The sequence below is a fragment of the Hippichthys cyanospilos genome, chromosome 11, assembly GCF_059441005.1.
Source record: "Hippichthys cyanospilos isolate Australia breed blue-spotted pipefish chromosome 11, RoL_Hcya_1.0, whole genome shotgun sequence".
Lineage (NCBI taxonomy): Eukaryota > Metazoa > Chordata > Actinopteri > Syngnathiformes > Syngnathidae > Hippichthys > Hippichthys cyanospilos.
The window spans coordinates 10,582,818-10,825,548 of NC_142379.1; the positions used below are offsets into that span (position 1 = coordinate 10,582,818).

The window sequence follows — 242,731 nt, forward strand, 5'->3', positions numbered from 1 at the left end:
CATCTAGCATGAGAATCTCACGCACACCTTGTCTCCGGTTCCACGTCTTCATTCAGTCCCTTTGTTGTCAAACAGCAGTAACAGATGGCCTCAGATCCACAATGGCAGTCGCAGAAGATTTGAATCAAAGTCCATTGTTTACAAAAAGGTGATCAATAGTCAAGCCTCTCTTGGGAGACCAACAGGATATAGGAACAACAACAGAAAGTGGAAACCTCCTGAAATAGAACCAGAGACATAAGCGACACCTTTGCTCAGTCATCCGACTATCATGCCACTAAAACGGTCGATAAGCTGGCAAAAAAGAAGTACTCGGGCACAGTCAGAGTCCCCTCTGCTTTAAATGAGACTGCTCACTTCACAGCGACTTCCACTTCTCCTCAGCTTCTTCCCCTCCCGCTTTCTTTCATAAAGGCGTCCCAGAAGGAAACTCTAACACACATGCAGAGTGAATCCTTTGGTCCAAGCTGAAATTAGGCTATCGGGATGTGTTGATGGCACTTGTGATATTCTTGCGCCATGTATTATGACAGAAATTTGTCTGACACACATCTGGGAAACATGTTGACCATGCGCCAACAACTTTGTGGGGAATGAAGGGGCAATTTGACCACACACCTGCTGTGATGTCAGCAGAAATTCTATTTTCATACTCTTCTTTTTCTTTCACCTTATCTTCTTTTTTCGCTTCTCCACTTTCGACTTTGTCTAAACCTCACTCTACTCACTCTTCCTGCTCTGTCTATTATACTGCACACTGAAAGCTTACACATGTTAAATTGGAAAAGGCACTGGGTTTTTTTTTGCTGGGTCAAAAATGACCCAAATTGGGTCAAGCATTCGACCAACTCACTACTTGGGTCAATTTGAGTCAACAATCCGTATTATTTTGTGCAAAACAACCAATAACAACTGTGATTTTTTTGGACACAAAACGACACAAAGTTAGGTGAGATTAGAGCACTGTGTCAGTACAACTTTTGATCAAAAGTGGTTTATTTGTGACCCAGCAGTTTTAACAGTGTCTCTTCCCCTCTTGTCTAAAAACAAAAAAAGTTTTTTTTCTTCCGGTGGGGAAAAAAAAAGCTTGCAGACAGAGTTTATTGATTTCAAGAGGCATTCACTAAAAGAAAGTGAGAATGATGGACAGAAACAATTAAACTTGAAAATGCTGAAAAAGACTGAAGTTATCTATGTGAGAAGCAGTGAATACAAGCTGCCAAACGGGATGGAAAAAGAAAACCTCATAAAGGTTTGAAATGAGAACAGAAACAATGGCTAGGAAATTGATTTCCCACGGTAAAGTAAATTAAAAGCAAAATATTTTGCTTAATTAGGGGGCTGGGGGTCCCCAGAGACAGAAGTGCACCCTCCTATTTTCTTCATTTGAAGCATATTATTACCTCTTCGAGCCTGCACGCTCTGCCAGAGTAATTATGCAATTACGTGGACATAATGGAGAAAAGATGTTGACACTCAAGTCACCAAACGGATGTTGCCTTCAAAAGGAGGGTTTACGTCTATTTTAAAAATATGTATTTTTATGTTTAATGACAACTTTTCCGCATCTTCTTTTTGTGCTTGCTGGAGGAAGTGAGAAGAAAGAGAAAGAGAGAGTCATGTCCTGAGTGAAATATAAAGCACCAGCACAGTCAAATTAATATTTAATGCAAGATAAAATAAAAAATTAAATACAAAAAAATCAACTGTTTCATGTCGAGACCTTTGGTGGACAAAGAGAAGCCGAGCAAACTTGAGCCTCTTTTGGATGGCGGGGGGAGACGGAGTAACTCAAGGTCATTGCGCGCATTCGCCAACTCCTTCTATAGCCTTTTGGCCATGTGTGACTGTGGACGCCAGCGATGAATTTGTTAAGATGCTTTCAATGTTCTCGTCTCGCACGTCAAAGAGTTTAATGCAGACTGAATGAACTTTCAGAAGCTTTTTTCCTCTGTGGCTGAGTGAATATGTAGCTCTCTACGCACGCTTTGGAAAGCAGTAAAAAGGGCGAAAGGACATTATGCGGACTACTCTATAGCGAGAAGTACCTGCTCTCGTATGTGACTCATTGTTCCTCTAAATTGAAGCCACTGTTCTGATTATGAACGCTTAAATAGAAAAGCCTGTTTTCCTGCCTCCGGTTTATTACCTCCAGAAAATGAGTTATGTTTTTATGGCTGAAGTCAAGGACGCAGGTACATATGTGGGAACTGTACAGAGGCATTTTAAGTTCATGATGTTCCATTTCTACACGCAAAGCAATGCTGTGTTGTGCTCCTAACCCACTCGCAGAACAGCTGTAGATTTTGAGAAGAATGGAGTACTTTACCCACTACTGGGTTAGATACTTTGACACAGCAGATTGGGATGACGATCGAATTTGGGTGGTCTGAAGATAATTTAATGTAACAGTCATCTTTGGATCAAAATTTTGGATTAATTTTAAATCAACAAATATAAGAGAGCGCCCACTGCACATTATTACTGAATATCGCTTGATTTTCACCAGAGGTCCCTTACTGCTGGTCTGCAGCCCGGTACTGGTCCGTGGAATGATAATGAACTATTTCTGTTTTATGTATTATTTGCGTCTGAGAGCTATTTTATTTGGAAAAAACGTTTATTTTGAAAATTGGCCAGATTCTCATGGATTCGTTTCGGTCACTTGAGCGCCAAAATTTCACTCTCAATTAAGTTAAATGGGTAAGAAAGAGACATCTTTGGGAAGGGGGAAAGGCCCAGTCAAGGGACAGGTGACGAGTCGACAACTTGGAAAACAAAACAAAAAAGATTTTAACAGGCAATCCATGGAGTCCTACTTGAAATAATAACTTGGCAGTAAGGGCTCCAAGCTCTACTTGGTACAAAAGGGACCCAAGAATTGACAATTATTTACCGAACCAGATGAACTCGCAAATGGCGGCAGCCTCAAAAGTATTTTCGAGGCTCCTGATGTCCCATCTGTGTGAAGAGAGAAATAAGTTGAGGGCTCCCACTAGTTTGGAATTAATGCCCCCCCCCCCCCCCCCCCCCCCCCCCCCCCCCCGACACACACACACACACACACACACAGACTCGTCACGGTATTCTACGGTTCCCTTTAAAGAGTCAAATGTCTAATCACTAGTGAATAAAGAAAAAACATTTTGGTACAGCAGCTGTAAACCCTAAAGCTAGTGTTGCCGAACCGACCAGTGCTAGCAGAACAAACAACACAACCGCACGCATTGTTTGCTGTCTCACTTTCTCGCTGACCTCCATGTGTTTGGATGAGAGAACAAGCAACAGTTTGCTATTGCTGAAGCTGCATCGTGCTCCCTGGACAAACAATAAAGCATTTAGTTTGACCTCTGGGTGCAAAGAGGAGGAGGCAGGATGGAGCCAGAAACACACAGATGGATGCAATGAGACGCAGTGAGGAAAAGCGGGTCAGAAGTGGCAACGTTTGGTTTGGTTTTGTCTTTTCGTTTTCCTTCAGGTTCACCGCATCACTGCGTCCAAAGTTTTTTTGTTTTTTTTTTTCATATTTTTCTTGGCTTGTTAAGTACTCAAGAAGGAAATGCACCTCACTTTTATAGCCTCAAATGAGTCATATCTGCTGGGGATGACGCTAGAGGGGGGAAATAGCTGCGAGTCGTTTTGAGAATGTTGAAATTCCGTTCCAGTACATTGTGTCATTTTGTCGACAAACGTGGACTCATGCACCATTTCCCCCTGAATATTTAATAGGCACATGCTAATGGAGATAGAAGACATGCTAATGCAAATTAAACATTAGCCGACAACAAGAGGACGGGCTCATTTTCTTTCATAACTGTTAAGGGCTGAAGGGCAAATTTGCCGACTTGATGTGATGCAGTTCAGAATGCAGGCCTGACTTTTTAGTATTGTTAAAAAAAAAAAAAAAAGTTTAACCTTCCCTTGCCAGCAGACCTTTTTCTCACGACATAAGTATGCTGATCTGTCCCCCCGGGGCTCCTCCGCATTTAGAGGAGCCAGTTGAGGTGGTTCGGGCATCTGGTTAGGACTCTTCCCAGACGCCTCCCTGGTGAGGTATTCCGGGCATATCCCACCTGGAGGAGGCCCCGGGGAGGACCCAGGACACGCTGGAGAGACTATGCCTCCCGGCTGTCCGGGAACGCCGAGGGAAACTCCCGGAGGAGCTGGACGAAGTGGCTGGGGGAGGCAAGTCTAGGCTTTCCTGCTGAGGCTGCTGCCCCCGCGACCCGACGCCAGATCGACCGAAGACAATGGATGGTTGGATGGATGGATTTAAACCTTACTCCTGAGTGGGGCATTCATCTTTTTTGTCAAGTGCATTTAGCCTGGTTAGGAAGCTATGGTAGCAAAGCTTCTGCTTTCTACATTTTTCCAAGTTGATGCTCAGTTGATGCTTGTTCCTGCTGAAAGAAATTACTACTAAGCTTTCTTTGTGTGATATTAATAGAATCATTAAAAAAAAAAAAAAAAAAAAATCCTTAACCTCCAGCTACCTGCTGCCGTTCATTACAAGGGAAGGCATTTTTTGTCCTCATTTCTTTGTTTCTGCTCTCTGTGGACATTTCTTGCTAGCAAGAAATGTCCACAGAGAGCAGAAACAAAAGAAATGAGGACAAAAAATGCCTGGTAATGAAGGCAGCAGGTAGCTGGAGGTTAAGGATTTTTTTTTTTTTTTTTTTTAGAAGAGAAAAAAACTCTTGAGTATAATTGGAAGAAGTCCGTGAGTGCTGTGAAAGACGCTCTATGATGGGATCATTAGCCCAAGTGTGGACCGTTCCCTCCCGAGTAAGGCGAAAACGAGAGCGGCAAGGACAATGAGCCGAGATGGTGAGCAAGGCCAAAAGGGGGAGGAAAAGGTTCCAGTTGGGATGGCAGGATGGCGGAAAATAAAGAGAGGGGATTCGGCAGGAGCGCGCGCCAAGAATATTCCGATTCATCCTGGGATCCTTCGGACACATCAGCCGTGGAGTCAAGTTAGCGCTTCCATTTATCAATGTCAGGAGGAGCAGTTGGGAGTACGTCGTATAGCAGCATGAGAAATGAGCTAGAGAGGAGAGCGCACTGCACACTTTTAATAAGAGCAATATATAATTAGGCAGAATATAATGATGAAAACTGGAGCCAACTAGAAGAAAAACCCCAAACATGGAGGTGCACCAATGTAGCGCTACTGTCAAGTCAAGTGACTCCATGTTGATGAATTTTCAAAGTTGCCCAAAAGCATGCTTTTTAAAGGGGGGTTAAAATTAGCCCCAAAACTAACAACATGAAAGATTCACTTTTTTTTTTCTTTTATTGCTCTGGGCCCCTCTACAGTTGTCAAGTGTAATTAACTTTGATGCCTTGCTGGAGAATATGAATCAACAGCGGTAAACAAGTTTTTGTTGACAAGCTGAACGAGACAACAACAGCTGTCTGTAAGTGGCACCATCTTTTTTAATTTAAAATAACGTGACAACAATTGGACATAGAAAAAATGGGGGCTGCAGAAAAACATACTCGATGGATGAAAGCATTGAATCTGAACTAAAAAAACAAAATTGATAAATTAGGTCCACTAAATGGATAAATTAGGTCCTGTTGCACTTCTATTACTATAATTAGGGTTGGAAACATAAGATTTCCACACTTCTGATTCCATTTTTGATTATTTTTAACCATTGAATTCTTTATCTATCCTCTTTTAAATTATCTTATCAGCGTGACCCGATTCTCCTTTGGAACCGGGACATTCCCAGTTTTCTTAATCCTGTACATTACATTTGTTATGTGGAGTTTGTTTTGATGTACAATGTTTTTTGCATTCAATCTTTTACAAAGGATTTTCAAACATTTGATTGAATCATTAAGTACAGTCTTTACTAGTTCAATTTTGTCTCAGTTAGAACTTAGAATTGTGAAAAGATTTACACCATGTCTCCAACTTTTACAGAAGAGACAAGGTTGCCATGGCAATGACAGGGCCACTATTCAATCAGACAGTGTGACATCCAAAATGAGTTTCCTGCTCGAGACACAATATGATATATGCAGGTATGTCCTTGACAAAAAGGTGGCAATGGCGGCAACCTGATGGAAGACTTTGTAGCGTTAACCGCTACGCGAGTGCCCATGTAATCACAGGTGAGGAAGACATGCTGGCTTGATTCATCATCCCCACTCCCACGCTGGTGTCATGTGAGGAGCAGAATTTGGACTCAGAAGCAGACTGGACACAGAAGCCGAAAGGTAACAAGTCCAACATAACCACAGTCAGCATCAGCAAGTAGACTCAGAAAACAAGGAAAACGACTCTGAAAATGAGAATCGGAAAGAAAACCCAGCAGACTAGACTGGGAAAGTAATCGGAAAACTAGACTAAGGAAATAGACTCGGAAAGCAGACTTGGAAAACTACACTCAGAAACAAGACTTGGAAAACGAGACTGAAACAAAGACCTGACACAGACTTGGAAACTAGACTTGAACGAAACTAGGAAGACAGCTTGAGAGCTTGATGTTCTGAAGCATAAAAACAGTCAGACATCACTCCACATGACATAATACAGCAAACTAAAGGACCATAGCAACTGCATAGCAACGGATACAGCAACGAACACATCAGTTGAGACAGTAAATACAGGATAAAGGTAATGAATCCAAAAAAAGACAAACGTGACAAATACATGATCGTAGCAACTGCACAGCAACTGACATCAAAACATTGCAGCTAATACTCCTCCTCTAATTAGCGCCAAGGCAATAAACATCCAGTTAAATAATTCATTTGCCCAAAAAGGTCACCGAGGAAACTATTTGGAAAGAATCTTTTTATTTATCTGCGTAATGATACAATGCCAGCGCTGTGACCAGGAGTACCTGCCGAAAAGCATTAACAAAACTGTGGAATAATAAAAACACAACCTTGTACCTACATCACAGTCAAGTGTGCTTACTCGAGGTCATAGGTCATGCGTTTTTTTTTTATTTTTATCTGCATTGTTTTTGGAGGGATTAACCCACCCACTCATCAGTGTGTACAGGATTATTCGTGAAGCGAAAAGGAAGCTTATTAACATAGGGCGTATGGCGACAAGTCTCCTTGCCAACGGGTTAGCTTGTCGCTGGGTGTACGTGTGTGCGTTTTGCGTGCGGTTGCACATCCCGGGGCTTCTTGTGGAGCGCCAACTACAAGACACGTGTCACACGGCCTCCTTTCTCTTGCCATCTCTGCCCTTTGCCCACTTTCACCTCATCATGCGCGCCCTTCACATGCTGTCATCAGCAAGCACAAAGTCACCCCTTCTCCTTCGTCCCGTATTTCCGACTCGCAGACTGTCAATGTAACGTTACGGGGATGAGAGAAAAAATATATATATCGGGGTCAAAATCACAACAAAGTGCCTTTGGTGGGAAACAAATACACTTTGACGGCACGGGCTTTTTAATTGTATCGATGTATCATAGTCAAATATAAAATGATCTAAAATCTTTCGGAAATTCTTAAGATCTTCTACAAAGGTTGGATTTCAACTTTCTAATGCGCTGACTAGATTCTACAGCCTCTAAATTGTTTATGGTGGCTCCATTCAAGCTTTTTTTTGTAAATTTGAGCACTTTGAGCATCTTTGCCAGTGTTGTCCAGCACTTTTATTAAAAATGTGTGTTGGCATTCAAATCAATAAAGCAGCTTTCGACAACATTTTCCAGCAGTGATCCAATAGAATGCAACTGCAAAACTTTTTAAAACTCTTGTAGGACAAATCTTAGCCAATGTTTAATGTCGTGCACCTACTAATAAAGACATTTTAACTATCGTTATTTATGATTTGCATATAAAATCAGACAGTAACAAAAGATATTTATCCAAACAAAACAAAAGTGCAAATTTGTGTCAATTTTGTGCCAAAAGCTGTTTTATGCTTAGTGGTAATGGTGCCTGGATGCACCCGAATGAGGACAAGCAGTATAGAAAATGGATTTGTTGATGATCGCGAATTCAATGTTCCTTTGAAACAGATGTCATTTTGCACTATGCAATGTGTCTGAACTTTAATTATTTTTTTCCTCAACGAATTTGAGCAACAATTTACTCCGCAGTTACCCAATTATTCATCTTGACTTGTAAGTTGACTTTGAATAAAAGAGGGAGAAAATACACAATGACTGCCTTATGCCTTATGATATCTGAAAATACTAAAAAAAAAAAAAAAATGCTGCTTTGTTGTTCTTACTCACCCGCTGTCAATTTGGATCAGATTTTGGTACTTTTACACAAGATTGGGTTAATTATTTTGACCCAGTAGATTGAATTTGGGCAGGTTAAAGAGATGAAGATGGTCACCATTTTGGACAGCTTTGTTGTTTAGTATGGCTGAAATGAGTCCTCCAATATTAAAAAATAAATAAATAGAAAGAAAGAAAAAAAAAAAAGCTTGAGGCATTTTTTTCCTGCTCTAGTTATTAATGTAGAGGTCAGTAAAAAATGCGTCAGGCCAATCAGGGGAACAATTGAGAGTGAAACACATCAGAAACGCGGTAAAATAGCCAAGTTTAAATAATATATGGACACAAATGGCTTGGCACACTTCTATTTTGAAGTTGTCCCCGGCAGCATGTTGCGGCGTTAGAATTTTACCATTTCTAATGCGACTGTTACCCCTTACTCCCGACACAAACAACACAGCGTAGCTTTGAAATCCCGTTCAATAGCCAATTCATTGATAAACCACTCAAACATGCCTCTATTATAGCCGTGGCTAGCATAAATGATCGTTTTTTTTCCGCACTATAAAACGCACCTAAAAGCCTTAATTTTTTTTAAAAGCTGATGGTGCGCCTTATAATCAGGTGCGCCTTAGATATGGATCAATATTGAGATTGAGATTGGTCGATGGGGAATGAAGTGATGAAGTAAGCTTTACCTGTTTCTTTTGTGTGTTTACACTTGAACAAGGTTGCTCATATTGACGTTGAGTTATTATGCTATTGAGAGTTTAGGGTTATTGTTTGAGTTATTGTTATTACTTTGAGTATTACTATATTGTGATTGAAAACGTTTTAAAATATGTCATTAAATGAGGGTGCGCCCTGTAATTGGGTGCGCATTATATATGAAAAACGTTTTAAAATATATCATTAATTGAGGGTGCGCCTTATAATCCGGTGCACCTTATAGTGCGGTAGTCACTATTTAGCAACATTAATCGATATAAATGACACACTTTGTGCTCACTAAACTTGCGTTTCTACCGTAAGGAACGTAGGAGACGATGAGAGGATGAAGCGTGCCGATTGAAAGAGTTGCGAGAGAAGGAATGGAGATGTGAAGATGGGCTTGGAATAAAGAAGAGATGATTGTGGAGGCTGGCGTGGGGCCATGAATAAATCCAAAAGACCGCAAAGAGCACAAAGGAGGAATCCTGCTGTCAAAAAAGCCGCAGGGTGAATGTGTTGAGTTTAAATGGGGCCGTTTTTTCCGGAATTTTCTCAGTTGTAAACAAACAGTGTGCGATGACGCTCCACTGGGATGTGTGATACCATCCAACATTGTGGCTCTAAACCCTATTTGGTTATGAAAACAAACATCACTGTGTGCATCCAATGCTTTTAAAATATTCATTTTTTGAAGTGCACCGCGGGCCGCCAGTGGATCATCTTCGGCGTTGGCCGCTCTCCTACTTTGTCATCCTGTGATCGTGGCACATGAAAGTCGCATGTAGGAGTCTGTGTGCGTATGGGAGCGTTATCGAAAACCGTGGCGTGAACGACTGTGCGTGTGCTGAAATGATTGGCGAGTCGTCACCACTGAAGGTGCCGTTCATTGTCGCTTTGCGGACCCTTCACAACCTTCACAATCAATTAATGTCTTGCTTTATGGCCAAGAGGTGAGGAGGAGCGTCTCTGTGGACTTCAAGGGCACATAGTGGACCAGAGCATGATTTGAAACATTTATTACCTCCCCGTTCCATCAACTATGCATTTTACAAGGGAATCCGATATGTTAACCCCTGGAAATGATCCTGTTCCGTTACATGTATTTTGAAACTTCTTTGAAAATCTTGATGTTTAAAATTGCTTGTTGACATTGATCCATACAGCTATATATTCATTTTATATTACCTAATATAGTGTCTTACTTCTCTTATTAGAGCCTTTACTCTTCTGTAACATATTTCTCTGCAATAGTAATAATATCTTGGGTCAATTTGCCATATATATATATATATATATATATATATATATATATATATATATATATGTGTGTATTTTGTGTGTGTGTGTGTGTGTGTGTGTGTGTGTGTCTTACATTTATTTCTCTGGAATAGTAACAATATCTTGGGTCAATTTGCCACATGGTCCTGTGTAATTAACCAAAGGTTTCAGAAACCATTTTTGTGTGTAGGTGTTATCCAGCTGACTAACAAATCTTGTGAATTACTTTTTCCCCCCTCCTAAAATTCAACAATATTCCTGTGTCATTTTAACCTCAATTTTACTTGGCTATCAGTTGCAAACGATTTTCAAAAAGCATTGTAAAAATACAACACATATATGCATTTTATATATATATATATATATATATATATATATATATATATATATATATATATATATATATATATATATATATATATATATATATATATATATATATATATATATATATATATATATATATATATATATATATATATATATATAAACACATCATTCTTGATTAATATTGAGTTTGTGGAAATATGAATTAAGCAGCAATATCCGGCAGTTTTTCATCCATCACAGAGGGCGACCATTTTGTCACTGGAGCTATTAATTCAATCATTTTATTACTCATCTGGTATCTCATTAAAGACTGATTTTTTAGCTATACAATAGCTCTTATGAGTGAAATATGCTGTGAGTTTTTGTGAAGCACGATAATGAGACAAAAAGAAACACTTTGAGCTGAGCCCAAAGCTATATAAATGAAAAAGTTTACAAAAAGTAATAAGAGGAAAGAGAGATGGAAAATGGCAATTTACTGCAACCCTGATTTAAGGCCGTTGAATGAGCATCTGTAGCCGTCGACCGACTCGATATGTAATGGTAGGTTGTTATGCTTCTTTCTTGGTCCGCAAACACACTGATTCCAAGTAATTATTTCCGAGAAGTAGAAGAGCAGGCAAACTTTAAGGCGTCATTCTATTAAAATGAAATAGTCCAGGTCGGTGATGTATCACTCCCATTTTTAAGCCTATTGTTATTTTTCCGCAAATCGTTCCAAAGGACAACAATCGCTTCATTAAGCGCCGACAAGTTTACTTTTCATAGAGATGGACTGGCTGGCAAAATAAATGTAACTGGTTCGTTGCAAATGGACATGTGCGTTGCTGTGAAAGCATTGTGGAAATCTATCTATTTTCTGTCTGTGCTTTCTTCATCCATCATATTAAAAGAAAATTACAATGGGCATTGCTTGGCAACTAAATTATTTCCCTGAAAAATAATGTCAAAGGTCTTTTCCAGTTACATCGGGAAAAAGAAAAACAACAAACATTGTGCATCATTATCGTAAATGGGAATATATGGAAAGAATGACTGATGAGATGAAGCCAAATTACCTCAACTGCTCCATAGATAAATGCTCATTTCATTACTTTTAATTAATGCCAACGTTTGTTTGACAATAAAATCATGTAAATTAAACATAAATAACACATATTTATTACTTTTACTGAAGTGATCGTTGCACAATTTATTTTATTATTTAGCAGTAATTTGTTAATTATACAATAAAATGAAAAAAAAAACTGTTCATTTGTCTTTGAATGTATTTTTGTTTAGGTAGATTGTTTCCATATTCATAATCAATTAATTTCCAAAACTGTTGAGTATTTATTAAAACAACAACAAAAAAGTCAATGTAAATGCTTCACTGTACATGTAAAGTGAGGATTTTTGTAATATTTACATCCAATAAATCAATAACTTATGACAACATCAATGATGATATAATACAATACATTTTACAGTACTCATAGCAGAAAAAAATGATTGGTAGGCTGGATTGAAAAGACCTATAAGTGAAAATTTAAAGCAATTTCCACTTGTCCTGATAACATATCTGTGACATAATTGATTCAAATGTTTAAGAATTGCAGTACACTATACACTCCGTAATTGCCTTGCTGAAATTAGCCAGTTTTTAGTGAATGGCTCAGTCTCTCATTCAAGCCATTCAGCTCTGAAACCATGCCACATACGGCTGGGTCAATGGTGAGCCCGGCCTTTGTTACCATGACAACTGGTGGTGGAACATATACTTTCACACGACAGAGGTTTCACCGGCTGCCTCTCGTCATCTCACCAGCAAGCGGATGTGGAACAGTGGGCTGGCTGCTTAGGTTCAGATAGAAGGGGAAGTGTGGTATAACTTCTGTATAACTTCTATATATATAAATATATATATATATATATATATATATATATATATATATATATATATATATATATATATATATATATATATATATATATATATATATATATATATAAATATATGTATATATAGTGTACACCATGCATCAGTTGTTCATTATCTGACAATCATGGGCTTAGTGACAAATATAATACACATGGCTTAGAGCGTAGATGATATGACGCACATCTACAATAACTTTAGATCGATCCGCCAGCTTTTAAAATGTCATCTGAAATGAGGAGAACGGTGACAAAAGTGAGGCTGTTGCAGAATGCCAAAAAGACATTAGTTGCCAGGCAACAATGAGAGATAAGCATCACCTTCACCCTTAACCCCTCCGCTCAATCCTGCCGAGAAGTTGAACCCGGCAGTTCGGCCATTTTTTTTTTTTTTTTTTCCAAGATAAGTTAATGAGTTCCACTTCCAGCATCATTTTCTCAAGGCCCGCTCTTTGTTGCAATCAGAACATTTTTCTACCTCTCAGTACTGAACAATAGCAACCGAGATTTAGTTCGAGTGAGATCAAATTCACTTGGTTAAATGATTTTTATGGTGCAGTGCAGATCAAATTCACTGGGTGAAGTAAATTTGATCTGCACTGCGGAGAGGTGCAACACAATGGCCTGTTAGTGGAAATGTGGCGCTTGTGTAGACAGACTGCGTTCAAGTATGAGGTCTATGTCTTTGAAGAACACTCTCAGGTCTTCAAAATGCCTCAGTCATAAATACCGATCTTTGAGAATATCTTTTCAATGCTCTTCCTCAATGTCATTTTTTTTACAGGCTACATTTACAGTCTATTTTTTTGAAAAAGTAGATCCGCTGTTAAAAGTGGCGTTTGTTTTCCGCCCTTTGACCCAATCAGAGGCAAATCAGGTCAGCTGCTTCCATAGGAAGCCATGCAAAAAATATATATAATAATTGTTCAAGTTTTTACTTCACTATTGATCCAGCGTGGTCATTTCGTGCCGCTCTGAATGATCGGAACAAAAAAGCTGTGGTGTTATGTGAATATTACAAAACGCTGACAAAAATAATTTGGGATTGCAAACAATGAAAGGATTAAAAGCGCACTCGAAATTCCCTCGAGCGCCGTTTGCTTGGTTTTAATTGATCCCAGAGGGTTTTCTATCAGTCAGGGGGTTTTGGGTTCTTCTAGTTGAAATTGCTTTACCTTGCTCATCTATTGTAAAAAATCTTCACGCACTATTGAGGAAACTGAAGTTTCATTAGTGACTGTGAAAGTCTGTGCTTACTATAAATGCACTGTACTTTTGAAAGATCAGACTGTTGGTTGGATCATGCTGTTTAATTGTTTGTTTTTGTTGCTTTTTTATGTTTTTTGCCTTTCATGCGCTGATCAACTCATTCATTCTCCGAAACATATATTTTTTTTTTCAAGAGTCCAGGCATAGAATACCAGATCAATTTAAATATATATTTTTAAAGGTTTTCGAGCTAAAACAGGGTCTGAAAATGACTCATACTAAATTAATTAAGTACTAAAACTAAAACTAAACTATTTAATTAATTGGTCATTTGGCAATGTTTAGAGTAGACCCTAGTTTAGCCAAACGTGTGAAAAATAATACAGATTTAAGGATGTCTAGACTCTTAGAATATTTCTTTGGGATTGAATGATTCAAACAGCAAATATGAAGGTATGATACAATTATTCAGGGCTTGAGTAGTTTTTTTGCTGGACTTATTTTGGAATACGAGTGTTAACTTTGACTCAAGTTGTGTTCTAAAATAACAGCACTCCTACTTGGGTACAATTATTGGTTAGAGTTTTTTATGTGCGTAGATTAGAATGAATTGTGTGTGTTTCAACTAATCGGTAATACACTTTATAACCAGTGGGCTTTCTGTATGAAAATTGACAAAAATTGTGTTGCTACGGCATTGCATTTTCCACCTTATAGACTTCAAGCCAAAGTCCGCTACAGTGGACATAAATTAATAGGCTGGGTCTCAAGACGATGTAGAATTTGTGTCTGAAAGTTTTGAATCTCTAGGTTCAACGTTGTCAGGACATCGTAAAGCTCAAGCTGTGTTTTTTTTTTTCAAGTCAACTTTCGGAGTCTTGTTCTCAGAGTGTAGTTTTCATCTCATGTGACAGATGTTCACTGAGACTGCACCTTATAAACTGAGCATTCTGATTTCGGGGACTGTTCCAGTAATGCCAAAGCTCGGACAGAAAATCAATGCCTGTATTCTCACCATTATTGTGCTTAATCCTGTGTATCATTGTAAAATCATTCAAATAAAGAATGTCAGTCGTAGACTTTTGCACAGTTCTCTACATACAGTATATTAGTATTTCCAACCTCGGGCTTGCATACACCATTAAGTATGGATCGTATTTAGAGCAAGCCAATGTCAAAAACGATGATCAGCCAACTGCCGCCTTGGCTGCTGCACAATAGCAGCAAAGCTTTTCCAAATATCTGGCAGACTCTCTTTAAAATGTTCCCTTTCCTTTCACAACACTCAACTCCGCTAGATACAGTTATTAGAAATCCACAGGGCGTCTCTACCAATGTCATCACTCTCAGTGATGTTTCATCATCCTCACCCTTGTCTTTCCACAGGAAAGCACGCGGTATGATACAGTAAATGTTCCTCTAATCAACAGTCTCCTTGTCAACGGAAAAAAAAAAAAAAAAAGCTCAGACGTATCCAGCAATTGCGATGTCATGTTGTGTACGGTGTCAGCTTTTCCTGCGCAGTGCATCAGGTGCGGTTTAACACTTGCCTGGCAGCCAGGTGTTCATTTCACTAACAATAGAGCCAGCGCGTCATTGTGGTGTGTATGGCGCCAGCTTCACCCTCTCATCACAAATGAGAGCGCAGTCTGACTTGTAAATGCTCTTTTTATTTAAGGCATGCTCTTTGTCTGGCTAATAAAAGATGCCTCTTGTTTGAAATTCGAGAGAGCATGGATTAGAAAAGTGGGAGACGCGGACGGGTGCGGTTAGCCCGCGGTTGAAGGATTCCTTTCCATTTTTTTAAGGGAAATGTCAGTTTTTTGCAGGATTTTAATATTTTTTCCTCCCTGATACATTTAACGGCCCGTCATACGTTGTGGGGGTCAAATTTATTTTAGTTTCAGCCTTGAACTTTGAGAGCTGAGCTGTGATTGGTTGTTAACAGAGCCCTTAGCAAGTGATCCCATTTTTAGTTAAGTGGCAAAAATGTCTTTAAAAGGAATCCATTGTACACGAGAAGACAAATGATCAATTTTTTACAGCTAAATAAGTATCTCCTTAATAGCATCACTTCTGTTCTCGATTCATACTGTCTTTCACCTCATTGTTCTCCTGTATGCAAATTGAGTGCTGTGACACCTCTATCACAGGTCGCTTTATAATACTGTATTGTAAAGTAGGTTACACACACACACATATTTTATATATATATATATATATATATATATATATATATATATATATATATATATATATATATATATATATATATATATATATATATATATATATATATATATATACACACACATACACATGTAGAGGTCCTTCAAAGTTTAAGCAGGTGCATGCAGGAAAATAATAGCAAAACTCCAACAACAACACCTGACTGTCATGATTCCATAATAAAGCTTTGACTCTGAATAATGCATGAGTCAAAGAGAAATATAAGCAAATAACTTCATATAAACAATAGCACAATTAGTCTCAAACAATATTAGTTTGAAAACAAGCACATTTTTTTTGTTGGGTAGCAATTATAAAGATGCATCTTAAGGCATTTGAGATGTTGGAATTCATACACCGTTTAAAGGATTACCTTAAATACAGACACACTAAATTGTATTTAGATGAACTGTTGATGGTAAATGCAATGCATGTGAATGGGCTATTTAGGCTTCATCAAAATATGACAAGCATGCACAACCATTTGTCACACTTCTTAATTATGTCCCCCCTTTTCAAATAAGCTTTTGCATGACATGATTTGATTTTAAATCTATGCAAAGCCATCATTGCGACAGTCTATGTCTTTTTCCGTGTTGGATTTAGAAAATGTTGGATTTGACTCACACAAGCATAAAGGTAAGTGAATAACTGAAGTCAACAGTAATATTTTCTCTGCACCAACAGTACTTTAAACGCCACATTCCGAGTAATATTGCATATGTGGTATATGAATTAAACAACAAAATCCATTCATTTTTATTCATGCCATGGGGCGTCAATTTTGACACATTTTTACACAAAACCTCAACTACTCTTACTGTCACTTTTCCTGAAATTGCTTTTTCTGCTGATTGGCTCAAATGGTGCAATTTACCAGAGAAGTCGGCGCGGAACATATGACTTGAAATTCATTTGGAAGGATTCATGTTTTTAATTCACATTGTGTGTCTCTTAAAAATGTGTGTGTGTGTGTGTGTGTGTGTGCGTTTGCGTGAGTGTGTGTTTAACATGCCACTCAGAGTTGGATTAAGGGTCAATGTGAATTATTGCATACAAATTGAAAAACAGGAAAACACAAACATTTCATTTCAACAAGACCAAAATTACAATTAATGAAGCACATTATACGGCCAATACGTATCACGCAAAAACACGTTGATGATGACTGCTTGAATATTATTTCTAAATGAACCAGGAAGTGCACACAAAGATGTTTTTTTTTTACACTTTGCCCTTTGTGGAAAAGTGCCAGCGACCACAAACGTTACCTTTTTAAGCAGGCTAACTGATCCGTGTACTGTACATAATAAATGAGGTTACGCTTGGAAAAGCAGCTTGACGAGAGTTCAGTGAGAGACAATTATGAAGTTCACCGTACGACACCTTTGGAAAATGTCACCGTGTGTTCCATGCACGTTACTGCACTACTGAGTAGGCTCGTGGCAGAACGTAACCATCAGCCGCTGCTTTGGCTCTTCAAGTTCTATAGCTACAGTATAAAGGAAGTTTCTACAATAATAGAAAAAAAACAAAAGCTTTGATTAATTCAACAACAGCCTGTTGAATATTTTTCAATTTGCACCAAGTGACATGAATGCTATACTGATTTAAATGTGGGAGTGTTGAGGGCCGTCGGGTACTTAATTCAAGGTTTTCTTCACACACACACACATATATATGTATATATATGCAATGTACAGTATGTGTGTGTGTGTGTATGTACAAGAGTGTTACAGTTGTGCAAGTGAGCGGTAATCCTTAATGATGTTCCTGAGTGTGCGCCATAGTGCATTATTACAATGATTGGCACTGCACTTTGATGTCCTGCATGCACTTCAACTCAAATTCAAATGACATTTGCTGCCAAAGAAAAGCAAGATGGATGGCGTACGTCCCCTTTGTCACTTTCCCTGAAAGGCATGACAGAGTAATGGCCTTTTAGAAATTTCAATATTGCACATTTTAAATGTAATTGGAAATGTTGAGTGGGTATTGGAATAAAAGATTTAAATTCGGTGCAATTTTATGAATGCTGCTGCAAATCATAACAAAAGGAAAAGCCATATTAAAAAGGAAAAGAAGACCGGAATGAGGTGTCTAAATGTAGGGAGTCAGAGACATCAGAAGTCTCTCATTTTTTCTCTTATCTTGGATTTGCAATCGAATGATCATTAAATAAGTAAGAGTAAGTAAATAAGTGTACCGAGGAGACAGGCTTACAGTTGCACGAGGTTCTACAGTATAGGGAATTTGAACCTGCCGTGATGTTTGACACAGTTCTGGATGTAACCTGGCAAATAGCTTAAATGCTCTTGCCAAGGGACCAAACTGGATGCTGCTGTTCGCCCTGATGGGGCATTTGAAACCCTGTCTCTCCTAACTGAAGTCAGTGGTGCAGTAAACTCAGTTCATGGTGAGCAGCAGTTTGTCAGCCTTTTTAAAAAGACAGCTTCTATCACTCCCAGTTTACTGTCAAGCGAAAGTTAAAACTGTAACTACATGTGCATTTGGACATTTAACAGGTTTCCTTGAGCTAAGTTAATGCTAGCATACACACAGCCGATAAATTTCACTGACAGTATAATAAAACTCACAAAAATGCTTTATCTGCTGCAAAAAAATGACATTATTTTGCTAGAATGTGCTAACTATAGAACATGTCGACATTTTGTGTTGAGGGAGGCTGAAACAGATTGTGACAGCGTCTTTGATAAAGGTTGATTTGTATGCGTTCTTTCGAAGGAACTAGCTTTCAGCAGAAGCAGTTCAAGTTTAGCCTATCATGTCAATGCGAAGCACCCAGCTGTGACTGCAGCCACATCTAATGATAGCAACAACGATTCTAATGTTTTGAGGCATAGCAAACCAAACTTAAATACCCATATTTGAGCAAATCTGCAAAAGACATGTTGAGTTAATTTCGACAAAACTAGTCTCAGCCAGCACTTGTGATGAGTCACATGTAACAAAAGGTGAATGATTAGAAAATAAATGACTGAAGCCCCTTTTTTGTTGTTGAATATCAAAATGAAAGATTAATTCTATTAAATCTTTGATTTTCTCCATTTTTAATTTATCTTTAATCAAAGGCATTTGACATCAAAGGGAAAGCATTGCAAGACACTAGGGAGCTGAAATTTCACCCAGACATTTATAACTACGACATCCCTTGGCTAAAATACTACGAATGATGAAGAAGAAAATGACCCAAAAATGGTCAAAATACTGCACAAGGTTTATTCATCTTATTTTTTTATATAATGACAGCACTACTTATTAGTTTATTCACTTATAATATGTATTAGTTGTCACCATTGATCACTAAGTACACTGTCTTAATAATTTGAGATACCTCTGCTTAGAGAGGCAAAGCACAGAGTTTTTGTCACCACTGGTGCAGTTAAAAAATGGGTGATTGATTATTGTATGTTCTTAAGGATGTTGTTAAGGGTCGATTTAAAAAAAATATATGTATATATATATATATATATATATATATATATATATATATATATATATATATATATACATACATACATACATATACATATATATATATATATACATATACATATATATATATATACATATACATATACATATATATATATATATATATATATATATATATATATATATATATATATATATATATATATATATATATATATATATATATAAAACTTGTAAATGGAGCCGAGAAATCAGATGCAGGGTCACAGTTTTTCTATTGTAGTGCAATGATAGCTGCATGGTGCTCAGTCACTTGGAAGAGTGAATTTGCCAAATGTGTGTTGTTTTTTTTTTTTTGCAATCATTCACTTCAGTCGTTTTTGCCCACTACGCTTGAAGAGCGGTCGGTGGGACTTAAACAGCATAAGAATGAGTTTAACCGCTTGAAAAGTGAAGTAACCGCCACACAACATTTGTTTTTTGTATATTTTTTTGTTATATTATGTGTGCATTGAATATTAACAGCAGGTGAGGGCTACAAAACGAAATGGAATATGGATGTTATTTTGTGTTAATGAAAACAAAGAAAAGCCTTCAGCCTAAATTTAGTCAGGCTGCGTTGACACCCGGAGGAAGATGTGGTTAAGGGGTTACACCCCAACGAGAAGACGCAAAACAGAGCATCATAATGACGCACTTTGCATTTTATCAATACGTCTATCATAACACTTTAAATGCTACAAAAGATAAAGCCCAGCTCCGGGAAAGTGACTATCGATCCACAATCACTTCGGCACGCCGTGCTGCATACAACATTCCACATCATCTGGGCTCAGGCATCCTGCACCGAGTGTTTCTTATCAACGTGGCTCCCAAAGCGCCGGGACTCGATAAATCAATGGCAGCAAACATGTGAAATGGGTGTGTAATCAGCAGCGTGATGAATGGAGAAAAATCACAATCTTTGTGATGACATGTTTGATGTCGGCTTACACTAGAGGGAGACAAAGATCCTTCATGGATGGACATGTGTCACATCAAGATATGACTTGGAGGCAGGCCAAAAAATTGAAACGCTCAAGGTTATCTTCATGGCTTCTAATTTAGCTTTTTTGTCTGTGTGATAACAATTGAGGCACAAGCTGCGTGATTATACAGGTCCAAATGAAGGCGTAAATAGTCCTGGCCTGTCTGAATGGCTGATGTGATGTGACTTCAAATGTTTGCCAGCAGCAGGAGGCAGTCGGCTTTAATTGAAATGTATTTTGGTATGTATGTGGGCCACATTACTGGGTTGTACCCTCGGGGAGATAAACGGTAACATGAGAGGGAAACGACATGTGCGGAGAAACGGACAGATGAGGACCACTTTATGGGAGGTGTTTCACAATCAATAACCAATTTATATCAAACTGATGGAGGGACAAAGTTTGCACCTGTTACACTGCCTGTCGGCCAATCGGACTGTACAACATCCGACCTTGGGATTTTTAGAGGAAATTATAGCCAGGCGATTCCGCCTTGATAAAGGCATAGCTCTGTCGCCACGGCAACAGCTGCCCTTGTGTCTGTCACTCCTCTGGGTCACGGGCCGTCAAAAAGCGTAACCTGCATCGTGTCATCATGTCTTTCCTGCATCATATTCTCCTTGCGCTTTCTTCAGCTTTCGCTTTTCGGCAAGCTTTTGCTTTTTTAAGAAGCCTACTTTCGGAGCTTGGGGTCAAGTGGAAAGGTTTTTGTGAGGGTTTTTTATACAATCTTATACAGAGTCAGATTTTTTTGATCCTAGTGGATTCCACCGCAAAAAAAATAAATAAATCAAACTTCAAAGAGTCAATCTAGTGCTATAGTACTACTCCATTTTGGATAAGTAATGCCACCAATGTAGTACTCATTACTAACCTTGGCTTGTTTACAATGGTAATGCTAGCTTAGTTTTGCTAGCACTGCTATTTTTTAAGCGGTTTTCTCTTCCTGTTGATTATGCATTTAAATTGCGGAAAATCCTAGTTGTGCATTTTAGGGCTCCAACTAACAACGCCAATCTCGTAATCTGTTGATTGCTTTGTCAATTATTAGATGATTTTATTTTGTATTCTATTCCACCCTCAAAAACAGGATTTTTTGTTGCAAAGTACAGGTTATATTCAAACTTTTTTTTTAAATGACTGATTTACTTGTTTGTCGATAGCTCACAAATTTGTGAAATATTGGTCATTGTTTTCCAAAATAAAAGCCAACATTTGTAAATGTCTTATTTTGATTGAACACCATGAATTTAGGACTAAAGAACATTACAATTTATTCTTGAAATTTAAAAACATTAAGGTTTCTAAAAAACTGATTACCAAAAACAATTACCGATCAATATAACTATTGATTATTTGTCACTAAATTGCTGCACCTTTAGTGTGTTTGGATTCCTACGACAGAGCGGCCAATTTCAAATTCTAATTTGACTTTTGTATCACTATGTTTTCAAAACATTTCAGAGCAACACTGACAACATATGCATTTAGTGCAATTTACTCAAGCATTTGCAGAGCAATTTCACATGACACGAATTGCAAAATATGTACAAAATATTCCCAAGTAGTGAAACAAGCTATTACTGAATGTAGAACACCAGCAACAAGTGGCAAAGCGTTGGCTATAAAGATCTCACTGCCACAACCAGAAAGAATGGGAAGGGAATAAAAAAGCAACAGAAATACAACAAAGAAAAGATAATAGTCATATATTTCTGTAGGTAGCAGCAAAGCACGTCAAAACTATAAAAAAAGCAGAGTAACTCCTCTTACAAACATATTAGCTAGTACTAATAAAATCAGGCTCTATCCATATATTATAAAATATTCTTTAAGAGCAAAACAACTACAGCCAATAAAAAAGCTGAGTGGCCGCAACAGCAATAGGATAGTGTGTTGAATTGATTGTACCGTATCTATTTATAAAGGGTCCACATCACAGAGGCACTACATGGTTGGAATAAGAGGCCAGGTTCACCTGAAGTGCAGCCGCTTTTTCTTGACATTAGAAATTTGATCTTGGAACTTGTCTTACTACTGAGGGCACTTGAGTTTAGCACAGAAAGGTAATAAACTGACATTTGTGGCTCCTCACAGGAAAAACGGTATGGGGGGAGGGGGGGGGGGGTTGCTTGGCAGGACTCTGGGAGCGTTGATCTTTACTGTCCCGTCATGGTCCTTCAATACCTGGCAAAGCACAACACATTTCTCTGCTCAATAAACAGCTAATAGCTTCATCTTTATATACAGTAGCTATGCTGCAACATCTCTCTGCTATTGTCATAAAAAGGTACAGTAGTGAAGTGGATATATTTTTTATGACTTAATCTATGTAATGCGCTTGTTAGACATAATTATGTACTGTGTATTTAATGGAATAGATGTGCACTCTGCCGTTAGGAGTCATGTTTGGCTGAGGCATTCATTTGAAAATAGTCTATGTTTACTATTGGGGATCAACATTGACATTCACACCTACGGACAATTTGCCGTCTTTAATGAACCGAATCGGTGATGTGGGAGGAAGCTGGATAATGAATATGGATAATCATATTAGACAGAGGATCATAATATAATTCTACATACACCTGTTTAAATATCAGGTTTTTTAGCCTAAATTAAAAAAAAATAAACTGAGAACAAGACATATCATTTTGAAAAGTAATGTGACCTTTAACATATTTGACACAATTAAAAATAATAATTATTATTTTCCGCACAATAAGACGCACCATATTATAAGGTGCACCCTGAATTAATGACATATTTTAAAACATTTTCCATTTTTAAGGCGCACAGGATTATAAAGCGCACCCTCAATTAATGACATATTTGAAAACTTTTTCAATCACAATATAGTAATACTCAAAGTAATAACAATAATAACTCAATAACTCTAAACTCTCAATAGCATAATAACTCAATGTCAATATGAGCAACCTTGTTCAACTGTAAACACACAAAAGAAACAGGTAAAGTTTACTTTATCGGTTCATTCCCCACCTACCAATCCCAATCTCAATATTGATCCATATATAAGGCGCACCATCAACTTTAAAAAAAAATGAAGGCTGTTAGGTGCGCCTTATAGTGCGGAAAATACGTGATGTATATTTTGGTAGTGTTGTTGCTTGTGTAACACACAGTGTAAATGTGTAAGTGACACAGTGTAAGATTTAGACAGTATTGTATTTAAAGTGAATAAATTAAAGAATTATTAATCTTAAAAAAGCAAATAAATGTGTTCTTAACGAAATATAATCATAGTTCAAATATGACCATAGGTCTAGTTATCATTAAATTATATCACATGGGGATGGCACGCTTCTGGAGGTCGCCATGTCAGTTATAGATATGGACAAGGAGGAGCAGTGTGTATTGCTGCATTTACCGTAATGCCCCTGAAGCTCCCACGGGCGCAAGCGAAAAATTACACACACTGCACACCCTTTTGTAAATGGGGATGTGGTTGTGTTCAGAATTAGCCACTCACATTCAAACTCGTGTTAAATGAGCGTAAGGACAGATCTAACTCAATTTAACGTGCCTCGAATAAAGTTCAGCTCTTCATGTGGGTTTTCGTTAGTAACCCTTTCTCAGTTTCATTTTTAGATTAGCCTTCTTAGGCACGGATAATTAGATAGGTGACTTGAGCTAGGCAGTTATCGCGCTGTGACCTTTCCTTTGCCTTTACTTGGCTTCTTTTTTCTGCCACACATAGTGTCAGTGGATTTCAGTTAAGACCGTGGGTTCATGGGTTAAGCATTTGCCAACCCACAAGGAGGATTAGAGTTTCGGCAAATTCTTCTGCAACCTTGCGGAATAGAGCTCCGCAGATTGGTCTTTCTGGCATTCACTAAAAAGTTCAATGAAGTTTTAAATTATCTTCATTAAAATAGTATAGTGAGCACTAAAGATAAAGTAAATAGGTAAAGGTTCCTCAGAATTTTTCAAGGGCATTTGAACATTTGGGTTGTACGTTAAAAGTGAATACGCTTTTCTTGGTAACACTAAGAACTGTTTGATCACATGACATTGCGCATGTATACCTGTTTGATCGGGAAAATGAATGGCGAGAAATAAAACACATGACCTAATGCTAACTGTGATTAGGGTGTAAACATGCAATGAGACGTTCTTGCACTGTGGGGCAGTTAGTTTATCATGCCGGAGAATTGTCACAGTAACTGCATGTTATTTGAGGATTGGCATTTAAAAAAAATAATGATGCATACATTTGGATACATGAGAAGAGTTGGCCAAAGGAATGTAGTTAGTCCTCAAAAGAAATGTAGATACTCAGTAATCTTTGTTGGATTGGCGGGAATTAATTTTACATCTTTAAAATGATATGGTAATGGCCCAATCAGCATTTTTTTTTTTTCATTTGCTGCAGTTTGTGAGGAAAGTGAAATTCATGCTTTGGAAATAATGAGAAAATGGAGTCTATTCTTGATGGAAAGGTCATTTTCTCTGCACCATGGAAACTTATACAAAAGATGGTGGCTGCTTTGTATCACTATACTGTGCAGTATAATGTGTTCGTCGACCTGTTAATGCAACCATCCATTAACTGATATCATCCCATTCAGTGCCAGGCCTTTTCTTAACAGTGTGTATTGACACCTTTTTAGATATGAATTTTTCACATTGTAGTGAAAATCAATTTTTAAAAAATACAAGAGTGACAGCCCTAATGTTTAGCTGCAGCTGTGGTTAGTATTCTATAGGACAGCCAAGAAGCCCTTTGGCCATTTTGGGAAGTTCAATAATGACATAGCCCATTACGTTTCTCGGCTGCAGGAATAGATGAAGTATACCTCCTCATAAACATTTGATTACTTTGTGCAAAGCGGTACTGTGGGTTATTTGTGCATCAGGGAGCAATGGTCAACTGGCCTCTTATGTCTTAATTGCACCTGTAAATAAGAAAGGCCATGATAAGTATGGGTAAAGCTTTGTGATTTGACGCTAGTCCTGAAACTTTTAGCTGACACTTTTTTGGTTTTACTTTTACAAGTCAGAAAATATAGGATGTTTTCCTTGTTCAAAATTACAGCCAACAGAAACTTTGTGAATTACTTCCTCTTTTGTACCGTCACTATTATGAAAACATGAATTGCATTGTGCAGTAGATTGTCTGCGCGTCAAAACAAGCGACTGACAAAAAGCCTTAATTGTCAGGAAAAACAGACAGGGGCTTGCGTCTGTGTGCCGCGATTGTTCCGTTGCACACATAAATTGCCTGTTTAAATGCCTTCAGTCTGGATCGACGAGCCCCGTCAACACAATGGCCGCCAACCGGCGGGAGCTGACTACATAGGTGCCTTTGGGTCTTTGTCAGCGCTGACAAGGTGACGCAAATGTTTAGGCTCTGGCGGCGCGGCGGCAGTCCCGAGGAAGAAAGGGAGCATTCAGCAGAGATTTATGCGACGTTTTCAGATGTGTTTCGCGGAAAGACGGTTTACTGTTACACGGGGGTTGCAAACAGATGCGGTGCCGACTCAATTACTTCTCTGTCCATCTGTCTGCCCGCTTTCTCAGCTTTGTTTTGCTTTCTCTCGTCTTTTTGATTGCTTGAAAACTTTTTCTGTTTGAAATGACTGATGCAATCTAAAGAAAGTCAGGCAACACTGACAACACCTATTGTGTTGCCATTTGAGGTCTGTTAGACGCAACCACTTCTATCCATTTGTCCATTGATTATACACTGTTCTTAAAAAGTGTGGGTTAGATAGATATTCAGACCTCTGGATAATCTAGAACAGATCTATCTAGTGTAGGGTTGTTTGTGTGTCATGCGATTGGCTGAAAACTAATTCAGGATGTCTCCCGCTTACTGCCCATAGACAGCTGGGATAGGCAGCAGCAGGCCTTCGATCCTAATGAGAATAAGAGGCTACAGAAAATGGATGGATAAAACCTACATTTGTGTTAACTTCATTTTATTTGATATTAAATTGTGAATGTATTCTTGACCCTTCCATAAAGCAATTCGTTCAACCAGTTTAAAATACTTTAAAAATGTAATAGTTTTGTTATTTTTCAAATAAACCCACCTAATCCACATCATCATCAAAGAGCTTGATTATTTAGTCACTAAATATTTGGCAGCAACCTGTTTGGCCAGTTTGTTATGAAGGGGTGTTGCAATTTATGTTTTGTAAACTTCAGTATGGCTGAAAAATAACAAATATACTTATCAAAACGCCGCTCATGTTTGTCTTAATTTTTTTTGGTGTTGTTGCTGTTGTTTTGTTTCCGCAAACATTTGTAATCGGGGTACCAAAAATTTGAGAACCCCTGATCTCTGAGTATATATATATATAATTTTTTTTTTTTTTTTTTTTTTTTTTTAAAGGTAGACCAAAGCCTTAATTCCCCATATTCTGAACGCTGAGGCGGATGTGCAAACAAGTCTGGCATTGTGCCAGTAAACCGAGTGATACTAAACTTTTGGCATTGTGCCAGTAAACCGAGTGATACTAAACTTTCCTAAAATAAATAAATAAATAAATACAACTGTTTGAGGCGGTAGAACAGGTTTTCCAGCAACCAAAGGGTTGGCTGTTCGAATCCCATGCTGCCCGAGTCATGTGTTGTTATGTCCTCAGGCAATGATTCACCCACATTGCCTCCAGGAGTTGGCCATTGGGGCTATAGAGGCAAAAATGGCAGCCAAGCCCCTGTCGGCCTGCTTCAGCGCAGCTACGGCTACATAACATTGTTTCCCACCACCGCTGACCAGTGTATGAGTTTGAGCGCATCAATAATCTATCCAATGTGAAGAGTTTTTGATAGTCCAGAAATTGACGAGTATAGATGTCAAAGAACTAGTTTTACTAGGCTGGCACTGAATGCGTTAACTCAGTCCCTGCCATTGAAAGCTACACAAGCAAAAAAAAAAAAAAAAAAACGATTTTAACTTGGCTGTCAGAGAGTGATTAAAAAAAATGCTATATATGCATACTCCAGCGTGTAAGACCAAAACAATTTTGTGTCAGACAAAGTGCACATTAACTGCACCACTCATGAGTCCAATGGAGTCACATTACTTGTTTACTTCCCTGCCGAGTGTCAAGGGAGAGGGGCGTGGTTGCTTATACAACTGGAGAGAAGCCGAGACATTTTTTAGAGAGGAGGCTTTTATAATATATGCAGATGGAATTCATTAAATTTGCTACCCAAAATGTTTCAGTTGCTGCTGTTTTGGTTCGAAACAGGGTTCAAATCGGCAACTATTTCCTGTCAGGATAAGTAACAGTACAGTGATTACTACATGTTGTGCTGTAAATTATTCAATTATCTTCTGTGAAGGACTATTTTTTTTTTTGCAGCTTTTACTGCGGAGCTGAGACTGTCTCAGTGTGTAGTACATCTTTTTACAAGTAGGAGTAGCTCAGAGTTCTTTTTATGAACGCTACTTTTCTTGTCAAACCAGGGCTAACAAATATTTATTTTTGTTGGAGAGCTGCCATTTCCACTCGCACCAATGGAAAATTAGGATTTGAATAAACCAGAAGATAGTTCGCAACGATGTTCCGCACAGTGACATTGCCAACTACTTTAGGCCTGAGATTAAAACAGAATTATCACAATGTGTAAAAAATAGTTGCTTTTACGACGCTCCACCTCTCTCCATAAGCTCACTTTGATGATTGTGATTTCAACTTAAACCAAATCTCTTGCTCCGCCTACAACTCAACTCCTTGCCATTTATCTCAGTGTCACTCACCCTGTGTCCTGCACCAGCTCATCGGACTTGGAGATCTTGCGGTAGCAGTAAACCATCTCTATCAACAGCCAGAAGGTCAAGAAGACCAGCAGCAAGTACATCATGATCTCGGAGTAGAGGGCTGTGGTGTCCGGGCTGGCTGCAAGAGAACAAACAGCACGGAAAACATGTTTTATTCAGTACCTTCGGTTATTTGTGTGTGTCGTGAATAAAGAGGTACTTTTTATTCACAGATTTAAGGAGGATGTGTGCAAAAGACAATAAACAATCAAGCATCACGAAGAAGACCACTACTACTATTAATAGGATGAATTCAGATGCTTATGAGATGCATCGGAGGATTACATCATGCTGATCTTTGTTTTCTATAATAAATGGACTCCATTCATCTGGCTAATTTATGGGGTACATCTGCACAATGGAATGGTCAATCAATACAGGAGATGTATTAAAAAAATATGTTTCTGTTGATGCAATGTTACATAAGTCTAAAAAGCAGATTGGTTTTGAAACATGCCTAATATCGTGTGCTTAAAAAACACAGGCTGTAAAGTTAAAGGTTACTTGTGGAGATTTTAATCATCTTCATTAAATCTTTGCAAAGGCCACAATTTTTCACTGTTGCGCTTGTAAAAAGTCCAATACAAATAAACCCTCCACAAGTTAGCCTTTAAACAGTCAAATTAGGTGAGTTGTGAGAAATAAGAGTGGCCTTTACCATGGAGAAGATTTAAAGTGTATATACGACTTTGGTATAAGCGCCAATGAAAAACGCAGAACTGCTTGGATTTGTCTCATGAAATCAAAATCTTATTCATATTGAAACTTTCTACGGAGACTAAGGGTAGGCGTAAATACAAGGTGCCAAATTCCAGAAAGCAATGTAAATATGCAGTCTTAGCAAATAGGGCCTTATCACTGTATTTTAATCCCTTTTACAGTAAAGTACACAAACAAACACACTCACACGTTTGCACTGAGCTATATATCCACTTGACAACAATGAACATCATTACTGGAACATAATACCGTGGCATCATGTACAGAACACGGGGGGATTCTTTGAGATATTTAATAGCACAGAAGTGGGATATGAAGGAAAAAGCCTCACAGACTAAAAGACGCCTGTTCTCTGTGGGCACAACAAACACGTTTGCCGCTATTATGCAATGACTAATTACATACATACTAAATATAAACAGCAATGGAGGCCAGTATCATGAAGGAAACCAAGTCAAAATATTCAGACACATTATTAGATACATGTGTACAAGCAAATGAGATCCAACAGCTGGTGGATAAATTACTATTTAAAAAAAAAATGCAGGTCATTATTACAAAGACAACCAACATATCAAATAAGTTAAACTAATTTGGGATGCAATCTACCCATTGGATCTTATTTGATTGTGCAAGTGTACCTAATTGTATAGCTAGTGTGTATGGACTCATGGAAGCATTCAAATGCAAGTCATAGATGCAGGAAACGGAATACATTACCCCTTGTGAAAAGAAAGCAGACAAGACAAAACAAAACACACAATTAATCCTTCAGTTGTCGATGTCAACGCAACAGGATGAGGGGGACCTTTATGCTTAATATTTTTCTGTGGGTAAATATTTATAATTATCTCTTTTTGGGAACAGGTATGGCACTGTATGTTGGTTGTTTTTTGTGGACAAATATATAATAATAATTAAGTATTTATTTTGGGAACAGATCTATACTTTAATCCCAAAAGAGGACAATTTATGTTTAATATTTTTCTGTGGTGAATTATTCATTTATAATTATTTATTTTTTAGAACACTTTATGTTGATTATTATTTGTGGATAAATATAAAAGAATACATATTTCTTTTTGATAACATATTTTGTATGATCCAAAAGAGGACACTTTGTGTTGATTATTGTTAAGTGGACCAGTACAAATGAAGTTTGAAAGGTTCTAAAGTTTAATAAATCAGACACTGATGGCATATTTTGTCTTTTTTTTTTTAACTCAAAAATGCTCTGCACTGGTTAAGGGGTACTTGGTTGAAAAAAACCTTTCACAGGGGGTAGGTACATCACCGAAAAAAGGTTGAGAACCACTGTTCTAGAGGGTAAACTAATCTGTTTAAGATTAAGTTAAAAAAAAAATACCAAGTGGAAAAGTGTTTTATTATTCTCTTTAAAAGTGTTGCTAACCCAGGAAAAATAGTTCAAATATATCTGAATACCCGATTATTCGATATAATATTCAGTCGACTATCCGAACACCAAAGTATTCAATAACGCAGCCCTAATAGTTAATATGGTGAAATATAACGCAAAGATGACCTATCGAAAGTTTTAGAACACTTGTTTTCATCAGGTTGACTGTCCGCTTTGATGTGTGACGCCGCGATTCAAATCACAGTAAAATTTGTCGTCGACTGTAGGCCTTTACATTTCAGCTTGTTTCCGAACCTCACTTGACAGTGAATGGCGCTCGATTGCATGGCAGCTGTCTTAGAGCAACTAAGCAACCAAATGACTCAATCAGCTGTCAGCGTAAAGATGCATACAACCCTTACAGCTGAATGCCGGTTTGAAAATCAACCCAGCTAATCAGACCTTGAGCTATCACGCATTAAACAAGAGCTTTGAGTAATGAAGCGCACCTTCCTCTTTCACTTTCAACGTGATGTTCTTCAAGACGAAAGCCGACGGCGTGAAGGAGTCAAACTCAAACTTGCGAAGCACGTGGCACTCGTACACGCCGCTGTCGTTGTAGGTGACGTTGACGATGCTGATGGAGAGGTCTTGAAGGTCCTGGCTGCCGTTCCACACCAGGCGCCCTTTAAAGGGTCCATCTACCTCCGTCGGAAAATCTCCTTCATATTTGTATATCTAGGAGCATCAAGGGGGAGAGATGCTCTTGTTTTATGATGATCATTATTTTAGCAAAATACCACAGGAGGAGGAGGGGCTTACGAGAGTTTTTTCTGGAGTGACGCCTTGTTCCACCTTGGTCATGTAGTACCAGTCTACATGGGTCTTGGCTTTCACCTCTTCACGTTTCATACAAGAGATACACGTTAACTTCATCATCTTTCCCAGAACCGCCTCAGTCCCCGAGGGAACGTCCACACAAACCGGCTGGCTCAGGTGCGCTGGAACAGAAAAAGACCACATGATTAGCTTAGCCTCTAACCATCAAGCACAGGAAAAGAAACAAATGAATCATAAACCAACAGTCTTGTGAAAAATTGTTTGAAATAGAAAAGTGGGCTGGAGTGTTGCAACAGCACACAATCAGCATTTAACATTCATACATACTGTATTTTTGCCTGAGTCGCTTCGGGTAAGAAGAAGAAAAAAAAAAGAACATGCTAAGCATTTCAATTGTCTTCATTGTTTTTTCGAATGGAAGTACAGTATTGTATAAAATAGCTTTTTCTATTGCGAAGAATAAAGTGCAGCAGTGGTTCAAACCAGGTCAACAAAATCTTTTTATAGCACATCCCTGATGCAGCATTAAACAAGGACACTAAAAAACTACTGTTGATTTTAAAAACCTCATGTTATGTTGTGGGTCAAACTGACTTATTTGCATCTTAAAGCAAAGGTTAAATGGCACATGTCATTTGTGTACATTTTTGTGATTGTATGTGTTACATTGCTTTTTGATTTTCTTTTATGTTTCATAATAAACAAGCAAAACTCGTATCAAAAAGACCCAGGAATATTATTCCTGTTTCTCAGGGGGAAAATGGAATTACAAGATTTGTTAGTTGAAAGGATTATACACACCAAAGAAAAAGTACAGTCAGTTAAATAAAGATCAGTTTATATTATTTGTCCCCCCATTAATGATCAAAACAGAGGTGCCCATTTTCCCTGCCCATCCCATAAGAATATGTAACTGACGTCAATTGATTCTTGTTGACGTCCTTTCACGTAAATGGCGCTCAAAGACTTAAAAAAAGAATAAATAAAAAAAATAAATAAGATGACCACAGGAAAACAATCAGTACAATAATCATCAGAAACCAAGACGGATCATATGTTCCAATCGGATCAATCAGACAATATGGACAATTACAGTCACATATTACCGATGATTATTTTGTATTTTTCACATAAGATAAAACAAAGTAAAATAAGTAAATTAACTGCACAAAAAGTAATCATTTACTGTTTGAATGGGGAAAAAAAATCTCTATTAAAAACAAAGAAGTTGTTTTATTAATGAAATAAAATGAAATGGGAAAAGCACGCTTTATTTTTAATGATGTACGGATAAAATAAAATAACATAGCATGACGTTCCAGTCTGGCCTATGATCGATTCTCGCAGCCCTTCAGTCTACACTGAATCCAATTTGGAGCAAATGGCAAAGCTCAGTAAGCATTAACGTGACGTCCGCTCAATTTTACAGCTCTGTGAGCACTGGGAAAGGGCTTGACTCTCAGTACGTGATCACAAATCCAAACTCATCCAGGCCAGTGAGCACTAATGATGGCCTCTGCCCATTAGTAAGTATTTGCTTTGAGGGGGAGGACAATTGAGTCAGAGGTATCAGAGAAGAAGAAAGAAAAAAAAAACACACACACACACCAAATTATGGGAGACTGAATCAAATGAAATGTATAGGGAAGCATAAAAGGGATTATAAAGACAAAGATGGATGGCTTCCAAAGTGAAGCATGGCAGTAGCAGCCTGTGCCAGTTTGCCACATGTATGCCTCTTGTGTGACTGGGTACACTTCTCTTATATAACCCAAAGCCCCCCTAAAGGCAGACCGTGACAACACCGATTCCATCATTTCTCATGGAGCATAGGGAACAAGTGCAAAACAGCACAGAAATTGGTCACAGTACTTGAATGGGATTAGTTGGAATCTTGGTTTTACAATCGCTGAAAAAACAAAGAGTCATTTAAGGTCCGTTATTATATTTTAATTCAAGATAAGATTTTTTTACGACTTTTTTTTTTTAACTGATTTGCTTAATCAATGGCGAGGAGTTACATGAATGCATCGATGAGCTTGTGGCAACAATCTGAGTAAACGAAGTGCTTCATGATGCATTCAATGCCGGCGGGCTTTTTGTCTGATGGTTGCTAATGGTCACATGGTTGCAAAATCGAATTGCTACATCCTCATCTTTTGTTCTGAGACTGTTTTTTTTTTGTCGTTTTAAGGTTGATGTTTTCATTTTGGTCTTCCTTGACTGGCTGTTGCACAATATTGTGTGAGGTTCTTGAACACAATAGACATACTATCTCAAGGTGACCAAATTTGATATTCATATCATATATAGGTTCAAGATAGGTGTGATTCCAAGTCCTCCAGTCTTACAACTCATCTACAAGCAGTCCTTTCCAAATTTTGCTCATGCCATTCTATCCAGCAGTGTTAGTATCTAACATATATGTTCCCAATTTGAATTATACATGTCCTCATAACTACTGTTTCTGACTATTGTTCTTTGTTTGAACACAATCACTTCACCAAGTCTCATCCAACAATTCAAAATAAAAAAATTAAAATCATGTATCCTTGTTGCTGATATTGTATCTGATATCGGTAATGGACAGTAGGCTGAAATATTGTAATCATATCCTCTAATAATCCCATTAAATCAACTTAACATTCTTAATGGCTTAAGATTTAAGTTAAACTTTTCCACAGTTGGTTGTGATAAAATATGAGTGCTACTCTGTGGTTAGGTCTATTGCGTTACTGTATTTTGATGGCAATCATCGTGGTACTTTGAGAGCTAAAAATTAAAGTTTAAGAAGCACTGATATCAAGCATGCTGAAAAACAAGAAGAGTTGAAATTGAGTGAGACGTTTTGGAATTTGTGATATCTATTCTTACACAGCTGTGACACAGTCTGTGTCATAATTACAGTTAGTATTTGTCTCAAAATATCTCAAAGTCAATAACAAAACTGTTTAGAAAAACACACACATGTGAAATGGCTTAGGTCATATATGAATTCTAACTCTAAAAAGAAAATGATAGTAATGAAAAAAAACAAATAATTTTGGGATGTGCGAAAAGATGCTAAATTGAGTAACTGCTGATTGCAAGACTCCCTTATATGAATGGGACAGACGCTTCTAAAAGTTTTGGATTTGTCATTATAATCATTTCTTGTTTGTTTGTTTTTTTACTTGTGTTTATACAATTCGGGTAGTTTTGATTAGTTCTTTGAGTCCCAAAAAATTATTTAAAAGTATGTTTTATTAGTTGGAGTTTTATTATATGGAAAATGTATTCTATTAGTCAGTCCAGATTTGTGTTATTTTTGACTGAAGAGCTGAAAATTGCTTCCTAACTTTCACAATGAAATCCTAGCGAGGATTATACATGACGTCAGTGATACGAGTCACATATAGGTCAAAAGCTCTATATTCAATATGAATAAATGCAAATAAAAAAGTATAATAATGACTTCTTGGTGCAGTTAAATACTTACCCAAACAAACCAAAAGAACACCAATTTGTAGATAAACTCTGGCTGGAGTTTGCATATTCAGCTCTCGCTATAATTGCTGCTGAAAGTTGACTTTTTTTTAGACTTCCACAGTTAATGAGGTCAGGAGTTCAACGTCCCCTGGGGGACTTCAGTACCGAGGACAGCGCCTCTCTCGGGCGAGGATGCGCGCGCAGCTCACTTCCGTCTTGGAGACTGACAAATCACAACCTCCAAATTGATGGCAGAAACTATAAAAATACACACAATGCATTTTCAAAAGGTAATCTGAAAGAGAGGCTGGGAGCTCATCTATGCGACTGAGACTCCATGCATGCAGTGTAACTTCATTATTTCCATCCTCTCGACGGCGTAATTAGTTGAAATGTGCTCACCTGACACCCTCATCCGGTCGCCAGTGTCCCAAAAACAAAGCGACGAGACGGCAAAAGACCTGTGGATTCTTCTGAGGGATTTGGACTCCACTCAAAGACGCCGCTTCTCTCCTTTCGGTCCCCGTCGTTAAAAGCGGTTTTATTGAGGTTTAAAGCCTAATTGCGCCTTTAAAAGATGAATTGTGACATTTGCCTGGCTCTGTCTCTCCCCCACTCCCTTTTGTTTTCCACGAGTCGCTTATTGGCAGTGCCGCGCATGCGCGAGACTCCCACCTCCACTCAGCGTGGATATGCATGCTCACTTGCTCACAGTGTTGACTTTTTAAGTCAGCTGTTAGCGTGACTGTTGCACTACAGCAGGAGGGAAATTTTTCACAAAAGTACCACATCATCATCCGAGCATTGTTAAATTATGTTTGTGTGTTTTTTAATTATTTTTATTACAACTGAGCATTCAAGTGATGTCTCCAAGCATGACGTCAGCTGAGTCGGCAGTATAGATCTGAAGTGTCGATGGTGTCTTCGCTCAAACTAAGACATCATTAAACTGCAGCAGTCACCTTACTGAACTTCTGAGGTTTTATTCTGAGTAGGCAAATTTGCTCACATACCAGTAGAATGGTTTAAAAAAAAACGTGTGTGGTGTGTGCGTGTTTGTGGGTGATTCCAGCTGAATATGTCCTCTCTGCCTGTGTGAAATATCAATGGATAACATGTGCAGCAATTGTTAAAGTAGTGAAATCAACTTTTTAACGCAAACATGCTGCATGATGACTTTACAACATGAGCATATTAAATGCTAGCATTAGCTGAAAAATGTCCACCCTGTCATTGTCTTCCCTGTCGGCAAGTTCAAGTTTTGCTGTTTACATGGGCATTTTGTGTTGACTGTAAATTTTAACCTTTTTTATATTAGTGGCTTGAGTTTGACCAATGTTATTGTAACCAAAAAACATGCACTTAATACAATAAATATGATCAATGGAAAAGATCATCTCAATTTAGTGATGTCTCAAAAGCATCTTATAACTTTTTTTTTTTTTTTTTGCTGAGTACTCCCCTAATCTGTGAAAATTGTTTTTGTGTTTTTGAGAAGGGGCACTTAAGACTTAAAACAGCATGCTTTGCTCTTTGAACATTGACTGATTTATTGAATGTTGAACTTTATTTGTATATTGGTGTAATGAATGTTTAGGAAATAAAGGAATACAAAATAATTATATCAATTATATAGAAAGATTTGTGTGCATTCAAATATTATGAAGATGGTAAACGTTTATTTCCAAAAAGAAATGATTACCTTCGATAGGTTTTCCAGTGACTGACACGCATAATGAGTCGAACCATGCTAATATGGGGGAAACTGAGTTTTTAGGATAATAAAATTCTAAAGACTACTGAATACGAATATTTTTGATGAATTGATTGTATTTTTTTCCTGATATATTTACATGTATTATTTTTTTTCTGATGCTACTTTTTAAAAATTATTTGAAAATGTTAGGCAGCCCTAGGGATTAACATATCCCCATTTGTGAACCACTGGACAAAGCTGTATGTGTAAAAAAAAATCACAAGTAAAAGCAAAACGAAAAAGAAAAAAACTAAAAGTACTATTTGTGTTTGAATTTGATCACCGTGCAGAGGCGTGAAAATGAGCGACCATTGCCGTCTGAAATCCATCCTGTAAATGTACGGTGACCCGCGGACTCGCTGTCAGATGGGATATGTCTACAGCTCACCCGTGACCCTAAAAATGGATGAACCAAAACATAATGGATGTTTATGTACAAAGGCACAGTGTTCCTTTTATCATCAATGACTCCGAGGCTGCAGATGTGGATAAAAGTGGTGTTTAATGTGATAATCTGTCAACTCTGTGACACAACACAGAGGCACACATTATTTAATCTCTCAGGTAATCGTAATAATGTGCGAAGGAGTACAATCAAGGAGGATTACAAGGCCAATCGGGAAAGAAATATTGGAAAGGGGCTCAACGCATGTTTCTATTTTTACATCCCACATCCTGAAGGAGGTAGAAACCACTCTCGGGTTAGATCAGTGAAATCAGCAGCACGCTGAGAATCTGAGGAGCGCCCTAAATACGGCCGGCCTGCTTTGAGCCATTTCCTGGAGATAAGGAAACCATAGCAACAGTGATGCGGAGCCATGGTGACCAGAAGAAGAGGCTTGCTTGGTGACGGCACATATTGGGATGGATCAAAACGTTAGTCAGTGGAACACTTGGCAAGTATTCTGTGATGATTTTTTGGGAAGGACTAACTTACGAAAAAAGGGTTTTAATGTGAACTCTGAACGCACAATACACAAGGATGTGAAGTAGATAGAGAGTGTATGCGCAAGACGCTCCGCAGGGAGCAGATTTCCAGGGATTTGGCAGGATTTCAAGATTATAACATGACGACAGCACACTGCCATGGATTGCACATGTTGGAAGGAGATTGGCATTTGTATCTCCTGCGCAGCTGGGAATGCCGAGACCGGCCATTGTTAAGTACAGACTTGACGAGAAAGCACGCAGGGCTTAATCATCATTAAGACCAGCAAGCACATCCACTCCAGCTTGATTTCTTCTTATACCTTTTTTGTCGGCAATCATCCATAAAGTTAGATATTTTAAATGATATTTTGTTGTGTAACCAAATTCATATGTTAATGTAAAAACAGAAAGTACACAGACACATATATATATATACATATATATATACATATATATATATATATATGTATATATATATATATATATATATATATATATATATATATATATATATATATATATACATATATATATATATACATATATATATATATATATATATATATATATATATATATATATATATATATATATATATATATATATATATATATATATATATATATATATATATATATGAACTAACAGGGCTAGCATTGAAACTTGTGTTTGTGTGAATAAATAGAATAAGCATAATCATTATAGTACTGTACAACAAAATTTTTATGCGCGAGGCTCCAGTTAAGGGAAGTGTGGATGTGTGACGCAATGCTGATGCAAACACTTAAGGGGCACACTGCAACTAATCTGACTGATAAAACTCACACGGACGCACACGCATTCACCCACCACAACTGTAGGCTCAGGCCAGTTTCCACTCAGGGGAGATTTGGCAGCAAGCAGCAAACGCTGATCGTAAGTGAAGACTTGCTCTGGCTGACCTTGTCGTTTGGCACATAGACACCTTTGTTTTATTATGAGAAGCTGTCCCAGGAACAGGCACCAGAATAGCAAATTATAGTGTAATCATTTAGACAAGCTATTGGTAACAGTGAGGGTTCTTTCTAACAATAACAAATTCTTAATTATACGCGAACACATGCTGGTAGTCCCACATTACAGCAGGGAGCCTCCATTTGTGTCGGTTCAGATGAAGTTTATTGTCTTAAATAGAGGAAGTCACAGGAGTCAAGATAAAAACATGCAAAATATGAGAAGGCTCTGGGAATGCTAAAAAAAAATACATATGGGTTATACCCACCTGACCAATTCATCAACATTAGGGGGGGGGGGATTACCCCAGGGAAAAGGCTTTATTTTTGCCATGTGAATTATAACTGCAATTAAATACAATTGTCATCATTTTTTCAGGCACTTTGATGCACTTGATTATTTTTTTTAAATTATTCATTGATTTTTGTGTTTTAGACTAACCTGTAACCTGTATAAACGCTGCAAAAAAGTACCGTAATTTCCCAAATATAAGACAAACTTTTTTCCTAAAAATGAAGGCCAGAAGTATGGGTGCGTCCTACAAACGGTAACACACACACACAAGTACCTGTTGCAGTTAACAGCAGCTCAAAATCTGAAACACACGTACTTTACACGCAAGAAATATGTAATTTACAAATGTGAAGACAAGAAAATACAAAGAGTTTAGGAAGATTTGATTTATTCTATTTTGCTATATTTTTACATCGTTGCCAAAGTCTTGGTGCCTCTTATACAAGAACATGAAAACGGACTTTGCATATGAAGTTAACAGTTGTTTAAAGTTGATTGGATACAGTTTTAGGTATACTTACACAATTTCTATAGATAATCATATTTGCAAATGCTTTGCAAAATATAATTGAGAAGCACTGGTTCAGGGTAAAGTTTAGGCAATCTGTTGTGATGGTTAAAGTTAGGGTTAGGAAATGCATTATGTCAGTGAATGTCCTCACAAGTATAGCCGTACCAATAAGGGGGATTGAAATTATTATTGTTTTAACCAAAATTGGGTACCCCTCTAAAGTAAATATTTCTCTTGATTTTGGTCTTTTCAGTGAGCGTACAACTGATTGAGCAAATACTAATGTTGAGGTCATGGATTGTAAAATACTAAGCCTAATAATAAAGCAGTATTTCATCAGCATGCATCGGCAGACAGCTTTGGGATCACAAGGCCATCACGTGTCTGAGTGTAGCGTCTATTTTAAGCTGTGATTTATATGATGTAGCATGTGTGGACTTATCTGCTATTCCAGTAGCATGTTTCAACTGTGGAGATTGCTACTCTGTTGTGCTGAAACGACACTCTCAAGGTCATCCTTATCAAGACCTCTGGCTCCTCTGGTTGCTGCCCTCAACTGCGGCCAGCTGGAGAACCGCAGGAGGAATCACAAATGTTGCGTGCCAGCAAAACTTTCCGCCGGTGCGTGCTGAGCGGCGCTGCTGCGCGCGTACGTCCCGGCGCTGGACACGCCGCCTCGCTGCTGCTGCTCCATGCGTTCCAATGTGATTTGGAGCTCATCAAGGCACTGAGATATGTAGCGTCTCTTCAAATCCAGCAGGATTGTTGCATTACGGCTCAGGCTTGGCGCCGCTGCCCTCTGCCGCAGGACATACCACGCAGTGGGTGTTACTGATGTGTTTTCTTGTTTTGGTATGTGATTTAATCAGTGAACGGAATAAAAAAAGATTTGTGGCTAACAAACACAAACGCTTGCTGGCAAAGGCTCTATGTACATGAGAACAATTTAATGAAATCACAATAACTCGAACAAGATGCAACATAGTAAAACAAATAAAAAAACAAATGAGACACTATCATAATGGGATGGATGGAAAAAGTCTCAAGGACCAATAACTGAAACAGAAGTCAGCTAATTTGGTTTAAAAGTCATTTTGTGCAAATTCCATGGGGGAGCCGTTCTCAAATTGGGGCACAAGCATTTTAATGTAACTTAAAACAAGTTTAATCTCTAAAGACTGCTATAGACATCTAAAATCCATTGTTACTGGGCAAGCAGTGAATGAAATACTGCACAAGGGTTAACGTAACATAAGAACATGTAAAATTGTGATAACAAATGTATGTTTGCAAACTAGAATGCTAGTAGTTGTGCTCATACATTTATGTACTTTAGAAAAGTTCTGAGCACAGCTGTATGTGCAGTATGGAATCATCTATCTTACCGCAGACTGATCCTCTCCCTCTTTTTTCATCATGTTCAGATGAGCTCTCCCCTGCAGCTGCTTGCTGAGCTCCAAAAAGTCTTCGTTCATGCGATCAATCTCCTCTTTCACGGTGGACATCTTGACAAGAGCCATTAGTTATGGACTTTGGCATGGTCTACACATAGTCGGGGGTCTTGCAAACGGGCAGTAAATGTCTATGGTTTGCCCTATCTTCTATACATGCTCAGGTTGTTTTTGTTTTCATGAAAAAAAAATGTCTCTAAAAACTCCAACCAGAATGGGTATTTGCCAAAATGTGTGTAGCATTTATAAATGTTAGGTAGCATTTTTTTTTAATAAACAAAGCTATGTGAATGTATTTTTTAACATGCTAATAGGGAATTATCCGTGTTTAAATAACCTTAGTTGCGTGTTGAAAAGGCCTTGAACATGAAAATAATTGAATGAAGATAAAATTCTCCATAGCACACATACCTCCATTGGAGTCCCAAATATAGGAAGAGCTGCAAATATAGGTGCAAAATGCATTGTGAGTAGGTTTAAAACATTTATTGTTGATCAATGTTTGATAGAATCTCAATCATTGGCAATACAACACATATAACCATCAGGACATACAGTATTTACATATTAAATATAATCAAAATTGAACCTGGATGTCTCAATTTATTTTTTGTATTTTGTATTTGTATTTTTTTCTAAATCTTTTGATTTCCTCATAACAATTAAAGTCATCTGACTGTACTCTGCTACACTTGCATGTTGTTTGTTCTTGAAAAGAGACAGCCATGTTGCACTGCAGACTCATTAAATATTAGGGTGTTTTTCAGTCTGTCTATTTACAAATTTGATTTGTTTCACTTTCTGTGAGTTGCACATTGTTCCATGGTCCAGTGCAAACGTGCATTGTTTACACAATCTCCAATGATGAACTAAATGTAAATGAAGAATTTACTGTATATGTTTTATCACTGACTGTGTGCGCGTGTGTGTATGTATCACTCGGTAGATGGTGATGTTAATAAATTGCCCCGTGATTGCGCTGCGAACCAATTTCCCGGCGGGTACAATTAAGGTATCCATTTGAAACTGAAGCAGCTGAAAAGTTGACACTACTGCCTGCTGTGAGCTTTGTAGAAGCCCAGAGGCGTGGAGGCGGAGACGCTTGGTTTGTTGGACTAATAACAGCAGGACAATTTCCTGCTGATGGAAACACTTTTCCTAAATCAACATCCTGTTTGAAACTCCTAATTGCTGCAGTTTATTCATTAGTTTGTGATCATGTATTCTGTTTTTGCAAAGATGATGCGGACAAGGGGGCCTGCGTCAGCAAATACAGTAAACCACAAAAACGACTTAACGCTTGAAACCAGTGATTCTCAAAGTGTGGTTTGTCATCGAATCATCGAATGTTCAGAATTCTGCATAATTATTCAGTGTCTTTAAGGGATAGTTAACTTTTTTTCACCTTTCTCAGTCTCCTCAGCTGTACTTTGTGAAAAGGTTTTAAACAGCTGCTCTAACAGAGAATGCTTGTACTTTGCCAATCTGAAAAACAAAAGCACATTGAGTTATTTCCGTAGAAATTCAATTCAATTTTTTTTTTTAGCTCACCTTGTATCGAATATATGCTCACTGAAGTGCACTTCTTTGGGAGCTCTAATGTTGATAAATGAATCACTTAGGGGACCCTGGGGCCAAAGAGATTCAATTAAATGCTGCTGTATGTATATCAGCTGTGACATTGAAACATCAAATACCAGAGGTGACATTTTACATTTTTTTCCTGCCCCGGCAGTCGTCGGTTCTCGAGTTTTTCAAGCTGAAAATTGTAATAGTCAGCCTGTCGCTCAATCCCGTCTTCAACACCCACACCAAATAAATAAATAATAATAAGCCTTTGTTGTCCTATTAAAAAACGAGAATAATGAAACCTCTGCAAACACACTATTAAACATTACTCTCGACAACTTGGCCTTAAACAAAAAGCAAAAGCTAAACTTTACAATCTTCCCTTCAATCATCCAAATTAAGTATATGATCTTAAAATAAAATAAACTAATCACACAACAAAATGTCTAGTGTGTGTTCCCGCAGCAATAGACTGCAATGAACAATTACGTCCACTAGGGAGTATACACATCAGACAGCAAGTATTTTCAACTTGTGCTGTCGGGACTAGACTGCAGTTAGCAGCCATGCAGGTCCACCTTGAGAGCATACACACACAATTGTGATGTAGTCACATTTATCTCTTTGACGTCAGAAACGATAACACAAACAAACAAAATTAACATATGATACATATCATCTGTCACTACAAGGAAAAAAAACAAGGTTTTGCTGGCCTTAATTTACTACCGTCTGTCTTGGATTTTTTGAGTCACTTTGCAATGCACCTGTTGGGTTACTGGAAAGCTGTCACATCCCAGGCGTTCCAAAATGCTTTGCTCAACAATGTGCAAGCGATTTATTCATTCAGATCACATTTAGGAAGCAAGATAACACAAACATCTCTTCATACCTAATTCTAAACATTGCTTTTTACTTCACGTCTATACAATTAATTCGCAGATTTGAGATTACATTTGGAAAATTTAGCTGGGTGAGGTGACAAACCGTTGCCAAGAGTGATGGCTGACACTGGTAGTGACAATTACAATGACGGAATAAAATGAAATGTGAAATCTACTCTTTTGTCAGTCTTAATCAGTCAATTTTAAAACGATTTGGCAGTTTGTTGGTTAAACTTCGATCCATCACTGATGGACAGTCTTGTCAGTACCAACAAACTACCCACCTCTGCCAAGTACACACCTCTGTTGTGCTCTCTTTGAAAGACATGCTGAATAGTTGTAGACTCAAAGCAGAGATAGCATCATGAAGTGCCTGCATGAAGATCTGGACATTGTTTCCTGGATTTAAAAAAAAAGGTGGAAATAAATATAAATGTTTGGTTAAATTGCTTCCAAAGATAATGAGGCCAGATTTTTAGACAGCACAGCATTATCTTCACGATCACCTGACACTATGTGAGCCATGGACTGAAGAATGGTGGCGATAAAATATCCCACATGCTCAAGCTTAGCCTGGGACACATAAAGAACTTGTTGACTGGAGTCAAAATAAAAGTCTCCCCTGCAATGTGCCAGCAGGCTGTTATATGAGCACGCTGGCGAAAGAGGGACAGACTTGGCCAGCGTGAGGAGCACAGAGGAGGGAAACGGGAGGCATTTCTCAAGCATCTCCATCACCCGGCGGCCAAATAGGAAAACAGCGGAGTGCTGAGGTGAGAGGCTGTCCAGGGTTGGAATGAGTTGCACTTCAGGCTTCTCTTGGGATGAATTACAGATCACTGTGAGAACAGCAAAACATATAGATTTGTTTGGATTTTTGAGAACTGTTCGGTGTATTTATTCATTTTACACCAGAGATATGTTTTTAGTGTTTGTTTACCATTAGGGAACGGCTGAATGGGTTCAGCTGGGGTGAGATTCTTTAGGGATTGGTGAATCTCTTGCAGGGTCTTATACAAGGGAGAAATGCTGACGATCTTGGATAATTCCACATCACTGAGACAAGGAGCAGTTCTCTGTGAATGGACTAACAGAAAAAATCAAACTTTTTACGTAATTTACAATAGTAGGAAATCGTAGAAAAAGTGAATGTTAAGTTCATTCAAAGCACGTTAATCATTTAAAAAATACACACGTCACATTCAACAAAAAGAGAAAAAGAAGAACCAAATACACTGTTCACTGCATACTGTATAATATTTTAAGCTGTTGAAATTGTTTAGATGAAGCACATCAATGGCATTGGGCAGAATTCTGCTGTCTCCAAAATCATCACTTTTCAGTAGACACCCAAAATTTATTTGTTCAGCCATCAACATTGTAATATGTAAAAACAAAGCCATTTTGAACACTTTAGATTGGTTGGTCATTTGAAAAAAATAACACCCACACACATGGAATGACCAATTGTATGGATTTTTTAAATTACATGAAATTCACCTCAGTGACAAATTAAGTTTCCGCTTGACACTGGCGATATAGTGGTGCCTTGTGACAAGTTTAGTCAATACATGATACACTCCAAACACATGAATTAGATCTCAAAATTAAAATGAAAGGAAATGCATTAATAGCATTCCCCCAAAATACAAAATCATGATTTTGCATGTTTTTTTAAGCAAGGTAAATAGCACTCTATTTCATAAACAAACAACAACAAAAATACAGTACAGTAGACCTATTATAAATAAACAGAACATAAAGTATTACAATTATTGTAGCATGAGTTATCCAATGTAAAATGTGAAATAGGGAAGCAGAGCTTAAAAATTACATTATATTTTAAGCAGAATGGGTCATTATTTTTTAGAGAGACGAGACCAGAACAATATCGAAGTACTTTCATTACTGTGAACTGCTATTCTGGATGATGATGATTTAAGCGAATTGAATTGAAATAATACAGTAAAGCCAACGGAGATTATAAAAGGTTTATTAAAAAATAAATCCTGCAGTAAATGTGTTACCAACCACTGATTTCAAGTGATTTGAGATCCCTTTGCGGTATTCAATTCACTGTAACTAATCGCTTTTCTCACACATTCCAACCACATGAAGTTAGTATGAGAAAAAAGCTCTGGAGGGACATCTAAAATGTGAAAAGATTATCCTTACTTGCATCACGAGGAAGTGCATCTTGAGTCAAATCTGTAGATAAAACCTAGAGATGAAGATTTGGAATGAATATTTTTAAAAATGAACTTCTGAAGTCAAACTGAATTACGGGATGTTCTACCAGCGTAGTATCGTGGTTAGTGGTTCGAGCTTGTTGCTGATGTTCCATGCCATCAGGAGACTGGCTGCGGGTGTGTGAGAGAAAGGGCTGATCCTGGGTCTGCCAAGTCTCCTGGTTCATCTTACATAAGAGTGCCTCTACAGATCCCAGAACGGCTTCTAGTAATGCTGGTGACTCATCAACTGAGTAATGACAGTGCATTTGAATGAAAAAAAAAATAACATTGTAAAATAAAAAATAAATGCAAAAATAAGAAAGAATAATATTCATCAATGTAAGAGATAAAGTCTGAAGTTTACAAGTTTGTTTACCTTCATCATTCATCTTTTTCAAAGTCTTGCTGTATGATTTATCCCTTGTAGCATTTTGGGATGCTAACACTTGCTTTAGGAGATTTAGCTTTTTACCATCCATGTTCTCAAATATATTCTAAAAGAAAATACACCACTTGTTATTGAGAAGTGTTTTGTGTGTGTGTGTGGAGGTATTTTTCAGACAACACGATATAGGCTAACCTGAAGGCTTTCAACCTGTTGATTGATGTTCCGATAAAACTCCTGCGTATCTTTGCGGTGTCGCGCCAGCTGCGAGGCCACGTGCAGGTTTTGATCTTCCAGTTTGTCGTACAACGTCTTCACATTGAACTCCTCTAAATCACAGCACGCTGACGCAATTCCTACAAGGGAACAGTGCTTATTGCGACTCAAAGTCACCTTATCTGTGCCTCCATAATAACTCTCAAGTTAGACAGCACAAGACGGTGCATGTAATGAATGAGAACTACCACAATTAAAATTACAGAGGGTAACTGAGAGATAGAAATTCAACCACAATTTAATGTGATAATGGCCGTTATGTTCTTTATCATCAATCAAACGGGGGAAAGCTCTTAAAACCTGCCTGGTCACGCTCTATGGACTTTTAATGCAGCCAATGGATACTAAAATGTGTGCTATCAAGCTGCATGAATAATACAAAAGAGCGGGGTGAGGAGACTTGAAGCTTTCAAAAATAGTCAATACAAGGTTAGTGAACTGGTACTGTGTCTTGGGGCTTTCATTAGGTGTGATATTTTAGGGCTACTTCCAAATTTTGTTAGCAGGTTTGGCCTTGCGAACTCTCCCTTTAAGAGATTAAAACACGCATCACTAGTGCTGTCAAAAGATTCAAGAAAAAAGGAGATCTGTAATTAATTGATCAAATTAATCTCTTTTTAATCCCACCTAAAAAATTATGAGAAAATGAAACCCCCAGACAGTTTTTTTTTGATTCATCAGATTATTGTGGGAAATTTAAAGATTAATATTTAATAACAAAAAACACCCAGCTTTAGTCATTTACATTTTTTAACAGACTTAAACAGATGCAATTGTAACATTTACCGTCTGCTGTATCATGGATGACTCCCAAGAGCTGGCTGTAACCTTTAGTTTTAACCATCAGGAGAAATGTTGCTGTTTTCTTTTGTCAATTGCCAAATAATTTGAAAATAACTCATGAAATAAAACATCATCTATCTTGTCTGTTGCAGACTTGCTCAAACGCAGGGTTTCTCGACCTTAGTTTGACAAAGGGCTTTGCTATGGCTTGCTATATTGACGTCTTTGTTGCTATCATTTGCTATGTTTTCAATCTGCGTTAATTACGTGTATGCCTTGGTAACAGTCCTCTCACTCCATAGGTGCTTTGCATTTATGTGGAAGACTAAACTTGGGTTGTTTCTGTGGTCAATAAACTCCTTCTCACAAAGAATGCAAATCACATGACCTTTTTCAAGGGTGTTGTTGTTAAATTTACCATTCATCAGATCAACAACTCTGGCATACTCTTTACTTTCATGTTTTCTGTCTGCACCTACCGAATCTTGCCGTCCCATCCACAACAGGAGCCTATCAAGTTATGTCAAACACAGCGAAAGTCAATCAATGTCCACTATCGGGTGTGATTGACCTTTGATTTCCAACCCCCAACAACTCTAGTACGGGAAGCCTGATGCATTAAAATGGATCTAATGATCATATAGAAAACATAAAATTAGAGATTAAAATGAGAATAAATGTGATTGAAAAAGAATGCTTTAACCTTGACGTAGTGAATCGATTGCAATTAATGTGTTATTTTTACACCCCTAATTCAAACAAAATAATCTACACAAAGAGGCTAGTGGCAGAAAAATTGCATTAGTATATCATTTCTCAGTTGACATGTTTCACCTGCCATGTTGGCGAGGCCTGAGCAGCATAAAACATGAATAATGTTTTTATATGATAATAATGTTTCAAAACGTTCAGAGACTTCTTTCAACAATGTTCAGAGAGGGTTACAAATGTGGTCTTTGTATGAGAGCATGTGTCATAAATTTATCTTCAAGCTCCATTAAGCTTCCAACTCGGCATAAAACACATTCCGCCTACGCTCATTTATAAGTGAGCTTACCGCCTTTCGAGATAGTGGGCTCCTCAGCCTCGGCTCCCTCTCCTACACCTCTACTGCCAGGAGAGCCGAAAAAGCTTAAGGAAACACAAATGCAAAAAAAAATCATAATAATAGGAAATCAATCACTTTATTGTGACCAATAAAAAATAATTTAATTCCTTTGCTTCTAAAATGACAAACTGTACCTGTCTCCAGTGCATGGACACACCATTGGACGTGGGGGGTCTCCAAGGCTGCGCCACCTGGGCTTTGCTCTCCACTGGGAGACCAACTTGGCGTTGCTGGGCCACAGAACTACAACTGTTGTGGTCACGGCCACTACGACCACTAAAAGCAGACTCAGGAGGCCTGAACACAGTTGGTGTTAGACAGCACGGTTATTGCACAGGCGTGCCTTAGGCTTACAAGAATCCATCCGTCCATTGCTTTGTATGATTGTGTGACAAAATGTTGCAAAACCAGCAGGATCCTGACCTGCAATCGTCCCCCAAGCCGGTAAAAAATTGAGTTGGTGCCGTTTGATGACTCCGTAACTGACAAGCTGTGCAGGAGTCATGGCTCGGATGGCTGAGGCCCGCGGGTCACATTCTGTTCCATCCTCACTCACCACTACCACCAAACTCCAATCTGGGACAGCACTGTCCAGAAATACATATTTCCCCATTTCCGAAAAAGCATGGGCAAACCTGACAGGAGATCAAACAGAGTATTCATTTAGAATATTAAGTCGTCTACGTGGTGTTATTCCTGCAGGACCTTACCAGGTGTTATTCAGATTTGACTGCTTGATGAGTGTCTGCAATCGTCTGAAGACTCCAAAGTCCCAGCCGGGGTTACTATTGAACAAGTGGTCTTTCTCATAGAAGGGGAAGTGACTGAGACTGCGATCTTTATGGTACCAAATGAATTAGCACAGTCAAAAAATAATATCAAATCAAATAAAATAAAAAGGAAACAAAGGAAAGCAGATATTGTACCTGTGTGGTTAATGGTTAGATGGAAAATGAGCATGTCGCCAGTTGATACACATACAACCGGGTTTGGAATACGAGGAAGAAAATGTAAGTCCTCCTCGTGATCTCTTTTTTTCCTCCGTGTGGGAGTGAAAATGTCAATTGATTCTGAGAAGAGATGAATCAAGTCAGAATAATGTTATCATTTTTTTAAATTACTGAATAGAAATAACAACATGTGGTGCTCAGAAGGAAAAATAGATACAGTTTATCCAGAAAATACTGCATCCAAAGAAAGGATTTTTTTTTTTGTCAGTCAGTCTTACAATTTTCCAGGGTCAATACTGACAAAAGGTCCTTCAATCCATCGGCATTGACAAGAAAAGTACTTGTATGAGACTGACTCAGATTTGCCAGGATCTGACCAAAAAAATGCTGCACATTGAATGAGAGTCAGAGGAAGGAAAGGTCAGTTAATTATGTGTCTTGTCTTTGACCCCTGCTGTCAAGAGTGGCTGCATACATGTTGTCTTGACAAATAATTTCCTTGAGTTATTATAAGCATACTTTAATCAACAAACTGAACCCAAAACACATTTGTCTGCAGTTTTTCTTAATGAATATATATATATTTCTCCTTCCGAGCTCTACATGTCCAGTATATTGTAAATCGCGGAAAGTTTTTTTTTTTTTTTTTTTTTTTTTCGGAAAGCCACATCACCAGTAAGAAACATTTCAATGTCCTCTCTTTGTTTGGGAATCCAACCAAACACCCCTTGAGAGTCAAACTGGACCAAATGGATTTTGCCAATATTCTTTGCATGGGGTTCTGGTCCTAAAACATCCACTAAAGTCTGAAAAACAAAACAATACAAAAAAACGAAGAATAAATGACCCTATAACAATGGATGCAATAACAACAACATGATCATGAACTGAGGAAAAAATAATCAACTTTTGCTTATAAAAGTGACAGGGCATCGTCTTGTTTGGGTGCCTTGAAAATTGTTAAACCAAGGGCAGCTTTGACATATGAAAATTCAATTAGAATTAAAATAAAAACAAGTTTCATAGCGAGCCATTTTCCCAGCAGTGTTTGTAATGTTTTATTCAGTCACAAAATGTCACCCTAAAACAAAAACAGACAGGACGACAAATTCAAGGTAAACTCAAGTATAATCAGAACAGTTCACACTCAAAAACAATACGTGGGATTATGATGAACTTGTTCACTGCCATTCACAATTATATATGTATTTCTGTTTTGCTTTGTTTTATTTTTGATATATTTAATTATGTTATTGTTATAATTAACCTGAGATCTGATATGTCATGTAATACATGAGAAAACACAACTGCATTGAACTGTGATGTTTTTATTCGCTGCTTTTTTTTTAAATTTTCATTTATTTTATTCTTTTTATTTTGTTCCTATTATGGTGTTGTTGTTTTTAATTTTCATTTATTTTATACTTTTTATTTTGTTCCTATTATGGTGTTGTTGTTTTTTTGTTTGTTTTTTTTCTTTCCTTTTTTTTTGTTTTGGTGCTACGTTCACGTTTCTGTTGCCTTCCTGTCTGTCCTCGTAAAGTGTGATTGTGTCCTATTGCCTGTGTTTACTTGACACTGTGTTTACAGCCCCCACCCCCCAATTAGGTGACCAATCAGCTTCTTATAAAACTTATGCATCAATTAGTAAATTGTAATAACACCAAAACAAGGGAAAATAAAAATCAGCTCTGCAACCTTATGAGCATAGGGATGTTTCATGAGCTAAGCAATGCATATACACACACACGCACACACACACACGGTCACACACGTTCACATTCCAACCTTGGTAATTACAGCATTATGCACGCAAGAGACACCATAAAGTCTTACTTTGGTCCAGACCGTGCTGTCTTTTTCTTTGACGCTGAGGAGCAAATGTCCATCTGGAGAGAACTGGGCCGAGAGTTGAGGCATTTTTGAGAGGCAGGAATTGTCGCACAGCTCCTCAGCAGAAACATATCGCTGACAGTGGCAGCTGGGGAATCAGGATAACTTAATTTCATTCATTTGAAACATCAATGACAAGCTTTTTACAGAATATGGTATGAAATAAAAGCGAATGAAACGCATGAGGGATATTCACATGCCCATCTCCACATCCAGACGTCCTCCATTCGGTCCACAGGTTGTATTACAAGAGTAAAGGGAAGGGTATAGACACTCACGGGATGCCGCCAGCCTAACCTGCCCTGGAGCGCACCTCTTATACAACTAAAAAATACACACATGAATATATTATATCCAGATGGTGAATCACATTTTACTTCCTTTCAGGATTTGTAATCGGAATTGTACGGACCTCAGGCTGGCAGTCCAGCGCACTGTCAGAAGTAGAGCTTTTGAAGTCCAGCTCGTTATAAAAGATGAAGCCAGTTCTGCACAAGCATGCCCCATCTGAGCGCTGAAAAGAGCGATTTTTGCCAATGCAGGTACAGGACGAAGAACCTACGCAGACATAGAAATGTGACATATTGTGGCTACTTGGCAGTGGCCAAAAGTATTGGGACAGAAAATTTTATTAGGTGCCTTTATAGGGGAAGGAGCCATACAGTGGACAATACTTTTTAAACAGGAAAGATCTCCCTCGCTGCATTAATAGCCAGAAGAACCTCAGGATTGTTCACAGTCATTAACAAAGAATAATATCCCCCCCCCCCCCCCTCCCCCCGTAAAAAAAAAAATAGAAAGAAAAAAAATGGAAGAAGAAAATCTCTAATCTTGGTTCCTTAGCCCAGCGGTTTTCAAATGGGGTTTTCAGTACCCCTGGGGTGATGTGAAGCCACTTCAAGCATGAGATTTTAAAAGGGTTTTCTGCAGAGGTTAGCAAATCTAATTTATTGCCATGCAATTTTTAATGCTATGAAGACTCAAACAGGGAAGGTACAGCACTCTGTTTAAAGTTGTACTTTTTGTCATCCAAAAATGAGTTTAAGAATATTTCCAAATGGGCCTTTCTGCACCTGCTGAAGTAATCTGATCTCTTAAAAAAATGGCTAATTCTATACTTTCTTATATTTTTAAATAATGAAAATATGTGCAATTAATGGCTTATATCTTTGAACTATTATAAATTATATTTTCTTTGGCGGCATTTAAAAACATTTACAGCAATATGGAGCGTAGTTATGGATGATTTAATATAACCTGGTGGTGAAGTGGAAGAGCTGCCACAAGGGAAGCAAGCCCTTTGGGCAAGCAGGTGGTTGAAGGTATCAGCTGGACATGGGTGACAATCCGTGAGTGTCTGAGCCTTGGTCTGGTTGCCAAAGGAGCCAGGGAGGCAAGGTGTCGGACGTGTGGATCCAGATGGACATACATATCCCTCTGGGCAAGAGTTGTTCTTGTAGTCGTCAGTACCTAAATTAAAAACCATTGACAGTGAAATTTTATAGCATTAATTCTTTATATGCGATGATAGCATTCCTTCTTGTCTAAACAGCGATCATTGATTTATTATTTCCATTTACAAACAGCCATGACATTGACTGTGTCCTGTTTTGGACGGACCCACCCGGTGGACAAAAGTATCCTGGAGGGCATGGCAGGCATTGTAAGACAGTTGATAGGTAGGGTCGACAGGTGCCACCCTCACATACACTGCAGCAGCACTTTTTGGATCCTCGAAGCCCGCTGGTGTTGACAGCCTTTGAGCCTCCATCACAAGATTTCATTGAAGAGCTGTTGGCTGGGCAGTAGAAGGGAAATGGACAGCTGTGGAGGGCGGGCACCAAGGTTATTCGTAAAAGCGCCCACTGCAGAGCCAGTCCAATTCTGCTAAGCCCCTGTTATCTAAATCACTTTAAAAAGTTTCCTGTGCCAAGAAATAGGGTACATTTGGATACTGAAATGTTAGCACACTCACAGTTGTTCAGGGAGATTGTAGGACGGTGACCCTGCTGTACAAACATAACCTGCTGGACAGATTTGAGGCTCAGCAGTCTGTGGGCCACAGTATGAGCCAGCTCTGCACAACTTTTCCGAGACTGAACCTAAAGAGTAAGCAAAAAGTTCAGTATGGTCCAAATGGTGGATTTAAAAATAGAAGATATAGATTGTTGTATAAGCAATGGAATTCCAGGCATTTTTCCTTCCATATTTATGCTCAAAATTTGTCATTCCACTGTACAGTAGATGGCAGTATTTTGAAAGGTGTGGCTAAACCTACCCATGGGGCATTCATAAGAGGCCCTGCATGGGATACCCTCCACATTGGGCTTTCCAGTTGCCCGGGGGTTTGGGCAATAAGTCCCCCCAGCGCAAGGCTCACATTGGCTGGGTTCAGCAGCACCAGGAAGCGTCCTTTTTGTGCCGGCTGGACAGAAGATCGGAGCTCCAGAACCACTACACCAGAATCCAGGTGGGCAAGGAGTGCTGGTATAGTTTGCAATCCCTGAGAAAAAGTATAAATTGCCAGATTTTAGGAAGGTATCTATTTAAAGGTGAAGTCAACTCCCAAAATGTATTTCCAAAAATGTGTTCTATGCGCCCCAACAAGTCTAAACATCTCACTGTAATTCATTTTGTGGAAAATAAATTCAGCTGCAAAATCCAGCGCTTGCTATGGCTCTCAGGGAGTGGCCATTTTGCTGCTTGCTGTCAACTGAAATGTTTTCTAAGTTTGGTCATGTGATATTTGCAAGCGGAGCCATCAATGGCTCATTACCTGAGCGCTGAGAAAATTTGAAGTTCCACTCAACAAGTGACAAAATGCCTGCTTAATTCATACTCAATGTAAAAACTTGAGATGGTTGAGATCCAGTTGAGATGGATTTTTGACCACAAATTTTTGATCAAAAGTACTGTTTATATCTATAAATAGAGTGAATGAATCAATTTATTCATTGGCAACACATTAAAAACAGATGTTTGACATCTATACCTGTCATTGTTAGTGAAAGTGTTAATCAGAATACCATCCAAAGACTAATGGGGTTGCATTATTCTGAAGATCAATTTTGTTTTGACTTTCCTTTTAATTGTTGATTATGAAAAAAGGCATGTTGATAGTTTACACTTTCAAAAAGAGCCTGTCACACATTATGCTCTGAATCCATCAGGATGCATTAAAAAAAAAAGACCTCAAGGGAGTATCTTGAAGAGATTGTATCAATATGGCTTCATTTTTATTTTATTTCATTTTCTACGTTGACGTGTGTTGCATATGAGAAAAAGATTTCTCTTACAAAACCATAGCTCAATCATCAGTGTCACCTCAGGTCACATGTATTTTAAATTCAGTGCCTTCAATCATATTATAACTCCTCCAATCTTATCTCCGCCACAAGACTCGGGAAAGAGTATAATAGTGTGCATACAAACTGAAATTAATCTAACCTGGAAAGGCAGTTTGCTTTGAATTGTGTTTGAGTAATGTCGTGCAGGAGAGGCGTATTGTGGAGAAGGTCCACGCAACACTTTGCACCTCATTATAAGATATAGCACAACGTGTCTACTTTGCATTTGCCATTTTAATTAACATTGTGAATAAGTCCGCCGCCACTTTAATTAACATTTCAAGGAGTAGAGTGGCGCTCATTGTCTGAGATGCTTTGTGCGGCACCTGTGCTGTTGCAGTGGGAACCGGGAGGGCAGGGGAGGCAGTCGCCCCGACTGCCCGCCCCGGGAGAGGCTCGATAGGTGTACGCGGGACAAGGCTTGGGCCCGCTCCATCCATTACTGTCACCTCCGGGCAAACTGCTACAATAATGACCAGCGGGGCACAGACGGGGATTTGGCTCTCCTGTAAACAAGGACAGGGCTGTAATTTTAGGGGAAAAAGGGGGTACATTTTTGATGGATGGATGAATGACGGATGGAGAATATTTATTGCACATTTATTATGTTCCTTGCACCTGGGTTGAAGAATTGATGTCATTATGTCATTGATCACTTGCAAACTCTGCCTTGAAGAGCCAAGACTTGGTCACAATTCTCAAACAGTCCTCTGGTGGCTTTCAGTTTTTTTGTTATTTTTTTTGCCATTATTTTAAATCCCATACCTTGCTGCACACGTATTTCCAATTAACAGCATAGCAGGCAAGCAGGAGGCAATGTTGGTTTTAGTTTTAATGGTGGATGAACAAATGGATGTATTCCCAGTTTAAAGTGTGTATTATGCGGTTGATAATGAGCATGATTACCCAGTGGGCACCAGTGTCCAGTTGGACATGTTAAGCAGTCCTGTGCGCTGGCACCACCTGAGTAACTTCGGATGGTGTTTTCAGGACACGCCACAGCCTTTTCAGTGCCCTCAGGACAGTAGAAGCCTACATAAAAGAGTACAAAGTTACTATTTTTTCAATTTGATTTACTCAATTTTAATAGCTAATATTTGTAATAATTGTTGGAGCTATGCTTCACTCAAATGTTAATCAAATACAATTTCTATGAGCTGAATAAATAGATGCTATTTTTACTAGCATCTTTCGTACATCCACATTTAAAAACAAAAGGCATTTCTGGAGTGCAAAGTGCCCAAATACGTTACTGGACATCATTTTAACCACACCCAAAAAATCAGGAAAACTGAGACGGTGAAAAAAAAACAAAGTTAAATCTCGCTAATTAAGTTGCCAGTGTTTGGACGTTTTCAGCATTTATTTTTGTGGATAACGGATAATGCATTTTGAAACAAATCTCTGAATCTAGGAATATTATTTCAAAGCATTTTTTTTTAAGTTGCACCTGGTGGACAGGGTCCGGCGCACTGCATGCCCCACTGACACTGGGTCAATTCAAGTAATGATCCCTGAGGAGTGAAATCTGCACTCCCAGAAACACAAAGATAGCCAGCAGAACACATGCCTTGAATCCTGCCAGTTCTGTTGGAAAGAGGAAGATACAGAAGTACAAACAGAATACAGGGTAGATCAAGAGTCAAGAATATGTTGCACCCCAATGGACATGGTGACTTATTAGGAATGTTAAAGAAGTTATCATTTGAAACTGTTTTTTTCTGTTCTTGCATGACAAGATGGGTTCAGAAATGAATGTTTACTCTTTTTCACTGAGATGTGTTCCTGAACCTTTATATTGAATCAATGTATGCATTTTACATAACCACCAAACAAAAGTTGAAAAAGATATACAAACTGCATATTGATATATTAGATCTCACTTGTAATTTATTCTCAAAATTGTATTGAATTAATCCATACCTTATTACATCTGTGACATTTTTCTTTGACAGAATTCATACGTGAATCGATTTAATGTTACTTGAAATTCTATTTCTTTGGCCAATTTAAGTGGATAGTTCCACCACTCAAGAAAGGCTAATGTGCCATGACACTGCGGTTGCACAGAATGAAGTACATAGGCAGAAATATTTTAAAGACACTTATTCACGTATATCATTCTAACAAGGTGATATATATATACAGTATATATATATATATATATATATATATATATATATATATTTTTTTTTTTTTTTTTTTTTTTAAATCTTCACTATTTTTACTTGTCATGCTCAACTCATTGAAGGTGTGCATAGCTAAGGTGTTAAATTGGCTGTGTGGAGCGGAGGCATTACACCCACATTGGGCTGGCGGTGAGTGTAATCAAAGCAGAAACATGATTATTTCCCACTGAGCAGGTATGTCCTTGCATGCGTGCTAATAGCGCATCTGTGCTCCTATCATGCCAACGAGCCCGGGCCACCTGACAGGAGATTGTGTCACGTGAGTGTGACGAGTCCGCACACACCCCGCTGACTGCCTGGGCATGCAAACGTTCCGTCATGCATGAGCTGTACTACTTTTTGTTTTTGTTATTTACCTGCAGAACCTCCCTGGGGGACACGGTAAACACTCTCGGGCCTCCTGGAGTCCTCCCTTGTTTGGATCACTATATGACCCATTAGGACATGGATGAGGTACCATGGTACCTGAAAAGAAATGAAACACTGAGGATGGTAACATTGATGCAAAATTTGGTTTTTACCATTCTACACATTCACCACAGGAGTTTTAACTTACCTGCAGGGCAAAATGAATGCGGTGGGCAGATTTGAGGCTCTCCTACAATGGCCTCCTCACAAAAGAAGCCAGGTCGACAAGGGATACAGCTGTCTGAGCCTGGATTTGGCTGGTACTCTCCACTGGGGCATGGCAGGGCTAGGACAGAACCTTGTGGGCAGAAGTGGCCCTGGCAGAGATTCATACATGGCATTTAATGAGGTATATAAAAAGTGACAATAACACGATTCTTCTTCTTGCAGAAATTGCTTAACAAGAGTACTAGATGCTCGAGGCCAAAAGACAATGAAATGAAATTAAGTGTTCCAATTGAAGTCTATGACCTTTATTAAAACAGTAGTTGCTAATATCCCTAGTGGTAGACCAAAAATTTTTATTTATTTTTTTCTTTTTTCTGAAAACTAATCTGTCAAATTTTTCCCCGGAAATTGTGCAATTGTAACTTAACTTAACTTGCAAGTACTGTATTTTTTTTTTACTGGTCCATTTATGATATATTTTTAACAAAAAATAAACTAATCTGTATTGAAATAGACAGTGTGGATTATTAACAGTTTTCCTGTTATTTTGATTGTTTTTGAAATGCATTATATTGTGATGTGATTCTTTTGAATGTATTGTATGTCTGTTCCGGACCCAAAGAAGACTAGCCACATGCTTTGGCACTAGTTAATGGGGTTCTTTAATAAAATCTAAATCAAATCAAATATCAGTATTAAACATACAGTCAAATTTTCAGAAAACAGTAGTCACCAAAGTTTTAGAAAGTGAGAGCTTCATCTATTGTCTGATAAATGCAAAAAGATACGAGTCACAACAAATGTGTTTCATCTTACTTTATAATTATTAATTCATAATAACTAACGTGGACACTTGTGTTAATAATCATCTCTGCCAGTGTTTACATTTTCAAATCATTACGTATTTAACTTTCTTAGATAATAAAATGTTCCAACCAAAGGTAAATTTTCTTTAAAACTGCTACTTGTAGGTCTGCTAAAAGATGAATCAGCCAAAAGAGGGTGGCAGATCAGGTGCATGGTAATAGAGACTCATTTGTAATTATTTTTCATGTTACAGTAATCGGGCATTGCTTGGCATTAGAATATGTGGGCCTACTATATTTACTATTTTAAGAAATAATAGAAACTATTATTTTATTTTTCCCTGATACACATTTTGGCGCGCCCCACAGTCACTTGCGCCCTTAGCGTCTGCCTAGTTGGTCTAATGGGGGAGCCGGCCCTGATGTGCCATGACATTTTTCCAATATAAAATGAAATTAAATGAGAGCAAAAAAGCAATTAAGGGAGATGGAAGACGGCGTCACGTATTGACATACCTTGGGGCACAGGAAGGCATAAGGAGTGGTTGAAGAAAAGTCAAAAGGGCAATAGAAACCAGCTGCACAGGGCCCGCTTGGGCTGGCCAGACCCTCAGCAGAGCAGTAGTGACCTGCAGGACAAGTACAGCAGCTCTCCAGTGACTCACCTCCTACGGGAGATCCATAGACGGCGATCAAATCAGTCGCATTTCCTTTTACATCGTGTGTAAGTCTATCCAGACAAATGTGTTGTTCAAACTTCCTTATTACCAGTAGTGTTGCGTATGCTGCCAAGAGGGCAAGGAACTGGAGCAAGGCACCCAGCAGGGCAGTAGTGACCCGCAGGGCAAGGCCCATTCTCGGAGAAGCTATCCGAGTTTTGCGGAGTCGGTCCCATGGCTCCACTTTGGCAGAAATAGCCTTGCAAACAAGAACCTTGACACAATTCAAAGGGCATTATGAACAAGCCTATCCATCCAATTACATCTGCTCTTTCTATTTTAGAATGCGCGAATGAGGTAGGATGTTTTTTCCTAAAACAAGCCGGAGCTAAATTAAGTACCTTGTGGTGATGCAGCTCCATATGTGTTGCAGTACAATCCAGGAAGACATTCTGTGCAGAGTGAGTGAGAGTGTGCGCCTGTCTGATTGTTGAAAGTCCCTAAAGGACAAGGTTGTGGCAGGGCTGTTCCAACAGGACAATAGTGACCTATGGAGTAGATATGGAGTTGATTTACCTGCCAAGAGACAATATTTAATGATCTGACTCATACTGGACTCCTGCGCACCGAGTGGGCAGATGGCAGGCTCCAAGGTGGCTGAGGAAGAACACATCATTCCTCTGGGGCATATGAGACACTCGGCGGCTCCGGGAGCTGGGCTGTAAGTGCCAGGCTCGCATGGCAGCGCTCTGGCTGAGCCAACAGGACAGCCGTGGCCAGCAGGGCAACGGTACCCATGGGAACCGTCAGACGGGGCGGGACTAGGACTGCCTCCGAGGCAAACGTACCTGTTTGCAGAAAAGGAGAGGATACAGGTCATGTTCAAAACAGGAAATTAATTCATATTTTCCATAAATACTCTGGGGGACTTTGCAATACAGTCATACCCCAAACATAATATTTCAAGTTATTTAGGATATCTAACTTTACAAATTACTCTGAACACAGGTGTTCTAAGCAGTTATCCAACATTATCTCTAAGATGGATATATTTCCGGAAAAAAGAACAAAAAACATTTGATTTATTGTCTTAATATTCACCAGATGAAGACAAGGAGAGGATCCCAGACATCACTGTAAATCTCCAGGATTATTAATGTGAATAAATGGAACATTAGTGATGTATTAATGAAACATGAAGGGCACAAACTGAAGCGGCTACTCAGGAAACATGCTAATGCAGCTAACGAGTACACAATTGTCTTTAGTTTGTCTTAACCTTCGTTCATCATGACGCATAAATCAGGGGTGACAAACAATTTTGTCATGGGTCACTGCAGCTACAGCAACCCTTCTTTGAACCGTTATGACAGCGAAACCAAGTAATAACCATTCACCCGTTTATTCCGATTTTTACATCTACTTCAGAGATCGAGCCTATTCCTTGGAAGTCTGATCATTGTTGTGACCATTTTGTTTCAGCAAGACATAATACTTAGAGATACATCAGTGCAAAAAGGCCAGGGCATCTTCTACTGAACACACTTGGACTTAGTATGATAGCTTGAATGGGTTGAAAAACATGGACCAAAAACTAATGTCTACTACAGGACACAAATGAATTACCTGGATCTCAGGAGGATATACAAAACAAAAGGATGGGTTACCTTGGATACATTGCAAATAGAGTAACCGTATGCTTATTTACGCACTGATTTGTTTCCATAATCATTATTCATTTTCCATTAATCTAATAATCAAACAATCATTTATGCTTTTACTAGTTTATGCTTTGACTGTAATGTGTATTCATAAAAGAACATTGTTTTAGTCAACTGTGTATTGCAACAAAGACATGTTGAATGTCATTCTGCAAGAAGGAGAAGTCTGTTTGACACAGGAAAGATGCAGATCTGTGAGGAGAAGTTTGTTTGACACAGGCGAGGTGCAAACAACAAACGGGAGCCCCTTGGGGGCATGACCTACAACAAGAGCGGCGGTGCACCTCATGATTTACTGAAATGTGTACTAAAGAATGTCTTGCTCCATGAAAAGTTGCTGCATACATGTACTAATCTTCCACCTACACATGCAGACGCATAGATGAACACATACACTGGGTTCCGGTTGTGCTGGGTTCCGGCTGCACTTTTACCTTCTTAGGGCTGGAAAATTCATGTAACCTAGGGACCTCTGAAGTAAATCAAAGAGAGGGTGTGGAGAGGCTGTTCAGAGAGGAGCAGAATTCTATCTGTACAGTCTTCTTTGTTCTCCTCATGTATGAGCTGGTAATCAAATGCCTTCTCTCTTTCTTTGTGTGCTGAAATTAATAAATGTCTACTCTGTAAACCTGACATCTTATTAGTTTTGTAATCAGAAGTCAAAAATATGAGTTTGTTGAATGATTTTTCAGGCTGTAAAAAGAAATATAACTATTTGTTTATTTTTTATTATTGGTTGTCACAAGGCCAACTGAAAGTACTTTGCATTACACTTCACGATAGCATTTGGCAGAAAATAATTTGCAATCTTTTCAAGAGACCAGATAAGAGCAAAACAATTGGCTCCCCTTTAAAGCTAGACGAATGTGAGAAAAACAACCAGGAAAAATCTCTCTAAACTATAAATTAAGGCCAAGATACATGTCAACATTCATCCACAAGTGACAAGCGTATATGCAGAAATCCGAACATTTAATAGATGTTTACCCGGCATGACATGGGAGCGCGTCAGAGAGCTGTGTACTTGCAGGTCTATCACAGAACTGTCCAGGGGGGCAAGGGCTGCAGTCTTCCACCCCCTTTAGACCTCGGGAGATGGATAGGGAGCCTGCAGGGCACGGAATTGGATTTTTTGCTCCAACGGGGCAATAGTAGCCAGAAGGACAAAGATGGCTCTGAAGAAGATTACTCTGAAGAAGAGCAAAAGCAATTTAACATGTATTGATGTACTGTAGCACACAGAATGGCTGTGCCTATTTAGAATAATATGCACTGCCAACATCACTTCTTGAAAATGCCTGATGATAGATGTATTATAATAGTAATGTAGTGAAATATGACATTTCTTGTCAGACCAGAGTCATAATTAGATTTGAATACAAGGTTGCACAAACAGAAAAAAAAATCCAATTTTCTACAAATACTGTCATTTGTTCATGTGTTGTAAACAAAGCTGACATTTCATCTGATATTGTGATTGGAGGAAAGCTAATGACATGAAAGGAAGGGGTCATCACTGCAAAAGTAGAAATAATATTTTTTCCTGAGGACACAGATTTTCATATTAAATGAAATGGGACGCAAATATCAAATGATATTTTGTAGGTGAGTGCAAGGAGTTATTAGATCTTTATGTGACATTCTATTTTAAAAAAACACAAAACCTTATATGCAGAAGAGTTTGAGCTGGTGGATCCAGTGGAACAATAATATCCAGCCTCACACAATCCTGTGGGATGTGAAAGACCAGGCTGAGAACAAAACATTCCTATGAAAAGATCAGCAAAATGTTATTGAATAACATTATGTGTAAATATATATATATATATATATATATATATATATATATATATATATATATATATATATATATATATATATATATATATATATATATATATATATAACATAGTATTTGCGCAACGATATTATAACTCGACGTGAACAAAAATGGTGGAGCAACACATGCAGATAGACGTTACTCACAGACCTATATTCATTATCACAATTTAAGAACATTTGACCAGTTCCATGTATAATCCTCACAGGTGGCCAAGGTACAAACACCAGAAGCAACATCACAATGGCCACAAAATGTCGCAAATACTGTTCCGTTCTTTACAATCAGATATGTCAATATGCTACATATGTATAAAGCACATCATAAGAGTTTCATTAAAATGAATGACAAAAATGTGTTACTGGACTGGGTTAAAAGCAAGTACAATAATTTCAAAATAAAAGATGATGTGACATATACGTTCTGAGCTATGAGCAGGGGCCCAAAACAAGATAAACGTTTATTTAAAAGCACTACTAATTAAAAAAAAAAACTCAAATATGACACAAGTTACAATTCCAGTGAGAATCATATTTTTATATAAATGCCTTTCCGAAAATATAGGCTAAGTCAAAATTGATTAGATTTTTAAATACAGCTTTTGTATAAAATCTCAATTCTGGGATTGTATTATTAAATGAATTATTCACAAAGCAATTACCAGCAGGGCAGGGAAGGCAAGCTTCAAGGCTTGAGGCTCCGAGCTGGTTCTGAACAGTACCAATTGGACAGGGAAGACCCGTTCCTTGTGTCATTCCTGGCGGGCAGTAATAGCCAGCGAGACACAGTGTGGGCAGCACAGTACCTTCACCTGAAGACACATGAAACACAACAAGTCATATCGAACAAACAATGTGATGAAAACGTGATAAGAATGAATTACCTGACGTCTCTGGCTAAGACAAGGCTAATTTAGGATAGCTTTATATATAACTGTACCAGCAAAAAATGTTTGTCAGGAAAGTTGAATTCAGAGGTGTGTTGTATGACTACAGGGGAGATTGTGTATACATGCTGGACTCATTTTTCCGAAGGGAAAAAAGAAAAATCATTTAAACGATTCACAGAGTTTCCTACCTTGACAGTAGTGCCCAGCAGTACACTCAGTACAGTTGCTCATGTGCGAGTTGCCTGAAATGGAGCTAAATGTTCCTGCGGGACAAGGGATGGGAGCTGGTGTTCCAGGAGGGCAGAAGTAACCAGCCGGACACTGTGTTTGATCTGCTTTGCTCGAGCCCCAGTCACAAAAAAACCCAGACCAACAGTCACCTACAGCACAATGTTAGTGATTTATCAATTTAAAGAGTAATGCACAAACTCAAAGTTTTCCAGTCTACTGTACCTGATTTAAGACCCTGTTGGCAAAATGCACCAGGTGGACAAAGAGAGCCAGTGGTATTATCAGCGGGGTTCGGAAGCGAAGCTCCCATCAGGCAGAGAAACCCATCGAGGCACCATCCAGAGGGTTCCACTAAACCTTCGGATCCACAAAACAAACCTCCGGGACAGGCTAAGCACTCACCTAAAAACACAAGCAACTGACAGCTTTAGCTAGCATTCTAAGGTCAGCTGCACGCCAAATGACACGACATAAAACAATGGTTGTACACGTACCCTGGAGGCACACAAACAACTATTCATACTCCTAAACATGGCAACAGCGCCATTTGGCATGTCCTATATACCTATCATGCATCGTTTTTGGAATGTGAAAGAAACCCCACACAGGCGCAAGGAAATGCAAACTCCACACATGGTCCACAGCGTCCTTTGCACAGTGAGAGGGACGTACTAATCACTATATCAGCGTTGTATAGTTCATTTATTCATGCATCTATACATTGTTTTTTGCTGTGGAAAAAAATCACACTAATTCAGTTAAACATGACTTGCTGAAACTGTTCTTGCAACACTGGATTTTTATTCGATATTCAAAGAAAAAAACAAAAAACACCCTAATTCCGGACAGCTGATGTGTCCCAATTTTTTTGTCCATCCTATATTTGGAAGAAAGTTTACCTTCAGAGGTCAGACCCTGACTGGACGCATATGTGCCTTTGGGGCAGGGAACGGGCCGGCCATCTGGACAGTAGAAACCAGCAGGGCAGGGTAGAGGACTGGAAAGTCCGGAAGAACTCCCCCTGGTCGAGCTTAGCCTGAGGGCCTCACAGTGGAAGCCGGAAGGACAGCGCCTACACTCAGTCTGTCCTGAAAAATCCTGATAGAAGCCTTGCAAGAGACGTGTGAGTAGGTTGAAAATGAAGGAAGATGAATGTGACATTTCAAATATATCATAAGTTATATGCTTACCAGGAAGGCAAGGCTTGCAGTCGTCTTTGCCTTTTCCTCCAGTCTCATTTCGGAAAGTCCCAGTCGGGCAGGGTGAGGGGACATGACTGCCTTCGGCACAGTATTGGCCTGCAGGGCAAACACCCCCAGATACATTTGATATTGGTGTGGCCGTCTGTGATCCCTCCCGACAGTAGAACCCTGGAGAAAAAAAAAGTGTTTACCAAAATCTCTAAGCACAGCCTTCAAATAATGTGAAATTTACATGTCCTAATTCAAGAATTTCGATGTTGATACCAGCTAGGCAAGGTCCAGAAACTGCTGAAAGGCCTGTCTTAGAGCAGTAGAAACCTGGGCTGCAACTGCGACACTGAGATTCATCCATCAGCCCACTCTGTTCACTGCAGAGAGACGAAAACTCAAATCGTGCCCTAATACGGGGCTCTAATATATTAGATGCGAGCCAATACAATGAAAATACAAAACAAAAGCAACATAAAAAGCTGGGCCTTAATAAAGAATGCTCTGTAGTGATTCAAAGTGTAGCAAAAAAGTTCATTACTAGGGTTCCAGGTTATTGTGCTGGAAAATTACAGGAGCACAAATATTTCTGGTAACTTTATTCAGATACTACATGAGAAGAGAATGTGAGAAAAGGCTGTCCATTTGCACTTCTAAATGATAATAAATAGCACATATTTTCAATGTTAATTTGGAGAGCGGGGATTTTTTTTTTTTTTTTGTGATGTACCGTAAGAATAGGAGACCTTATTATTGTTTCTCTCTGATGGTCATGTATTGTTTTTGTCAATTTCCTGTGAGGTACAGGTTCCCATTGATGTCTCAGTGTGTGTGTGTTTATGCGTGTGTGGCCTAAATTTTTGTTCACATAGTGGGGAACACATTTTGGGATGTTTTGTTATAGCTAACGCAATACTGAGATTCACAAGAAATACGATTAGAACATAAGGAACAACCAAATTGATTTTTCTTATAGTAATGAGGTTGTATTTGGACTGTATGCTTCTATGCTTTAATAGATTTTCTTTATTTGACACAGGTTTCACTTTTTTTAATTGAACTACTGAAATAAATGAAGTTTTCTATGATATTCTAAGTCATTAAGATGCAACTGTGGCCCATTAAAATGAAGAAGTGGGTGTTATTCATGAGCCTGGAAGCCTCGCAAATATTAAATGCTAATACAATACATGTAGATTTTGAACCTGAATGTTCCTTTGGGGCATGGCTGGGGTACCAACGTCCCAACAGAGCAGAAGTAGCCAGGAGGGCATGAGAAGCCAGTCACATTGTCCATTGGGGATGGTTCAGAGGCTCCCCCAACACAAACAAACCCCGCAGCACACGAGCCACTGGGAAAAGTCCTCCCTACAGGAAGAAAAAAAAATGTAAATATTTTATTAATGCATTGTGTTTATGACTCATATACAGCAAGAAATGTCAGTCTGTGGATTTAATGAACCTGATCCCCGGCAGTACATTCCAGGGTCACACAAAGAGCACTGCCAGACTTCAATCAAGCCTGTCTGATTTCCATAGGAGCCCGTTGGGCAGGGGCGTGGAGTTGCTGATTCGCTCGGACAGTAAAAGCCTCTCTCGCAGAGAAGTGCAGAGAACGTTCCTGATTTACACGTAAATGAAACATAAGGCCCTTTTCGCATGAAGAGGAGTAGGAAAACTGCCTGCTAAGTTGCATTTGAACTAACCTTGACCGTGGCAGTAGAAACCAGGAGGGCAAGCCTCACAGCTGCCCTGGCCCTGTCCGCTCTGGTAGCTTCCTGCTCGGCAAGGCGTTGGTTCCACACTGCCCTGAAAGCATCATTGTATTGATTCTTATATTGAAGTCTCTGTGGTGCTCTTTTATTATTATCCTGAAATAAATCTAAAACTGAGTAAAGATGAAACTTGAGGGACTCTTGTGAGAATTTAGTAGGGTTTTCTACATCTGTCTCACAATTAAGACATTTGCATGTCCTCCTGTGGGTCTTCACTTAGTAAGTTTGATTATCGCCAAAATCATAACGCGTATGTTAGGTACACAAAATACTTCAAATGTCCATTGATATTTAAAGATTTTTTTGTGGATATTTTTGTATTGTATGTGGTCTGCAGCGTGCTATTCCTCACCTCACAAGCCAGCTTTGAAAAAATGTTGGCCCTAAAAAGGGTTGACCTTTTTGAAACCATCTTATAGAAACTTGAGTCTCTGGCTTAAAACATCTCTGACTAAAAACTGACTGAGTCTGTACCAACCTTCTAAAACAACGCAAGCGAACCTTTCAACACCTTGTCAAAATTGTCTGATCTGCTCCCTGCACACTTTTCTTTTTAATTGGCGGGTAGGGAACCACTGTGGGTAAAACATGTTAATGTGTAATTACTGTGTCACACCAGATTGCAATTATTTTTGACATAGGAGTTGACATAGCCAAAATGTTGGAAAATGATATCATTGTATACCGCCGTTGATACAAATATGCATCAACTTTACACTCATTGAAGAAATATTCCTGTAGTGTGTTGGTACTCTTACAACACACAGCATCTTTATCTTGAGTTTTTTGTTTTTTTTAAAAGTGAAAGCCACTCCAAAAGTTTTTTGTACAATAATTTGATCTATGCGCACTAGTTTAAATTGGACGTTCTGATTAATATTGAATTAAAATTAAAAAGCAAAATCCAGCAGTTTTTTTTTCATCTCTGAGGGGGCAGCCATTTGTTACCTGAAATTAACATCACAGTTGCTCAGGGCTCAGGTAACTATCAATTGCAGCCCACTTGTTTAAAAGTTATTTTGCAAGATAAACGGGGACACACAACGAAATGTAAAAAAAAAAAAAAAAAAAAAACATAAAAAATAAATAAGAAAATAATAAATAAAAAATGAACAATTGATTGGGCAAAGTACATAGATTTGGATCATTTCCAGCAGCATCCCTCACGGCACCCTGGTTAGGAATCGATGATCTATCTTTCAGTAGTGTACAATTACCCTTTAAATTCTCATTAGAGCGCACCACATGAGGACAGCCTCCAGCGAGTCAATGGTCACGTGGAATGCGCTTGACATGACAAAGCGCACGATTCCTCACACACTATTTAACTGTGATGAGTGACAATAGCTGCAAGACTCTGGACACTAGTTGTCTGACCTTCTCGCAGTAGTGTCCCATTGGGCAGACATGCTGTTGTGGCCTCGCCGAGCTCTGTCCCGGAGGACAGTAGTAGCCGTCTGCACACTGGCCACTTGGCTCACTCGAGCCTCTCTGATGACAGTAATGACCCGCAGGACACGGCTGACACGACTCCGCTGAGAACCCGCCACCAGAGCCTGCAAGCAATGAGACGGATTGCACACATTTACACAAACGTAATTGCTGGGTAGAACATATTGTCGGATTATCAAATAGTGCCAAAATTGAATTATCATATAGAGTAGTGAGTTTGTAATACATGACCACACAATGGCAAAATTGAATACATTTCCAGCAATTTGCCGCAAGACAAGATTACAATTACTGTACATGATTAAACCACTTTGTGAGAAAACTGATTCATAAGTGCCCGCAGGAGAGAAAGTTTTCATTTTCTTCTCTATTACTGAGCAGTATAAGGAACATAGCAGTTCACATAAGGACACCGGCGTGCAGCAAAGAGAATCGAGTCTTGCATTTCATCTTAGCAATGTGTGTGGTTGCTTATTCATCAATAATTAATGATTTGACGGCACATTATGAGATTGTTTGCTTCATTTGAAAGGAAAAGCAAACCGATTTAATGCAACGATCATAAGGAACCCATAAGGACCCACCGATGTAGGGGCCCATGGTGGCCCTTCGGTTGTCGGCCAAAAATAATTGGACCGATTTTATCTTTTGCCCGTTATGTACCCTATCCTGTCTATACACATAAATATATAAAACATAAATGGACAACAACAAAAAACTGTAACTAAACCCTGTATGCTTAAATACAAATCATGAAAAATGTTAATAAGATTAGTACAAAGCATATTTTCATTTTTACAAGGGATGCCTAGTTGAGAGCAAGGAAGTTGTGCAAGGGCTTGAACCCTGAGCAAATGTAATGTCATTTTCAGTCGACAGTACGTGGAAAAAAGTGTTTTTAAAGGTATTAACTGTGTATGAAAAATAATAGAAGTCGTCATATAAATTCTTGAGAAAACATATTATTGCTGAAAGTGGCTAAATAAGTAGAGTATCCTTTTGGCTGAAATTTGTGTCATCTCTCAGTTGTAGCACTTCCGGAAGTTCCACATCTTACTTTGCATTGCTCCAGGAGGGCAGGGCAGAGGACGAGGTGTTCCAAGAGGGCAGTAGTGACCTGCAGGGCAAAGGGAGGCATGGGAGTCTTCGGAACCTCTGGGGCAGTAGTATCCTGCAGCACAGGGTCCACTTGGGACTTCGAGACCAGTTTGGTTACAGTAAGAGCCCGTCTCACAAGGCAGGGGGTAGCCAGAACCCACAGGACAGTAAAAACCTGAAAAGTCGTAGAAAATTATCTCAGAACTTTATCTAGAAGACTCTCGTGAGGCTCATCTATGTCTGAACTTTTAACAGCTCTAAAAAAAATTTAACTACACCTTCTATCAGTCAATTTTATGAGCACTTGACCCCATCTTCTCATTTCCTGAGTGGGAAGTCAAGGGCTTCCTATATATATTTTATTTTCTTCCAGACGAGTTCCCATTATATGTCTAGTTGATAATCTATCCCATCCTGTTTTAAACTTTGTTCACAGTTTATTTTTGAAAACACATATAAACATGAAGAAGTGACTGGACACTCCAGTAGGCCCAGGGGAAATCAAGCATATGTCATGGCAATTACTGTATGTGGGACTGCACTCGTGCACAAGGAATGAAAAGTGTGTGAGTGTGTGTGGCAAAGGCATGCGGTTCACAGTCGAGATTTACCCACCCTTGGGGCACATATCTCCTCTATATGTGTCACATTTCCCATAATGTGGACTCTCGAGGTGTAACGGTGAGCGAGTAACAATCCGGTCGGAAACTGACTGCATATCTAGTTTGACCCACTTGCAGTCTCCCTCTGTAACAGAACATGTCGGCATGAAAAATGTCGGCGTTAATGTTGTATTGTTTCACTGGGAGGAAAACAAAGAGCAACCGTTCTTCATATTTGAACTGGGATTTTTTTTTGTAATTATCAAGAGGAGAATATTATTTTACTAAATGTAAAGGTGCAGAGATCATAGTAGGGTAGAAATAAAATGATTTCATGACTAGAGAAGGTCAAACTGAAAGGCCATCTCTTTGTGGCACAATTGTCTACTTAAACGAAGCAATTACAGTTGAATCCCTCAAGTCAAATTACCCAAATTATGTACGGCTATTTTACAATACTTATTATTAAGTTTTATCACCCCTGTCAAATAGGGTGCTGCATTCGCTGTGACTGGTTTGTTACTTAAAGTTATTGGGTTTTTTTTTCCTTTCACGTACCATTCGCAATGCAGCCTCTATGCTCCTTTGGTTTGCTTTATGACTGTATGTTATGAAGGATTGGTGTCTGACAGCATTTGAGCTGTAGGTTCTTGTTGTCAGACCGTCAAACTCAACCTCTCAACCTGTAATGTCAAAATGTCCTCCTAGAGTCAAATTTCCAAGTCTAGTTTTCGGAAATAATTCCTAAGATTAGTTCCCATGATCACTGTGGTTATGTTGGAATTTTGTTTTGAAAAGTTTATTATTATTATTACTTCTTTGGCAAACATTAAGAAACTTTTTTTTTTATTGTATACATTCATTATCAAAAGTGATAACGTTGCTTTTATACTTGAATGAATATTGCTGGTGATGCACAGAGTTCTGCGATTTTTAAAAAAGTTCCATTTCGATGGTGTCAATAACTCAAATTTGATCATGTCCTCAGTAACCGAGGCTAACACAATAGTGAGGTCATGATTAAATATTCAAATGAAATACACTTCGACACTATTTCTATAAATCAATCAAATGAATAAACAATGAGTAAAATGCTACTGAGAATGCCCCCGGTGATATAACTTTAAACCTGACAACATTTTTCCTTTTTATACTTCCTATAGGGATACATTTTTGGAGTAATATTACAGATTGAACAGTGGCCGTATTAAAGTGTGATAAAATGAAGAGAATCATATTTTACCAGTATTGCAAGAGTTGTGGATGCATGATATGTTGTGCTTCCAGGACACATTGTACATCCGTATGAAGTCAATTTCCTGAAGACAGCTGAGCTGAAAAGAGTTGGCTCGTGGTGTTGGACTGCTTGCACCCCTGGTACAAAAGAATCCTGCAGAACATAAACCTAGGACAAACATAGACTAATTTACACGCGAAGAAAAACCAAAGCATCATAAGCCTGGGACCAGGCTAGGTGGAATGTAATGCTCCAAACACTAGTTACAAACACATGAAATAGTCAATGACTGTTACAACAGCAAGTGGACTCCTCCCACCTGTTGGCTGTGAGGCTCCAGCACGGCGGCAATATTTCCCAGGTGGGCACGCCTGGCAGTGAGACAAGGAGGAAGCGCCTGGCTCAGGAAGGTAGCTGCCAGCAGGACATGCTTTGGGTGATTCACTACCCAGAGGGCAGAAGTGTCCAGGGGGACAAATATCTCCATGAGGCTGGGACACAGGGGAAGGCTCCGGGGACCCTAATAAACAAAAATATCCTGTGGTAGAAAGAGAAAATGTAGTTAGATATCTCATTAGAGAAACTCATTGGTGAAGGCAGTGCTTTAAAAACTATGATGACTTTTTTTTTTTTCCTGATTGACCAGTATTTTGAAATGTTGTAAACTATACCAATAAAAGAAAGCTATCTAACAGATGGAGAGTAGCAAATGAAAACAATCATCTAGTCTGCCAAGAGATGTTTTTTTTAAATCAAGGATAAAAGCACCTCTTCTCTGCTGCCTATGGCAAAAAGAGTACAACTTTTTAAATGTCCTATATTCACTTCAACTGTGCACTATAAGTTTCCCTTTAAAGACCCTGTAAAGTGAATTGGAGATTTGTTCTCTAAATGCGAAATATATGTTTGAAGAAAATTACTGAGAACAAAGAATGAGAACTGCAGTACCAGTCAAAAGTGAGGAAAACCTTCAAATTCAAATTGTGGGCAAACACATTCGAAGTTCAAGAAATCCAAGCTCTTGAAAATGCACAGCTTTTGAACTGAGAGTTATTCAAGGTCATAAAGAATCATCCGCATCATAACGATGACTGAGAAAATATCAAGATGTGCATAGCTGTCCAAAAGGTGTCTACTTAGAAAAATCAAATTACCCCACATGCTATTTTGATTAACATTTTTTTGGTTGTTTACCAAATAAGTGCATCTGTATTTTTCCTCATAATATTGAAAAACTCCATTTGAATCAGCAGTTATTCGAATTCCATCATGCAAGTAGGTAGCTCGCCTACTTCTCAAATGAATCTTTCCCTTGGATAAAGCATGGCAATAAGTTGAATTTATTGAAATATTTTTTTCATTTTGAAAATCAACAACCTAAAAAGTAGCTAAATCATGGAATTGAGGTTTTACCAGCAGAATGCTAGTTAACTGGTTCACAAGATGTATATTTACAATAGTTACGGACTACTTGTAGTATTTAAAAAGCATCCGACAATTTTGTGACAGAAAGTAGACTTGAACGTTTATGAAAGCCCACACTAAAGTGAAAACTAAATTTGGCATTTGCTTTCTCACAATAATATAAAAATAAAGTATGGTTTATTATTTAGGGTTGAATTCATTAACCCTGCATGAACAACCAGTATATTAGTGTACATTATTTTTGACTGAACATTTTGCACAGTTTTTACTTACTAACCTTCCTTTAAATAAAGTTGTTTTTTTTCTTTTTTTACTTTTGGTAATAATGATTTTTTTAATTTAGGTAATAATGAACTAAAATAATAATCATCCCGATTAGTTTAAAACATTTTTTTCCTTTTTTTTTTTGTTTAATTCTGAATTGCCAGCCACCATATCAACCCAAATAGTGGGATTTGGTTCTCTGTACAGTGTGCAACACAAACTACTGTACATGTATTTACAGGAAAATGTGATTTGAATTAATTCTGAGAGATCAGTACAATAAAATTGAACTTTTATATGTACTACAGAGCAACGACAGTCTGCATGTTTGTCTCGTATTTACAGCTAAGGCAACGACACACATCCACTGATATTTCCTGAATCTTCCCATGGTGGATGAGGTGTCAGACCTGGGCTGCAGGCTCCAGACGGCTCAATCAGAGCTTCTTTGTTGCAGAAGGAGCCTCGGGGGCAAGGGGTGCAGTCATTGAGGGAGATTCTGCCAGGTGATGGACCGACAGTCCCAATCGGACAGGGAGATGGCAGTGATGAACCTTCTGTGCAATAAAAACCTGGGCGAGATGGTATCATCCCACAAGCTTTACTTGCGTTTATAAAAAAGGAGAGTGTGCAGATGGCTTTTGTTAACCAGCCTACCTGGTGGGCAGCTGTTGCATGTAGATTGTCCAGATGAAGATTGAAAAGTTCCTGGGCCACAGATGGACGGTTCTGCACTACCATATGGACATGCGTGGCCAGGCGGGCACTGACAACCTGTGGACCAACCGGATCACTGAGTTCATCTGTTGTTTTCTTGTTCCTATAATGTGCATTGTGATATGTGGAACTGTCCTCATATGTTAGCACTAGTACTGTTTGCCAACTCCACCGAGAATGCTACCGTGGCAACAACGCAATTTAGATGAAAAAAACTGTCCTGTATAAGAAATCCTGAGGGAGGCAAGGTGAGGACACGCTGCAGCCGGCGCCCCGTCAGCGATGAGCTGGCGACTATTAATAGCTTCTGGTTCATTTCATGCCCAAGTTTGCAAAACACTCTTGTTTTTTAAAAAAAAAAAGTGCAAAGGTGGTGAGAAATCATATGAAAGAATCTTTGGATGTCAGCGTGATCTACATTAACGATCCACCCCCACACGCTAATGAGAGCCAATTCTAATTTGAGATAGCACCAAATTGTATCCCTTCATAGCTAAGTGTCTTATGCATGTGCCAGATTTTTATCATCAGGAGTCACTAAGAAGCTTGAAGTAAATGTGAAGAAAACTGGAAAATATACTTTTTGGAGCTTTGGCCAAAAAGTTTAGGTATGGTGTCAACAAAGCAGAACTCATTTTCCCAGAGATGTTGTTATGGTCCAATGAAGCCAAGGTTTAGCATTTATAGACATAAGTAAAAAGCAGTAAACAAGGTGGAAGAATAAGTGAACACTTGAAAAAAAAAATCTGTCAGTGTTACCAGAAAAAAAAAGGTGGAGACACGTTTCGGAAAGCAAAAAGAAAAGCCTACCAGAATTTCATAAATTAAGTTTAGTGTTACCACCAATTGATGAATATAGCAAACATTGCAGTTATCAGAGGGTGTACACACTTGTGCAACCACATTATTTCACTTGTTTTTTTTTTTACTTGCCCTTTCAAAAATTGATTAAACAATATATTTTCAATTGACATGAACAGGTTATAGGTCACAATAATGGTGGAAAAGCTTTTGAATTGATCGATCTTGGTCACATTTTTTAGATGAGAAAAACCTGGAACTTGAACCTTTAACCTTTTCATGTCCTTTATACACGCACAAAAGTCCATCATAAATTACAATTATAGCAACACCCATTAATTGCCACTATCCAATGTATAGACATAGAAGGGCATCATATATTACAAATATAGAAATAGCTACCAATTCCCATTAGTTGGCATTACTGTTACTACAAATACTGGTTTCCTGTATTGAGTGTGAAAATGACATGTTGTACTTCATTTTTAGTTTTACTGTTTAAATGGATGTGAGTGTGAATGGTTGTTTGGTTGTGAATATCCTTCGATTAGGTGGCGGCCAGTCCATGATGTACTTAGTTTATCACTCAAAATCCGAGGATTTTAGCGTCCGGATCAACCACTCTAGAACATTGGATCGTGGTCAGATGGATGGATAGTTTTACAATACAATCATTAACACAGATATTTCTGGTTTTATGATATTTATTTCTCCAAAAAATTACTTTTCATGGAACCTTTCATTTTCTAGATTTGTAAGTTCGCCAGCATCAGATGACTTTTTTTGCTTTTCATGTGATTAATCAATTTGGAAACATATTTCAGACAGAAAAAAAGAACATACAACCAGTGTTAATGCACACGATCAAACCCTAAAAGTGTGCAGTGTACCTTGCTGATGTCCGGACACGGATCCCAGTGGACAGAACCAACCCGAAGGACAGCGGAGGTCGACAGAGGTCTGTGCCCAAGATGGGCAGTAGGACCCTGCGTAGCATGCTTCACAGTCAGCCTCTGACTCAGCCCCCACCTTCCCTTGCAAAGTGCCTATTGGTAAATGGTCATGTACTGTAGGTCACAACATGCACATACACAAAACAACAATGTATTACATTGTATGGGTCTTGCAACATTGATTCCCTTGGCTAAGCAGCCCACTAGCCATTATGACAGTTTTATTGGACTGCCATTAGGTTTTACTGCCTCGGTTTAGGATTCGCAATACATTACAGTCTTCGGCTATACCTTAGGGGCTTTATGGGATTGTAATTTACCTATGGAGCCAATGTAGTTAAAAGCAAGCTGACACCCACAAAGCAAAAAAGTCTATTGGAAGAATTGACGTGAGCTTGGAAAAAAATCATTTGAAAACAGCTTCCCGATACAAATTCAGAATAATTTGATTATCAGCCACTTAGGTGTTGTTGGCTTGTTACCTGGGGGGCAAGGGCTTGGGTTTACGCTCCCTTCAACACAATAGTGGCCAGCAGGACACACGGCCCCGTGGAACTGAAGCGAGGTTGACTTCCCAGAAATTGCAAATGGAAACACGGCACCTCCTGTACCTGAGACAATGAACCGTCATCATTCATTAGATCAACTCAAAAGTGAAAGCCTATTGTAAGTAATTCCAAGGGGAAACAACCTATTTACAGGAAGTAGCAGGGAGTTGTCAATGCAGCTTGGAGATTTCCCTGATGCCATCAAGTCAAAATCAATGTCAATTGGTTTAAAAAGAACTATCAATTACTGTAAGTTTAAACAATGTTTAAAGTACAATATTTGTATCTGCTATGTAAGCTTCATATCGATAGCCTGATTACTTAGTGAATCTCAGAAAGCACATTTCGTAATTTGAGTTCAGATCTTGCACATATATGACATTACCTGTGATATTAATAAAGGGTGTGGCAGTTGCTGAACCTTCTGTGCAGAAGAAACCAGCCTTGCAGGGTCCAGATGGGAATGAGAGGCCAACTTCAGCGCAGTAATAGCCAGGCAAACAAGGTTGACAGTCATCCACAGACTTAGCACCTTTAACAAACACCCAAATTATTGTGCATGACTTTAGAAAGAGTAGTTGTGGCATGAGCTGACATTTAACATGGAGCAGGGATTCAGGTGCTATAGCAATATGGATTTTTCCCTTACATATATATTTTTTTGTAATTCTTTTTAGGGTGTGTCCAACTATTCCTGTTGGACCTCTGGCTAGGCGCCATTAGTCCCCAGTCAAAAGTCTACACACCCCTGCGTTGATTGTTAACCAATCAACCAAACCTATGGTAATTGAGAGTCAGCACACAATTGCCCCAGTTTGAAGCATTTCTTATTATTACCACATGGATTTCAAATGTTCTAGTTTTTGCACACTATTTTTTTGCTTTCCAGCAGAAGGTATTGTACTAACACTGTTTTTTAGAACTGTTCAAAATTTCATTATCTAATCTCCTAACTCAATGTCCTAAGCATTATGTCAAACACATGTTAACCTTGGTTTGATCAATCCATTAGAGATTTTATCTCACTTGTCTGTGAGATTTAGTCTAATATATGATACACAGATCAAATACATGTGCTACATGACAAAATCATTATTATCTAATCAAATAAAGCAGCCTGTTTGGGCAAAATTTCATTACAATAATTGTGTCTAATGAGTCACCTTCTATGGAGCTAAAAGTGCCTGCAGGACATGCAACCATAATGCCGGTACCCTCTGGGCAGTAGAACCCTGCAGGGCACCGACCACCTGTTGGGCCATCCTCGGGCTGAGCGGAGACAGACCTGTGGATGCAGAGGTAACTAAAGGAGAAGGTGGGGTGATGAGGACAAGAACAGATGGGATGGATGATGTAGGAAAGCAGAGGGGGCATATGATTACACTCTACGTACACAAACGTTGCACTGCACAAAATGGGGAAAATAATTGCCTACATGTTTCAACAACAAAAATATCTACTTAAAGATGGTGAGAATACAGTATATCACTGGTGATGCGCACACACTCAGAGCGAAATCAGGGCACTCTGAAGTTGCCACGTCCACCGAATGCATTGCTTCACACGCTGGAATATCAAGTCTGCATTTTAATAATTTTTTAAATACCTTTACAGTGCACTCAGTAGTCAACATGTGACTGATGTGGCTGTAGGTTATGTGATTTCTTTCTTAACATTTTAATCCATACAAACAATATCAAGAAAAAAAAAAAGATCAGACGAATACGTGCACATGGATTCACATGTACCATAGAACGTTATGGGAGTCAGTGTCAGATCTGCATGATTTACAAAGCCAAGTTGAGTTAGTAAAACCAGTTCAAAAAACAAACATATACCGTACATATTTGAAATTGTATTGAATTAGAAAAAAATATATATATTTTTCACTCAAGAAGGATTTGAAACTGGTGCGGTTCAGTACCTCCAACATGGTTAAAAATCACTGAACGTAGCTTAGAAGCTTGCCAAATTCACAATTCTGAATTGTGCCAGGCAGCCAACGTTCCAACTCAAGATGCTCAAGTTCTTATTCGTAGGGTATGGGCGTTAATGTCAGACTCAACAGAGTGTCACTAGGAACCAACCATTTATCTATGAATAATAAAGTTAGACACTGTCTGTAAACAAAAAAAATGTTTAGAAAAGAACAACCATTTTTTTCTTGACACTTTTAGAATACTTTACAAACCATAAAAATCAATACAAATTAATTACTTAGAAGTAATTTTTCTAAAACATGAAAAACAGAGAAGGTTTTAAGTAGAATGTGCCCTCAGTTTTACCCAGGCAAGCAGAGCCCAGTGGGGGCTTGGAGTCCAGAGGAGGCACAGTACGCTCCAGGAGGACAAGGTTCACAGCCCCGTTCGGTGGACAAGCCCATATGGCCACTGAAGGTGCCAGCTGGGCATGGGAATGCTAAACCAGACTCTGACCCTGTGGACAAATCGCATATCTTATGTACAGATGGTCAGAGACCACGTATCGTGAAAGATTTCATAAATATCATATTCATCTTCATTATACCTTGATGTAATCATTTGCTAATTAATGAACTGTTTACTGATTAAACCACCTGTTTGAGAACCGTAGCCCAAGCATTGCAAGTACTTTATATTGTCACAACCGAGCTAGTGGCCATTGCGCGTCGCATAGTATAATATTGCACCGTTTTTGTCAAAATGACTGTTTTCGTACCTGGTGGGCAATAATGTCCTTTAGGACACAGCATGGGAGTGTGAATATAGGACATATTGCATGCGTCGACATCCATGAAGCCGGCACAGTAAAATCCTGCTGGGCATGTAACACACTCGGCCTGCAGAGAGGCAATTTTGCAATTTCATATTTGGAGAAAATATTATGACAATGAACAGATGTTTACCACAACCGACAGAAGCGAACCCTTAAGCCACTTGTTTCACAGGCAGAGTATGAACTATAAACTTTGTGGCGCACACGCAGATGCTCCAACTCAAGGGGACTGTAACATACTCCTGAGTAGGCAATTAAAACATCAAACGACACCGTAAGGATTTAAAAGGTTATATGCACTCACCTGCATATTACAACAATGCAAAGTCTGTATTCAAAACGCCGCCTTTACTATTGCTCCTTTTTGATTGAATTTGGCAGGTAATTATAATTGAACAAGAAGCTTTTAATATTGCGTTTCAGGTCCTTTTATGTGGCTTGTCGAGTAAATAAAATTGCTTGTCAATATGATGTATTACAGTTACTGCACCATTGTAAACTATAATCACAATAATGGACATATTGTTAAAAATGCAGTTCCCTATGGCAAACTGTCAGAAGAAATGGAGAAATGCATCACATCATATCATAAAAATCCCCTGATAAGGTGCTAACATGCCTCAAAAGTGTTGTAAGAGGCAGAGTACTCTGATTGGATATGAAGTGTCACAATTCTGCAGCAGTGTTGTATCAGTTCTGTTTTCGCAAATAAAAAGTGCAACATCCCAGAGCAAAAACACTCTTTTGGGATGAGAGAAAAATAATAATTTGTGGATGTCTATAACGGGCTGAACTACTTTTTTTTCTCTTGTGCTGGAGCGCAGTTCATCAAAAATACAGTATATGTTTATATTTGTATCAGTCGACATCAATTGAATAACCTATGATTAAGATCAAATAAATTTCAAATTTTCTTGACATACTTGTGGCCACATCTCAAAACACCACTTATTCCATATAACAACAATGTATGAGCATGGATTAAAAATATTTTTCCTTTTTACTTAGAGAGGTTGACCAAGGGAAGATGGTGGAACAAAGTGGAACCAGTTTAGAACCACTGCATTAGATTTTACAGAAGCAACAAATATTTCAATCCTCCATTGTTATAATGAAAGACATGATTTGGGATGGTTTGTTATTTGTTTTGTTGTTTGTTTTTTCCCTGAAGTATCAATCAACATCTTTCTTACTTGCTCGGCTAGATTTTGAAAGGTTCCTGGCAAGCAAGGTACTGGTCGGTGTGATCCAGGTGGACACCTGGTTCCTGAAGGGCACGGTATTGATGCATTGAGGCTTGGGCAGTAGAACCCCGCGGAGCACATGAGAGAAGGGAAAGAGAGCCCTCTGGTGGTGCAAAGGAACCCTAAGAAGAAAACAGACACTTCAACTGACAATTTAAAGGCTAATTGTTGCAAAATGTGATTAATTAGTACTGACCTGAAGGACATGGGAGGCAATCAGATATTTGACTGTTCCTGGTATGGTTGCTGTAACGTCCTACCGGACAAGGTAATGGAGCCGAGGAGCCCGGGGGACAATAATGACCCTCGGGACAAGAGTCACCTGTCAAACCATCAGCTGGTGCGGGCGACCAAGCCCCGGACGTGCAGTAATAGCCAGCGTTACACTGGCCTGATGCATCAGTCATTCCATGTGAAGCACAGAACAAACCTACCCAGTCAAAAAAGTTCAGGATATTCTTGAATGAACAGAAACAAAATGACTCAACATTAAGTGCACCTACAAGAGATTTATGAAACATTTTACATTACAAAGGTAATAATTGGGCTGGTGAACAACAAACGCAGAAAACGTTGGTAAGATTTTAGCTAGGCTATATTCAGTGAAAAAGTAACTACCAAAAGACTGGAGAATAGTACTTAAATTATGTATTAAACATGATCGTAAAAAGCATGTTTGAACGGTTTCACAGAAAAATGAAAATGAGGAAAATTTGCAAAAGTTTTGAATTTCATTAGTAGTCTTGCAATGTTTTGGTAACAGTTTGGAATTTCCAAGCGTGATAAAATAGGACATCCCTTTCAATGTGGTCTAGAAGCTAAATGGCATTAACATTAGAAATAACTGTTCATACAGTGCAGTTTATTCAAAAGTGTACAACCTATATAAATTGTGGTCCCTCCCATCTGGTTGGAAGATAGTTAGCTAGCTCACTAGCTATAGATAGAATACCATCCATCCATCCATCCATCCATCCATCCATCCATCCATCCATCCATCCATCCACAATAGGCAAAACAAAACAAAAATAAGGAAAAATAAAGAAAAGAATGTCTGTTGACCTGGCGGGCATGGTAGGCAGTCCTGAGCCTTTCCCATCCGAGTAAAAGGATTGATGGACCCAACTGGACATGGGTGGAGGAATTTGGACCATGTCCCAACTGGGCAGTAATGACCCAATGGACACTCATAGAATGAAGCGTTACTACTTTCAGGACAATAGAACCTATCCAAGTAAAATATTGAATCAGTCATGTGCAGCATCGTTTTGCTCCATCATAAACAGCATTCCCATAATCTATTGCACAAAAATGGATGTATGTGTTTACAGTGACTGTGTGTGTCTTGCGGTAACAGGTTATACCCCTGGGGACAGGCGTTGCAGATAGCTTGGCCGTCTTCCGTGCTGATGGTTCCCCGGGGGCAGCGCTGAGGAGTCGCGGAACCCTCGGAACAGTAATAACCTAGTTGTGTGTCCACAAGAGTCATGAAAGAGACGCACACTTAAGCACACAGGCTCAGAAACTGGGAATCCGCAGCGGATGTGAGCTTCGATTTCCATTGTCAAAACAGCAGCTGTTCATGTTTAGCTAAGCCTATTAACTTGAAGAAGAGCTTTGTTTACAAGCTGAGCAGGCTAGCGCCGGGCCTATTTATATTCAAAATGAAATTATTTGCCTTATACTTTCCATTTGCCTTTATGTTGTCTTTTCTGACATGCATAGAAAGGCTTGTTATGTGCTGTGAAACAACATTATCCCTAATTCCCCTAAGCGGCTGCACACATACCGATTTTTAGCATTTTAATTGATTACCAAAATGAGAGAGCCCAGACAGGTCGCCATTTGTGTTGCTACTCACAAGGCGGTGTCCTCGAAAAATACCAACACAGTTTATCGCACATAAGATACCTGCCATAGTACGAAGTTTATGCTGTTGTTCTTGGCAGCAATGAAGTTCCCTTAGATCCAGATTGGACATAAGGTGTCAGTGCCACTTAATAAAATATTCATCATCCCTATGCATACTTTGAATGTAAGGTTAAAAAAATGCTCAATATTTTGTATGCATTTGTCCAGCTTTACTTGTCGTCTTTTTTTTTTTTTTTTTTTTTTACTGAGCACATTATAATCTGCCTGCATCATGAAAATTAGACAAAGGTGCCTCATTTGTGCAGATCACCTTTTGGGCACAGTCCCCCACCATCGTCTCCTGAATGTGGGTCAGGCCGAACTGCACCTCCTACGCAGAAGTAACCTTCCAAGCATTTTCCGGAAGGTGCCAAGAGCCCAGCGGCGTCACAGTAGTAACTCGGGGGACACCGATCACAATCGTCCTGAAAGGAGATGAGAGGGTCACCCAAACAAAAAAAAATAGAATATATATTTGAAGAATGAGGACTGGATAAAAAAAGCAAACGTTTCCTTTTTTAACAATAACAAAGGTTTTAATATTGATCGGCTGTCACAATGAAAACCGTTAATTACTTTAAGTAATGTACAGACGTGGCGAGGGGCAGCTGGAGGATAGAAATTATTGATTTACTTAACTAATGGAAGGGCCAGTAGTATCACACAGGGACACAATGTAAGTAGATTTATAAATAAATGTGTTTTGTTTGTATTTTACAGTTACAGTTACATCTATCTATCTATCTATCTATCTATCTATCTATCTATCTATCCATCCATCCATCCATTCATCCATCCATCCATCCATCCATCCATCCATCCATCCATCCATCCATCCATCCATCCATCCATCCTAATCGCTCTAGCTACAGTAGATTTCATGATAATTCTAGTGCATTTTAAGATCTTCATTATGAGAAGAAGCTGCAGACATATGTGAGTGTTTTTTAAATTAATGTCACCTGGGAAGGTAATTTGGTGAGGTTAGAGAAAGTACCACGAGGACATGGCAGAGGATGGACACTGGCCTGGGGACAATAATGGCCAGGAGGACAGGGCCCCCCTTCCCCTGGTGAAGCACACAGAGAAAAGGCTGCATTTTGACAAGCATCTCAAAACAGGCCCACTGATGGAGATTCTCTGTCATATAAGTGTCAGGCGAGTGGTCAGATTATAAACGAGCAGCAGCACATCCTGCGTGCTTGTTTACCTGCGGCCTGCGAGATGGGTCGAGGAACGGTGTTTCCACGTGAGCAGTAATATCCTTCCTGACACGCTCCACTGACAGCTGTGCCATTTGTAGAAGAGCAGTAATGGCCACCATCGCACTGCCTGCACTGAGAGACAGACCAGTAGCCCGGGTCGGGACCATACGTTCCCTTTGGACAGCTTCTTAAGTCAAATCCCGTTTTTTCAGGGCAATAGAAGCCTGCAAAACAAGTACAAGGACTTAAAATGGAACAATATCATCAAACTACTGTATATTAAAGGTGAAGTCATGTCAAAAAATATGTAAATAATATAGTTAATGCACTCTCACTGTCTAAACAGGGCATTGTGATTAATATTATGTTTATGGAATAAGCGTTAAGGTGTAAAATCCATCCGTTTTTACCCATCTCACGGTGCGGCCATTTTGCCACTTGCTTTCAGCCAAAAATGACATCACGGTGACTCAGAACAACTAATCATCACTCAACCGTTTTCTGAATTTGGTCTTGTGACATTTGCAAGCCATGCTGAGCTGTGATTGGTTGTTCCCTGAGCCGTGCGCAATTGTGATGTCACTTAGTTTTACTTGACAGCAAGTGGCAAAATGGCGACTTTCTGACATGGATAAGAATTTGGATGGATTTTAAATTTAAAAATTCTTATTTCACAAACGCAATAATTATCAGCATGTCATGTTCAAACTTGTGGCGCCATTAACAACATATACAGTAATTGTCAAGATTTTTTTTAAGCTTGACCTTCCCTTTAATGCAGCATACAAGCAGAACCTGACCAAAAAGACTACTTCAACTGACATGGTCCTGTATTGAGAAGTGTAAAGGATTTTTTTTTTTTTCATATTGTTACTGCCATGATACTGTATCAGAGGAGCAAGATACAAAAAGAGAGATGTTTCGCTCAACACACACTAATTCGACTTTTCTTTTGTAATATTTAACATACGTTTTTGTTAGTAACAGAGGTAAAGAGGGCACATTAAAAAAACCTAAAACAAGAGTAAAACGTTTTAAATTTTGCTATCAAAGCAAGCTTGAGCTGATTTTGATTTTGAAGTTTCTTGTGCCGGATAACCTCAATTCCACATCAAATCGTGTATAGTGATGGCGTGGGATTGAAACATCCAACAGGAGAGAAAGGTCATAAGCCAGTGCACCAGTGTTGAGGTCCCTAGTCATTCAGCTGGAGGAAACAAAACAATGTGTTCAGCTATTGATTGCAAAGCAGTCCTGTGTTGCCATTCAACCTTTAGCCCAGAGAACTGCATGTTTCATCAGCCAATATGCAGTACAGGCATGTTGTCACCAGGGATAGTGTAGGTTTCAACCAGGTTTCACTGGTCTGCCATAACAACTCATGCCTGCCTTCTGTCAACACTATTAGCCTGTTTTTTGTTTTTTTTTCTGCTGAGAAGATGAAAGACCAGCTGGCATTGATGCTTTGCATTGCCTCAAAGCGTTTATAAGCATCTAATCAGATTCGAGTCAGCTCTAATTTCCTCTATACTACTCATTGGTTGCCAGGAGAATAGAAGGGCCATATTTACACAGTAACTGGGGTTGATATTAGACCTGCTCTGATGTAATGCAGCGTGTTCTGTGGCATTCCTTTGGCAACAGCATCTTTCAGTAATTGAACATTCTCAAGTATTGAATTCAGCCTAGTTGTTTGGCTCCTGGAAAATCCCAATTTCTTTCACAAAAGTGGAAACATAAATGAGGCAAAATGTGGCTGTGATTTGATAGCAATCAGTTCGTGAGTGAGTTAGATCGCAAATATTTCCATAGAGCTTTATATATATATATATATATATATATATATATATATATATATATATATATATATATATATATATATATATATATATATATATACAGTGGGCCCCCGGGTTACGAACTTAATCCGTTCAGCGGCTACGCTCGTATCTCGAATTGCTCGTATAGCGGGCAATCCAAACCCATGTTAATTCGTGAATGCGTGCAACGCGCGCCGAAGCCTTAGGTAAAAACGACACACTGTATACATATATTAAAATCGAGTGACATAATCTGCTGTACACTTACATTACATAATAATTACAATGGATAAATAGCTTTTATCTTTAAAACGACGAGACTTGAGCTGGGTGTAAGCAGAGGGGGACAGAGCCCTACGCTCTAAGTCAACACGGCGATAGAAATGCTATTGCTCTTACAGTGTTACAGTAACTCTTTCAGTCAGGGTGCAAATCACGCAGATACTAAAACATCATCCTCTTATTTCTTTCTTTACCGCTGCTAGTAATTTTAGAAGCTATGTCTAACAGATAAAGTTTGCAAAGTCTTCACAACATTCCGTTTTTCACTAATTTTCTCTCCTTACTTCCATCCTGTCCCATCAAGCTAGATAAAGGCGTTCGGCCAATAGCATATCGGCATTTCTGTGATTGACGTGTAACGCCGGCCAATAGCATCTCCGTGAGTGAGACCGGGTGACCTTAATCGACCAATAGCATATTCGCATCTCCGTGGCTGACTGATAATTATTCGCACTTTTTTTTTTAAACGGTTGGAATGTATTGACAATTAATTAAAAAAAAACACACACATTTAAACCAATGACAATTCTTTGTCCTGCAATCGGCACATTTAATTTCATGTCAGCTGTTTTTCCCTTTAGCTGTACAAACACTACACTTAAATGGTAATATATTTAGACACCGTGAGTGAGACAGTCAGTGTGACGTTGTAAGAGCAATAGCGTTCACGTTACAGCCCCAAGCATCTACTGATGATTAATGCTGTCGCTACTGTTGATTTAACTGACGCAATTAGACGAGAACATATCTATATACTCAATGGCCGGCATGTCGAATTGCTCGTAAGGCGAGAGGTTTGTTCGTAAGCGGAGGACAAAATTCTCCCTGATCCACGCTCGTAAGGCGAATTGTTCGTAAATCAGGGTGCTCGTAAGCCGGGGGCCGACTGTATATATATATATATATATATATATATATATATATATATATATATATATATATATATATATATATATATATATATATATATATATATATATATATATTTTTTTTTTTTTTTTTTTTTTTTTTTTTCGTTAGAATGATCTTTATTTGGTCCAGCAGGTGTCAGACAAACAATGCACTGCTGGGATGCTATAAAAAGGTGTTTTTCATTTTATTTTATTGTTTCAATAAATGTCAATTATATGACTTTTTTGGCTATTCATTGTCTAATTTGATATTTAACCTCCGTAAATTGCGGGGTTCCACTGTATATTTAAGTTGTAATATCGTTATTCATCACTAGATGCCGCCTTGGTGCTGTGATTTATTATGATGAATCCTTTCCAGTTGTGCTTCACACCCCATTTTATATTACCCTATACTATTAAATGAAGAGGCTTGATAATTAATTTCAAGTTTGGAATGATCTGCAAGACATACTTTGTACCTTAATAATATGTTTTAAAAAAAAATCACAAAATAAGCTCCTGCACTTAATGTTTGCTGTTCAACAGTTTTGTGCTGCCCTTGAATGTTACTTGCGATGCAAATTTTTCACTGGAAAAAAAAACAATGATAAATGCACTGGGCAAATTAAATAATAAGAGCACATATTTTCCACACACACACACAAGTTACACATATTTAAAATGGCATTTTTGTCATACATCCAGTTAGGATATACATGCTTGTGCCCCCTGTACAACTGCTAGCAGTCATCCTTCATTATGGACTGTTAATAGGAGTGTTAAACATATCAAACCTGGAGGGCACAGATGCAAGGTGCCAGCCACACAGTACCAGCCTGGAAGACAGGGCTCACACTGAGTGCCATGCGTAACAGCAATGTATGTCCCAGGATCACAAGATATTGGTTCAGCGGTTCCTTCAGGGCAATAGAAGCCTTCAGGACAAGGTCCTCCTGTCATTCCATCTGTAGGGATGGGCGTGACAGCTCCACCAAGACAATAGTATCTGAAAAAAAAATAAAAAATGATATATATAATGAGCATTATGTCGTGTCTCAAAGGTCTTTGTACAACTACATTTTTTGTTAATTAATTCATTCATTCATTCATTTCAGGTATGATTGGAACACTTGTGAGGTCATCATCAGAAATTTGACAGCTTAGGTGTAACACAGGATCTTGCTTCATGTTCCAATTAATTTGCTCTTAATTTAAGAAAGCTGTCTTGTTCCTGTCACATTAAAATGTGTAACTTTGATTTGCTGATTCCTGCAGAAACTCAAAATTTCACATACCCCCAGGGGTACACATTCTCTCGTTTGAGAAACACTGGTTTAAGCTGTCATATGGCAATTGCCTTGAGTGTCCGAATGTGATACCTGAAACTTATTTAAAGACACTGACTTTTGGGAAACCCTTTATAAAGATGATTTAGTAGGTACCCTCCAACGCAGCGTCCAGTGGGACTAGTTAGTCCCGCTCTGTCACAGTAAAATCCTGCAAGACAATTTTGACAGTCCTCCTGTGTGTGCAGGCCTGTGCTGTTTGACCAGCTGCCCATGGGGCATTCCATAGGAGCACTGGTGCCTATAAGAGAAGACTTAAAATGTACAAATCCAAACATTACTTTTTTTCTGACTAGTCATTGTGCTAAATGTGACATTTATGTACTCTATGGACCTTTTGCTATCTAAGATGAAAAAAATATAATTGCGCTAAAATACAGTAACTGACTTTGATGTGAGAATCAGTAGTTAAGGACAAAGAAGGCCTCTTTTTAAAATAAAAGGTCTGTGTCTTTGTTTTGACTAAACAAATAAATCTGAGGAAAGCGGGGTCAAACGTTACAAGATAAATGTTGTCAGAATTCCTTTAGGTTACCAAATGATAATTAGCACGAATGAAATAGTAATGGTCTTAAGGCTGGAATAGAGCATAATGGTAACTGCACGCAGCATAGATTTGGTTACATTAGCGAATAAAACAAGCCGCATCTGCGCTACATCAATAACCTGGAATTCCAATTGAAAATGTAAGCTTTAAAAATATGTCGGGCCTGTATCCCTACACTTATCTTGAACTTTGCTTTGGAGCCAGCCTGTAAATGTCGCCAGTTGGCTCAAAATACACCTCATAACTGGGACATATAAGAGGGGGCATTCTGGCCTTCTCATATGCACTTTAGAGTTCAGTTTAGGAATATTTTATTTGTTTTTAAATATTTAAACTTGGACTTAGATTGCCAAAGCTGCTCCATCCCAATGCTCTTATTTTAGTTGTGGGATGTTGTTATTGTCCATAATATTTTAAATACAGCGTAACCTAGTCACCTCCCGGGCAGTAATGACCAGGAGGACATTTTGAACCAGAAGGTCCATCCATTTGGGTTGGAGAGGATGCACCACCTTTACACCAAAAACCAGCAAGGCATGGTCCTTTGGGTCAAAAGAAAAAAAAACATCAATGCAGATATACAGTAGCAATCATATCCTAACTCCTTGATCGAACCTGCAGGCTCTGAAAGTCCTAGCGAAGGACAGTACTGTCCACTAGGACATGGCATGCAGGCTGAAAGGCTGTCCGCGTGCTCTCTTGGATTGAACGAGCCTATGGGGCAAGGGTGCTCCTTGGACATGCTTGTGCCTGCAGGGCAGTAGTGTCCTTTCGGGCAGAGCCTCAGTGACGAGCCATTGGCTGGACTCAGCCTGAGATCACAGAAGTAACCTTGTGAAAAGACAAGTGCATACATTTAAATAATCTTGTCCATGTGGGAATATTTTTAGATCAAAAGTGGCAGATTAATTGAATTAATGTAAGCATGTGAGTCATGGTGTGCTTTAATGAATGAAAACATTCAGAGATGCTTGTTCAAGTATTCCATTAAATAGTTGCATTTGGATACCTAAGAGTCTAATGGGGACCCACCTGCCTCACAGGTAGTGCAGATGGCTTGTCTCTCCATGTCCTGGTAAGTTCCAGATGGACAAGGCGCTGGAGCTGCACTACCCTTTAGGCAGAAATGACCAGTTGGACAAGGCAGAGCTTGTGCAACAATTTGACCAGGCGGGCACCAATAACCTGTGAGGCAAACAAGTCATTACAGGGGAAGTTGTTGTTTCGAAATGATTACATGGTAGTTAATGGGAAAAGTCCAATTGTAATGTTGCGGTAGACCCTCCAAAGTTGAGAGCAATCTATTCTCTAACACTGGTTAAATTGACCAGTTCAGTGCATGTTGTACTTTTTCTCTTAAAGTCAGATGAGATAGGCTTCACCTTACGGCAAACCTGAAGGGGTTTCCATCGAGCTGCCCACAACAAACTTTAATGAAATTTTAAATTGGGTGAATCAACAAAATATTTAGAGTTTTGCTAATGAGAAAATTTGCTTCAACAAAGAAATAGGTGTTTATAGAACAGCCTCTTGTATTGCCCCCAACAAAAGATAAACGTAGAAACAACTCAGCGGATTGTTTTGGCGCAAACAACTTGCTTGTTTTGTTGTGCTAAATTGTTACCATATATGTCAATAATTTATATTTTAAAGTTGGTCCAACTTTAAAATATAAATTATTGACATACATGGCGACAATTTAGTGAGCACAACAAAACAAGCAAGTTGTTTGCTCCAAAACAATTTGCTGAGTTGTTTCTCCTCGTATCTTTTGTTGGGGGCAATACAAGAGGCTGTTAGTTCTGCAAACTCATTCTCACAACGGGCGCAGGCTTGCTGGTGCTTATCCCAGGAAACTTTGGGCAGTAGGCGTGTCAAAATTTACATTATGGTTTAATGTAGTATGAATGGTGATGAATGCTGATTGTATACAATTCACAATTGCCCTGTGACTAGCAGGTGACCAGTCCTAGATCTATCCCACTGCATAATTCAATTACAACATTAAGAAACAATATATTAAAATCAAAATCACTTGCAGTGTTTAAATTCTTGGATTTACACACGATGAAGGTTTAAAGCATTGTTTGACTTGGGGGGAAATTTTGTGAAGAAAAATCTAGGTGAATTCAAATTGTAACACAATTGGATGTTTGACTTTGGAGGTTTCGCTTCGTTGCCATGAATTCATTTCATTCATGATGAACCAGACCTTGATCACAGGGCCCAGTTGGTGTACTAAGGCCCGGTCTATTGCAGTAGAACCCTGCTGTACACAGTTGGCAGTCAGACCTGCTGATCAGACCCGGTACTGGAGAAAATGTACCGACTGGACATAACTGTGGTTCTGCGGAGCCTTCACCTGTAGAGTGGCAAATAGAGTACAATTTCAAAAGAATTTATTTGTTCATTCAGTGGTTTGGTTGAATATTACTTCCTTTATGGATACGTGGAAAAACTAAGAAAATAACCATTATTGAATTCAGATTTGCATAAACAAAAGAAGACAAAAAAATTCAATATTTTTCTTTTGTGAAGAAAATTGCATGGTGGTGGTGTCTATTCGCTGTCTCCTCTTAAAGCTACTTTTTTTTAAGAACTAGCCTTAATATGCTCACTTAAAATGTTTATTGGCAATTAGCAAAACGACTGTTCCAAGGCAGTTAAAGTGGGGCTTACCACAGTATGTCCCACTTGGACAGATGCTGCCTGTTTCTCCATCTGTTGGCTTGGCCTCAGTGGCTCCTCCTTCACAATAATAACCTGGAGAACAGGGACCCACCGGCAAAGCCAAACCTGTTGATCAGCAGCAGCAGATTTGCATATCATAGACAAATACTACACCCACTGGGTACTTCAGTAGCTATGCATTCTAATGAATCCAATCTTCCTGTCAGTATGGAAAAAAAAACAAAAAACAAAACACTTTTCAGTTGGAGTACCACGTGCATTTATTTCAACAGCTTGTAAATAATTGAGTGTTTTGGTTGGTCACATTCCAATTACCTGAGATGTTACAAAAGGCTCCAGGCAGACAAGGAAGTGGCTCCGAGCTACCTGCAGGGCAGTAAAATCCTGGCTGACAGCGCCCCCCTGTGGCAGTGGCGGGGCACAGACAGTTGGCGTTTGTATAATTATCCAAGTCAAACGGCTGTGAGTTCCAAGCCGCTGAGACACAAAACCAACCTGAGAGGAAGTAATGCACGTATCAAAGTGTGACAGTTGGTGACAGTTTCGGATATGGAGCAGGAAAAAAAAATACACAAAGAAACTGACAGAAAATGGTCAGAGGCGGATGATGCAAGCTGAGCTGTTGAAAATATCAAGCATTGTTGCAGCAAAGACGTGATGAATAAAACAAACTGATGTGTGTCTGTTGTAACATGGTCTCAGGTGACACTATAGTATTACTCAAAAACTTTGTCTTGAATTGCTTCAATATGCTTTACAGACTCAAGACCTGTTTTTAAGATGTAGTTGTATTGTAGTTTGTATGCGACAGCATGACATTTACAATTATGTGTTAGCATTAAGCTTGTGGACTCTGAGGCAAAGAAAGTTGTTTAATGAAAACAATGCGATTTTATGTTTAAAGGCAAAAGGCCAAACTAACAGTCTTCTGTTGCTTAGTGTTTGTTCATGTGAGATTTTGTTAGCCTCCGTGTGGTGTTTTGAGAATCACCTTTTTGTGAATTGGCGGTATATTAATTAAATCGACTTGACCTGACTTCACAGTCATGAAAAAGGAGGCTCTTTGTGCAGTATTGCTTAATCTGCCAGACTATTCTGACTTGGCCCTAAAAATAGAAGACTGTGTACCATACTGACAATGATAAATGAGTCTTTTTTTGTTCTTTTGGGTGGAATTCAACAATTAAAAAAAGTCATCACTGACCAGCTTTGCATTTTCCAGACACATTAGTCAGCCTCTCCTTCTCACAGTAGTGTCCAGGAGTGCAAGGAAGGCAACTGTCCAGACTTTGGGTCATGTGCTCTGGGTTGTAGTAGCCACGAGGACACGGGTACTGAGTGGCATGCCTTGTACCTATAGGATGCAATAAATGCTTTTAGGACTATTTAATTGTGGTATTTTCCACTCACACTCACCAAACCCAAACATTAAGCATGAATTTACGATATCACAATATACTGTAAGTGGTATCAAATACAAGACTTGTATCAGAAAGTCCAGAAAAGGAGGAAATTTAGGACCCCACCACGGCCAACCAATCTAAATGTGGCTCAGCACCAACTTTTTTTTTAATTTTTTGGTCATCAAGGCCAACCAATCTAAATTTGGCTCAGCACCAACTTTTTTTAAAATTTTTTGGTCATCAAGGCTCAACCATTAGTGACTAAAAAAAAAAAAAAAAAAACTGTATAAAAATGACTATTTTGCAACTCCATGAATCCCATCTTTGTCTAGATTTATATCACGTGAATACAAATAATGAGTATGCAACAAATTTACAAAATGACAATTCTTTACAACTTTGTGTACATTAATGTGTTTATTCATTTATTTGGTATCTGGCATTTACATGGCACACGTTTGTTAATGTGCCAAATATTCTGTATGTTGTTTGAAAATAAAATCAACTATGTCCAACAGAAAAAATAAAGCGGTATATTTAATAGTGACTCCGTGAAATTTTTGCTCAAGGTTATCACACGTCAGAATCTGATCAAAAATGTTATGAGAGCATCAGGTGAGTGTGTAGTGAGCAAATACGCCAAGCATTTAGCCGTCTTAATGTGTTGTGGTTGATTGTACCATCTGGACAATAAAACCCTGGCGGGCAGGGAAACTTGGTGAAGTCGCTCGTCTTCTCCGGACAGTAGTAGCCAGCAGGGCAGCGTGAACACACCGACTGCCCCGTGAGGTTTGTGTAGGCTCCAGCTGGGCAGGGCGCTGGGCCTGCGCTGCCTTCTTGGCAGTAATGAGCGGGTGGGCAAAGACCTCCCTCTGAGCCTGGGGAGGGAAAAGCAATTAGATGTGGCAAATTGCTGCAATCATGACTGTTAAGCAGCTATTATGATGAATCTTGTTGATAAAGCTTGATTAATTCATGTGTCACTGTCAACAAAACACCATCACACATTCATATTGCTTCTATTTGTATCTGTTTTTTAATGCCAATTTCGGGTATTTCTTGCAGCATATAAATTAGCACTACATTGTAACATTCGATTTGTGAATAACATTAATATGCATGTAAACATTATAATCACTATTGACTTGTTTCCATTCATTTTTTGGCTATTGTGTTCTGACATCATCATCATCAATGAATTTTTAAAGGGTCAAGAAAAAACATATTGACGATATGTTTCTTGTGGCCTCGCTAGTCCAAATACAGCATTCTTAATAATACTGGGTTTGTGGAATAGGAATTAAGCAGCAACATCCATTTTTATTTATCCCAGGGGGCTGCCCTTTAACCAATTGCTGTCGGCTAAAAATAGCATTGCAGTTGTCCAGGGCTCAGATAACGACCAATCATTACTCTTCAATATTATTCCAAACTCTATTCAAATTATAATTTCTTGGGAAGGCACGCATTAAATTTGTTTTGGTGTGTTCTGCAGGAAAACGAAGCATTAATTTAGTATTATATGTAACCTGTGGTGGACGCATCGCCACCCGGACAGTAAAATCCTGTTTGACATTTTCCCGATGGTCGACTCAGACCCTCAGTAGCACAAAATAGACCTGCAGGACACGAGCTGCAGCCAGTGATATCTGTTACATAAAGACTAAAAGTGCACAAAAAGACATTTGGTTATGCAAATGTTTGGTTTCTAACAAATGTGTCTCACTCTTGTTCCCTGACCTGTCTGAGTATGTTCCAAGGGGACAGGGTAGGGGGAGACTGGTCCCCTCAGGACAGTAACTTCCCTTTGGACACGCTCCTCCAACTCCAGTGCTGTAGTTTCCCTCCGGATTTGGGGAGTTTATACCTTCAAAAATGTGTAAGCTTCAATTTGTGATCCGGTTTATCAGTATGGCGGGGTGATATTGCCAAACTTATATTACCTGCTATGCAGTAATAACCAGCCTGGCAGGGCCCAGAGGGCTCAGAGAGACCCCAATCCTCACAGTAGAAGCCTGTTGATAGACATGATAAAAACAGAAAAAGAAAGTTACGGTAAAGAAAAAAATAATTAAAACGAATCATCATTAAACGGTATTTGAATGAAATATAGCACACATTATTGCTCAACAGTGAGTGAGTTTTTTCAATGTTCCTACATTCAGTCGGTGATGACAAACATGAGACAATGCTCTCACCTGCTGGACAAATGAGGCACTGCTCCACTTGGCTGGAGCCCAACTGTGGGTTGTACGTGCCAGGAGGGCAGGGCAGGATGCCCTCAACACCACCCGCAAGACAATAGTGACCCAAGGGACAAGGTTGGATGCCCTCCCCTGATAGACAGTAGCTCCCAGGGGGGCACTCTCTGCATCCATCTGCACCTTCAAATAGAAAAAGAATTGAACAACATATCTATATTCCTTATTGGAGCTCATTGCATCAAACCTTTTCAGTACCTGATGTGTTTGTGTAGGTCCCATCGTGGCACGGTGTAGGGTAGGCTGAACCCATATGACAGTAGTGTCCAATGGGACAAATGTCCCCCGTCAAACCATCAAAAGGCTTTGGAGACACTGCCGCTCGTGAACAATAAAAGCCTAAAAAAAACAGAGTAGGGCAGATTTGGGGGTTTAAAACACTTTGTTAGCAATGCTCTCTAATCTTCATTGGTCACTTTAACCCATTTAACCAAGCATAAGAAAGTGGCCAGTATTAAATAAGCTTGATAGGGGAATTAAAAAAAATATTACTTGGAAGAACTTTCAAATGAAATGTATTGTGGTGTTTTAAAAATGTATTTCTATTAAACTTTTTGTTATGATTTTGGAGTTACCGGTATAAATAAAGAGCTGAAAATGCAAAAAATATGATGTTCTGTTCTTTATATACTGTATTGTTGGCTATATGGGCATTAAATATGCTAGCCAAAGTATCTTACCTGTGTCACATGTTCCTGAAGGTTGGGTTATTCCAGTTGTGTTACAGTATAGACCAGAAGGACAAGGCAGGCAATATGACAGGTTTTGGGCCCCAACAGTGTTACTCCAAGTTCCAATAGGACAGGGGTATTGTTGAGGGTGTTTTGTCCCTCTAGGGCAATAATAGCCTGCAGGACACACTCCCCCAGAGTCCACAGCAAACTGAGGGAATAAACTGTATGGTCACCATCAAGTCATATGAATACTATGCGTACATATATAAAAGTGACTCACTGGAGAGGCTGTGGAGGCTGCTGAGGTGCAGTAATGCCCAGGGTCACAGAGACCCTCAGGGCCAGAGAGACCAGCTTTACTGCAGAACCATCCTGCCTCGCATGGGCGACAATGCTGCAAATCTTCACCACCGGGCTCATTGGAATACTGCCCCTAAATGATCCCAATAAACATTATTGACCAAAAAGTATGATAAGTTGCCCCAGATAAACTCAAAAAGTGGACGGAAAAGGTCGACACACCACTCTTCAGACACCAGGTTTATGTGGGTATCCGCACACAGCTGCCGCTATTTAAATTGTTTCTGATGAAACCCAAATAAAGTCATGCTGCTCACGTGGCCTTTTCCTGACACTTTTCGGAACAAAGGCCTGACAGTTTTGTGCTATCACTCACCGCTTTTTCGAACTGTTATTAAGTCCCTTCATCTTGTTTGAGGGCCTAGTTCCAGCAGAAGGAATAGAGGAGCACCACAGCATGACATGGCCACCCATAATACTTGACTGTAGTCGTGGTGATCTTTTTATGATGAGAAGTGTTGTGTTTGCGTCAAACACGCTTTGGGGAATTATAGCCCAAAATGTCTCCCTTCATTTTATCATTTATTGAACACATGTGGGATGTTTTCTGCATTGTGACATTTTGTGAAGGTCCAAAGAAAACAAAGATGAAATGAGGTTACATTTATCTTGGTCTTTTTTTCTCTTTTTATATCACAAAACGTGTCACTTGAACAGGGGTGTCTAAATGTTATATATTCATTGAATCACTGTACACAATATGCATTGAACTTACTATAGGACAAGGGTGGGGAAAAGAAGACGCTGGAGGACAGTAGTATCCTTTTGGGCACAGTGGAGGCTGAGACAAGCCTGTCTGGTTGCACAGTCGACCTCGCTGACACTGCACACACGACTGTGCACCTTGTTGCTTTGGAGGAAAAGGGAAAACAACTCTGATGATAAGGTAATAATATTAAGCACAATCTTAGTGTCTGTTCATACTGGCTGGAAAGTTCCAAGAGGACAAGGCTCTGCCCTGGCTGCTCCTTCCAATGTGAAGTGACCCTGCTCCGCTTCATGCTGAAAAGGAGAAGTTGAACCGCCACTGCAGTAATATCCAGAGGAGCAAGGTCCTGATGGGGAGGTGGTGTTTGAACCTAAACAATATAACCTTACAAGGAGAGAAGTACAAGGTATTAAAGCCATTTATTGGTTTGTTTGTTTTTTTTTCTTAACTGTAAGGTCATTTTACCCTGGTGGACAGCTGATACAATCTTGAGGTCTGCCCAGACCAGAGCTGTTGCTGAAGGTGCCAGGGGGGCATGGAATAGGGGAGGAGGAAGCTGGTGGACAGTAACTTCCCGGAGGGCACAAACCACCCGTCTTTCCATCCACTGGAGTCTGGATATCGGCAATAAAAATGCCCATGGTGAGAATAGGGGCAGAAGTAGTAGAAGAACAAAATAAAGTCAATCTCCTATTTGCAGCTGTAAAAGATTTTACTCATCTGAGAAGACCTTCTACAAGATGTCAGTGTGTATCTGGAAATAATTGTCCATTCATCTAAAACGAATATATGCAATGTCACTGATAACAAACCTGAGGTCCCAAACGCTTTGGGAAAGCCTGAATAATTGATTTAGAGGTGTGTCTAAAAAGTTTTCGTCTGTGCAGTCTTTCAAGGCTTTATTACTGTATCCGATCTCTTTCCAGTACTGAAAATCGTAACAAAATCAGGCATCAAGTTTCCGTCCCACATTGGTATTTATCGTGATGTCTCTACTCCTTCTAAAAGAAATTCTAACACAGTTGTTACATACTGCAGACTTGGCTCCCTCTCTGCAGTAGAATCCACTTTTGCAGATGCCAGAAGGCTCTGCCAGGCCCACACCACTGCAGTGCCAACCTGCACCACAAAGAGAACACTCAGACTCATCTCTGAGAGCTGAGCGTGAGCCATAGCTTCCCTCAGGGCAAGTTTTGGCCAAGGAGGATCCTTCAGGACAGTAAAAACCCTATCAAGGCAATGATAGATAGGCACTAATAAAGTTGAGCTACATTGTTGTGTAAGTCTATAAAGTAGTGTGCACTCGCACCTGAGGGCAGACGGAGGGTGTATGCACTCCTGGTTTTTCACAGTAGTGCCTGGATGGGCATGAAACGCAAATCTCTCCACTGTGACCAAATGCTGAGCTCCTGTATTGTCCAGGTTGGCAGGGGTTGGAATACATGTACCCAGTACCAGTAGGGCAATAATGCCCATCAGGGCAAAAGCCAATCTGCAAAATATGAGTAGGTTGATGACAACAACAAAGTCCGCAATGCATACAAACGAGGAGTCTGTGTAAATACCAGCCTGATTTGTAATAATCTTAAAATGGTACTAAGATAATTAGGGGTATGACAATTTTCCCTCAGTGCACAAGGTAATTTCTACATATAAAGGCTTAAGGGAATAAACCTCTATGAGTACTTACCTGAACTACATCAAACCATTCATCATCAAAGCTGATGAAGTTATGGCAAAACCTTGCCAACTTCATCATTGCTAATTCAGTGGCCTATGGGACCACATACACTCTCATGAATCGAGAACAGCACAAAACTGCTGAACAGCAAACCAACATGACATTTCAGAGGTTGCGTGTTTGATTCCGGCCTTCCGGTGTGGGGTTTCCATGTCCTCCCCATGTCTGAGTGGATACTCTCCAGGTTCCATCCATACTCCCAAAAAAACATGCATGGAAGGTATATTGGCCACTAAAATGCACTTAGGTGTGTTTGGGTGTATGAATGGTTGTTTGTCAACGTTTGCCCTGGGATTGACTGGGAACCAGTTCAGGATACACTCCACCTAATGCAGACATGTGGGAAAGGTTGCACCACGCCTTTGAACTTAGTGAGGATAAGCAGGTAAGAAAAAGGATGGATGAATATACTGTATATTAGGCCTCTTGTTGTCGTAGGAACCTGTGCGAGTAGAACGAAGGCATGTCTGCCATCTAGTAGAGATTGTTGATATGACATTTAAAAACTACTGTATATAAAGAAAGCCTATCAATCTCATATATAGAGTTCCCAAATAGTTAGAGATATTGTTATTTTTACATGTACACAGTGAGACCATTTCATGAAAAATACAAAATGAGGTCTGTAAATCACCCCTGTATATCAATTAATTTTCTTAATTGCTTGTCGCAAGGGTTACAGGCTTGCTGGTGCCTCTCCCAGCTGTCTTTGGGCAGTAGGCGGGGTACATCCTGGACTCGTTGCCAGCCAATCGCAGGGCACACAGAGACAAACTATCATTCACACTCACAGGTATATCCAGCGGCAATATCAAGTGTCCAATAGTACCTACCATGCATGTTTTGGGGAATGTGGCCGGGAAGCAGAATATACGAAGAAATCCCACACAGGCATGGGGAGAACGTGTAAATGCCACACAGGAAGTTCGGCGCAGTAATTGAACCCATTAGCTGAGGCGGGTGTGCTAACTAGTCTGCCATGCCGCCCTCACCCCATTACAGTTGCCTGCCTATCCCCTAAATCTCTGAAGTGAAACAAATACCATATGCATGACATCCACTGAGTCTCTCACAATGTCCCTTACTTATTGTGAATTGTATATATACAGGTATATAATAAACAATAATAGGAAAAAACGTGAATGGTACCAAGCTGTGATTATTCCTCCAGAAACATAAAATTGCAGTCTTACAGGTGTGGTGATGGGATGCTCCTCAGGCTGTTGAGAATAACAGTACTTCCCCTCAGGACACGGGACACACTCACTGACCTCACTTAAACCAGCATGTTCACTGTAGGTACCATTGGGGCAGGGAATTGGGTTGGGATCCTGCCAGGAAATGTGCCAAGAGGTCACACACATTAATAATAAGACTGGATGTAAACTTATCAAACTCACAATGCCTCCTCCAGGGCAATAGAAACCACGAGGACAGAGGGTGGCCGACCGGCGAGGATCTCGAGCTAAACCCTGAGAGCAGAGAAAGCCCGGGGGGCAAACCATGACACTTCGCATGGCTTCCTCACTTGTGGTCTCGTTACTGCAGTAGTGGCCTGGCAAGCATGGCGAGCACTTTGCAGCACCTTCGTCCTACACACACAGGCACACAAACACACGCACACTCAGAAGGTTATGCAGGAAGCTTCAGGAAGTTGTTGATGTTAAAGATATCAGCAGTATGGGGGAGGAACACCGCAAGATGCAAACTTAAAAACAGAGAGAGGAGAGGAAAATATGTGGTTGAAGAAATAATACATTATCCAACACTGGGAGCAAACAACTACAGCGGAAACAAGTTTTTAATTGGAAGTTCAGTCTAAATCCTATAACTAAATATGCTTTAAAGGTTAAACAAATTGTCATTTGTGTCAGAAAAATGGCAAAATGTGTTTTTAAAGGTGCTAACTGTACATGAAAATAAATTTAGTCATTAATTACAGACAAAAGAGTAAAATGTTAATGCTGGAAATTGCATTAAATGTGCAATACAATTAAGATCTGTTAAAAAAAGATACATTTATTGTCTTAATTTGCCTTACAATATATTGCTATCAACAGTTCTGACAAACAATTGAAATGAGTCTCTGGAAAAATTTGAACGACTAAATAAAATCATGAAAAATTAAGCTGTTGTATTGGTTAGATATATAAAACATCTTAACATTGCTTGTTTTGTTGGAAAATTGTGACGTTTGTCATCATTTTATCATGTAAAGGTCGGACAAGCAGGACCTGAGCGTCTAGACCGGAGTTGCGTCAGAGACATACAGTATTCTGTCTAAGTTTTTTTATTTGTTTTTTTTAATTACTTTTATTACTTAATGAGTTTAAACTTTAGTCACAAACTTTTTACTAAGAATTTTTTAAAGAAATATATTTCTAAAATTAGAACTTGGAAAAGCTAGCCAGCGTCACAAAATGGGTTATCGAGGTTTGACTGTATAATATCACTCGCGCTTCTCCTCTGCAGATAGGTGACTAATATGAGACATGTATCACTGTGGGGGCTGAAAATGTAAAAAATAGCCCCGTCGGGATGAGACTACAAACATTATCTGGGTCTTACTGATCAGTTGACCAGTCACAATAGATGGTGGGCGATATGGGCCTTACGGAGTAGCTGCCGGCTCCACACACTTTGGGGTTAACAGTGGCTGAGTGGGAGCAGAAATAACCAGCGGGGCAAGTCGAGCAGTCCTCCGGTGTCTGACCTCCTTTTAGACGCCGAAATGTCGAGCTGAAGAAAGGCGGGACGGGAGTGTAAGTACGACGCAAATCCCTCGGCTATTTAATATAGTCGGTGCTTACAGAGGGCAGGGGGCAGGTTTGGAGGTGCCTTTGAGACAGAACGAGCCTTCAGGGCAAGGCAGGCAATCTTCCTTCTGCCTGTTGCCCATGTGGATGCTGTAGGTCCCTGCAGGGCAAGGAAACTGGGCGCCATATGCGGTCCCTGAGGATGCAGAGTTACATTATAAGCGCATAAATGACTTATGGATTTTGTCCCTTGAAAGATTTCCTCTTTCACATGATTCATTTTTACAGCCTTGACTTGCCTTCAGGACAGTAGTGCCCAGAGTTGCATCGGCCCGACGGCGATCCCGATCCCACCAAGCAGTACCAGCCCTGTGGGCACAGCTGACACTCGCTCTCGGCTTCTAATCCACTCTGACCACTCCAAGTGCCCACAGGACATTTGTACTGGGTGGGGAACTTGGTCCCAGGTGGACAATAATGGCCTATAGAGCAGGAGAGAGGTGGTCTGTGGATACCACCTGTTCCTAAGGAGCAATGAGAGAAATCCAATAGTGAGAATGAATAAACAAAAATGTCTTTTTTTTTTTTTTCAATCAATATGCTCACGTATATCTGAATATGTGTGTATTTCAAGTATAAAGCAGTCATTACGTTTCATTGTGAAACCAGGTAAATGGAACCACATTAACATGCTTGTCAATCATCTTTTGACTTCAATAAACAGGAGCAATGAACCTCGAAGGCAGGCGTATCGGGCAGGACACTGCTGACATTGTGAACGATCCGTGAGGTCTGTGCGGTTACTCAGTGTCCCTGGAGGACACGCATTGGTTGGCGCATTGGGTTTTGATGAACCAGGAGGACATACAAAGCTATTGGGATTGAAGCAAGCAAACAGAAATCGCATTGGGGTAGATAAACTTTTGTATTAATGGAAGGATCATTTGTTTATCTTAGCATATACCTAATCCACAAGACCAAAACAACAATCTACTAAATTAGCTGTGGTTTATTATTCATGATTAATGTATTGTCTGTGTTAAAAATACATGACAAGAAAATCATGAACCATCCTAAACCATGCAGTTATACCTAAAGAAGTGGCCGTTGCTGGAGTGTGGATGTCTTTCAACATATTCAACATTCTTTTTTATATGTGCAGAGGCTCCTCACCCTTGCATGCAGTCCACATCTGGAGCAGTCAGAGCAACCTGAGTGCAGGCCATTCCTGCATGGCACTCTCTGCAGTCAGCCAACTCAGCCTGACCCTCCAAAGGGTTAAAGGAGCCCGGTAGGCACGGCACAGGGTCACTTGTTCCCTCGGGGCAGTAGAAACCGGCTGGGCATTTGAGACAGTCCTTCAAACCTGGAGGCGAAGCATTGCAGAGACACGCTATCGATGGCATTATGCTTATACTGGCAGGAATAAGGCAGCTCAGACCAATCATTACACAGGTTAAAAACATTTACACAATTTTACTAACTTGGATTTAAGATGTTACTCTTATTTTTTTATACAATTCGTGGTACGTCATCTGGCACTTATTTCTGTATAAATAACCTTTCAGTGCCCTCCTTGCATCCATCTGCTTCAATCCATATTTACCTCATGATTCATCATGAATAAATGGACTATCATATTTGAGTTCATTTTTATATAATAACTCATCTCAAGAAACCGCAACACATTCTAAAGGGGGCAAACAAGAGCTTCCTGTTTGAGGAATTCATCAATGTGAAAAAGCATTTCATTATGTGTCTGTGTTAGATAAGGCCACATGAACCAACTTATTGCTCCTTGATGAGGGGTGAAGGTTCCTTTGGGACACATGACCTCCTCCAGTGTGCCAGAAGGGCAGAATCTTCCGCGAGCACAAGGCAAGCCAGGTGCTGCGGAGCCTGTCAATACAGTACAAACAGACAGAATTCCACATCAGAGAATTTTAAGACATAACAGTCAGCCTTTCGCTCCTGCATATTTTTTTTTTCCTGCCAATGAGGTCAGTCTTCCAGCTGGGCTTACCTGCAGGACAGAACCGTCCTTCGCTGCATCTTTTGCAAGCCGCCCTACTTGTCTGACCCACTTGTTCTCCTGCTGTCCCAACAGGACAAGGCGACCCGTGAGGGGTGGCTGTCCCTTCCTCACAATAGAATCCCGGTGGACACAAGAACTGATGGGATGGTCGAGCTGTGGTCCCTTCCAGACAGTAAAACCCTAAGGACAAGTATTTGTGGATAAGGGTGGAAAAAAAAAAAAAACACTTTTAACTGGAAAACAATACAGCATGTACTGCAAAAGCAGTGCTGGACTGGTCATCTGGCATACAGGGCAGATTCCCAGTGGGCCGGGATCTTTTGGTATTTAATTATTAATTTTCTCAATTTTACCCCAGTTGGCCCACAATTTAGAGGGAGCAACTCATTAAGACAAGTTGAACTTTAAAAAAAAAAAAACATCAGTTATGGCTCAGGTTATGAACATCACATGAACAAACCTAGAAAACAGGTGAGCCAAGATTGGTCATCATTTGATCAACTGCGATGTCATTTTCAGGTGACTACAAGTGGAAAACGAACGTCCCGTGAAATCAATATAAACAGTTGGAATTTGCTTTTTAATTATTATTATTATTCCACAAATGCGATATTAATCAGAATGCTGTGGTTAAGATTAGTGAGGATGCAAATAACATATTTTTGTATAGATTTTTTTTTAATTCCTCTTTAACATCGAGCAAGTATTAGAATATATCCAGTTTTAACGTTTAAATCTTTTGAATCATTTGCAACAGTATTCTCAGATTGAATTTTGCCCACAACTCAAAGCGCACTCACATGGCTCAGGCCTCTGTCAAGGTTGAAAAGCAGCATTATATTCTAGAAGTATTCAAATCGGTTTTCTACCTGCAGGACAGATTGTGCAGTCTACAAGCCTCTGAAGACCTTCTTTGGGACCATAGCTCCCTGCAGGACAACGTATGGCTATATCTCCTTCACAGTAATGACCTATGTTGACAAAATACACGTACAAATACACATGTATTTCAGACATATGAATATTATTATCGCTCTTCCAGAAGAAATGGACATTACATCATAGAGAGTGATGATCACTAACCTACTGGACACATAATACAGACAGAATCCTCCTGTGGGTGTTTGTATGTGCCTGGTCTACATGCAATGGGTTGACTTGATCTGTGGTCTGACTGCCTCCAGAGGGGGGGTATGAGCCCACCACAACTCAAGGAGGTGTCATTGCATCTGTGGCATGAGGTCTGCCCCAGTGTGGAAGCTGATCCAGGTGGACATGTGAGCGGCTGGGACATCCCGCTGTCTGGACAGTAACTTCCTGTGGAAGTCAAGAGGGACTTAACTACTGTGTGGAAATAATTGTTCACATGTGCTCATATGCGTTGTGTAATGTGGATGTTTTCAAACCTGCAGGACATTGAAGGCATTTGATAGTGCAAAAACTGGAGTAGAAGCCTGGGGAGCAATCGTTACACCGAGTATGATGGATGTTTGGCTCTTTTCCAGGCTCACACTGTTGGATATTTAAGTACTGTAAGTGAATAATGCATTTAACAAGACATAATCATTTCTGACCTTGTGCGCAAATCCAGAGATGCAAACGGAGTCTATAGGACACGGTAGGCAGTGGAGAACCCCTTCAGGAGAATGTTCCCCAGGAGGACATAATAAGATGCTCCCATTGGCTGGAAAGCAGGAGAAACCTGCTGGGCAGAGCCTGCAGTCCACTCGATCCTCAGATGTGATCAGACCTGGAAAACAAGGCTGTAACGCACCACAGGAAGTCATGACATATAAGTTCTTATTCATAATAGAAAACATGATTCCCACTGGTATTCTACAGCACATCTCTGTGACTAAGACATATATACATAAGACATGGGTATGCCTGGGACAGGGCCAGAAAGCGAGGACAACACGCATATAAAATCAAGTAATCATGAAATGTCTTTTAAAATGATCTTCAAGATTGTCAAATTTATGCCAATTTTAAGTTATTCACCTGCAAACACATAAAAATGCAAACCAAAAATGCCATCTATTTTGTTACTATCTTATCATCATACAGTCACCTGGCCAGCTGTGAACTGAAAGGCATTGCAGATCATTAAGCAAAATAAATGTCATGAGAAAATACTAAGATGTGTAAAGCTGTCATCTTGCCAAAGTAGTTGCCGACTTTGAATAATATAAAATATATCTGGTTTGAATAGCATTTTAAACTTTAGTAAATGGTTTCTGGCATGTTGCTGTATAGTCGGATAGTTGGATATGTCAGTAGTAATTTTAAGTGGAGAAAAAATGTAAACATTGAATTTAAACGTTTCTCCCAAACGTTTGACGGGTATTGACATTGAAAACGTTAGTTTTACAAGACTACCATAATCTCCATATTTACAATTACATTTAGAAATTTCTAAGTACTTATTATTTTCCAATGTCACAGAGAGCCACAAGAGAAGGATGAAAGAGCCACATGCAGCTCTAGAGCCATGGTTTGCACACCCCTGGCCTAAGCGTTGTGTACATAATTAATGAAAGTCTGTGCGAGATCACTTTCTATCATTTCTCTAAAAGGGAGTGCAAATGATCCATTTGAATGCCAATTATTTACGTTATGATGCCAACACTGTAAAGCGATGCTACAAGGCCAAGGAAGAACCAATGATTTTTTATTTGAATTTATATTGGAACTTTGACATAAAATGGCATAATAAAAGCATCCAAATCAGACTTTAGTTGAAGAATTGTCTATTAGAGGAAGATAAAATGCTTTACTTTAGTGTTAAAGGATACTATGTATCTTCTGTGCGTTATTATTTCAATTGCTAAGATTAATGGAGCTCAAACATAGGAATCACATAATTGTGGCAAGGTTGATATTCATTAGGGATCTATGCTCATCTTTTCAATAGTGATGGATAGGCTAACAGATGATGTTGGAATGCCCCCCAAAAAAATTGTGTTTGTAGATGATATTGTAATCTGCAGTGAATACAGTGTAGGTGTGGTTGCAGGTGGAGGAACATTCAGAAAGGTGGAAGCATGCTCAGGAATGGAGAGGAATGAAGATTAGCAGAAGTAAGGGCCCCCTAACAAGATAAACCAAAATGAAGAGGTTGTTTTTTTTTTTTTTTTTTTTTTTTTTTTACCTTACAATCACTGATCCTGCTTTTTCCTGAATACGGATTGAATGTTCCCAAGGCACATCTCTGAGCCGCAGATACATTTCCAGGACAACTATGGAACAGGAAATTATTATTCACCTTTTACCATTTACCAAAGTAACATTTTACTTGTGTTTTTCTTTTTATTTAGTTGACTTACAAATGACCCAAGGGGCACTCCAAGCATTGATGATGGGAGACGTACATTCCTTCTGGGCACTCAACAAGTTTAATCGAGGACAGATCTGTACTGGCTTCAAATGAACAAACACAAATACATACAAAATGCCGCTTGATAAAATAGCTGAGGTTATATCAAAAACAACTTTAAGATGTATTGCTCTTACCAGTTGTCAGTCGAGGTTGAGTGCACAGCACAAAAATCAATAATTTTGAAAACCACAACAAGTGCATTGTCATTGTTTCCAATTTAAGCAACAAAGCTACTGAAGTATGCTTCGTTCATTCAGAACTGTTTGGTTGGAGCCTGCGTGACTGTTTAATGTATGAAAGTGAGAAGCACTCAGTCGCTGAAAGCGAAATGAGAACACAGAATGTGATTCTCAAGGGAGAGCTGGAGTTGATAATGGTGTTCGGTGATGGTGTGTAACTGGATTCTCCGTGTTCATAATTCATGAGTATGTGCTAAAGAGAACTTATCATGCAGCCCATTCTATTAATTTGGCGGTGACAATGAAATGAACGAAAGATGTGAATCAAAATAAAATTGGAAAAAAAAAATAGAAAGAGTGATGACTGATGTGCCCATTTCAACCTTACACACATATTTACGATTTAAAGATAAACATCAGACATATCCTGTTGTTTGAACAGGATGCATCTGCGCTGATGTACTGTAAACCACATCTTCATCTACTGCATCATTCATCTAAGTCTTTTTTTAAAAAGACTACAGTTTTCTGGTGCCTTTAAATATCAATGAGTGGGCTTGGTGTTGGAATATCATCTGTGACAACATGCTTTTCATCTAAACATGATCAACTGAACTTTCCATTCCAATGCTACAGCTGCAACAAATGGAAAGTGTTTTTCTTGCATTCTTACGTATCCCACATCCTGTGGTTACACGGGTGTGGGCTTGGCAGTATATTTCTACATGGTGCAAATGTACGTAATGCATTTTAAAGGAAGCACCTATGAGGATTAAATGTGCAGACCAATGCTGATTACATTATATGTAACGTTGCTTTATCTATGGATGACAAAAGGTAACTGATTTTATTTTCGGAGTAAAATGTTGTTATATAACAGACAATTCTCTCTTTTTACAGACACTGTGTGCTGCGTGGACACCAAGGTGCCCTTTGAGTTGAAGACTGTTACAATGGGGGAATCTGTCATACTAAACTGCCATTACAACTGCTCAGATGCATTTGTTCGGGGCTGTTGGAGCAAAGCATCTGATAACTCCGAGTGCCATGGAGAGATAAGCCGCAAGGTTTGCAGAGTGACTCTTCGTCTACCCAATGTTTCCGCTGCGGATCTCAAGTACAACTACACCTGTTACACAAAGAAAACAGATGACCTGGTTCTTAGAACAAAACCCCAAAAAGTCATATCTCTATATATTAAAGGTAGTACACACTAAAATATAGTTGAAGTAAAATACTGATTTAATTTGAAGCACACCTTTTTTCAGCTCAGACAAGTTCCAAAACCTGGACAGTGACTCCAAGTAATAGTAAGTAGTAAAACTGGCAAAACGTAACTTACATACTGAGTGATTCACTAAATTCACTTATTTACATTACACATTCTTTTGTCACCACAAACTGTGATTTTTTTATTCACAGCGTTTTCTACTCTTGAGCCAAGGAATTCAAGAAAAGGTGAGAAACCGCCGTAGCACTAACAGTAAGTAGCTACACATTATTCATCAACAACGAAGAATGATTTTTTTTTTTTCCCCCTTCCCATTGAAAACAGGGAAATTGACAGAAATTCAAGTTTTGGCAACCTTTTCTATTGCTGTGGCCATGGCACTGATTGCACTTGTCGTTTATTTATGTGTGAAGCATAACCGATTTAGGAGGAATGGTAAGTGCGCTGTGCAAAATAATAAATTCTGTCAAACGAATGTGAAATTTGAACATTATTTGACACACATTGCAGGGGATGATGATGGTGATGTGTCCAGATCAAGGTTTGTTTTTAAAATATATTTCCTTCTGTGTCACAACCTATCTAATTGTTTAAACTGTATTTGACTTTTTTTTTTAGTTGAGTTATTCAAGCACCCTACCAAGTCCTTGTGTACTCAATCGAGATCATCCTGTCTTACATTTTGGGTTGAATGCAATTAGCTGCTGTCTTGCTGAAGCAAAATGCCATGAAATACACAAATAGGTCAAGTCCCAGAGGATAATGTGACCCTGATCAGGAATTTGTGATTATTTTTTGTTTCTTCTAATTTCAGTTCACCGCTACATTCCCAAGTTATTGTCTCACCCACGAATGGTAACTGCATACTATATATAAAAGAAAACTGAATCACCAAAGGAAAATTTGGTATAACTAACCCTTGATTTTGCTCAGATTTTTCGGTGTCCCGAAATGAACACCTGACTTTAAAGGTTACCTCACAAGGTGAAATTTTCCCTGCAACGGCAATATTACAAAGATACTTTTGACAAAGCATAAACTGCTAACTAATAATGTATACATTATATGCAGGCAATGAGAGTCAAAGTGAGGTTCCATATGCTGAAATTATGGTTTCCGTCAGAGGAGTCAGTACGCCAGAACTCACTCAGGTCAGCTACTTGGCAACAGAAGATGCACAAAAGGTAAGTCATCTTGTTACCAATATAAATACTGAGTTCACTTTTGTATATTCATAAATCTATCTGCAATGACAAATTATTAAAAAGTGAAGTAAGAAATACCATTTTGTCCTATGCTGTGATGTTCGTTTCACAAAATCTTATTGCAATCCAAACAATGCTGACTTGTATTCTTTGCACTAAAGCACAAACATAACTGTGAATGAAACATCTATACTACTATTAGTGTGAAATACGTTTTACTGTTCAGACTATTTTTGGTTCTATTTTATCTTTAATACTCCTTCTTGTCCTCTGATTCAGTGGCGAGGCTGTGAATTGAGTGGTCACAAACAGGCCTCACACTCTGCTGACAGACTTTACCTCCCGCAACACAGGGAGGTCGGCCGAAAACTGAGCACCAACTCAGAGTATGCGATCATCACATATGCCTGATTTGAGAAGACATGAGCAGCTACTGTATAATCTGAAAAGAGAGGAAGGAAAACATGAGTTCTGTGTATTTTGGCCCTGCTGCTACATGCATGGATGAATGGATAAAATAAATAAATGAACAGACAGCCAGAGATCTATACTTGCAAACTTATTTTTACAATCATTGTAATGTAAATGTAATTGATGTCAATAAAATATTGACTTGAAAATAAAGTTGTCTGAGACAGGCTAAAGGTTATTTTGATTCACTTCAATACCCGCATTTTAATTGTTGAGTTGGAGACAAAGGTTGTTTTCAAAAGAGACAGACTTACAAACTAGTAAATGGTACCTAAATTAGGCAAGATCGATTATCCATTTTTTTAAACATGACTTGTCGGCGTTATGAGATTTGAGCCGCATCGGTGTCCGTTGTTCTAACCGTTGCCTAGCAACGAGTAACAACAACCCCGTCTCAACAGTGAGCATAAAAGTTCGGACACTCAAGGTAGGTCACAAGTTTTAAATCGCCAAGCTTAATAACATTTGAAACGAGAATATTTTCAATAGACAAAGAGACATTCCAATGGCAAGTATATGACTTTAGAGTGGTATGCTGTTAGCTTTAGGGGCTCATGGACAACGTTTTTGCGAGTTCACAAATAAAATACTTATGGTGGACTTTTTGCCGAAGCGAGTGGTCGACATGTCGGTGCCTTTCTCCAACTACGAGCTGAGGATCCCACGGGGATTCGGTGCAGTCCTTGAAGGCCTGGTCCGAGAAATTCTACGTGACCAACCTGTAGACATTCCCAAATATGCCGCCCTTTACTTCAAGCGTCTTCTCAGCGAACGAGATGGTAAAAAGATTTGGACATGTTCATTGGCGTTTTCTTTTTTCTTGCTGCAGACTGTCACTGCAGCATAATTAAACAACTTACAAGTGCTTACCTGTTCTGCCTTGCAGGTACCGGCGTGGACCCATTTGAGTGGGCTGCCACCCTGGAAGAAAAATTTGAAAACGACCGTTCATTTCAGGCCAGTTGGTGCTAACTCAATGTCGGCTGTGATTGATGTCACCTTCCATTTTGCTTATTAGGCTTCTCCATGTGTGCCTATGCTGCTTCAAGTCTTCGACAATTTGTCTGACGTTGTATTGTTCCTCTGCAGGATATTCCTCAAGCGGAGTCTCAACCAGAAGTCCCCATTCATGAGTGAGTTAATTTTTCTTGCAGTGGTGCGTTTCTGCATCATGCCTTGTACTATAGTATAAAAGAGTATACTCTTTTGAAAGATGTGTAATGAATGAATGGATCTAATTTAACATAATTTAATCTAATTGACAGAGGAGGAGGGAATGGTGGGTACAATATGTAATAGAAAATGAAACTCCTTCCACTTTCGACACCAATATTTATCCAATACGATACAAGCAGCAGCGATATATACAGTGTATATATATATTTTTTTAAATCACAAAGACTTACAAGTTATACAATTCAAGCAAACAACAAACAAAATAACTCTGGCACCTAAACAATTAATAAGCGTATAACAGTTTTAGGATTGAATGGATTAATTGTGTGGAAATTATATACCTGAATTTTTGAAGTTCATTGAAAGAGATGTTTTTAGCAGTAGCAAGTAGCATCTTCAATTCTGGTAAGGGTAAGCAACATTTTTGGGGAAAAAAACTTTAAAAGTCACATGTTGACAAATTATGTATATCGGTATATATACACCTGTATATATTTTCTATTTACAGTAATGCCCCCCGCCATAAGTGAAAAACCGCGAAGAAGCGTCGGCCACATAGCCCTCAGAATTTTCATGCATGTGTATGTGGGTACCTGAGTGTTCTTCCATATGAAAAGTATTTATACTGTACATATTTAAGAAAAATATTACTACAGTAGACATATTTACTTAAATTATTAAACCTTGTACAGTACAGTAATAGTCCTGTGGTCCCTATCGATCCCATCCATTTGGCTTTAGTCTCACGGAGAGCCGCGGTTATATTAGCGGCGTCCGGAAGTCAAAATTAGAGTGAAGCTTGTGGCTGACCAAACATGATAACAATCAGAGTTTACACTTGAAATTGGCTCCCGGCGCGACCATCGACCAATTAAGGCAGAAGTTGTAATCTATTCCCACCTCAACTACTGCCTGTTTGGTAGACCAAGATAGGAGTGTCGGTCTACCGCATGAAATACACACGCTGTTAAATAGATGCAAGGGAGAGGAGGAAAAGGCTTCACTGGAGCATTGTAAATCTCTTACCTAGATTTCTTTTGTAATAAATTGGAATCAGTGTAAACTCTGAATGGGAAGGGATAACAGTACAGTCACTGTACTGTATAAAGTTAAATCATTTAAAATTTAAGTAAATATGTGTACTGTAGTTCAATGTCTGAGGAGTGCCCGTGGCAAGTATATTTGTAGTTAATTCAATTGTTTAGCATGCAGGGAACCTTCACAAAGTATCTCTCTGTAATATAGCTTTTTTTTTAATTATTAAAAAAAAAAAAAAAATCTATGATCTGCATTAAGGGGGATGCGAATTAGCAAGGGATCACTGTATATTGTTTGTCAGTACTAACATATGGGTGTTATTTATACAAATTGTTGACAAATCTGAAGGTGTTGAAAAGGTCTTGTTCTCTTTCACCATGTAATGCTAATCGTCAAAAGAAGTTGCGTTTTATGGGATTTTCTGAAAAGTGATTGTTTTGAAGATGTGAGGCATTTCCCTGACGACAGCATGTTTTTTTTTTGTTTTGTTTTGTTTTTTTTTACTGTCCTCCCCCACACCCCTAGAAAAGAAATACCTGAGCAACAAACTGAAGGAAACCCTGCTCAGTTAGCAGAGTCCACACAACCAACAGAAACGTCTGACTCAATTGAGGATCAAAATGAGAAACCTCCAGATGCACCTCAGTCTGAGACACAAGGTGAAGATGTCGGGGGAGAAGAGAACATTGAGGCTGGAGAGAATGAGGGGAAGGAGGCTATAGAAGTGGCTCAGGAGGAGGAGGCTACAGAAGTTGCTCCAGAAGAGGAAGCTACAGAAGTGGTTCAGGCGGAGGAGGCCACAGAAGTGGCTCAGGAGGCGAAGGCTATAGAAGTCTCTCAAGATGATGAAGGTACAGAAGTGGCTCAGGCGGAGGAGGCAACGGAAGTGGCTCAGGAAGGAGAGGCAACTGAAGTGGCTCAGGAGGATGCTACAGAAGTAGCTCTGGATGAGGAGACTGCAGAAGTGGCTCAGGAGGGTGAAGTTACAGAAATGTCTCAGGAAGCAGAGGCAACAGAAGTGGCTCAGGAGGAGGCTACAGAAGTAGCTCAGGAGGAAGCTACAGAAGTAGCTCAGGAGGAGGAGGCAAAAGAAGTGGCCCTGGATTCTATAGAAGTGGCTCAGGAGGAATCTCAAGAGAAGGCTCAGGACGAATCTCAGGAGTTGGCTGAAGATGGCGCCGAAGGACACGCCACGGACAACACCGAAGGGGGTATAGAGGCGGAAGCTACCGACCTCGGAGAACCAGAAACAACTACGGAGGAAGTCACTATTGATGATGGTGATTCACAGGCTCCTGGTGAAGAAAGCTCCGAAGCCAAGATAGAAGAAACCGGAGAAGTGCAGCCTCAAAGCGAGACCCTTGATGAGGAGCAAAAAACTGAACCTCAGTCAAATGATGAGGAAGGAACAGCGACTGAAGCTCCTAGTGAGGAAATTGACCAAACAACTGATGCAGAAGGAAATTTAGACATAAGCACTGAACCGACGGAAAATTCCTTGACTGAGATTGACTCTGTGGAGGCTCCTCAGGCTGAGCAAAGTGACAATGTGGAAAATCAACCAGGAAATGAAGGTCCAGATGAGACTTCAGAGATGGTGGTACAGGAAGAGCAAGGCAACGTTGAGACTGAAATGGAGGGAAAGCAAGATGAACCCAGCAATCAGGAAATGCAAGGTACTTAACAATAGAATAGAAAAGAATAGAATAGAGTAAAATCCCTTTATTGTGATTGTAGAGCTGTTATAAAACGGTTTTGGACACATGGGGAACAATTCAGTTTCGCTCTTAATTACAGCTGAAGCAACGAATGACCACCAAGAGGAGGCGGGGCCAGAGGATGAACCACAACCTGTTGATTAAAGGGAGATAAGGTAATGCCTTGCCATAGCCAAACACGACATGTTGATTGTTGTTTTGTAAACTAAAAGCAAATGTGTTTTTTCAACACAAAGTTGTGTGCAAAAGTTAGGGCACCCCTTTAACAGCATGTTTTATGTATTTAAAAATTATACAGGAATTATATAGTCTCTCTGATATATGGGAAAAAGACTTTTATTCGAAACAATGTACAGTTACTGTATTTTCAGCACGACAGTATAAGGCACACCTAAAAAGCCTTCAATTATTTTTTTTTTATAACACACTGTTCGAAATTATGATGTTATATATGCCCCAATTTTGAAGCAATTTATATTGGGACAAAAAGCAAAAAGAAAGAAATCACATTTTTATAAAATGAATCCAAAAATGGTTTTTAAACCAACAAACACCATGTTGTTGGTTACAATTTGATTAAAAAAAGTTTGAATTTTAATATTTAATTGAATCATTATTATATTCTTGTAAACTCTTGATTCATTTTGGCATTGATTTAAACAGTTTTTTAATGTAATCAAGAGGTATTTTTCCCCATTCTTCAGATAGTACTTTCCACAAACCATCTTTAATCTTAATTTCTGACAGTCATATTCATAATCACAATCATAATGTCTTTGACTGACTTATCTCATTGTTTTGTTAACATCTAGTGGATGCTTAACGCAACCCCAGCCACGAATGTAGCTTCTATTCTGTGTGCCTTATAATGTAGTGCACCTTATTTATGAAAAACATTTAAAAATTGGCCATTCATTGGAGGTACGCCTTATAATTCGGTGTGCTTTAAAGTGCGGAAAATACGGTACATTTTATTTGATTCAGAGAATACTCAAAAATAGAAACCCTAATGTCAGCATGTGGAAAAGTCAGGGTACCCTTTCATGGAGGCTTAAAACATAAAAATAGTTGTATATTTTCTAAGGGTGCAATTGTTAAAAATGAGCACGTAAGCACTCTTGATATAATAGAGAATTATTCAAAAGGTAATTACTTGTCATGGGGGTTATCATATTAATTTAACAATATGTGTTTAACAAGTCACGTTTATCAGTGCTTTGAGAGTAAGGATTCAATCAGCTGTTGAGGGAGAGCCTGTGTGGTAATTAAAAGTCACTCTTGTTATGCACTGGATTAATTGCACGGAGCGAGCAACTCAGACACTCAATGTGTCAGGTATTCACAGTGGACCTGGAATGCTGTTCCGTTCACAACTGTGCATTTTAAACAGATGAATTTGTGGGCCTCTAGTGTAAATTTCAAGGTGTTTCTAAACCATTGATTTATTGACATGTTGTTTTGAGTAGACTGGTGGTCCGCAACTTGTGGCTCCGGAGCCGCATACGGTTCTTTAGCTCTGCTCTTAGTGGAGCTTTTTAAAAAATGTATGAAAATGAAAAAATGATGGAATCATATTTTTCATTTTAATATGGTTTACAAAAATGCCACAAACAGTAACGTTTTTCAATGCTGTAAAAATGAGCAGAACAAATTTTACATTTCAACAGTTCTGTCAATGATGATTTGCATCAAAGCCTGTAACGCATGTTTCTTTCAGCTCGGCGTGTATGGCAAGCAAAGATCATAAAACGCTACTACGCGTTGGTTTAGAGTTACCGTACTTGTTTAGAATGCCGCTTTTTGCATCGCTTTTTATGCCTAGTTGAGACCAGATGCCGCTCTTATGGAAGGATTCCCTGCATTTTTGCTTTATAATCAGAAGTTGTCAAATAACAAAACCGTCTTACATGCCAGATGATGAGAGGCTGTCCACCAATGTCCGAAAACAGAAGTCACAGGTAGGAACACAATCCTTGTCATAGGCACATATTCAATAACAAATTGGCTGTTTTTCTAAGGGGATTTCTGATTTTTTTCAATAAATGTTTGGGTAAAGGGATTTTGGTGTCTTTTATCGCTCAGGTCCAAGGACAATTGTCCATTTTGTTGTTGTTTTTTTTTTTAAATACTTCAAATAAGAATAACATAAAAAAGCAAAAATGAATACTCTAAAGGAAGTGCAAGTTAAAGCACCATCGTACAGCAGAGCGGTCAAATGCGTCATTCTCTACTGGATACATTTGAGAATAGATAAAACGTTTTTTGTTTGTTATTTTGGTTCAATATGGCTAGTTCAACATTTTGGGTTGCCGACGCCTGGACTTGGCAAATGAAAGGACGGTATTAGCCATATCCTCTACACTTGAGACTCTTTCTGCTTGTCTTGTGACTTCATCTTCTTACGGGCCATGGAAGTCAGACTGGATCTCGCCCTAAAGACCCAGGTGTTGATGCCGTCCTCTTCCTCTCCAGCTGAGAGGACCATGGCATGATGGGAGACGTACGCTTTATTCTGATCGAGCGAGAGATGTGAGCTGAGTGGTTACACTCAAAAGGTTAGTAACCCGCATTGCTTCCAATTTTTCTCTCTGTTTCTCCCCTCGTCGTATGCTGTGCGACTGAGTCAGCCTATTTAGAATGCATTAGTGTTTTTTAACAGGTGTTTTGGTTATCAACCAGGCAGCATTCAGTCCATGTGCACAATTGTCTTTCAAAAGATCCAAAACAAGAGCTTTATTAAAATAAATTCCTCCAAGGGTCACATTTGAGTTTTAAAAACAGACAGGAAAAATTATTTCTGTTAAAATTTGTGTGGAAAATATCGCTGGTGTCTGGCCAAAATATCTTGTTTTGATGAGTTTTCTTTTTTTTTTTCTCAAAATGATATTAAACTATTGATCAGTCCTTACATGTGTTTTACAACTGACTGATTAAAATTGTCACTTCATAATGCAAAGCTAATTGTTGCCATTTTTGGGGTCTCCTGAAAAGTGAGGATTCAGCCCGATACCAGCGATCTGTGAAATTCCTGTTTCACAATCAGAAAATACTGCAAATTTTAATTGTATCATTTTTAATTGAATTATCCAGATCCAAATAAATATAATCAACAGTTATATTATCACTGAAGGAAACCTCAATTTGGTCCTTAAAGGGATACCTCATTTGCTATTTTTTTTTTTTTGCATGTATAGCTTTAAATAGCTTTAAAAATGCACTTTACCATTTGCTGTAGACTGAAAATAACATCACATTTACTCAGAGTCAGGAAACAAGCAACCACAACTGTGTCTGTGAATGTCACATAACCTAACCATGAAAACATGTTAACGTCAAGCTCGGTTGTTACCTCAGCTCACATATGTCATTTTCTGTTATCAGCAATTGGTAAAATGTGTTTTTAGGGTATTAATTGTTTTCAACAAAAATACAATAAAAATATCCAGTTAATTAAACACAACATTTTTACAGTTGAAAATGGCTAAACAAAGGTACAATCCCTTTAAGGGGCTTTAACAGTTATTTGGTTATTATCAGACTTTACCTCAATGCCATCATGCTTCTGTGACATCATATCAAGTAAAATCCATCCAATTATATATATAGACAAAATAACGTTTTACTGCTGAAAATGGCTAAACAAGTGTACTATTGGCCACCAATGGTATTGCCTGGTGTTGGTGAGTTCTGGATAATAAAAACCAATACCTACCTATACTCCAGTATCTGTACTCGTTCATCATAATTTTAATGCAATGTAAATATGCAGCAACTTTTGATGCCTCACTATTTGAACATGCCATTTGAGGTCTTTCCTCACAGTGATATAAGCGTAACTCTCAGAGTTCCTCATGGCTCCGAGTTGAACAGAGCCGCTACCGCGCCCACATATTTAGACTTGATTGAGACGTCCGTCATCATCTGAGGTCGCCGTTTTTGCATTTTCGCCGCCGTCGCACTCGTCCCTCTCGTCTGATTTGCCTGGAAGAGTGAGTGCGCCTTCAATCTAGTACAGTGGTGGAGTAGGAAGAGTTGCTGAGAATGTTGCCATAGTAACGCCTTGCTACTCATGCCGCGTTCTCATCATGGAATTAATAAGGGATGGTGATTGTTGCCAGCCACGGTGCGTATAGTAATCTGACTTTGATAGCCAGCGCTTTGCAAATTTGGGGCTTTCGTGGTATTTTATGCATTTTGACAGCTCATCCCCATTAGTATGCCTTTTAACTTGTCTATTAACCAATCGCAACAGAGAGAAGTCTTCATCTCGGCTGCCTCGTGATTGATGAAGGTAAACCAAATTCAAGTCATCAGAGAGAACTCGAGCGTGAGGCTGGGTTAACGCGAGAATCGTTTAGCAAAAGCAGCAGTGGAAGAATGAGTGCGAGAGATGGAACTCAGATTAATGGCTGTTTCTCTACCCCTGCATCTTGTCTCTGAGGCTGGCAGTGGCGTGTGGGCGGACTCACCAGCTGGGATCAGAGGGATGGAGAAGGCTGTTAGCTCACGCTGCCTTTAATACATTTATAACACCGCCCGGCGCAACTCCGCTGGTTTTATTTTTGCACTGTTACTAGCTGGAATTGCAACTTTGAAATGATTATTTGATGCACATTGCTGTATTCTGATTTGTTCTTCTCATCTGTTCACTGGTGCTGTATCCATGCAGGATGTGTAACTTCATATTGTTGCATGAACACTTGAAATGTTTATTTAATGAGAGGATAAAATTTTGGGGGGGCGGAATCAGGAGATTGGGACGGTACAGGATAAAAAGTTGACAGGTGCTGATGGGAGCGGAATTAGGCGGTAGGAAGAAAACAACTCAAGAAAGACGTGCAGTCATTTGAAGTTTTCTTTCCATAAGCCTCCACATCCATTTTCTATTGCCGCTTCTCTTCACTTGGGTCACTGGCTTGCTGGTGCCAATCCAAGCTGTCTATGGACAGTAGGCGGGGTACACCCTGATCTGGTGGCCAGCCAATTGCGGGACAAACAACCTTTTATACACCTAATCACACCTAAGGACAGTTTAAGGACCTACCATGCATGTTTTTCGAATGTGGGAGGAAGTTGGCGGGCACGGGGAGAACGTGCTAATGCCACACAGGAAGGCTGGAATGAGCAGGAATTGAACTCGGGACTTTGAACTATGAGGCGAATGTGCCAACTAGTTACCTGTGACATACTTTTTCAGCCAAGTACCCCCTAACCAGCACAAAGCATTTTTGAGTGGAAGAAGAAAGCGTACTGTGTCGTTCATGTCTGAGTTAATAAACTTTGGAAGTATATTTATTGCGGTATCTCTAACCGTATTTTATTCAGCAGCTCCAGAAGATAAATCATGTGACATCAACTGTTTATTTCTGACTCATCTGCCAGAAAATGACATCATTAATAAGAATCTGCATCCGTAGAAATGAAAAATAAAGGCTTGCAATGGAGTCACCTCTATACATCTTAGCAACCGGTCGCTATATGTTCCAATAAATTTGTTCTTAAATTGACAAGAAAAAAGCACTGTTCCCGTCACAGCACTAAAATTGATTTTCTGATAACTCTGTTAGAATCTCAAGTACACCCATTTGAGAACCGCTGAGTTAGAAGACGTATCAGGAATGTGAACACAGTCAGCTACCTTAATGAGGCTAAAAAGACAGAACACATGCTGACATGTTTGTAGGAGGTCTCTCTTCCCCCGATCCACACTCCCTCCCTCTATATGTGTGTGTGTGTGTGTGTCTCTCTCTCTCTTCCTCTGTGCGTGAGCGAATGTTACTGGGCATGCAATGATTGTTAGTAAGAGCCAGCGAGGCATCTGTATATAAGCAGAGTGACATACAGAGAGCGTCAGTGACACATTAGGGCCACCTGAGGACCGAGGTCATCTGAGAGTTAAGACATGGACTGCCACAATGTGAGTAACATTTTCACATTAACTTAGTTTTGCATGCTGGCGTAGCCCCGTGCCGTTAACGCGCTCAACCGTTTGTTGAACTCTTAAAAGACAGAGATCCCAATTATGCAAGTTTCCTCATAAGTGGATTGCATGGGATTTGCATCACGGTATTTTAAAAAATTGTGTCACATGGTGGGTTATAAGCAGCACAATCCCACTCAGTGGTTTCCTACTCCCAAAGCTGGCAGCTGAGTGAGCAGTCAGACAGAGGCTAATGAATGCTGGCTGCACAGGTGGGTGGTCGCCCTCCTACGTTGGAGGGTGTTGGAGAGTGCGATGCAGCTGGGCGACGGTGGGCGCACTTCGTGGGCTGCTTTGTGTGAAATGTCAATCTGATTCCCCCGGCAAGGCTCTGGGGTGTTTGTGCCACAGAATTTGAATGGATGTTTACATAAGTTGTCAACAGCCCCGGCGACATGCTGCTGACACTTTTTAAAAATGTCTCTTCCGCCCACCATGTTTCCTTTGGGACACTGGATGCTGACTGAAGGACGGATGTTGTCATTTTTCAGGGGCATCCTTTCATCATGCCAGACCCATAACTTTCTTTTCTAATTAGTATCTGCTCATCAAATACAGCTAGTTATAAAGTAACGTGCTCACTTATATACTCCGCCGATGTCCAAGCTGCAGCCTGGGGACTGTTTGTGACCCGCCATCCATTTTTCAGAGGGCCGTGAAATTTTAAAAAAGTACTAAAATGGCTTTTGACATGGCCCACGAGGTTATCCATCATTATCTTCAATGGCTTTAAATATCAAGGATCTGTTTCTCCTGGGCTGAAAGTGAATAAGTTAACTTACTGCCACTGGCATATTTTTGTCAAAAATCTATTTTAAATGGGCTGGTGGTGAATGAGTTTAAAAAAAAAAAGAGGTGGTGGTAGGCAGAGTGACCTCCTACTATTAACAATTTGGTTCATTCATATACTGTAGTGTTGTGATATCAGAGATGGCACAAAATGTGCCTTGGAAATAATGACGTATGAGGTATCGCTAGCCAGTTGGACCTTGTAACTGCTTGAGGAAAGTGATTCCATGCTTTGGCGGACATTGCAACGATAAAACATCCCTAATATGCAACGGTGATCGCATGTCAGCTCACATTTGGTGGATTTTGGGCTGCTGTTGCACCCATGTGTTCAACTGCAATCCTTTTTCAAGTATTGTCTGTTGTTACAATAGAACCTGAACAAAAAAAGAAAACAATTTCCCTGTTTGGGAAAATTCTAACACGCTGAAATCAACAATTGCACACCTGGGAAACCATGACTTATATTCATTTTGTTTTTCAAAATAATCTAATTATTGTTTAAATATTTAATATGCACCATTGAGTGTTCCCAAATTTTCTTGTATACAGTACCTGTGGTGGATGACAGTTAAAAAAAATATGGAAAAGCTATCATTTCTAAATATTAACAATTAATTATTCTTATAACACTTGCTGATTTTCATTCTTGTAGTAACATAAGCAGATTGATGTCAATTCTCCTAAAAAATAGCCATAGAAATCTCAGCACTGTTGAGTTGTTGGGCTTCTGCATCACTTTATGGTGCAATAGAGCAAATGAAGCATTGAACTATTGGCTGCAAAGCATCATTGCTTGATGATGCCTCATTTGGCCATCACTAATATTGGATCACTTACCACACAGTTGCCATGGTCATGTTTTTGTCACGTTTGTCATTTTTATATTTATCAACTTTGTTATAGAAGGTGCTGTATTCGCTGCTGTGACTGGTGAAGAATGTTTTGTTCTTGTGACTTCCTTTGGCACATTATTTGTCAATTAGGGTTAGGCTTGCATGATGCCTTTTCGTATTTCAGTTTGAAACGTTAAGTGACATGTCGGAACATCAAGCTCTCAAGCTGTCATGTCAAAGTGCCTTCTTTTTTGAAGTGCAGTTTCAGCATCAAGTTTCAGTCTAGTTTCCAAGTCTGGTTTTCCAGAGTTTCATTTTCCGAAATCTAGTTTCTGAGGCTCAGTGTAGTTTGATTTTGTGTATCAAGACTTTAGTTTCTTTCATTTTCTGGTCTGATTTATGAAAAGATACCACATTAATGATAACCAAGTAACAAATTTAAAAATGGTCAGTTGACTACAGGTTACTCTTTTTTTTTTTGTTCTGAATGTGCAGCTGGGATTTAGCTGATGTTCAGCACAGGGGCGGTTCTGGTCTAGAGTGATTTAGAGCCACCACAAAGTATTGAAAAATGCTCAGCTATTTTGCCTTGTCACCTTTAATAGGAAGCTGTTATGTAGCAGTTTGTATAATAAACTGGAAAATACATTTAATATATCATTGCTTGTTTATTTTTACAAAAAAAAAAATGATTGGTTTTGTTTGCTGCCAATACGTAAATTGAAAATAGATTAATGGGCTGTTCCCTCTAAATTGCAGGCTGGTCTGTTGGGGTAAAAAGGAAGAGAAAAATAATAAACGAGCAACGACCCTAAAAGACACAATCCCACTGAGATGGCCAGTCTTGACCAGCTCAACGGGTTGCACTCAAATGTGCACGTAGCTAACAGATGTGCAGTCCTCAGCATTTGACAATTTGTTTGTTTTGTTTTTTTTACCCATAAGTTTCCAATTGATATGCGATATTTGCCTGGCTGAACATGTTTCTGCCCACAACCAGTTTGAAACTTTTTGTCGTGGTCAAACTGCTACAATGTGTAGTATAAGTTACCCCAGTCATGGCAGGTTTCTCAAATCAGTATCTGGTCTTTACAAACCACCCAGCAAAAAGTATATTCCACTGAAATCGAAAACACCTTTCTTGTAGTGCAGGCATCCACTCAAAGACAGGGAAAGTATCTTGAAGCTGCAATGGAACTCAGCATCAACAAAAGCACAATGAAGCGGATCCCTTAGAGAGACTTAAAGCATCTCTTCTACCAACGTTATGTTGTTGAGCGTCATAATCTCACGCTTGAGGTCTTTGAACAACCTGAAGTCGATACGGGAAAGGCCGTATTGCTCTCTGCAGCATTCGATAAATCGAGCTTTTATTGATGCTGAGCAACCACATCTTCTTAAACTGGCACTGAAATGCAGCGTGGGAAAACAAAACGTGTTGCTTGGTGTCAATTGTGCTACAGTGTCAATTGGTAAGTCGCTAGTGAGGGACAAAAAAATGCAAAGCCCAAACTGTTAAATGCTGATGGTCTCACATTAAGGGATTAGGAAATAAAGCAAGTGTATTGTGACTTTTGGGACACTTTTGGCAAACTACAGGAAACTCTACTACAATGCAGTTTGGCATTGTACCGCAAACTACAAACACAGTACTGTCTGATGGATGCAATTAATATCATAGTTAATGTTGTTTATGTTAAATATAACAACAAAAACTGAGAAGATTACATCATTGCAATTAATATTATACTGTTGTTTTTGATAAACAAAAAAGCAAAGCCCATTAAAAACTGAGGAAATGATCATGCATTACACAGGAAATAAACCAACTCATTGGCACAGAATATGATGAGGAGAAATGGAAAGAAAAGTGAGAACTGGGTTACTGACCTCCTGGGTGTAAACACAGCACACACCTGTCTATCAATTTTTTTTTTTAAAAAGAAAGAAAATCGGGCATTAAATGTCCCATCATGGTATGGTCCACTCAGCAGGAGGAACGCAGTAGACCCCAGGAGGAGGAGGACATCATGGACATCCCGTTGGATGACCCTGAGGCCAACAGGGCAGCAGCCAAGATCCAGGCCGGCTTCCGTGGCCACATGACCCGTAAGAAGATGAAGCCGGAGGACAAGACAGAAGGAGAAGAGGTGAAGTGTCTAGAGTTATGGCTTCGACCGTGTAACATTTCTTGGTGGCGTTCATAACGCAAACAGGAGACCGTAAGGAGAATTGTGAGGTTCATTTCGAACGGTGCAAATGCAGAAAAACAATTGAGCTGTTTTGGGGGAGAACCTCTTCGATAGCTGCCGATGTTACTGTAACCTTATTTCACATGTTACATCACAGACCAAGACACAGTTTAGAAGCCATACATAATTAATTACACCAATTAGAGGCCACCCTCTGCAATATGTTATGTGTGATTAATGCAATGCATAGCAGAGTGACTCATTTAATTACCCCATAGGCGCTCCGGCAGCAGCCAATTGAATCATCACTCTCAAAGCGTTGATAAATGAACCTGCTTCTCGATGCATTGTTCAATCACAAGAGAGATGGTAAAGTTGCCATTTAGAGGATCGAAATGTTAATCGAGCAGTCGGGGAAGTCTTTGCTTTCCAGAAGACGTTGTTAAAAATGCAAAATGTTGCTCTTGTTTTTGTACTTGAATGGGCAAGGAAAGATATGCAAAGTCTGGTCCTTATAGTGCCTGTGGGAGCAAGTCATTAGGCTCAGCAAAAATTCTTAACCCCAAACCATTTCGACTGAAAATTCTCGGAATGTAAAAAACAAATAACCATTCATTTTATCATTTTACTAAGCTAATCATTCATTTTACCAATCGAACTTGTGACCGTTCCATTAAAGGAAGATTTATTTAGCCATTTTCAGCTGTAAAAAGTCGAAATTTGTCAATAAATAAGACACATTTTTCATGCATAATCAAACCTTTAAAAACACATTTTGTGACATACTCTCAACTGAGAACGGCTTGATATGTGCCCAAATTGCCCAGCTCAAATAATTACCATATCAGAGCTCGGTTTGAAAATGTCACATGACCAAACACCAGAAACAAGTGAGGCGTGGTTTGTCATCACATCAGCCTTGAGCAAATGTAATGTCGTTTTCAGTCGACAGCAATTTGCAAAAAGTGTTTTTGAAGGTAATATTTATAAATAAAAAAAGTCATGAAGTTATCAAATTATTCATTCACAAAATCCTTTTTTTTTTTACTACTGCTGAAAATTACTATAATGTATTTGTTGTGTACACTGCACCAACGTGACCTTTTTTGTATAAAATGTAATTTAATAGAATGCAAAATGCATTCAATCAAGCATGGTCGCCAAACAGATTGTATCTCAAGGCGCCACCATATAAGGTGGTACATGTTTCATGCAGATGGTTTGGGTTTAATTCCTGAAAAACAGCAAATCATGCAAGTGACTCGCTTTTAAGACCCCTGATGGTACAAGCTGAAAATCGCAGTAACGCCACAGATCATACCGTCCTCAAATCTTCAGCAAGGTCCTCAGAGGACAATAAAAACGTAGCTGGCTCCATAGGGTCATTGTCCCCACTTTTGATCAAGTATAAAGCAGCAGGCTTGACGACAAAAGAGCTACCAACGGTTGCGTCTAACCCACTTGCCGGGTACCTTTAACTGTATATAGGGGATGTATTTATAGCTGCCAGTGCACCAGCCATACTAGATGCTTCAGTGGGCCAAGCAGAATTAATGAACGTGTCAGACCGAATCCGGAGACTGCCGAACACCTCCCTCTGGGGGAGACCCCCTTTTCATAACAGGATGTGTTTTATTTATTTATTTATTTACCTGTATCTTTTTTCCCTTAAGATCACACAGTCACCTGCTGCTTGGGTAGCAGTTTCAGAACACCGTATAAGAAGACACTTTGGCATGATTAACAACAACAACAATAACAAAAAATTACACTACATAAGATACATTTCAGGGCGGCACGGTGGACAAGTGGTTGCTGGGCTCGGCACCAGCAGGCCCTTGACCCTAGTGAGGATAAGATAACATCGATGGACATGAAACTCCAAGTAATGATGAGGTGTTAATAATGATAAAACATTAAATGTGCATTATTAGCGTACAATAATGAGTTCACTTGTGGCACAGATCTCATCTATTATGCAAGTCAGTTGCATAACTTCAGCAAGTTGACATAAAACTGCATTATATATAATGTATTACATGCATGATATACATTATTTATTTTTATCTGTTTAAGTCAAGATTCCCTTCACGATTTACAGTGGAACACGCGCTAGCTCATACAATTCAGAATTCAACCACTGTGACATAAATGATGTGCCTCTACGAGATAATCATGTACCCAGTGAGATGTGTTTTTGCGTTGCTTTTTTGTTTAAATTTTCTCTTTTGGGAGAATGGATGAATATGATGCCAGATAGCCCCACGTTTCTCGTCATAATACCTCAGTGAAATGAGAAGAGAAAGAATATTTATCAGGAGTTACATAGGAGTTGCACTGCGCCTATTAAGGTTGAACAATTACTTGAATTAAAATTGAGTGTAGTAATATATGTACACACACACAGCATATGCTTATTTTACACCTTTACCTGCATTCGTCGATTGAGAAAAATATAGTTATTATTCTACATTCATTAATAAGGTCGATTGTTCTCGCTAAACGTAGCATTATAGCACTTCTTTTTACTTTATTACTCAATTGTTGACTTTTTTATTCTTGTATGTACTTATATTTTATAATATCAATGGTGTTTTTCCTGTAGGTGGTTGCATTTTATTGTGTTTTATGTTTATTGTGTTAAGTGTCTAAAAATCAGGTAGTAGTCAATTTTATTTTGCATTTTTCATAAATTTGTGTAACCTAAATATGGAATTACTGCAGTTATTTGCATTTTATTTTGTACTTAAAATTGTCTATTGCAGAGTGACTGTCTTTTGTCAGAAATAAATGGTCTTTCTTGAAAATTATTTGATCTGTTTAATAGAAATTTAGTATTGATGAGCATTAAAAGTTGAGTACGCATACCAGTGTCAGTCTAAAAAAAAATGGTATTGAACATTCATAGTCTAAGGCACCGGTGTCAAACTCAAGGCCCGGGGGCCAAATTCGACCCGCTACATCATTTTATGTGGCCAGCAATTACGGCTGCTAATTATGACTTCAAGGTTGTGACTAAAATATCAAATCAATCATGTAACAATCATGCTTAGAATTGATTTGACTTCACAGTCATAACGGACCTCCGACCGAAACCAGAAATACAATTTGGCCCACGATTAAAATGGTTTTGACATGCCTGATCTAAGGTAAAGTACTGTGCCAAAATGCTTCTACTTTTGAACTTCCAGCGCACTTGTGTTTTTCCCCCAATTAACCACTGTAGCTTTTGACCTTGATGACAAACAGCGACTGTTCTGACATACTTAAACTCCACTTGCCTGTTTCTGTTTTTAGAGACAGGAGGATCGGGGGCAGTAGAGAGCGATGGCAGCTGTGCCAGAGCAGTGACGACTCTGTCCTGGCCTGGATGAAGAAAGAGAGAAATGGCAAAGGCGGAGCAACGTAGCAAGCAAGTATGGTTGGCTGGCACAGGCTGACTAAGTTGGTTTTCAGGCGCACCTATTTACCACGGGAGTTTCCTATTTTTTCCTTCTTCAACATAAATTAGCAGTAGAACTTGAACATTTTGAAGATGTGTTTGTGGGATTTTTGTTTTTCGTGAACTTTTGCACTCTTTCTGCTTCTCCAGCAGCCTTCATCAGTCAGTACAGACATCTTTGACGCAGAATTGGCAACTCACTGCATGTACCTGTGATACTTGTGAAACTTATGGTTGGGTGCTAGTTTTAGATGATCTGTGAATGTGAAAATACATGTCCTCAAAATGCATTACAGGGCTTATCTTTGGATGGTCTGTGTATAAACCTTGTGTGCATCATCAGTAGATCTCTGGCTGAAATTGTTGGTGGTTTGTGCATTGTTTTATGACATGCTTGTATCTGAATCATATTTATGCGATGGCTCGCTTGCTCAACTCATTAAAGATTGAAAAATAACCCCTTAAAGAGTAGTTTTTTGTTTGTTGAATTTTTCTTCCAATCTAGAGTCTTTTTTTCTAGCATTTGGGACGACATCTCTCATCAATTTTGCCATAAAGTTGGATTTGTTTGAAGTGCTGGGTGGAATCAGATGTGAGAAATGCTGGAGAGCATTCATGCTTTAACACCTCTGCTGCATGTTTCTGTCAAGTCTAAGCACCAGTGGTTGTTGAAACCACTGAAACTAATAAAAACGAGACAGATATTTTATTCCTAAAATGCATGTTTCATATTATTGTTAGCTAATCTGACATTATGCACAGTTAAAGCCAACTGAACTGGACTTGGACAATGAATTTTCTTTCATACCACTTGAGGGAGCACAGATACCACTAGTACCAAAATGTTGCTTTAATCAGTACACATACGGTATACTTCTTACGAAATGTAAGGGATATTTGCCGTTTTTCATGATGAAGCTAAAACCATATTTAAACTCAAAAGAACACTGAGACGTTGAACAATTGGACATTTGCAATCAAACATTTTGAAAAAACAAACTTCATTAAGGTGTCATTGGATGATGTGATTTCACATTTTTAGTCTTATTTAATGATGAATTAAATTCTTGTTTAAAATTCCCGTCCAAAAATGACATAAACTGGGTAAAGCAAACCAGCATGAAATAAAACAGTTTGACGTTCCACTCACAACTCACCGTTTGTTCAAGCCCACCGTTTGAAACACCATTAAGCATTGAATACTTATCACACCAAATTATTAAAAAAAAAAAACCGCAGTGGGAAAAACAGAAATCGCTGTTAATGTACTTAAGAGTGACTTTTTTTTGTGGCAGAATTCTTCTTCACGATTCCGAACTTGGGTTTGGGGCGCTAATGAGCGATTTTTGCCACCATGTGGTCAACACGGACATTACAGTTTTCAATACCTCTACAAGGCTAAAGATATTTATTTTCACAACTTAATTCAGGACTAGTTAGAGTATGGGCAAGGGAGGCATGCACTTACACATACACGATTTAAATTATGAAACGTTCTATTTTGATGTCTTCTTTCACAAATGATTCTAATAATATACCATAATAAATGAATCCAAACCTTTGACGGACTCTATGACAAAGCAAAGTGATGCAATTGCACTAAAAATTGCATACACTATGCCCTGTATCATATACAGGGATCAGCCAGGTCATTTATAGGAACCCATATTGGCCATATTGGTGCATATTGGCAACGGCCTTTTTTAAATTAATCTTACGGCCAATAAACTCACTCATTATGCTTCTGCTCATCCATTACTCTGTCTGTCTGTAATGGAGCCTCGCTCCAGCACTGTCCTGCACATAGAAGCATCTGACTGGTTAGCTGTGCAAGAGCCAGAGGCAATCAGTAATGAAAGCTATAAATGGCAGTGGTCCCACACACATGCAGGCACAGAGCACACCAGGAGAGACATCATGGCTCAGAGTTAGGTAAGTTTAAGGAGACACTACCAAACCATGAAAAGCATATTGAATTTCCTTGTGTATTAAATGTGCAACATAATTAAGGCTGGATTTCCTTGTCTTGAATCCCAACTAGCCTTCTAGAAGCATGCAGGCTAACACCCAGCTAGCTACTAATTCACAACAACATCGCCCACATTTATCCTCAAGATCCCAAGCAATTTAAATGAAGTATTGGGATTTGTATTCTATGAAAAAAAATTCCTTGAGATGAATATCAGCTTTTGGCCTCCTTGGCTACCCATAATCGACCCTGAAAAAAACATTGGTCTATGTCTAACCTTATATGCATGAATCTATGGAATATACTGTCATCAGGCTTATAAATAACAATCCTGTACTTTATTGCATATGACGGTTGAAATTAAACACTAATATTTATGCTTGGCTTGCCGAGGTAGTCTCCTGTTATGAGAAATGAGCGCGAGCATCTTCAGCCTCCCAATGCTCCCACTCAGCCCGCCCACACGCATCTGAGCCACGACGCGGCGCACATGCATTCTCACACAGGCACACACACACACACAAAAAACAGTCCTGCATACTTTTGTTCATAGATTCTACTTTCACGCACACATGAGCATTCTTTGTTGTGTGTCCAGGTGCTAAGAGAAGACAGCCAATATGAGTCTTCTTTCCTGCTCAGGCTGTCAATCCACCTCCTCCGCCACGCTATGATAAGCATCCCTGAGGGATTTTATCTACTTCTCTTTTTCTCCTACTCGATCCCTGAGGTGTCGTGGCCATGTTCTCCTGTCACTTTAATGATTGTGGGTGATCAATCAATAATGCTCACACCCACTCGGCGGGGTTAAAATAAAGGAGAAAAAAAAAAACAGATTTGAAAACATGTTGTTTAGGGTTTGGTTTTACATGATGACGATTTATAGCCGATCGCTGACCACCAATCGGATCAGAACATGGACTAATAGATCTATTTAAAGTTTATTATTGCACAGTCAGTCTGCACTTTTTGCATTGGCCTGGAAGGGGGCTTCTCCCACCTGTGGTCCCTTCTGAAGGTTTCTGATTTTCCCCAAATTGGGGTTTTTGAGTTTTTCCTTCCCCTTCTGGGAGCTTTGACAGGGGATGCTGTTGTGTACCTTACACTGAAAAAATGTCTCTGTATGACTTCTTTTTCGAAAGAAGTCTCGACATGACCTTTTTTCAACTGTGAAGCCCTCTGATTGATTGATAAAACACAGCTAAACGACGTCCATGGTAATGCATTGGTAAGAAAATAGTAAACCTAAAAAAAAAAAACACCAACAAGCAAAATGTGAAATTGCTAATGGCTGTAAAGAAAAAAAATGTTTGGGAATTGTAGTGCACTGAACAAAAACTTCATATACTGAAAAAGTTCAAACTAATTATAAAACTAGAATATAAAGTCAACAGAAATAGATCATTTTTGAAAAATAAAATAAAAATTCAATGAACCTGCTCAAAAAACCTAGCTAACAATTGCTAGCCATCAGTCAAAGCCCAGATAAAACTTTTCAGAACCAGCTCAATGTTTTACACTCATGTTAGATTCCATAAGTACTTATCTTTGTTGTATTTACATGTTAGTTTACATATATGATCGCCATGCATGACCTAGCCTTATTTGCTAGCTGCCTCGCAAGCAATCATATCTGTCTTCTCAGTGCTACGTTTTGCACCAGTTGATAAACTATGCTCAGTTGTGAATTCAACTGTTTTATAATTCATCTGTTTGCATGTTACAAAAATAGGAAATAGATCTTAATCTTGGAGTGTGCCCCATTCAACGAATCAGGACAAAAAAAAAAAAAATCAAGGTTTGACATCAAAATCCTACTTGTGCACTGCGTGGGTGGTATAACATGAAGTGGTGTCAGACTACGTGACAATGGGTCCTCTTATGGTGTTCGGTCGCAGTAGGTCTCGCCACTCGTGCTTCCCCTTTCGACTGCAAAGAGTCATCCGTGATTTGGAGTGTGCCACAAGATGAGAGGCAGAGGGCGACGAGATGGGTGGTGGTGGGTGGAGCCTTGGGGAACGGGCTTTGATGGCAGACTACACACGAGTCTTTTCTCACATTTCCCGCTTTTGAGCTTTCAATCAAGCGGAGACTTCTTTTTCAAATCTCCCTTTGTAGGCACATAAAACTGCAAGTTCAGTTCAACATGGAGATACGACTTTAAAGACAAGAAATACTTTATTCTGACACACCCTTATAAATAATCAAGCTGAATTTGACACCCTCTTTCTCATCAAAGTCATCAATGGCCCAGGTATCCAGGCTGATTATAAAGTTTTGTGTGTGTGGTCAATGGTGAGGTCCAACAATGTAATAACCAATCAGGTCACTTGAAGTTCTTGCAACTGCTTCTAACAGTTTTATTTAAAATGTCTTGCAAATCATCCATCAATCCATCCATTTTCTAGAGTCTCTTATCCTCGCAAGGGTCGCAGGCTTGCTGGTGCCTATCCCAGTTAACTTCGGGCAGTAGGTGGGGGACACCCTGAACTGGTTGCCAGCCAATCGCAGGGCACACAGAGACGAACGACCATTCACGCATCCAATCACAGCAAAGGACAATTTAGAATGGTCTTTTAAATCAAGCATCGCAAAAATAATCACCGGGTGGGTAAGGGTAAAAAATGGTATGCGTGCCCAGTGCAGGACGTTCTCACACAAGGTGTGATGTTACATTCAAGAAAAAGGGCAATTTTTTCTTTTATTTGACCTTCACATTTTTTTGGGTGGAAATAAAACACCACAACAGTTACAACAATAATACAAAGTAGGCTACATTGTCAAAGTTTGTTTCCTGTCCGATTCAGATTTTACCCCACCTAGTGGATAAAAGAAGATAGAGCACGCAGTAAGAGGTATTTTATTTAAAGTAGTCTACAAATAGTTACTTAAGTATTGAGAATCTGGTGATTCAACATATTTAGCCATTTTCAGGTGTAAAAAAGTTTAATTAATTTGAGAAATTATTTTCATGTAAAATTATTCCACTTTATTTTTCCTATGCCTCATGATCCTCTGCATGAATTAGGCTAATGTAACGACCCATGTTTGAATGGTAACTGCGTGTGTCCACTTTCTCTCTTAAAATACAAACTTAATATGAGAATGGCAATTGTTGCCAGTTAAAAAAAGAACACATTTTAATCCTGCATCCTACTTATGTACATAATAGGAGAGGATGACCTAAAAAAGTGAAACCATACAGCGACATGGCTACTTTCTGAACTCTCAATTCACTTGCTTTTTTTTTTTTTTTTTTGGCAGGGGGGGAGGTATCATGTGACATTTGCACGCTGAGCTGTGATTGGTTGTTACCAAAGCCCTGAGCACATGTGATGTCATTTTCAGTGGACAGCAAGTGGCAAATGTGTTTTTAAAACTATTAATTGTACATGGAAATAAGGCTAGTTATCAAACTAAAAAATAGTAACTTTTCAATGGTGAAAGTGTTTAAAAAAGTTTAAAACTCCAAACTGTCAGCATGACCCTGACTAGAATATAAATAATCTTTGGAAAATCATCTCTGGACCCATCTAAATGCCTCTGATTTGATGTTGACCATTATTTCTAAATGTGTCAGGACACAACTGGATTTGCTTCGGAGCAAGGCTGGTTGCTAAGTAACCAGTTTTCAATTTACCAAGTTGGCTCCAGTTAGGATGATTAGACACTAAAGAGGCAAGTTGTTTTTCAAACAAATAAGGACCTCAAGTGTGCTTGCCTGAAAGCCACTCAAGTACAGTTGTTCTTTCCAACGGAAATTCAGAGAATGTTTTTAGCTGCCGTTATTCAAACGTTTCCTCAACCCCTGTTTCTTTCCCTCATTTTAATGAGACGTGAAAGCGGGCAGCTCATCCACACTATGTCTCTGTCGAACCACACACACATATACACACACTTGGGCATTTGGCGATGACTGGGGGTGCTGAGAGGAGAGAGTGGGGCTCAGTGCGTTCAGGAAGAGGCCAGTGTTGCAGGCAGTGCAGTGCAGTGGGGAGAGTGTTGATTCACAGGGAGAGAGACGTGCTCAGCCTGGTTAAACCATGCTCACTAAGTGGGAGAACGCCTCTGCCCAGGACACAAGATGAAGGTGGGGAGGACCACAGGCCACAGTCTCTCTTCTGACCTTCCTCTTTTCCTCACCCTGGTTGGCCTCCTGCTTCTACTCATCACGGGTATGTCCTAACTTTTTTTGTTTACCTACCAAACTGCAGTGTTGACATGTATTGAATTATAAGCATCTGGTCACATACACTGAATAACGCAGTGATTTCTTTCGCACTTTTACTGGTTGTGTCGTGTGTCTTTAAGGCGTTTGCACAATTGTATATTTGACGGCGCTCTTAAACTGGACCCCCTAACATGAATGCTAATGCCTCTGTAGTATTTTGACCTTTTTTTAGTGTGATAACTAAGTGGTCGTGCCATCTTGATATGTTGTCATCATCTGGGTAAAATTTCAGCTCCCCAGTGTCTTCATTCAGCGCTTTCCCCTTTGATATAAATTCCTTTGATGTAATGATCAAAGGATTGGATGAAATACCACACAAGGATTAAAGACCCCAAAGAAGCAATTTTGGCATTCCATAACCTCCACTAAGTGCAAAAGCAGGGGACTTTTGATCACCGTTCACCGGCGTGCAGAACTGCAGTTTATGTATAAAAAATGTCATAATTGACTTCCAAAATCATTTAATCTATTCATTTTTATAATGTTTGTTGTGATTCTCATTCAAACATATTTACAAATACATTCAAATCCATCTGCAAGTACATTCAAAGGTATTTACAACTATGCATTTGCAGATACCTGTATGCTAAAAACAGCATTTTGGTTGTTGTTTACAAACATAATAATTATAAATAATTATTATTATAAAGTCATGGGGAATTTGCATTAGGTTCCACGCTTCCATACATACCACAAAATGCTCCATGAACCAGGAAGTAGCTTGCCCCAAAATAAAAAAATGATGTACACTTGTCGTATTCCATAAACCAGGCAGTAGGATGCAAGCTAACAAACACAAATATGACTTCATATTTATTGTTATTTCTGTTAGTGCATTGTATTTATTTTTTTTTACCTTTGCAGTCTCAATAAATTTGTGCTGCCAAATACATTGTATCTTGTTTAGTTTTGTTTGAGTAATCATATCCTATCCTCCCCTCATTCATTTGTCAGTGAACTAAGAAGTAGCACAAAATGCAATGCTTTTACTTTTGTGTTTTTTTTCCCTTGGGCCTCAACTAAAACCGTGACAGTACCACCATTGTCCGTGAACAGGAAGTAGATTGTAAGCTAATAAAAAGAAATGCAATCCTCAATCATATTTCCACCTCAGTTTGAGTAGTTCACCTTTTTTTTACTTTTTGAGTGATGAGCAAATATTTATTTTTTGCTGTTTTAATCACATAGCCATTTTTTGCCCAAGTCATATACTGTAAAAATGTAAGTGTCCCATCATCATTCGCGATGCTAACCAGGAAGTAACCTGCTTACAGACAGAAAAATACCAATTTTACAACATGAGTAATTTACTTTTATTTTTACTTTTTGGATTATTGGGGATTTTTTTGTTTTCTTTTAGTCACATTGGAATTGTCGTCCCCAGTCATTTGCCATAAAACTAGAACTGCCTCATCATCTTTCGCTAGGCTAACCAGGAAGTAACCTGCTAACATAGGGATAGAAAAACATCCATTTTACAATTCCACATTATGAACAGCTTAGGTCCATGCACTACTGATTGTCATTCTACTTTGTCCCTGCAATTCTATTAAAATGTTGTTGAGGTCTGCAAAAAAGTTCAAATGAAGACTCAGCATGTGGGACCCTGTTCTATCGTGCTAGAACCTCCTGTGCCTATCTCCAACTTCACCAGTGACAAAGACTTTCTCTCTGGGTCCCAGTTTTTCACTCACTCTTTTCAAGGGAGCTCCAACAATTGTGCCCTTTGTCTTATCGCCTTGACAACCTCTGTCAGACGGCCAAAGGGGTTGCCATGACGAGGGGGTGATGCCCTGCTAACTGCCTGGCTGCAAAGAATTAGTCAACGGTGCAGAGTCTCTCTCTCTCTCTCTCTCTCTCTCTCTCTCTCTCTCTCTCTCTCTCTCTCTCTCGTCTTGCTCACTCTATCTTCGATGCATAACAGTGGAACTCCCCAAAGGCAGCCAAGCGTCAATGTTTGGACTTGTGTCCACTAGGGGAGAAGCAGTCCCCACAGGGAATCTATGTGCTGTGTAGTGTTGGTTACCAAGACAAACTTCTCTATAAAGAATGAAATTTGGGATCTTGGAAGGCTATGGGAAAATCGATGGAGGAAAATCTAAATTAGTATGTTACATATTTGGGAATCGGGAGGATCTCCTGCAGTTTCTGTGAAGCGGATTAGTGATCAAGATGTGAACAATCATCATGAGCACAATGTGGGCACAGTTTTTTTTTTGTTTGTGTGCAGAGCACACAATAAGCACTCTAATGGTTGCAGTAAGGCGCCTATGCGAAGAATGTGGACCAATTAAGTCACCATCAAGGAGAGAAGAACAAGGCCAAAATCGTGGCCACTCTCAGTGAAAGCATCGTGCCAGCAAAATATGTATTAAACTTTTTTTTTTTTTTATCTCTTGTTTTGTGGACATTTTAAGTTGCAGATAATTTCCTCTCCTTTATTGTTATCTGTAAAAGGTTCAGACCAGTGATGAAGGTAACAACTTACTAAATAACATGTTACAGTTAAATTCATTTTCAATCCAATCCATTAGTTATCACCAGCCAAGTAATCTGACACCCATTAGTTACCTCAAAAAAGAATCAGCACAGCAAGGAAATATTATTTCTTCTGGTAGTTCCACTAGTTGCCTGCTAAAGGGGAAATCGCAAAATTGACCAGAATTAAATAAAAAGCTCACACTTTACTTCTGACTCAAAGTGCAAAGTAAAATTAGTAAGGAATAATAATAAAAAAAATCCCCTGACTCCTATCACTATAGTACTCAGTCTCTAAAGAAATACCAACAGTAGAAGTTATGAACCACCAAATGAGGAGACCTCAATTATTGAAAATGGTGAAATGCATTAAGGAGTCAATTTCAAATTGATATTCACATCAAAGGGATGTAATCAAAATATAAGCAGAAATGCTATTTTGAGCTTGCATCAGCTAAAAATATTAAAGTTTGTTGCACAGTCGACAGTCTTATCCAAATAGCTCCAATAACACAATAAAAAATGTCCCCAAAGTTGTATGTACTATTTATAAACGATGTACAAGATAGATATTGAGCATTGAATATTGAGTCACAGCAATAAAAGTCAAAAATGTCAAGTAAGATGACTTTATTATGGAAATGATTAAAAAATGAGTTGTGTTCATTCAAAAACATTTTTGGAATAAAAGATATGTTGCAAGTTAATGTGAAATCCTGAAGTCTCGTTTTTACTTAAAATAATAATAAATAAAAAGGATGCTGTCTTTATTTTTAATTAAAACAAACTTTGTTCTTTGATGTCACTATTAAAACACATGGCTACTTAACTGGAAAAATTGGGTATCATTTAAATGTTAAACATGGTGAATAGTATTTTGGAAATTAAACTCTTCAAGTAACTTGTAATGTAATTTGGTTACTTTTTAAAGTAAGTAATCTGTAACTAAGTTAGTTTTTCAAGTAAACTGTGGCAACCCTGGTTCTTCCAATCGCAAACTTTGCACTTGTGGTCAGCTAAAATGTTACAAGATGCAAAATGGGTCTGGTAAGTGGATCAAAAAGTTGAATGTAAGTGGGCCTCAAGTCTCTAAAGTGTCAGCCCTTGTGAAAAATTCACCTCTAAATAAGCAGCCCCATCAAGATGAAAAATGCATCGTAGAATCTGCCTTAAACAATGGAGACGGTTTGACACGTTGGGGCAAAGGAAGACCAGTCGTAAATAATGGAATTCACGGTGAAGTAATTTGGCCTGAATTTCATTAGCCGTGCCAGTTTCACGCTGGCTCGTTGTCACATGATTGTGACTTAATGCGACGTTTCAAACAAAATGAACCACTTTAACATCGTTAGGGTTTTTTTTTTTTTCTAAATCCTTCTTAACTGCTGCTGTTTGGGAATGTCTTATTACAAGGGATGCCCTCCGTGCTTTGAATGTAGAATGAACCACCTATCATGAACTTCTACTCGGCTATGAACGGCCACTTTTTGCGTGCTTAGATACAAGAAAGGGATTGGTGAAATAGTTGTTGACGGATGATGTTGAAAATGAAAGGCTGTTAACTTAGCGATTTCAACTTTTCACGCAACCCCTATTTGCCATAGGTGAGGTGTCAGGGGTGAACGTGACGAGCCAAACCCAGGTGGTGAGAGGCATCGTGGGCAAAGAGGCCCTGCTGTCGGTCAGCTACACCAGCAGCAGCGCGGACAAGCCTGTAATCAAGTGGCAGCTGAAGAGGGACAAAGTGAAGCCCGTCACCGTGGTGCAGTCCATCGGCACCGACGTCATCGGGAACCTTCGGCCGGAGTACCGTAACCGCATCCTGGTGTTCGAGAACGGTTCGCTGCTGCTTCACAACCTGCAGCTGTCGGACGAAGGATCCTACGAGGTGGAGATCTCCATCACGGATGACACCTTCACAGGGGAGCACGATATTGAGCTGACTGTGGATGGTGGGTACTTCTCTCATATCCAGTTTGGTGGACATGTTGGATGTACGCTACATTACTATCAACATCCTGCTTTAAATAAAAGCTGATAGACTTTCATAAGATAGCACAGTACAGCCGGGGACTGTCAAATGCTCACGGGTTTGGGGGCAGGCACATTGTCTTATAGGGCACTAATGGTAGGACATGTAAACTGTAAAACAGTTGGGTCCCAAAAAAAATAATGAGCCAAAAAAGGAAATTTCTTCTTTCTTTGTTGTTTCATTAAAAAAAAAAAAAAAAAATGGGGGGGGGGTTGTTTTGTTCAAAATGATCCATTTTTGGTGCAGAATAATGAAAAAATAATATTGGCCCACATATTAGGATGCCATTTTTCTTTTCTTTTTTTTAAACCTATAATTGGGTTCTTTTCAACCAAACTTCCAAGTGTAGGACATTAATCCTGGAACTTTCCTGACTCATTCTAAATAAGCACACCCATATGTCCATTTTCTATAGCCGCTTATCCTCACTAGGGTCTTGCTCATGCCTCCTATTCCAGGCAGTAGGTGGGTGGACACCCTGGACTGGTTGCTAGACAATCACAGGACACAGAGAAAAACAAGCATTGACACACCTAGAGGCAAATTGGAGTGTCCTATACGCCTATCATGCATGTTTTTGGAATGTGGGAGGAGATCAGATTGTTTGGAGAAGACCCACGTGACAACGGCAGAACATGCAAACTCCACACAAGAAGGCTGCAGAAGTCAAAGAATATTTCCTATTTTACACAGACAAGTTCTTTTAACGCATAGACCATACTGCCATTTACAGTAAGAGTCCCCAAAGACGCTTTTTGAACTAGGCCGGCAGTGAATGATGTATTTGACACTCAAAAGAAATGCTGACTGAATTATAGTGGCAGATATTTTCCATTAATGCAAAATTGGTGATAATGTCAGTTGTAATGTCATAATTTGCCAATCCTTTAATGGTGTCGTTGATTGACATATTGATGCAAAAAATTTTAAGGAGTGACTCAAAAATTCTGATCATGCAAAGCCCAATTTTTACAACTTTTTCTGAAATATGTGTTGATTGGTCCTTAAAAGTTTCCAAGCACTGAGTTAAGGTATAAACTGCCGTTTAAGGATAAGCAGTTAACAGAAAATGGATGGATGACATAGAACTTAAGTTCCCATCTCACATCCATTCTGTCGTTATGGTGTGGTTCTCAGTTCCTGTCTCCAAGCCCTACATCCAGATGGTGGCATCATCTGTCCTCGAGTACAGCGAGCACTTTAACTTGCACTGCTCCCACGACAATGGCACCAAGCCCGTGTACGCCTGGCTGAAGGGAGGCAAGGTGCAGGGCAACGACTCCCGCCTGCTTCTCTCGCATGACCAAAAAGTGCTGACCATCACTCGCGTCCTCATGTCTGACGACGACGTCTACACCTGCGTGGTGGAGAACGCCGTGAGCAGCATGAAGAGCATGCCTGTCAAGCTCACTGTCTACAGTAGGTGGCATGTTATATTAGGACTGCTGAAAAATGAGGGATTTACAAGATCTTTGGATGTCATTTTCACTTGAATGCCAAAGTAATTATCGCATCCCGGCGAGGCTGCCTCTGTAAAACTGTTCTTTACCGCTCGTGCAAATCTGTGCGTCAATATGGAGCCACAACTGGCAGTGAAAGCCGACGAATGGATTATTATTAATGGGAGGGGAGAAATCAGCAAGTTCCCCAGGAGAGCAAAGCAAACTGCAGTTCTGTATATCATAAATCCACTAGATTGTGCTTCTATTGTATTTCCTCAATAAGCATGGAAGACGCATTAAGCACCGCACTCGAAAGTAATAAAACACAGTATGCTTACGTTAGAGTGTCTTATTACAGGTCTAAAATAGCAAAAGCGAGGAGCAACTTAATGATGCAATAACAGGACAAGATGATGTTGTTGTTCTCTTTTGGGGCTTTCATCTCCACTGTCTGCCTCTGGTTTAGGACGGAGCTCGCTGTACATCATCCTGTCCACCGGAGGCATTTTCCTCCTCATCACCCTGGTGACCGTGTGTGCCTGCTGGAAGCCTTCCAAGTGAGAACTCTTCTTTCTTTTCACCCATATCCCATTTTTTTTTTTTACCTCTCATCTGTCTGCCTGTTGCATAAACATGCAAGTTGTTTTTGTGTTAGTAATCCTTTCACTGCACTGTAGAAAGAAGCATAGACCCGTCCCACAGAGAGCTCCCATCTACATGGAGCAGGGGGAAAATGGCCATGATGGTGAGCAAATATGAATGTTGTACAGTCTTAACCTGATTAGCAAGTTTAGGATTCATTTTAAAACCAAAAAAAAAAGTAGTTGTAACCTTAGGATTGTGGTGGTTGTGGAAGCAATCAGTAAGCACTTAGGTTATGAAGCATTTACTGTTAGGATTTTTATAGATGTTTTTGTTTATTTTTAATAGATTGTATGTTTATGAATAAATTAAAGAGGAATATTATATATGATGTTTGGCTTATAAATAAATGAAAAGTTATTTAAATGTCATGATGTGCAATCAAATCAATTGAAGATCACTCAAGGAGTTCCCCAAGGGTCTGTGCTAGGCCAGAACTATTCATACTGTACACAGATCTTCTGAAACCCAGGCTATTCATTTGTGTCCATTGTTCTTGTGACTTAGTAGGTTGCTTAAATCAGTCAAAAGAATGAATCAAATGATCACTACACTGGACACAAATGAGTAGGCTGCTTCTCAGAAATTCACAGTATAATGATCTGGAGAAATATACATAGTGAATTGGAAACATTTTGCATCACGTAATTTAGTAAAATCAATTTTGATCTTTTGAAAGATAGTGTAATCTTGTTGTTTTTTGTTGCAGTCGACGTTGTACCGAAACCAACCACCCTCGGTCGAAGGAGTCCCATGCCCCTGTATGTGCTCACCGAAGATGTGAGTAATTTAGTTAGTTTATCCTCCACTGGCTAGCCACGGTGCCTGCATTTAGAGGTGTGCATTATTTGACAGGGTCAAGAGTTAAAAGCAACATGGCCACCTTAGTCATATGTGTGAGTGTATCCCTCTCGGAATTGAACTGCCGACCTCTACACTATGAGGCTAATCACTCTTCCACCGTGCCATCCCTATATACATGCAGTACAAACTGGACATAAATACATACATACATAAAGGATCATTTGGAATTTATACACATTAGAAGAGTGGTTAGCATGTCCGCCTGACTGAGGGCACGGGTTCCATTCCAGCTCCAGAGTTTGCATGTTCTCCTTGTGCTCCAGCATGCTTGAGAAGAAAACTGTACTGTATGTGTATGTATGTACTGTATCCACTCAAAAATATACTTACAATTCAATACAGTACAATGCAATACATACATACAACATATTGTATATTGGTGTACCTTCCCTAACTGCGTGAGCCCATATATATTTGCAGCAAGGCAAGTTTTGGCCGTCCTGTATGACAATCAAAAGACAAATTTGAAGTTAACTTTTCTTTTTTAACTCATTGACAGATAGCTGTATCAATAGCATGAAATTGGGACGCCAAGCAGAGTTTGAGTTAATTTCGCAAGAGCTACCTAGGTACACGCCTTTCATAAGCTACTGGTCGCTCATGGTCTACTTCCAGGGTCCCCCTTGCAGTAAAGAAATAGCCCCAGTTTTGCTGTTTCTAAAAAGTGGTTCTTCACTATCATTCCACACAGGAGACTCTGGAGCGTTTGGAAGAAAGTGCTTCCACTGCCTACAGCCAATCAGATTTGAATTTCCCCGCCACCTACGTACCGGTCCTCCCTACCCACGGCCACAGAACTGAGCCGCCAATTTGGACCACCCCGCGCAGGTACTCTCGCAGCCCCTCCCCGCTGGCACAGCTTCTCCCACAAGCCCCAGCGGGACCTCCCCTGAGCCCCGCGCGCTCGCCGGCCCACTCGCCATGTTCGTCTCCACGCAGTTTCAGCCCCATCAGAAAAGTACGGCCTCCCGTTGGAATCCCCAACATTCGATTGCCTGTGGAGGCTGATAGCCCCGCCCCCAGCGAGAGTACGCAGGGTTCTCCCAAGCAGTGACACCCGGTTGCTCATCGCATATTGTTTGCCGCATCTTGTCAGTAGGAGGATGGATGCACATGAGAATTCCTTCCGTGGCCACCAGCAATACTTTTGTAGCCTTTTAATGACATCCTGTAATATGAAAATGTATTCCGTCGACCATTAATAGGTTACATGTTGTACTATGCAGAGCTCCTATTTTGATGTTTCATTAATTTTACTGGAAACGTCGGATGAGTAGGTTGGATTTTTGCATTTTTTATCTTTTAAATCTGTAATTGTTCTTTATGTGTAGCTACAAAATAAAACAGTATTTTTTACTTTGTGAGTTTTTTTGTTTTTGTGCGTGCGTGTATGAGTGTTTGTGTGTGTATATATATGTGTATATATATATATCTCTATATCAATATATATCTCTATATCAATATATATATATATATATATATATATATATATATATATATATATATATATATATATATATATATATATATATATATATATATATATATATATATATATATATATATATATATTTTTTTTTTTTTTTTTTTAAACTGTTATAGCTGTTTTTATCCATAAGATGTCACCATTACTTCACATTCCATTGGTCTCAAACTCCAGTCCGCTACTTGTGTATTTTTTTCCAGGTTTCTCTCTTAACACACTTAATTCAAATGATAAGCTCATCAGCAAGCTCTGCTTGAACTTGCACATGATCATAATCATTTGAATCAGGTTTGTTTGAGAGAGAAACATTTAAAACATGCAGGACACGGAAGGCCTTTGAGGAGTGGAGTTTGTCACCTACGCATCTACACTTTCTTAATTATTTTGTAGTGCAGGTAGTGCAGTTTTGTCATCATGTTTATTTTTGTATTCAGTTGCCGGGGTTTTGACGCACAAAGTATAAATAGTCGGCGAAATGAATTAGTTGAATTAAAAAGGCCGCGTAATCAAAGTCAAGTGACTTTTATTCTATTATACTGATTTGCAGGCAACTTTAAGGGCATAGTGCAATCATGCAACATCTAATCAATTGGCTCTCATTGCAACCATTCATGATTGTTTCCCATTTAAAGATATGCTTTGTGTGTTTTGTGCACTATATTGAAAACTCAATTATTTCATAACGTAATAAGACGTCATTAGAGACGGCTTTGTATAACGCTCTGGAGTCTTTGATCTGCTCATTCATATAATACTTTAGTTTTTAATGTGTGTTTCTTGTCTGATTATTATCATCTAGCAATAAAACATAGCGTATTGTTATATGCTTTAATTTTTATGACAAAATGTTTTTAATATCTGTATTGTTTTTAGTTTATTTGCAGCTGCTGCAAATCCCAGAGACTGTTGTCCCAAAGATTCTTAGTCATGATTGAAAACCTGGAAATAATGTGAAATAGTGGCATTATTTTTGAGTGAATAATAGGATTTATTGTCAATCATTTTTAGATGTTCAGATCAATTCATGTTCAAAAGACAATCCTAAAGAATGTCATTCGTAAGGATTTGTGTTATCGACTTGAAAAAAGGTATTACTTGTCATGGTTACGGCATATGTTTCAGACAACATTAAGAAACAGAGTAAAAAAAAAAAATCGAATTTTTGTATTTATATTTTTAACAAAAGAAATAAACTCGCCAAAATGCAAACTAAAAAATAAATTCCAATTTTACTTTGAGGCAACCATTGTACATCTTTCTTGAAGAAGCGCTTTTACTATTTTACTCTTACTGCTGTAACAAAGCACCCCACAAAACATTTCACGTTAAAAAATATTTAACAGTAATAATTTACATTTAGTATTTGTAGCTTTTTAAGTCAGCTATCCATGACTCACCCAGCACTAACATGTATTGCATATTCACATTAGGGAAACCCAATATAAAATGAATTTAAAAAGCGGATGTTGTTATTGGAGCTGTATGTAGTTGCTGGGATGTCTAATCATTGCAGGGAGAGCACAAAAACACGCTCATACACACCAAAAACAAAAGTGTCCTGGTCTACAGCTATTATAAGGATAATGTGCTCTACCCTCAGATGTCCAGCTGCTCAGTAAGCCCTTTTGTCATTGAAATGGTCTATCGTTTCATTTGACGCCTTTTATCCCGAAATGCATCTTTCCGTCACCCAATGGTGTGATGTGTCCATTTTGAAACACGCAATCATATCTGCTTGTTTTGATGTGGGCTTTTTTTTTTTTTTTTATCAATAAAGACTCTTGAATACGCACTATGACTCAAGTTGAGCAGGCACTTATTTGGATAGTATAAAGTTGACTAGTTGAGTTAATAAGTAAAAATTTCTACCCTGCATCGACATTTACAGTAATGTTTTAAGTCCATTAATTTCTAAATATGAATTTTTGTTATTTGTTTTCCAATCATCTGATTTACAGAGGACGTATGACTCACCCATTTGTTGTCGTCACAGCACTATGGGATACTTTTTTCTCTTTAAACCCTGCAATTTTTTAGTTCAGTGTGCCGTTCCTGCATTTGTTTGTTTTTTTTTAAGCAAAGGTAAGGCAAGCCAAGAGGGCAATCTAAAAGGGAGACAGAAGAAGATACCATCAAGTATTTATTTTGAAATTGATCTGATACCTTACTTTTATTTTACACTCCATCTGAAAACACAATGAGTTACAGTGTTACTGTTGGGTTAGTGCAGTATTTTAACAATCCAATTGCGTGGGTGTTATGTTGAAAATATGTTAGTGCTGATCTTATTTCTACACACGCAGGTAAGGTCTGTTTGTGTTGAATACATGATGTTGCTGTAACCAAGCAGCTGGAAAAAATTTAAATAAAAACAAAAACGTTCCATCTTTCTGTATAAATATCTGATACAACCTGCATCTTCTAGTCCGATGCGGCTTTTTTCGACAAAAATAGATTTTCTGTTCAATTTTTGTTGGTGCAGTTTGTTACAAAGAGCACTTTATAGTTGGAAAAATATGCTACTCACACCCATTTTATCATCAAGTCATTTTATTGTAACATGCAGAAAGTGAATTGTCATTCACGGATTCTGCCTTTTGAACTTACCCTTATAACAACCTTTTTCTCCTTGATTCTTTGGACTTCACATCCATTATTTCCCAAAACAATTTGATTTGTGGACTCATCAGACCACAGCACAAATTTCCACTTTGCATTCGTCTTTTTTGGTGGCATTTATGGGTGTTGCTGATGCACGCCTTTGCATGCTCGCTATCACTTATTTGTTATTGTTATTTTTAGTCAATATCAAGCAGAATCACATGTTTTTTAAGGGTGTTAACTGTCCATGAAAAATAATTTGTATATCCAATGAATTGCTCTACAACAGTTAACGCTTTGGTGTACAGTCCAGAACAAAATGGCCTTTGTAGTTAGGTTGTTGTCATGGATTTTCCTGGTATGACGTGTTTTGTCCTAGTATGGCAAAACTACCAATATTGGTGTCACTTTGTTTTTCATCCTTCACTGACTCTACTAACTGTCAATCATAAATCTTTAATATTAGAGTTGCAATTGGATGATTTATTGAATGTCTATGTAGACTTATACATCATACAAGAGTTGATTAGGTCATTCGTTTGAAGTCACGTTTTCCCTTTCACATACATTCATTACAGAGATTCTTCCATTGTGTATCTCCTATACTGTGATGTAGGCGGTGGGATGCAATGATGGTAATTAGCCTCAAGGGACCTGGATCGCGTCTATATGTGTGTGTATCACCTGTGTTAGTGTGTGTGATGCTGCGTGACGCTTTCCATGTCTAATTAATGACCTCCTACTCGTGCCTGGTGGAGCATTTTCACTCAAGTCCTGTTGATGTGAAATTCCCCAGAGGAGGGGAGGGGGTGACAGTATTGTTGGAAAACTCTTATCTGGCTTTTGTCATTGACTGTAGGTCAGGATTTTAATCATTGGCAGTGGGCAGGCGAAGAATAATTAGTACAGAAGCGCAAGAGAAATGGAAGGAAAATGACTAGTATTCACAGGTTAAGACCCAACAGTATAATAAACACACACACACACACACACACACACACACACACACACACATATATATATATATATATATATATATATATATATATATAGCTCTGAATGATTACTAGATAAAATCGTTGTTTATTGTTTTTTCATCATTTACTTGTGAATTGATTTATAAATGTTGGCAGCTTTAGCGCCAACTAGAGGGTGGATAAAGTTTTTGATTTTTTTTTAACCCAAAATGTTGGATCGTTCCCTTTTTGACCCAATTCGAGTTTTTGATCCAAATGATTTAAAGTACAATGCAGGGAAGCAATGACTAACAAAAATAATTTACTACATATATGCAATGTATATGAGTGTATATGTACAGGTACAGTATACACATGTAGTGTATATTATGCATACTTACTGTTGTTAATTGTGCTCTACACATAAAACTTCAAATCTAAACAATACATAGGATTTTCATCACTGCTTCCACTAAAGCAACTCCACCACTAGCTTTACCAGTGATGAGTCCATGAGTTTCCCTCCCAATCACCCGACTACAAATTGTCACCAAAAATAAACCCGACTCAGAAATCTTTTCAAGTGACAGCATGGCCCCAGTTGACCTGACCAAACCATCTGGTGAGTCTGCTCTCAAGACGCAAGTTAGCGTACGAGTGGACAGCGGGTGAGGAGACAAGCACAGAAAAAAAAGAAAAAAAAACTCGTGTGCATGTCTATGACGTGTAAGTATTGTGCATACGATAAAACAGTAGGAACAACAATCTCCCAATTTTTGGTCAAGGACCAACCCAGCAAAACAACCCAAATTTTAACGTGGTTTTGTGGGTTATTCATTTGACCCAAAATCAGGTGCTCTGTTTTATTTGGGTTATTTTTGATCGGACTTGTTTTGAAAGTGTATTAATGGTTTGCCTCATGGTTGTATATTAATAATCTGCTTCACAAAGGTCTCATTGACCTCCTGGCTGGTTAATCCTTATTTTGTCCAGTCCTTTGATCTTTACATCAAAGGCATTTCACATCAAAGGGTAAGCATTGAAAGAATACACTAGGGAGCCGAAATTTCACCCAGATGTTGACATCAGACCGCTTAGTTATCACACTACCAGGAAGTGTGCCATCCCTTGGTTAAAATACGGCGAGAATTACGTGGGGAAAAAATGACCCCAAAATGGTCAAAACACTGTACAAGGGTTAATCCATTCACTCTGAGCTATGTTGATGCCCACCATATTTACGCGTATCTTCTGCTCAGCAAGTACAAGAGGCCTGTGACCACAGCATAGGGTCACAGGGGGTTGTCTTATTTCTCACCATAGTAACGGTCCCCCGGCAACCGGCCAGGAGAGCCAGTTATATTGATGGTACACCAAAGCCCCCTGGCTCCCTCACACCGCACACCGCATCTCCATCTCACCGCTCAGCTCAGCGCTTCCTTTCGCCTCCATCGCTTGCGCTTTTTAACACTTCGCTTGCCTCGAAAGAGAGCCCGCCGTAACGTCGTCACCCCGGGGACGTTACCTTCACTCGGAAGCTGCCTGCCTCCCGCTGTGAGTACCGATGGCACCTACAGTATAGCTAATTTCACTTGTTATAGAAAAAATGGATTCTTACTTGTTGTCATCTCTTCTCCTCATATTTCTGTTGATTGGTGGATATCTTTCTTGTTTCTTTATTTTATTTGTGTGACAGGGAACCTCACTGCGGTCACCTCTCCAACTTTGCCCATCAGTAACAGTCCAGGTCAGCATCGCCACGGGCGCGTAAGAGGAGAGGGAGGTCAAAAATGGGCTCCAGCTCCTCCTCCTATGCCCCAAAAGCCATCTATCTGGATGTGGAGGGGAAAGTGCAGAAGGTGAGTTTGGAAAAAGAATGAAAAATAAGCCTTTCACTCAAAATTTTAGTTGGGCAAAGGAAACATGCGAGCTTCAGTTGTCCGCAAAAGAAATCCTGATTGAAGCAGTAGTTTAATTCACATTGAAAACATGAAATGCTTAAAATATATATTGAAATTAAATTTCACACTATATTTCACGCAACCTTTTGAAATAATATCAATTCAATTTTTACTTGAAGTACAGTTCAGTTGTATTTAACTTTCCCTTAGACTACAATATATTTGCATTGAATATTAAACATTTGAACACATATTCCATTCTGCAATTATGTTTCATTCTTGAAACACAATTTAGGCAGATTATTCTTTTATTAGATTCAAGCACAGCACTTTAACAGTGTAGTTTACAACAACATTAAGCACACTTCATAGTATAGCTTTACCTTTAAAAAAAAATTGTACATTTTTGGCAGACAATCTCACAAATGGGCCTTGCAAATGCTGCTGGAAAATAGTGTAAGTAAGCGACAAGTTTTGAGAATTGTTTCTGTGAGAAGACTATAAGATAAAAAAATGTTTTTAACGGTCGGAGTTTTGTTGCTAGTTTTCCTCTACAGTTCCATTTTACAAGAAAATAATTGTGTTCAAGGAGAAAAAATGCTATTAAAAAAACTTAAACTGAAATTAAATATAATTTTTCATTTGATTATATCATGTTAATTCCCGAGTTTTACTCAGGTAAATATTTGTTATAAGTTGAATATACTGATTGAAAAATGCAATCAAAATTTTGCGATTAATTACTTAAAATGTTTACACACACATATATATATATATATATATATATATATATATATATATATATATATATATATATATATATATATATATATATATATATATATATATATATCAACATCAACATACATCAACATGGTGTTAATTGATTCGACAACCACCTTGCAAGTATTTCCAGTTGACTCAGCTCACCTGAGTCAGATCTAAAAATAACCCGCCACAGAGCTCATTTAATGGTACAGGTGTTTCTGACAGAGAGAGAGAGAAAGAAAAACAAAACACCTCGCTAACAATAAATATTGTTGCTTGCACAGCAAGTCTGCAGTGAAATCAATTCAGTTTGCAAATATAGCCACATTAAAATATATTGTTAAATCAAGTTTATTTTCTAAAATGTCTGTAATAAAAAAGATAGTTTTTTTTTATTGCAGGTTTTATGTAACTATTTTTCTTGCATTTTTTTTCTTCTTAAGTCAGACCAGTCAAAAATAGCTATTTTATTTAAAAAAAAAAAACAAAAAAACTCTACAACATGGATTCTTATTTATGACCATATCTATTAGAGGTTTACTTTGCTATTTTTCCTGATATTTTAAAATAGGAACAAAAGCAAAGAATAAGGAACAAATGCATAACAAAGACATTCAATATTTAATTTAGGTTACTTTAGGTATTTTGTGGAACGTAACCCTCATGATAAACAGGGTAGTACTGCGTGCCGGTTCAATGACCTTGATTTTTATTATCTTAAATAATGTATTAACATTTCCCTTCGCGTCTCTGCATTGTGAGAGAAATCATGTGGTTCCACTGCCTTATTGTGAGGTATTTACCAAATACCACAACAATAAATTCATCATTGTGACCATTCAGCTATCTAACAAAGGGTTCTAAACCAGAAACCAAAAACGGCTGTCTACTTTTAGACATAATTACGCATCATTGCAAGCATACGCAAAGCGCTTAAATGCAACACTTGCCGGTCTGCTGAGTGTTTCAAGTAGAGAGCTGCTGATGACACATGTCCGCTCAAGAGCCCAAACCCACGATTCAATGTTTGTCTGCTACACCTGCTCCTTTTCAAGGTCAAAGCAAGATCACCCTCACGCCTCACTTGTTTTTGTTTTCATCTCACTTCTAGATGCATGTCCATTTCCGTCACTAACCATGACAAGGAATCACGCAATTACTTTGAGTTGTTGGGCTTTTCTTTGAAGCACATCAAATGCTCTTTCAAAGCGGTCTTTCTATTGAATTTATTGTATATGTTTTGAGCTGCAGTGTCATGTGATCACGGCCCCACCCTGTGCAGCAACACTGAGGCCTTGTATTCACCCAAATAGCTCCAAAGAATCTAACAGAGTGCAATTTATCTTTATGTTCTGTAGGTCGGATGTGTGTGTGTGTGTGTGTGTGTGTGTGTGTGTGGGGGGGGGGGGGGGGGGGGGGGCATATATTTTGTAGTTTGCATTGAATCTCTTGCAAGGAATACATTTGAGTATGTGTTCTTGCCAGGTGGTGTTCAGTAGGCACTGCAGTCCTTGTGACATTAAGGAGCTTCTTTGCACCTCTTCCAACATCCCCAGGTTGGTTCCACATGCTTTTTGGAGCTGTTTTTTTTTTTTTTTTAACGCCAACTATGACCTCAGTGTAATGCTTTGAGTGACTTGACTGAATCACCATTTTGTCATAAATATTTTTTTGTTGTCATGGGCTATATATTCCATCATACGCCCAATTTTGACATTTTTGCCACTCGACTTTAATTTAGATGTGTGTTTTCTATGAGATTTCATGTAATTTAAATTAAAACCAAGATCAGTTCCTTATGTGTGGGCCCATTTATCTCCTGATACATCCAAGAGTAAGTGATTGGACTCAAAACATTTTATTATTTTTATTATTATTATTATTTTGTATTACTGTATTATTATTATTGTTTTGCAATTCACACTCCGAACCATGTAGGGGGCAGTACATGACTACATTTACAGTATGTGCTAACATCATAAGGTCAGGTTAAGTTTCTTTGTAGGTCTTTTTGCTGCCCTCTAATATTAACAAAAAGGAAAGGCAGTGAAGTTGACTATTTTCAAAATTAGGGAGGACTGGATGAACATGGAATTCTAATCTTTCTCTTTTTGTGCTTACTATAGGAACACTGCAATTATGATGGTGGATCCAGAAGGTGCTTTGGTCTCGATAGATCCCACCATGCCCACCAACTCCCCCAAGTATGTATACCACGGTATTACCACAATCAGGCCTTTAATGGTGAGATTTTAATTGATGTAAGGTGTGTGTTGCAACTGGATAAACAATGAGTTGGAGAAGTTCTGTAAAATGTTAAATTCTAGATATATCATACACAGTGAACAACAACTCTCCACTCCCTCACACACGTTCAAAAGTAGGGGTTTGTGATATGAAAAAGAAAAGAAAAGAAAAAAATAAACTGAAACAAATCATAAACATTGAACTGAGACAAATCATTAAAAAAAAAGTTTTCCATCATTAGCGGTATAAATTATACATCTGAAATGAAATCAAACAAAAAGAGAGTTTAAAAAAATAAACAACTGAAATGTTGCATAAGTGTGCACACCCTCTTCTAACTTGACAAATTGACTGTGTTTACATTCACATTCATGTGAATTGCGAGTCACTACAAACCTGCCATTATTTAAAGTGCCTCTGATTAAATCCAAAGCTCAAATGCTCTTGTAGGCTGTCAGTGGCATTTCTTGTCTTGTTTTTTAGACGAAGCCTAAAGATCTTGTGCTAACACTGAGTATTATTACTCGAAACTGTTCATAATTATGTCCATGTTGTCGAGGAGCACAGTTCTTTCAAGGGCTCAACTGATTTTTGGCAGAAAAAAAAACATTATTAACAACCACTAACAATTATGTGGCTGACTATGTGTTTTGAATTATAATCAATAAAATAACATTTGTTTGTTCCCAATGCATTTCAATAGGTCCAAATTATATGTGGATTTCCCACACATAGTGAGGGTCAATTGTAAAAACATTGTTTAAAAATAAATAAATAAATAAAACTTTCCTATTTGGTTCACAGAACACAATGTGTGTTTTAATTAATGAAGTCGTGATGGACACTAATTCTTGTCATGTGTCTTCTCATATTAGTGGTTGGTGTCGTTTATTACACCCTTATGTTGCCCTACATATTTTGAAGTTGTTGTTTTTTTTTACTAAACAAACTGCGCCTTTATTTTGTGTGCAAAGTAGTGACATTGCTTGTTAAAATTAGGATTTGTTTTGTTTTGAATGACAGGTCCATATAATGAGCTTATCAACACATTTATTTTTATGTGCAATGAGTGTGAGTCATGTGTAATAAATACAAACAACAGTCTTACTTGTATACAATTGTTGTAAATATGTGTAGTACATGAAAGTAAGAATTCTAAATAGTCGGCAAAGTATTGGCCATTTGTCTGATTATTTTTGACAGATGTGTGAAGGACCAAATGGACCATAATGGACCAAATTAATTTCGGTTAGCTGATTCATCGGTCGGTTCCATCTGATTTTTTTTTTTTTTTACATTAAATTGTATTGTGTCTGTATAGTTATTTATGACTTTATTTTTTTTTTATTAAATGTTCGTTCATCTTAATATGTGTTCTATACAAATATGTGTGTTATCATCAATATAAAGAAAAGATCATAGAAAAATGTCATTCACGGCATGCATTTTAAGGAAAAATGTTATATTAGGATATATAGAGACCAAAAAGGAAATAATTGTATTTAATCTTTTTTTATTATACTGGTATGTATTTTTTCAACACCTTGACCAACACCTTTTGCAAGGAATTGGGATTAGCATTTTAGAAATCTACATTTCAATGATCATTATATTCCACTTAACAATAGATTTTGCTCTATGTGGCCACTAAGCTAAATAATCATGTCTCAGGACGTTCTTTACCCAGCCTTTACTCATTTGAATAGAGTCACAGGGTCCTAATTTACTTCAGGGTATTCTGTTTAGCTGTAATACAAAAAACAATTTGATATTCATATCCTGTAAATTCCTATTCATAACAATGTACTTTATGTACAGCTCATTGTACAAAGTTGTCCCCCTGTCGACTGGCCAACTTGGAGGTAAGTAAGACTACTGCAACCACATCCAGTTGGTGTCAAAATTAACTAGCAAGACAGCAACTTTCTGCGGGACTTGTGTGTGCAGAAAAGGAGGACATGTTTCAGAATGTGTTGTCCCAGGTGGCAGAGCAGTTCAGCAGGTAACACTTCTGTCATTTGTGCCCCCCCCCCCCCACCTCCCCGTGTCATTTTATTAATTTACTGGTCTGAATGATTCAATGCGGTTTTCCTCGCAGAGCATTTCGCATCAATGAGCTCAAGACTGAGGTCACCAACAGGCTTGCCATGCTGGAGAAGAGAGTGGAATGTAAGTTGGGGATTTGAAGACAAAAAAAATGGACTCTTGTACGTACATTCCAAATTGTCGATCTTTCAGTGGAGGGGCTGAAAGTGGTGGAGATCGAGAAATGTAAAAATGATCTGAGGAAGCTTCGGGATGAGATGACATCGAGAGGTGGCGGCAGGTGACTTTGACATTTTCTTGGACAAAGGACTTTTGATACATCTGCTAATTGCCAGTCAAACAACTTCCGCTGTTTCAATTCATCTCTCAGATGTGACCAACATGTGCGCGTAATGTGTACCTCATCAAAATGATATTGCACTTTCTCGCTTGCTTTAGGATAAACTGCCCATGCAAATATAATTTTGACGACGGGAAGAAGGTAACTCCGAGACGAGATGTCCCCAATTACCCAAAGGTGTGTTAAATGTGAAACAGTATATCTTCAAGTGTAGAGTCTTACTGCTTTTCTTCTACGTTTGTCCCCAACAGTATACATTGTCTCAAGAGACTGTTGAGGCGCTGAAGAAACCAACATTTGATGTTTGGCATTGGGAGCACAATGAAGTACACAATATTATGAATCCATGTCATCCGCATGTCTTTAACGCCTTTGACTGACGTTTTTCTCTGTACCTGGTTTGATTTACTTCTTCAGATGCTGAGCTGTTTGGAGTATATGTACCATGATTTGGGTCTGGTGAAAGAATTCAACATGAACCCCATCACACTCAAACGCTGGCTGGTAAGCTATAAGAACACACCAGTTTGCAGGACTAACATAGGAAAAAAAAATTCAGGAGGAAAAAATGTCAAGCCGCATTAGATGTCAGTGTAACTTCAACAAGAATCAAAGGTTTCATAATGTTTCCCTTTGCCTTTTTGCAACAAATTCCAGAGCAAAGGATGAATGCCTCCTCCCATACTGGCTGAGGAATAAATCCAATAAATTCAATGAGCTTGTCATTTTAATTAGTTTGTCATTTTAAAAATTGAATATTTGAAAATTAAACAAGTCGTGAAATCAAGATTTTGCAGAAGTGGCTAACTTATGGTTGGGTGGTTTGCAACATGTTTACAATAGGTACTGATTCCTTAATTGTGGCATTCAAAGAGATATTATTTATTTTGCCATTTTTAGCAGTAAAAAGTTAATATTCTGTCTATAATAAACTCTTTTAATAACAGCTGGTTTTAGAAACTTCTTTAGCTTAATCCTTGAACATTTTTGGAAAAAAAACATGTAAACATACAGTATACCCGGAATTAAATATCTGGACTCTTAAAATACATAAAATTATATATTTGGGATTGAATGAGTTAATTAGAAAACTCAATTATCGTTCATGTACAATTAACACTTTTAAAAAGATATTTTTCAATTGCTATTGTCTGAAAACGGTATCAGGCGTGCTCAAGCCTCAGGTAACAACCAATCACGAGTCAGCTTAGGAGTACCACATGACCAATAGGTGCGCCATGATTGACCTGAGCCTTAAGCGCAGTTCATGTTATTTTCAGTCGACAGCAAGAAGGAAAAAAAGTGTACAAGTGTACATGAATACAATTTAGTTTTCAAATGAACTCTTTCAGTCCCAAATATGCAATGCAGGGCTTCTCAATTATATTTTACCAAGCCCCCCTATGAAAGTGAAAACTTTGTGGCCCCCATTCGACACGCTGATTATAAACAAAATTATTATCTAAAGAAATAGTATAAGTATACCTAAACCCGTAACCTTTTCAACATTAGCATTAAGAGTTCAGACATTCAATTCCAGGTTCAGATCATAAATTGCGAAACAAATGGACAATCTCTTAAATCAAGTACAAGCTATGAATATTAAGTTTATGTTCAAACTTATTTTAAATCAGTGTTAATTTGTCTGAATATTTTCCACATTATTTTTGAAAAATAAATCAAACCTTTGAATAAACATTTGTTTGGTTCATTGCTTCCATTAAAATTGTAATCTTCCAATTTTTTTTTTTCTTGGCTATATCACCCAATCCTGACCGTTACTGTCATAAGGTTAGCAGCAGTGCGCTTAGTGCACCGGAAGTGGTGTGAATCATTTTCAGACTAAAAGCATAACATAAAAGTACAGCGTTTGCTGCTTTAGTCTTGCTAACCGCTAACAGTGATTGATAAATCTGCCTTAAGTTTAAAATGTCTTATCCTATGTTATGTGTACTTGCCTGTTGGCTCTTTTTTATTCTTTTTGACTAGTTTAACTATTTATCTTCTCATACTTTATCAAATAAATACTGGTCGTGCACTCAAAAGCACCTTGAACTGAAAATTGGATTGGTGACCCTCTAAACGGTTGCACAAATTCATATGAATACTTTATTTTTACGCTATATTTTCAGTTGGCCATCCAGGAGAACTACCGCAATAACCCCTTCCACAACTTCCGTCACTGCTTCTGCGTTAGTCAGATGATGTACGGCATGATCCACCTGTGCAACCTGCAGGTGAGGTTTCCCGCTTTTCTAGGAACTCTGGCCTATTTGGACATTCCGAATGATATAAACTTGCACTGTTGTTGTGCAGGAGAAGCTGACTCTCACTGATATGGGCATTCTAATGACGGCTGCGGTGTGTCACGACCTTGACCACCCCGGATACAACAACACGTAAGATCCCCTGTTTTCCCCTGTGGGCGTTTTGACATTCAGCTTGACTTATTTTTACACTGATGTCACTGAACTGTGCAGCTATTTTACTGCAAGGAGCTTCCACAAAACAAAACAAAAAGATCCAGATATGAGTGTGTTGTTTTGCACAGTTGTCATGGATCAGAGAATTTTTATCAGCATTCTAAAAGCATCCACCCGTGTCGTTCACCTATCAGGTATCAAATCAACGCTCGCACGGAGCTAGCGGTGCGCTACAATGACATCTCCCCACTGGAGAATCATCACTGTGCTGTGGCCTTCCAGATCCTTTCCCTTCCCGAGTGCAACATCTTTGCAAATGTGGATCCCGAAGCATTTAAACAGATTCGACAGGTAAATAAGACACAAGACCTACTGTACAAAAAAATGACTGGAGGTAGATGGTTGTACAGTAGACAAATAGATTCAGATTTTTAAAAATGCCCAATCACTATTACTGCGAATTGACAAATCCCTTCATGATTTTTTAAAGTACAAGTTGAATTGGGTCTCATCAGAGTAATTACTCACATGCAGGAGAATAGCCAAAAATGGCAAAATTCAGATAGCAAATTTTCCCCTAGGTGTGAGGGTTAGCTAAAATGCTAGCTCAGGAGTGACAAGGGGTTTCCATGACCATGTAGCTTGTCTAATGATCAAACAAGCAAGGGCAACTGCAGTTTTCAAAAGAAGCTGACTCTGCTCTTTTGACTGCAGGCCATTATCACTCTCATCCTGGCCACTGACATGGCCAGACATGGCGAGATACTGGACTCGTTCAAGCAGAAAGTGGACAACTTCGACTTCACCAATGAGGAGCATGTGACATGTGTACGTATTATGTCAGCATTTTACAGCAGTGGTTCGCAACTGTTTTTCTGTAATGCATCCCCTGTGAAATATCTTTTCAGCCAAGTACCCCTTAACCAGTGCAAAGCATTTTGGGGTTTGAAAAAAATTAAAACATGTCATTAACTTAAATATTAATAAATACAGTATGTCCACAAAAAATAATCAACATAAAGTGTCAGACCTGTTCTCAAAAAGAAATAACTATAAATCAATATTTGTCCACAGAAAAATATTCAATATAAAGCATCCTTTTTTGTAAATTTGTGTGCTGACAACTTTTTGCAACACCATTAAACGGATACTTTATTGTTTAGCCTTTTTCTGCAGTAATCTGATTAATACAATGTTCATGGAACATAAATAAGCAGCAAAATCCTTCTGCTTTCACCCATTTCAGGGCGGCCATTTAGCCACTTGCTGTCGACTGAAAATGACGTCACAGTTGCTCAGGGTTCAGATAATGAGCATTCATAGCTCACCAGTTTTACCTGTTTTCTGAGTTTGGGCATGTGGCTTTCATAAACTGAGCCATGATTGGCCATTACCAAAGCCCTGAGCAACTGTGATCCCATTCTCAGTTGACAGCAAGTGGCAAAATGGCCACCCCTTGAGATGGACAACAATGAGTGGATTTGGCTGCTTATTTCATTTTAAGTGTTAGCCCTGTGCTGGCCCTTCCAGTGAAGTTGCCTGTGTTTGGGTTGGTTGGTTGGTTGCAATTAACTGCAAACTTGCTGAGACAAAATGGGCGCAACCTTCAACACAAATGAATTGGCTGGGTTTCGAGAGGATAAAACACAACTAAAACACAACAGCTGAAGAAAATTCACGTGGGAGTGGTTATATTACATTGTAAACTGTAAAAAGTTGATAACTATTGGTGTGGCTTGTGTGTCTTGTACAGCAATGCTCTTGTTTGATTATTTTTCATTGTATTGTCAGCTCAAGATGGTATTGATCAAATGCTGCGACATTTCCAATGAGGTCCGGCCTACCGAGGTGGCTGAGCCATGGGTGGACTGCCTATTGGAGGAGTACTTCATGCAGGTGAGCATTCGACCCCATTTGTTCAGTATTAAATTCAAAGATGCTGAACTCAAAAAGTTAAATATAACAGAACTTTGCAAAGGCAGTGTTTGCACAGAGTCAAACATCCGTCAACATCTGTGTCTGCCAGAGTGACCGGGAGAAGTCAGAGGGTCTCCCAGTGGCCCCCTTCATGGACAGAGACAAAGTTACCAAGCCCACAGCTCAGATCGGCTTCATTAAATTTGTGCTCATCCCCATGTTTGAGACCGTCATGAAGGTAGACTCGCCTCATGTGCTGCCTGTGTGAAGACATTGAAAAACCTCTAACAGTTTTGTTCTCAAACAGCTTTTCCCTCAAATTGAGGAGATCATGGTTCAACCCCTGAGGGACTCCCGAGACCACTATGAAGAGCTGAAACAGATTGACGATGCCATGACAGAGGTAGAACCTAGTTTATCTATCCTCTACGTGGATGAGTCGGTGTCTCAAATATGAACCATTTTGAACAAAGCCATGAACTTCATCTAGATAAATGTCACATTTCTGTCATTGAGTATGAACATTTACACAAAAGCCTTCTTGCAAGGTAACATCTAATCCAGTGGTTTTCAAAGTGTGTGGAACGTTCGAATTAAAATGATTAAAAAATACAGTACCTGCCAGATACCTAACCTATTCATTTGTGTCCACTGTGGTGGACATTTGTTTTTGATCTATACCCTTTGACTGATTGAGCTACTCTAATACAGCCTCGTGTGATCAATAGACCACAGCCTGGCCTTTCTAATAATGTCTAAAGTGTTTGGGTCGGATGCAATTTCTGTTCTTGCTAAGACAAAATGGACACAACAGTGGACAAAAATGAATAGGCTGGGTCTCAGGATGGTAGGAAAAAGGCCATTTTTAATTGTTAAAATCAAATAACCAAAAAACAGTTTTAATAAGATTCAAATGTGATTTTACTGTAATATGAAGCCCAGTGCATATTACTGTAGGCAATAATGAATTATTTTATGGTCAGACCATATGTATACAGTATGTGCTAAAATATCATGTTGATTTGTATCAAGTTTGCTTTTTCATTTAAAATAAGAGTAATGGCCAAAGTTGTGTGTAAACATGATGCAAAGCAGCCTTTGTAAGGCAGCAGAATTTAGATGGGAGAGACTTACATACTGTGTTTTTAAAACATAGCTTTTGTCCACTTAGCTTAATCCTAACACTCCAATTTTGGCCAATTTTAACTATTAATGTTTGGTGCTGAACTTTTTTTACATTATGTCAGGCACATTTTATGTCGGGCAGCCAAGTGATCCTCGGAAAGATGCAGAAAAACAGACTAGTTCATTCCCTACTAATATTTAGTGTTGATCTTTGTGTAATTTGTCAGGCACCTTGTGGGGCAGCTATGTGATCCTTGAAAATATGTGTCGAGTTAATCCGTGGCAATTATGTTTTGGCTCACATAGAATTTGCATCCTTGTTCTCCTATAGAAAATACAATAATTAATATGAATACAACTAAAATAATAACCTTCGTAAGCTTTTTACAAACACGAAGAGCGGGAATGTCATCAATTGACCCAACAAATATCAGATAATAGTGATAAATTAAGCTAGATTTTTGTAGAGCTGATATTACCAACTGAATGTACATTTCCACACTTTGAACTCCTACACTCGATCCAACAGTTCCACTATTATGCATTCAAAATGTTTCATGTCGGGGGCACCAACTCTCCAAAAGTCAAGTCACGTCTTTATGAGGTGCACACGGTCACACATGCATGCATGCGCACCGCCCGCATCCAAAGCCACTTGCTAACATAAAGGTATGTCTTTTGTTCAATGAGGCACAGAAGAAAAAAACTGAAAATATGTCATTAGGCGGGAAGAAGAAGTAAGCTCTGCCGTGAGTGAGTGCAGTGGTATCTGTGTAAGTAAGAAGTGACACCTTGGTTGTGTGCTAGTGTTTAGTGTCATGAGTGTGTGACTGTCTCTGCCTCTCTCGAGCACTCTCGGTGCTGCAGGAACATGCAAACACTTTCATCACGCTGAATTGGAATCGTAATACAGCTCAGGTTACCCCGAGAATCCACAATAGTGATAATCTAAAAAGACAAACTTGTTAGATTAAATAGCCTGAACATACAAATAAGGAAATGCAACACATAGCAGATGAAATGTCGAGAACCGAAGTGATGAAATTGTCATGTATCCTTTTTTTTCCTCTTAATCTCCTAGTTGCACCTTTTGTTAATTTTTTTACAGTTTCTGCCACGAAAAGTGACTTTTTTTTCTTTTGCTAGACACTCAGTGGCCAATTTGATTTACCGAACCAAAAGAGATGCCATACAGTACAAGTTGAAAGTCAGAAAAATGGTCGGTATTGATTGACACTGTCAGAAATTCATTTTGCAGAAGCATACTGCAGAAAGAGATTTAAAATCAACAAAAAGGTACTGATTTGTCTTTCAACGTCAATATTGAAAATACTTACTATAATTTTTAGTGACCAAAACGGGTGTCAATTTTAAGATAAACAGGGTGTTCAGTAGACAGAGCATCTAGACAATTTAAAAATATTAAAAAAAAGTATCTCAATGATTCATAGATTATCAAAAGTATTTAGGGATGGGTGAGTACCGATACCAAGCACCAGTATCAAGTTGAGGAGTTCACTATCTTAATCTATATTGTCTTATCGCCAGTGTTAGTCCCAACCCTCTGCATCGCACTGAAGGTCACAATCCGGTAAGTAAAAAAAATAAAATCGAATGCAAATAATAAGCCCAAGAACGAGTTCAAAAGATGGGTCAAACCGAAATGGGTACAAGCCCGATAGAAAAACGATGCATGGATATTGAAACTTTATACTGTATTCTCATTTTGAGGGAACAAAATATGAGAAACACTTCTCATCTCTGTTACCTTCATGGTAAATATTTTTTTTAATGGAATGCCTGCCTGACAGTGTCTAATCAAAATCGAGCTAATTGTTTGGATCCAAATTCCCGAGTCCTCTTGGGGTAAGACCTTGTCGTCTGAGCATCAAAGGTTTGGTTGCAGGTTTTGGGTGATAATTGAATTGATCTTTTATATAAGAAAAAAAATTCTTAGCGTGTTCGCATTCTCTTTGTGTGTTCCTTTACACTAATTTAGGACCTTTTCTCGTAGGGGTCCTCTTTTGTGTTCAAATTCAGCAAAGACTTTAAGAAGAGCGAGTCTGGGTGATGCTGCGGTTCTGCGTTCCGCTGCTCAACAATTGAAGCAACAGGAGAGAACCAAGAGACGACTCAGCACCATACTCAACTGAAGTTAGGCACCAAGAGGGCATCGTATCTTGAACTTTTGACTTAGACTTTTGCACTGAATGTAACAGAGGCGTCCCTCTCCCCTTCCCCACGTGACCTCTGTCTATTTATTTGTGGAGTCAACGTTGGCTAGCTCTATTTGTTCATGTTTTTTGACAGCACAGGGAACACTCCAAAAATTAGGTCACGTTACCGTAAGAATAGATTCTCGATGAGGTTATTACAGGGAATACATTAAAGGGGGTCCTCGATTTCTGGATGGGTTCCGTTCTGATTGTGGCAAATGAACTGGAAATTGCATTAACTTCATATCAAGAATTCAGTAAATAATGTAATAATTCTAAGGGCCTCGATTCAACACCCAGACATCGGATGTCAGAAAGTGTCCGGGAATCGGTATGCGCCATCTGATGAGTTAAAAGAACACCATCGTTACATCAGAGCCACCGGCAGGGGACATTTTTCAGCAAGCTGAATTGGTGTCAGACCACCGCAACTTTTAATCTCTCTGATTGGCTGTTAGCTGTTACGTCAGAGCCATTGAGGGGGCGTCACAGGGTTTTTTTTTGATCGATTCAATACCTTAAATCGATTGCCTGTTAGCTATTACGTTGGAGCCGGTGACAGCACGTCAGGGTAGATTTTTCGTTGATTCAACACTTCAGACCGTCTTGAGTGGTTCTTCACTACTGAATGAACACAAGGGGAAAGACCAGGAAGTGATGAACGAGGATAAACTGAAGGCAAAGGAAAACATTGACAGTTTCACTCAGATGGCACATCAACACCTTTCGCATTTTGATGAACAATTTATGTCTGGATGGAGGAGTGAAAAGATGACCTTATAACCGTGGTGCAAAAGAGATCTGAATCGTTTGATATTACCAAAAGTCAGGAACACTATGGGAAGACTTGGGGACCTTAATGGCTTTGCGTGGGAGTTCCTTGTGAGCGAAAAAGAGAGCGCTATGTATTGCTTAGTGACTACCGCCGTCGATGGAATGGAGGGTTCTTACTCCTCACACCGTACTTCATTTTTCCAGCACGATTTGCCTAAAGTCAGGCTGACACCATGGTCACATTTTGCCCATGTGGAACTGGTGTTTCTTAACTCTGAAAATATATATTATACCAGCCCCCCTCAAAAATTGGCTGCAACTGTTCTACTTTTTTCATCAATTTCTTCCATCAAACTACTTGTCTAAATTAAAATCTTCATTTCATTCAGGTCTTTTTGTGCTGTACCCCCATTCAACAAAATCCCAACACATATCTTACATCATTCCCGCCTTTGTCCACATTTCTTTACCAATTCAAAACCATTCCAACCTTAAACAAAAATATTCAACAGCTTCAGGGCATTGTGAGCGCTATTACTATTTCCCAAACTCCCCACATATTCAAAGAAAATTCACAAATGAACAAAATTGACATTAATCCCTACGTTCATCAACATTTCTTGGCCAACTCACCCATTCCAGACTCTGATTACTAAACTCAATCGGGGAATTTTCAGAACTATTCCTACTCCCCGAATTCTGATTGCAAATATACAGCACAGGCCAAAAGTTTGGACACACCTCATTCAATGCTTTTTCTTCATTTTCATGACTGTTTACATTGTACATTCTTACCGAAGGCATCGAAAATGTGAACAAACACGTGGTGTTTAGGAGCGGTGTTTACGAGTGGTCCTCATTACTTACTTAAGTATGTGTTCAAACTTTTTTTACCTGTACAGTATTTAAATACCCAACTCAATCGGGAAGTGGGATATCTTGGGTAATATTTCCATCCTCACTTTTTTTTTCTACATTTACATAAAATTGGATTAAAAAATAACCTCCTCTGCTAAAATAAAGGTATGAAGACACTTCTGCTTCCAACCAATTTAATTAAAAAAACAAAACAAAAATAACTGTGTACTATTTTGTGGCCGCATAAACTCAAATCATTATTCACCGAGGACCCCCTGTATTTTGGATGTGGTAAACGCGATCTCCACACCTGTTTTCGTCAGCACTAGGATCTGTCCATTTCAAAGACAACAATTTGAAAAAAAAAAAAAGCAAAAATGAAAGTAGCATCTCATTTTGTGTTTTTTGAGATTTTCATTATATAAAACATTAACAAAACATTCAGTCTCATACATTAACTATTATTACATGAGTGTGTTGTGATTTTTCTCATTACCGTCGAGGTCAAACTACAAAAGCCATAACAAATATCCACATGATGGGGGTATTTCAATATGTGTATTACTTCTAATCATACAGAAATTAATAGTATACAGTTATATTTAGAAGTATTTGGACAATGACAGCGTTTTTATGATGTTGTTTTTGTAAACCACAATGGATTTGAAATCAAATGTGTGAAGTTTTAAGCCATTTTATATCAAAATGGCCTTTACCCTTGTGTTGCCAGTTTTTGCAGCATACCACCATTTCTGTTGGAATTACTTGCCAGACTTTTTTTTGTAAGAGAAAAAAAAAAAAAAGGAACGGCTCATGATCCAAACATTACGTATCATGGTGGATTTGGAATGGGTGATGGTCTCTGGCTCAAGGATTACAAAATGATGTCACTTTGTCCAAAGACACTTGAGAATCTGAAAATGGAAACATCTTGAACTTCAAAGTCGATCCAATGTCGAGTGTTTTATATTAAATCCGATAGTGTTGATGTACAAAGGGAAAGTATTTTCCATCCATCCATTCTCTGTACCACTTATTCTAAGAAAAAAAATCTGTCATTATCTAAATATTTCTGTTCCACTTCTCTGACTGTATATTATTAAATTTGCAATCAAGCATGTCTTCAAAGCAATAAAAAGATGACTTTAGTGCCACTTTATAACTTAGAAAATGCTTTCCAAGAGCCATCTTTGTTGAAATTCCTATTTTTTTCACAATTCATACAGACAAATTGCTTTTGTTTTTTGAAATTCTAAATAACATTTTATTTACAGATTTCACACTTGAGGCCAACTGTGCGGATCTCCTGATCCAGCTGCTGATCACCCAAGGGTACCACTTATATAGCACATAGCAGCCCCTCTATCAGAAAGGTGTTTTTTTTTCTTTTTTTTTTTTCATCATATAAAAGCATTGTTTGCTCTTGACACTCCAGTAATTATCCAAAACTCACACGGGATACCAGCCATTTTGTACCATGGCATACAAAGCAAATGCAGTATGACTGGAAACTTAAGCACTTCTGATCTATTTCACTTTGATATGTAGCTTTATTTGGTTGGTATCACAAACTATAATAATAATCTGCAATCTCACAGATGGCTTTGAAACAATACAAGAAAATCAGCCCAACATATAACCGCAGTTGAGTTGAAGTGGGTATTCTATTTGTGCTTTTGCCTATTTGGGCAAATATACTGTTGCAGTTCGCAGGAAACTGCGATCCCGCAAGTGATGTGCTCATTTAACACAACATACCAAGTATGGCCAGTCAATTAACACTGATCACCTACCAATAAAGAATTGAGGTACCACTTTGATCACGTCTTGAATTATTTTCTTTCTTTTTAGCTAATTTAAAGCTCTTGTATTTCATATGCTCCGGGGCTCTTTTTGTAGGCAGCGCATGCAGAAATAACTATTTACTGAACTGCGCCTTGCTGGGCAATCTGGAGTAGCTTGGACGTGCGTGTCCTTTGACATCTTGACAATTTGGTGGCAGAAGGTCTACCCAAAATTATATTTTCCGGTCTGGCACAGTACTCTTAGTAGACATCAAATGAGATAATTTTTTGTTAATTTGCTCATGAAATATACTTTTTTAAACCATTTGGCGGGCACACTTGAACCCCTTTGATTTTCGGAAAATTCGACTGTGTCTGTGGATGTCAGCTTTTCATTTTGTGGTCTTTGAGTCAAATTCCTAGACATTCTTATTCACATACACATCTAATTGCTAACAGCTATCCATGTTTTCATTAAACCAGAACTTCAACGACTTCCTGCTCCCGTGTCTAAAAATCGCTGAAAATGTAGTCCTACTTTCCTAATGCTGCGGTCAAACCAAATTTCTAGTGGCCTGTTTTTAATGTTAGAACGTTGAACCACAAGGTAAATCGTTCATCTTCCAATTGTTGCCGGGAATAAGCATGGATAATGATGATTGAGGATGGTGGTGTATCATGTGAGTAGATTGACTTGTAAGACTGAAATGTAAGATTTTAGCAATAGCCAAATAACACAGTGACTGGTAAACAGACTGACTAGCAATGTTCTAATTTCAAATCCAAGCAATTTGACACCAAAGGAGCTACATTAAAACATTCTTCCTTGACAAACATATTGTTCAGTCATTATTATTTTTGTCAAAACACTCTTGAGCAAAATTCTCAGAAGTGATAAACTTAACCAACAGATTTATAGACACAGTTACAACTATAGGCCTCAAAAGACTATTTCTACATGCCTTACATTCTTTTTCACCTCCCACCGGTACTCGCTCTGTGTTTTCCCAAATGAAAATCCACCATAGATGATTACACAGTTTACACTATTTTGTGCTTGAGATGAAATGGCATTTGCAGTATGTGTGTGCATGTACAGTATATATATATATATATATATATATATATATATATATATATATATATATATATATATAAAATCAATAAATGTCACATGAATATGTCAGCATTATTTTATTGTTTTTAACTGCTCCTCATTTGATCCTTACTACTTTCTAAATATATACTGAGTGTGTAAACTGCAGGATTCCCCGCCATGTCTATGCAAACACATCAAATTCCCCATTCATCCAGTGCCAAGCCACAGATTAGACTAGAACATCAGGCAGACGAGTGAGTCACCCGTGCAGGCCCATCTTCTCTGCTGACCCGATATATAGCCCAGCCAGGATGATCCCATGTGAACCAAGGCACACGCATGAAGTGACGTGCTTGTCGTTGAGGTGGAGGAATCATCGCTCCGGAGGTTCTCAGGAATGATCAGCTTTCCTACTAAAATCTATTTGAATGTGAAGAAATATTCCAAATCTACAAGAGATGTCCCGCCATCTTTTCCTTAGTAAATGAAAGAAAGCAAACATGTTCAGCACAACAGATGCCATGTGATGTTTTCGCACAATACTAATAATTCTCCATGATTGTTTTCCTAGCGGAGTCTGCTACTTATTAAACAAAATAATTGCATTTGAGTTGTTGTTGGCTGGAAGGCTTGGGTTTTTATTACAAGCTCTCAGGACCTCCCACACTCCGCCACAGGTCACAAAGACACCTGTGCAATTAAATCATAAAAAGAAGTCATAAACATATTGTTAAAGCAATGCAGAGCGAAATCAGGTCACTTAAGGCAACTTATGTTTGCAACATTCTTGATGTTTATTGGCTTGTCATAAGTACCTAGTCACTTTTTTTTCCATCCATGCAAAAAGACAGTATGTCCTATTGTTGACGCAGAATACAGCATTTACAGCATCCTCTTTGTTGTGAAAAGTCACATGTTTGATTGCAACATTGCCACCATGAGCGAACGATAACTAAATGCAGCTGTTGGATCTCTCCAGTCCCTGTGCAGGCATGTGCATTGTTGTTAACAGGCTGCTAAAATTGTGTCATCATTTTTGAGCAATATCACATTGTTTATTGAGGCATTGCAATGAATTCACCCAACTCAGGAGTGTTAAACTCATTTTTATCGTGGGCCGCATTGCAGTTATAGTTTCTGTCAGAGGGCCGAAATAAATTTTAAGTGTGGCTGTCACACACTTACATAGTTTTGAAATCAGAGGACGGCAAAAACTGTACAAAATGCAGATTAGGACCAAAAAAATTGGTGGTCTTTTTTAAGACAACTTGTAAGTTTGGTATTTTAGCCAGAAAGTTGAAGTCAAATCAGCATTTCGTGGGCCACGTGAAATGATGTGGTGGGCCGGCTCTGGCCCCCGGGCCTTTAGTTTGACACCTCTGATTTCATACTATGCAGCATTTTGAAAAGGATGAACAATTTTTCAAAATACCTTTATTTATTCAAACCTTACTTAATAGGTTTTGCAAAAACATTGTATCGTGGACTAACGGTATACAGTTTAATGTGCTTTCATCCTGTTCTCCACAATTTGTGTTACCATCACTACATTCCATTCCATGCATTTGTTTCAACTTGTTTTTGGTTCATTACCAGGTCACGTGGCTTCACCATCAAAGCTAACTTTCAGATTTTGTGAGTAACGAAATATCTGATTTCCAAAAAGTTGTGCATATACAGGTTCACTTCCCTGAGACAAGTTTCCAACATACCAGCACCGTTAAGGGAGTATCCTGTGTTGTCGGATCTTTCCATGCAGGCTAATCCAACCCAACCTCCCGTACGAGGACCAGATGCAGACCAGTGCATTGTTTTAGCTCTTGTCTGATTGGCTGTCACTGCTGTTTTTGTAACCTTTTGTACTGCAACCGCAGCCCACGTTTATCTGCTTTATCCTTCAACACTGGTTTACATTTACATTGATCCATAAGTCTGTGCCGATCTTAAGTGTATGAAGGAGGCATGATGGTCCGCTACACGGCACTACTTTGTTTACAGCATGCTAATCTGGCGCAGGCATCTTGATTGTGCGCTGGCAGAACACCAACAACAGGCCCGGCCTCTTATCTATTTGGCTAGCACGACAGCACTGCAAAGCAGCCCGAATGGGTGTACTGCACTGGAGAATAAGGGTGGAAAATCTGTGGCCCGCGATCTTCATGTGGCTCCTGAACGTATCATTCAACACATTTGAAACAGGGTCTATTTCACTTTTTGAACTGAACGAATTTTTCAAATTTAATGATTAATTTGTGGTGATCCAATTGTCAAAAGTAAAAAAGCGAGACAATTTTCTGCAAATTAGCAGCAAACAATTATTATTTCTCTGCATGACAGAAAAAACATGCAACACAATGAGAAGGCCGACTTCATAATAAAGTTTAGCTCACCAAATTATATATGATCACAAATGCCTTGGTCTGCTTTTTTTTTGAAGTGTTCAAAAATCATGTTCAATCACCAATCCAGGGAGCAAGCAAACGACTTATTTAAGCTGACATTGATGTTGACATTCGGTATCTGTTGCCAGTGTTTAGGCTCGTCTGACAGAAATCTGTCACTAATCATCGATACAACAAAACATATTGGGAAAGTTTTGTCTAAAACTGAATGTTTCTCAAAAAGAAAACATTTTAAATTGAATTCTAAAAAAGAAAAACATTGAATTATTGATGCGTTTTTAACAATTTGTATGTGTACAACTTGCTTATACAGTAGCTACCTCTAGCACAAATTAGCCACTTCCTACCTGTAACTATTTATAACAAATTTAATCACTAGTCAGTGATGTGACTTGTTTAGCTAATGCTAAATGCTATTTTGTTTGACGGTTCCTTAGCGCTAAACAAGTCAACACACTCATTACTATCAAATCTTTTTTTCTCCATCCCAGTGCTGTGCAAATGTATTGAAATTTGTTAAGTTGAGTTGACATTCAAATCTTCTGATTTTGGTTCATCAAAGAATAATAAAAAGTCTCAACGTACCCCTTGCGATGTGCTCACAAACTGCTGTGTGATGTATTGAACGAGTACTTCTATAGATATTTTAGATGTCCTACTATGTGAGTGGTCATGGAACACACCTCCAATCATCTACTGAATGCAAGTGAGTATAGTGCTTGCAATCTTTTGCGTGAAAGTGGGATAGCTGGTGAAATCCAATGGAACTGTCCCATTTAGCCCCTTTTTCAGAAAAATTAACAAATAAATCAATGACTGTTGAAAATAAAACGTTAATGACTACAAGATTTCTTGTGAGGTCATTATCATATAAAGTACCACATATGGCAACTATTATGAAAAGAAGTCTTGTCAGGAGTATGAAGAATTAATAAGCTGAGTAGATACCCCACGTATGCTGAACAGATGTTTTCTCAACCTTCAAACCATCTGATGTTGGAGGTTCATGGTCAAAACACCTACTATTTGAGTTTATTTATTTACCTAAACACTTCCAAGGCCCCAAAGAGTGCACACAGAGGGATGAGACCTATGAGGCAATGCTTGGTAGGTAGTGGTTCCACTGCGGTGATAAGATCATGATCTCCAGTAATAGGGAAAGATAAATGATACGTTCCAGCCTCTGTGTTTAATCATCTTTCAACACATGCTGGGACCGGGCCAAGAAACAGACACAACCGTGAGTGTTACTGCTTCTAGCTATACTTCCCAACGTATTTATTTATTTTGCACAAATCAGAAAGATGTGCCCCACCTCCTCTCTTTCTCTGTCATTAACTTTATGGGAGTTTCCATCAAATACCTTCACAATAGATGTGTACATTAAGGCTGAGGAACTTTTTGAGCAGGGTGGGTTTTGATATTTTTTCCTCTTTGGATATTTAAGAGCCAAATCGTCCTTTCTGTGACAGTTTTCCCTATAGGCGAGTCATTCTCAACTTTTTTTCAACGATGTATGCCCTGTGAATTTTTTTTTTCAGCCAGGCAAACCAGTGCAGGTTTTTTGAGGTGTGTGTTAATCCTGAAGAGCCAAACTCCAGCCCAGTCCATGATGGCCTCCTGCATGTTTTCCATCTGATTCAAATGATTAGCTCTGCAGGAGCTTCATAATGGGCCTAATTATTTAAATCAGGTGTGTTGCAAAGAAACACTTGGAAAACATGCAGGACGTAGACCATCATAGACTAGAGTATGCCAATTCAAAACTTTAAACAGAGAACTGTGCCATTGGCGTCTATTAAATTGGAGTTATATTTTTACAGGTACATAGGCATATTTTATGCATTAGAAGAAGCTAGATAATTTAATATCATGTTTTATTTCTGGCTCATCTGATAGAAATCTGTCACTAATCATCGATACATCCATCCATTTTTTTAGAGCCGCTTATCCTCACAAGGGTCGCAGGCTTGCTGGTGCCTATCCCAGTTGAATTTTGGGCAGGGGGACACCCTGAAGTGGATTGCCAGGGGGGTGTACATTTACTTGTGCTTATAGCAGTTTGTTTTTATGTGTCAAAACATAGCACCCTGAATTCAAACTGACTTGCCTTTTACACTTCATTCTTCACCTCCATGCGGGCCCGTGCACCTCCTTGCTTCTTGTTGCTGGCCTCATCTCGCCTCATGTGTAAGGGGATATCTCCCGCTGAGGTCCGCCTGTCTGGCTGCAGGCCCGGCACACTGAGCACAGCTTAAGAGGGAGGAAATATATGAAAATATCATCAGGAGTCGGGAAAGCAGCATGATTTTTTGGCTCTTGTGTTCCTTGGATCAACAGTTTTTTGAATGTGTGTGTGTATGTGTGTGTGTGGAGGAGAGGAGAGATCAAGCCCAGACGCTGTCTCCCCCCACGTTGGCTGTCCTCATTCTTCTATAATGCAGCTGGGAAACATCCACTCGTTGTCTCAGGGGCTTTCTGTGTTAAACCAAAGCCTTATGAAGGAAAATATTGTATATGTATAGATGGTATTAGATGGTGTTAGACCTTCTTAGTACATGGTGATCATCGCTTTATAAAAAGTCATTTTCTGGAAGAAGCTGGAAAGAAAGCAAAGTGTTCAAATAAACACGTGTCTTTTTAACCCTGCTACTGCCTTTACAGGTGCAGCTCACTGGTTAAAATGTGGTGTCAAAGGCAATGGTTTTCCATTTTGCTGTGAACAAGTCACCGCACATAGTTTTCATGACTGAAATGTAACATGAATGGCGAAAAAACAATAGCTGACAAGTAAGTCTTCAAAAGACAAAAACGTGCTTCACATTTTTAACAGTTAAAGGAAGTTCCTGGCTTAAAACTGTCAATCAAACTTCTTCATAGAAATTTTGCACTACGGTATATATATATATATATATATATATATATATATATATATATATATATATATATATATATATATATATATATATATATATATATACACACACACACACACACACACACACACACACACACAGGCACATTTTATCCACACTGCTATACTGTGTGTAGTTGCATGTGCTCACTTGAGTTTGGTGAACAATGAAGTGATTGCGAGTTAATAATGAACGTCATGTGCACACTCGTGGCTTGCGTCTTTCTTTGCTATGTGTCACTGCAGGCTTCACTCACGCGGCTACAGTACTGCACTTTGGACCAACGTGTGTGCAGGATTTGGAATCGACGCAACCAGCAACCATTACATGTTGACAATTAATTCAAAAATGAATGCTTGGGTCTGACAACATTACATAGCAGAACTTTAATTTCTTTAAAGAAAGATACGTGATAGGAATTGAAAACAACATAAGATTTGTTAATCCTGTGGCACTAAAACGGAAACATTCTGTGTTAGATATTTGCATGCCATTTGAGAAGTAACAATACTCATCGGAATTTCCCTCCGATTTGTTTAAAGTGGGAAGTCAACTCTTTCACTCAAAACAACACTCTTGACAATAATATGTTGTGTTGTCATTTGTTGCAATATGTATGTTCTATAAAGGACATTTGTGTTTAATAGTGCATACGTGGAATATGATTTAAACAGCAAATCTTAATGTTTTTAATTGGGGCTGCAGCCATTGCATATTTTGTTATTATTGCCTACAGAAGAATTTTAAATGTATATCAAGTATTCAGACAAACAGATAGATAGATAGATAGATAGATAGATAGATAGATAGATAGATAGATAGATAGATAGATAGATAGATAGATAGATAGATAGATAGATAGATAGATAGATAGATAGATAGATAGATAGATAGATAGATAGATAGATAGATAGATAGATAGATAGATAGATAGATAGATAGATAGATAGATAGATAGATAGATAGATAGACTCTGCTACCTGTTGTCAACTGAAAACGACATCACAGTTAGTTAGGTAACGACCAATCAGGGCTCACCTTTGTTCTGCATTTTGTGATGTTTGCAAGTGGAGGATTTGCCGAGAAATACCTGTATGGTGGTATAATAACCCATGTGTTTTTTGTTGTTTTTTTTAACTTATCTGATTCACTTCATCTTATACTTGTACAAGATTCAAAAAGCTGACTTTAAACAAAGCATGTAAGGGATTTTCTTGTTCTTTATGGTTAAAGTTTGCGGTCCATTTTGAAATGTTTGCTCTGTTTTTTGGAGGCTCTGTGTGGACAACTCTCGCTGACTAAATGTTGTCACTGAAGAGGTTTTGTTTTCTCAAGCTCCTCTTCTTCAATCTGTTCAGCCCCCAGTTTGGTTTTCCTGGCTCCAACTAAAATCTTTGTTTGCTCTGCCTGGTGGCCTCTCTCTGTTTGCTTTCTCCTTCACTGAAGCGACCGTGACTCGCAGTCTACGCCGCACTCAAGTGCTGGCACATTCGGGGTCGTCAGCCTCCAGGGTCTTGGCCCACCCAGAATGCTGTACGTCTTCCGACAGAGATAAAGACCTCAGCCGGTTCAGCGCAGGGATGACATGCTTCATTTTACAGATCTATAGTTAGATTACAAGTTGTTTTTTATTTTGCCTTCTCGGTCACGCCCATGTGAGGGTCGTCAGGGTAAACTGCAAAGACCGTATTAATTAATTAATTCATAAAATGGATGAATTCATTGCATGGATTGTGATAAAACAATGGGATTTTCATGTTCTGGAACTTAATGTTTTATTATTGATGTATATGTTGTGACTGGTTGGGTCCTTGACATGTTTTCAGAGGTCATGTCATGTCAAGCTTATTCCTAGTTATCTTCCAGGTCTCGTTTACCTGGTCTAGTTTTTTTCCAGCTCTAGTTTTTCTTCAATGCACTTGTCATTGTGGATATTTTGGACCTTGTGCTCTGCATTCAGTCTGGCTCTCTATCGTGCATTGACATTTTTTGTATAAAGAATTTTACTTGTCCACTGGTGTGTCCTGTCTGCATCTGGGTCAAAATCCACGACAGCATTTTTTTTGTTCTTACAAGGTTCGAAGGCTTGCTGATGCCAATCCCAGTTGACTTTGGGCAGTAGGCGGACACCCTGAACTGATTGCCAGCCAATTGCAGAGCACACAGAGACTAAAAACCATTCTCACACCCAATCACACATAAGGATAATTTAGTATGTCCCATTTCACTTTTATGGAAAATATATTGAACATGAAAAAAATCACTATATCATCAATGTTTGCTTTGGATAATGTTACAGTGGCTAAATTACAACACTATAAAATGTTCTATTTGTTGCATTTTCGTGTTTATTAACTCATTCACTACCATTGATGACGATAGATCTATTTGTACTTTGGTCATTCACTATCATTGATTGTTATTGACATCAAAAGTCCATTTTAACTGTTTTAATGTGAAAACGTTTTAGACTAAGATCAAAAATACAAAATAGAAAAACAGCAATGAGTGATTTTATAGGGATACTCAAAGCAATTTTCTTCTCCCATGTGCCTGTATTGAGTATTCTGATGAGCAAATAATGTCACAGCACTACTGTTTTCTGGGTTTGGTCACATGATATTTGCAAGCAAGCCGAGGGCACATTGACGTCATTTCTAGTAGGCAGCATTGATACAGGACAAATCGTCGGTTTCAAATGATAACCGGTGTATGAAAAAATGGATTAGTAGATGATGTGCACCAGTAATGAAATGAATGTGCCAACATTTTAAACATGTTTTGCTCAGCAGTAGGGATTTCACCTCGGAAACATTCAAATTGGTGTAATTTTGTCAACATTCCTGTATTATATATCATTTTAAAGGGAAGTAAATGTAGAATTTGAATATATCATATATATATATATATAATATTTTGCAAGCGTTACGGTAAAGTAGGGTATAAAAATGACAGGTGCTGAAGGAGTTAATGATGATGATGATAATTTTGGTCGTTATGGCAGTGCTTGGATGGTACATTAGACTTTTTTTGATGGTCGTACTTGATCAAATGTTTGAGAACTACTTGTATACAGTATAGGGGAAAAAGTGTTCAGGAGAGGGGTATTATTAGTTGAGAGTGCAGAAGGAGGATCACATGAGAGGCCTCCTTCTTAAGGGGGATGGGCAGAGAAGCTAGTGTGTGTGTATGTGTGTGTGAGTGCTTGTGTGGCTTTACTACCAGCGCTACACACACGCGCGTGCACGCTAAAGTTCGGAAGTGACGCCGCTCGACCCCACGCGTGAAAAAGTTGGCTTACGTGAGCACAGAATAACAACAACGTGCAACTATCCGACCGGCGAAGCAATCTAGTCGGAACCGAAAGCGTCTCAATGGAAACGAAAAAGGGGAAGTGGTCACGAATGAAGTGCAGCGATTGAGCCACTCTTCAAAAGCAGACCGCGTACGTTGGCGTGATGTGAGGAGAAGACTTTAGATATGAGCGCACACATTTGGATAACGGCTCGATTCTTGCACGCTTTGGGTTCGCTTCTGCGTGTTCGGGAATGTGTGCGAGCGCGACTAAGGTTCTGTTGCTTTTGCCGCTGCTTACCGCTTGCGTCCTGGGACTGGGCTCCGAGCTGAGGGTTCGGGTTCGGCTCGCCGACGGGCTGGTGACCGAGGAGGTTCTGGAAGCGGACAGCGAGAACGACTCGATTTCGGTGGAGTTCAAGCAGGGAGACGGCACCCTCGTCACTTTTATGGTCGACTTCAAACAGGTGAGATGAACTGATTTTGCTGAGATTTTCTCCGTTTTACTGATGACTGAAGACTTTTTAAAGACAAGTCGAAATGTGTTTTCATTAACTTATTTGAAGATCTTCTATCCCACAGAGGGGAACTATAAAAGAGACATTTCCCATAGAAATGCCAATAATTGACCTCACCACACAATACACATGCCAAAAACCGCTTTGCTTTGAAAACAGTTTCACAATAACTTTATTCACACAACACTTCTATGCACGCTAACTTTCTGTTGGAATTTATTCGCATGGGAAATGTTTGAATAATCAAAGCTTGACGTTGCCACACCAGATAGCAAAATATGGGTGAATCCTTGTTGAAACACGGTTTTGGCAGTAAATTTAATGGGTGTAGAAATTACAAAGAAAGATTGATAAAATGTTGAATCAACCTTTGCTTTTCAACCATAAATACAAAAATATCTCCTGCTTGCAACAAAAAGAATTGCAATCATGGAAAGTATTTGCAATCAGATGATTAGGTAATAATTATGACTGGCCTGTGCCACTCAAAATACCTCCCCTGATCGCCCACACGCCCCCCCCCCCCCCCCACTTCTTTGCTGAAGGTAAAAAAGACAAGGGCAAACCTAAATTCAACCTTAAACGTTGACATTTCAAACCTTTTCATTAAACTAAAATACAATGTAGATTTGATTGCATCTTTTGAACAAGTTGACAAAATAATGTTTAATCGATTTTGATAAACAATGAATTTTTCAAAACCAAAAACCAACCTTCACCCCAATTCAGTGTTGATTTAACATATTTTGCTATTTGGAGCTAGACACGAGAAGCTTGATTCAACTTTTGATATAATTTCCAATTGAATACACCAATTGCACAACTTCACATGATTAAACTTTTAACAACATGTTATTTTTCAGCATCTCGGTAGCTTGTTGTAACATGTTGACGGTGAAAGCCATCATGCTGTCTGACCTTTCCACCAAAAATGCTTGCCGTACCGAGGTCGTTAGTTTCCCAGTCAGCATTCCAAATGTTGCCTTCCTCGATTCACAATGCACTTGTTCTCTGCCTGTGCGGTTAATGCTTATGATGCTGAGTTGACCTTGTTGGGTTTCATTAACTTGAACTCCCCTACAAAGGGCAACTCCATGAGGGGTACACATTTCACATAAAAATGCCCACACATCATGCAAAAGGACACTATTTCACATTGCACTTTTAAAATATTGTAGGGTGGGTGTCCACCACCTCAGTATATAATACATATTTCGGTAACTGCATTTGCTTGTGGACATAATGTACTGCCAGCAAATGGAGGAGCATTTAATTTGTCTGGTTGGCATTATACATCACTGGAATGGGGTACATAATCAGCCAACGCTAACGCTGCAGTGATAAAGAGTTAAGGAGCCATGGCCTGAACATTTTTTTCCTGACTTTGGACTAGAAACACCAACGAAACTGGTAGTTTGAATTCCCACCGTCTGATTTGGAGGATTGATAATGGCCAGCTATGTTAAAGTTCATGATAAAGACAATTAAAGTATACCGCCGCAGAGCTGGACCATCGTAAATTGAAGCAGACTTTCTACCAGAAACAATTCTTTCAAATCATTACAATTGAAAACCGCTATTTTGCTTTTTTAATTATTGGACTAATGGAGCAGTATTTTTCCAGGGCTGTAAAAAGGATGAGCAAGGAAGGATACTACCCCAATGACAAGTTATCTAGTAGACACACATTCATGTTCAGCCTACTCATTAACTCTTGACTGCCTTGTTATTCAAGACTCTACAATGGTCTCAGATGAGCAGCTACAGCAGTTGTCACCCTTTTTTCAGTCACGCATCCCCTGCAAAATATTTTTTTAGCCAAGTACTCCCTAACCGGCGTAAATCATTTCTGCTTGGATATATTAACAAAGAAAAACAGTGCTTTGCCAACAGTGTCTGATTTATTACACTTTAGAGCTGCATTTGTGGCGTTATCTAGGCATATTTTATTCAGCAATTCCAGAAGATATATGGGTTTTATTTGTGGCTTGTTGTTCACTGTAATTTTACCAATAAACTGTTTAATCTTCCAATTAATATGCTCTTAATTTGTAAAGAAAGCTGTACTATTCCTGTCATTAAATGAGGTTTGCTGAAACCTGCAGAAACCCTGTTAAACTCTCACATACCCCCAATTTCCCTTCACATACCCCCCAAGGGGTACAACTATCCTCCATTTGAGAACCCCTGGACTACAGTATAACAAGTAATTGTACATTTGTATCCCTCAAGGTAGAATTGTACTCGATAGTGCTAATCGCTTGAGTACTGCAATATTTCCAGGGCCAAAAAGCTACTTGCTGTATTTCACAGTATGTGCCTAAGCTTTAACAGTGAATGATACAAATGCAGAACCTTTTAAGGGCAGTGCCCTAAAGGTGTAATAATTTACGTTTTTTTTTTCCTAGCAGGAACCACAGCCTGTATATGTCAACTCGTGGTTAGACCACAATGGTCTCTTCGAAAAGGTTGATTGCCTATCCTTAGGCTATAATGGGACGAAAATTCCCCCCCAAAAGTTAAGCATAACAGAGTTTCATTCATCTTTTTCACAGAGAGGTCAAGACAGCTGCACTTACTTAGATGTGTGATACCCCCCCCCCCCCCCTCCCCTTTCACCTTCCTGCTCTCACCCCCTTCAATATCCCTAAACCCGCTGCTCCCAACTCAGCTCATGATGGGAGACCATATTTAGCATTTTTCTAAAAGTAGACAAGCAGATCTTGTGTCCCTTCCCCGACCGACAATGAAACTTGGAAAGATGACCCTGCATTTCACTGTGGAAAATAACTACTGAGAGACATGTCAATTGGGGAAGATACAAGTCCAGATCATGCAGAGTGTTTGGTTATGGGTGTGTGCATGTGCGTGGGATTGCTTGCTGTCACACAGAAGCTGACAGCTTGGTGAGATGTGAAGGGGGAGAACTTAGCTGGATTGAGTGGACACGTCTGACCTTTTTGATCCAGCGCGTCTGCTTGGCTAACCAAAACGGCTAATTTGTAGTTTAGCAAAGTGAGGGAAGAGGCCATCGCCCTAATCATTGGTGAACACCCCCCCCCCCCCCCCCTCCCATTCCCCTATTCTATCCGCCACAATAAAGAGACATACTCTGAACTTTAGAGCAGAGAGGCATCGCCGGGGTGCGTGGGGGCCCTTTTTGATGCGCCCCCACTCATCCAGACACATATGGTTTTGTTTATTTGAAATAGAACCTCTTAGATGACTGTAGTCTTCTGCTGCTTTATCTGCTCCAGTCCAAGGTCAGCTTCCCCCAACCACACACACACACACATTCACACACTTTTTATAACGCGCGTCTTCCTGTTCTCGTTCCCCTCCATGTGTTTTTTATTCAGCTCCGCTTGCACTATCTCCATGATTTATGGAAAGTTGGATGAGCTGTCACCTCCAGCTGCCATGAATCTTCCGTGCGTGTGGGAAGAAGAGCGTTTTAACAGTGATGTTAAACACTAGCAGCATTACACACAACGGCTTGACCGTGATAAATGCAAGTTGCATTTCAAGCAGGAGTTAAAAAGGCAATTTTTTCACTTTGTTATCTGGATGAAGTTTACTTTTGGTGGTCTGAATATTTGGCAACATTTCTGAAAAATGATATGGGCGTTGCTTGGAAAAATGCTATGAACCACGTTTCCATCGAGCTGTGAACCAATTTGGAGCAATGAAAGCTGATCTCACTTGGTAGTTGTGTAGGCTACGTAATGCCAGTCAACAGTTTAATTTTAGATGACTGATTTTTTTTTTTTTAATTAACCATTGTAAAAGGTTACACAATGGAAAATTATTATTTTGATTTCTTCCACATGAATATTATGAAGCGCTTTCCCACTTATCAGGTGTAAAATCAAACATGCATCCATCCATCCATTCATCCTTTACGGGGGTAGCAGCTTCAGCAGTGAAGCCCATACTTCTGTAGTCAGGTCTGGGGGGATCTCAGGTTCCAGGTCAGTCGAGAAACACAGTCTCCCAGGAAGGCCTTCAGGAGACATCCAAACCAGCTGCCCGAGCCACCTCAATGCTTTCCTATCAACCTAGAAGTGCAACGGTTTTATTTTGAATCTCACCTGGATGTCCAAGTTTCTCACCCTATCTCAAAGGGAGAACCCAGACAATCCGTGGTGGATTTTTTTATTTTTTATTTTTTTGCCCACTTGTATCCAGGATCTCGTCCTTTTGGTCACAACCCACAGGTGAGGGTAGGTACGGAGATCGACCGGTAAATCGAGCGCTTTGCCTTTGGGTTCAGCTCCTTCTTTACCACAATAGACCTGTACATACTTCTTATCACATCCGATCTGCCTGTCGATCTTCTGCTCCATCCTGCCCTCACTCATGAACAAGACCCCAAGATACTTAATCTCCTCCACTTGGGGCAGGACCTCATTCCGGACCCAGAGTGGACACTCCACCCTTTTTTGCATCAGGACCATGGTCTCATATTTGGAGGTGATTATTTTTATCCCTACTGCTTCACACTCTGCTTTAAACCGCACCAATGAAAGTTGAAGATCAGGACTTAAAGAAGCCTACAGTACCACATCATATGCAAAAAGCAGATATGCAATGTTGAGAACACCAAGCCAATATACAGGCCAATAATCAGACCTAGACCTATAATCAGAACCAGATTAATACACAGAACAGCCCAGAGCAAGAAAAAGTCCAATACCTAGACCAGGATGTATACCCAGACCAATACCAATATACAAATCCAGTAAAATATCTGGACCAAGACCCAAACTTCACAGCTCATTTGAAACATGGCTTAACCCTTTATGCCAGACTATAAAAAAAAATAATCTGCTTGATCACCATTTCAAAAGGTAGTCGCTTGTTAATGGGTAGAGAGTTAAAGGGCATACTATAAATTCTGCTTTGAGGAAATTTGCTAGTTTGGCACAAAGGGTCACGAGAGCAGCAACCAAATGCATTATATCAGATGTAAAGTTTAATATCACAACAGGATGGAAATAAAGTCAGAAGCAGTGATTCGGTGAGGAGTGGTCTTCTCAGTGCAGGTTTTAGGGGCTTTTCTACCTCCGAGGCACATGTGGAAGTGGTGATATGGTTGAGCTCACCGTATGAGCATGTCGTGTTCGGTAAACCGTTGGGAGATTGCTGATAAGATCTCTGGCCGCAGAACTTACTCACCCACTGTTTACTGTGAACTCGTTCATAACTTTATACCAGATGTTTGCTGTTCAGCAGGGACGGATTGCACCATCTTAACCCCGGGCACAGTCGAGTATTTACAACGTAGCCTAAATAAACTCAGGATGGGCAACATGCTTTTGATTATTATTTTTTTCATGTTTATTTTGCTCTAGAGCCTGTTTATTATCCTTAGTGGAAATGGCAGGCTATTGGAAAGTGGCTTTGTTAGCAATACTTAAGACACTTAAGCCATGGGTTTAGCCACTGATCACAAGACATTTGCACTCCTTCGAAAATCAATGATCAACATTAGCATTTGCACGCTCAAGTGTCAGCGAGCACTCAAATGCGTGTACATCACAAAAAGGTAGCATCACCTTAAATTTTATGAAGTAAACGTCTGTCATATAAAATCAAGATGGTGAATTTTCATTATTTTTGCAGGTGTTCTCAGCCCAGCTAGCAAATGAGGGAATAAAAAACCAGTACAATGTTTTACAGTATGAGTTCATATTTCATCACAGCAACTAAAGCAAACTGTTTCTCAAGTGTAGGTTACCTGTTTTTTTTCTATTGCGATTGTGCTCAAAGTGTTATAGATACACCCATCTTGCTCTAACAATGAATTGGGAATAATACACCCTAAAGGACATAATGTGCATGGAGAAATGGAGACCTACAGGGATTAGACAGGCTCCCTGGTTATCTATGACAGTTTGGGCTGATGTCCATTCTCAAATCAGAGTTTTTAACCCGTCTTGTGACTCTTGTCAAATGTCTTCTTTTTTTGTCAATACTGTAACTTCCTGGTCGTCTGTTGGATTCTTTCTTTTCTCTTGGTGAGAAATGCTAGCGCTTGCCAGTGATGTAGCTCAAGCTGTTTCCCGTGACTGTCACTTCGCCTCACGTTGGCTCTCACTCAGGGCTGCAACACCATTCTCTTTCACAGTTGTGTACAATTTTTCTTTCTTTTCTTTTTTTTTTTTGCAAGCAAGTGTCACCTGTTTCGGGAAATGTTGACTCCAACATCACAATGGCGTGAATTCACCCCTATGATGTTATGAAAGCCCCTACTGATTCATTATACTCATTGATGTGTGAAGTCATTTGTGTAATCAAATTCAGCCTTAGTTCAAATGAAAGTCATCCTGGAGCGCAACCCCCATGAAAACACTAGCACCTCAAAAACCAATGAAGTTGTAAACTGGCAGAAAATGAAAGTGCAAGCCCTGGCGGCGACTGCTAGCTGTTAGCAGTTTGCTGACAGGCTTGCTATGATGTCAGTCACCACTTGTTATCAACATTGTTGTTTAACAAAACATTAGCGGTCAGCTTCTTTTTACACTTGGCTGACAGTTAATGGTGAAAAAATATCAGATTTAAATACTTGCTTAACATGTATGGAAGTTACAGAGATACTTTGTTATTTAGTTATTTTTTTTCTTCTCTATTACTTTTATAAGTAAATTATTTTCAAGTACGTTTTGCCAATTGTTGCGGTGAACTAAAAAAAATATACAAATATACTCTGAGTTTTATGTAACAACCAATCAAGGCTCAGCTTGTGAATGACAGCAACAATTTTAGAAAACAGGTAAGTTGTGATTGGTCATTACTGGAAATTTGAGCACCGTTTGAAAGTGCTGTATTTAGGGAAATTTTTGTACAGGAAAAATAATTGTCATCAAATTAATACAGAAAAAACATGAACTTTTTTTACTGCTGGAAATGGCTAACCAATTAAATATTACATGTACAGTTCAGTTAATAAACATTGCAACCTTGAATGATTTCCATGAATTTTGGTGAAATCTAAACTGAGTTGTTTGATTCTGTTTGACTTTTAAAACTCCAGAGTTATGTATGGATCTTAATAAAAAAGAATTTCTCATACGTCCATCTCTTGATCTGCATACATATCAAAAGGAACTGGAGTAAAATGAGGCATTGTGACTGTTGCTCAGAGACTTTGTAAGATCTTCTGTCATATCTGAATTTCATATCTGAAAACACAAATCAAAGCGCTTTAACCAAGCCCTCCTGTTCCCCTTTCACTTAGATGCCTTTTGTTGGCTAGTGTCTAAAAAAGGCCTCCTCTGTGTTCTTTTGGTGGCCCTTGGAGTAAGTAGCACAGGGGCCCCCTTTGGCCTCTCATGGCCTCTCGGTCCCAAGTGATGTCTTTATCCTTCATCCTCCTCCCACCGGCAGACCAGATGTTCCTCTGTAATGTTGTGCTGTAGCTAAAGAAAGGGCATTGGAGAAAGACCAGTTCTGATGCACCTGTCTGTCCCCCCGCCACACACACATACACACACCTCATCATCCTTGGATCACAAGAAATCATTGAGGCTCCCAGTAAGTGTGATAATCAGTTGGAGACAACCAAAAAGCCAACAAAAGTGTTTTAACCTCTGTCAGTCTTCTATGTACAACACGGAGAGGTGCTTTCTTGTTGGGTATTTTTGCCTATAACCTGCCTTAGCAGCATGTGAGAGAAAAACATTTAATGGAGCCATAAATATACAATGACAAGAAATGACATTTGGAGTAAATTGAAGTAATGCACCATAAAATGAAACAGGCTCTTATTGTTGTAAACCTTATCTATTCAAGTGTGTTGCAACAGGATATGAAAGCAGCAGGACGCCAGTCAGAGGCTGAATGGGACGACAGCCATCTTCCTTGTTTATTCCTTATCTATCAACTTCATTTCCTTTCCTGTTAGCGGTCTCATATCCTGAATGCAAAGATTTCCCACCACCCAGTGCGTTGCTGGGATAATTGCATTGCGTTTTTTTTAAGGTTACTTTCCTTAGCTTACAGAATAGAAAAGAGCACCTCTCTTTTCCTTAGTGTTTTTATGCCATTCACTTCTAATGTTTTTCAATGGCTTTGCTCTTTGGACAGCCAGGTGTGACCAAGCCCAAATGTGACTCCACATTCCTGCCGTCAGAGCCTCTGTAATTAGCTTCACGTCAGGCATTTCTTAGCACGGAGCCTTTTCTCCCGCTCCTTTTGTGTCCCACTCCCACCCCCTTTGTTTCCCGACATGATCTTTAATCCCTGCCCTGCACCTGAGTTCTCGTTTGAGGCCGCCCTTGTGCGCACCAAAGCAAACAACCTCCCCCATCGCCAAACATCTCAAAGCTCTGTGTTGTTTTTAAAGGGCAAACTGTGACATTTAGCTGGGACACGGGGGTCTTGGATAAACATTTGATAGTGTAAGGTTTCTACAAACAGAAGCCAAAAGGGGGTAACAGGAAGACTTTATTATCCTGAAGCTGCACGTTTTTAAATTCCTGTTGTTTACTATGTAGCTTCCAGTTGGGTTGATTGCAATTGCACAAAATAGCTGTTTTGCATTGTGCATGTGAGGTGGTCATATTGCTTTTGAACACAAACTCAAGTGGTACAGTTTACTTTTACAAGCCAAGGGTTTTAACCCGACTCACCATTGAATATAAACTATCCTTAACGGAGGTATTATGGTTTCAAAATGCTGCTGCTTTGGTGTCTGTCAGAGAGGCTTGCAGTCAGTAACTGTGATCATTTGCCAGTAATTTTACTCATACTTTTCCCAAAGTCTGGGAGGGAATCTGAAAAATGATTGCGAAATTCAAGCATTTAATTGGCATGAATTCAAATTGAAAAATGTCTCTAGTCAGTTCGGGAAAATGTACCAATGGCTTAAAATCCAGAACAGTGATTGCGATGTCTTAGCAGAAAACATGCGTGAGTCTGGGGTTTATTACTTCTAACTTCAAGTGTACAGTTAGTTTTTTAAGACATCATTATTTTTTAATGGGTAGAAAAAGCATCATTGGTAGTGCAACAAAATTTGTTTTTCAGTCCCCAAAGGAATGTAGAAGAAGTGCCAGGACAAGTTATCATTCGTGCTTCCACAGCTATAACAAGACAATGACCCAGGTCAAAGAAAATACATTCTACATCAAAACTAACAGCCCATTACAGTAATGTGTTTGGTTTCTATGAAAATTAGCAACATGAGATTCCCTAGCAGGAAAGCTAACTCTTATCTTTCAAGTCAAACTTTTTTTTTCGGCCCACTTTGAAGGCACAGAAACGGGAACAGCTGTTTCTTGGTTTTTGCCATTTCCCAACTCGTACACCGATGAAGCTGCTTGATCAATGGACAAATCATCAAGATTATTACCTTTTGGTGTCTGATAGAAACCTTGACAGACAATGTGTCAGAAATAGTACCTGCTTGTACTATGCAGCAAGTTGTGGAAAAGGCAGCAATAGGCAAGTTGAGTCACATAAGGTGACACATTTGGACGGAAACAGAAAAGACATAGAAGCAGCAAAGTATAGTCTTATTTACAAAAGTGAAGAACATCTAGAACTAGAAGTAAACAAGGAATACAGGATAAGAGCATGAAATTCTGACGTGTCTGAGAGCCGAGAGCTTAAATACTGTCAGACATGAATCGTATATAGGCCTAGATATCCCCATCCAACGTTGGAAGTAGATTCCAAGCATTGGGGTGCGCCATCTGATTAGTTTACAAAACACCATGGTAACATCAGAGCCAATGGTGGTCCTGATGTTTGATCACTTTGATTGTCAGTTAGCTAGTAAATCAGTGCGCGGGCAAGAACAGGAAGTAACAAATGAGACGAAACAGTCAGCGAAATAAACCCTTGACAATTTCGCTCATTTCACAAATCGTCACTTCCCATTTCGACATATGATGTCTTTCTGGGCATGTGGGAGTTCATTGTGAGTGAATAAGATAGTTGTTCTTTTTTTTTTTTTTTTAATATCTAATAGTTTTCCAGTTGTCTTTTTCTAAGTGGAGGATACTACCGCCTCTGATTTTATGGAGGGGGTAATATTTCTTACACATGTGCGCTTAACTCAGCGGCCGTCTGTCTGTTGCCGTGTAATTTCTGTCAATTATCCAGTGCAACGTTCCAACACCACAGCAGTTTTGATTTTCGGATTGATCCATCTATACCTTATGACAGACTAAAGCATGCTAAAGGACAATTGCAACTGATTGAACAAGAAACAAACCAGTCACCACTCGTCATATAAGTAAATATGCAATCCTATATGACGAACATGATAATTATTTTAAACTGACAAAAACAACAAATACATGACCTTATCAGCTGCAAACCAGTTGATATCACAACAAGTTGTTAGTTGGCTAGCCTTTTTTTCTCATAGAGGAGTGACGCTGTGTATGTGTTTAAAACAAAAAATTGAGATTTTATGTTTACTTTCGAACAGTCTGCTTCCAATTAAATTCAAGTGAGGTAGTAACACACCACATCCAAAAGGTTCACTTAACTGGACTGAAGTGGAACAGTCACAATGAGTAAGATGTGTTTTGGATTGTTTGGTCTTGGCATAGGTCTACTCTTAATAGCCAGATGTGGAGCATCTGAGATTTTTTTTCTTTTAATGCGTCAACCAATGCCCACGTGATTTAAATAAACATTCCATGCATGGTCAATTAGCCTCAAAGCTGCTCCATTGTCCAGATTGAGGCATCAGGATTCTCGAGGGACCATCCATCCGCCTTATCATGATCTAGTTCTTAAGGAGAGGATTGGAGAACGTGATTAGTGAAGGTTTTGCACCTATGTTTTTAATGGATGCCTGCATGCGTGTTCATGCATGTTGTTATTTTAAACGACCACTCTTGCTAAAAGGGTGAGCTATCGCATTGTCAGAGCACTAAAACATTAATGTCACTTTGAATTATTCGTTTGGAGCGTAGGCCGTGCTGGGTTACGAGTACAGTGGCTGAGAATATTCTCTGTAAATGGCACCCTTTGAGGCTCTGAATAGGCTTTTTGTGCCCCTCTTAAATAATCAGGCTCACCAAAGGTAACTGGCAATGAAAGCGGCACCCGGCCCTCTCCTGTTTTAAAGGTCTAAGTATGACCCATAGTGCGGTTGTATGAATGCCAGCCTGTGTTTGGCTGCGGGCCAACAGTGGCTTGCCTGCAAAGTCTTGGGTGTGAGGAAGCAACGCTGAGGAATCTGTAATTGTGTGGATTATTTACAGCCGTGCTGACATTTGTAGCTCTCTGGTGGGGAAAAGCCTAAGGCCACATACATCACTCTTTGTCCTTTTTTTATATTTTTTAATGACAACAGTTTAATCTATAACATCTATACCTGTTGATTAGATGTAAAATCACGATGTTGGTGGGCGAAGGCATCAGCTCTATGCGTGAAAGGATTTGTTTGACATACTTGCCAAACTACTTTGATTACGATTCACATTGGTTGTTGTCGAATCCTGTGTTTTGGAGCAAGGGTTTTGAAAGATCGAAAGACTTTTGCTTTGATTTGCCAGCTGCACCAGGTTTACGTGAAGATACTGTGATAAAATTGACTTGCACCTTCCTGAAACAAAACAAACAAAAAAAAAAAAACGGAGACAAATATTCTAAACCATTTGAATGCCATTTTCTCCATAGTTTGCATTAGGGCTGCAAACTAAAGATTAATTTCAAACCTAATCGTTTGATGATCGTTTAAATAATCGACGAATTGGATTTTAAATGTTTTTATTCCCATAGACATATTTTCATTTTGAAAGTCCAGGGAATAAAAGCAATATTTTAATTTACATAATGATTATGTTTCTGCTTCTGTAGAGGACTAAATAAATCAGTTATGTGTCTGATATTCTGAGGCTTTGGACAATTTGTCGTTTAAATGATTCATCTGCTATCGAAAATAATTCATAATCTTTTGAGAAGGCAAGTATCAGTACCATGTATGGTATCAGGTCAATATGTGACCTTATTTCAATGTAATGATATACGTAATGGCAGCCGATACTTGTATCAGCCGCTCTCTTGGAACAGTGTTATGGTCATGAAGTAGAAATGAAAAAATAGAATGACAGATGTGTTGTTAATTTCATGAAAACATAACAAAAATATTATATTTTTGTTGGGGAGGTGCGGATTTTGTGTACAAGTGGTTATCGGTACTTAGTATTGGTGACTACTAAAGAGTTGATTATTTACAGTATACTGGTATCGGCCAAAATAAAAAGTATTAAAAAAAATCCATAATTTGATTATCGTTGGGTTGGCAATGTATTATTTGTTGCACCTTTAGTTTGCAGGAATGTATTCTCCATTCATGGTAGCATTGCACATTCATTCTCTTTCTGCCTCATCCATGATACTGACTGTGAATAATTTAGCGGCTGGTTTTGGCCGGCGTATGTCCGCCTCGTCCAAGCAAACAGCTGAAACCGACCGCTAGTGTCTGGGTATTTAGGGATAAGATGATGTCATAGTTAGAAGCACGTTTGCTTGTAAAAGCCTAACTGATTATTATCTCAGTATCTCCTTAACCACTAAAATGGCAAACACCTAATTAGTTTTATTTTGGGGGGGGTGGCTTCAACCTTCGTTCCTTTAACAGTGTACTTGAAGTTAATTCAGAAGTTTAATTACTGTATCCCCTTAGGGTAAAAAGCAATTCAAAGTCTTGGTTAAAATGGTCTAAGGGAGGGATATTTGAACGAGGGATCTGCACCTTGCTTGAGGGCACATTGGCAATTCTCTGGGAGCAAACTCCCAACAGCTCGCCCCAAAATTTCTCACTTGGTTCCCAGTATGCTTGTCAAGAAGATGAAGACAATCAGGATGAAGAAGAACAGGAAGTTATTGACCTTGTAGCAGCTTACAGGCCGCTCCACTTGCAAGTTTACTCATGTCATTTTGTTAAAGCATAGTTTGTAAGTGACTTTATAAACACTATTACAAATGTAGACTGCATATAATAATATATATGTGAACTAAATAATAGTTAGCGTTTGTTGATCTTAAACAGTGATCAACGCGCTAATGATAATTGCAATTGCTAACTGGTTAGCAGGCACATTTTGACACAGGATAATAAGTAATGAATAGTTATATCCACACAATAACGAAGAATGAGTCGTTATAACCACTCAACCACAACTCATGTCCAACTTTATTACATTGTAAAAAATACATTGTAATACTTTTTGTTTTTGAGGAGGTTTTTGGTTCTGTTACTTGATTATTTGATAGGTTAATCGATAGGATAATGCATTTAGAAAAGAATCGTTAGTGACGGTTCCAGACATATCAGTAATGTGTTGCACTGTCCTTGATTAAAATGTTCTAGTTCCGGTGAAGCAATAAATACAAGACTGATTCAGAATATGCAAATTTATAAACAGAAGTGAAACTGCACGTACTTATTTTTTTGGCTGACAATTTCCTTCTTCACTGACTAATTATAGCAATGTCTTTTTAACTGAACTGCGTTTACTCTAAATTTTTCAGCCCCCCCAAAAAAGATATCCAGATCATATCATATAAGATGTGATATAATACTGCATTGCTCCCACAGAGAAGCTGAAAAGGCGGCATTATGGGACACTTATTTAGTTGAGCGTTCTCAAGCTAGTTTCAACCCTTAATATAAAAGTGCATAAAAATAACAGATAACATGGTGACAGAACATCAGTATCATCTTGTGAAAAACACCTATCCATCATCCATCCATTTTCTATATTCGCTTATCCTCACCAGGGCTTACTAGTGTCTATCCGAGCTGTCGTCAGACAGTCAGGGGACAACCTGGACTGGTTGCCAGCCAATCGTAGGGCACACAGAGACAATCAACGTTCACACTCACAATCACACCTAAGGGCAATTTGGAGTATCCAGTATACCTACCATGCTTGTTTTTGGAATGTGGGAGGGGACCGGAACATGCGGAGAAGGCCTACGTGGGCACAGGGACAACATGCAAACTCCACGCTGGAAGGCTAGGACAAGTTGAATTTGAAAAAGTTAAACTGCTTTTAAACGTCTCCATTGTGAGTTACATCCTAAAAAGTTGCTTATTAGGACCCTCTTTTTGTAACCTTTTGGCCACAGTCCAAAGACTGGCTCATGGAAGGAGACAATCATTCATGTGGCCCCATGGTGACACAAGAGATTGTGTGTAAACTGTAGTCACTTCAGCAGAGTTCCAACTACACACAGTTGGTACAGCTACTCTTTTCCCTGTAATTATCCAGAGGGCCCTGGGGCACATCCATGTGGCTTACATGAATGCCTCTCTTTTTTTTTTTTTTTTCTGGGCTGTGCACACACACTGGCAGTGTAGCAGCATGTGCATACAGTATGGGAGGTCCTGAAGCTGTGCCCCACTGAATTAGAGAGGAAATGGTCTGTAAATGTCTGTACGTCATAAATGTCTGACTCTTTTGGAATCCCATTTTAAGTTGTATATTTTCAACTCCTCCACTCTACTGTTCACTTGTACCTTTTCGTTGAAGACAAAGAAAACTCAAATAGCACCAAGTAGAACACCATGTTTGTGTTTGTCCGACCGCTTTGTGGTGAGTGTCGGTTTCTGCAATCAGCAGCCGGCGCTATGGTCAAGCACTAGGCCTCAACTGTTAAGCCACACACAAAGTGGTGCAACATAATAATACATGGGACTCTGACTTTTTTTTTTCCTTTGGCCGGGTTGAGGGTAAGTGTACCTTATGACAAACAATTACAGATAAATAAATTTGAGCTATCCAATTTGTTTCCTTGTTTGGGTTGCTGGCATGCATGTTACCATCTTATTTTCCTTCTTGTTTTTTTCTTCATCTTATTCTTTGTCGTAGTCTTCTTATTACATTTACTATATTCCTTTTTAAACAAGCAATAGAAGTGTTTAAACAAATGCAGTATTTAGTCGAATCTAAAATGTTATGAACTGAATTACAAATACTCTGATAAACATTGGACGAAAGTTACATAAGAATGTTTAAAAAAAGTTGAATATATCTTGCTTGTTTAAACAAATGCAGTATTTAGTCGAATCTGAAAGGTTTTGAACGAAATTACAAATTCTCTTTGATAAACATTCGACTAGTTACATTACAATGTTAAAAAAAGATTTTATATTATACACACACACACACACACACACACACACACCTTAGAATGAATCCTGGTTGCAAATAAGCTGCAGAAGTTGAGCTTTCCCATCTGACTCAAGGTAAAGGACTGCATACACCCCAGACTGGTCACCTGCCAGTTATAGTATACAATAGCCAAATACTGTAGTCATTTACACTCACATTCACACATAAGGAAAATTCAATGTGCAAATATGCAAGCACACGCAGAAATATAACAAAGCCAAATGATAGGAGCGTTTTAACGGCGTGTGTTTAGCTTTCCTCCTTGTCACTGAGACAAATGGAGTTAATGTTGCATGAAGCCCCTAAATCAATATTTGCTGTGCAATTTGCTTCTAAAAGGTCAAATAGTGCCACATGATGATGTTTGCTTTTATTGTGTACCTGTCAGACTCCCTCGACTGACAAAAATGCTTCAGTGAATCAGGAACATGCAAAGCTTAGTAAGCAATGCTTCTGGGGGGGCTATGCATTCTTGTTATTCATGCAGGAAGTGGGAGAACGACTCATTAGGGTTATCAAAGGGATGTTTATTTGTCCCTCCTGCTCGGGCAGACTAAAAGATTCTCCTCAGCAGCATGTTTGCTTCATATGAGAGTGTGAAACGCGGAGGAGGGGTGTTTTGGGACATTTTGTCTGTCTAGCTGGAAGAAGGGGAGGAGGCAAGTCGCGGGTAATGTCAGATGAATGGGAGGACAGGTCTGCTGTGCTCACTGGAGTTTCCCATCATCCTTTGCATGCACTCACAAAACTCTTTATGGCCTTGGCTTTGGCGCCAAATCTTGCACGCACTTGCCAATGGCAACAAGGTTTTATTCCCCCCCTCACATGGATTCCCTACCATCAGCATTTCCTGCAACTCCACGGCCACATAAAGTAGGGGTTTTGAATGTTTTTCGCATTTACAGGATGGGAAAAATTTAGTCAGGCTTGATTTGTACAATAAAGTTCATATCTGGCTATCCCGTTTCTCCTCTATACGTGATCTACTTCCTGGTTCACAGAGGAGGACCTGCCTCGTCAAAAAGGCCAAGTTCTTGTATGCTGCTGTCGAATGCCATTCCCAATATTTTTTATTTTTAAACATAAAACCAAGTGTTTCAAATGTACACTCAGCGAACAGGAATGGTGTGAAAGTTACTGCCATTTAAACTCTGGACTGAATTTGTTCTTTATGGTCTGTAAAAAATGTTACACTGCTATAATTTACCTTGGTGGTAAAGGAATGTTTTTACCTTAAAACTGAATGTTGTGCCATCCATGTCCAATGTATTCCTCTTTGGAGCTACATTTGTAGGGGCATAGGCATATTTTATACAGCATCTCCAGAAGGTATAGGTCATGTGACATTTATTTTAGTTATGGCTCATCTATTTGAAAATTTCAGCACTAATGACTGTGCTTCCATATAAACCTTAAGAAAAATAAAGTCTCACAACATTTTGCAGAGAAGTCACAATTTAGCAATACATTGTTTCTTGTTACAATCAATTTGCTTGAAATGTGAAAAGACTATATTGGCGTTTGTCACATCATTAAAAAAGTATTACAATAGGTTTGATCATACCTGAAGAAACAAACAAAAAAACAAAAGTAAGTACCCCCTAATTGGTTATACGTACCCCTCTTGGAGAACCACTGCTGTAGAGCACTTTTTTCCCTCCATTAAACACATTACAAAAATGATGTTGGTCTTTGTGAGACTTGAATGACATGATGATTTAAGATAAGTGTGTGAGTTGTAAAAGTGTGGTATAGACTTTTAATTCAAGTACTAGATCAAAGCGGCACTGTCTTTGAAATATTCATTCCTGGTTGCAGATTTGTTCAACGGTAAAAAACCACTTTGCTCAATGGAAAGTCAACATTGCTCATCTCCGGTTTCTTTTGGCAGGAAGTGAAGATATTCCGATCACTAATCCTGGGGGAGCTGGAAAGAGGACAGAACCAGTACCAGGCCCTGTGCTTCATCTCCCGCCTTGGCCGCAATGAGATCATCCCTAGCGAGTCCATGGCCCGCCTCAGACAGGTACCACGTGGCACCAAAATATACAGTAAGGCAGTATTTACTTTGTGGAGGTTGATTTAATAGTTTGTGTGCGTGTGTGTGTGCGCACATTTGATCATTTCAGAAAAACCCTCACGCCATTCGCTTGGCAGAAGAGCGTCGCGGCCTGGAGCAGCTGACCATGAGCGCATCAGTCAACGTGAGCCGGGCCTGGCAGCTGAGCGGCCACATCCACAACATGTGCAGCGAGGCCCGCGAGGCCATCTACACCACGGAGCCTGACGTCAAGCACTGGCTGGACAAAGGTTGGAGTTTGCCTTTCTTTGTTTATTTTTACACCTTTCCAGTTATCCCCCGGTTGTCTCTATTAAGGTTCTGTTCTCACACTCAATCGCCGTGACACTATCATCTCCACTTCGTATCGCAGAGGCACTTCTCCCCGGTTAGCTCTGATGATATGACTCCCACACTTGGCTTATCTTAGTGTTGTTGGTCCTTTCACTGATACAGCTGTGTTGTATTTTAGTATGTTTACATTCCTAATAAGTGTCCTTATTTCCCATTGGAGGGAGAAAGCAACCACTTTGCTGCATTTGCAGTATTGATATTTCCAGTAAGGCCGAATAATTAATTCTTTAAACTCATTCCATTTTAAAGAGTTTAGACATTCAATCCCACATATTGATTTGTATCTTTTTTGAACATTTTTTCAAGCGTTAAGCCAGAAGAGTCTCTCTGGTACTAAAGTAATTAAGTACAAAGTAACCAATTGATATAGGTGATTAAGTACTGAAGAAATCAATTTCTATATTAAATAACCAATTACTTTAGGTACTTTTGCACTGCAGAACTACTACAGAAAAATTATTTCAATAAATAATCAATTACTTTAAGTACTTTAGTACTGTCATACTTCAGTACCTAATGTAATCAGTTACATCATTACCCACATCAATCAAATATGTTAGTACTTACCTACCAAAGTAATTTATTATTCTAATACTATAGTATTACACTATAGTATTATCTATACTGTAGTATAGTGTACATAAATGTGTGCTCTTAGTACCTAACAGTAATTGATTAATCTCGTACTTAATTATCTAATCTAGTTGTGAATTAAGTTGTAAAATAATTATTTTACTACTTAATTCATCAACCACTTAATTCTTATTATTTCATCTGCCATTTTTAGACACTCTTTGGCCAAACCCTTAAAAAAGTTAGGAAAAAATCTAAACTTAAAGTCTGTAAATTAAAGTGTGAGTTAGACCGTTTTTCATTGAAAAATAATAAATTAATATAAATTCCAGAAACTTGTAAATAAATGTGTTCCAACAGTATGTTTTAAATATAATCGTAGAAAATAAGTACAAATTTGTGTTTGGGATTGAATTGAATTTTGGATGTGCCTAACCAATGAGATTAAAAAACATGGGGCGATCACCTAGAGAAAGACAAAATTGCAATATTGAGGGTGGGTGGAGGATAACAGTTTGTTTTTCCAAAATTGTTCAACCCTAGTTCTCAGTGTAAACAGCTGCAAGTGTCAGACCACACAAAAGCATTTGCTTGTGGATGCTTGTCTCCGCATCGGCACAATGAAATCCAAACGCTATCAGGGTGAGGAGAATTTGCATGAAAGCAGCACTGTTGTCCCCCTGTAGCAGTGGTGTAAAAAGAAAACAATGTCAGATGGTCATGGTCCTGCACCATTATCTGTTGAGGCCATCACAGATGCATCTTCTTTGCATGATAATGCTTCTGTCTTTGCGGTAGTTACATTTAGGTCTGCTTCAACTTACTCTATTGAAGGCCAAATTTCACCAAACTTAATAAAATACATCATGCAATCAGTACACGAACACACAAAGTTTGGGAAAAAAAATACTGGGGGGGGGGGACTCTTCGCTCCAAACATAAAATTTTAGTGTTCAGCCTAATTCCTCTTCTTACTTCTTTACACATACCTTAGGGACTATTTAGTTAATGGTATTCTTGGTCGTTAAAATTGCAATGCCTAATGATTTTGCTGACTAAAGGTTTAAAATGACAAATGGCATGTTGATTTTCTAACTGATATCCCACATTGTAGCAAAAATCCCTCTCCTGATGGTCAAAGTTCCGCCATACTCATGCATGCATTCCAAATCATGGCTTTGCATTACAAAACAACTACTTAAATATCACTGATATTTTGAGTATTGTACAGTACAAATTTTGGCAATTACATTGGAAATTACTTTAAACTATATATGTTAATATATTCGTTATCAGTCTAAGCTAGTGTCACCTACAAATGTCAGGGAACATAGACAACTGTTTATGGTAAACTCATTATTCTTTACAGCTAGTTGTCAGGCGATAGAAGTAATATTCTACAAGCTGTTGTATTTCATTTTTACCGCTAGAGGGTGCTCACATACACTTAACTGCATATTCTGTGTGCGCCATAAAGGCTTCCTCTATTCAGCCAACCATATTTTGGAGACGCTTATCCTCACACGGGTCGCTGGATTGCTGGCGCTTATGCAGCATTAATCTAATGCTACGTCCTCAACACTCAATTGTTGCCCCCTGTGTGCGACTTTAAACATTCCTGAAGCTGATTGACTGCAGCGACGCGAGCAGCGAAAACGGTTCACTGTATTTAACTTGGACATGTATGTGAATGAGCGAAATTTTTGCATAGCAGCCCTGTGTCCAACCGCTCTAAATGTGGCCGCGTCGCCCAACACGCAATCGTACCACAATGCTAAATTTGTGTTAAATTTTTGTTCTGTTCTTCAACTCACTGGTAATTTGACTTGTAATTCCTTGTTTGCAGGCGTGGATGGCTCCATGTTTGAGGCGCTGCCCCACACAACTGAGGCGCCCCAATTCCAGGCCTGTCATGCCACCAAAGACCTGTGGCAACCGTGCCTTTGCACGTACGGCTTGCGCTTGGAGTGGTACCCGTGCCTGCTCAAGTACTGCCGCAGCCGTGACACAACAGGCAGGGGCTCTACCTACAAGTGTGGTATTAAAAGCTGTAGCAAGGGTTACCACTTTACGTACTACGTTCCTCAAAAACAGCTATGCCTCTGGGATGAGGAGACCTAGTTGGACAGCAACACTGGGCCGCATTTTATATGATAATGACTGAAACTGGATCAGCTGGAGCTGTGGTGAGTTCCAGATGTTGATGCTGGGAAGGAAACAAGGCCATCATTCTGGAAGGAAGAGAGGGAAAAAAACAATCACCGTCAGCAATAAAGTGATTTTTGCCTTCACTCAAGCAGGATGACAAAAACACTCTTCGACCAAGAAAAACTTGGGTGAGGAGGTGCCTTCATCAAACTGAGGAAAACACTTTGGAGCCAGCTATCTTCTCAGCAGTCCTGGTCAGGGTTTCTCAAACTGTGGGTCGAGGCCCAAAAATGGGTCCAGAGATTGTTTTTGTAGTCCATCACACACAAGACAAACAGTTAAGGTTTGTTGTTATAAATTAAAATTGTATGCATTGATAACCATTAATTTATCTACAATTTGTGACTCTAATGCAATGCAAGTTTTTTAATTGTTTTTTCCTTTGGGGCGGGGGGGACGACACTTCCCAATGCTGGATTTATTTATTTCCCTCACCTATGGACATTACTGTTCTGTCTTATTTTTTCTTTACTTTCATTATCAGTAGCCTCTCAACCACGGGTCCCCACACAACAAGTATTCAAACTACAGTAATCCTACCATGCTGTCTCTGTTGTGTTTTTTTAATATGACAGTCTTCGTTTGACCGCTTGAACCCATCATCATGGGAACGTTATTCCCAGCACTCACATGCCACCAGATGATTGTAAGAGTGTTATAAGCCAAAGTCAAAGGAAAGTTTGTCCAAAAGAAGGGTGTAAAGTTACTGTGGGTGAAAAGAGGCGCCATTCAAGACGTTTTTACAGTGTTGGCACTAACGCCCACTAACTGCAATGTGGCCTTGAAGTCTACTGCCACCGTGTGGTCATTTTTTAACTCATTTTTACCTCCGCTTCCTGTCTTCAAATCAGTGCAACGTTGTCGTATATGAATTTCAAATGTGTACTCACTTGTAATGCATTATTCATGGAAGACGTCTTGAATTTATGGGACCAAACGGAGCATTAACTAACCACTTTTGCCAGCCATATTGTAATATCAGCGATTAACACCCGTATATCCGATGCCGTGACCAAGTGCCTTAATATTTCCCCCTTGATGTGGAGATCACAAGTGGGCAATATACTGTGAGAGCATTTGATAAGACCCACAGTGCAACTCTGAAATCAAATACAACTTCAGAGGAACCAAGAAACATTTACCCACAACAGTATACAGGTACTATACGATTGCATCATGACAAACATTTTCCAATTCTAGCTCAAGTTACACAAGTGTTTTTGTTTTTTTGCTATGAAAGAGGATTTACTATGACATTAATTTTCGAAACAAGGAGAAAATCAAGCTGTTAGCTCATGTGCCATTAAAGTTTTTCACAAAGACTGTCTGGAGGGTTTTTTTTGTGTGACATTAGTAGTAGTAGTACAGATTACTGTCATTATTATTATTGTCATTATAATGATGAGGAGGAGAAGGCACCTTGGACTGATCACCACCCAATCCTAGGACAAGAACATCACAAAACATTTACATTTATTCACTCACACTCAGACCTGTGGAGAATTTAGATTCTTCTATAAAAATGTTTTTAGAATGGGGGGTGCTGAGCTGTCGTGACAACAAATGTAAACTTCACAGAAGCAGAGATTTTAACCTTGAATTTCATATGGGAGGCAAGTTAAGCACCTTGCGACCAGTTTTTTTTCTTATAGTAATAATACTTTATCATTTTATGTATTTAAAGGAATGTGTGCCTTTTTTATTCAACTAATGTGTTCACTTAGTTCAACTAAAATGTTATTCTGTTCAAGTAATATGTAATTTTAAAACGCTAATTCCTGGAGCTTTTATTAGATACAATAAATGTGTCATTTTCTCCTCACCGGATTTATGTAATGCCTCTGTCTGACCTCAGGGTGACGCTGTCGGACCAACAAAAAAAAGCATCCGTCCATCGTCGAGTGAGGAATAACAGAAAGGAAGCGATGTTGACTTATTTGCCCAATTGATACTTTTTTAAGAAAAACAAAACGAAATAATACGCGTTGAAATATAAATGAAAGATACAAATTTAATGCGCCTACTTGCCGAAAGGGTCGTTTGCCTGGTTAGCGAAACGCGAGGATGGGGAGGCATGAAATCACGTGCGAGGATGGAGTGTATACGGAGGACAACAGTTAGCAACGACTTTAAGCTAACATTTTTTTTTTAACGAAAACATTTTCATTGGACACGAACTATTTGAGGTGAGATCATCTACATGTGCGTCGTTGAGGTAATAGCCGTATTGTTTTTACCAGCTACCAATGTGGTAAATGTGTGTGTGTGGAAATTGGGGGGCGCGGTTTGTTAGCTTGCTTCGGCTAACTTGAGAGCATCCTATTCATTTGGTTGCTTTCGTACAGTTTAAATAAACAGCGGAATGTACTGTATGTCGTTTCTTCGGCTTTTGGTTTGGATGTGTCGATTAATTTAACGTTACAGTTTTTAGGCTTATTGTGTGAGATTTTCATGCGCACAATGATCCTCCCCCATCTGTACTGTACAGTATATGAATGAGTCTTGACATCTAAGTTGCACATCAGTCACGACGGTATTCGGATCACAAAACAATCTTCAAACCAAGATGTGACCATGATGCATGTATGGGCTCAAGTTCCATCATAACAGTGTTAATTTAATATTTCTCCCTACTATTTAATGATCATTAAAAGTTTCCAACTTCACTTTCATTATGCAACCGTAAATGGGAGTTATGGTGTGAATTTTGCCAAGAACAGATGTTTCCAAATTTGTTGACATGACTTTACTTGCTCAAGAAGCAAACGTCTAAGGCCCAGTCATCTCTCATCTAGTTTTGCATTGTGCAAGGAGAGCCTTTGCCGCCCATGGACAGCTGCATGGTACAAAACGTCACAGCCGGCCAAGGAACGTCCCCCTCACCCCACTGGACCCTCAAGGGGTCGACTGTAGTGCTATTCTTGCACAAGCAAAGGCTAATTGTTGTAGAACGAATATCACAGTGCTTCTTCTGTAAGCGATCTCATTCAGCGGGATGCTATTGTTGTCTTCAGAGGAGAACATGGTCGTCCTCGGGGCCTTCCTCAGCATCGCTGGCTGGGCATCTCTCTACTCGGCCCTGTGTCATGTCAATAACCGCCGCAGCTACGAGTGGAACTGTCGCCTTGTCACCCTGTTGCATGGCATCCTGGCTGTCTGCATCACCGCCTACATCGGCTACGTGGATGGACCCTGGCCCTTTACTTATCCAGGTAGGAAGTACAGTACAGGTATATTGTAGATTAATTGCAGAAATACAGAAATACTTAGCTATGCACCACCATTATGAACAATAATTGTGAAAACCATATAAATCTGCATTTATCTTATGTAAAGACAACAAAAACAAAAAAACATATAAATCTACATTTATCTCATGTATACACAACAAAAATAATCGAAAATGGTTACGACCATACATATACTGTACATGCAATTTTGCAATGTATCAAGGGATTCTGTGAAAAAAAAAACTAAGACAGTGATGCGAAATTTCATTTTCAAGTTGGATATTTTCATCAAAACAAAACTGCATTTGTAAAAATATAAAACACACACACAGTACTTGATTTGCTTTAGGTAGACAAGAAAAAAATTCTAGAGGCAGGCTGGATTTGGCCAGTGTCTTGAGTTATAGACGTATGAAAAAAATAGATTTTTAACATTCTTAGAGACCAGAATGTAACAAATACTTTGTATTTTATGCTCTGAATGTTGCAACTGAGGACATGTTGTTGTATGATAATGTATTTTTGGTTTTCATCCACCCATTTTCGATGGCATTTATCCTCATCTGGGTTGCGAGTGAGTCTGGGCCTACTTAACTTTGGGCAACAGATGGGTTGCATACTATGGCTTGTTATGGTTTAAATTTCACAAAAGGGTCACTGATGGTACAGAGCATTTGAGCTTCACCACTAAATGGCAAAAAATCCTGTACACTGCACCTTTAGTGATTTTGTCTTATAGGTTAAGTTTATGAGGAGAAGGGTGAAGTTAAAAAAAGAACATTAATTGAAAAAAATAGAACATCAGCCATCACTTGATTTAGTTGTTGGTTTAGCACCCTGAATTGACCGTTTGAACTTCATTTCAGAACATCACAGTATGAACGTGATTTCAAAACAGCACCTTGTTGTTCTTGTTAGAGCCTGCTCACTCTAGGAAACCAAAATCATCAAGTTGGTTGAGCGTTGTCATGACTATGCTTCTGGGAGAAACTTCAAAATAAAAGCATTCCAAGGCCAATTATGGTACTTGCATAAGTTGCGTTTATTTTGAAGGCGTTGCTGGCTTCTTCACAACGTTTGGTTTTCACGATACAGTGGCTTGACAGGCAGCCTGTATGTCTCCTAGTACTTATAAAAAAAATAAAATAAATAAACAGACACCTCTGCCTCATAGATAGCGGGAAGTTGGCTGCTGGAAAAATAGATCTTGAGGCTAACAAGTACAGGCACCCTCTAGTGGCATGCGAAAGAATCACTGCCCAAGTGCAGTTCTGTTGTATTAACTTTTCCATCCATCCATTTTCAATAGCCACTTATTCTCATTAGGGTTGCAGGCCTGCTGGTGCCTATCCCAGTCCATGGGCAGCCGACGGGGAAAACCCTGAAATGGTTGCCAGCCAATCGTAGGGCACAGAAGGACGAACAAATATTCACACACCCAATCACACCTAAGGACAATTTAGAGCAGGGGTCACAGTAGTTATAGTTTCTGTCAGAGGGTCGGAATGACTGTAAACTCAAATAAATTTTCAAGTTTGTCACACACTTGGCTAGTTTTGAAATCAGAGGTCAGTAAAAACTGTTCAAAAGAGAAATTGGGAACAAAAAATTGTTGTTGCTTTTTCCCCAAAAACCTTTAAAAGTTGAAGACAACTTGAAAGTTTGGTATTTTAGCCAGAAACTGGAAGTTTCATCAGCATTTAGTGGGCCAAATAAAATAATGTAGCGGGCCGGATCTGGCCCCCCGGCCTTGAGTTTGACACCTGTGATTTAGAGCATCAAATGCACCTGCCATGCATGTTTTTGGAGTGTGGGAGGAAACCGGAGCGCCCGGAAAGAACCTACACGGGCCCGGGGAGAACATGCAAACCCCACACAGGACGGCCGGCGCAAGGTGGATTTGAGCTCGGGACTCTGAACTGTGAGCCGGACGTGCTAACCACTCTGCAGACCTGCACACATTTAATTTTTAAATCTATTTAATTTCAAAGAAGTGTTTGTTTCTAACATTTATTTAAGTAGATTTTTTTTTAAAGTTTATCATTCATTTGACAATTTCCCTTCTCACTATTTCCTGAGATTGAGTGACCACCGGTACTGTATGACCCTGGCATAGAAAATGTATGTATGGAATTTATAATTATGGAAGCTTTCTTTCTGTGCAAGGTACAAAGAACACACCTCTGCAGATAAGTGCCATGTTGCTGAGCCTGGGCTACTTTGTCTTCGATATGGCCTGGTGCGTCTATTTCCGTACCGAGGGAGCCGTCATGCTGGCCCACCACACCATGAGCATCCTGGGAATCCTGCTAACACTCTGGCTGGGCGAGTCAGGCATCGAGGGGTGCGCCGTCCTCTTCGGCAGCGAGATTACCAACCCGCTGCTGCAGGCGCGTTGGTTCCTCAAGCAGACGGGTCGCTCCGGCACGCCCCTGGCGCACACTGTGGACGCGCTGTTTGTGCTTCTCTTCGTGCTGATGCGGATCTTCGTAGGAGGCACAATGCTGTACTGTGAGCTGATCTCGCCGAGGCCCAGATTCTTCATCAAGTGCGGGGGCGTGGCCATGTACGCGCTATCCTGGGTCTTCATGGTGGACATTGTTCGCTTCGCCGTCCGCAAGAGCAAAAGTTGGCACAAGCGGCGAAGAGAACAAGAGGTCGTTAATGGTCACAAAGTCAAAATGGGCTGAATGCTGACCGTAGAGACAAATTCACTGTAATGAGTTTAAAATGCCCTCGGAAGAGCAAGAAAAAATAGTCAGACTTGAATGGCTACTTTGTATGGTTGTCGCGTTAAAAGCAGAGAAAAACAGCGTTGAGGACGTTTAAGTGGCTGAAAACCAAAGCACTAACAGATGTGACATTTGGTTACAGCAACTGAGCAAAAAATACATGGAAATGTGTCCAAAGGCAGCCACTGTTTGGATGTGCATCAATGTTTGTGAGTCATTATTACCAAAACCTAATACTCTTCAGTGGAGGGTTCAACCAACAGCATCAAAAAGCTAACAAAAAATTTGAGCACTATGCTGGCTCTCGACTGGCATAAAGTTGAATAAGCAATGTTTTATTCCATATCCCCCCCCCCCCCCCCCCCCGACTTATTTACTTTTATTATATACAGTTAAGAATGTTTTTACGTGGAATATCTTGATTGTATTTAATGTGGCAAAATGTTCATGTAGGAAAGATGAGGGTTCAGCTTTTCTGTGAGGAAATTTATATGAGAGCAACTCGGAACTCAGCTTCCACTGTACTTAAAAAAAAAATGTTGCTCTTGGTTACAGTTGACATCCCAAAAAAAGGTGGCACTATATGTTTACAAATTGTAATCATCTCGATTCCTGTCTGTCATATCTACAACCTAATATTTTCTCTTTTTCTTGTATGTGACAAACTGAACAGATGTTGAAGCATTACTCAGGGAAAAATATTAAACGACCTTTACGTGTTTATTTTTGTAAATCATTGTCCTAGGCTTTTGCCCGAGTTTCATTGTATCCTCTTGCTTGTTTATCCCTTTATGTAATGCTTTGGTATCTATTTCACCAAACCATAATTATGACCGTTACTACTGGGTTACAAACTGAGCTTTTTTTTTTTTTTTAAATATATGTGTGAAAATCCGTTGTCTTTACATTTGAGCTAAAACGCGTCATTTAATTACTTTCAGCACAAGTCTGTTTATCCACCTGCCATTTCAATTTTCATATGAGCAGCAGCGTTGTGGATACAAGGATAAATCAAAAAGTATAATTGATGAGTGCCTTACACTTAGGACAGTGTTATCTTTATTTTATTTTTTAATTCGCTTCTGCGCATCTCACAGCATCACCGAAACAATTCATTCAATGAACGCCAGAAGTAGTGGCCTGTTTACAAGACTCAAATGTAAATGTCTGTTTTAAGATGAATTCCGCAATTGCTCAGCAGTTTCTCGGTGATGGAAGTATTCTTGATGTCCGCTAGATGGTGCTACAGTTTGACAATGATCTGACGAGTGACGTGAATTCCACACGTTAATACTGTAGTGCATTGTTTTGTTTTGTACGAGATGAAACGCTTCAATGACGCGTTGACTGCATCATAATCTTTAGAAAAATGAAAATACATTTTGATCATCATTTGTATATCAAGTGTTTATTGTAACAATATGGTTTACATTGCCTTTCAATTGTCAGAAATCATAACGACACTCCCAAACACACCCAAAACAATACTCAGGTCATCAGGGCAACAGTATCAATTTAATAAATAAATAGCAATTATTAAAATAATAAAACTTGCATTGGCTGTCACTTGACCGAGGTTAACTGGTGCTGAAGTTGTAGCTTGCATTTTTAAAATGAGTTTCTCTTTCTTAATTGTTTAGTAATTGAAATTAAAAGACGTTTTCCACTCTTTATTAAATTTGTGAATCCAAGGCTTTTAAAAGATATATATTTGTTTCACATTCCATTTCAACATGTGTTCATCCCTTATTTTTTGTGTAAGCGCAAGTAAATCGACGCCTCCAGCCTTGCTTCTATTTACGTCACTTAACATCACACTTTCACTTTTATATGTAACGTGCCATGTACATATGCGATGTAATGAAAAATAAAATGACGATGTCGTTGTTCGCTTTACCTTTGTTGTGATTTTTGGGGTGCGTTTTGAAAGCCTAGATGCCGTTTGAGTTTTCCCCATCTCCCGGCGGAAGTGGTTGGTGGAAGTTAGGAATTGCGGTGGTTAGCATGCTAACAGGCTAGGGCGTTGCTAGCGGCACACACTGGCATCCCCCACTCTCTTACGTTCCATCAACTTTTTAATTTTCATACAAATGACACCGAACATTGGGAGAAAAGGTCGCGAGGGTCTCTGAAAGTTTTAACGCCTCTTCGGGTTGTTGTTTTTGTTCACGACTAGTCGCTGGCGGGTGACTGCTTGTTACTTTCTGTCCCGTTAGCTTGGCCACCTAGCCTAGCCTGCTTTTCCATCCACTGGAATTGTGCTGCGAGACGACTGAGTGTCTCGGTTCTGGAAACATGGAGTCAAGGATCGTCGAGCGGTGCTAAAACACACATTTCGCTCGGATTTCCTTCTTGCCTGCCCAAGACACTTTTTTGGAAAGCCGGCGACGCAGAAACGACCACTGGACACATATGCAGTATTTTATTTCGCTTTTTGGGATTTGGACTTTGTGTACAGATTGCAGTGGAAACGAGCACACGACGTAAAAGTTTTTTTTCCTCTCAAAAGAGCTCATCTGTTTTGTTAGCTGAAAGCTACCAGAACTAAACTATCCTTTGAAGATTTAAGCACAAGCAAGGTTTTAGCATTAACAAACAATTTTATTTTTTGCTCTTTTGTTTTAAACATTACGGTATAGAACGATTCTTCGTGGTAACGAAAGAACTGGGCAGGAGATACCAAACCGCAAAGTGTCGACTGGAGGAATCTGCAGGATTTCCTAGGGACGTCTCGTCCCTTTTCGATCCGAGCAGAGGGGGTGGCAGGCGGACTGCATCGCCACGGTGACAGTAAGGTTGGATTATCCGAAAACTGGGATGTGAATGCGAAGGTTACACGCATGCAACTTGGGCCAGCAGTGTTATTCATCACCGAGGAGAAGGATATAAGCTGTTTATCCAGGCCCTGATTCATTTTTAGGTTCTGCACCATTTTAATCCATCTTGCTCAGACCCCCTCCAAACATTGAGGATATTTGCCATCTGCATCTTTGTTTGCATTTTCCCTTTTTATATTTATTTTTATTTTTACAAAGCTATTTGTCACGAATGCCTGAGAAGGACGCTCCACCAAGTCGCCTCATCACACTCTGGAAAATGTTAATCGGATATAATTCCCTGCATATCTAGAACCGGAAGCCCAATGAGTGACACACAGTCCAGCTTCACTGACAGGTACAGTATACCACCAATTATTCTTGAATTTCTGCAATAACGAAGAAGTGGAAACAAACAAAATTGAACAAAATCCCTCCCTTGATGCTGGCCAGCCTCCATTTTTTTGGGAGGGGGTTCATTGGGGATAACTTGTTATAATGTTATAAGTTCCTGGAATCTAAGGTACGGACATCATTTTAAAATATTTTAAGGTGTTATTGATAAGATAACATTTCAAAGCAGGGATGTCCCGTTCATGTGATCAAAAGTCGGCATATTCCATTATTTTCAGCTGATCAGAATTGAGGGAAATCATCAATGTTTTGAGAAATCGTATTTTATTTATTGAAGGTCTGTACATCAAAAATAATCCAAAGTGCACAGTTATTGACATTTTTTGTATTATATACTATACTCAACATAACAGCACAATATAGATGTCACGGGAATCTAGCATGAAACTAGAGTCATTGTAACACTGCTAAATGTATACAAAATGAAAATATTTCAATGTGTAAAGCTAAGACTTGCAATGTGTACGTATACATTAGACAAAGACTAAAGCTGCATGTAAAATAAACTCTTAATCTGCCACCTGGAGAAAAAAAAATGTCTTGGGCATTTATATCCATATATATCACTCAACCAGACAATTTTCTTTAAAGCCATATACACTCAAAGTCACAGATACTATGGTCGCACGTGATTTGTCGACCCCAAATGGGCACCGTTAATGACAAAATTAATCAGTCATTGTTTTTTTATATTTATTTTAGATTCATTATTTACATGTTACTCAATATATAATGGATCAAACCAAAATGAAAAGAATCTCAGCAATAATGTGATCTGGCTGGAATGAATTCTAGTGACGTGTGCTGGCACTTTGCTATTGTTTTGTTGTACTGTATCTCTTATCAGTTAGTCCGTTTTATTCCTGAGAATGCTGGTCATCTTCGGAGACGCTTTGATTTGACTGATGTAGCTCACTGATAAGACGTACAGTATGTGCCTCCCAAGTGAATCACTCCTTTGTGGCAATGTGCTGACTAGTAACTGTCATACAATCTAATTACCAAGGAGCTACATCCGATCTTGATGGAAACACTGCTGATGTTAGTGCGGTTAATGGAGTTCTCTCCCTGCAATGTACTACTTGTCCTGAGCAAGACAGGGCCGGGCTGGCTAGGTAAAGCCACTATTACTTTTAAGCCTTTAACACTTACCTTCTTCTGCACCCATTAAAACGATCTTTAGATTTATACGCAACCTCGTAATCATCTTACTGGAGGAATCAGTCTAGAGAGCTTGGATGCCTTCGTCAGTTCCATCGGTTTAACAGCAAATAAATCCTGCCTATTAAGTGTTTTTTTTTTTTTTTTTCCCCTGTTTAATCCATTAAGATACTACATGCGTGCATTTTGACACTGAAAAGGTTTTTCTCTTTTGCATTATGACCGGGCTTCCTACCTGCATCCCACATACCTGTGAGGAAAGCATGCCAACTCCCTGGAATGTGCTTGCTTAGTTCAGGAGTGAAGTAAGCTCCAGTTGTAGCGTCATAGTAAGGAGACAAGTAAGAGTTTTCAAGCCCTGTTATGCTTGACACTTGGGTGAGAATCTCACGGTTTGATTACACTTCGATTTCCGGTCCCTGATTCGATTCACAATCAGGTTTTGATTCAAAACCATTTTCAGTTGAAAATGATTTGATTCATTTGAAAATGATTTCTGCTTCAATATTTATATGTGCAGAGAATCAAAAGCCGATTTTAAGTTGAGGACAGACAGTTGAATTTCCTCCATTGTTTGTTTTTGTGCATCCTGCAGCACAAGCTTGACGTTCCAGAATGGGTTGGCGACGTAATGACACAGCTTGCCTCATACATAGAATGGAAGCTGGATTTTCTGCATTGTGCATAGCATGTTATATCTGTTATCAGGTTCCCTGAAATCTGTTAGAGCCTTCAGAATTTTTTTTTTTTTAAAAAAGAAGCCCCCTGTCCACCGTAAATGTATGGATACAGCCTGTTTAGTTTACAGAACTTGGACTGATAATTTTGTGAGCCTCCAACCCCAGGTGACGCTAGCTAGATTTACATATTAATTAACACATCTGTGTCCTGTGATTTGATAAGCTCTCTCAACAGTGTAATTTTGCCACAATATGCTGTTGTTTGAACCAGGAGATGTGTTTGCTCCCTACACATTGTTTTTGTTTTTTTTTTAACCTTTTTTAACCGAGGCATGGATCGCTTTGTCGTTAGACTTGGCACACATTTTTAATGATGGACCTTCCAAGAAAACATGGACATTGTGTGCAGAGGTCAGCCGACTCCCTTGCTAGCTTTTTGTCCCAACATGGAAAAGTTGTCCGTCATTTTCATAAAGGCGACTGTGACTGTTACTCATGGCTAACACCTTCTGAGAAACTGCAAATTATATTACCTGCAATGCCTGTTGTTTGCATCTTATTGCTTTGCTGTTTTTAGCCAAAACTGAGTTTGTCAACTTGAATTGTTTCACGAAAGCAGCAACGAGACATCAAATATTGGCTGGATGTAAGCGTCTTAAAATTTATACCAGAAAGTGGACAGGCACGACTTTCAGTACTAGCCTCCTTGTCCATAGGAAATGACTTGCTGATGCACCTTAAAGTGACACTGTGTAAGATTTAGACCGTTTTCCACACTGGCTGTTCTGTACATTTGTAAATTTCAAGCTACTCTTCTCAAACAAACAAATATTTACAGAATAAACTGGATCACCCTGGCCTATTCATTTTGTTAATTTTAGTGGACACATTTAAATTTTAGGTTTAGTCTGTCTTTTGACTCATTTTATCTACCCTAAGTATTTGTTGTTGTTGCGAAAAATAGGGAATGGACGAGGATATTCATGTACTATGTAAGATGTAACAACCGAAATGAGGTCAAATGTTGTGCTTTGGATTTTTGCCCAGCCCTAATCTGAGATATGTTTTTCTCACCAAATGTTTTGTTTAGTTTTAGGTTCCGGTACATTGGTTGTTTCCACTATACCCAATGTTGTGTGCCATGTATGTACATTTATTTTTAACGGGCCTGTTTACAGTAGAGAATGAAGCAATTCTAGCGCAAACTTATTTATGCAATGTGAGTTAAAGCTAAACTGACATCTGTAATGGATGTGCAGTGTTTTCTCCACTCTGTCATTCAAATTGTTTGAATTTTTAATCAAGCTCAAATTAAGGTGGGTTATGGCACCCCGAGTGTGATATGTTTTGCATTTGGTTTTTGCTGCGTTGGTCATGCTGGGAGTGTGTGTGTAACATCTATTGGGGATAGGCCGCCAGTCTTTCGGGTAGTTTTGTGAGCCACTAGTTCTTTGTCACAAAGTTCTGCTGAGCTCCACGTTTTTTTTTTCCCACCCCGGCCACCCGCCTGCCCTGAGGCCCTCCCGGAAAGTGGTGCTGGTGACATCACTAAAAGTAAACAATAGCATTCAGTGAGAGCAGGCTAGCTTCATACATAAAACCTCACAACTTCATGGATGTAGGTCAGGTACATGTGAGAAATATAAGAGATCATTTTGATAAACAGGTCGGTGTGTATTGCGTGAATAATAGAAACTGAGCTGTTTTTATTAATTGTTTGTTATGACAACAGACACAAGCCATTCACCTACTTGCGACAATATAAAAATGACCACTGAGCGAATACTCATTGGTTGGAATGTCAGCATGCTGACTAGAGGTTCATTTGTGTCCCCGGCCTTGCTAAATGATGGCTATTTGCAACTCTTTAGTGTTTTATTATTGTTGCATTTCCACCGTTGCCTGGCCAACAATCTGAATATTAAGCTTGTACAATTTACAATGCAACTACTTAATCAAAGCAGAAAATGCTTGTACTGTACCGTATGTAAGGTTTTTGTGCTTAATATATAATTTTATTTTCTAGGTCGAAAGGCTTAACAATGGAAATAGAACATAGTCGGTTTTACATCGTGGCGAGGTGTGGCAGCTGCCACCTCCACCAAATGCCTTACCTCCCCAGTTGCCACTCTAACTGTTGTCAATGCCTCTATCAACACCAAATTAAAAATCTTCCTCCTTCCTGAGATAAAGCAATGTTTTCTTATAGTAGACCACACACATCTTTGCCAGAAAGCTGAGAGCTCCTAGTTTCACCTGTATCTCTTAAAAGTTAAAATGTTTCCTCAAACAGATATGTGGAAAAATTTGGTCTGTTTTGAGTTATGCGGTTATAGCTAGAAAACTTCCAAAGAAGAGATAACCACAATAAAAATATATTTAAGTGTGTTATACGCAATATGTCAACTTAGCCGTAAACAGTGGAAGTAAGCACTGCTTGTGTGATAACATTTAAATGCTTTAGGCTACTTGGTTTAAATCAATGCTTTACTAGCCCAATAAAATGTGGTGCACTTTTTTTTTATAAACAATAATAAAATGGAATAAAAAAAAAATTCTACATTTTCTTATAGTCCTTGAAAGATTCCTGAGGTATCGGCTCAGGACTTGGTTATCAGCAGATCCTCAAAATCGGGTGACTCAAACATGCACTGATGTGCAAAAGTAATCGGATCGGGACTCCCTAGTTTGCAGTTTTGAATTGATCTTGTATCCACCATCATCTCATAATTGCATTTTATGATTGTAATAAACACAAACTGAATTTTGAAAAGTATCATTCTGCAATGGTAGCATTTCATTCAGTGGTACTGTAGAGGTCTTACACAGTCAAGAGTACAGCCACATTTAGAAAACATTCATTTCCGCAAAACGTGAGGAATATTATAAAGTATACTGAAATGCAATGGTGACAAATGAATAGCAATGCCATGGGTGGTGGTGGTAGACAGTGGATGAAGTTTACACTTTTAGCCGGTGCCTTTTTGTGCTATCTTATAGCATTCTGATCCTGATGCTTGTGGACACGGTCGACGGTCCCGCCCCTGTAGCCCAGCCAAAGTAGCTTGAGGGCCACACATTACTTTCACCCCACTAAAGATAAGATCATTAAAACAGATAAAAGGAGGACGGGGGAAGAAAGTTGGAAGTCTTTGGTCACCCTGAATGAGGCCAATGTCATTAAGCACAACTTGGGAATTCATCTGGAACAGAAAGCTGTGAAAATAGAACTGAGCAGTCACTGATTATACCCCCCAAAAATTGTGTACAGTATTTGGTAAATGTAGGTTATGATTTTCAGTCAACTCTAATCTGTATTTAATTTTGGCTTAGTACAGTAAAATCTTGCCGTTTCATACTGCGCTACACTGAATGGCTGTGATTTATGGTTGGCATGTTGGGACTCCTTTCCAGTCCGTTTTTAGCTTCCACCACAGCACAAAGACGTACATTCAATAATGTCAGGTTTTCAAAAATGCTGGGACTTGGAATGGATGATTCTAAGCAGGAAATCCTCCTACCGTACACAGATTGGAAATGATTGTGATCTCATTTGATAGTATAGACCCAGATTTCTTGGGTTACTTGTTCTCAAGAGAAATCACATATGTAGAGGTTATGCAATTGGTCCAGTGCGTTCCTCAGTAGCATAGTCTCATAAGTTAAGCCCTGTTTAGTGGCTCAGTCGATATTGCTATGACATAGGAATGGGTGAACATTCCATTTTAGTGAATTAGTCTTATTTGTCAGGAGAAACATTCTTATATCATTATCCTTATATCCTTCTATTGAATCTGATAATTATTATCTGTACTGAAAAAAACATTAATGAAGGTTAAATAATTATGGGGGATATTGCAAGATTTTTTTTTCTTCAAAAACATGTTATAGAGTCTACAACCTCTGCAGTTGGCTTTCACTTTGCAGAATGAAGCAATTCACTTCTTGCTGGAATTAGACAACTGTCAAAGCAGCTTCTGGATGAGATACACCATCTCAAACGCCCTTCTCGCTGCCAGCACAAGTTATGTGCAGAAGGAAACGGCGCAGCAACCTCCCACTGCACTGCGATTAACCTTGCACTGCTGCTTTCTGCTGATTCAGTGCTAAGCAGACACTTAAAAACGCTGCTGCACTTTGTCAAAAAGCACCAGCATGAGGACACAGGTTCTCTCAGTCATGAATCTATTGTCTATTGAGGTTTTTGTCGACCTCACAATTTTCCTAGACCCAATCCTGCACCTAGAAAATACATCTAGACCGATTTTTGGCACTGATATTTCGAATTTTGATGAATTCATGATAACTATATAAAGGCAGGGTTTCCAAACTCGGTCCTCAAGGGCCGCTGTCCTGCATGCTGTCCAGGTTTCTTTACCTGACATACCTGATTCAAATGATCAGGATCGTTATCAGGCTTCTGCTTAGCTTGCTGATGAGCTAACCATTTGAATCAAGTGTGTCGGTGAAAGAACTTGGAAAACATACCAATATTGGCCATTGAGCACTGGGTTTGGACACCCATGAATTAAAGATACAAGGCAATGGTATGGTATGGTGTAGTAAATAATGACACTAGTGTCACATGAGCATAACTTTGCCTTTTGTGAAGTAGCGTTTTGAGAGCCATCTATGAACATCCAAAAAGGGCACGGAGAACGTACCAAGTAACGTAACTTGATTTCAATTGGTAAGGCTGTCTAATCATCTCCCAGAAGTGGTGACATAATAAAAATTCAGCGTATGTATTGGTTTAGACACGCAAAACGTGTCATGTCCTCCAGCATGTTGCTTGTCAGCCCACGCCTAGGTTATAATTTTGTTTTTCATCTTGATGCCAATATTTTCCCTTTTCCTGAAAATGAATATTGGCTTCAAATTGGTCTTTCTCTGCTAGAAATACATTTTTTTACGTCAGATTCTTGGCACTTCAAAAAAGAAAGTCAACTCAAGCTTAATTAACCTTTGTCAATGTGCAAATGAAAAGGAGTGAGAATGCAAGTGGTTGTGTATAAATGGCACATTTCAAGTATTATACTTCACTATATTCAGCCATAATTAGCCTTAGCCTGGACAGACACATATATTGATTGTCCATGTAACTGATCTGTTCACTGAGGCCTGATTCAAGACAGCACAGATACAACTATATGTGTTAACTCAAATTCTAAAAGTAAGAGTAACTAAAATTACTCATGCTCCACCACGATTTGTTTACATGTCTTGTCATGCTAGGAACTTTCCCACTGACCAGAGAAATCCTCCGGTGTTTAGGGCCAACTACAGTGTAAACAGTGTAAGATGTTGGACTACCTCCTTTCCCTTTCTCAGTCCCAGAGGACAGCAGACAGCATAGCGTGAAGAAATGTCTATCCCCCGGCCTTCATGTCAGGAATCCTGATGAGGTTTATTGGGGCAGAAAGGGCACCATTTTCCCCTGGAGGCTTTAGCTTGAGCTCTAGAACTATTACTTTGGTTTCTTCCTACGGCAAATGCACTCTGTCTACCCCTCTCTATGTCTGGTTCAAATGCTCTGTCCTCTCTTTCTTTAAATCTGTGCCCCAGTTAACACAATGATACCTTGGGGCTTTGCTAAGGTCACGGGCTTTGATTGTCAACCGCCTGTTTGAAATGACATAGCGACAATACAGAAGGTATCATAACGCCCTTGGTGTCAGTCAGCATTTCCTTTCTCCCATGCAAGAGACAGGATGGCGACCGTTTCATGCTCCGTGTGTTTGTCCACAATGACACTTTGTGACTCAGATGTACAGATTTGATAACATCTGGTGTGTGGCGTCTCTTATTGGCAGGCTGCAGTCACTGTAACACAGCCGAGATAAAATCAGTCCTGGCTACATACAGCATTGTTCCAATTTCCCAAGGTGCTCTAAACTCCGCTGGTGTGACTCAGCCGCCACAGTGTATGCATTTACTTCTCTGTACCCAGTGAAATCTGCTGCTGTGGTGTGCAATGTAATGTGTTCCTCCTCCTGGAACGGACCACTCTTTCTGATCTCTGCACCCTCAAGGCAGCTGCTATTATTGTCTGATCTTTTTCTCATTTTAGGCGAGCCCCACCTCCTCCATGTTGAACATCAGCTCAGAATAGTTTTCCTCAGTCCATGCTAATATAGTCCACACCAAGTGTAGCAGTGCATTATAATTTGACAATACTTTGGAATTCTCTCCTGTAGGGACAAGCAAGCTTCTGCAAAAACTACTGCAGAATTTGTTGCCAGAGAAGGAGTGATTTGCGCACAGAGAAAGTGACTTTTGTTTTTCTCTTCATAACCTAAGCCTTGAGCAACTGTCATTTTCAGTTGACATCAATTAGTGTAAATGTTCGTCCCCTGAAATGGATAAGAACAGGTGGACAATTCATGTTTCACAAACACAATATTAATCAGAATTTCATGTTTGGACTTGTGGGGGTACACAGAACATAATATTGCACAAAAAAGTTTTAGGTCGACTTCCCTTTTAATTTGGGCTGCAACTGACAATTCTTTTGATATTTGACTTTGTTTTTTGAGTAACCGATTAATTCAATATATTTATTTTTCAATTTGCAGAGCAGAAAAAGTACAAACATATATGTTTTTTATTAATTCATTTTCTGTGTGGTTAATGATGTAACAAAAAAGGTAACATATTGATTGCATTCCAAAAGCATATGTTTGTAAATTGCTTATTTTGATTCAACGTAATGATAATCACAATGCTTTCATGCGGGCATTAAGTATTCTGAGAATATTACATTTATAGGTTTTTTTAAATGATTAATCGATTATCAAAAAATAATGATGAAGTATTTTGATTATCTGTTCTGTCAATTGGCATTGCACCCTCCGCTAAACAATTTCATAATTTAACTATTTTTCAAACTTGTCAGTTTTTCAAATGACAATCGAATTATTTTGATTCATTGCCTTGCTCTACCTCAGAGTAGCAGAAGATTTGGCAATGACTCTATGCTCCTTGGCCTGGACCCAATGAAGCACAATGACTGGGGTTGTGAATATACAGTTCTAAAATTCACACCCATGTTCCAGCATTGGGGAATTCTCTTACACGTAGTCACAGTCCTTTCTCCGTTACAGCTGTGGTATTACCACTTTAAATTGCTAGGTTAACCTACCCTCCAATTCCCAGTGCTGTTTATATACAACATGGTGGGCGAAAGGGTTGGAAAATTTCAACCCATAAATACAATGTAAAGGGAGATCATTTTTTATTAACTTAGCTTATTTACGTTGGTTGACGCAAATGTATTCAGCTTTCATGTGAGTTAAGCTTTAATTGTGTGTGTTTATGCTATTCCTTAAACAGGAACTTGCAGGGCTTCCCCTGAATCCTGCCCCTGTTCATCTACTCTTTCATTATTCACCATTTTCCCTTCCTCTTCCTTTCGGGAGACTCTTTCACAAAAATAAGGCTGTTCGTCGTCCCTCCCTCCCTTCACTACGCACTTTCTCTCCCTCGTTTAATACTTGGCTGTAGTCACGGTTTCCCTCACTGCCACTGTTGCTCAAGTTGGCCCAGCTCTTTTCCATCAAAACACCAAACCTCAATGGAGCATTCAAGCCCAGGCCCGCTGCAGTGCATCAGCACCCCTCGCTGCTTCCACTCTGCCCTCTCGTCCCACCCTTTTCTGACTGTCGTCTTTCTCCCACAGTCAAGTCCTGCGCATTTCCATGGTGCACTCTTAGAAAAGCTGAATTAAATGGCCTGAGGAAAATTGAGAACTGGGAAAAATCGTGTCTGGCTTATGAGTATGATGAATACTAGATAGCACGATAAAATAAACCACTTTGCTTTGTTTTAGTGCTCTTGCATGGCTAAGGCCTTGTCGACACATAACCAGGACTATTTAAACCTGGTTAAGTCTCCACTCTTGGTATGTAAAAACATATACCCGTTTATTTGGAAAAAAAACCGATGCTGCTACACAAACCGGCATAGTGCAGTTTTATTCATTTGCTAGCATGCCAAAGCCGATAGGCAGAAGAAGTAGTGTCACCAAAATCTGTCAAAAAAGAGAGAATTTACATTTCTTTACGTTACTGGTGTCTTTAACACGAAATAGCCTGATGACGTAAATATCACACTAAGGATAGCAAATGTGGATCCAGAAAATTTGGCAAATCTACACTTTGGTCTCATTTTTTGACATCTTCGGTATAAAACCTGGGCACATATAGGGCAAACCGGAGACGTGTACTGCCAGTTTGTAAGAACCTCAGCTACTTGTAGACTTTGCCTAAGGTGCACGATTGAAGCAGCACATGCAAACACTAAAGCCTTAATTGTGTATCACACTGAATCTGCCTGGTTTCTCAGTTTGGTAATATGACATTCACACTCTGAGCCATGATTGGTCATTACCTAAACTCTAAGCAACTGCGATATCATTATATAGTCGACAGCAAGTGGCAAAATGGCCGACCACAAAGATGGATGGAAACGGGTGGACTTTTCTGCTTAATTCACATTTCACAAACGTAATATTAGCTGGAATACTGTACAGCATTTAGACTAGTGGGGCTGCATACCTATTATTGTAAATAAAATATGGTTTTCCACCTCCTTCAACCTAACTGGCATAGTTCTATTTATGCCACATGATTAGTTCAGCACAGAGCAACTTAAAACTCCAATTTTTATTGGCTGTGCTTTTTGCAGTTGTAAATTTACCACATTGCATATGTCTGTCGAGAAGTTATTTTTAGACTTTCAACTTAATCTTTATATCTTAATTGAAGGAAAATTTATCATCCAACATTACTTTTGTATACCATATAGGCCAATCACAATAACACGTTTTCTAGACCATATATTTTCCCAGAAACTATTGCGATAAACATACTTTTTTTTTTAATGCCATTTGTTAAGTGGATTTTATTAGCACAAAAATAATTGAAGTACTGTACATATTAAGTGCATTTAAGTACATTTCTTTCTAAAGTGAGAAGAGACAAGTTAAGTATATTATTCATACTTTTCTATTTTTTGCTTTGCTGGTTGCCTTTGAGATTCTATGTAATGACACTGTAGCTGAGATACTGACTCGTTCCGCTGGTCTTTCTGTTAATTGTGACAATAAACGGATATCTGGTGCTGGTCACCAATCACCTAAATTCCTGGTGGGCATTGTGAATGTTTTCAGAATGGATGGTACATAAGGAAGAAATGAAATAGTACAGAAAGAGCAGCACAGACAATAGGGCTTAGCCGAACAACAGTTAACATTAGCGCTACTTGGCCGTTATTATCACTGGCCATTATTTTTATCACTATACACTGCTGCAGCTAATAAATGAGAGCAAGAGTTGGCCCCCATACAAGCCAAAACTGTTTAAAAGGGTTTTAAAAGTCGTTTCACCATTAGTGTTTATTTGTTGCCTGTGATGGAGTTCCAACTCACACAGTGGAGAGTATGCTGACTGACAAAAGAGGCAATGAGTCAACGTGAGTGGATGTTGATCACGTATGTAAACAAACATGCATGGAAATGAGCATTTATCGAGTCCCCAAAAACGATTGCATGTATTTTTTGTCAATGTAGTATTTGTCAACAGGCGTTGTTGTTGGATTTTGTGTAACAAATGCAAACTTTGCAAAATTTGCATAAGCCTTGCAGGTCAAAGGGTCCGTTTTCTCAAGTCTATCAGATAGTGTGTCAACAGGCAACTGGATCTACAATTTAATCAGAACCCATTTACAAGTGTGTGTCTTATCCTGGCTGTGTTGTCATCCTGTTTCTTTCCCCATGTGAGCTTTTCTGTTCTCATTACTGTGTTCATTAGACTATTTAAGTCATTATGAGGAAATGTAACAATGGAACACTGTTGTCTGCCAGACAGACAATTGACTGTTAATGCGGAAGTGGTAGTGATTCTCTGCTGTGATGGGGTATAGGGGAGTTCTGCTGACAAGGTTTGACTAGGTTAGTGTTGCAAACTGCTGCTTGGCCATGTTTATTATTCTCAATTTTAGCATTTATAATTTTCAACTTGGACAAGCTTAGTAAACACAGGATTGCCGTTAAGTAGATACATAATAGCCCGCTGCGTCATACAGCTAACTGTATTTGTCATGTTTTCATTAGTGCCTGCATGATGACCCAAAACCGGCCTGCTCAGTTTTGCCATCCCTGTTGGCCCATGCTCACCCATATACCACTTCACTCTGTTTATATGCTGTGCTTTTTTTTTCTTCCAGTTCCAAAGTTTCATGGGAGTTGGTTACATAAAGATTAAGGATTTTTTTTTTCGCTCTTTCTCTCTCTCTCTGCAAGTCTCTGGAACTTAATACAAACCTGGGCATTTTCATAAACGGGGCATTCAGTTGGGTACTATGGCTCTGAATGGGACACACTGTCGCTGAGAGAAAGAGAGTTGATGGTCACTTGTTAGTCGTGAGACCTCCCCATTATGAAGACTGAAATGTGTACTTACTCGCTCCTCCGTTTTGTGCTGTGATGGTACGTTCTATAGCGGTTCAACAATATGTTTATCGACAACTGCCCTGTACACAAGGAAAGAAGGCTCATCCTTATTGTTAAATAATAGTATTGATAATAACAATTCTGAAACATAAACAATGACCGTGCCTAACCTATCAGTAATAGGCTGTGTGTGTGTGTGTGTGTGTGTGTGTGTGTGTTTGAGTGTAATATTCCCTCAACACTTCCCGCTGCATCTTTCGCGCCCTCAGTGCTTAGGTTTTTTTTTTCAAAAAAAACAAAACAAAAAACAAAAACAAAAAACTACAGTATATTGCTGAAAGACAAGCTGTGAAGTTTTCCCGCATGCCACACTGACGTTTTGACTGAATGCGCATGCCACGGGCACCCCTACAAAACTTATAATTGGCTCCTGGTGTAATATTGACCAATGAGAGCAGGAGTGGATTACAACTCCTGCCCTCAATGAGCGATGATGCGCCAGGAGCGAATCACATTTCTAGTAGGAATGCTGATTGACTAATTGTTTCTCCAGTCTTGTCCAAACTGTTGACTGTACCTCCAGCAACAGTCTCCGAGTGTACCTCACAGGTTAGTCAGAACACATGGCGTGAGGAATACAGTGTGGATGAAAAAAAGCTTTGGGATCTGTTACAAAGAGAGCACTGTTGTAAAAAATTGGAATCTCGAGTTTAAACTCTGCTTCCCTGTTATCATGTTACTTAAGCCCTCCGTGTCACCAACTATGGCCAAGTGATGGAAATGGCAAGGAATAACAGTACAGTTAACTGTGTTAGGTTTAATAATTAAAGCTTTAAGTAAATAGGTGTCCTGCAGTAGTCTTTGTCTCGTATGTAAAGTATGAATACTATATAATACTAATAATATCGACTAATAAGTGTTTTTTTTTTTTTGTTTTTTTTTGTGCGGACACCAAGCCAATTCTCATTTTCACTAAAAGGAAAAACATATACATTGCAACTCAGAACTTTTTTTAAATATCGTCAAGCATATGTATATTGATCAACTTTTCAGATTTGTAAACATCTGACTAGCTTTTAATAATAGCAAATCAAGAATTAGCCAATAGCTGTGTTGAGTTTATTACCCTTTAACGTAATTGTAAACTTGATTTAAAAGACGTAACGTGTAAACTGAAGGCACGGTGTATGGTACTAATGACATTCTCTGCAACACTTTTATCAGTCATAGTACAGAGAATTAGACCGACCTACCAACACTTGTTATTCTTTTCCTTTGAGGAAATAAAATGGTACTGAAGCTCTTTATTTGTATTTCCATGTGCTAAACTCACAGTCAGCCTGCAACCATGATTTAGCTCCTTGAGATATTGAGAACTGTGCTATGAGAGTGTATTTTCATTTATCGAAATGATGTGATCTCTACTTCATTTTGCATCAAACAAGGTGAGGAAGTGAGCTGTATATGACTATTAGAGTTGTGATGTCAAGGATGATGCCCACACACACAGAGAAGTGTTTTGTTAGGCAGAGGACATTTGACCTGGAAAATGCTTTAATCTGCCGCTCAAGAACTTGGCGATCAGGATTATCATGTTTACCACTATATGGGTCTCAGAAAGTAACTTGTTTTGCATTCTCCTTGTCATGAGCAAGTTTGCTTTAATCACAATGAGGTTATCATTGTGATTTATTAATGTTGGCTCTTCTTTTCTCTGCCACAGGTTTCCCAAGAAAGCAAACAGGTATGAATCTTATTTACAGAAGTCCTCTGAGCTTCGACTAAACATGCCTTCCTCTATGCCCTCCTCTACCCCCACCCAGCTAACGCGCATGCACACACGCACACACACACACACACACACACACACACACACAGCAATAGACAAAGGAGTCCCTCTTCTAAGTGTGGCCCATCACTGCCTTTCACTGTGAACAGAACAGTGGCCTTTCACATTTGGGGCCGGCATAGGCAGCAACAGCCATACATGGCCTGCCGAGGTCCAACTCAGTGCGTGTACTTGTGGCACCTCATCTTAGGAAAAGTCCTTTCTCTGGCCTTGCTTAGCAGAGCGTATCCACAACCTCTGTGGTTGTCACATTATACACCATGACACATTGGCTGTGACTCATACGCATTATTGTCAGTGTTGAAGTGAATAATTGCTGCTTCTGTGTGGCAGATGTATTCCTCTCAAACCCCATCAGACTTTCTGCGTATCCCTTGCTTTAATTACTTTTTCATCAATTACAAATATATCCTTCCACTTACGCAGTGAAGCCTTCATGATGTTGCAACACAATCCGTTCCAGAATGCTGATTGAACTATTTATTTGAGCTTTGAATCAGTTTTATATTAGGACTGCAACTTACCAGTAGTTATTTTATTATATGATTATCCTGTTAATAAATCACTTTGAGACTTTAAAAATAGTAATTTCTATTACAAAAAAGGACACCATTTCATTATTTCAATTGACAGAGTAGAAATGTACAAGCAACTTATTTATGATTCAGTTACTCTTTGGCCAAAATGTCAGAAAAGGCAAACATTTTGGGTTATTATTGTCCAAATTAAAAACATGTTTTAATTTGATTCACAAAAAGACATATGTACTGCTGCAAAGCTAAAATTCTAAATATTTGCACAAACTTAAAAAGCTACCTCAATAATTGTTCAATTATAAGAAATAATTGCTACTTTAATAATCAATTAGTTAATTCATATTTGATCTCTCTCTTCAACCTCTTTGTAATGACGATATAAAGCAACCCAAAACTGTACTTCAGCAAGAATTAGTAGGAATTAATCTATTTTTTTAGTGTCTCAGAGAATCGCTTAATTTTGAAAGAGTTCTTGTTTCCATGCCAGTGTCATATTGAGCACAACAATGCTGCCTGCAGCAGTTGTGCCATATTTGACGTCATCTTGTTACTCAGCCAACTATTGCCTTTACTAGTTACAGCCAAGTATTGCACTCAATTTTCCTTCAGGGCACTCCAGAGACTTGACTTACAGGCTTCCACTTCTAACAATCACCAATTACTTGGGCAATGCTAGACACCAAGATAATGTTCCTAACAGCTATGAGCTGCTGCTGGCTGGCTAGCTGAACCAGGGTGCAAAGCAACTCCTCTAATAAACTGCACCTCTTACAAGTATTGTTAACATGTAACAAAATGAGCACTCGAAATAGCTATTCATGCAACACTCCAAGCATGGAGAAAGCGCAGCTGTGTAAGAGGACTTCTAAGCTAAAGTAAAATATAGATTAGCAAACATTACAGTGGGATCTGTACACTTTTAAGAATTAAATTTTTATGACTTTAAATCATCTACACATTCTCACTATTTGCGATGAGTAGGGCTGCAGCTATCAACTGTTTTGGGGATTTGGGTATCCTAACTGAAAATTTGAATCGACTATATAGAGTATTGGGATAAGAATAAAGACTAATCACTTTTGGTTAAAATGACAAATTTCCTGACTGAAACGGCACGTTTGAGTTAGCATGGTTTATCAAAATGTGATCAGTCGAAAATGTCACCCTATCATCTTCAAAATGTGCTGTTATTTATGACTCATCATCTATATGGAGCACTTAAGTGCTGCTGCCTTGTGGCTAATTTATGTTATAACGACACAGCTATAACGGCGCCTGAGCCAGCGATAAACACTAGCAAGAGGTGCTGTATGTTAAGTCGGATGTTAGCGCCCTAAATAGGCGATTGAACAGGATTTCAGACCAATGCTACGTTGTTTGTATCGAGAGTTGAGAGCAACAGTTGCAGTAGAAAGACTGGTCAAGATGTTGCACTGCAATGCTGCCGGGAACAACTTTGAAATCATCATTATTTGGTAAAATTAGGTTTATTTGGAAGATGGCGTTCTCACCACGTTTCCATTCTGTTCGATTGTCATACAGAGCATTAACAATTATTGCTGTGATTTTCTTGATCTATGTTTTGTTATGTGACATGTAAGTGGGTATCTGGGGCAAGATTTTTTTTTTTTATTTAAACCAAAATACTCGGGAACTTGTTTCATCCCTAGTGATTAGGCTTGTTCCCTAAAACCATCCATTAGTGGGGTTCCTCCTTATGCCTTTACCATAAAATGATCTCATTAATGGATTTTAGTCATCTCATTAAAACCTCAGGTAAAGTAAACTTAATAAAATTTATCTTTTCCATTTTGATGACTTCATATTTTGTTTTCATTTCAGAACCAGCAGTATTCTCAGCAAAGATCACCCACCAGACAAGAAACCTAAAAGTGACAAACCCTTGCTTCCCTCCAATGAGTTTGACCCGACAGGTAATGTCACTGGCAAATCACATTTTTGTTGTTTTTCTCCTCAATTTATTCTGCCCTTTTCCCACATTCTTTCCCTTCATCTAACGGTCGTTTTCTTAACGGTTTGTCCCACCTATTTCAGTCCCTGTTGTCATACAAAACACACAAAAAAAATGTGTTGATGACAGTTTGCACAAGGCGGCTGAGATGCTGAAAGGTTGTGTGTGTGTCTAATGCTTTGTGTTGTCTTTAAAAACTTTGACTGGCGTGTACTGATCTTATCCGCTCTTGTTCTGAATGTGTTTTGAAAATAGTCTTGTCTCTTTCAAATCAATCAAATCTACCATTGCTGGGTGGTCACTATTAAGAGTGTCCAACCTTGAACTACGCAGCTGCTTGTGTCTTTCATGCTTGCTGGGCCTTTGCCGTTCTACATTAAGTGATGCAACTGTGGCGTCCTGTGTTTTGGGATGTCTCGGTGCACATTTAAAAATGTCAACAAAGCCTCTCAACCAAAGTTACACACTTTTTTGGGTTAGGAAAGGGTAAAAAAAAAAAAAAAGTTGGATATGGCAAAGCTCTCTGTGGTTTTTGTCATCCATCTGTTCAGTACAACTCAAGCTTCTGTAATCAAATTGTTTAAAGAAAAAAAATCCTCTGCACCGCATGATGGATTATCCCTGAATGATGCAACAGCCCATAAGCAAGTTGTGTTTGCTGGGAAGTTCCAAACATACTCGATGCGGTTTCCTGCCTGTGGCAATTGTTACAATGAAACAAAAATATAAACTCCTTTCAGATACTCTATTTCCATTCTATCAATGTTTTCCAGTGAAAATATCAATTAAAGTTCCTTTTGAAACCAAACTATTCATCTAAAGGCAAGTTTTAGTAACATTAGGCATGAGCCTGTTTGCCACAGTTTTGAAAAAGTCCCGGTTTCACTAATCACTGGAACAGACCTAACCAAAATAAGCCTTTCGTTCCTGTTTTGAGAAGACTTAAATATGATATGAAATATGATAGACTGTTTGCAGATGAAGAGCAAAAAGTTAATTATGAGTGAGGGTGGTTCTTAATTGAAAAACATGTTGCAGAAGCCCAAATTCAATCTAATAGAGTAAGGTTTATCTTGAAAGAATGATTATTGCAATAAGTATCATTTTGAGTTGTTTTTTTTTTTTTTTAACTGCATGTCTTTACAATACAATATTAAATTAGCAAGTTCAATGTCAGGCACCCAAACCATTGCTGTGTTCAATTATTTATTTATTTTTTCAAATGTGTAATTTGTTTCCTTCTCCCATGATCGTTTTTCTCCCTCATGATTTTCTATTTCGTGTCTTTTCCTTTCCTTTGTGTTGGTTTTTGTTCTGTGTGTGTGTGTGTGTGTGTGTGTGTGTGTGTGCCCGCCCTGGTGTCTGCATTGGTTGGGGGCTGTGAGCAGAAGCTCTGGTGGTGCAGAAGAGTGGCAGCAGCAGTTTGCTAGCAGAGGGGAAGCCTGAGTCCTGTGGTAAGGATGCTCTTGTTGGGATGACTGGTGTGACATCTGCACATGCTTTAACATCTTTACATGCTGGTGTGAGAACGCCTGTAGATGAAGACAGCTATTTGAAATTCAAATGGTAAATGGACGTTCACTTAAATAGCACTTTTCTACCTTGGGGACTCAAAGCGCTTTACACTAACTAGTCATTTACCTACTGATGACGGAGCATCAGGAGCAATTGGGGGTGCAAGTGTCTTGCTCAAGGACGCTTCGACATGGTCTTGCTGGTCGGGGGATCGAACCAACTGCCTCTCAGCTGGGAGATCCCCACTCTACCACCGGGCCATGCCGTCCATTTACCATTTGAAATTCAAACAAAACAATGACTGTGTAATAATACCTGCAGAAAAGTCGTGAATATCCAACACTTGGAATCATCCGCTGGTTCACTTTCAATCACATGTTCTTATCACAAACAATAAAAAAACAGAACACATGATAACTTCATCTATTACACATGTCTATTGCTGCATTGTGTCACGTCCGGGCATAGCGGCGTGCGGCGGTGGAGGGAAAGGGACCCAAAAAACGCAGGAGGACGAAGAGGGTGTGCTCAAACAAAATGCTTTTTTAATAATAAAACAAGGCAGGAACAGCAGTAGACAAAAACTGGACAAAGTAGCAAAATAAATGAGGAACGGAATATAACTCACGAGACTGTAATCTGATGACTGGGAAGAATGGAGGGTGAGTAGGAGGGGAAACACAGCGGCACAGGGAACATGAATCGAAAATATCGGTGGGGTAGAGGTGCAATAATCCGACGAAGGCTACAGAGGTACGGTGGCTTAAATACATAAGAACTAATTACAAAAAACACACTACAGCTGGACGGGGACATGAGGCAGGGGAACCGGATTGGCTAACACGTGAGGAACGGAGACACGCGGACAACAGCTGGATGAGATAAAACGAACGAGACCGAGAAAATGGCAGACGCAGGGAAACCAACACGAATTAGCCAGATGAAATGAACCAAAAAGTACTTAAGCTAAATCGAAAAAAACCCAGACAGAATATGACACATTGTTTAGGCTCGACAATATACAGAGTGGCTAACAGATCCAGTTAACAGCCAGGCAACTAATTGGATGCTTTTTATTCCGTGATGCCCATGTCATTCACCAGGCCATGCTCCGCCTTTTAAAGCCATACTCATTGTTACGGAAACGACAGTAGAATGTGAGGATGGCCTGCCCCTCACGCGCAAATGTTATCATGTGTAATGTTTTTGCTCGTCTTAATAAACTTTTTCACTGCTATCAACGGCTATACTGTAGATGCCAAAGATGCCGAAGATAATTGGGCTGGCAAAGGTTCACTTATTGACTGCCAATTACAACTCAATAAATCAAAAATCCATCGCTTGGCTCCCAGTAATGATGGTAAAATGAAGCCTCATGATAAACCTGTGATGTATTTGTTTTAAGTTTATAGTGTTTTACTCTAAATCAATGATGTACCCCTATTAAATATTGTAAAAGACATAATACAGAATGATGGGCCATCAGTGTCTTATTTTTTTTAAACTTTGCAGCTGCATTTATAGTATCTCAGTGTATTTTATTCAGGAACTGAACATAGCTCGTGTGTTAACTGTTTTATTCCTGGCCCATCTGCCAGAAAAGTGTGTCACTGAAGGCAATGCACATTTGTATACATACTTCATATTCTAGTTATTTTGCTCTTAATTTGAAAAGAAAAAGACCTGGTCTTATCATCGCATTAAAAAGCATCCAATTAGATTTGATGATGCCTGCAGAAACCTTGCTTAAATCTCATGTGCCCCTCTTGATGGATTTCTTGGTGTGACGATGTTAGTGCAAATGAAATTGCGTAAATAGCATACTGTAATTATTATCCTGGATTTCACTATATTATATCTCTTTATTCATTGTTCTATTTTATTTTTGAATAAAGGATAAAATCAAGTTGCGAGACCACATTATACAAACTTTTTACCTCAATGTTCTGGTTAATTTGTTCATTCATTTAATGCTCTTCCAGCTATCATAAGCTGTAAGTCAAAGATCAGTTTCAGATGGAGTAGCGGATAAGCCTATAGACTTGATAAAGCTTTTACAACGACCTTAAAAAATAAATTCCCTGTATGGTTCCTATGCAATGTTTACTTGTGAAGAATCTCCAAACAAATACTTTGTCTCAGACTTTTTTTTTAAGTTTGTTACACAACTTTTTTTTTTTTTATGATTCATCAGCTTGAGCATGCACTATCACTATGTCAAGAGAGTTTACCGTTTTTAGTATATTTTTTCTTGCGTTTCAGCAAAGGGTGTCAATAACAGATCAGTTAAGGCCTCTGAATAATACATTATCTGAGATGGATTAGCCCGCTCATTGACTATGTCAGCACTCCCACTTGTCAAGGTTGTATAAAGTCTGATCTAAGACAGAGTTAAGTAGAGAACGCAAGCACAAGATCAACATCTAGAGGTAAATTCACACCAGCTCTTTAGCCCATACGGCTTAATCACTTTGACACCTCTGCTTTCTTTTTTCCCCTCCCCCCCTTTGACCCCCTCAGCCCTGTCTAGAGCCATGTCTCTCCTATCCTCCCCCTAGGCCTGGGGCTTTTTGCTTCCCCAAACCTCTCGACATCTATTAGCTCCCATTGCTTCCACTCACCAACCCCCAACACACCACTGCCCTTATTGATTGATCCATTCACCTATGTGGTTGATGGGCCAATGGTCAGGAAATCTCAGCTATAACAAGAACGTTGTTCAAGGGTCATGCTATACACGCGAGGTTACTTTTGAAAAATGTACTTTAGAATTTTTATTTTGTGTTTTGTCCTTATAAAATTCTTTACATTGTTTCACATTTCTGTGAGTTTTGTTCTGTTAGTCCAGTCATTATCAGTCAGACGTTAGTTAGATAAGCACTAATCCCCTCTCGCCATGCGTTAAAAACCTGAGAAGAATCGTTTCCCCCTTTAGGCTGTGAGAAAACAAGCAGCAATGTCTGGATCAAAAATCCTTTTCCGACATCCCCCAAAACAAACGCACGGTCAAAGTCATTCACATCTGAATTTTAATAACGATAATTCAAAAAGGTTTTACTGAAATTTGTTTTTGTGTAGCTACGTCTAAACCATTTTCTGTCATCGAAATATCAAGAACACTTTGTGCAGCAGATTTTTTTTTTAATGCATAGAACATTTATTGTGAAGGATCCTTCACAATAAAATCATATATATGACTGATTGAATGTGCATAAAGTGTACCTTCAAAGATCCCAAACTCAGGTCTTCATGGGTATAGGGAGCAATACTTAGTTCGATCAATATCTGATGCTCCAACTTTTGTGTCTATTCCTGTATTTGCCAACACAGCTCGACCAAAATCACCCTTGTTAGTTTTAAAGCACAGCACCATTTTGGGAACGGATGAGATGCCAAGTTGTGGACAGGGCCATTCCTTGCTCCTTGCCACTGAGTAATTTGCCAGATTGTTGTTGTCAATGCTTAAATGGAGTAATCTGATGAAAGTCAAGAAAATGTGGCCCAAAATTGTTATTTACATGACTCAGAAAGGGCCTCTGATTTGGAATCTGGGAATGAAAATGGCAAGACTGATTTGTCAGACAAAAAACATTAAAATGCGCCTTGCATTGGAGAGACAGGCGGCAGGGCGAAGATGGAGTCTACTGCTTTGATCAGATATCAAAGACTAATTTTGCGTGCTTTTGTTGTCATGAACAAAAACTTGCATTGGAAAAAAATCAAAGAAAATGGACTAAAATGATTAAGTTTAAAGGCTGTCACCCACAAACCATTGCTCAAACTCAAGTACAGTAGAGGCCTGATCAAGAAGTGTGTGTGTGCCGCCTGCTCTTGATCAGCTTTTTAACACAAATTTTTCGACAGTACAAGACCGTCCTTTCTTGTTGAAATATCATCCAGACACTTTGCTGTTCAAAGCTTAACATCATCCACTTTAACGCAGTTCCAGCGCGACTTGTGTGAAAAGTTAAATTGATCACCAAAGCTTTTTTTTTTTTAACCCAAGCCTTTATTTTTGTGCTAAATGCACTTTGCCAGGTGATCTTAGCTTGCCAAGCTGTGTCTTTTCTCGTCATTGCTTCTAGTTTTGCTATTCATTATTTCTTAATCAGGCGCAGAATAACCTCGATGTGTGTGATTTTATTCTGATCATTTAAAGACCCCCTCCCTCTGTTTTGTGTCTTTTGCTCACTTGCAGGTCTGGTCCAGCGATGTGTCATCATCCAAAAAGACGAAAATGGCTTTGGGCTCACAGTGAGCGGTGACAATCCTGTGTTTGTGCAGCTCGTCAAAGAAGGTGGCACAACATTCTCAATAATCATTCTATAGTTACATTAACGCCGCCGATGCTAAAAACGCTAAAACATTCGTGCACTGTTGAAGCTGCGGACCGTCTATTATCAGATTAGTTTAATATGAGCAGCATTACCAGGAGCAGTCTTTATAAAGAGGACTTGAAGAGGCTATCTGGTTACTTGTATTGTGTTGCTAACTAGGACATTGTGGGCTGTTATCAGGCCATAGCTAATGTTTTTATAGCTTTCTGAAACATCACTGAAAAGAGGCTTGGGTAATTAAACATTGTTTTAATGTACTAGGTAATTTAACAACTTAATGGAATACTGTACTATACTTTTTCAGCCATTTTTTCCCATGAACAAATAATACTCTGAACGTTTTTCACTTGCTGTCAGCTAAAAGTGCCATCACGTGTACACAGGGGTCAGTTATTACCGGTAACCAATCACAGCTCAGCTGCGAATTTCACGACCAAACCCAGAATATAGGCCAGCTGTAATTCATGGTTACCTGAGCCTTGAACACATGATGATGTCATTTTTAGTGGGCAACTAGAGGAAAATTGATTTTGAAAGGTATTAATTACGCATGAAAAATATTTTAATTATCAAATATAAACCATTAAAAAATATACTACTGAAAATGGCAAAGTTTTGTATCAATATAAGTATGTCACAGTGGTGTTTGAAGCTTGATATTGCAGTTTTGGTACAGAGGAAATTAAGTGTCTCAGGATTGAATAGATTTCTGCAAAGCATTCTCTCATTATTGTTTTTATTTTACTTCTACACTGACATTCATTTTCTACGTGGTCATCAGCAAATTATTGACATTGAGTGTACTTTAGTTGCCATTGTTTTGAACTGAAAAAAAAAAAAAAAAAATCTAAGTCACGCAGCCCCCTCTGTGATTATCAATTTAGCGTTGGCTTGGTAGAGTGGTTGTCTCCCAACTAAGAGATTGTGGGTTCAATTCCCCAACCATTGTGGCCATGTTTTAGTGCCCTTATACCAAACAACCAGTTGCTTTAGGGGACTGCAGAGGAAAACTAGACCCTTGACCCTTCGCTAATTCTGATGCATTTGCAGAAATGATCATTTATGTACAGTGTCTCTGTTTTTTTTGTTTTTGTTGGGTTCTATTTCAAGGGGGGGTGGGGTAAAGCAGGTTCAGCTTGACACGAGTTACAACAAACCTGTCTCATACTGTACCTAAATCCTTTGAGGTGAAGCTGTGAGCATGTCCTTTATGAAAAACTACTGTTTTTGATACTCCAATACCTGCTTTCATCTGTCAGCGCATTATTTTTTTGTTTGTTTTTGTTTTGTTTTCTTTTTTTGTTGAAGCAAGTGTTCTATGAAGCCAGTGTGTTTTAATTTTATATTTTTCTTTAACTGATGATTGTGTGTTTGTCAGATGGTGCTGCAATGCGGGCAGGCGTTCAGACAGGAGACAGGATCATCAAGGTAGCATGTTTATCTGCTACAGTTTGACTGCATACATCCAATTGTCTGTTTATCAAAGGCCTATACAAGCTGTAGGCTGCCACCTTCTGGCTAGAACTTTTTTTTTCCTCAAATTGAAATGTTTTCTTTACAAAATTGTTTTTAATAAGATTGCTTGATGATGTCTTGCAGGTCAATGGAACCCTCGTTACACATTCAAACCACATTGAAGTGGTGAAGCTTATCAAATGTAAGAGCTTTTACAACACAAATCAGTAATGAAACAGTATTTTTATCATTCAACCTATACCCCCCTCAATTTTAGCGGGCTCCTATGTGGCCCTCACAGTACTGGGTCGCCCTCCGGGGCTTCCCCAGATCCCCCTGTCTGAAGCAGAGTCTGAAATGCTGGGCGTCAATATTTCCTCCCCAAACTCGCCTGCAGCAGAACGCCCATACAGTCCCCATGACCGGCTTGTCTCAACCCCTCAATGGGTACTGAATTTAGGAATTATTTATGAACAAAATGACATCTTCAGTTCTAAAATCTTAGTTTTCTTCAAATGTGTTGTTTGAACGGTACATCTCTTGTTGGCCAGGCGATGAAAGAATACTGCAGAAACCCTTCCCCCAAACTACTGAAAGACAACCAGGAAGCTAAGAAACACATTCCACAGCTGCAGGGTCAGCTCTTCAAGGCCACCGGCGCAACACAGGTAGGACAGATCACACCTGCAGTCAGGTATCAAGGGGCTCAACTTGTCTCAGCCTTGTGCGAGCCTGTGTAGTGCATTTAAACTCCAGACAAACATTAATCCAAATCTCATTTGAGGATTAGGCTTCAGTGGCAAGCCACTCTATTTTACCCGTACCATCTATTTTTACCATTGTAACTGATGTAATCAAGGGATTGGTTATTGACCTAAATGTCTTTTCCATTGTAATAGTAGAGTAGTTATATTAGATATTTTTGAATTAAGTAATGAGACCTCAAATTCTTAAAACATCTTTATACCATCAGATTTCATTAAATTAAATGTTATTTCGTTTCTTTAGTCTTCCATGAATGTGGACTGATTGTCTTTGTATTTATTCATGTTAATTAGAACAAAATGCTTTGTTGCTCTTTATGTGGTAAAAGTGTTGTTTTGATGTTACACTGTCTCATTACATTTTAATTGCAGCCTTCCCTTGAATTTGGGAAGATGGTTCAGTATGTATTCTGTTGTGATGTATTTGAGTCACTCTTAAATGTGCTCCTCTGTGGATATATAGGAGGCTGCTCCAGGTGGAGATGCAGATGATGGTAGCATGTTTGAGACTGAGCACACACTCGCAGCGCGAGACCAAAGTGCTGACTTGTCCTGGAGCAGCACTCCTGTAAGTTGGTCTCACTGACAACACCAAAAACAAAAATATAGGGTTGATTGTGATTATAAGGTTATGTTCCTCACCACTTACAGATTTCTGGATTTGGACTCGTGTCTCCAGAGAGTTTTTGTCAGAGGGAGTTGTCCTGCCCGAGTCCAAAGAGCACACCCAGGAACAGCTTCAACTCCTGCCACTCCCCAGAGACAGAGGATGCCACTGATCTGGTACTTAAATATTGCATCTCTGTCATTGTGCTACTTTTCTCTGATTGTCAGAACTCCTTGAATACAATTGAATGTCTACTTGCACCGTAGTTGAAGATTCTTACTCTGCACTCACACCGCCTGCATAGACAGCAAAACAAGTGACGTGTTTGAATTGCGATCAATGCATTTCCCGCAACATGACGCAATAGTGTGTTGGGAGACACAAGAACAGTTGTGCAGTGGCGCGACTCGGAAAGCAAGGCAACGTTTTGCCTGTTTGCCAAGTTAAATAAATTTTAATTTTGTCGCTCTTGGTATCATGGCAGTCAATCAGCTTCAGGAGTGTTCAATGTCACACAAAGGGGGCAGGAAGTCATCATGGTGGTCATTTTGCAAACACCCAGAGCTGTACAACACAGTCATCTGAGCTTTCGATACGAAAACAGAGCCAGTAGTGACCGTATCTCGAGGTTTAACTGTATTTGATCATTTATAACAATAATTTTTTCCTTGATTATTGTCGGTTTTTTTCATCTATGCGAATGATGTCCAAGGTCTATTTTGTTTACGGTTGAAGTGCAAAAATGGCAGAAAAAAAAGAAACGTACGAAGTAGTGCGCAAAGAGACGCATGTGTGGCAATGTGCTACTTCTGTATTGCTGCCACATAAATGCCATCTGAAAAAGTTTTTTCAGATTTTTTTTTTATATGCATTTGCTGTATCGCAATATATCGCAATACACTTTTAAGACACAATACCCAGCACCACTCAGCGGTGCTCTCCTTTCCCAATCCACTGTAAACTACTGAACTAACCGAAGCGACAGCCCCTTGCTTGAATGAAGCGGACGAGTTAATTGCCGGCATATACATCAACAGTAAAATTCCTAGCAAATGAGTGTGGCAAAACATTTTTTGCAGTAGATCTGAACGCAGCATTTAAAGGAAGCACACATTTTCTCCCATAGGACTCTCTGTCTCCAACCACCATCAGCAGTCCCTCCACTCGTCTGGTCTCGCATATCATTGGAGCGGAAGACGATTATTTTGATTCTGACCAAGAGCAGGTATATTATTACAATATTTTGGCAAGCATCCCTTTATTGAAATCTTGCTTCCAATTAACAGATACAGATACAGATATTGTGTTTGTGTGTTCTTACATTGCAGACAAATGGCCAGTGTAACCGCTTTACCAGCATTGAGCAGCTCAAGTCTCGGCCCGCCCACCTCGCAGCCTTCTTGCATCACGTTATATCTCAGTTCGATCCGGCCCCGGTGGTATGACCCTCAAAAGATTTTGTTTTGATTCAGCGACAGCGCTTTGTTTGTGGTACTCATTCATTATCTTGTGTCCCTAGCTGTGCTACCTCTACGCTGACTTGTACAAGCAGACCAACTCCAAAGAGACCAGACGGGTGTTCATGGACCTCCATACTTTCTTTATTGATCGGGGAGCAGTAAGCGCTGACCTTATTCTTTAACGAACACAGACTGAAAAATAGGATGCCTTTTGGCTATTGTCGTCATCATCGATAAATAACATTTGGCTTTTTTTTTTCTTTCAGCACTTGAAAGTAGCAGTTCCAGAATCCATTTCTGCCGATCTTGGTTAGTTTTTCCATCTTCTGTTTGTATATGCTTTAATATGGTAGGGCTTGATATTTGATCTTTAAGTACTTCGTCTGGCTTCATACAAAACAAGTAAGCCTGGGGGTACATGACATTTTACAGTTTCTGCATGTATCTAATCAAAAGTAATTTTCTTTTGAAATTTAGAGTAAATTAATTGTAACATGAAGCAACTTGTTCCTTTAGTGTTATCACATTCCTTTAATTCGTTAAATTTTATACAGATACGCATTGTCATTAGGGACACGATACTTCTGTAGTTGCTGAATATTTTTTTGTTTCATCCAAAAATGCTAGGCACTAGTTAGTGGCTATTAGGCTGAAAAATCAAATTCACAGGGGGTACATCATAGAAAAAAAACTAGTTTGGAACCACTGTGTTATGATGTGCTGATTAGGCCTTCAATGTACGTGAAATGCATTTGTTTGCAGATCGGCGGCGGACAGAATTGATTCCAGAGGAAATAAACAGACAACATGTTCAAACACTACAGGATTCTTTGCTCCCTGACATTCAGAAGAACCTCGAGGACTTCAGGTAGACTTCGTTCTGACATCAGTGTATTTTCCGGAGATTTGATCAACCTACCACCGGCATTACATAACATGACATGTTTATACATGAAGACAAAAGCGCAGTATGGGTCTCACTGTTGCTGAAGTGGAGCTGGGCAGGCTGGACCAAGAACGTGTGAGGGATCGTGGCACCATCGAGCGTGAACGCTCTTATGCTGAGAACATCATAACCAAGATAGAGGACATCCTGTAAGTCAAGCAAATCTACAGAGCAACATGAAAACACATACTCTAGTAGACATAGGAATAAACAGTAGGGAAAACTCAATGAAGCACTCAGACATATTTGTCATTGTAGGGTTACAGCTCAGACAACCGAAGAGGAGAAGTGGTAAGATGATTAAATTTTTGACCCACACTTAGATGCATTGTATGATATGAATGTATTAAGAGGATAGCTTAGGGACCCAACCATCTGTTGTGTAATGCACTTCATATTTTCTTTATTACATGTTTTGCATTACAAAATTCATTTTGATTGGATTTTTTTCTTTCCGTATAACTGAAAAAAAACATTCCCAACCCTTTACTAAATTATATAAATACTTAGTATTTATAACAAAAATTTCAAAGGACAAATTGAACAGTCAATAAATGCAATATGCTTACATTAATTAGTTACAAATTTTAAATGATTGAAACAGTTGACTGTTCAACGCCATATGTTGGAAGTATCTTCCAGATGGTATGCAGTGACATATGGTGCAAGTCATAATATTGGCTCTTGAGCTCTTTGGACTATATTGTTTCGATGTCGCAAGCCTTTGGGTTAACTTTATTTTTTCTTCAGCACTACAATGCAGTATGTCATTTATACATACATGAAGCACCTTGGTGTGAGGGTTAAGGAACCTCGCAGTCTGGAATCAAAACGGGTCCGGATCAACTTCCTTCCTAAAATTAAGGTATTTTCTACCTTTTTTAATAGTTCTTTATTTCACCATGCTGACTTTTTCTTTTGCCTTATCAATTCCTTATTCATAGAAAAGCATCAAGACAGAAAAAGACGGAGAAGAAAAAGTAAAGAAGCCCAGGTTTCCCAGTATTCTCGGACCTCAGCGTCGGCCGAGCCGCATTGAAGCAGCATCGGGTGAGCTGTTAACAATCAAAAGATCGCTTCAGATGCCATTTTAGATTCTGACAGCCCTATTCTTTGCACAAAGTGGGCAAAGCCCTAGACGGCCGGCCCAAGCCCCAGAAGCAATTGTCTCAGCCCAGTCTTGGGGCCAGCGAGCAAACAGATGGGGGTCGTTTAAGGGGCAGCCAATCCAGCGAGGGTCCTGAGCTCACACACCCCATGTCTGTCAACACTTCATCTCCAAACAGCAGCACCGTCAGTTCCGATCCTGGGCGAGACACAGACTCGGGTAAGCTAGTAAACCTGTGAGTTTGAATAGCAGCAGCAAGTGAGATTTCGTTTGCAAAATCTTTATTGACTTTCAGGTGGGACCCCAACTTCTGGCTCTGCCAGGCTGAGCGATAGCCTTCAGTCTGATCCCCTTGATGGGTTGCCATACCCTGCATCGCACTTTGACCTTTATAGCCTGGACCAACTCCAAGAGGACGACAGAGAAACTGACAGGTGTCTGAGCACACACACTGGCATCACTTAGCTTTTTGCTATTATTGCGTAATTCTGTAGTTAAAATAGCAAGACAAGAAAGAAAAGAAAATTACGTGCAATGTTTACACCAAATCATAATTAGCGAACATAGCACAACACAACGTCTATGATTGTCAACACAAGATATCTATGTTGAATCATATAGCTCACATACTATAGTCTTGCCTTATTAGAAAAAAAATATGATACCAGCGCAAGTAAGAAACAACAAAGTTGCTTGGTGTCTGTCGCTTGGAGACTCATCTCTTTGTTAATGTTGTTGTAGACCACACGAGGGAACACCAAAGGCCATCAGGAGGTGAGATTATGTGGTGTGTTATGAATTGAAATCCACAAGAGCTGCGGTTGAACGGTCCCATTTTTTTGCCTCTGCAAGGCTCGAGGGATTGGGTCCTACAGATGTCCAGAGCGAGGACGACCAAGGAACAGACTCAGAACATGACCCCCTCAACTGGCAGCAGCTGGTGGGTCGTGAGGTTCTGGCGGGGCTCAGGCCTCTTGAGATCAAGAGACAGGAAGTTATCAATGGTGAGTATCATAGAAACACCAAATCTCTAAATCAATCTTTATTCAGAAATACACCAAACAAACAGTTGGTGTAACAAGAACACCGAACATTTTGAGAGGTGTAAGAAAAAAAAAAAATCAGGAATTACCTCTCAATCAAACCTCAACAGCAAAGCCATTTTTCGGGTAAAATATATTGTGTCGTTTAAAAAAAAAAAAGACAGGTTAACAGTCTCACGGTTTCATTTTATTGAGCTCAGTACATTCACAGCTTTTATAGCTGTTATGTAATGTGATTTAGACCATGTGTCCTGTTTATTAACATATACTTTGGGTTTCCAGAGCTGTTTTATACGGAGCGTGCACACGTGCGAATGCTGAGAGTTTTGGATCACGTCTTCTACCAGAAACTTTCAAAAGATGCCATCCTCCCTCCTGCTGACATTAAAAATATCTTCACCAACTTGGAGGAGATTTTACAGCTACATGGTGCGCTTACTCTCAGTTGCTCACACACACAGCAATGTGACTAACTGCTTGCTTCTGCTTATCAATTCAGTTTCCATTTTGGAGCAAATGGCTGCAGTTCGGAAGCGAAATGAGTCGTCAGTCATTGATCAGATAGGAGATGACTTGCTCTCCTGGGTGAGTAAAAGAAAATATGAGATTGCTTTTCTTTTTTTCTGTCTTTTCATTGAATCTTAAAATAGGGTATTCAAAAAAAAAACCTTTGCGCAAGAACCACTGTTATGACAATGCATGTTAAATAGAGGTTTTTTTTTTGTTTTTTTTTTTTTTTTCTTAATCAGTTGTCGTGTCAAACGTTGGCCCAAATTTGGCTGACTTAACCGCATCGCCAAATGAGCGCTGGATGCAATGTAGCATGCTCACATATCAGCAGGCAAGCTTGTCTAAACTGTCTCTACAGGGCATAAGTAGGCTAAACGCTCCCTCCCGAGGGCCGAGTCTACACTTAAGCTGTCTTTGCTGCGAGAACTTAAGCCTGGCCCCCTTCTGAGAGTTTGTGCTCTATGTAGTGGTTAAATACGGTCACCATGGCGACTGTCCCTGACCCACATTAACTGAGCCACTGACTGTCCGTATATGCCCTTTCCCATCTTACAGTTCAGTGGTGGAGAGGAGGAGAAGATCAAGCAGGCAGTGGGGACGTTCTGCAGTAATCAACCTTTTGCGCTGGAGATCATCAAGACCAAGCAGAAGAAAGACTCTCGCTTCATTTCGTTCATCCAGGTAATAAGCATGATCAGTTTATTGTAAACATAGAGGAGTCCTTCAGTATGAATACCTTCAATTATACATGCAGTCTTTTAAATTCTATGTGCTAAAATGAACCTGATGTGCTTCTCAGGAGGCGCAAAGTAACCGATTGTGCCGGCGACTGCAGCTGAAGGATATTATTCCTGTCGAGATGCTGAGGTTCACCAAGTACCCCCTGCTCCTTGACAACATCTCCAAGTACACAGGTAAATCCCAAGTGCTCTCTTAAGGATGTCACATTAAGCGCATTCTGATGCAAATCAAACATGAGGCATGACTAAAATTAAAGCTGAGCTTTACATGGCAACTTGCCAACGATTAGCAAATTACAGATGGGAGATTATCATATTAATGGTCCAAAAGCAGCCGCGCGCAATTTAACAAATGTCTCTCTCATTATTTTGTTCCATCACCTCCCAGTGCAGTCCAGCTCTCTCAATGAGAAAGCAACAATGAATTGCAACAGTGTTTTATGCGGTTCTGTTGTCCAACTGTTTTATTTATATGGGGTTAATGGATCGAGAGAGTATAAATTTGCCAGAGAGAGCCTTATTTCACCGCTAATGTCATATTATTTTTCAGATGACGCAGTGGAGAAGGACAAAGTCAAGCAGGCAGCCGACTGCTGTCGAAAGATCCTCAATCATGTCAACCAGGCTGTAAAGGAATCAGAAGACAAGCAGGTGTGTTTTTTCTCCAGTCATTAGACATACAGTATCCTGTCAGCTTGTGGCTCTTGCTTTATCATTTAAAAAAAATAAATCTACATTGCTGCAGAGGCTAGAGGACTATCAGAGAAGATTGGACCTGTCTTCCCTAAAGCAGACGGACAACCCAATGATCCTGGAGCTTAAGGTGACATTTTCTTTGTTAGCAATTTTACTTTAATAGCCTTTATTTGAATGCTTAGGTCTAAAGTAAAAAGGTGCTTTACTTATTTAGCCAATTTGAACAGGATAAAAGTTTACGCTGGTGCCTATCCCATCTGTCTTTGGGCATTTGCCAGCAAGGCACACAGACGAATGATGACTCACACTCACAAACGCATCTTAGGGCAATTTGGGATATCCAATATGGGGACAAGGAGAACATGCAAACCCCACACACTGTTAATTTATTTGGGAAGTAAATTATTTTTCATGCATAATTTATACATTTAAAAACTTAGTTTGCCACTCATCATTGGCTGAAAATGACATCACGTGTACTCAGGGTGGAGACGTGATTGGTTGTTACCTGAGCCCTGAGTACATGGGATATTCTCAGGGCTGTCTAATCTGTCTTGATGTTATTGTTTGTAAATAAAAAAAAACATCCTAAATAGGTTTAGCATCCTTTTAACTTTGCTAGAAGCCTTAAATTTATGTAATATTTAAACGTGTGCAAAGAGAATGCTTATATGGCTACTGGTAAGACTCAACACTGTTGCTACAAATTTGAATTGGACAGTAAATTGTTGACACACCAACAGTGCAGTCACAACTTCACAGCTGGTGTGTCAACAATAACATCCAAGTACACACCTGATTTTTGTTTTCGCCAGCTGGAAAAAATTGAGGCATCTACTGTTTATGATTTGTTTAGAGTGAATTACAGTCAGCAGTGAATTGAAAGATGGTATCAAATACAATAAAGGCCAATAACATACTGTTCTAGCTTTATGAATATCATGATAATATTCATCAGGTTCTTATAATGTATGATACTAATTCTGGTGATATTACGTAGTAATACTTCTGTAATGTTCCTTTATCAGAACCTGGATCTAACCAAGAAAACAATGGTGCATGAGGGGCCACTGTCATGGAAAGTCAACAAGGACAAGACCATTGGTTTGTTATTTAAAAATACAAAGCCCACTTTACTATTACTATACTGATCTTATCTGACTGCCTGTGTCCTTTTTAGAGCTATACACTCTCTTGTTGGAAGACATTTTGGTCCTCCTGCAGAAACAAGACGAGCGTCTCATCCTCAAGTGCCACAGCAAGAACTTGGCGGGCACTGCCGACACCAAGCACATCTTTAGCCCCATCATCAAGCTCAACACTGTGCTGGTGCGCTCCGTGGCTACAGGTTCGCTCAAGCCCGCTTCTCACCAAAAATATTGTTGGATGCCACTGACGGTGCTTTCAAGATCATTTTTTTTCTTCTCTCCTGTCAGACAACAAGTCCTTCTTCGTGCTGTCCATGTCTGACAACGGCGCACAGATCTATGAGCTGATGGCATCCACAGTCTCGGATCAGAGAACGTATGACGCCTTTTGATCAATCTGCTGCTTTTGTCCCCATTGGCCACATGTTGCAGGCTTATGTGCTTTTTCCTTATCATCCACCAGGTGGCAGAATTTGATCACGCAAAGAGCCGAGGCCATGAAAGTCAAACCCCACAGTGTCATACCTTTACCTCAGACAGAGTATGTCTCTTCATCATCTGAATGCAAAAGTTTCACCTGAAGGCCTTATATCATGTTATTTTAAGCTTTCCATGGTTAAATACATGCATATAAACGATGACATTTTATCTTTGTCGCCTTGGAAATTCAGTTTCAATAAGAGTTTTTTTGATGGTTGATTTCTCTCTCGCGTGTGGCTGCTGCGCCCTCTTTATGACATCGTTCTAAAGTTGACCGTCACGACGAAACAATAACAACTTTGTGCGATCAGCAATGGGAGTCAGAGGTGGAGTATATGAAGAAACCACTGACGTTTACTGACGTTGAAATGAATTGCGTCGCCAACGAAGCAAAATAGAGCACACACAGTAACCACCCGTTCCTCCTCTTAAATCAGTCCCCTTGGGAAACCACTACTCATCATAACAGTTCTGCCCGAGGTGAATTATTTACTACAAACGTTGAATGTCCGGATCCCAAACACACGCTTTTGCCACTTGGACATTTTCTGCGGTAAAACTTTGTAACAAACAAATGAAACGTTGCTGTTCTCCTCCTCAACCACAAAATGAAAACAAAAGTAAAAATGTGACTGGCTCCTTGGATAAGTTGGCCATTTATTTACTCCTGCACTGGCGGTACGGAGGCAGTGCAAGGGCCTGCTATCGTCATAATGCCACTCACAAGTTCCGTTTATCTGCTCGGGCGGGGCAGCGCTGAGCGCAAAGAATAAGCAAGGAATTCTTCCAAATGCGTCAGTAAAGGAAAAAAAACAGGGTTTTTTTTAGGGTGAGAAATGAAATCGTAAGATAGTTAAACATTTCAAAATGTTGAGTTTCCAATATATGAGCCTTTTAAAGCCTACCTCAATCTGGAATTTTATTGTTGCTAATGCGGCTTTGTTTGTTTGCCAGTGGGGAGCGAGATGGAGTGGAGATCATCACGGCCGGTGTTTCACGACTGAATAAAGACTCGGACCGCACATCCACTGGCAGCACTCAGTCCACAGGTGACCGCGCTCACGGCCTCTTGGCCCCTTTTGGATCAAGCTTATCACTGACTATTTTCTCAGATAAAGAGAGCAGTCCGGCTGTGAGGCGTGTGACTCCGAGCCCTCTGCCCGCTAACAACCCTTTTGAGGCTGGGAAGGCAGAGGAAGAGGAGGAAGGTTTTGTGAGCCCAGAGCTTCCGTACAGAGGGAGTGAAGATGGAAGAGCAGATTCCTTTAATGTGTTTCCCTCAAGAGCAGATGAAGCGCTAAAAACATGTAAGCGCGCCAGAGAATTACGCCTCTATGAGATTTGCTTTTTTTTTCTGCATATTTAAAAAAAAAGTATTGTAGAATTCAACATGGTGTTTTTATTTTCACTGTGTACAATAGTGATTAGCTTGGAGGTAAGGGGACTTTTTTTTATTTTTTGGCAGTGTCAGCGTTGAAGCAGGTGTTGGTGACGCAGTTAATGTCGCAGGAAGCCGCAGAGCGAACTAAACGCTCCACAGGAGCCCGTCTCCTCAGGACCACCTCGCTCAGGACGCCCGTTGAGAAGCGCGTGATGGTCCACAACGGTTCGGATAGAAACAACTCCCAGACTGAGGACCCAGTCCAGGACTTGGGCTCTGGCGACACGGGTTTCTTTGACTCCCCTGAAGATTATAGTGAGTATTGCTCGGCTAGCATTGGTGACTGTGAAGGTCGCAACGAGCAGCAGTTTGGCTGATGGTGAAATAGTTTTCAAAACAGTGGATAAGTGTTTACTTTCAGCTCTATTTTGCCACTACAGTTGAAGTTTACAAGAAAATTAAACATAACACAGTAGTTTGTATTGGACTACAAATCAAGACTTTAATTTAACCTCACCTAAAAGAAAGTCTGATTATTTTCATTGTAATACAGATCAATTTATTGTTTGTGTTTTAAAAAAATGTAAATAACGGAAAGAGGACCTTGAAAAGTGAATGCATAATAGATTGCAACTGCAATATTGGAAAAAAATCATTTTAAGTAGGTTATTTTTCAACAAACTCTTTAATTAATATTTTTATATAGTTCAACTAATCGTTTTTATTGAAAGTAATTTATTGTTTGTAAAAATATATATATATAAGAATGGGAACAGGACCTTGAAAATTCAATGTTTATTGAATTGCAAATGCATTTTTGGAAAAAAAACCTGTCATTTTATGAAGGTTATTTTGAAATTCAGCTATAGATTATTTTCATATCAAACAATATTCAATGAAAAAACTGTATGCAGTGTAAATGTTCCTTTAATAGGTCTGCTAGCCTGATCCTAATACTAATGGAAAAACATTCAAGATGGGCTCGCAAAAGTAACATTTCAAAATCATTGTGATAGACTTTTATTCATATTTAGTTAAACCATATACAATGTAAATTTGCCTTAACAGAAATCTGCTATCTTAATGCCAACACTGCGAAACATCAAAAATGGGTGCGTAAAATTAGCATGGCAAATTATTCAACCATAGACAATTTTTAAATAAAATCATATTAGCTCAATGCTAACACTTAATGGGGATACATCTTAGACAATTAGCATTGATATTACTGCAGTTGTAAAAGTTTTTACCGCTTACAACTGGACAGATATTGAAGCAACATCTGCACAAACAATACTACAATACTAACAAGCATATATTCTTTATATTTTTCATCAAATTTATCTGAAGTATTGTATATTTTTATAAGTAGTGTGCCATTTTCACGCCTTAAAAGTTACCAATTCTTGTTTCCCTTCCTTTCAATAGGGCAAATAGATTTGCGACACCCCGCCGATGTCTCATGTCTCGACACAAATTAAACGCTTATGACAAGATACTACTGTTCTTTCCCAGCGGGACTTTTGGTCCTGGAAGGGTACGGCGGGCCGGGGGAGAGCAGCACCGACGACGACATGTCGCCCGCCGGGAAGCAGCTGAGCGCGTCGCAAGGCTGCGCCGCTGACTCGGGCATCAATCTGAGATTCTCCTCCGCGTCGCACGCCGGCAGCCTCTCATCTTTTAGCAGACAGGTCTTGTCCCACCTGCGGAACCTTCAGGCTAACCTCAACTATCTCAAGGTAACCATTAATCACCAAACCGTTTAGGATATTTTCTTTGGCCCTTCTCACACCGTGAACCCTCCCTTCCAGGAGGTTGAAGCCAAGTACAATAATCTTCGTCAGAGGTCGGAGAGATCAGCCGCGCACTCGGATGGAAACAAAGGTAGCCTTATAGCTTTAGCCAATCAACAGACGCGTGTATAGGCCGTCAAGCAAACGATGGCCGATTGATTAAAAAGTGTTTGTTTTCATTTTTTTACATGTCCCGATTCATATGGCATTTTCCTCTTTGCCCACATCTCTCCCCAGATAAGAGATAGTGGACATGTCTCAGCTGCACCTTCTGTCTCGGGGGGCCCAAAGAGTTGTAGATCTGCTACCACCTTTGTGTTTGCGTGTGTCCTGGACATGGTGGACCTTCTATAAGCTTGTCCTCTCACTGCTGAGCCCCCCTCCGCCCCCCCGCCCCCTGTCCATTTGTTTGCTTCCAAGAGCAAGAGACTTAAAAAGGGGTGGGGTCGTCTCCCCATCAGCACAAGGCAATCACCCGTATTTCCACCTTACAACCCCCCCCTGCAAGAAAGAGAACTTATACCAAAATGTACAAAGAAATGTGGGTTTATATACAGCATATATATACATATACATAATAATCTATGTATATATATATATTTAGATATATGAAACACAAAGCCAGAAAAGGAAATTTAAGATAATGTATTTTTTTTTTAATCCCAAGATGTATTTATTTTCCTTTTGTTTGGCTCTTTTTTTTTAAAGAAGTGTTTTCTGCATTGCGTGCATGCTGTTGCTACTTTAACTGCATCTTTCTTTCTTTTTCTTTCTTTTTTCTTTCTTTTTTCTTTCTTTCTTTCTTTCTCTCTTCAGTCACAAGCTTGGTTGTGAGTGTTAGCAAGGCTCACCCCGCTTGCAGTGTATAGACCCCCCCCCCCCCCCCCCCCCTTCCTACTGTATTCTCCTTAAAATTGTGACTTTACTCAACTTCCCATGTTGTGTTGGACTGGAATGAAGAGTCGCCCGGGCTCTGATCTGGTCATCTTGCCTTCTTCCTCTTCCCCTTATGGATGTGCGCCTCCTCTTTCTCCCTCCCGGTTCCTCTCGTCCTTCCGTCTGCGTGTCCTCCTCGGTCGTCCTGCCTGCGGGTGTCTTGTCTCTTCCAGGAGGAGGGCCCACCTCTCTTCCTAACTGCCCGTTATCTGTCTTCTCTAATCCTGTCATGAAGTTCAACATGTACTGTACCACCATCATGTTGGAAGGTTATGCATAACTTTAATAAATAAATGGTGCCATGATCCATTTGAAAGAAAAAAAAGGGCTGTGTCTAGAATGCCATTTTCATCTTATCGAACAGTTATGGGTAATTGTTTCTATTCGTACATGCATCCATTCCACTTTGACGTTAGACCAATAATTTGATACCATTTTCAACAGCTATATTACAATAAAACCGAGGAAACGGCAAGCCGCTGCCAGGAGAGGCGCGGAAGACTTCAAGGAGACTAAAAGTAAACATTTAGGCTTAAAAGTTACAATTTTTTGGGAAGTTTATTTTTATGTTTTACTTTTGTTGACGTTAAAAGGGAAGCAGTTATAGGTACAGTATACATATACATCTATTTATTATAATAGACAACTATCTTATTTACAGTCACCACGCAAAAAAGTTATCAGCAGTAGTTGCTGCATACTAATGATGTTCTAACACTCAACTATATTATTATTAACTATACTATTATTCGTGAGAACTTATGTATGCTTGTTGCCTATTTTTTTTATCTGTTTTAGGAAATTCTAATGAATTTCTATGGCTAACATTAACTTCGGCTGCTCTGATATATACTAAGATGGATGGATGGATGGAGAGATGTTAGGAAGGTCTTTCGTCAAGCCAATGTTTTTCACACTTAATTTTAAAGTGTTGTGTTGCAAAATAATAGGACTCCTGCTGATTTAGAATATTGTCCGACACAAGATGATTCTTTTCGTTTGTCAGTATTGTATTGATTTTGCTCGACATGCGCCACGGAATGTACAAGGTTGTTCAAGCTGACGATGCCTATTGATTCCGTTTTGTTCTTGTTGTTTTGTTGATGGTTAGCATTTTACGGATGCAGTTCTTAGATCCTGTCAAAACCAAGAACAGTCTTGAATTTTAATCAATCATCAATCTCCCGTTATAAATTTTATTCAGTCATCAAGCTCATGTTATGATGGTAGAGCATGGCCCTTGTTGATTTTGATTGTGGTTTAATATATGTTTTGTGGGAGCATTTAGCATTTTTCTTCAATTTTAGTAGCATTGTTTCCATCTGGAGGGGCCGTCATTCAAAAGACATTAAACGGTTTCAATTGAGCTGACCTTATTAGAGCCATCAGATCTGAGAGCAACTTTTACAGTACAATAACAGAATCGTAAAGAACTGGAGGATGCCTGGTGGGCTTGAAAGGACATCCGGTGAAAGGTGTCCCCGTGACCTCATTACTGACACTCTCCGTACTGTCCGCTACTGCCGTCATAAAAAGAACGCTATTGATTTGGCATTGTGTATAATCAAAGACGATTGAGTCGGCTCACGAGAAGGTCATGGTTTAATGGTGCGATTGGTTTTCGGAGACAGAGTCCCGAGTTTGACAGTTGCTGTTTGGATCATGGCGCCGACCTTTCCGTGTGGAGTTGGCATGATCTCTGTGTACATACGTGAGGACTCCAGCCTCTTCCAACGTTTCAAGAACATGCATTTTAGGCTCATTGAGGTGTCCATATTTGACGATGTAAGTGTGTATAATAATTTTCTGTCAATTTTAAATGCTTGCTGTAATTATTCAATAGTTTTCGAACACGCTATTGCTAAACATAGCCTATATTAACACTTTGAATGTTAACGTCATCGGGAACCTTAATGATGTTATCTTTTGTGGTATTATTTTCTTTGTTTTTGTTTTAATGGGAATGGGCAGCGTAAGATTTTGGGCATCTCTGTTATTATCAGTAAACTGGGAAATTGAGAGAAACAAAAAACACCGTTCAATCAAAATTGTCAAAGATAGTAAACATTTATTTACATCAGGACGTCATGCAACTAAAACGGGCCTGAGATAGGAAAAAGGATGCCCACTGCTGTTTTGGATGCTAATTGGATACATATGCCCAGAGTGGCTTTGCTCACCTTTACGCTATAGTGGGATGATGTTGCCATGGTGATTAATTCCAAGATAAGGACGCTTGAAGAAATGACTTCCCTGTGACAGGGAAGCAATCATTTTTCTCTAGCTTTTGCAATCATATCACATGTGACAATAATGGTGACTGGGCATATGTGGGTAGTGCATGAATAATACTGTACATTTCCCATTAACACATTCACACGCTGTTGAATAGATTGTGAGTTTCTCATCAATATGTTAATGCATCCACAAGTGTCTTAGTGCCGCTCTCGTATTTATTGACTTGTTTACCAGTGTACTCAATTCATGCAGCATCCATGTATGGAAATGAATCAAACTGCTGCTCCTTGCAATATATTTTAGATTTTGGATTATTCTACTTGTGCGTTGCAAAATCTTGTAGTTGCATCAATTCATTTGACTACCCTTTAGGCCAGGGGTCAGGAATCTGCAGCTCCGGAGCCGCATACGGCTCTTTCATACTTATGTGGCTGCTCTACTTGGTTTGGGAAGATAAATAATGCTTGGTTCTGATGCTTGGTGGATGGCGTAAAAAGCCGCGAATTTGAACTGCAGTCAGTTCTGTTTGCGTGATAGGGCGACATCTATAGGACGTGTTTGGTGCGACGGAATACGAAACATGATGCCAAACAGTCAGTCAATCAGTATCAGTTTCTGGAAGGTTAAAACAGGAAACGGAAATATAGCGTATAATTCAGTACAACCTCAAGATACGCTTGCTTCTGTACAGGCTCTTTTCTTCATATTACAAAAATAACTTCGCATATAAAAGACAAAAAAATTAAACAAAAAAAACTTGACGTGATATTCTCCTGCTCGTTAATTTGGCTGCTTGTCGATGAGGAGTAGGCGTTGGATATTATGTGCTTATCCGGAACAAAAACAAAGAAAATCTTATCATTGTATGGGTCCCCATAATGTAGGTGTCCCCCATAAGGTCATCAAGGTGTCATGCCGAGCT

The 242,731-nt window shown here is 39.2% G+C and overlaps 9 protein-coding genes across 20 annotated transcripts; 7 read left to right on the forward strand and 2 right to left on the reverse strand.

Moving 5' to 3' along the window:
• Positions 1-21,844: 21,844 nt before the first annotated feature.
• scn3b (sodium channel, voltage-gated, type III, beta) lies at positions 21,845-35,177 on the reverse strand. Of its 2 annotated transcripts, XM_088427490.1 has the most exons (6): positions 34,945-35,177; positions 34,553-34,800; positions 31,057-31,235; positions 30,744-30,972; positions 28,098-28,236; positions 21,845-22,549 (listed from the first exon to the last, which is right to left on the reverse strand). In XM_088427490.1, exons 2-6 carry the CDS (start codon positions 34,605-34,607, stop codon positions 22,543-22,545), a joined length of 609 nt encoding a protein of 202 aa, XP_088283616.1. In that variant the 5' UTR covers positions 34,608-34,800; positions 34,945-35,177; the 3' UTR covers positions 21,845-22,542. The 2 variants fall into 2 exon arrangements, with proteins under 2 accessions (XP_088283616.1, XP_088283617.1); XM_088427491.1 differs by lacking the exon at positions 34,553-34,800.
• A 3,801-nt stretch (positions 35,178-38,978) lies between these two features.
• LOC148415856 (uncharacterized) lies at positions 38,979-102,999 on the reverse strand. Its single transcript, XM_088427424.1, has 98 exons — positions 102,915-102,999; positions 102,592-102,825; positions 102,378-102,479; positions 101,497-101,688; positions 101,262-101,372; positions 100,647-100,839; positions 100,209-100,345; positions 99,773-99,997; positions 99,528-99,669; positions 99,333-99,456; positions 98,118-98,309; positions 97,911-98,048; positions 96,286-96,468; positions 96,010-96,204; positions 95,442-95,590; positions 95,192-95,360; positions 94,983-95,117; positions 94,188-94,340; positions 93,914-94,115; positions 93,432-93,572; positions 93,171-93,356; positions 92,916-92,987; positions 92,713-92,839; positions 92,502-92,635; positions 91,653-91,850; positions 90,774-90,923; positions 89,885-90,064; positions 89,558-89,674; positions 89,091-89,240; positions 87,911-88,063; positions 87,494-87,709; positions 87,316-87,420; positions 86,428-86,572; positions 85,780-85,991; positions 81,996-82,214; positions 81,748-81,854; positions 81,057-81,210; positions 80,239-80,338; positions 79,937-80,100; positions 79,071-79,304; positions 78,824-78,996; positions 77,574-77,694; positions 77,162-77,312; positions 76,040-76,179; positions 75,262-75,408; positions 74,811-74,933; positions 74,266-74,421; positions 72,515-72,631; positions 72,268-72,429; positions 70,488-70,706; positions 70,175-70,336; positions 68,945-69,076; positions 68,289-68,504; positions 67,157-67,335; positions 65,711-65,813; positions 65,467-65,625; positions 65,210-65,372; positions 64,281-64,384; positions 64,005-64,184; positions 63,714-63,923; positions 63,037-63,216; positions 62,772-62,963; positions 62,356-62,505; positions 61,519-61,622; positions 60,842-61,044; positions 58,761-58,981; positions 58,535-58,681; positions 58,243-58,407; positions 57,991-58,142; positions 56,649-56,817; positions 56,449-56,557; positions 55,354-55,490; positions 54,810-54,935; positions 54,230-54,409; positions 52,835-53,059; positions 52,532-52,658; positions 52,181-52,380; positions 51,814-52,026; positions 50,969-51,114; positions 50,753-50,880; positions 50,500-50,644; positions 49,337-49,469; positions 48,640-48,783; positions 48,424-48,550; positions 48,137-48,348; positions 47,848-48,010; positions 47,663-47,736; positions 45,742-45,902; positions 45,538-45,655; positions 45,227-45,408; positions 45,106-45,151; positions 43,871-44,017; positions 43,437-43,769; positions 43,232-43,329; positions 42,029-42,105; positions 41,883-41,962; positions 40,412-40,545; positions 38,979-39,825 (listed from the first exon to the last, which is right to left on the reverse strand). The coding sequence occupies exons 2-98, from the start codon at positions 102,800-102,802 to the stop codon at positions 39,613-39,615; spliced, it is 15,195 nt and encodes a 5,064-aa protein (XP_088283550.1). The 5' UTR covers positions 102,803-102,825; positions 102,915-102,999; the 3' UTR covers positions 38,979-39,612.
• Positions 103,000-105,815: 2,816 nt separating this feature from the next.
• LOC148415857 (uncharacterized) lies at positions 105,816-108,051 on the forward strand. Of its 2 annotated transcripts, none has more exons than XM_088427940.1 (10): positions 105,816-105,903; positions 105,967-106,269; positions 106,320-106,376; positions 106,489-106,524; positions 106,622-106,732; positions 106,808-106,838; positions 107,112-107,152; positions 107,231-107,281; positions 107,369-107,481; positions 107,782-108,051. In XM_088427940.1, exons 1-10 carry the CDS (start codon positions 105,843-105,845, stop codon positions 107,911-107,913), a joined length of 936 nt encoding a protein of 311 aa, XP_088284066.1. In that variant the 5' UTR covers positions 105,816-105,842; the 3' UTR covers positions 107,914-108,051. The 2 variants fall into 2 exon arrangements, with proteins under 2 accessions (XP_088284066.1, XP_088284067.1); XM_088427941.1 differs by having other exon boundaries at positions 106,335-106,376.
• Positions 108,052-108,344: 293 nt separating this feature from the next.
• nrgnb (neurogranin (protein kinase C substrate, RC3) b) lies at positions 108,345-125,615 on the forward strand. Of its 4 annotated transcripts, XM_088428063.1 has the most exons (7): positions 108,345-108,400; positions 108,587-108,752; positions 108,860-108,930; positions 109,063-109,106; positions 110,713-111,863; positions 111,985-112,060; positions 125,000-125,615. In XM_088428063.1, the coding sequence occupies exons 2-6, from the start codon at positions 108,599-108,601 to the stop codon at positions 112,047-112,049; spliced, it is 1,485 nt and encodes a 494-aa protein (XP_088284189.1). In that variant the 5' UTR covers positions 108,345-108,400; positions 108,587-108,598; the 3' UTR covers positions 112,050-112,060; positions 125,000-125,615. The 4 variants fall into 4 exon arrangements, with proteins under 4 accessions (XP_088284189.1, XP_088284188.1, XP_088284187.1 ...); XM_088428062.1 differs by lacking the exons at positions 108,345-108,400; positions 125,000-125,615 and adding an exon at positions 113,728-113,808 and having other exon boundaries at positions 108,454-108,752; XM_088428061.1 differs by lacking the exon at positions 108,345-108,400 and having other exon boundaries at positions 108,455-108,752.
• A 5,413-nt stretch (positions 125,616-131,028) lies between these two features.
• On the forward strand, positions 131,029-140,158 carry hepacama (hepatic and glial cell adhesion molecule a). The gene is made up of 7 exons (XM_088427573.1): positions 131,029-131,288; positions 135,427-135,774; positions 136,992-137,273; positions 137,763-137,853; positions 137,974-138,041; positions 138,648-138,718; positions 139,494-140,158. The coding sequence occupies exons 1-7, from the start codon at positions 131,198-131,200 to the stop codon at positions 139,854-139,856; spliced, it is 1,314 nt and encodes a 437-aa protein (XP_088283699.1). The 5' UTR covers positions 131,029-131,197; the 3' UTR covers positions 139,857-140,158.
• A 5,088-nt stretch (positions 140,159-145,246) lies between these two features.
• pde9ac (phosphodiesterase 9ac) lies at positions 145,247-162,280 on the forward strand. Of its 5 annotated transcripts, none has more exons than XM_088428080.1 (20): positions 145,247-145,399; positions 145,542-145,704; positions 148,000-148,070; positions 148,641-148,718; positions 150,580-150,623; positions 150,709-150,763; positions 150,860-150,930; positions 151,000-151,087; positions 151,246-151,324; positions 151,399-151,473; positions 151,565-151,651; positions 153,280-153,384; positions 153,464-153,546; positions 153,765-153,921; positions 154,285-154,398; positions 155,362-155,466; positions 155,597-155,725; positions 155,795-155,890; positions 157,303-157,349; positions 158,627-162,280. In XM_088428080.1, exons 2-20 carry the CDS (start codon positions 145,636-145,638, stop codon positions 158,763-158,765), a joined length of 1,692 nt encoding a protein of 563 aa, XP_088284206.1. In that variant the 5' UTR covers positions 145,247-145,399; positions 145,542-145,635; the 3' UTR covers positions 158,766-162,280. The 5 variants fall into 5 exon arrangements, with proteins under 5 accessions (XP_088284206.1, XP_088284207.1, XP_088284210.1 ...); XM_088428081.1 differs by having other exon boundaries at positions 157,309-157,349; XM_088428084.1 differs by having other exon boundaries at positions 157,303-157,385; positions 158,627-158,776.
• A 9,610-nt stretch (positions 162,281-171,890) lies between these two features.
• On the forward strand, positions 171,891-194,134 carry oafa (OAF homolog a (Drosophila)). The gene is made up of 4 exons (XM_088427594.1): positions 171,891-172,421; positions 189,510-189,644; positions 189,748-189,928; positions 192,451-194,134. The coding sequence occupies exons 1-4, from the start codon at positions 172,209-172,211 to the stop codon at positions 192,723-192,725; spliced, it is 804 nt and encodes a 267-aa protein (XP_088283720.1). The 5' UTR covers positions 171,891-172,208; the 3' UTR covers positions 192,726-194,134.
• A 579-nt stretch (positions 194,135-194,713) lies between these two features.
• On the forward strand, positions 194,714-199,668 carry tlcd5a (TLC domain containing 5a). 2 transcript variants are annotated; one of them, XM_088427285.1, is made up of 3 exons: positions 194,714-194,998; positions 195,827-196,024; positions 198,209-199,668. In XM_088427285.1, exons 2-3 carry the CDS (start codon positions 195,835-195,837, stop codon positions 198,730-198,732), a joined length of 714 nt encoding a protein of 237 aa, XP_088283411.1. In that variant the 5' UTR covers positions 194,714-194,998; positions 195,827-195,834; the 3' UTR covers positions 198,733-199,668. The 2 variants fall into 2 exon arrangements, with proteins under 2 accessions (XP_088283411.1, XP_088283410.1); XM_088427284.1 differs by lacking the exon at positions 194,714-194,998 and having other exon boundaries at positions 195,808-196,024.
• Positions 199,669-200,780: 1,112 nt separating this feature from the next.
• Positions 200,781-240,605, forward strand: arhgef12a (Rho guanine nucleotide exchange factor 12a). Of its 2 annotated transcripts, XM_088427282.1 has the most exons (40): positions 200,781-201,948; positions 216,019-216,039; positions 218,523-218,614; positions 220,041-220,106; positions 224,366-224,464; positions 225,883-225,932; positions 226,104-226,161; positions 226,237-226,406; positions 226,511-226,627; positions 227,187-227,291; positions 227,375-227,506; positions 228,457-228,555; positions 228,659-228,769; positions 228,850-228,948; positions 229,057-229,099; positions 229,553-229,658; positions 229,748-229,885; positions 229,995-230,027; positions 230,487-230,601; positions 230,681-230,786; positions 230,860-231,063; positions 231,140-231,278; positions 231,586-231,618; positions 231,697-231,848; positions 232,170-232,316; positions 232,387-232,472; positions 232,953-233,078; positions 233,197-233,311; positions 233,688-233,788; positions 233,883-233,960; positions 234,862-234,937; positions 235,014-235,181; positions 235,270-235,357; positions 235,445-235,522; positions 236,416-236,510; positions 236,574-236,768; positions 236,927-237,157; positions 238,358-238,581; positions 238,654-238,726; positions 238,873-240,605. In XM_088427282.1, exons 1-40 carry the CDS (start codon positions 201,917-201,919, stop codon positions 238,881-238,883), a joined length of 4,212 nt encoding a protein of 1,403 aa, XP_088283408.1. In that variant the 5' UTR covers positions 200,781-201,916; the 3' UTR covers positions 238,884-240,605. The 2 variants fall into 2 exon arrangements, with proteins under 2 accessions (XP_088283408.1, XP_088283409.1); XM_088427283.1 differs by lacking the exon at positions 220,041-220,106 and having other exon boundaries at positions 238,873-240,604.
• The last annotated feature ends 2,126 nt before the right edge of the window (positions 240,606-242,731 follow it).

Bases quoted from the DNA above. Each gene is read 5' to 3' on its own strand.
- scn3b (XM_088427490.1), bottom strand. From the start codon at position 34,607: ATGCAAACTCCAGCCAGAGTTTATCTACAAATTGGTGTTCTTTTGGTT. The intron at 31,236-34,552 runs GTAAGTATTTAA...TTTCTGTTCCAG, and splicing joins TGTTCTTTTGGTTTGTTTGG to CGCACCTGAGCCAGCCGGTT. The intron at 28,237-30,743 runs GTGCGCTTCATT...GTTCTCTTGCAG, and splicing joins GTTGAAAGTGAAAGAGGAAG to CCAGCCCGGACACCACAGCC.
- LOC148415856 (XM_088427424.1), bottom strand. From the start codon at position 102,802: ATGTCCCAGCCGCTCACATGTCCACCTGGATCAGCTTCCACACTGGGG. The intron at 69,077-70,174 runs GTAAAATATGAT...GTTCTGTTACAG, and splicing joins CCACAACTCTTGCAATACTG to AGGGAGACTGCAAGTGGGTC. The intron at 48,551-48,639 runs GTACAATATCTG...GGTACCATAAAG, and splicing joins TCTAACCATTAACCACACAG to ATCGCAGTCTCAGTCACTTC.
- LOC148415857 (XM_088427940.1), top strand. From the start codon at position 105,843: ATGTGCAGACCAATGCTGATTACATTATATGTAACGTTGCTTTATCTA. The intron at 105,904-105,966 runs GTAACTGATTTT...CTCTTTTTACAG, and splicing joins TTATCTATGGATGACAAAAG to ACACTGTGTGCTGCGTGGAC. The intron at 106,270-106,319 runs GTAGTACACACT...TTTAATTTGAAG, and splicing joins CATATCTCTATATATTAAAG to CACACCTTTTTTCAGCTCAG.
- nrgnb (XM_088428062.1), top strand. From the start codon at position 108,506: ATGCTGTTAGCTTTAGGGGCTCATGGACAACGTTTTTGCGAGTTCACA. The intron at 108,931-109,062 runs GCCAGTTGGTGC...GTTCCTCTGCAG, and splicing joins AAAACGACCGTTCATTTCAG to GATATTCCTCAAGCGGAGTC. The intron at 111,864-111,984 runs GTACTTAACAAT...TCTTAATTACAG, and splicing joins CAGCAATCAGGAAATGCAAG to CTGAAGCAACGAATGACCAC.
- hepacama (XM_088427573.1), top strand. From the start codon at position 131,198: ATGAAGGTGGGGAGGACCACAGGCCACAGTCTCTCTTCTGACCTTCCT. The intron at 135,775-136,991 runs GTGGGTACTTCT...TGTGGTTCTCAG, and splicing joins TATTGAGCTGACTGTGGATG to TTCCTGTCTCCAAGCCCTAC. The intron at 137,854-137,973 runs GTGAGAACTCTT...ACTGCACTGTAG, and splicing joins GCCTGCTGGAAGCCTTCCAA to AAAGAAGCATAGACCCGTCC.
- pde9ac (XM_088428080.1), top strand. From the start codon at position 145,636: ATGGGCTCCAGCTCCTCCTCCTATGCCCCAAAAGCCATCTATCTGGAT. The intron at 151,088-151,245 runs GTGACTTTGACA...CGCTTGCTTTAG, and splicing joins ACATCGAGAGGTGGCGGCAG to GATAAACTGCCCATGCAAAT. The intron at 153,547-153,764 runs GTAAGATCCCCT...TTCACCTATCAG, and splicing joins CACCCCGGATACAACAACAC to GTATCAAATCAACGCTCGCA.
- oafa (XM_088427594.1), top strand. From the start codon at position 172,209: ATGTGTGCGAGCGCGACTAAGGTTCTGTTGCTTTTGCCGCTGCTTACC. The intron at 172,422-189,509 runs GTGAGATGAACT...TTCTTTTGGCAG, and splicing joins TTATGGTCGACTTCAAACAG to GAAGTGAAGATATTCCGATC. The intron at 189,645-189,747 runs GTACCACGTGGC...TGATCATTTCAG, and splicing joins CCATGGCCCGCCTCAGACAG to AAAAACCCTCACGCCATTCG.
- tlcd5a (XM_088427284.1), top strand. From the start codon at position 195,808: ATGCTATTGTTGTCTTCAGAGGAGAACATGGTCGTCCTCGGGGCCTTC. The intron at 196,025-198,208 runs GTAGGAAGTACA...TTTCTGTGCAAG, and splicing joins CTGGCCCTTTACTTATCCAG to GTACAAAGAACACACCTCTG.
- arhgef12a (XM_088427282.1), top strand. From the start codon at position 201,917: ATGAGTGACACACAGTCCAGCTTCACTGACAG. The intron at 201,949-216,018 runs GTACAGTATACC...TCTCTGCCACAG, and splicing joins CAGTCCAGCTTCACTGACAG to GTTTCCCAAGAAAGCAAACA. The intron at 236,511-236,573 runs GTGACCGCGCTC...CTATTTTCTCAG, and splicing joins TGGCAGCACTCAGTCCACAG to ATAAAGAGAGCAGTCCGGCT.